Below are 237,663 nucleotides of genomic sequence, written 5' to 3'. Positions count from 1 at the left end.
TTATACTTCAACTATCAAGTTTTCACTGAGATCCAATTACCCTGGGGATTTAAAACACTGTGACAGAAGTTACGGTATCAAGCCGACTTTGGCAATTTCAACTGTGAATATCTTTAATTAATATAAAAGCATGTCTTTAAAGCTCCATCATCTCAAAAAATTCTCATAATTTTCCTGAGGTACACAGTCTTCCAGTTCTACTTCCAATAACTAATTTTCTAATTTTATTTTATTACTTTAACTCATTTTAATACTCGTTGTTTGGTTGTTTCCCCTTCCCCCAACCCCCCCACCATGGGCTTGACTGTAGGGTTCTTTTCTGTTACTTACTTCTCAACATTTTGGAACCTTGAAAGATCAACCAAAACCTCTCAGGGTAAAAGTGCTTCATATGGATCAAAAGCTACAAACTTCCAGTTATAAGATAAATAAGTTCAGGGATGTCATGTACAACATGATGACTATAGTTAATAAATACTTTATTGTATATTTGAAAGTTGCTAAGAGAATAGTTCTTGAAAGTTCTCATCTCATAAGAAAAAACATAGCTATGTGAGGTGACGGATGGTAACTAGACATTGTGGTAATCATTTCATAGTATGGACATTTATCAAATTATGTTATACACATTTAATACAAAGATATGAATGAAATATAGCTCAATAAAACTGGGGAAGACACCACACTGAGATACCCCTATGAGCTCACAAGAATTAAAGACTGACAATACCTAGTGTTGGTAAGGACGTACAGCAGTTGAAACTCTCATACGTTGCTGGGCGGATGCAAAATGGTACACCCACTTTGGGAAAGTTTGACAGCTTCTTCTAAAATTAAATATGCACTTAATTTGTGACTCAGCAGTCGTCTTCTTGGGTATCTACCTTCTGGATATGAAAATGTAAGGCCACACAAAGTCATGTACTATGCTCAAAGCTAGAAACAACCCAAATATCTATCTGCTGGTGAACAAATTTAAACAATTGTTGCATAGCTCTACAATAGAATTCTATTCAGCAACGAGAAGGAAGAGCGGATATATGCAAGAATATGGGTGGATCTCAAAAGCACAATGCTAAGTGAAAGAAGTCAGACACAAACAGAGTGCATTTACAGGAAATGCCACACAAAGCGAAACCATGACAAAAGGTTATCCAGGAGGTGCCAGGGAGCCAGGTGGTAGGAGGGGCCTGACCACAAAGAGCATCTGAGAACTTTGGCAATGATGGAGATGTTCTATCTACATCATGACAGTGGTGGTGGTTACACCTTGCGTGTCTTTGCCAATGCCCATCAAATTGTATCTTTAGATTGATAAACTCTATTGGACATAAATTATCTCAATAACTAACTTCTTAAGATCCTTTTTTTTTTTTCCTCTCCTAGAGCAAAGGATAGACCCATCAGGCCTCCAGAATAGAGGAGCTGCCTTTTTGCTAGCCATGTGAGAGAAGGAAGGAGAAAAATCTAACTTCTCCAGCAAATCAAGCAAAATAAATACACTCACTTATAAAATATCTCCCTTTACCTTAATACATTGATCCTGATTTCCCTCACAACCAAAAGAGCTCTAACTAACATATTTATTGATGGAAAGAAAACTAAATCTTTTAAGTAACTCAGAAATAATATAATATCATAAAACATAGTATCATAGAATCTTCTCATATTGTATTCAGATAGTTTTATCCCTTCTGTAATGCTCATTTTCGGCTTGCCATCTTCCTAACATCACTCCAGGCTTGTTCAGAGCAATTCAACACCCCACTTCCACAAAGTCTGTTCAAGGACTAAACTCGTCATACTGTAGTGATGCCAGAAAATAAGATATTCTTGGCAGAATTATTTAAATGTTCATTCTGGATGGAAAGAGGGAAGGAGGGAGGGAAATTAATGAAAACCTCTCCAAATAAAATTGTCTCATATGTTGGCCCAATCTGCTGATCTTCTACATTGACTCCAGGCTTCTTGGTATGTATCTCAGGATTAGAAGCATCAATGTTAAGTTAACTCAGAACAGAAAGTCCATAGAAGTCCTGTTATTTCTTTAATGTAGAGAATTTATAAATATTTTGGGGAATATTTGGGATACAGAAGAAGAAGAGAGAAAGATACTTCCCCTCCAAGTTCTTTGGTGGACTATCCTAGAAGCAAAGGACCAAACCATGAGGATAATATACAAAGTAAGTTGTTACAGGATAAGGCCAAAGACACAAGACTGTCAAAGACCAGGCCAATGATTTTCATCTATTGTAAGAATTCCATTAGGCGATAGTAAAGGAGACTCCAAATTTACACACGTCGGCTGAATGTAGGCTGGCTGTAAATTTCATGAGGGTGCAAATGTTATTCTCCCTCTGCAGTGAAGTATCTCCAGCCCCCACAGCATAACGGCATGAATCAACTACTAGTTGTCGAGTGTTGAATTGACCTGCCTTTTTAGAACATCAGTTAGGTCTGGAGAAATGGAGTAGAAACACCTGAAGTGGCCATTGCAGACACACAGTGGGACTGTAGGGGAGAGAAGTCTGACCAGGGGCTCCTCGCCCTGACTTCCTAACCATGCCACACAACAGCTCCCCTCTTTTAAAGATGGGAATGAAGAAATTTAGTGCTTGACTTCCGAACATACAGTTGAAGAAAATCGTGGGTGAACAACTGGTAGTACTTTGCTGTTTGTAAGGGTTATATGGTCTTACTGGGCAGAAAGGGTATGAAAAGAGGGCAGGATTTTTATCAAGTTCCTACTTCTTTGAAACTCCTTGGAAAATTCATTGAAATTAAGTAACTGCTCAATCCAACCATGTTGTGTGGCAATATGGGTAGAGGTTGCAGACTTCCAGTAGATGAAAAAGTGAACTCATGATATGACTCAAACCCACAGATGTGAGCTATGTGACCACTGCCTTCCTAGGCTCAGTCCTGTTATAAAGCATAATATGGTTCAACACTATGATGAGTTATCACCTCACATCTGTCAGAAAGACTTACTAAAAAGACAAAACAAAACAAAACAAAAAAACAAATGTTGACAAGAATGTGGAGAAAGGGGAACCTTCATGTATTGTCAGCGGGACTGTAAGTGGGTGCAGCCACTGTGGAAAACAGTATGGAGCTTCCTCAAAAAAACTAAAAATAGAAATACCATATGATCCAGCAATTCTATTACTGGGTATCTGCCCAAAGAAAATGAAAACATTATTTCAAAAAAATATGTGCACCCTGACGTTCATTTCATTGCAGTATCATTTACAATAGCCAAGACTTGGACACAGTCTAAATGTCCATCAATGGGTGAATAAGTAAAGAAGATGTGGCATATGTGTGTATAATGACATACTCCTCAGCCATAAAAAAGAACGAAATCTTGCTATTTGTGACAACATGGATGGACCTTCAGGATATTATGCTAGGTACAATAAGTCAGACGGAGAAAGACAAATACTGCATGATTTCACTTATATGTGGAATCCAAAAAGAAAAAAAAAAATCCAGACTCAGATATAGAGAACAGATTGGTGGTTGCCAGAGGAGAGGGAGGACTGGAGGCAGGGTTGAAATGGATTAAGAAATACAAACTTTCAGCTATAAAATAGGTAAGCCATGAGGATGTAAAGATACAGAATGGGGATTATAGTCAACGATACTTTATTAACTTTGTAAGGTGACTTTCCATGGTAACTAGACTTACTGTGTGACCATTTTGCAATGGATCCGAGTGTGGAATTGCTGTGTTGTGTACCTGAGACTAATATCGTGTTGGATGTCCATTACACCTCAGTAAAAAATAAAATGTATACTTCATTTATACTTGTGATTTTTAAGTTGAAATTTTTGTTTGTAGAAACGCGGATTGATCACTTGTTATATATGGAAACATTTAAGAAAGATTGAAAGTTCGCCATAAGGGTATTAGTTATGTAAGAGTTCTTGAAGAACTCAGGGAAGTTTCGTTAAGTCAACAGAGACATTTAAAGAGGAGATGAAATATATTACATTTATGAATCTATCTTGAGCTATTCTATTTATTTATTTTGATTAGCTTGAACTATTTTAGAGATTAGCTATGTTTGTAAATAGGACAAACATAAGCCAAAGTCTCTTTTAAAGTGATATATAGGGACGCCTGGGTGGCTCAGCGGTTGAGCATCTGCTTTGGGCTCAGGTCCTGATCCCCGGATCCTGGGATAGAGTCCCGCATCGGGCTCCCTGCAGGGAGCCTGCTTCTCCCTCTGCCTCTCTCTGTGTGTCTCTCATGAATTAAAAAAAAAAAAAAAAAAAAAGTCTAAATAAATAAATAAATAAAGTGATATATAGGGGCTCCTAGGTGGCTCAGTCAGTTAAGCATCTGCCTTCAGCTCAGGTCGTGATCCCAGGTCCTGGGATTGAGCCTCGTGTTTGGCTCCCTGCTCAGCAGAGTCGGCCTCTCCCTCTCCCTCTGCCCCTCCCTCTGGCTTGTGCTCTCTCTGTCTCTCTGTCTCTCTTTCTCTCAAATAAATAAAATCTTTTTTTTTAAAGTGATACATAAATGTTGGTAGATTTATAAATAGCTGGTCAAACCTAAAACCTTAAAGAAAGACAAGGTTTTTCACGTTGTAAATTTAGTAATCTAGGTATTAACCACAAAGCCAAAGCAAATTTCTGAATTCTCTCCACAGACAAAAATTCTCAAGGACATTTTAAAAAGCCAACGTTAATAAAATTAAAGTCATTAAAAAAAAAAGAAAGAAAAAGAAAAGAAAAAGAAAGGAAGAAAAGAAAGAAAAGGAAAGGAAAGAAAAGAAAAGAAAAAAGAGAAAAGAAAAAAACAAAACCCAAACCCACCCCCAAGTCCTTCGTTCCTGCCCAGGCTCACTGCGCTCCTCCCCTCCTGTCTCCCGAGTCAGTGCCCTGTTGGACACTCAGCGGCTCAGGGGTGTCCTGCCGGTGTCACAGGGACAGAGCCAAGCGGGTGTGCACATGTGTGCACGTGTGTGCATTATCTGCCACGCTATGGTTCTAGCCCCCCCAGATCGCTGAAAAGATCTGTGCTGAACCCGGTTCAGATGATGAGACTAGTCTGTCGTTTCGTGGGCCTGTTCCCCGGCCACGTCTGGGAATCGCGGTCTGTTCCCTCCCCAGTCCTCTGTAAGAAAACCAGTTTCTGGGGCTCTGAGCTCCTGTCACGCCATTTGACCTCTGGCCTCCTGCGTCTGTCACCATCTGCTGAGCGCCTGGTCCCTTCCTGTCACTTGTTGAAGACTTTGACACAGGCTCAACGACTTCTTCCCAAGATCTTCCAGCAGCCACCCAGCTGGCTTCATTGTTCCCAAAGCCTCTGGGTCCCTTTACTTCCTCCTCCCAGAAGCTTCCCCTCTGCGCTACCCCCGCCACTCCCTGACCTTGGCCATACAGTCGTCCAAGCTCTAACTGAGGCCTCCTGCATCTTGCTCAGAGTTCACTGATTTCCTTCCTCTTTCCCCAATCCATTTGTCATCTCCTTCCTCCTCTTCCTTGCTCATTTGGGGCAGATTGAGACACACATATGGTGCAAGCTGGCGTTCACAGATGGAAGGGTCAGCAGCCCCTGGGGTTCCCATTCTCTCAGTACCATATGGAGAATCATACTTGGCCCAGAAATTTCTGGATTCACCAGGAAAGAGCTCCTTCCTTCTTTTAATAGGGGGGAAAAAACCCACCTGGGTGTGGCCAACAGATAGTGGGAACGTTCATGCCAGCTGGGGTGGGGTGCCAGCAGGAGGCCTCGGGCACAGCCCCTCTTGTTCACAATCTTCGTAACACCTTCGTTTGGTGTTAACCAAACACGGGGTTGAAGACCAGGGCTTTACTTCCTCCCTAGTCTCCACAAGGCTTCCCTGTTCTTCGGTATGAGCAATTTGTGTTTTCTCACTATGATAGCCTGTAAAATACTACACAAAAAGCTTCCAGCCCTCCGTCCCCTGAGTCAGATTGCTCTGCCAGATAGAAATTCTAGAGCTACCACTGTGTCTTCTCATGTTTCTCCTATAGAACACAGTCCCAAACCTGAGTGTCCCCTCCTGCCTGCTTTCTTAGGGGATAGCAGGCATTCTTTCTCCATTTCTCTCCTGTGTCTCCTGAGTCACCTGCACCCTCCACCACATTAGACACTTTCAGCGCACGCCTCCCGTCACGGACCATCGTTGGCTCCTCATATCCTCTCAGGGATGACTTTACTTCTTCACAGAGCACGTTAAAGCCATCTGAAGAAATCCCCTCCACTTCCCCCTTCTGAACTTCCATCCACACCCATCCTGCTCCCTCCTACCCCAGCGAGATGGGTCGGCCCCCTCTGGTCCAGTCCAGTAGGGAACATTATCCCTCCCTGCGTCCTCAGGGGCCACGGCTGCTTATTATCCCTTCTGCCCCTCGGCCTCCCTGCCACTCCACCTCAACTAGACCATTCCTACCCAAATTTACACCTGCTCAAGTCTCTTCCAGTTATTTACAAAACAAACAACAAAAAGATCATCTCCCTCAAGCTTCTCTTTCTCTCTCCCCTCCTTCATAGTCCAAAATCTGAAAAGAACTCTATATTGTCTGGCCCTGTTTCCTCACCTCCCCCCAGTCTGCACTCTTCTCCAGCCCGGCTTCCACCCCCATCACCCCAAACAGCCCTCGCAAGTGTTACCAATGACCACCAGGTTGCTAACTCCCGGTATTTTTTACTTTTCGAGTTGCCTGACCTGTCCTGGCAGAGGCATTACTGACCGCTCTTGACTTATCAAAACATTCTCTCCCCCTTTGCTTCCATGACCACACACACTTAGTTTTCCTCTTCAACTCTCCTTTTCACACTTATCCTTCCCCAGCCCGTATCCCAAGTCTAGGTCCCAGGCCCCTCGTCACTGGCCAGGGCGCTCCTCCCTTCCTAAGGAACCTCATTCGTGCCCATCCACGTGCCAGTGCCCCTTTCAAAGGTAAGTCCCCTGCCCAGACATGTCATCCAAGCCTCATTGAGACATTTGTCTTACTTGGGTGTCCCAGAGTACAATCTCTCAACACAGCCACCGCGGAGCTTATGGTATTTCTCGCTGGGGCCAGTCCTCTTCTAGAGGTCTTAATGCCAACACGTGGCACCCACCACTCATCCAGATGCTTCTGCGACAGGACTTTGTTCTACTGATTTTACCGGGAACCCACCCAACTCCTGTTACGGCCACTCCCACGATCCGGGTTCCAGCTGCCTGCCTCTCGCCTGGACTACAGCAACAACCTCCAGATCCGCTCCACCTTCTCTGGACCCCCCTGCTCACACTGCATCTAGAGCAACTCCGTTTAATGAAAATAGAGTGGGAGCCACGGATGCAAGCTACAAGGGTCAATTTAAATTTTCTAGTAGCTGTGTTTTTAAAAGTTAGTAAGACACAGGTAAGATTGATTTTAATTACATTTTATTTCACCCAAAATATCATTTCATTATGGAATCAATAGTTTAAAATGAATGAGATATTGTACAGTCTTTTTTCATACTATGAAATCCAGTGCATGTCTTACATGGACATTAAATCTCAACTAAGACGAACATTTCAAGTGTTTAAGAGCTGTGTGTAGCTAGTAGCTACCATTATTGGATAGTACAGATCTAGAATGTTCTTTTTACAGTGCAAAATCCGATCATTTCACACTACTCTCCTATCAAAAATTCTTCTCTGACTTCTAAATTGTTCTTAGGATGAGGATCCTAATCCAGAGAGGCTGCATGGCCTTCCCTGCAGGGTCTGTGGTATGGCTTCTGCTGAAACTTCTGGTGTCTGTCCCTGCTTCCCCTTACCATCTATGTGCCAGCCACATTGGTCTTTCAGATTTCCAGACACACAGAGTTTCCACCCCCCACCCCCACAAATCCTTTGCATATTCCTTTTGTGAATGCTGTCCTTTACCACACACCCTTTACCATCACTACCAACTCCACCATTGATTGTCACCAACTCCGCTAGTACCATCACCACCTGCCACAGACACTCTCACTTCTCTTTCTGATCTCGACTCACCTTCACTTCCGTTACACCAAAGCCTAAGTGTGTGTTCCTTTCCTTCATAGCATTCATCTCACTTTGTAACTACCCACCCATTTGTGTGATTAACATCTGACTCTCTCACCAGGACGGGAAAAGGATTTTTTTTTTAATTTAGTTCATCATTGTATCCTCAAGGGCTACCCAGTAAAACCTGCACATGTTATGTATTTGATAAGAAAAACTTTTTTAAAAAATATTTTATTTATCAGGCAGCCCCAGTGGCTCAGTGGTTTAGCACCGCCTTCGGCCCAGGGCATGATCCTGGAGAACTGGGATCGAGTCCCACATCGGGCTCTCTGCATGGAGCCTGCTTCTCCCTCTGCCTGTGTCTCTGCCTCTCTCTCTCTCTCTGTGTCTCTCATGAATAAATAAATAAAATTAAAAAAAAATAAAATAAAACCCATTAAAAAAGATTTTATTTATCTACTCATGAAAGACACAGAGGGAGAGAGAGACAGGCAGAGGGAGAAGCAGGCTCCAGGCAGGAAGCTCGACATGGGACTCAATCCCGGGACTCCAGGATCACATCCTGGGCCAAAGGCAGGTGCCAAACCGCTGAGCCACCCAAGGATCCCGATAAAAAACTTTGAATAAGCAAATGAACAAATCAAGATAACCAGGAAATAAGGAACTATAAATCAGGGCACAGAACAGAGCTTGAAGAAAGGAGAAGTCAGGGAACACTGTCAAGTTTGGCAAGTAGAATCCACAGTGGGGGTGGAGGGGTGGGAGGTTTCAACTCCTGTTGAGACCCTGGCTTGTGCTAAGATCTCTGCTCCTTGCATTATGCGTGTTTGCTTACTCCTATAGCAAGTCAATGAGGCAGGTGCATTTTATGCAACTATCTGTATTTTAAATTCAAGGAGACTCAGAAGGGCTCAGGAACTTGCTAAGTAACATAACTGGGATTGGAGCCACAACGTGGCTGGTTTCAAAGCCCACGCACCGTGCATTTCACTAGTTCTCCGTAGACCACTCCCCGTGCTGCATGATCTTGCTACACATATTCAGTGGGACTGTGAAGTGAACACTCAAATCACAGAAAACTGAATTTTTTATGCACTGTGTGTCCGTGTGCCCATTTTGTTGTGAGATTTCTTTACCCAAATGTGGCCCAAATGCATTGCACAATTCAAGGATGATTGCCACATGTAAGCATCTTGAGCGGAACAAACATTGCCTAAAATGATGTCATTTGCTCTTGAAAGCCCAAGAAGAAAGTTCAATGATCATCGAATAAGGGCTTGAGAGAGGGACTCTCAAATCCCAGGTGATTTTCTGTCCTGTGCGAGGTCACAGATACTCACAGAAGGCTTGGCCTACGGAAGGAGGTCAGTAACTATTAGCCGTTATTGTCATCATTATCACTGCAGCCTTTCACTTTCTCTCCTACAAAAATAAACAAGTTCTTAAAAATATGCGACGCCGGCCCTCAGAGACCCACTCTGAGTCTCTGCCATAAATCAGCTTCTGCAGTGACTCGGGGCAGCCCCCAAACGTGGCCCACGCAGCAGAGATCCAAAGCCTGATTTCCAGGGCTCGGCACACCCGGTGGCGCCCCACTTCCACAGCATTAGGGGGACATGGCCTGTCGAGGGCCAGCGCTTTGTCTCTTCCACGAGTTAGCTTTATGCCCGAATGGATCACACGACCTAGTTTTCACGTGTGTTAAGTGGGGGTGACGGTTCTTACCCAGAAGACAGCACCCAGAATTTCAGGACAGGCCCTAGGACTTAAACTATGAGAACCTAGTCCTCTCTAGTTTGCTGTAGGTTCGGCCCATCGAAGCAAACTGCAAATAATGAGAACATCTGTCTGTCCTGGGGAAAAAGAATATCGCAGAGTCAAAAAAAAAAAAAGAATATTGCAGAGTCGCTTCCTCTGGTCCTGGTCCCCTTGATTTTCTGATTCCAGCGGCCCCTACCTCTCCACCCCCAGACCCTGTTGAGCTTCATGATGGCATTGCCAGGTAAGGAGGGAACAGCAGGAACACCTGCTTGCTATGGGTACAGTGGGGTCGAGTCCTACCTTAACTGTTCATTTGTCAAACGGTCCAGGCACTCTTCTAGAAGGTTCAGATGCTACAGCTCTTGCCCTTTGTGAGAAATATTATTTCAGAGTGATTTTAAAACATTTCTGACAACATGAAGCTAGAGCAGGAGGGCAGTGTAGTGTGGCAGCTGCCCACGGAGACGGTGGGCCCTCTTGCTGACTGTGCCGTCTTGACCAAGGCCTGGTCCCTGTGCAGTGAGCAAAGTTGTGGACACCAGGCAAGGTGCCCTGGGCAGGACGCGAGTGATGCCTGCGTCTGTATGTGCTAGATGTGGCTTGCCCTGTGGGGAGAGTCAAATGAATAAAGATCTTTGTTTCATGGAAAAGCAACTGGAGAAACACAGCTGTCTGTCAACATACGGGCAAAAACATTGGGCAAAAGTAGGTAAGGAGGGGAACGAGAAGAGGGGGGATTGCAGGTTGGTCGACCAAGGAACTTTTATTTTATTTATTTTTAATTTAATTTAATTGTTTTTATTGGAGTTCAGTTTGCCAACATATAGCATAACACCCAGTGCTCATCCTGCCAAGTGCCCCCCTCAGTGCCCGTCACCCAGTCACCCCAACCCCCCCCCCACGTCCCTTTCCACTACCCCAACCAAGGACCTTTTAGACATGAAATGACACAGCTTCAAAGCTGTGCTGGCAAAGAACAAAAATTTAAAGAGGAAATTAAACAACCTGAATAGGTGTGGACTTCTGGGTAGATTTTTTTTTCTCCACTGTTTTTCCTAAAAAGCATTTGTTTCTGATCTTAAGCGGATTGTTGGGGAAGTTTTCAGATAAACGAGTACTGTTCAAATAATCAGCTCCCAAACCTGTCTAGTCTCTGGCCCACTGAGGCATGATACCCAGAGGGCGGGGACAGACCTGATCCAGTGGAGACCACTGACGATCCCCATCATCTTCCTCTCCAAAGGGCTGACCGACAATTCTCTATGGAAACTGTGCTATAGACAGCGTTCACTTGGATTAATAAGCCTCTTTGATAAAAAGCACGTACACTGTGAAATGTAAATATTAGGGCACCTGGGTGGCTCAATGGTTGGGCATCTGCCTTTGGCTCAGGGTGTGATCCTGGGGTCCCGGGATCGAGTTCCGCATCGGGCTCCTTGCAGGGAGCCTGCCTCTCCCTCGGCCTGTGTCTCTGCCTCTCTCTGTGTGTCTCTCATGAATAAATAAACAAAATCCTTAAAAAAAAAAGAAAAGAAATGTTAATATTATTGGGCTTTCCATTTTGATGTGAATATTGTTTCCATAGTGCGAGGGGATGAGCTCAGTTTCCCTGAGGGCCAGAGTCTTGGTTGAACGAGCAGAGGCCCAGTTTGGAGGCAGAGAGCGTCAGCTCACGCCGGTTCAGCTGGGACAGGAAAGGGAAGGTATCTGGGAAGAAGGGGGAGCCCCCCCAGAAGTAGAGAATCGAGTCCAGGAAAACGGAGGCGACAGAGAAAGGAGGGAGGGAGGAACCCACTTAGTGGAAACTGCATTTGTGGAAGCATTTTGCCAATTTTGCCTCTGTGTCAGGGGAGGGCTACAGGCCTCGTCCTAGGTGACTGAGTCCCCTCTCTCACAGGAGAGGACGTGGGACTTGGCCGTGGGAAGGAAAGGGGCATTGTTCTCTCTCCCAAGAACGAGGGATGGCTCTGCCAGGAGGGTTTTCCCTGGTGCTCACAGAAACACAAGAAGAATCGCTCTGCTTCAAGCTTCAGAGGCTTGCACAACTGGGCCGGCGCCGGCTATGCCAGGAGCGGAGACGGGTGCCTGTTCTGCGCCAGGCTGTCCATGAACGACTGCATTATTTGCTCTTGCGTAATGAAATTTCAGTTCTAGGAGATGACAGTGACCGTGGAGAGCCCAGACTTCCTTTAGTGCTGAAACCGCCCCTTGCCTGGCACACAGCCCTCCGTCCGGGAAGCCGATCCAGAAGGCAGGGCTGGTGAAGGGAAGGTGGGAAGAGACAACAACCATCAAGCACCTACGAGGTGCCAGACTTTCTCTGTCAACAAATGTTTATTCAGCATGTCTTTTTGTCAGGCATGGTGCTAGTTGCTGGGGGGAGCAGCCCAGAAGCCGACGGCCCTGTGGGCTTCCTCAAGAAGCTCACAGTTGTGGGAAGCTCACTAGCCTGGGCAACTAGTTCCATGAGGGACAGCCTGAACGACATGACCCATGAGGCACAAGTCTCTTCGCATCCCTATGAAAGAATTATGACCCCATTTTGCAGATGGGTAGTCTGAGGCTCCTTAGGGACGCATAGTCAGGATTTGAACCACCCACATCTAATCCCACAGCCCATGTTCTTTCTATTGGCTGAATTTAGCATCTGCCGTTTGCAGATCACCAGGGGGAGAGCCTGAATAACAATCTACTCTTTTATAAGACTTTCATACCCTCAAAGGTGAGGAGCTGCTCAAATGGACCTATTGACCGATAGCATGAGAATGGGAAGCCACAGGAAACATGGGGGGGGGGGGGTGGCCCTTACTGGGTGGGTGGTCTGTGTCATTCAGGGTTTCAGGGCCTCAGGTTCTTGGGAATGTTACCTCTTTAAGGGGTTGTTAAAAGGTTAGACGAGGGGCGCCGGGGTGGCTCACTCAACCAAGAGTCTGCCTTTGGCTCAGGTCATGATCCCAGTCAGGCTCCCGGCTCAGCCAGGACTCTGCTTCTCCTTCTCCCTCTGCTGCTCCCCCTGCTTGTTCTCTCTCTCCCTCTCTCTCTCTCTCTCTCTCTCTCTCTCAAATTTAGTCAATAAAATCCTTAAAAAAAATAAATAAGAAAGGTTACAGTAGAGGGTAGAGGTAAAAAGTGGCCTGTACACTAGAGCCATTGCTCTCCTGCTATGACTCCGCTTCTCAGCTTGGGCGGATCAGGTGCCTCCCTCGGGAGCAGAGGGCAGGCCTGCTTGCAGCCCAGCTTGAGTGATTTGCGTTCCCTAGCGTCAGGGTTCGGCTCCCGTCACACGCGCTCCTGTGTGCAGGTGCCACCTGGCCCTCCTAACCTTGCCTTGTGGCAATCTGGGCTCAGGCCGTGAGAGGCTGCCCTTGCTCTCCGGGCCCGTGGCCGCCTGTGTTCTAGCAGCGTCCAGGGAAACAGGACGGGTCAGTTTTGCGCCTTCCTCCTCTGTCTTCAAAGCTGGCTGCGTTGCAGCTCCAGCTCTGTCTCGGACTCTAACTCCTGGGCCCCCTCTCTCACCCACAAGGGCACTTGTGGTGACATTGGGCCTACCCAGATAATCCAGAATAATCTCCCCATCTCAGAGCCAGCTGAAAGACACCCTTAATTCCATGGGCAACCTCAGTCCCTCTTTGCCCTCTACCGTGGCATGTTCACAGGTTGCAGGGATTAAGATGTAGATACCTTTGGGGGGCCATGATTCTACGCAAGTTGTACCCAAAAGAGTCCAGAAGCTTGAGAGTTGGCAGATGGAGGCCGCTTCACGATATAACATTTACCACAAACATCCACATATTTGATTTCTGGCTGACTCTTCATCTCTTCTATCGCTCAGGAGAATTTTAACTGTCATTACATAATAAATATTTAGAGTACATTTATGAAGTTGTCCATGTGAGAAATGGCTCTATGCCAAACTGAGGCTTGTCCTCATGCCTTGCATTTTGAGGTTCGTATTTAAACCACCGGATCCCACTAACTGACTTCTTGTACACTACATAGCCTATGTTGTAAGTCAGACTATTCCAGACGTGTTCTCCAAGTTTGGTGAAATACTGACAGCCAATTTCCCATAACCAGTGGAAATTTGGTCTTATTTATATGGATTAAGAAACAGTCATTTTATATGATCCTTATTTTGCTTTAGAATAAAGTTCATTCTACCACGGATCGAATCATATGAGCTTTGTGCATAATAAGACTTGGAATTCAACAATAATAATATAGTATATTATATATTTATATATTATATAATTATAATTATAATATACAATATATTATAATAATATATTATATTATTATATAATAATAATAATAATGGCAAAGTTTAACTGCTGCAGATCTTTCAATACATGTTATATGTATACATAATGCATTTAATATGTGTACAACTTAAATGTAATGAATTTATTATGGGCAACTATCTCTCTTTTAAGTTAAGCAAAACAAATTTCTTTCCCATTTATTCATTCATCCAGTAAATACTTATTGCATGCCCACTATGTGCTAAGCAACGCTGGAGAAATACAAGCGAACAAAACAAACTCTCTACCCTCGTGAAGTTTGTCAGGTAGAAAGGGAGGCCACCATGGCAGACGTGGCTTCGCTGGGTCGTCTGCTCAGGCTCTCATCCAGATGAAGTCCAGGTTTTGACTGGGGCTCTCATCACAGGCTAAACTGGGAAAAAATTCAATTCCAAGCACCCTCATGGTTTCGGCCAAATTCATTTCCTGATGTTTTAGGTTTAGGTTGAGGTTGACCAATTTCATTTCCTGCGTTTCAGTTTCTTACTTGGGGTCATTGTTGGCTCCTAGACTAGGCCACCTGCAGTTTGTTGCTACTTGGGCTTCTCCAACGTGGCTACTTACTTCATGAACAGCTTTCATCTTCAAAGACAGCAACAGGGAGAGAGAGGGAGGGAGAGAGAGAGAGAGAGAGAGAGAGAGAGAGAGAATTAATTTGCTAGCAAGATACAGTCTTATACAAGGTAACATAATTATGAGAGTGACATCCCATCACCTTCACTGTATTCTATGGGTTACAAGTAAGTCACAGGTCTCCTCACCCTGGACAGGAGGCTATTATACAAAGGCATAAACACCAGGTTTTAGAAATCACGGAGACCAGCTTAGGGTCTATTTGCCACATTCTAGGACCCAGAATAAGTTCAAGGGGCCAGTTGTTGTGCATAAGGAAAACTCTAGAACACGGCCTGACCCAACCACAATCTTACCACATATCCAGAGGCAGAGAGGTGAAAATATTTGATGAGTGGCACTGATGGCCTCTACAAACAAGTAAATAAATATACAATATGTCAAGTAATCTTAAATGCTTAAGTATATATATATGTATATATAAAGTAAATATATATGTATATGCATACATATATAATAGTGTAAATGGGAAAGGATTGATGGCATGTGGGAATGTGTATCAATCAGAACAGGTGATGCTGCTGTAACAAACATACAGAACCCACTGTGGATCCAGGCAAGTCTCCAGGGAAATTTGCTCCAGGTACTCAGTAATTCAGGCTGCATCATCCTGTGATCAAACATCTGGAACAGGGCAGCCCGGGTGGCTCAGCGGTTTAGTGCCGCCTTCGGCCCAGGGCGTGATCCTGGGGTCCCGGGATTGAGTCCCACGTCGGGCTCTCTGCATGGAGCCTGCTTCTCCCTCTGCCTGTGTCTCTGCCTCTCTCTCTCTCTCTCTCTCTCTGTCTTTCATGAATAAATAAAATCTTTAAAAATAAAACATCTGGAACATGTGGTCATCAGCACAGAGTGAAGACTACAGCTGAGTGTGGAGTTCTCTGAGGAGGGAGAGAAGGCGGCCTAGGGCCCAGTCGTACTGTCATTCACTCCCAGGGTATAGGGAGGCCAGGAGAGCAGTCAGGAAAGGAGAAGTAACTGGGAGCAGAGGACCACCTCAGGTGGGAGAATTTACAATAGGAGAGGTTAAAAAGGAGGGCGGGTGTGTAGGGTCAGATCTCACGGAGAAGTGGAGGGCCACTGCCTTGAGGAGAGATGCCAGTTCCCACTGGGGATATCTTAGAGACAAGGCTCTTTAATGTGGCACAAAACCCAGGTTGAGTCACTGGGTTTCGTCACACATAGAGTCACTGACTTCCTGGTTTATGTCATCTGGATATGGCAAAGCAAACAAAGCAAAGAAATGGCTACGACCCAGGGGCCCCTGAGGGGCTTAGTTGGTTGGGCATCCAACTCTTGATTTTGGCTCAGGTCGTGATCTCAGGGTCATGAGATCAAGCCCTGCATTGGGCTCCCTGCTCAGCAGGAAGTTTGCCTTTCTCTCTCTCTCTCTCTCTCTCTCTCTCCCTCCCTTTCTGCCCCTCCCTCAGCTCTTGTGCTCTCTAAAATAAATAAACAAAAATTAAAAAATTAAAAAAAATAAACACATCTTTTAAAAAATAATAAATTAAATAAATAAATGTTAAATAATAGCTGCAGCTCAGCTTCTGTCTTCCGCTGCTGTAGTGTTTTCACACACATCCCAGTCTGCTGTGTACAGGTAGGTGTCCTGTCATTCAGGTGTTGAACTTTCACGAAGTACCTTCTGCATGCCAGACACCGGACTGAGCATCTTGGTGGGGGGAGGGAGAGAGGTGTAATGCAGGAAGGGACACAAGTTATCAAGAGCTGTGCCCAAGCAGAAGGCCCAGTGGGAAAGATGTCTGAGGGAGCATGGAGCCCTGCCCCGGGCCCGAGGTCCTGCCTGGTGGCTGAGGACTGGTCCACCACCTCCACCTCTCCCAGCTTGAAGATGCCCGGATTGCACCTGCACGTTGGGCCAGCTCTCTCACAGGAATGACTGGAGAAAAACAGAAGGAAACAAAGCAACAGTATGTAAACATTGGATTTTAGCAACGAGGTGGGGTTATTTGCAAAACTCCGTTTATTCACTTAGCTACAAAAGACGCAGCAGCTGAGTCTCAGGTGACTCAGGGCTGCTGCTCAACCTGGGTTTCATGCCACATTAAAGAGCTTGCTGGCCAGGTTTTCCCTTTACCATGACCTACTACCCCAGCTTCCTCGGGACTATTTTGGTGTCCTGTCCGGGCCACTGGGGTGCTGATTACCCTCCCTCATCCTCTCTAGTGGATTCTGCAATGAACCACAAGGTACTGGTGTGGCAAAAACATGGATTTTAGCATCAGGTAGGCACAATCTCAAATCCATGGGTGTGCTATGTGACCTCCAAGCTGTGCGATCTTAGAGAAGTTATTCATTATCTTAAAATGCAGATTCTATTTACCTCATGGGTTTGTTATAAGGCTCTCACCTTACGTGGCTCCATGTCACTGGCCTCCCCTGACCCAGAGCCCATCCTTTCACTTTGCATTTTCTGTTCCCTCTATCTGGAAGGCATATTCTCAGATGGGCTCTTTCTTTTTTATTTTTTTTTTAAGATTTTATTTATTCACGAGAGACACAGAGAAAGAGAGGCAGAGACAGAGGCAGAGGGAGAAGCAGGCTCCATGCAGGGAGCCCAACGTGGGACTCGATCCCAGGTCTCCAGGATCACACCCTGGGCTGAAGGTGGCACTAAACTGCTGAGCCACCCGGGCTGCCCTCAGATGGGGTCTGGTCATTCGGTCTCTGCTTGCCTGGCGCCTCTTCCCGAGGTCTCCCTTGACCACTCACACAGGAGGACCTCCCCAGGGCTCCAGGGGCTCCAAGCCTCCTCCCTATTTGACTTCCTTCCCGGTCTGAACATGATCTGGAATTGCCTTATTTATTGACGACTATGGTTGGCGGCCTTCTAAAATGGCTTTCCCAAATCCCCGTTTGCTGATATTCGAGTCTGTGTGTCATCCGTCCCCCGCGTGTGAGCAGGACTTAGGGACCTGCTTCTAGCCAGTGGAATATGGCCAAACGATGGGCCACCACTTGTGAGCTAATGTTCTCAAAGACCGTAAGTTCTCCCTCTCTCTCTCCTTGCTCACGCCGATGAAGCTGCCCAAATGGAGAGGCGGATGCAGCCAAAAACTGAGGCAGCCTGTGGCCGACAACCAGTAAGAAGCCACACGCATGAGCTCGGAAGCACAGAGGCCCTCAGCGGAGCCTTAAGGCGGCTTCAGGCCCAGTCAACCCCCTCTTTGGGGCAGAAGCCCCAAGTAAGGCCTTCCTGGATTCCTGACCCACAGAAACTGGGAGGTAGTAAGTGTTGTCATTTTAAGTCACTAAATTCTGGGGTGATTTGCCAGGTGACATAAATAGCTAATGCATGGGTGTACTGTGGCCTCCTCTGGAGCGCTGGCCCCAAGGCCGAAGGGGTCACGCCTGTGTCCTTCACTCCCGTAGGCCCAGAGCAAAAACCCAAACCTGGCAGTGACAGGTGCTGCACTGCATTGAATGAGCCCGGGCCAGGTCACAGGCCACCTGCAGAGCCTGCGGGGACTCATGAAGTAAAAATCTGTGGGGGGTTTTATTGGCGTGGGGTTTTTTTTTTTTTTTTTTTTTTTTACATTTTTTAAAAATTTGAATTCGATTTGCCAACATAGAACAGCCAGTGCCCAGTGCTCCTCCCATCAAGTGCCCCCTCAGAAAAATGTGTCGAACAAATGAGTGATGTAGTGACCAAGTGGGAGGAGGGCGGCCTCCTGGCTGAGGCCTATCAAGCCGGCCCGACGGGCGGACAGAGCCCCGCGGGCGGGGCCCTCGGAAGGGGAAGGCCGGGCCCTGCCGCTCGATGCTCAGGACGCCAGGCCACACGGGACGACGCAGATCGGCCTTTTCCTAAACGCGCGCTCGCGGGACCAGCTCGGAGGAGCGCCCGGAACCGGTCAGCGCTTCTGGATCTGGATGGGTGGTCGGATTAGAATGATTGTCTTTTTCTTTTTTTTTTTTCCTGTCGGTTATCCATATTTTCTACAGAAAGGACAAACAATAAAGGTACTTCTGCCCGGACGCCTGGGGGGGCTCAGGGGAGAGCGTCTGCCTTGGGCCCAGGGCGTGACCTCGGGGACCCCGATCGAGTCCCGTGTGGGGCTCCCCGCGAGGAGCCTGCGTCTCCCTCTGCCTGTGCCTCTGCTGTCTCTGTGCGTCTCTCAGGAATAAATAAAATCTTAAAGAAAAAAAAAAAGCCAATTTCTGGCTGGGTAGAGTACGGCCTGCGGGTGCCACGGTGCAGCAGGTCCCCAGCGCCAAGCCCCGGCCTGCCCGGCAGCCGCCTCTGAGATGCCCCTGCCGTCCCTGCCACCTCCCAGATCCCTCTGCCCCGTCTCAGATCTCTTGCCGCCTCTCAGATCGCTGGACGCCTCTCAGATCCCCCATCGCCACTCACATCCCTCTGCAGCCGCTCAGATCCCCCTACGGCCTCTCGGAACCCCCAGCACCTCTCAGATCCCTCTGCCGCCTCTCAGATCCCCCTGCCCCTCTCAGATCCCCCCGCGGCCTCTCAGATCCCTCTGCCCCTCTCAGATCCCCCTGCGGCCTCTCAGATCCCTCTGCCGCCTCTCAGATCCCCCTGCCCCTCTCAGATCCCCCTGCGGCCTCTCAGATCCCCCCGCGGCCTCTCAGATCCCCCCACGGCCTCTCAGATCCCCCTGCCCCTCTCAGATCCCCCGCGGCCTCTCAGATCCCCCCCGCGGCCTCTCAGATCCCTCTGCCCCTCTCAGATCCCCCTGCGGCCTCTCAGATCCCTCTGCCGCCTCTCAGATCCCCCTGCCCCTCTCAGATCCCCCCGCGGCCTCTCAGATCCCCCTGCCCCTCTCAGATCCCCCCGCGGCCTCTCAGATCCCCCCCGCGGCCTCTCAGATCCCCCCACGGCCTCTCAGATCCCCCTGCCCCTCTCAGATCCCCCGCGGCCTCTCAGATCCCCCCACGGCCTCTCAGATCCCTCTGCCGCCTCTCAGATCCCCCTGCCCCTCTCAGATCCCCCGCGGCCTCTCAGATCCCCCTGCGGCCTCTCAGATCCCTCTGCCGCCTCTCAGATCCCCCTGCCCCTCTCAGATCCCCCTGCGGCCTCTCAGATCCCCCCGCGGCCTCTCAGATCCCCCCACGGCCTCTCAGATCCCCCTGCCCCTCTCAGATCCCCCCGCGGCCTCTCAGATCCCCCTGCCCCTCTCAGATCCCCCTGCGGCCTCTCAGATCCCCCCGCGGCCTCTCAGATCCCCCGCGGCCTCTCAGATCCCCGCTGACTGTCCCCGGCCTCGCCCTCCTCCTCAGGGGCGGCTTCCCGCCTCCGGCCCAGGCTGCCTCCCTGCCGCGGCTGGACGGTCGGCCCCCGGCGGTCCCCGCGCCCTGTCACCCCAGCGTCGAGGTCCCCCCGCGGCCCCTCAGGGCCCCGAGCGCCGGCCGGGCTCTGCCGCAGGGAACCGCGCACCCGCGCTCGCTGGGTGTGGAGCCGCGTCCGCCCCGGGGGGGGGGGGGGGGGGGGGGGGGTGCTGGCCACCACGGGGGCGGCACGGGTTTCCTTTTTTCTTTAAGATTTTATTCATTCATGAGAGAGAGAGACAGAGAGAGAAAGAGAGAGAGAGAGAAGCAGAGACACAGGCAGAGGGAGAAGCAGGCGCCACGCAGGGAGCCCAACGCGGGACTCGATCCCGGGACCCCAGGATCAGGCCCTGGGGCTGCAGGCGGCGCTAACCGCTGAGCCACCCGGGCCGCCCAGAAATTACTATTTTGAAATGTTGATTTGAGTTGGCATAAATGTTACCTGCATTTTAACAAAGTCGCATTTTTAAGGCGACTTTTATAATGCTTGTCTAGTATTTCGATTAACCATAATTAGATTGCCTTGCATTTTGCATGCTGGCTATACCAGTATTTAAAGACATCCTGATGCGCCTTTAATCCTAACCCACGTAATTACCACATACCTCATTTTATAGGATTTTTATTAGGGAATGCTTAGTGAAAGCTACACTTTGCCTTTGCCTTAAAACTACGTCCCTTTATAGCATATGATGTAACTTTTATTAGGACTTTAGTACTTGTTTTTTTAACATGCTTACTTTTCCCCATTGTTAAAAAAAATGTTTTCCCTTCAGATTTAATTAAAAATTTGGGAGGAGACAGAGTAATAGTGATACACACTTGTAATAGACCATAGGAAAAAAAAAAAGACACAAAAAAGAAAATAAAAATCACTTGCAACCCCACCCACCAGATGGCACATCACTCCCTCCAACACCATGATCTGCTATATACACCTATCAAATTCGTGCCATATAAAATATCCATATTTATATGTAAACAACTATCCATGTTCATGCTGTGTATAACCTTGTATCCTACTTCTTTCACTGCCTAGATCATTGTATTGCAATTTTTAGAGGCTTCCCAGAATTCGAACATCTGTATGTACTAGAACTTAAACATTCCTCTTATAGGACATTTGTTTTTAACTCATCACTGTTATTTTTTTTAAGATTTTATTTATTCATGAGACACACACACACACACACATACAGAGAGGCAGAGACACAGGCAGAGGGAGAAGCAGGCTCCATGCAGGGAGCCCGACGTGGGACTCGATCCTGGGACTCCAAGATCACACCCTGGGCCGAAGGCAGGCGCTAAACGGCTGAGCCACCCAGGGATCCCCTCATCACTGTTCTAAGCTCTGTAGTGAACATGCTCACACATCATCTGTGGTAGGCAGAAAAATGACTCTGCACCAAAGGAGTCCACACCCTAAACCCTGGAACCTGTACAAACGACAAAAAGGATTTTGAAGACGGGATAAAAGAAGGACCTTGAGATGGGAGATTCTCTGGGTGGCCCAATCTAGTCACATGGGTTCGCAGACTAGGAGAACCTTTCTCAGCTGAGATCATCTGAAAAGATGTGACAGTGGGAGCAGTTACCAGCCCAATGCTCCGCTGCTGGCTTTGAAGATGGAGAAAAGGGACCACGAGTGGAGGAACACGGTGGCCTCGAGAAGCTTCCTTGGGGGAAGCAAAGGTGAAGGCTGATCCCCCCCAGTGCTTCCTCACGGGAGTAAATACTGTGACATGATTTTAGCCCGGTGAGACTTGTGTTGGATTTCTGACCCACAAGCCTGTAAGATCATAAATTTGTGATGTTTTAAGCCACTAAGTTTGTGGGAATTTTCGATGGCAGCAAGAGAAAAGTAGTATCTGTTTTTTCTTTTTCTTACTATTTTTTAAACTTTTTAAAAAATTACTTTTTAAAATTTTTACTAAAGATCTTACTATTTTTTGTAGGACTCGATTCCTAGGAGTTAGACCCCAGGAAATCTGGTCCCAAAGAGCATGAATTCTCCATTCAACTCGAAGGTCCTGGAAGGCAGGATGAGTGTTCTCCTCTATCTCCTTTACTCCAGTGATTCTCAGATTTTCCCGTGTTACTGTAATCCATCGTGACAACAGTCCAACAGTGTCAATCCAACAGTGACAACAGTGGTCATGACGAGCTCCATGCACAGAGGCTGACGTCTCAAGTTACTCATATGTAAAGAATTGTGGTGACATTTTTCCCCTCCCTCTGCTGCCTTGCTGGTGGCCCTTTTCTTGTCTCCCAACCACAGAAGATCTGGAGTATTCTCTAATAATGAAGACTCCCGGGATCCCTGGGTGGCACAGGGGTTTAGCGCCTGCCTTTGGCCCAGGGTGTGATCCTGGAGACCCGGAATCGAATCCCACGTCGGGCTCCCGGTGCATGGAGCCTGCTTCTCCCTCTGCCTGTGTCTCTGCCTCTCTCTCTGTGTGTGTGACTATCATAAATAAATAAAAATTAAAAAAAAATTAATGAAGACTCCCTTCAACTGCCAGATAATTGTAGCCCCAGCGCCTCGCATCCTTACCCTCCCCACTATGTATCAGCTACCACGCTAGGCACTGGAGACGACAGCGAGCCGGGCAAGTGCGGAAGGCTGTATCAGGTCTGATGCCCTCACACGGACCCTTAGCGGAGTCAGGAGTCCAGGCCACAATGCCAGTGGGAGGAAAACGGAAGAGACAGCCACACTCCTTCCACTAGGAACACAACCCAAAGTTGGCATCTCACACATCTGCTCGCATACCACACAGCCATTGATTTTAGTCCTAGGGCTAAAGATCATCTTCTAGTCAAAGTGAAGAGTTTTACTTTCTTTTTTTTTTACACAGTGGAATAAAAACTTAACTTTGGCTTCTCATGTTTTCCTGATGGAAAATTGGGGGATCAATGAAAGTGGAAAAATCAACAATCCTACTCAACAGAATCTACATCTAGCACCTCACACTCTCTCCATTGCGAGTTTTAAATTTGATTCTGAACACTTTGGGGGCTTTTATGCTAACCTAAATAATTTTTGTGTGTGGTAAAAAATATACGTAATGCAAAACTTCCCATTTTCATCATTTTGAAGTGTGCAGGTCAGCGGCACGAAGTCCATTCACACTGCTGTGCAACCATCACCACCATCCATCCCAGAACGCTTTCATCCTCCCCAACGAAAACCGTACACGTTAGACACGCCCCACCTCCCTCCCGGGGACTCTTCGAGGTACCTCATACCTGTAGCATCATATGGTAACTGTCCTTTGACTGGCCTATTAGTTCACTTAGCATCAGGTTTTCATGGGCCCTCCGTGTTGTGGCATAGGTCAGAAATGTCTTCCTTTTTGAGGCTAAATATCCCATTCTATGTAGAACCACGTTTTGATTATCCATTCATCTGTCAGTGGGCAACTAGGTTGTTCTCACCTTTGAGCTATTCTGAATGATGATGCTATGAACATGGGTGTGCAAACATTGAAATCCCTGCTTTCAATTCTTCAGGGTATATACCTAGACCTAAACTATTTCAACATGACTCACAACACTGGGGGCGGGAGGTCTGCTTTACCCAAATCAGGATTTTTTTTTTTTTTAAGATTTTATTTACTTATTCATGAGAGAAAAACAGAGAGAGGCAGAGACACAAGCAGAGGGAGAAGCAGGCTCCATGCAGGGAGCCCGATGCAGAACTCGATCCCATTTTTTTTGTTTTGTTTTTTTTTTTTCGATGAGCAAACTGATCTTCAATGTGCTGACCTGGAAGGCTTGCTCTTCATCATGGGCATGGCCACAGCTATTTACACAGAATCACTGTTCAATGTTTACAGCAAGATGCTAGACACAGCATCCTTCTGGATAGGCAAGGAAAGGGTGAGAACAGGCTAGGGAATAAAGCCCTGAAATAAAAGTGTAAGTAGAAATCTGCAGATGTGAGTAGAGGGAAAAGGGCCAAGTCAGGAGGGAGGCTGGCGAGGTAGACATAAAGGAGGAAGTACCAAACCTTCTCTGGTGCATGAGGGGGAGAGTCCACTGGGACATAGAGTCTCTAAAATTATGATTTGGTGGCATCGGAAGGGGGATCATGCCCTGGGCCGAGGCAGATGCTCAACCACTGAGCCACCCAGGTTTCTAACATGGTGAAGGAGCCTAACTGGGGCAACCTGAGCAGTTTCTAGCAACTGTGCATGCTTGGAGGCACTCCTTACAGAAAGGCGGTCCCAGGATTACGGTACACCTGCCCTCCTCGTCCCAGGCCCCCCGACAGCCATGGCAAAGGGAAATTCGCAGCAGGCATACCCAGCACTCCACTCAAACCTCTCTCCTACTGAATTTCCAATAAAGACAAGACAAAATGTAAAACTATGACACTTTTATTAAAAGTTAAAAATGTTCCCAAGTTTACACATGCACACAGATAATTCCACCATCAGGGATCTCTAAAACCACTGACAAGCAGATACAGACCGGTCTGGCAAACATGCTTCGGCTACCAAACTCCCCTGAGTTTTTATACTTGGAGTAAGCCTGCCCGCTCAGGGGGAGACCAACACTTACCAGAACGTCCCCGCTGCCCTTGTTGCCCTCACACTGGCACAATGGGGGCAGGAACACTCCGGCTCTCCCGAACCAGCAGAAGAGCTCTAGGCTCTCTGCTTCACCCAACAGCTGTGGCCACCAGGACGGGAAAGAGCCACCCTCCACCCTGAGCAGGCTCTATCCAGGCAAGTGGGCAAGCTGCTCAGCAGGGTTCCCAGCCAGCAGCTCTCAACACTGGCTGCACCGCACCATCAACACAGAGCTTGAAGCAAAACCCTGCCTGCCTGAGCCAAGGGGCAGTTCAATCAGAATTTCTGGCAATGTCGCCAGAAAAAGGTCATTTCCAAAGTTCCTGGGGGATGTGGGGAGGAAGGGAGTCTGATGCCCAAGGAGGAGAACCAGAGCAGCCACTTCCTTCTCAACTCTTACCTTCTTAGAAATTCCCCTTGTTCCAATTTAAAGCATTTAGTGAGGCTGATACACAAGTTATGAAGTTATGACATAGGGATGCTTAAGCTTCTACCAATGATTTATAGTGGGTTAAAAAAAATAGAGCACCCAGATTTCATTAAAAAAATTTATTTTCATATAAAAGTGCCAAAATATCCACCAATGTCATACTCTATCTCAACAACCAGTATGCTAGTAATGAAAACACAAACCTCTTTATTCACATTATTTAAAAATCAAATTCCTTTTCACACATTCCCACAGTAGCTCGAGTCTCTGGATAGTGGGAAGCTTGCATTCCTATTTGCCGTGGTAGTCCATATGTCCAGGTTCATATAGGCACGAAACGGGTTAAACCCTGGGTAGTATTCCTTGCACATGACAGCCTGGTTTTCCATGTGAGTTGAATGTTCCGTGGCGGGATTAATGGGGCAGCAATTTTCATATACATCACTTTGCGGGGCCCAGATGGAACCAAAAAGTCCAGACATTGGAGACAAGCTTCGGGTGCTTGTGAGGTAGGGCTGAAGTGTACATGAGGAAGGGGAAAAAAAAGAAAATTTTTTAAAAAACAGAAGCCTTCAAAAACAAAAACAAAAACAAACCAAACCAGAAACCTTCTTGGAAAGGCAACATCAAGGTTGAATGCATACCAGTGGACACCACAGTGATGCCAATTCAAGTCACCTGGAAGTCAGTAAACTATTCTCAACCCTCTGGGATGCCTCAATGCCACTTTTCTCAAACAGAGGGTTGTGAAATCCTCACCTAGCTGGATAAACTCATTTTCAACCCAAGGAAGGACCCCTAGGCCAAACGTCCTCGATCTGTAAGAAGTGTCTTGAGTGGATGTAAGAGGGAGAAGGCGCGGGGCTTTCAGGCTCAGAAGGGTGCTGACAGGCAGGAAGCCCTGGGGACCCAGTCACTGACCACTGACCGACCTTCCTGGGACTCATGTTCATCTCTGAGCACAGATGAAAAGATCAGCAGGGCCACATAAACACGGAAGGTTTCCTGGTCCAGATTTGATCTTATCTACACACCATCGCTCCTCAGTGTCATCTGGGGCGTCTCTCATTCAGGGTGACTAGCCTGCCAATGTCTGCAAGCCCCCATCTGTCTGACCATGGGTTAGGTTCCCCCAGAGGCTGGTTAGCCTGGCTTCTGAGACCTCAAGGAAACAGGCCTTGGCTGATCTGAACCCAACGCTCAAGTTAAGTGAGACCAGGAAACAAGCACCAGAAAGAACTCAGAGCTGCCCGAGGTCACTGACCGGAGAATTGAGGAGACCGGCATGTCCCCAGGCAGTAGGCATGTTGGGCGGGGGGCTCCAGGTAGATGGAGAGGTGTGATCCAAAAAGTCTGTCTGAATTTCGGCAGGACAAGGGAAGCCATTGGGGTAATTCATGTTTTCTACAAAGAAGGGAAAACAACAACATAGGTAAACATTTTTATGGCGGGCCAGACCTGAATTCTCACTCACAGGCCCAAAGCTTTCAAGGCTTAAACTATACCGACGAGTTAAAGACAGGTGTACACGCTCACCCCGTGGGGACCAGGCGGGCCGTTACGCTGTTGTTCTCAAGGTTAAAACTATTTATCAGGCACACTATCTGGGAAGCCCTCAGTGACGAAGGTCTTCCTCTGGCCTTGACTTTTCTGTATTTGACAATTTGATGGGAAGCTTTCCAATAAGCACTACTATAGATTCCAATTGTGTCCAGATTCTTAGCAGTCCTCAACGTTTGCCTTTATTACCCGTCACGCCCACCTCAGCTTCCTGCACACATTCCACGTGGACTGACAAAAGCAATAGGAAACCAGCACTTCTTAGCTAAGTAGGAAGGTACAGCTGTCCCCTGCCTTGTCCACGGGAGATATGTCCCAAGACCCCCAGTGGATGCCTGAAGCCGCGGCTACTAGTGAACCCTACGTACGTTAGGTTTCCTTCCTATGTGTAAACACCTGTGCTCAAGTTTCACGTATAAATCAAGCTGAAGTTTAATTTGTAAGTTAGAAATGAAGTTTAATTTATAAATTTATGATTAATTATAAAGGACTCATAAAATGGAGAAATCATAACATACTATAATAGAAGTTATGCGAACCCGCCCTCTTTTTATTTCTCTCTCAAAATATCTTGTGATCCTGGGAGGTAATAAACGGCCTCAGTGAGGAGATGAGCGGAGATGAGCTGAGGTGAAGGAGTGACACTGTGACATAGTGAGAGGCTACTATCTGACAATAGTTGGGGGGGTGTCATCCGCGGGACATCGGGGTGCCCTGTAATAGACACAGCCTCGCAAGGCCAGGAGAAAGTCACCACAGCACCCCCCTGTGGCTGGCGCGGAGCAAGGCGTGGCCCAAGTCCCTTTAAGTACATCTGCTTAGACCCCTGGCATCTGCCCCCGGAAGGGAGCCCAGTGCGAAAAATCAGGATCAGGGTCAGGATCAGACTGGAATGGGTAAGAACACTCTGCGGCCTGTCAGACACCTCGCAGCTCCTACCGCCGTCCTTAACCACTGCCTGCGCCCAAGCGTCCGCTATTTCCCCTCCCAGCTCTGCTGCGACTGTCCTTCCGTGACACGGCCCCAGGCAGCAGTCAGGTCCCGGTAGGGGCAAGCTTCACAGGGACTTGGCTGCCCTAACAAACACAGCAAACACCTAACGCCTCGGCCTCCCAGGATAATCTAGGATCTTAGGGCCACAGACATCCAAGTGACCCGGGTCTACCACGTGTGAAGGACTACGTAGGCGAGCGTTATGTGCAGAAGGCCCCCGTCAGCCAGGTGGAGAGGGCTTTTTGAGGCCACGAACGATTATCCGCGGCGGGCACGCACAACGGGAACCACTCTCACAGGATCTCGTTAAAGGTGCAATCTTTTTTTAAAAAAGATTTCAATTTAATTAACATTTATTATTAGCTTCAGAGGTGGAATTTAGTGATTCATCAGTTGCTCATTCCATCACCTGCCCTCCTTCATGCCCATCACTCAGTCATCCCACACCCACCTCCCCTCCAGCAACCCTCAGTCTATGGTTAGGAGTCTCTTATAGTTTGTCTCCCTGATTTTTGTCTTATTTTTCCTTCCCTTCCTCTGTGTTCATCTGTTTTGTTTTTAAAGGCACATCCTTAACAAACAAACAAAGGACAACAAAAAACCAAGCCCATGTATACAGAGAACAGACAGGTGGTCGTCAGAGGCAGGGGTCGGGTGGAGGGGAATGGGGTGTATGCAAATTGGGTGAAGCTGCTCGAGAGCTATAAGCTCCCTGTGGTAAGACGAATCAAGCCTGGAGACAGCATGTGCAGTCCTGGGGGGCAGAGTTAACAGCATCATCATCATCAAGAACAGTTGTGTTCTTGTTTTGTACCTTGCTAAGAGATGTTAAAAGGTTCCCTCAAAAGAGAGAACACCCGTAACAATGTACGGGGATGGCTGGTAACTAGACTTACTGGAGCCATCACGTCCCGTCCCGTGTTATGCCCTGCACCTGAAACTAATGTTCTGTGTCAATTATATCCAAGTTGTCTTTTACAAGGTACGTTCTTCTGCAGTTCATGCCTCAGATCCACAGACTTCCTGCTTTGACTTTCATGAGAGTAAAAGAATGGCACTGGGATTGCTCGAATAGCTTTTACCTTCCGGAAAGGCATTATAATCGTTCAGTTCCAATGGACAGTACACACTGGGGAACGGGCCTTCACAGGTCGCACTCCAATCAATGAAACTGCTACAAAAAAACAAGAGGTCTGGTTTCAGAAACAGGAGGTCAAAAGATCAAGTACAGAAAGAGGAAAACGATGTTATTGCCCAGCATCCTAATCACTGTGAATCCCCCCCCAACTCCACCCCCGTTTTGGAAAAGAAAAGATGTACTTTCTCAAGTCTCGGGATCAAAGACCTCCAAGGGAATGCTCTCCACCAATGACACGGCCTTGTCCTGCAAGGCCGACCTTCACAACCTGGCCAGCGAGAGTCTAATCCGATACAGAGTCCAGGGCGGGGGTTAGGAGCACTCCGGAAGAGTCTGGGGGTCTGAGCCAACCCCCGGAGGCAGAGGCGCTGCTCTGACACCTGCCCCCTCAGCTGGAACCATTCATCTCAGGGGAACCACAAGTGCTGAGACTGATTTGCAACAGATACATTGATCACAATTATAAACTTAATTCTTCGTTATACAGGGAAGAAAGTAAACAGCACCGTAATACACTGAACCAAACTAGAAAACTTCAAATGGATTCTGTGATTAAAAGGAGATGCCGGGATCCCTGGGTGGCGCAGTGGTTTAGCGCCTGCCTTTGGCCCAGGGCGGGATCCTGGAGACCCGGGATCGAATCCCACGTCGGGCTCCCGGTGCATGGAGCCTGCTTCTCCCTCTGCCTGTGTCTCTGCCTCTCTCTCTCTCTCTCACTGTGTGCCTATCATAAATAAAAAATAAAAAAAAAAAAAAAAAAAAAAAAAGGAGATGCCAACATCTCATGTTTCCATTCCTGAATGACAGTAACATCCAGGAGCAAATTCAAGAAACTGCTATAGTGTAACTGTTTTTTTAATACTCAAACTATCTGATCTTTCTTAACATTGTATTTTTTTTAACATTGTATTTTTTTAAAGATTTTATTTATTTATTCATGAGAGACACACTGAGGCAGAGACACAGGCAGAGGGAGAAGCAGGCTCCCTGAGGGGAGCGTGATCCAAGACTGGATCCCAGAACCTCGGGATCATGACCTGAGCAAAAGGCAGATGCTCCACCACCACCCAGGAGTCACCCAGGTGCCCCCTTTCTTAATATTTTAAATGTGTTCGTGATGACTGCCACAGGAAAATGGAAATCTCTGCTCTGGTAGGTGGTGGGAACTATGAGTGACTGTCTTTCCAAACAGGCCTCTATTAACAGATCATCTTTTCAACTTAAGAAGGAAAATAATGCTGGGGTCCCAGCTATGTTACTCTTATTTCCTTTCATGTTTCTCCTACCCATGCTTTGTTGGTTTCTAAGACCTCACAATGCAACTCCAAAAGGCAACTGGAAACATCCAGCTAAGGTGCACTGGGGAAGGTAGGCTGGCCCCCAGTTTTGGAAGGCCTGCCTCACAGACTGAACTCAAATTCCCCACTGCAAGCTCTTAGGCTGAACAAGGCAGTGATCAGAGAAGAGACTCCATACCTATTATGCACGGGGGCCGGGCCCTGCATCACGCCAGGCATGCTGTTCTCCACGGCGCAGTTGAAGTTGCTCGTCACACACACGGGCTGCGTGGGCCAGAGGTCTCCAGGTGGGTAAAGACCTAAGGACAAGAACAAGGCTTTTCAGTCTACCCTTTGCCCCCCTCAGCCCTCCCTTCCTGCCGGACCAGCTCAACTTCCCTTGTCTCTTTCTAGAAAACACTCCTGGAAAGTCACCCACACATGCTGACTGCTTCTGCCTTCCGCAACTCCTTTTGGGATATACTTTCAGGATATAAAGCAGAAAGGCGGGTCTAAGGAGAATGCCATTGTTCCACTGACAGCTCAACAAGAGCAAATCCAAAACATATCCAAAGAACAGCACAGAAGTCTGTGCTTTCAAAGTTGGCCCCCAAGTACAGAGCAGTTTTCTTTTTTTTTTTTTTTTTTTTTTTTACAGAGCAGTTTTCAAATCTAGCACAATTCATATAAGCAAAAGCAGTACTCCTATTGGAGCTCAGTGATGCCATGCGGAGTGAACATCAGGCTTATCTTGCCACAATCCCTGACCCTTGCTAGCCATGTGGGGAGCAAACACTAGAAGAAAACAGGACAAGAACACAAGACAAGGACAATAAGGGGTAACAAAGAGAACTGGAGAAGAAATATGAGGGAGACTGGAATTAACCTCCTACAGGGAGACACTGGGTGGCAGCGGGGTTTGGGTTTCCTTCCCACCCACCCCATTTCCATGCCCTTGGGCCGCCATCCTCCCCACCTGGTCTCAGGCCTGGTCCGGGAGCCAGGCTGGTCACCGAGGCTGCCAGGCCAGGTTAAGGGGCTTCTAAGACGTGGGAGGTACGAAGGATGGGGAGAGGGCAGGGAAAGTGGGCTAAGGCCTTGGAACCTCACCCATGGCAAGCTCTCCAACCAGGGCTCACTACTGCCTCCTCTACTTTTCTGTCACCGCAGGAGGAAAAGGTGGACTAAACACAGCAGCAGCCCCCTGCACACCTGTGCCTTGGCTACGAGGAGGGGGTAGCCTGAGTCAGAGGCCCCTGATGACGCTGGTGCAGAGGGCAGGTGCCTTCTGAATACACGGAAGCCCAGTGACGTGGCTCGGACAAGAGGGCCCTGGCCCAGGACCCAGCCCCACCCAACCTGCTCATCTTCGTAAGCTCCCTGGCCTGTGATGTGTAGGAACCCCTGCCTGGACCAAGAGTCTGCACCTCACCTTTATCTTCCTCAACACCGGCAGGCCCGGCAGGAAGGCTGGGACAGGGAGGTTCTGCATATTGTGGGAGATTATTCATGTTCCTGTGGAGAAAGGGAGAAAATGAAGATCTGCTGACACCTTCTGTACAAGGACACACCATGTTTGTTCAATCATGTCTGAGTTTTACACGAGTCCTCCCCCCAAGACACATAAATGCTAGAGACACAAAGGCACACAGCCAGAAAGGGGTTGGTTGAGGCATATCAAATTACCAAGACCCAGCAAAGCCTTTTTTCTTTCTTTCTTTTTCTTTTCTTTTTTTTTTTTAGTAAACAACAAAATAAAATAAGTTTAACTGAGGCAAACTGCAGGCTCCTACTGCATGGAGCCCAATGGAGCTGGATGCAGGGCTCAATCCCAGGACCCCAAGATCATGACCTGAGTTGAAGGCAGATAGACGCTTACTGAGCCCCCCCAGCTGCCCCAGAAATGGGGTGTGTTCTAATGTGGCTATGCCACAGGCACCGATGGGGACCCCAGAGACGTGCCCACCTGAAACATGTTTACTGGGAAGGATCCTACTTTCTAAATTATTAGCAAAATTGGATTTTCTTTTCTCTCATCCTTAAAAAGTCTTCCTACTTCCACCTGCAGAATCAAGTGCAAAGTGCAAATCACCTGCAGCACAGCGACAGAAAAAGCAGTACTTTAAACACCGCCAAAGTTAGGAAGTTAAACTTACGTGGGATTGCAGATGTTATGAGAAAGATTCAAGGAGATGGGAGCTTCTGAAGGAAAGTCATTTTGTGAAACACTGTCTCCTACATAAAAGCAAAAAAAGTATCACAAGGTTTTAGAGTGTAATTCAACTGTACCGTGTATTAAAGTACAGATTGCTAATACCACTAAGGCCCAATTAGCAATTCAGTTCTCACTTGTAACTGATTTTCACATTAATTTTATTCTTTAAAAAATCTCTATTATATTTATCTTTTCATCAAAAACTTACTAAAACCCAACATTTAAATTTATGAATTTTGGATTAACGTGTTTTAATTACAGGGGGAAAAAAGCTGAAACCATTAATATTATGTAACTTTCTCACAGGGATTTTTCTGATAAAAGAAATCTTGCTAAATAGACCCCCGCAGTTTATAAAAGTAACATTGTAGGAAATCTGTGAATATAAACATTAGAGAAGAAAAACAGGAGGTACCTACAATTACACTGCCATTCAACATTAGATATGTTTCCTTATAATCTCTTTTATGTGTACGCATATGTGTAAAATTCATATGTACTTTGCCTTTATGGTCTTTTACATCATTAATTATACTGGGGACTTTTTCCTGGAAGTCCATAACCCTCCAACAACTTATAAACTACATACACGCCACTGTCTAGCAGCACCATCAACCATTTTTATCATCTTGCTCCTGTCCGCAAAAGCTGCACTTCTTTTTTTTTGTTGTTACAAAGTACTGATTTTTCAAAATCTTGAATTAACATTGTCAAGCAAACTTTGTCTTCAGCGGTGGATGGAGGCTGCGAAAACCAAGCCTCCTCGGGCCAAATGCATCCCCGCTGTCAAAGCACAGGGGCCTGCCTGCCTTCATGTGCGCTTGTGTGTGTCTCTATGCAGGCGACAGTGTCCCCCAGAGGGAGCAGGACGGCTGTGTTTGTCGGGACTTGAGAAGATCTTATCTTCTTAGGCCCGAAGCTCAGTACACAGTAGTAAACAGTGCATATCAGTGATATTAAAATTTTATAGCGGTCATTAAGAAAACAGTGTCTCAAAGGCTCCTTGGCAGGCAGCTGATAATGAAACAGTCTGAAGACACAGGGTGCTTTGTGTAGGTTTTTATGGCTACTAGTGCTCTGGTCTCTCAGAAAGGGCCTTTTTTTATAGGTCTCACGGCTGAGAGGAGACAGAGAAGAGGACAGCCTAGAGGCCGCTGAAGGGGTCTGCCTGAAGCAGCCTGTCTCAGGGAGGAGACGGGGTTCAAGCCCGAGCCCCTGGTGAGCAAACTGGGGTGTGGAACAAGCTGCCAACCTCTCTGAGCCCGGGGCCTCACCCCTCAGATGGGCCCAGGGACACTGGCCCTTTCTCTCAAGGCTGTGTGGGAGTGGATGGAGTGTGACCGGTGAACAAAGGCCTCACATGTGTGAGCACCTCAATCTCACCACAGTTTCCTTACATGAAGACTGAGTTTACTACATTAACAATAACAGTGAGAAGGAATGAACTCCATCTTTACATAGGCATGGAGCTTAAAAAACCACCTAGTGAAAGCAGCAGGATGCAGAATGATATACTGAAGTATGATTTCCTTTACGTAAGTTAGAAACAAACATTCTACACTTTGTTGATGGACATATGAATGTAAAATAAAACACGGACTAAAAGAATGCACGCCAAGTTCACAAGAGTGGACGGTGATTCTCTTTAGGTGGCAAAAGTAGGACGGACTCTAAGGCATTATTAAAAAAACAACAACAACAACAAAAAAAACGAGAGTAAATATAACAAAAGTAAGTTAATTCTTCGACCTTTCCCAAATCTTCAAATTTCTCAAAAACAAGAGAGGGCCACAGTGTTCATTAGTAGTATTATTCACAAGAGCCAGAAGGTGGAAACAACCCAAGTGGTCACCAACAGATGAATGGATAATCAAAATGCGGTGTGTGTGTGTGCAATGGAATATTATTTGGCCTTAAAAAGGTGAAAAAGGTGAACCTTGAAGAAGTTACGCTAAGCAAAATAAGCCAGACACAAAATGACAGTTCACGTGACTCCACTTGGACGCTAGTGTAGTAAAATTGATCAAGATGGGAAGTAGAGGAGAGGCTTCCAGGGGCTGGGGGAGTGGAGAATGGACAGCTGTTGTTTAAAGGTATGGAGCCTGTTTGGGCTGATGAGAAGATTTGGGGAATGGGTGATGGTGATGGTTACACAAGAGTAGTGTTCTTAAGGCCACTGAACGGTACACACTTAAAAATGGTAAATCCAAAAAAAAAAAAAAAAAGGTAAATCCTGTTATATATATTTTACCATAATAAAAATGTGCAAGTAATAAAATAAATGTGGAAGTCTTTAAACTGCTTCAAAGACAGACATTACAATGATGATGATGATGGTGATGATGATGACGACGACGACGACAGGGTAGAGTGGGGAGGGAAGAAAAAGGAAGGGAAAAAAAATCAAGAGAGTGAATGAAACCCAAAGCTAAGTAAACACTCCCGTCGGCAGTCCCGCGTGTGCTCCAGGCGCTGGACGGCACATCCAGGCCTTGTACTGGGCACAATGGTGGTGGTGGCAGTGGTGGTGGTGGCCACGGTGGGGCAGGAGGCAGGCTGGGAGGGAGGGTCACTCTCCAGGGCCGGGGTGTCCCCCCAGGACTCACCGGCTGGCAGGAAGTGCTGAGGGCCCACCACAGGCTTCTTGTCCCCGTCGGAGCTGCTGCTGCTGCTGCTCCAGCTGCCCCAGCTGCCCCGGCTGGCCCGCACGCTGCCCGACGAGCTGCCGCAGTCTGAGCTGGAATCGGAGCAAGACTTCTCCACGCACTTCTTCCCAGGCTTCTGGCAGTAACCCTCTGCAGGGACAGAGAGACAAGTCGCATTTCATCTGAACGATTTTCAACCTGATGCTATGTCTCATCAAAGGGGAGAGGTGAAATTATGAAGAAGGCCGGGTTCACCTCCAGGGTCGGCTACCTCTGCTCATCCAGGGAGAAGAAAGAAGTGAACTGAAACCAACGATGGGACTTGAAGAAACAGGAGATGAGCTACGTCTACTCTGCCTACGGGATGGACGCTGACACTCGTCCGGGGCTCAGTCTGTCAAGACCACTGATTACCGTGATCTGCCAATGGTTCTGGAAATAAACACTCCTGGGAAGAAAACAGGCTACTCCAACAGCTGGAAATTTATAGGTAATGTCCTCCCCTCTTTTATTAAGATATCCTCTAGGAGCTTCAAAGTATTATTTATGTGTGAATGGAAAAAATCTCCAATATGACCAAAAAGCAACATGTGCATTAAGGGGACGCATGAGAGGGTGGAGAGAGAAGCTCATTAACTCTGCTAGTTTGTGCACATGGATGCTGACGAGTGTCTGCAAACACGGGTGTTGGCCGGTGGGAGGATTACAACTCCCACACCCCATCCCCCTCATGTACAGCCAACTTCAATGGCCCATGAGCCTCCCGCTATCCTCTGCCCCACCTGGACCTAGCTTTGGGTGCCCTCCACCCTCCATTCCCTGAGACTCTACCCAGCAGCTGGGACAACCGCCTGGCTCTGCAGGAACTCCCTGGCTCAGGTGTGGGAGGAGAACACTTTTCTCACCTGGCTATCCCCCAGAGTAAGCAACCCCTGTTCCTTCAGCACTCCACATGGGGAGAGCTGAGAATGGCCAGGTTCTAAGGGGAGGGATGAGCGAGCAACACCAGAAGCCTGCCCAGGTTCAAAAGAATCTCAGGTTTCCAGTCTCATCCTGATAGCTTTCCACTCGGACTTTAGGAAGTGAAGTTGCCTGTCAAGTGATAATCTCATTACGACCCCATTTCTTTACCCTGGATACTTCCTGGAGGAACCAAAGATACCAAGAGAAGCACGAGTCATAGCCCAATGTGGTTACTTACATACCTGCCTCTCCCTGTGCAGCAGGTAAGCTGCCTCCCATGCCGCCATCTGTTTTACAAATTTCTCCAGGACTTTCTTGTACACACCAGTTTCTTACATCGATGCCACTGTTCAACTCAGACCTTTCAAATTCATTGCACACAAGTTTTAATTCACTCTGTTCAGAAGGCCTAGAAGAACCAAACACACACACACAAAATCACATCCGGACGTTATCATCCATCCATCCATTCTTGCTTTCCATGAGACTTATTAAAGGTGAAAACATGAACCTGAGACAACTTGAGACCTCTGTTCTCGGGGTTTTGGGGGAGAAGACACCAAGAGAGGGATGTCAAAAAGACAAAGATTTTGCTGTTTTAGAACTACAGTCAATTTGGAGCTCATTTAACCTACTTCCTAGTTCACAGTGATAGGAATAAAACTCCACAAGGTTAAATGAGTCCCTCCATCATCTCCTAAGTGGCAAATTCAGAACCAGAAGCCAAGATTCTTGGCTCATCTTCCTTGGATTTAGCATGATATAGGATTCTCAATAGATGAACCTACTCCTTGGTGTCTGGGGGAAGGTACTGAACGTTACTTTACATCTTCTCTCATCCATTCATTCAGCAAACATTTGCTGAGTGACCACAATGTGCCATGTATTTAAAGTTCTTTTCCCAAGGAGTTCACAGCCCAATGATAACATCTACTAGACTCCTTGGGGAAAGAATGGTAATGGTTTTGTAAGTGGCGAAACAGAAATGGCGAAACAGAACGCCACAGGAGTCCGCAGATGGCTAGTCACATGGTCCAGTTTCAGTACTTCATGCAGGTTTGTAGGATGCCCATTAAGACGACAAAATATGTGGCCTGTAGCACATGATTCCACTGGTTTCTGACTACTCAAGGTAAAGAGTACAACAGAAGAAGAGCCAAGGAAACAATCTGACAACCACCTACTTCTTAAGCATCATGTGATCAAAACATTCTGAATAGCTACAAGCTAAAGTTCTATTTTAACAACTTGTTTCTTTAGCATGTCAGAAATCTGCTTGTAGAAATATACCATGACACTTTTAATTGGTGAAATTCTACTCAAATTTTCTATCTTCCTGTATGTTCATATTAGGAAAATACAATACTTTAGAGTAACCTAAGTCAATTTTTTTTTAAAATACATGTAAAAGGAATATGAGGTGTAACTTTCCTTTCTACAAGATGCCACAATGCAGTTTTTAAATAATTTAGCCTAATAAAAAGAATTACCAACAATTAGTGTTTGGTATTAGCAAACAAACCACAAGTCTGTTCTTTTTTCATGTTTGTATTTTGCGGTTTGCTCAGTGTGAGAACTAGGGACCTTGGAACTGCCTGAGCCTTCTCCAGCGGAGTACATGTGACAATGCCGGGGAGCTGCTATGACGACGCTGAATCACCGGCTCTGAGCTCCAGATTGCAAGCCCTCAGGGACCTAGGGACACACACCGTAAATTGCACCGTAAGTTGCACCGTGTGTGCTTCCCGTCCCGAGGCCGTGGCCTCAATGTAGGCCGAGCCCCCTTCCAACAACAAGCAGATCCGCAGCAAGGTGGAGCCCCTTCCACACGAAGATTTGGAGCCACTAGAGAACAATCTGGCAGAAACACATATAAATACCTAGCTGAGCTCATAAGAAAGAAATCCCCAGATGCCAGGACTCAAAAGAAGGAAAAGCCAGAGTGGGTGAAGATGCAGGGATTACTCAGGAGGAAACAGGCTTTAAAGCCCAGGGGGTAGGGTTTAATTATACCCCACCCTCTCCCACTCCAAGACAGTCACAAACAGGAATCAGGGAGCCGGAACTGGTTCCTAAGTACAACTGGGGTCCTTGACGGAGGCACTGTTAGTGCGAGGGACACCTGAAAAGCTCCATCCATGGATTTAGGGAGGAAAAGGCAGGAGAAAGCATCTCTACTGGAGGCTCTCAGCTTGGGCACATGTTGGGTGTTTAGAAGTCTAACCCAAGCAATCAAAATTCAGAGACTAGTGCTTGCTCGGCAGCACATATACATAATTCGGAGACTAGGTCACCGTGTGGATCTGGAGTCAGAATGCATGCACTACTGGGGCACCGGGGTAGCTCAGTCCAGCAAGAGGCTGCCTTCATGACCTCAGGGTCCTGGGATTGAGACTGCTGGGGGCGGGGGCGGGGGGGGGGGGGTTGTTTCTCCCTCTCCCGCTGCCCCTCCCCTCTCTCATGCCCTCTCTCTCTCAAATAAATAAAATCTTAAAAAAAAAAAAAGTACACACTACTGACCTGTTGAAAAAACATGGGATTTCCACAAAAACACTATCCAGTGCCTTCATTTTACTGATAACAAAATGAAAGCTCAGAGAGATTAAAGTGACCTCAGGAAGCAAGGTTTCCAAAGGAGAATACCAGTTCTGGGCCTGCCACTTAAATTCTGGGGCTTTCAGCAAGACACACAGTGTCTAGACACCTCACTTTCCAGACACATAAGAACCTAGCTTCTGCAGGACTGAACCTCGGTTCCGTGAATGATGACTATTCTCTTTCACCATAGGACCCCACGTGGGGGAGGGGAAAGCTGGGGGGCCTGCCAGCACCCAGCTGTTCTGTCACCTGCCCACAAATGCTTCTGCACTTCACAGAAAAGAAGGGCCTGGCACAGGGGATGTTTTACGCTTTTTCTTTAAAACTTGCCATAGCTTTGAGCACCTTTTAAAGTAAGAACACACACAGAAAATCTATTCACTTTAAGGTATTTTAACAAAATAAATGAAAACATAACCAGAATATATATCAATTTTAATAACATGCTTTTATGTCAATATTCTATTCTTGGTATCCAACATAACAAAAATAAGATTTAAAGATAATAGCTAAGTATAAAATTAGAGGGTAAAAACAGATGAACATTTTAAAGGGGTTGTAAAAATTACACACCTCAAGACCTGAGCAGCACCCCGTTTCTTGTTTTTTCTACATGTTCGATTTTTATTCCAACTTAAATTTTGTAAATTTCCTTCCTTTTTCTCCTGAAGCTTCTTCTTCTTATAAGGATCTTCTTGCTAAAGAGAAAAGAGAAATCTGAAATGAGGCTTTAAAGTGACTAAATATACATTTAAAAGACTTTTTTTCCCCCAGCTTTTGAAGATCAACTCCATATGAATTTAGAATGCTCCAACACTGGTGAAAATGGAGACATGCATTTCTCAATCTCCTGTTTTCATTTCCCTTTTGCTCTACCTCCCTCAATCTCTGCAAAAAGAAGAAACAATTGTTGCCTATAAAATTCCAAAGGGGCTAAAAAGGAAAAACATCTGTTAGCAATTTAGGGTCAGCTTGCTGTTAACTTCAGCAGCAATAAATTCTCCAACGTTCACCTGTTAATTTGGTATGTGCAATTCACATGAATTACTACTGAAGAAAAATCATGTAAAAACTCAATGTAGGAATAATTTGTGTATTTACGTTTTTATTTGTTTACAGAAAACCTTTAGGAGGATAGCCAGTCTCCACTGAGTGTGCCACGTAATTTAAGCTTTTGTAAATAAGAATATGCTTGATGTTTTAAATGTGGTTTCGAAAAACTTAATTTAGCATGAAATACATATCTATAAATTATATATATGTATGTGTATAAATACACACATATATAAATATATATACATACATATGTAATCATTTTTTAATTTGGGTCTTTTCCTTTTGTACATTAGGCTAAATCTGTTAATCTGCCCAAGGGGAGGGGATTCCCCTGCCTGTTAACATTCTGCAGTAGCTCCTGCCTTCAAAGTCCCTTACACTCTTTCTCTTCCTTCTAACACTCTGCCTCTTTAAAGCAGAGGCACTATCTGCATGCATGTGGGAGGTGGTATAGAGCTCACAAATGGAGACCCTAGGGCTTGAAAAATGCATCCTTCAGAGACTTCACAGAGGCAAATCCCCTAGCTCAGAGTCCTCTTCCTGTTGACCTTTAGGATTCACAATTCATAAAGAATGAAGACTGGCTCATTTTACCTTCTTTTTTTGAGAAGGCTGGTCCAGAAATCAGAGAAGGAAATCATGAGTTTCTAACATACACTTGACTGACACACAGGACTTGGAAGAAGAAAGATAAAAGGTTTTAAATGCCTACATGTTACACATCTGGGGTACTGAAAGCCTCATGTATCTATTAAAGCCGCAGGCTTACTATAATAAACTAATATTAGAAATGAAATGAAATCATAACTATATATGTGGTGGGATAATGGGATTTTTGTGTTTTTTTCTTGATAACCTTTAGTTTCTCCCCCAATAAATATGTATTAACTTTTTTTCTGATTCTGAGGGCATTTTAAAAACACAAGTTAAACACACAAAGCCCTACCTCACAGGGTCTTAATGCTAACTGCTTATGTTTGATGCTAAACAAACACATTAACAACATAAGATCAGATATTATCCAAAGTTAAACATTAGCTATATACCGTATTCATTCATGTACTGTTCCCTCTTATTTCTAGCTTCGGATGAGAAAAGAATTCCCCTCTCCTTGGGCCAAGAAAGGTTTCTCAACACAGCTAGTCTTTCTGCCCCTCCAGAGTCACAAACAAAGAAGGGATCTGTCTCTAAGTTGGGTCAGAGACAGAGTGAACTGGTCAGTAGTCACACTGACACTTGGCTGTCTCCCTCCATTCAATCTGGTCAGAGCTTCATCCTGTGCAAACAAGAGGGACTATAGAGACAGAGACGTGGGAGTGGGTGGTCGGAGGCACAGTCACTATCTCTGAGTACTGGCTAGTGATGACCAGGAGAGTGCTTTGCACGCGGGACTCAGGTGAGTGAAATGAGCAAGAAGCAGCATCCATGAGCAAACAAAGTGGGGTGGGGGGTCAGGGACTGAAAGAGGGTGTAGACAAAAGAGGGAAGAGATAGAGGACATATTGAGGAATGAAAAACCAATGAATGGCCTGCCTGTGTGTGTGTGTGTGTGTGTGTTTGTGTGTGTGTGAGAAGGGGGAGGGAGGAAAGAACAGCCGTGAAGAGGAAGGGCCCCAGTCCAGCTTGGGGAGAACAGGCCAGCACAGGACGCAGCAGATGGTGGGGGGCAGGGGAGGAAACCAGACACTCAAAGCAACAGACTTGTCAAGAAGTGAGAGGGGGAATAAAAGGACAATCTGGCTCTTGGCTTTCTGGCGGAGAGGGTGTCACACACAGAGGGAGGCAGTGCCAACCAGGGCAAGAGTCCATGTAGAGTTGCAAGTGAGATCACAGCTCTTGAGGCCAAATGGCCTGATTTGAATCTCACTCCACGCTTTTTACTGGCTGTGTGATCCTCAGCAAGTTACTTAGCTTCTCTCTGCCTCAATTTCCTGCGTCATCCTCAACAGGCTGTTGTGAAGAGGTCATCTGTCAGTGACCCGACACAGAGCAAGCACTTTATAGAAGACATGCCTATTATCACATTATTGAATTACTTGAACTAGAGAAGTTCTCTGACATTCCTGACAGAAGGGAAAATTTCACTGATTACAGGGTAGGCAAATAAAAAGATTTCTAAACTTTTATAAAAGCAAAGAAATCAAAGAGAAATCACAGACTGACTCCACAAAACGTTCTTTAAGCTGCTGTACAAAAGTAACAGCAAATAAAAAATAAGGGCAGACTAAGAAAAAAAAACCAAACACGTTGTTTGATAGGTAGAGTCAATACCGTGCCATATGTTCTCAAGGAAAATAAGAACACGTGCAACAGAAAAGTGGGCAAAGCATGTGAAATGCAAATTCACAGAAGAAATATAAGAGGCTAAAAACCATGAAGACTCCATCCAAAATATTTAATAAAGTATGTTTTCAGGAAAGGCAAATTACAGACCAGTCTGTACCTCATCTTTCGTTGCTGGTTTTAAAAAACACGAGTGTGTTTACATTGCCTGTTTCTGCCTGTAGACACCAGGAGAGAGCTGGGGGGAGAGCACGGGGAGGCAGAGTGCCATTAACAGCGTCTGTCTCCGAGCACGAGTGGTGCTGGGGGAGTCATTCACTTCCAAATTTACTTAAAAAAAAAAAAAAAAGAAGGAAGGAAGGAAGGATGGATGGATGGATTTCGGGGGTAGGATTTTGGATAGATGATTTATTTACTTTTAAAGATTTTATTTACACATTCGTGAGAAACACAAAGAGAGGCAGAGACATAGGCAGAGGGAGAAGCAGGCTCCCTGCTAGGAGCCCAATGGGGTGGGGGGGAGGACGGACACCACACGGGACTCATCCCAATTCCAATCCCGGAACTCCAGGATCACACCCTGAGCGGAACTCCAGGATCATGCCCTGAGCGGAAGGCAGCCCCTCAACCACTGAGCCACCCAAGCGTCCCGGATGGATGATTTTTTTTTTTTACCTGTTTTTCAGAATTTTACCCAAAAAGGAAATGAAGGGAAGTGCTCACTTTTCCCTAGGAAAAAACACAAATTGAAATGAAAAACAAAACAGTTCCCTATCATGCTAAGACTTTGCAAGAAACATGGTGCTGGCAGGAGCTGCGGAAGCCAGTGTTGTCCTATAGCATCCATGTCAATGTGAATCAGGACCACTTTTCTGGAAAGCAATCTGGGGCACACATAACGATACTCTATAATTCTACTTCCAGAAATCTCTAACAAAGATATACCAGGTATACAAGGAAGACTTGAGAACAATGTAGTTCATCATAGTCCTATTTATGAAACCAAAAGGCTGTAAATAACTTTAATGGCCAACCGCAAGGGAACGGTTTAGGATTAGGGCATAGCTAAATGATGGAATGTTATATAACCACTGAAAACAAAGTTCTCCTTGTTCTGAACATGAGAAAATTTGGAATTACGACATTATTAACAATGCTACATATACATAATGATGGTCCTGAGTTTTTTTTTTAAAGTTGCATAAAAAAGAAATAGAATACAGAAATATGTACAAAGTAGTTCATTTTGTATAGACTTTTCTCTCCCTTTTTATAATAATCATGAATTCCTTTTCTAAGGGGAAAAAAGTCTGCTAAAAAAACACAGCAGGGCTAGGGTTAAAATTTAGTTTGCAGCTCTCAAATCTGGGCTTCAACCTTCTTTGCCAATAAATCGAGAGGAATGTTCCCCATGTACTATAGACAGATTTATACAATTTTCTAAGCTGCAAAGTTAGGCCCTAAGAATGTACAAGAAAAACAAACACTGAGTACTGCCCTTGGGGATGTGTTTATTGAGAACGATTTCTCCAAACGAACAATGAAACGGAAAGTACACTCGCAGGGTTTTAAAGAAGAGCTTTGCAAATCTGGGAGTGAGTCACGGAGACAGCAAAAAAAAAAAAAAAAAAAAAAACGTTAATAGACCATGGTCCTCCCCCAGATTCTCCAGCTCCCTGTGGCCTTCCTGTGGAGCTGGCCGCCATCCTCAGATGCACATGTCTCTCTTACACAGGCTCCCAGACCAGAAGAGGAAGGAGCAGCTTACATGACCCCTGGCACTGTTGCACAAGCGACATCTGAGCTCCAGGGACGGAGAGAAAAAAAGGCAAGGCCCGTGCCCTCCAAGATGGAATAGTGAAGATACGCAGAGTAAACAACAGGAATAAATTACGAAAACTGCCATAAAATAAGCAAGGGGTCGAGCGTAGAGGACTGGGGCTGGCACGGGGGCTGGCACGGGGGCTGGCACGCAGTCTGCAATCCAGAAATGGCACCTATACGTAGCAGATGGGTGCCAGCAGCAGCAGCCCCACGCAGCACAGCTCCCGGGAGCCACCTCCTCCTGTGGCCCTCAGACGGCGGGACTTGGCAGCAGTTCCAGCTGCCCCGCCCGCATGCCGGCTGCGCAGCCACTGAGTCATCCCATCTCAGTGTTGGTTTCGGTCTCGCTGCAGGGCAACATGAAGTCCCGAAGCCCTTGGCAAGAGGCTGCCAGGGCTCAATTTTTCATTTCACCCATTCCCTCCTGCCTCAAATCCAATGACTTCATCTCTGCTCCTGAAAGCACAGCCCGTGGCCCAGCTTAGTGTTCTGGCCTCGAGTTCTGTGCGTCTGCTATACCGCACGCTCGGGCCACCTGCAGCTGCACGGCCACCGCAGGCTCGCCCGCAGGCCCGGCTCTTCTGGGTGCACACACACCTCCGAGAATTCAGCGTCGCCCTCCAGCTCCAACAGGTACAGCTCCCAAATCTCGAGCTCCAGGCCCGAGTCGCCACATGAGCCCCAGTTCGGCCCTTCCCACTGCCAGATGTGGTCACACGCCGTCCTGTCCTTTGTACCAAGCACTCATCGGCACTTGGTGAGCGCGCTCCCCTAAGCCCTTCCCGTGCTGGCTCAGCCAGCCTCAGCCCCAGCGCGGAGGCCCACTGTTACTACCCTCATTTGTCACATGAGGAAACTGCCATTTAACTAACTTGCCTGATGCTATAGAGCAAATAAATGACGACTGGGATTCAAACCCAAGAAGTCTGGCTGCACACTCCATGCTCTTAATATGCAACACTGCAGGGGCACCTAGGTGGCTCGGTGGTGGAGCATCTGCCTATGATCCCGGGGTCCTGGGATTGAGTCCCGCATGGGGCTCCCCACAGGGAGCCTGCTTCTCCCTCTGCCTATGGCTCTGCCTCTGTCATGAAAAAATAAAATCTTAAAAAAAAAAACATGCAACACTGCTTTGATAAACATAAAAATGAACTCACTGTGTACATCAGAATTCCCCATCTTCTCATTGCGACCTTGGAGCTATTTTTTTTTTTTTTTTTTTTACAAATAGTTATATAAGAAAAGATAGCTCCTCTCCTTTATGCAATTAGGTACAGGGAAATTCTGGTAGTTTTTCTTCTAATCTCTTACCTCCTCACCTTGTCCTTCCCCCTTGCTCCTGCCCAAATGTAGCCTCGTGTCACACCTCCCAGGAGAGTGAGAGCCTCCTTGTTACAAGAGAGCTGGTGTCCATTTGTGCCCTCTCCAGCCCAGCCTTCAAAACATTCACACTGACCCTCCAAAAATGCATTATTCACATCTTCATTCAAGCATTTACTAACCTACACTTTATAATCTCTGTAATAGACCTTCTGCCCATCTTTGTCAACCTGAACTGAAAAATATTCAATAATGACCTCCAAGAAAATCACAGTCTACAGGCTGTTTCCCACTTGTGATTTACGCTCTGCTCACCCCCCAGCTCAGAAACCTTCCCTAGCTCCCCATCATTTGCAGCAGAGTCCCCTCAAACTGGCCATCCTCAAGCCAAATCCTCCAAAAAGACCTTCTGTTTGGACAGATATGCTTTTGAAAACCTGACTGTGAAGTTCCTTAGTGGGCAACCAACCACACTCTACGGGCATCATCACTTCTCACTGCTGTGCTCACCTCGTTCCTGTTTGTGCTTCTAGCTGAGATCTAGGGGAGAAAGTCTAAACTTTGAATTGGTGTGCCATACCTTCACCACCTTGAGGGACTCTCGCTCCTCCCTCCCATTACTTCCCATTCCTGAGTGGGCCTCTTCCCAGAGATGATTTCTTCCGGCTCCCCATTATGCTGTGGGACTCAGTGGTTCCTATGCCTGCTGCAGGCTACACTGACTTCTCACTCTCTGAAATCCCTTCCACTGTATACTGATTAGGGCACTTGGCTACTTAAAAATATCCTGTCCTTTTAAAAGACTGCAAATTCCCGGTTTGGGATATCTAGTATATATATATTTTGCATCATTTTCACGTTATTTAAAGGAAAAATTCCTGTTTGTTATAAAGTTTAAGCAAAAATACAGAAATATAAAGAAGAAAAAACCACCCCAAATTCAACCATGCAGGAAAACCACGGCCTGCCATGGATTATTTGGAAAAGCTTGTTTTTACCATCTATGAACCTACAGACACATCAGGATGGCAAGAGAGATGATGGGAATAATGTATAACATTGGGACGATGTAATATTTTTTTTTTAGTATATGTGCTGCCAAAGCGAGCACAATGAAGATGTATTTTTTTATATAAAAATTAAAGGTTTGGTTTTATTTGAATTTGACATAAAAAACTGAAGTATAACCCAGGGAACTGCCAATTTTCAAATCATTGTTTAGCCTCCACATGATGTATTAATTCCTTAAGGATCTCTCTAAGGTTAAGAAAAAGACTGTGAAAGATATTTTCCTAAGTTGTCACCCTATTAAATGACACGTTGTTTTACATAGTGTTGACTCTCTACCAAGAAAAATAAAATTAAAACTGGTTGTCACCTACCATTCAATACTTCTCCCGTTTTTTGCAGATTATGTTACCTTTTTGCTTTATTAGAATTTTAATAGATGCAATCTGTACTGCAATTATGATTGCCAACTGTTCAGTCTTAATCCTAGATACAAAATGGATAGAAATCTCAACAGACTGTTGACACAGCTTCTGTACTCCTGGGTCTTTGTTTTTATTTGTATCTTGGTTGGCTACATTTCATTAACTTCATTTTTTCAGAAAGATTCATGATGAGTTCACTGTCTTTAAGGATGTCTGTCCACTGCCTTTGTACTTGAGTGTCAGCTTGGCTTGAATGTTCTTGTTCATATGTTTATTCTCTTAATGATATGACTGTTCCCTGGCATTCGATGTTTCTATAAAGTCTGAGGCAAGCCTGAGTTGGTGTTTCTCCATTCTTTATGCTTTAAGATCATAGGCTGTGCCTATGTCCATTATTATGTGTCAGTTTTTCCTGGTGTACAGTGTGCCCTTTCATTCTATAAATTTAATTCTTCCCTCATATCAGGAAAATTTTCTTCTATTACATCTCTGAGTACCTTTCAGATCCATTTGCTGGGCCATTTACTTCAACACTCATTATTCTTACATTGGGCTGCTTTGTCTTCCTTTGTCCCGTATCTAAATGCTTCCAGCTCTTCAGTTTTTTCCTTCATACTCATTTGGATTATCTCAAAGTCTTTCTCAGCATCAGTAATTCTATTTTTGGCAGAATGCGTAATGTCATTTGGGTCTTCATTCATTGACTTACCTTTATAAATATATTAATTTCCCTTTATTTACTTACATATTTTTATTTTAAAAGATTTTTATTTATTCATAAGACACACAGAGAGAGAGAGAGGGAGAGAGGCAGGCAGAGACACAGGCAGAGGGAGAAGCAGGCTCTGATGCAAGGAAGATGCAAGGAGCCCGATGCAGGACTCGATCCCGGATCCTGGGATCACGCCCTGAGCCAAAGGCAGACGCTCAACCACTGCACCACCCAGGCGTCCCATTAATTTTCTTTTTTAAAAAAGCTCTTATTTTGGGGTCCCTGTGTGGCTCAGTCAGTTAAACATCTGCCTTCAGCTCAAGTCATGATCCTGGGGTCCTGGGACCGAGCCTTGCATCGGGTTCCCTCCTCAGTGGGGAGTCTGCTTCTCTCTCTCTCTCTCTCTCTCTCTCTCTCTCTCTCCCTCTGCGAGCTCACTTGCTCTCTCTCAAATATATAAAATATTTTTTTTAAAAAAAAGCTCTTATTTTATTGAGTTCATTATCTATAGTGTAAAGAGTTTCCTTCTGGTCTCCAGATATATTTTCTTCTAGATTAGGATCTTTACCTGTCTTCCATGTTCTATTCCTTTCATTCACTTTTAGTGTGTGTGTGTGTGTGTGTGTGTGTATGTGTGTGTGTACCTGCGCATAGTACATGGTATGTATCTGCATAGTCAGAATGCTGTTTTCCCTGGGCTTATATTGACACATGAATACTTCTGTTCTGATGTAAAGTAGGTAAATTCTCCTAAATACCTTTCCTGCCTTTATCGTGGACCTATCTGCTTTCACCTATGAGTTACAGGTTCAGTTGTGCTCAGATGATTTTCATTAGCCTACACTGATAGGAAGAGAGCAAGCTCGCCAGGACAGCATGCAACTACGTGTTCTCTTCTGGGTTCTGTTGTATGAGGGCCCACTCAAGCAAGCTAGATACGCATCCCTCTCCTGTGGATTTTGGCTTATGGTTCCAACTCAGCAAGAGTAGACCCTAAAATGGATGTTGGACAATTGGAGAGAAGAGACAGGTGATCTGCTTCTATTCTACCATCTTTACCTTAATCCATTTGCTTAAGGACTGCTTCCCTTGAGAACAAGAGCTATCTGATGTTACTATAAATTATTTTAATATCTTGTATATAATTAGAAGATAAACAAAACTTTTCAAACATCTCAACTTACAATTTATAAATGCAGATTCAAATGCATGATAACTAGCCCCCTTTGAAAGGTATGAAATACACATGACACAACTTTGCCATCTAAGCCCTAAAAATGGGTTTTGTACTGATAGGCAAGAGAAAATGGAATACAGACCTCGACTGGAGGAACATCCTGTTTCTCAAAACATATGTCTTCTTTAGATGCTTTGTGAATCTTCTTTTCTGAGGAAGACTTTGTGTCAACCTTCTTCAAAGTTTCACAGTTATCTACTTCATTCTTGACAGGCACTTGCTGGTTATTCCCTTGAATAAATAAAAATGATTGAATCTCTAGCTAATTATTTCCATTCATGTTCCCATAGTTAAATCTCTTTCCTACACCAAACAATCTAATTTAGTGAGATCTAGACTTGATTGTTTCTGACATTCACGATACTCTAGAAATGCATTTACCGGTTTACCAGTGTTTACATTAAGAGTTCTACAAGCAGTCTTTAAAAGAGCTCAAGGAAAAAAGGTGAGGAGGTACCCCATTATTCATAGCAGCATCATTCATAACAGCCAAAAGGTAGAACCAACCCCAGTGTCCGCGGGTGGATGGAGAGAAAAACAAGGAAAACGTGGTATACATATACTGGAATACCACTCAGCCTCAAAGAGGAATGAATCAGTGCACAACACTGTGAATATACTTACTACTACTGAATTGTACACTCAAAAATGACTAAGATGGGCAATGAAGGTGATTCTGATACACGTAACAACATGGATGATCTCAGAAGACATTATGCTGAATGAAATAAACCAGTCCCCAAAAGATAAACATTGCATGATTCTACTTGTTTGAGGGAGCTAGAGTCCTCAAATTCATAGAGATGAAGAGTAGAATGGTGATCACCAGAGGCTAGGGGAGGGAATATAGATACTTACTGTTCAATGGGTACAGAGTTTCTTTTTGGGATGATGAAAAGGTTCTGAAAATGGATGATGGTGATGGCTGTACAACAGTGTGAATGTACTTAATGACGCTGAGCTTTTATAATGAAAACAGTAAACTTTATGTTCTATTTTACCATAATTTTTTTAAAAGTTGGGGAAGGGAGAGAGAGGGGTTAAGGACTTGCCTTCTAGTCATGACTCAGCTACTAATTAGCTTTCAAAGTCAATCTCAAACTGCCTAAGCTTCTTCAGTTTCTTTATAAAATGCAAACACCACCTTCTCTGCCTACCCTGACCGTTAAAAGATGAAAATGGAAGACCTATAAATGGAAAAGTTCACCCCAAAAACACATGACCTGTTTCAGGGCAGGTCCTCCTCCCATAGTTGGTGTCCACCTGCCCCCAGTACCCAGCACCTCCATGCTGAAAATGAGCAACAGGTGAATCGTGTGGCAACAGCTGGTGCTGGTAGAAACCTCACCTGAAAACACAACTCTTCCACTTTTCTTTCAAGTGATTTCATTCCTAAGTGTATTTCTTCTTCTATCCTTTATGTCAAAATAAAATCAAATCAACTTCAACCCCACAATAACTGGCCTGTGTCCTAATATGAAACCAATTATTTCAACACTTTCTCCTTTTTTCTTTAACGGAGAATCCCTTACCATATCTTTGCAATCTGGGAAAGTTTAGATGACCACAGTGCAAAGATTTCACAGCAAAGCAGGCTGCAGGCTCCGGGGAGATGCACGCCTGACCAGCCTTCAGCAGAGGCTCCAATCTGGCCCTGCTTGGGGACCTGGGGCAGAGAAGGTCTCTGCCCACAAAATGAAAGAAGCAGTCAAATCCTCTCTGATTCTGAAACTCTGAAGCTGACCTCACTCAAAGCAGGATACATTTTACAATTTTACATTTTACATTTTACAAATAACACTGACAAGCAAGCATACTTTTATTCTGTTAACGGAATATTGTGTAAATAATATTACATAACTATAAAAACACCAAGGAGCATTAATTCCTCTATGACACAGATTGGGTGTTAAGACATGTACAGAGGAAAATATCCACCATGATGAAGTGGTAAAGGAAAGAGCTGAGAGCAAAAGAGGCAGGGTCCAAAACAGAAAAAGAAATACATAAGGACATCATTTTGGATTCTGGAAACCATATGTATGAAACAGAACGCATACATTCTCCCCCCAAAACGTGCCACTAACTTTCCTAGAGTCTTGATTCACGAGAAAATGGATTCCCTTAAGTTTTTTTCAGGTAAGAACAGCACTAAAAGTATCCGTCATCAGACTTTCTCAGGAAGGATCCAAACTTAATATCCACCACTGAACTACCCCCAAAAAGTGGTAAAGCACAGACTCTCAGTAACGCCTTCTGTGGGGCTGGCAATCAGGACAAATAGTAAAAGGAATTCTAATAACAAGTTCTTCATTAAGTCTTTGACAAATTCTAGCATGACAATATCTAAGAATTTAGAAATTTCTTAAGTACATTCTTCATTTAATACATGGAGCCAATCCATGTCATCTTATTAAGCATGATGACTTACAGTGTTACACAACTTCCTTACACCCATCTCACAGAGTCAGTGTTTGAGCCACAAAGATAAAAAGCAAGTAAAACAAGGAACACATGAATTCACCAGAATCCTGCTTATTAAACTTTTATGGTATCAAATCCAGTCACAGTATATTCTGAGTAAACTGCTAATCTTCAAGTTATTAGTATCTATAAGTAAATGAGACTATTTTTTTGAATTTCTCAAATACTGGTATTTCAGAAATTTGGACATATCTATTGAATTCAGTGAAATCTTTCATGTATTGTTAATTCCAAGGTTTGGGTATTATTAAATTTAAAAATGTATTCTCCTTTACATTATTATAAACAGAAAGCAATAAAATAATTTGGTCACTATTCCTCTTCTGTAGTGCCGAGGCCAGCTGCTTATCTTTAGCCTTAATTCCAGAGTCCGTTACTCTTTAACTCTATGATGAAAATAATTCAGATCTAGAATTTTGATCATACAAATAAAAAATTAAATAAACATTTGAAAAGAGGCATATTTAAAAGATCATTTATGTGACACATAAGGCTCAACTCTTGTCAGATGCTTAAGAGATTCTGGAACACGTAACAAACATCTGAAAAACTGAGCTGTTGTTTGACAGGTGGATGCCAAAAAGCAAGTGTGTGGAAACAGAGCTCTGAAGCATCTGTCAGCAGACTTCATTTCTACGGGGAATTTTAATTTATGATTTACTACAGGCCTCTCGGAAGAAGGCCAGAGAAAGAACAGGAAAGGGATGAGACACATTTCTGTTATTCAGAAAATATTGTTTCTCAATGACAAAAATGAGCATGTAGTGCCAGAGCCATTAATATACACCTTGGAATATTTTTTTTCCTCACACAATATGTTACCCTCGGGAAAAATAAAAAAGCCTCTGAACAGGAGAAGGCTCAATTCCTCAGGTGCCTCAAGGACACCTGTCAGGTTAATAAAACCACTTCAAGCACTCTTAGGAGACAGACCGCCTGCCCCCTTCCCCTTTTTCCAAAGGAGATCTTATCCCTACACTGGTTTCTAAGGAACATGTGTGTAGTAGTTGAGGAGAAACAGCCAGGATGTGGCAAACACGCTGGCTGGCTTCCCCTGAGCACAGGGAAGCTCCCCACTCTGGTGGGCGACACGAGGAACGAGGCCGAGGAACTTGGGATTTCCCGCCATTGAGTGGGCTGAGTTCAGCAGTTAAGACTGAAGCTGTTTTCCTCAGATTCTAGAATGATTTTAAGATGGAAACATGTTTCTCACAAAGTAAAACACTTCTCAAAATAAAAAAAAAAAAGAACTAAAACTCAAAGTTGGAAGCGGAAACTGGGAAAATTCTCATGTATAAATGGTTTTCTCATCCTTGAGCATTCTTCACACGTTATGGATTCCCTGCCGATTATATATGCCTGTTCACCATCTGCCAGTTTATTACAATGCTTTCCTTTAAAATCTGAAAAAAAAAAGAACTCCAGATCCTTGATATTACTAAATAAAACCTCCACATCCTACCTTCAAACTACAATTCTCTTCCTCTAGATTTCTCCATCCTTTTTTAACACTGTTAATTCTTTAAAATGTTTACATTGTAAATGGATGGCAGGCAGTATGTTTGGTTTTTTTAACCTCTTTGATATTTTCCTAGAATAGTGCCATGAACAGAGAACAGTCAGGACAAAATACATGTCAGTGCATGGCTTTCCCCGCTGACCTATTCATTCTGGACAGAAATATAGCTGTGAATTAGCTATAGCTGGTGAATTAGCACCTTTGAATATGTTGGTCTGAATACGGTAGGAAGACAAAGTTCTTCCATCAATTCTTATTTGATCTGATTAACAAGCATTCTGATATCACCTCACATGCTACTGATCCCACCATAGAGCAGTTTTTAAAAACTTCCTATAGCAAGATACCCATTTCCCTTTAAAACGCAAATTAGGCTAATGATCTGCACAGGAGGGAAAGATTCTGGGTGGAATTGCCATCTACGATGGTACAGGCAAATCCTGTGTTTCTGGACTCCCATATTAAGTATACTCACACTTGTGGAAGTGTTATTACATGGTCATCCAGGCTCAACAATGGGCATTAAATATCAAGTGTTGGACAGGGAGATCCTGAAGCACAGATTCAAATCCTCTGACCCACTCTGGCACTGCTGCCTTGTGGGTCCACGCCTCTACATTTCAACCACTTCAATGTACTACAATGCAGCAGAAGGTCCTTCCCATCTACCTATTCATAATGCCACAGTTGCTGCGTTCGGAGGCACATTTATGCAGACATCTGATGGACGCAATGGACCACAGAAGCACTTCAAACAGCTATGATTCTAAGGCTGTCAACACAGCACTCGGGCTTAAACGACACAAAACAAGGAAAAGCCCGGTAGGGCTCACCCCTAATTACACCCTTTCACAAAGGTTTTGTTGTAGGGGCCCTACAAAAATAGAACAAGAGGCAGCCCACCCACCCCAACATGAAACATCCTCAGACAACATATGCTAGGATTTCATTTAAAGATCTGCTTGAATGCATCATCCAGAGTGAGAATCACACATCAGATGGGAGAACACAGGGGACGGCGCTGACTTGCAGATAGGAGTCACCTGACGCCCGGGAATCGGTGCAAACTGGTTGGAATAAGATGGACCTAAGGAGTACATGTGCAATTGCCTAAACCATGTTCCATGCAGGGGACTCCGGCTTTCTTTTAAATTGGAGATGTCCTCTTTTTTTTTTTTTTTTTTTAGATGTCCTCTTTTGGAACACTTAAAATGCAGTTTGGGTTTTTAACTAAATGCATAAAGCTCATCAGAACTGGCCAATTCATAACACTTCTTTCCTTTTCTATGGTAACGGGGAGTAAAAAATATGAAGTTATTTATATTTAGATGTTTTAAATAAGATCAAAGGTAACTGATTTTTCCAGATTAAAAAGTATTAAAAATCTGACTTTAAAAAAAAAAAAAAAAGACAGCCTGATGGATTGATGGATGATTCGAGGGGGGAAGGGCAGAGGGAGATGGAGAGAATCTCAAGCAGGCTCTCCACTGAGCACAGAACCAGTCATGGGGCTCGATCCCACGACCCTGAGATCATGACTTGAGCCGAAATCGAGTCAGATGCTTAACTGACTGAGCCACCCAGGTGCCCCCCAAATCTGACTTTCAGTAGGTACAGAAATGTGCAATTTAAAATGGTCAGAATGGCCAAAAAAATGAGCACAGGCTCTTATTACCAAAGGCCAAAGGGGTCAATTAAAGCTTAATGACAACTTTACACGTAGGTGGTTTTCTGAGTCTCATCCTGTATTTGCTGTGAGAGAACATCTATCTTCTTTTAACCAAGGGACACACTTAGAAAAGAATGAGGGCCAGGAAACGTGAGATGGTAGCAGCTGTTACGTATACAAAGCTGGTAAGTTCTGTTCGGTCAGAAACATTTTATGCACTGATTAATTTTCACAGAGTCTGAACATCCAGTATAGAAAATAATTTTAAACGGTGTCCATATCCTCCCAACAACAAAATATGGCATTAACATCCCTCTAAACGTAGGTTACTAAAACATAAATGTCTTAGCCACGACATTCTAAAAATGTGGTGCCTCATTCTAAACTTCTCATTTTACAAACTGTATTTCAACATTTACATCTTGCTAAACTTTGTGCATGAACTAAAAATTCAGCATCCAGGATTAAAACTAAAGTCACAGGCGAGAACAAATTCTGTTAAAAAAAAAAAGACTGAAGATAAACTGGAGAAAAGAATCATCCAGGAGGATGAAAAGATTACCATTATTTTTCCTGGAAATCTCTGGCAAGTCTGACTGGTACTGAGGTGAGTTTCTTGGCAAGTGATTTTCAGGTAGTTTCTTAGAAGTCTTCAGAGGACAGAGCTCTCGATCCTTGAGCTCAGCTATGTTTTCTGAAATTTTAATGTCCGTTTCCTTAGGAAACATACAGGTCTGTATTGCCTCCTTCATATGACATTCTGAAGAAGTATTATTGACAATTGTGTTTTTCAGTGTGTTTTCTTCTTTATTCAGTAAGTTTTTGGGAAGGGTTAAATTCTTTTGCAAGTTGACATTTATGCCACTTGCATATTTGATCCAGTTCTCACCCATAACATCAGTGCACACGTCCTCTTTAGGAGCAGACAGGGAGCTGCCCACAGCCGGAGTCTGTTTCTCCTCAGTAGTAGTGTTGGCACTGCTGGTGACAGATGGGCTGGTTTTGTGTTTGCTGTAATAGACTGAGCACTTATGCTTCTTCTGAGAATGACCGTAGGTAGCTGGGCTCCTCTTTGGCGCGCTCTGGATCCTGCTTTGTGGAGTGTTTACTGGAAGACAGCTTTTCCCTCTGCCTTTATCGGAAGGGCTGTAGGTATCAAGAAAGTTCTTGCAATTGCTTCTGAATTGAAGAAGAAAAACATTTAACACAAAGCCAAATGGATTCAAACCCTACCCCTCTGTTTCTAAACCCATGAGAAAGAAGTAGCAATCGATACTGTGTATTAAGAAGTATTATCTTTACTTCTTCCAAAGGCCCATGAGTTTAACAAACCAAGTCCTTAAATATGAAGTCTATCTTATTGCAACAGAACTCTTACAGCTGTCACACAACAACTTCAAGAAAATTTTATGAAGACAAATCTGGAATCAGAGTAATATTTATATTACCTTAAAATAAAATCAGAACTGAGTAGTATCAAAGGTGAGAGCTCCTCCCTCACACACACACACACACACACACACACACACACACAAATTCTTACTTGTGAGAATGGGAGCTAATTACATCCATCGGACTACTGTTTTGCTGTGAAGATGAGCTAGCATTTTGCCTCTGTCTTGTTTTCATGAATTCCATAAGAATGTACTGTGCTTGTTGGAAGGCTATTAAAATCACACCCAACAGGGACAAACTGAAGAAGAAAGCAATGAGGTTCATTACTGCATGGTTCTGGTGGGCATTAAAAAGACTAGCTCTCTTATGGAAGAACAGTAGATGACTGATGCACAATGTCTACTAAAGATATGATACAGAAATTCCATAAAACGGAATAATAATTTCTGACGTTAAAGATTTTTTAAAAATCCACATTTCTAAAAACATGCACATTTGTAAGTTTGACATTCCAATTCCATTTTTAAAGGCAGTTTCATGATAAAATCACTCTAAAAGAGTCATTTCAGTCTTCCAATCCCAAATTGTCACCACACTGAGCCAATAGGATTAACCTCCGTATTTTCCACTGTGACTGCCCAAGAAAGAATTGGGAGCACAGTGATCTCTTATACTTCTAGGTCTCATCAATCTCCCTACAATTAGTTTACTATGATCTGAAAGCTTATCGGTTAACTGCTTTGTCTACTTTATGTAGACATCGAATGGCACTCAATTCAGATGGTTTGAATATGTTTTTTGATTATTCATACATTTTTACGCCCCAGCAAAATACATTTTCATGCAAGTCTCCTGAAGGCAGTAGCACACCTGACAAAGAAGACAGTAAGCCTCCAAAACGACTCCTCCCAGCTGGGTCCTGGAACCACATCAGCACATAAAGGCAACAGGTGATGAGGGAGGGTCACATTGAGAGTGAAGCGAAACTCAAGGTCTGCTGCAGTTACCAGAGTCAGCTCACGAATGACCCAGGAAGAGGTGAAGTCTGGAGTAAACCTGATAGCAAAAGAGTCAACTTTATGGACTTTAGTTGTTTTAATTTTAGGCACAAAACAAAATAATCCCAATAGCAGCCGTATTTCTTACTTAAAATAGTTACATGAAAACAACATGTCTTACTAATGCAAAATAGGTTTTCTTCCCACACCCCCCATTACTGAATGCACCACAAAACCTCAGTGGGGTTAAAACTCAATGCTTACACGATGCTGATATCTCGGGATGTATTTGGGGCCAGGGAAAACTGATGACAATCTAGCACTTCGAATCCATAACCTTGGCAATTATACCCATTAATTTTCAGAGATGTCACAGTTATAGGAAGTGGTCCGATATTCTCAACTTTAAAGTTCTTTGTAATCGATAAAATTTGCTTGCTGTCTTTCAGCTCTAGTAAGGATAAAAAGTGATATTTAGTATGTGTGAACTGTAAAACTTATTCAGAATAATTTACTGAGTCAATAAACCATGACCTGTATTAAAATGTGAAAGAATTCAAATATAAGCTCTAATTTCTAGAACAGTCACAGATTCTCTTCTACAACGAGAATACAATAAAAACATTTAACTAGTCAAGATTTTTCTTAAGTTCTATGACCTTCCGAGGTACCAAAAGTAATCAAAATCTCTCCTTTGTTCTTTTACTTATTAAAGGTTAAGGTTAGAAGTTTCTTCTTCTCAGAAGCTAAGTAGTTTAGAATACTCCTAGCCACCATGCATACTTTGCTCCTGGGATCTTCACACTGAACAGGGAGGGACCAGATAAAATCAAGTTTGTGTGGGCGCCTGGGTGCCTCAGTTGGTTAAGTGGATAACTCTGGATTTTAGCTCAGGTCATGATCTCAGGGTGGTGAGACTGAGCGCCACTTCTGGCTCTGTGCACTTAGGGGGTAGTCAGAGCCTGCTTGAGGTTCTCTCCTTGTGCCCTCCCCCTGTTTGTGTGTTCTCTCTCTACAATCAATAAATGAATCCTTAAAAAAAAAGAGCAAGGGTGTATGCCTCTAGAAACACAGTTCAAACACCCACTACATTCAGAGGAAGTAAGTGGCTAAGTCCCTGCAAAAAAATGAGAGCACATTTTATATGGGGAGTTTAAAAAAGAAAGAATTACCACAATTTTAAATTATTCCTATAAATTTATAACCCACAATCTTTTCTACATAAGGACTAAAATTTTATCTAGTTCTGTAGTTTTTAGAATTTTCCTTAATTCCATCTTTCAAGGTCAATTCTGAATGAATGGAAAAGTGAATACTCTGATGAATTTGGAATGCAAATGGTCAGTAAATCTTCTCAACCTCAATTAGCTTAGTTTTCTTAAAAGAAAAAAAATCCCAGTCAGGCATTAGATAGTGCCTCAAATCATCCAATATTTTCGCCAATCAGCTTTCTTCATAGGAAGCACAGTATTAACACTAAAACACTTTCAGTGTGTTCCAGAAATTCAATAATAGGAAATAATAATAAGAAAACAAGACAGAATTTTACATCTATTGTTTGATTTTTGTCTTAGTTCCTGAGGAAGTTCTTGAAACGAACATAAATAATTTTGAAGCATGTAATTTAAATACATGCATGGTTTGAAAATTTCTAATGCAACATTTTGGTAAATTTCTAAATCTGTGATGTCTATCTAATACAGTGGCCACTAGATGTACTACTTTAAATTAAATTAAATTAAAATTAAGTAAATTTAAAAACTCACACCAGCTATATTAAGTGCTCACTAATCACATGTGCTTAGTGTTTGCTACACTGGGTGACACAGAGAATATTTCCATTACTGCATAAAGTTCTACTTGTTAGTAGACCTTTAGTCTCTGCATTCATCATTTTGGTGTGATCTTTTTTATGAAAATGTAGTTGACAACTAAATTGACAGCTTCATACTATTTATCTTAAATATCTGTCACTATACTGATAATTTAGCACAATTACGCTGTTTATATATGTATCATGTAAGTTGGGTTAAATATCTCAGGCTATTGTCCTAAGCAGCCTCTTAAATATGCTCAAATGTTTGCCTGATTTAATTATTTGCATCAATGCCATGAATTTACTGTAAATTTTAAAAAGAATCTTATGGAATTCTTTTGCCCTTGGCTTGAGCACCAAGCCTTCCCTGTCTGAGTGCCACATGGATGAACTCACGTCGCCGGCAGTCCATCAGCGTGGACTCAGGCACTTTGAATCGGAGTGAACCTCCTGCACCAGGAAGCCTTCCGCCCACTTTCAGTAACTCTCTGGCTCCAAACCCTTCCACGCCAACCATGTCAATAACAGTCAGGTTGTTCCTATTGGGACAACACAAATACAAAGGTATTACAACAGAGTCACAAGATACCGTGCACTTGGATTTAAACACTCCTACTTAGCAAGGACATCTGAAAAGTTGTGAAAGCGAAAACTCAATTTAAATAGTGTAGCATCTCCTGCCATCTCATGGAATGAGAGGGTGTCCCAGGGAATGGAGGCTGCCAATGGGCTCAGAAGAGCCCAGACAAGCTGACAACCGCAAGAACAAGTGAATGCTCACAATCACTCTCCCACCTTGGCCCAAGAATGCAAAAGCCGTGTTTTTCTAATTACCAGCCACCAGAGTGGTGATCAGACCTCCAAGTGAAAAATAAATAAATAGAAAATAAAAAAACCGGAGGAGATAAATTGGGGGCCTCAGACAAATATTAATAAATTTAGACTAATTGACAAAAATCATTTGCAGGGTGAGTTAAGGAGTTTTCATAGTAATTGTGACCATAAGAAATTCTGCCTTAGGGATAATTCTAGAAACAAAATCCCACTGTTTCTTTTGAATCAAAGATTTATGTCATCCCACCAACAACATATATCTACTCAAGTTCTTAGCCGTCAAATAGAAATTCAGACTAGCTTTCTACCTTTTCAGTAACTGAAATCATGATTCCTAGGACAAAAAAGGTTAAATGGAATAGATGTTTAAATGATGCAGACTAGAGTAAAAACCAGTCTTCATTAATGTAAATACCATAAAAGCAGAGAAAGAATTCATTCCTTATTATGCAACATATACCAATATCTTTACATCTTTTCCTAAAGGATTAAGAATCCTTAACCATTTAAAAGCCTTTAAAGTTACGTCAGATGACTGATACTGTCTATAGAAAAATGCTATCTATACAGAAACATCAAAAATAAATTAACTACTAGAAATAATTTAGACTTTTCAAGGTCAGTTTAACCTGGGATGAGGTAAAGTTTATCTCTGCACTTCCCAGGACCTTAGTTCCTCAGTGGAGAATAGGTTTAAAATGAAAGACATTGTCAACAAGGCATTAGAAGTCTTGGTTAAAATGCTCAGTAGAACATATTCTTTCAAAAACTTTTAATACCTTTCCCTTTTTCAGAGCATTCACTTGCAGAAGAACAAATTCATGTGATATGTTAAAGGAAGTCCAGAATAAGAAAGTCTTTACCAGCTGGTCTGATATTAGAAGAGCTTTAAAAAGTAACTAAAATGTCATGTATTAAAAATTAGACTTCTCACCAATGCAGAGAGCTTCCACATAGATCTGTATCTACTGTACATTTTTGAAAGAAGACTTTAAATAAAAACTACCTAAAGATGAAAAAGATTTAATAATGAAAAACATTTAGCTGCTTAAAATGAGCAGCCACTGTCATTTAAAAGAAAAAAAGAGAGTCCTTAGTCCACTGTCCTTTGGGGCTACAGAGAATTCCAGAAGCAAGGCAGCTATGAGAGTGGAGTAAATCCAAACACTGCGGAATGAAAACGAACATAGCAGTTTCAATTACTTTTCAGAGCTAAGGTCAGAGAAGTGTGTGTGTGTGTGTGTGTGTGTGTGTGTGTGTGTGTGCAGCAGAGGGGGGTGAGGGTGGGGAACAGCAGCAGATGCAGCTTTTGGAGGGAAGGGCACACGGCCCCTACCTTGCAAGGTCAGAAGCCCAGGGGACTTAAGTGTGGAGCCTCAGGTAAGCCTTTCCTCTATCTGCCAGGCAACACAGCCTCATCCCTACCTGCCTGACGAAGAGGTGAATATCAGCTCTTAGTAAAGAGATTACGTATTCTTCAGAGACAGAGACTTGGACGCATCAGAGGGAAAGAAACGGGCTCCGTGACGGGACACACCTACCGGATTAGTATGAGTGATGTAACTTTCCCGTAGTCGGCTGGCGTGAAAACTACACCGACCCTTTTCATCTCCAGAGGCTGCAAATGCAAGTGGAGGATGCCAAACTTGGATTCCTCAGACTGCATGCCCTGCAAATTTAATAAATGCAATTAAATGAGTCCTGTCGAGCAAAGCTTTCGTCTTCATTATGTGCATGACAGTGTATAACCATGATTGCTCTTCTTTTAAGGTCCAGATGTGACTACCCGAATCGACCTGCTGAACTTGTTTACCCTGAGAGCTCACACCAATAAACAGTTCCCAAACCACAGCTGAGAAAGTGCAGGCAGAGGCTGCAGGACTACCTGCCACGGATGCTGGAAAGGGGATTTGCTTCCTGGCTTGGATGGGAGTTGCAGCCAGAAGCAGCCTTCTCTGCCAAGATGCTCCGACTGTAAAACATCACTCAGAAAACAGACCAAATAGCCTCTGATGAATGCTATAGGGACCTGACCCAACACTCATCCACTGCTGGACAACCCTAAATTTCTCTTTAATATTGAGCTATGGTTTATACAGAAACCATCGTTATTACATTTGGTCTCTGCATTCAGGAGAAAGATCTCTATTCACATCCTCCTTTACCTTCCCCCAGATTTCTAACTCTCTCTGACTAAACCTTGTGTTCTAAATTTAGTATTCAAAATTGCGCTCTTCATTATTTTTCCTCTTTCCACTGCTTTTTCCAGCTCCTTCTCACTAAAAACAACTTATTAATTTTTTAGCACTATGATCATACAATCTACATGGTAATAATTCTCTTTTCTGAGCCCTTCATTTTTAAATTTGTTTTATCATCCAACTGTGGCTGGCATGTCCCCATGCTATCTGAAAGAAAAAATAGTGATGATATTTGATTCATTTTCATTAGAATTCTAAACTTCTTGAGGGGAGAACCTGGCTTTACATATATCTAATATAAATATTGAATAAAAAGCTGATTTTTAGTATTAAAACTCTTAGTAATAAAAACACCCTTTATTAAATAGTTCTTATATACTAGCACTAGAATATAGTAAGGTCCATAAGATGCTAAGCATTCCATAAACCTTACTGAATCTTCTCACATTATTGTAAGTGGGAGAGAGGAGGCTAGCTATAGAGAGATTAAGTAAGCTGTCCAGGGTCACACAGCACACATGTGAAGAGCCTGGATTCAGAACCCTGACTGTCCAATTTTCCCTGCTCTTAACTAAAGGAATTCTGTTTCTTTTTTTTTTTTAATATTTATTTATTTATGATAGACAGAGAGAGAGAGAGAGGCAGAGACACAGGTGGAGGGAGAAGCAGACTCCATGCCAGGAGCCTGACGTGGGACTCGATCCCGGGACTCCGGGATCGTGCCCTGGGCCAAAGGCAGGCGCTAAACCGCTGAGCCACCCAGGGATCCCCAGGAATTATGTTTCTAAAAGCAAATCAGTATCATAAAAATGCATGCCATTCTTTACATGACACAGTTTTAGTAAGAATTTCGAATTAAACTTTTAAGTATCTCAAAGGCACTGATACTATTTTTGTCAGTGTAACAACTTCTTGAAGGTAACAGTGTCCTTTATGGCAAAAGGTGTAATATCCTTGGGGAAAACCTTCCATCACAGAGCAAAGTCTTTTCCCAAATGAGTCACATCATTTGCTCAAATTTGAACAGAACACTTATTATGTAAAAGGAATTTGGCATTATTTTTGGAATTTTAAATTATATATGATTCAATACCATTGGGGCAAAAGATCTCTTAGTATTCTGGACTCATTTACCCCCCAACAGCCCTGGGAGCCTGCTCAGTGGAAAGGGGAATGAGAGGGAATGAGGACAGGCTCACTAACAAAAACAAGACCATGCTGCCGCTTAGACCACTTACAGAGAGCAAGGAATGTTTGCTGTAATGTGTTTCCTATTTTAAATCTCTAACTTGCTTTGATGAGTTTTAACTCTTAGTTGGAGGTTACCTGGTTTCTCTCTTTATGCTAGTCAAGTTAATCTAGAGCCAACAGGGTATCTTTGGAGAGATAAATGTGGAGAAAGAAGAAAATACCCAAGGCACTTAAATATGTGTGTGTGAGAAATATAGTTGTATGCCTATGAGTCTTACGTGTGTGCTTTTACATTTGTAACAGATGCTTCAAGTCTACTTGATCTCACACATAGGATACTTGAGAGGAAAACACTCAGCTCAGTACAAAGAGCCACAGAACTACTGAGTGGAAACTAAGAAACAAGGCTGCCAAGTCCCCAGACAACATCCTCACCACATGACATGTTTACTCCTCCTCCTAAGTATTTGTGCAAGACCTCATGAGTGCCCAGAGGCTTAAGAATTTCAGAGAAATCCTTTTTTACAGATGAGGCGACCATCAAAGAAACTGGGTGACTTGCTTAAAACATGAAGCCAGTTTGGTAGGAGAAGATTCTTTTTTTAAGTGCATTTTTACCTTATGTTGCCCTAAAAAAAACTCGATAGGGAATCTAAAAGAGAATTATAAATTCTGGGGTCTCAAGTTTTATGGTTTTCTACACAGCCCTGATTTAGTTGTTATTTCTTCACTCACATGAATCTAAACTATCAAATTAAAATGATTTACAGGCTAACATGAACCATGCAGCTCCTGCTGTATTCGTTAATTGGAAAAATCTGCTATGTATACTTAATGCCTAGAATATAAAAATAAGAAAGCTGCATATATTATGTAAAGAAACTTGAAACATAAATCAGCAAAGCCCATATGCTATGTGTATAGTTTGTTAGCATTCTTTTTCTATTTAAAGATGACATCCTACCCGGTAAGGGCAAGCTTTGGTGAGCTGGAATTCACCAGTTGTGAAATTAATCATCTGCATATCGGTGCCAAACCTATAAAGAGAAAAAAAATGTTTGAACTAACATTCAGATTGCCAATAAAGAAAGACTAATACGTGTGTGCACATATACCTATTATGTGAGCACATATTTTTGCATACACAATTCATGTCACATCCTGTCACTACTGTGTCCCAGCCCCTTGCACTGTACCTGGCATATTGTCAGTGCTCAATACTGTTGAATGAATGACTTTGGCAGCCCAGCACTTTACCATATGTAAAGAAGCATATGGTAACAAAAGTTCTAAATAGGAAGCATTTTCCCCCCAAAATGGTCCATATGGAACCTGACAGGAAGTGACTCTCAACCAAGGACAATTTTATCTTCCAGTGGATATCTGATAGTATCTGGAGACATTTCTGGTTACCACAGCTGGGGAGGATCTACTGGCATCTATTGGGTAGAAGCCAGGGATACTGCTATAAACATCCTCCGAAACACAGAACAGCTCCTCCTCCCCCAAAGAGAAAATCATCTTGTCCAAAATGTCAATAATGCCGAAGCTGAGACACCCTGGAATCAGGGTAGATTCTACTAAGCCAAAGAAGGAAACATTCTAAGAGAATCGGTGATTGCTCTGTAAAAATAAGATAAAACGTGAATGTCTAACATCTTTTAGACATGAACTAAGAGAATTATCATCCTTTTTAATACTTGACTGAAATGTACTAAAACACTAAACTCATTTTCTTGTGCTGCCCAGAGATCATTGCAATTTAGATTCTAACCTTTAGGAGTACATGTGGGAAAATCACAATTGTACAGATTTCCTGGCCAAAAAAAACAATATTCTGCTGGGAACTAGACTAGACACAGTAACACTCAAGAGGCCACCTAACAAAGGGAAGTGGCAATTTCCATCAAGGTATATGTATATGCCCCAAGGAGCTGGGTGTCCAGGTACTGGGGTTAATACTGCATACACCTACGTACAGGCCAGGTGAAAAATGTGAAGGACTCTGAATAATTCTGAGTCATAAGAGTATTTCCCAAACCCCATCAGAAAGTCCTCAACTGGGCGCTTTACCATTTGTGGAGCAGGCGCACTGCCGCTTCTGGTTTAGGATACAAGGAGAGAGGCAAGAGCTGCAAGGAGACTGGCCAAGAGGAAGGGTTCTTCACCACAAAGTACTTCACCTAGATACAGGGAAAGGAAAATCAAAACCCCAAGGAAGGCACAGGTCACCCCTGAAATAATCCTGCAAAAGATTCATAACCTGAGTCTAATCACGAGGAACCATAATGCACATCAAATCGAGGAACATTCTAGAGAATAAATAGCCTGCCTGCTTCAACACTGTCTCCGCTATGAAGGCCAGGAAAGGTTCAGGAAGACTAGAGGTGACAAAAAAGACTTGATCTTGCAATTCAAGCTCCTGAACTGGATCCTGAACTGGGGAGGAAAAAAACTATCATAAGATATGTGCGTGGGAGAACTGGAAAAATTTGAATATGGACTGCAGACTAGATAACATTATTATGATTAATGTCACATGTTCTGATTTTGAGGATTAATTACATCCTTGTACGGGAGAAAATGCTCCTGTTCTTAGGAAATTCACACTGAAGTAGAGGTAGAAGGGGCATGGCACCTGACACTCTCAAATGGCTCATAAACATGCGTGTGGTGGGGGTGTGCAAAGAGAGAGAGAAGAAATGATAAAGCATATGTGGCCAACATGGAAAACTGGGAATCTCTGTGAAGGGTGATTGGGAGTTCTCGGTACAACTCTTGAAACTTTTAAGATGGTATCATTTCAAAATGAAAATTTTTTGGAAAGTCTTCAGATGCCACCCCGAAGAAATCCAGTGAGTGCCTCATGAAGTGTAAATTATCCCCCAGACCACATGTGATGCAGCTCTTTGGCAGTGAGACTTGAGACACACATGGAAGCCTGCTGGTATCACTTCTGTGCCTTTCTCTGGGCCTCCCTAGCTCATCGAAGGAAGCACACACAGGGAGGGAGTCAGCACACCAAGGACAGAGGGTAACAGGCAGACAGAGCCTAGGCTCTCAATGGCATCACACTGCTGCTGCATCAGCTTTGGACTCCTCTGCTTTGACCTTCTCATTCTGCAACAAGCTAATTCCTATGTGAGCCTGTGCTAGTCAAGGTTTTCTCTGTTGTGGGACGTCCCGCTGGCCCAGCTGGAAGAGCATGTGACTCTCAATCTCAGGATTATAAATTCAAGGCCCACATTGGGTGTAGACTACTTTAACAAATTAAAAAAATAATAATGAAATCCTACAAAAAAAAAAAAACTTTCTCTGTTGTTCATAGTTGAACACTTTCTTGGCACATAGATTTTTAATTGGAAAAAAACTTCAGAAAATATATTTGTTTCATGCATTTTATCTGGTTGAAGTTTTAATCATTTTGTTCTTCTGACACCTCCCTACTAAGTGCACCTAACGGCATATGTGTATCACTTAAAACGAATTTAAATTCTCTTTGGTTCTGAAACAGTATTCTCAAGGTGGGAAGACATTGGTAACTCAAAAACCCTAGAGCTGGGATGTCACTGACAAGGAGACACACAATCCTCACCACACTGTTCCTTAGGGCAGTTGCGCTGAAGTTTAACACAAGGCCAGGTTCTGCAATCAAACGAGGCAGAAAGAAAACAAAGGATTCTGACTCCTTGGATTTCTTCAAGCGACCAAACCGAGTCATTCCTAAAACAGTCCTCCTGTGTAATTCATAAAGAAAGAAATTACTTGGAAAAATAATTTTGACATTAAAAAAAAAAAGGAAATCATTAAATATCACTCCCACTAAAAGGAACAAGGACCCTTGGGGGGAAAATATGGCTTATTCTGGGTTTGGGGAAGAGAAAGTACAAGATGATCCTAAAACATTCTGTTTTACTAGAAAGCAAGAAGTGCTCAAAGAATGAATGATAAGAATCACAAACCACAAACCCCCTTGTGGGTTTAAGGGACCCACAAGCTAGCTGGAAGAGGCTCTCAATAGCCAAATCTGGGACAATTTAGCATCAAAAATAATAATGACAGTAAATGGTAATGAACAAAGAATCTGCAGGGATGCTCAAAAAGGATGTAGAATGAACAAAATAATTAGAAACATCACCATTTTGCAACCATCAATTTAACAACTAACTGATTCAGGCAAGAATTATGGGGGTGACATGCTCTTAGAGAACAGGAAATTTATATGATCTCAAATTATTGTAGCACATATTACTTAATTTTTAATTACTTATTAAAGGAAAAATTTATCTATAATGGAGATCTGTCACACATACAATGGGGTGAGTCAAATGATTCAACTTCACAATACCAACAATGGGACACATTGATATATAAGTCCCTTCCCAGGTAATGCAATGGTAAGGACCCAAGATCAACCAAGTAGTCAGCACTCTTCCCAAAAATGTTTAATGTGAATGTAAACTTGAAGAAACAATTCAAAAAACTCACAGTGCTAAAGGTTCTTTTTTTTTTTTTTTTTTTTTTTTTTTTTTTTTTTTATTATAGTCACACAGAGAGAGAGAGAAAGAGAGAGAGGCAGAGACATAGGCAGAGGGAGAAGCAGGCTCCATGCACCGGGAGCCCGACGTGGGATTCGATCCCGGGTCTCCAGGATCGCACCCTGGGCCAAAGGCAGGCGCCAAACCGCTGCGCCACCCAGGGATCCCCAAAGGTTCTATAAGATAACTGGCTAAGACTCTCTGAAGTATCAACATGATGAAGGATGAAGGAAGGGGGGTGGAGCACGGAGATAAACAGTCTACAGAAAACTAAGAAAACATGACAAGCAATGCAATGCATGATCCTTGAATGGATCCTGGATTTTAAAAAAGGAAAAATAAAAAGACAGCCATAATGGATATTCGTGGATCAAAGAGAGAAATCTGAAAACAGATAGTATCCTAGATAATATAACTGTACCAATGTTAAATTTGTTGGGTAGGTAATGGTATTATAGTTCTATGTAGGAGGATATTCTCCTGAGGAAATAAACTATCTTCTAATAAAGTATTGAGGGTTGAAGTACGATATCTACAGCTTACTTTCAAATGACTCAGCAAAAACAAAATGTGTGTGTCTACAAAGATAGAGAGGTCGAGAGAGAAAGAAAGCAGGAGTGGTAAAATGTGAACAATTACTGAATCCAGTATGAGGAATATTTGGGTATTCACTGCACTACACTTTCAACTTTTCTGAGGTTGGAAATTTGTCAAAATAAAAGGCTGAAAAGAAATACCAGTTATTAAAAATTCAGTCCTGCAATTTCAGTGAAGTACTATGTAAGTGATCCCTCCCCCTCAACCAGTGCTGAAGAAAAGAAACAAGGGAAGGTGAACACAGAAGACATACTTGCAGCCGTCACCAGTTTTAAATTTCTTCCATCTTTCATACAATTTATTGGCAAGTTCTGAATCCACGTCCCAGGTTGACCGATCCAGAGAAAGACTCCCTTCCCAATTAGGATTTTCTAAAAGTTAGATCATATTTAATATTTAAGTGTACAGAAAACGCAATTCAGTTAGGAAAGAATGCCACAGACTGTCAAACTTCTCAAACTGAGAGGACCACCGAGTGAATAAACACCCCCCACTTTCCTCTGACTGCTTTACTAAGAGTCCCTCTAACCCAATGGCAAATGATATATTAAATCAAACAAACATGTATAAAACAAAACTAAATCGAATTATGTAAAGGTAATAACATAAAAGACACATGGCTCATGAATATAGCTTGAAACAAGTTAAGATTATTCCTGAAACATTTTTAACAGCTTTCAACCTAACAGACTAAACTGCTTCCCTGTAAACAGAACTGGTCATTAACTAAGTCTTTCAGTTACTATGATCAGTGCTGATGGACAAAACAGCGGTCCTTCCAAAGAAGAGCACAGACCTGGGGCTGGGCCTGGAGAAGGTGCCTGTTTATATTTACAAACTGGCCTCCTGTTCACCTTGGCCTCTCCACTTATCCATTCTGTCTTATCTGTGCTAAAGAGTGTGCCGGGATGAAAAAAATGGCAATCTCCCCCAGAGAAATCTCTGTAGTGTTAACAGTATCCTTATTATTTTCATAAATCAAAAGGCAGGAAAGGGACCAGAAAGAGCTTCTGTATGAAAACCATGGCATTCATTCACACTCAACAACTAGCGCCCCCTGTAAGATGTTTATGCTCCTATAACTAAGGTCTTCAAATGCAAGTCTAGGTTATTTTTACTAACTTGTAGTCAGCCCTTTTATAAAAGAACCACAGTTTTCCAATTTTTCCTGGACATGAGGTTGCTGTGACCATCAAATAAAGTGTTTGAAAAATAATCCCTTACGAAAAGTGCCAGCTACTTAAGGGCCATTACACAAGCACGTTGGGTGTTTTCGGGGGGATTCTTAACAATTTCAAGTCATTCTGTGAATGATCATGCTCTTTTAGAATGAAATATGACAAAGCTGTGTTTACAGTATTAATTATTCCACCTGTAAATGCTATTTTTCCTCACTACTTCCCACCCAATCCCAAACTAGAGTTCTACAGAAAATCTAAGGGCAAAATACTTACCTGTTTTTGATTTTCCCATGAAATAATGCATGCCACAATGTGCTATCACTTCAAAACCCAGACTCCCTTCCTAGATTGAAAAGTAATATATGAATAACTTAAAACACAACACTAAACATAAAAATCCTAATGCACTCAAATGTGAAGGAGACAATGGCCTCCACCTGGGTGAATTTCTCTTTAACCAGAAGCCAAACAACAAGCACGTGAATTCTTGGCTTCCCTTCTTGAATGAGAGCTCAGAACTGTCTCTCACAGAAGGACCAGGCCGGTGGATCCTGCACAATCATCAATGCCCATAGTGATGATCCTTGGGCCCCAAAGACACAGAGCTGCCTTCTGAATTAGAAGTTAATCTCAGGACATTCCTGATAGGTTTTTTTTTTTTTTTTTTTACTGTACTCTAATCCTCTGAAAAACAGTACACTGATCTATAGTAACTCCTAAGCCGCCTGGGACACTTAAATTGAGGTTCCACTTCCTACAGGTTGGGGAAGCACAGACCTGCTACTTCCATATATATGTGAAACCTGCCTACTCCCTCCCACAAGTAGCTCTTCTTAATATGCATCTCTTGATCGGAAAAAGGAAATTTCTAAGAAATCTCCCCTGCTTGAAATACAGATGAATGGAATTAACCTTACATCTTGTGCAGTTTAATTTTAGAGGTCCTACCTTTAAGCTTATAGCTAGGCATGAGGCATTTCTATCTATGAAACACCAATGCTAATAAGTGAGAAAAATCATAAAGATGGTTGCATGAACGTCTCATAGTGAAAAATTAGAACCCAGCGTTATACAGAATAGCTTGGATCAAAAAAGAAGCAATAACAGTAACCAAACAAAAATAAATAAACATTAAGAAAAAAATGAGGCATGTTTAATAAGACCTAAATTAAATGCGGCTAACCCAGATGTTAGAAAGCATTTTAACTGAGAACCCGTTAAGGCTTTTGATTTGGCCCACTAAAGAAATGCAAGGATTACAAGCAACCAAGAGTCACTTACCAGAGGCCTAACTAAAGCATTTAATCATCTCATTTATTTGAATTCATTGCTAGTATGCACTAGAAGCCCAACTGTGTTTTCTATTACAAGCATATATTCCTCGCTCTTCAAATTTTGGAAATAAATGAAAATGAAATTAATCTATTTGTAATATTTTATTTACTAACCTCAAATTACTTTATGAAAAATAGAAACTCTTTCCAAATCAAGAGTTCTATATCTAAACAACCAATCATCTACAATTAGCCTGGCAATATCCTGCAAATTTCTCAGATAGTCTTAAAGAACAGGGCCTTTAAACTCTGTCAATAAAACCCAAGCACCAGAAGTGAATTAAAATAAACAGTAATTATATGAAAATTATAACACATAGTGCTGTAAACAATACCTTGGTTGGGGCCGAGTAAATCTGTAGAGGTATTGCAAAAATGGCACCTATGTTTGTAGTCAAAAATACATTGGTGAATAGATTTATGGCAATGTCTTTAACAGCAAGTTTCAAAGAAAATATATTCCAACAGCCTGGAGGTAGAAATAAAGGGCCAGTGAAATTCAGAATCTAAAAAGAAAAAAAAGCAAGAGAAATTACTTTTTCTAACACTAATTATGATTAAAACTATTATAAAGTATGATACTAAGGTTCTTCTGTACTTTTAAAAACATAATTTTACTCAATTATTTCCAGGTCAAAGATTGAATTTTTTTAATATAAATGACAGTTTTTAAATGTTTCATATGCTACTCTTTTTAAATTTCACAAAAATAATCTCAAAATTTTCATGGGTGGTATTTTGAAAAAGTCTATGTGTCATTATTCAGGCTTACTTTTAATAAATACAATCTTTTTAGTATAAATTATACATTGTAATCTCTTTGAATAATGTTAAGAGCAAATATCATTTAAGAATTTATCTTGGTCCCTTTGAGGTCCCTAAACAATAGTTTAAAAAACAAAGAGATCCTAGAAACTGAAAATATTCAAAGAAAAACACTTGCTTTAAAAAATCAGAAATAAAAATTAAATAATATAAATATTGATTTCATAGCATCCGACCTTAAACAAATCGTAAAATAGGCTAAAACTTGGATAAAAATACTATAGATACCTTTAAAATGTGCTTGGTCTCCTTGGAAACAAACACATCATTTAGTACAACACTACGGTCAAAATGGTTGAGGTACCACATTGACCAAACTCCTGAAGTGTTCTCGTTAGTCTCTATGTGAAACTGGGTTGCAGAGGAGTCCATTCTAAAATACCTGTGAACACAGGACGTGCATGCTATCAGGCCTGAGTGTGAGACAACGTTCAGCACTCAAGGTGCCTCTGAATGCAAAAAGAGGAGCATCAGAAAACGTTAGAGAATGAATGTTAGTGTTAGGAACGAGCTTCAGACTGCCTTCCTCAACCTCCACGCCCACAAGTGGAGCATCGGAAAGGCCAGAGGATGAGTGACCAGGCCAAGACCAGGATGCTCAAAGAGGCCACCAGGGCCAAGTCAGGATCCACACCTGGCTCCCAGGCCCGGAAGCTGTTCCACAAACTGAATCATTGTTTCCCTGCTCCCATTCTGCACTCAGCCCTCCCACTGCTTGGTAAGCAGTGTTAAGTGTGGAAGGCAAGCCCAGAGAGGGAGAGTCATACACATCTTCTCAGCTATATTTTTAAGTTATTGCTAGATGAAAACAAACAAACAAACATGATTAAAGGGAAAGTGGAATCATCCTACCCTTGAACCACAGGAGAGGAGAGACATGCTTTTAGTGTTGAAGTGCTTTTTATCTTCCTCATGTCCTCTTTAATTCCACTGTCACATGATGTAGCTGTTTTGAGATACAAAGAAATAAATGTGAAGCATAAGTATCTTTTCTTTCATTACCCTGAACAAAAACAAGATATATATTTTATTTCTGTCTTATTACTTTGCTTTTCAGTCTCCGTTAAAACAGTGCATCAGATATCAATGGTAAAATCCTTTCTCAAACACTCCCATCTTTTTCTCTGCTGCCTTGTTGCTAATCACCCAGAACACCATGTCTACCAGCCCCCAACCACCCCTCTTTTAAATTTTTTTATTTAAATTCAATGTGCCAACATATAGTATAACACCCAGCGCTCATCCCATCATGTGCCCTCCTTAGTTCCTGTCACCCAGTTACCCCATTCCCCCACTCACCTCCCCTTCTGCAGCCCTTTGTTTCCCAGAGTCAGGAGTCTCTCATCCCCATCTACCCCTTTTTAAAACCACCCTCTCATTTCTTCTTTTGGGGGGGGGGGGGAGAGAATGAACATTTTATGGCTTCTCTTTACAAAGATCTGCATTCACCATATATAAGAGGAAAGTCTTTAGTACTGCCAGGAATGACAAAAGTGAAAAATGACGCTCAACTGGGTGGGGTGAAGAGGAGCATGTGGAGGCATGAACAAGAAAGGAAGACATCCAAAATAGCAAGAAGGAGCTTCACAGTGAAAGCACAATGTATTCCAAAACACTGTGAATTATCAAAACAACACTTTTAAGCTTTCCTTGAGCTTGGTCGTAACATTAAGGCACTGGTATTAAATTCCTAACTCTGATACTAACACTCAAGCCTTTTTTTAATTTTTAGATTTTATTTATTTACTTGAGAGAGAGAGAGATGGCAAGAGAGAGCAGGCGGGGAGGGGGGGGCTGGAGGGGGAAGTGGTACAAGCAGACTCCCCACTGAGCAGGGACCCTCCCCCTACCCCCTACTCCAGTTCAGTCCCAGGACCTGAGGATCATGACCTGAGCCTAAAGCAGATGGTTACCTGACTAAGCTACCCAGAGTCTTCTAGTCTTTTTTTTCCCCTTAAGCTACATATATGGCTCCAAAAAATATTCAAATGCTATCAAAAATGTGAAAATAGAGTCTACTGTTCACCCAAATTCCCAATTATCTTAAACAACTGCTAGTAGATTCTTAAACATCTATCCAGTGCTCTATACATACACAAGCATATAAATACGCTTTAAAAAATACCAAGTGGGGATGCCTGGGTGGCTCAGCGTCTGCCTTTCAGCTTAGGACATGATCCTAGAGTCCTGGGATCAAGTTCCACATCAGGCTCCCTGAGTAGAGCCTGCTTCTCCCTCTGCCTGTGTGTCTGCCTCTCTCTCTGTGTCTCTCATGAATAATAAAAATAAAATAAAATAAAAATACCAAAAAAATAAAAAATAAAAAAAAATAAAATAAAAATACCAAGTATACACACACGCACTGCTGTACATATGCCTCCAAAAAGCTGCAGGGAACACCCACCTGTAAATGCGCTACAATTTAACCAGGCTCCTCCTATCAATGGAGGTTTACATTGTTCTGTTATCACCAACAGTGCACATTTCTTTTTTGCATGCATATATGAGTATATCCATAGATAGTCCTTGACATAGAATTAAGGATCAAAGAGCATATATGTGCATTTTAAATTTTCAGCGATTGTCAATTTTCCCTCCAAAAAAAGCCTGCATTGGTTTATACTCTTGTCAAAAATATCTGGGTTTTTTCCCTAATCATTACCAACACAGAATACTAACAATGTTTTTATCCTTATTGATCTAAGTAAAAAATTATATCTCACTTGTTGCTTTAACATTTCTTGAAATACAAGTAAGGCAGGTCATGTGTTCATATGTTTAGAATCATTTGCATTTCTTTACAGAACTCTACCGTAAATAAGAACCTAAAATGAGGACTGGGTTTATACTCACTAGATCTGCATAGCATTGTGCACCAAGAAACACCACCTGGGCAGCAGAGCTCTCTACAGGTGAAAGCAGCACCTCCACCAAATACATTTGCATCTTGCTCCTTCAAATCACCAACTCAGTTAAGCTTTAAATGCAAAATCCTATGTGTGGTAGAAGTGGCATCAACAATCTCTTTTTTTGTCATTCTGTCTCTTAGTAGTTAACTACTAAGGCTGCAGTACTACAATCAAACCCATTCACTTTCTGAAAACTTTGCTGACTCTGCAGTTCTAAGGCATTTCACAGAAGGAATTGCTATCATAACTAGATAACGAAAATAGACAGTCTCCAATATTTTTAAAATCTGTACCTTTGCAAGTGAAAGAGGCGATTTTTGTAAAGTTTGTTGTAGAAGTAGGAAGGAGTACTGGTTCAAACTGCAGAGACAGAGCATCTTTCTGTGAGAAATGATGTACGTCCTACCAAAAAAAAAAAAAATCCACATTAGTATTTTCAGAGGGGTATTTATCCAATTTGACTCTGTTAAAAGAACTAAATAGCTCAGACTGGCATACAAGCAACTGCCCAGCATATGTGTCTGTAACAGTATGAAGGGGGTGCTGGCAACCTTCATCCTAATATGGGTTCAAGCAAGGGAAAAGGAGTGTAAATTAAAGCAAAAGAGAATTGAGACAGTGGTTTTGTATCTGTTCCTGAAAAATCCTCATGTTCTGTAATTAAACACATACTTGTCAGTTTAAAATTTAATGTAAGCATTTACAATTACCTGTATCCAAATAAGGCTGTTTCCTGAATGTAATATATACATATTTACTGCCGAATCATCTGTCCAAAAGAATCAGAGCAATGAGATTAAAAACAAAGAACCATCTCATTCTCACACCTTAATATAGTAGTTAAAATACCACATCACATATTTCTATACAAAATGTGACTTGATTTTCAACACTACAATTGAAGCTGGGAGCTATTTTCTGTTGGATATTCTTATAAGACACAAGAAAAAAGATCCATACAAAAAGATTGACCTTCCAATATAGGATCCCTCAAGGATGATGAACCACCAGTGGAGAAATTCTGAGTCTAGGGTCATACTATGAACTCTTCTGGATGAAACTAACTAATTGGACAGCTTTAAATAAAGCTGTGTCCTCCTGTTGATTAGACAACCCCTCATTTCCTTATTTAGATTATATTTGTGGAAAAACAAAACCCTGGGATCTTAAAACATAGCCTTCCTTTTAACCTTCACCAAAAGAGCTCCCTGTGGGACAGAGGTCTTCTCTACATTGTTGTCTACCTGGCCATTCTGTGAATCACCAAAACTATGAACCCAAGGACAGGACAGCTCTCCTGCTGAACCATTACTACTACAATCAATTCTAAGGAATGGAAAGTAAATGATGTCTGACCAAAAGTTAAGACTGCCAAATGAAATTATGTTTTGCTACCAAATCTTTCTCCAAATATGTACAGGATGTGTGTGTGTGTATATGTATATGTATATACATGAGTGTGTATATGTGCATTCGCATGTACATATGTGTACATATATACGCATACATATAAATATACATATATACCAGAACAGTCTTGCTAACCAATGGATAATAGCAAACCCCACGTTATAAGTGTCATGGACCATATAATACGTGTTGCCTACAAAAGTTCTTAGAAACTTAAATTGATGAACTAGGTAATTTCTGGTACATAGGACACACATTTTCAAAGACAAAATTCATAGAAATGGACATTAGAGTTCACACTATCCTAACTTGTCAGGCATCCAGGAACAACCGGCACCCAATCAACTATTAAAAACACAAAGCAGCATGATTTAACTGAGCTTCTGCAAACCAGTAACAATAGAACAAGAGATATGAGACTTAAAATACTTTGTGAATATTTATATTAGATTGTTGTGCCCATTTAACTTGTTTCTCTCCAGGATCCCAAGAAAAATTAATCCTAAGGGAACTCAGAATGGTTTGCAGTCACTCTTAATTTACTCCAAAATAATACAGCCTTACTAGCAGTTGCAAATTGAGAACTAGTTACTGTTTCAATCTCTTAATGATGAAATCAAAGGCTCTTTGTCTTACATTGCAATGATACAATCAATATGTAAATGCCACGAGAATGATGATGTATGTTAATCAAAACATATTTTAATAAAAATTTTAAAAGATTACACTTTACCTGAGGTCTCAGATTTATCTGTAGCTACATAAATAATAGAAAGATGATCTAACAAATCTTGTGTGTTTTCTTCAAATTCTTTTGAGGAGTTTTCCATGGTTACAATTATGCTCATTTGTAGCCGTAAAACATCATCAGATTCCATATAGCAACTCTGAGATTAGACGGATGGAAAAACAGGAAAAACAACAACAAAAAAATCATCCAAACTTTGTGACTTCAAAATTTAAAAAAAGAAAAGCACTTATGGTAAGGGCATGTATATTTCTGAAAACAGAATGTGTCATCTTATTCTTTATTTCCAAGCCAAGAGGTAGGAAAGGAAAGATAAAAACAATGAATTTTTTATTTTACCTTTAACTGCTGACACACTTTATTACGTAAACTGCATTCCAGTTGTACTTGCAAGAGGCTAGTATTAGTGGTTTCTGCCTAAAAGAAGGAAAAAAAGGGGAAAAAAAACCTTACAAGAGGCAAAAAGTTCAATCTCATATTCATAGTGAACAATCTATCATTTATTCAGGACATTCATTTATTCATTTAATAAATATTGAACTATCTGCTAAATGCATATTATTCTAGCAGCTGGAAATAAACATGAATAAGACAAAAAATGTGTCACTGAGCTTACATTCTAATGGAAATCATAAACTCTCCCTTGGGCAACATGAAAATTCCTATTATGGCAATAAGGAGATAAATATGTTCTAAATATACACAGGATACTGTAGTTTGGCGTTTCTTATACTTTTTGAACTTTGTTTCAACATAGGAGTCTTCATTTCAAAGTAGCTTTACCCAGTAATAGCCAATTAACTTGTTTTTATGTCTGCCTTCCATTAGTAGAATGACATTAGAAGCTGTGACAAAACAGTAAGACAGTCTAAAATGCCACTGGTTGTCATAATCATTTTTAATATGTGAAAGAGCTACAGATGGAAGAGACCAAAATAAATGAAAAGAATGCAGAATTTTGTCAAGTTCAAAGATCCTAACAGCCACATGAGATGAGAACCGACATAGCTTTAAGAGGAGGAAATGAAAATTCTAATCCAGGAATACAGCCATTTGGACAGGAGGGTGGGGGGCTTGTGTGTGTGTGGGGGGGCAGCGCATAGATAGTGAAGGTACAGGGAAGTCAGGAAGTGAGGCATGTAAATTCAAACAACCAAAGCTGGGAGAGTTCCTTTTTCGTTCAGTTTGATGTGTCTGGCATAGTGATTATAAAATAAAAAGGCACTTGGCTTGGCAGCCATAGTCAGGACTCCAAGAAATCTCAGTAAGGTAAGAAGGCATTCCCCAAATCCTTGGCTGACTTAATTGTTGGTAAGCATTTATTCACTCCAGGAAGATTTAGTATTAAGTAGAACCAACATGATGGTATTTAATTTGTTAGATTTATTAAGAATTACCTAAGTACATTATGTTTAAAAAAAAAAAAAAAACATTTTTAACCACTGCATTCAACAACTAAAGTACCAAAACTACAATGTAATATAAAGCATTTTAAAATTCAGTAAAGATAGTTAAGCTTAACGAAGCTTGTAAATGGGACCAAATATTAACCAAAGGCTCTCTTAAAAAGTTATTGCTACTATCTGCTAGACTTAATACCATTTGTAAACTGAATGTAAAATATATTTTTTAAATATTTTATTTATTTATTCATGAGAGACACACAGAGAGAGGCAGAGACATAAGCAGAGGCAGAAGCAGGCTCCGTGCAGGGAGCTCAATGTGGGACTCGATCCCAGGATCTTGGGATCATGACCTGAGTCAAAGGCAGATGCTCAACCACTAGGCCACCCAGGCAACCCTAAAGGTAAAATCTTAAGGAAGAACTAGATTTCTGAATTTGTCTTTCTGTAAACAAGTTCCACCATCAAAGTCGTAACAAGAAAAAGCCTACTACTCTCTGAAATTGCTTTAACCCAAGTTATAAATGACCTCCTCATATCCAAGTCCAATAGACACTTTTCATTTTGCCCAACTCTTCTGCCAATTTAACGCTGCCACTATCCACATATGCTTCTCTTGGTTCTTTCTCCTTCCTCGTTGGTTCCTCCTTTGTGGCTCTCCCCACTGTCCTCTCAAGATGTTAGTTACTCTGGATTCTGTCTTTTGCCCTCTTCACTCTCTCTCTACGGAAGCTCTGTGACACACTGACACTGCCTGCACTACTTTCTCCAGCTCAGACCTCTACACCCACCCATGTCCAGCCGATGGCCAGGCATCCTCTTGAATGCTCACACTTGTCAAGATAGCTACCTTTGCTGTGCATGTTGCCCTGGCACCATCACTGATATAGTTATTTATGGCTGAGGCCTGCATACCAACTTCACTCCACCTCCTCACCCTTCTCAAACAAACCCATAACCAAATTATACTAATCCCACCTTAGTGGCCCTTAAATCCATGCACTTCTCTTCATTCCTAATACCCTGGAGATCAGGAGTCAGCAAACTATGCCCAAGGGCAAATCTAGCTAACTGCTTGTGTTTGTAAATAAAGTTTTATTGGGACCCTGCCATGTTCATTCCTTTGTGTACTGTCTATGACTGCTTTCATGCTCTAACTGCCGGGATGAGTACTTGCAGCAGAGAGTGCATGGCCTGCAAAGCCAAAATTTACTCTCAAGGCCTTTACAGAAAAAGTTTAGGGATGCTTGCCCTTGTTGAAGGTAGGAGACGGAGGAAGGGGACAGGTAGGCTAGTCTCCCTGTGTCTACCTATGCCCTCTCCATTCCAGTCTCCACACTGCAACAAGAGTGAGTTTACAAATACGCAAATCAGGCAATGCCACTAGTTGCTTAGAAACTCTTCAAAAACCAACTCCTTTACTGTAGCTTCAAAACTCAGGCACCTGCCTAGTCTCCACCTCCTTATTTATCCTCCAGCCTCACTGGCCTACTTTCTGCTCTGTTTTGCCTTCAACCTCCGAACTTACTCTTTTGCTGTGAACTCACAACCCGAAATCCATCCTTCCTCTACCTAGCTAAACCTTCACATCCAGATTAAACATCCCCTTCACCAAGGCTTTCCCTGACACCACAGCTAGGGTAACTGTCCACTACTTACACCCACAGCACCTTTTCCCTGACCTTCCTTAACACTCCTCGGTATAATAACACTCCTGGCTCAAGGTCTGTCTTCGCCAGAAGATTGTAACCACCTTGTTTGATGCTTTTATCACAATGCCTACCACCTAATTCAATATGCAATTAGTGAATGACAAGAAGTGGGCACACAGCAATAGACAGCTTGCTTGAAAAAAGCAAGCTTGAGGGATGCCTGGGTGGCTCAGCAGTTGAGCATCTGCCTTCGGCTCAGGGCATGATCCCAGGATCCAGGATCAAGCCCCACATCGGGTTCCTTGTGGGGAGCCTGCTTCTCCCTCGGCCTATGTCTCTGCCTCTCTCTCTGTGTCTCTCATAAATAAATAAATAAAATCTTAAAAATAAATAAAAAGGCAAGCTTGAAATGGACAAGAAACTAAAAATAATAAACAATGGCTATAAAGTAAAAGAATATACCAAAATCTTGTACTTGACATGTACTTCTGACCTAAACTTAAAAAAAAAAAGTTTAAAGAAAACCACCTATCAACACGTTTTCAACATATGTATTTATATTTTTTGAAAAATTATAGCAATTTAACTGTAGGCCTTAACCACACAAGGTAATTCTCTTACCTAAAATATTTCTTCAAATGTTGAAATGTTATAACTTCAAAACTATAATTTTTGAAAACAATTAAACAATCCAATTTGCACAGTCACCTGATGTACTATAAAGCCCAGTAGGTTGTCATTCTTGGTAAGTTTCTGGATCGATGACTCTATAATTTACCATTTTAAGTAAGATTCCTCTCTTAGCTGGAAGTGTAACAAAAATAAATTATATTGTTTCATTTGTTGTAGAACACTTCAGAGTCCCACAAGGGGGAGTTCCAGCACCTCCAAAGTGTCCCTGAAGCGGGCCAATTTTTCTCAAAGAGCAATTTAAACGTTCATGTCTTTATCAAAAAAAAACAAAACTACTGTAATCTTGACTTAGGAAAGTAAACCATAACCAAAACATGAGCTCTCTGGGGCAACTGCACACATACTGGGATTAAATTCTCTCTGAAAGGGCCCCAGCTGAGCACATTTGTTGTGACCGTGGGACATCCCCTTATCCAGGAGTGTGCCTGGGCAGATTATAAAAGGAAAATAGAAACCAACTTCTCTACTTTTCAAATCCCCCAAATCACTTTAACAAATTAGTTCATAAATTTTACAGGTAAAAAATCAAATAATTTCTTGGTAGTTTCCACATAAAGTATATGGTATTATTCCCTTGTAGAAGATGGGGAGAAATGTGGTTTGGAGGGGTTAAATGACTTATCAAAGATCCTAAATTTAGCTAGTGGAGAAATAAGGAAAAAAAAAAAAAAAGCAGATCTTTTAACACAAGTCAGTACTTTTTTTCTAAGTAAATCAGAACAGACCAAGTCTACTTCTCCTGAATTTAAAAGCTGGGAAGTTCTTCACCATGGGGAACATGCATTAGAAAACCATACCAAGAGATAATGCCATAGTCAAGGAAATGGAAGTGTTTAAAAAACAAACAAACCTTTTGTAACGGCTTATATTCCCTTGGTTTTATGCTATATGTCTAGTTAACTGGAGCTAAAAGAGAAGAAATCACCTAGTTCTGTACCTGCTAAGAAGCTGGTCTTTGCACACCAAGCCAGGGCAGAGTGTTATTTGAGGTGATGATGTACAAGTAAAGAGGAAACAAAATGAAAGACTTTCAAGTCCTGTCACTTTAGATGACTTTTACTAACAAGAATAAACCAATCTCCTAACAAAAGTATATAAGAATCTATAATATATTAATCCAGAGAGAATGATCAAGAGCCTTGAAATTATGATGTTCACAGTAATGACCACACACAGAAACCTTGTATTTAAGGAACATAGCTTGTGAAATATGAAAGAATTATAGATAAATCTCAATATTAGGTCCTATTTTTCTCCTCCTCCACAATTTTGAATGCTAAGTTTTAAAAGGTTCTTACACAGGTCAATTTTCTTATGCCAGCACGTATATCAGTAGGAACCCAGATTCTGTATAAGCCGTGGGACTATTCCAGTCAGTAGCCCACATATACAGTGCTACGTACAACAGAATCTACACAGCAAGTGATTTTGCATAACACAGACACTTTCTTGGGTCCCTTCCACACAATGGCCATGCTCTATAACCAAACTCCTAATTTAGTGTTTCCTGCACAACAGAGGGACTCAGCTGAGTTATTAGTCAGCACTGTAGGGTTGCTTTCACCCTTAAACAGCGGCTGTGCTTCAGCCCTCCCCACTGCTGTGCTAATCCTCAGATATTTAGCCACGGAAACAAAATTCACCTACATTGCCAGGCCCCCCTCACTAAAATATTTGTAAAATCCTAGGAAGTGGCTGAAATTAGTTTTTCTGTTTTAAGGGAAGAGGGATTAAAAAACACACATTTTTGCATTTTCTCTTATGCACATCTTTTTTAGAAAAAGCTTTGCCATAAACTAAATTCAAGATGAAACTCCAGCCACAAAAGCTTAGGGACATCTCACACCCTGCCTAAGACTCAGTTTCCTCTTCAATAAGACAGTGAGTGAGTTCACAGCCAGTTACGAGCCCTAAATGAGATACAGACGACAAGCACAAGGCAGAGTAGACCTTCAAAAGGGAGCGTTATTGTTTTTACTTATTCATTCACAATTAATGCATTAAATTAATAAAATTCCACAAGAAATAACTTAAATGCTTCTGGGAAAACCCACATCAAAAGTTTTAAGAGGGGAAACTCCTCTTCCATGCCCCTTTGGTTTCTAAGAGAAGAGGGCTGTTTTCTTTTGTTTTTTTCTTAAACACTTCAAATTCTTTTCGTCTTATTTCACTTTGGGTTCAGAACCCAAAAGAGGAGAGAAGAGCCATTTATTGCCCACAACCTTCCACCCTCCTGAAATGTGCCAAAAACCCTGAAAGACAGACAAAAAGCAATGTGGAGAACAAGTTAACACTTAGATACTGAGACTTTTCGTTGAACCCAGTGACAGTGGCCTGTATTGTGCAACACTCTGGCTTTTGCACTTGGGGAGCTAGCTTTTAACTGTTACAAACTGGGCTGGCAGTTTCAGGAGAGCCTTGTGGGATTTTCACCTTAGTAAATCATGCAGCATATGGTGGCTTGATCCAAAGGCAAAGCAGCTATTTTTATACAATTGGATGCTGCTGGCCTTAAGCAAATGACAAGTGGGTCCTGAAGGCCTAGCTCCGGCCTTGACCCTGGGTCCAGGCTCAACAAAAGTTCAGCCTTTGTGATGCAGGCCTTTGTAGCTTGACCTTGAGCAATGTGGGCATAGCTTTTACCTAAACAGGTGTAGCCATGGCAAAGATCAGCTATGGCTATAGAAGAAAGGATGATGTGGTGGAAACAGTATGGTGGTTCCTCAAAAAAATCAAACATGGAATTACTGTATGATCTACCAACTCTACTTCAAAGTGACAGGAGGGGGGATCCCTGGGTGGCTCAGCGGTTTGGAGCCTGCCTTTGTTTGGCCCAGGGCGTGATCCTGGAGTCCCGGGATCGAGTCCCACATCAGGCTTCCTGCATGGAGCCTGCTTCTTCTCTGTCTCTTTCTCTGTCTCTCATGAATAAATAAATAAAATCTTAAAAGAAAAAGTGACAGGAGGGATTCGAACAGATATTTGTACACCCAAATTTATAGCAGCATTATGTACAGCAGTCAAAAGCAGAAACCAAAAGCCAAAATTCATCCAAGGACGAATGAATAAACAAAACATGGTGTATCCATGCAATGAAGTGTTATTTGGTCTTAAAGGAGAAGGAAGTTCTGACACATATACGACAACACAGAGAAGCCCCGAAAAGCTGTATCAGAGTGGAATAAGCCAGACACAAAAGGGCAAACATTCTGTGATTCCAATTATGTGAGGGTGCCTAAAATAGTCAAATTCATAGAGCCAGAAAGCAGAGTAATGGTCATGGGGGACTGAGAGGAGAGATTAATGGGGAGCTGCTATATAGTGTGTATAAGAGTTTCAGTTAGGGAAGATGAAAAAGTTCTGGAATGGACGGTGGTGACAGTTCCACAACAGGATGAATGTACTTCATGCCACTCAACTCACACTTAAAATGGGAGTTTATGATATACTTTACCACTAGGAAAAGAAAGGAAAGGAGAGAAGGAAAAAGAAAGAGCAGAAGATGTCACAGTCAGAGCTCCCCCCACAATAGAGAGAACTTCCAGTGCACCAATTGCTTTTATAGTCAGATTGTGAACAGACTGTTGGGTCCACCTCCAGGCAGACAGTACAGACAAGTTGCTCCGAATTCTGTTCCTTTTTCATACATTATCTTCATGGCTAAGAGTTGGAACTATGAAAGGGTCTAGCTTCACTTCACGTGGGCTGGCCCATAGACTCAAAAGTTCCTCCCCAACTCACTGGCTCTAGATTTATTAATCCCTTAAGTGCCAACTGCTGCTTTAGATGCTCAAGATCCAAAAAGACAGATTCACAGATGGATGGCAGATTTTATAAATAAAGAAGCAATAAGGGTAGAAGACAGAGATATGCTCTCATCTTGGGTGGAGTCCGAGAAGCAATGTGACACAATTATTGCATGCACAAAGAAGGCAACCATGAAGGTCTGTCCTTGGAACAATCCAGTCCACTCTGGACATCAAAGGGGTGCTAAAAGGTTAGAGAAACATGGTTTAGTTTTCCTATCAGAGCAAGATGAAGAGAAAACAAAACAAAAAAAGGCAGATTGATGAAGCAGGAGGAAGACAGGGTTCCCCTTAAGAGAAAGACTTAAAAATTTTTTTTTAAATTAAAAAGAAAAGAGAGAGAAAGACTAACTGGGGGCACCTGGGTAGCTCAGTGTTTGAGCATCTGCCTTTGGCTCAGGTCATGATCCCAGGATCCTGAGATCAAGTTCCTTAGCGGGCTCCCTGCAGAGAGCCTGCTTCTCCCTCTGCCTATGTCTCCCTGTCTCTCATGAATAAATAAAATCTTTTAAAAAAGAGAGAAAGACTAATCTCTTAGAGAACAACTAGACAAAATTCGAATGAGAAAACAAGACCTCAAAGGTCCAACAGACACAGAGATGGAGAAAGCCTGGTAGCAAACTGAAATGAAGGAGACAGATCTTTGTGCTCACTGGAGCTTTAAAAAATGGAAGAAAAGCAAGACCACAGCAGATGGGAACTGTTCCCCAGGAAGGAACCAGGATTCGGTAATAGGAGTTACGAAGGCAAACACTTCTAAAGCCAGGTGCAGAACCCCTAGTAAGAGCCAACTGAGGACTGAGACAGCTATACCCAGTTATGAGAGAAGACCTGGACAGGTTCACAGGGGCAGGGGACAGGAAAGTCAGAGCAGAATGCTCTGAAAGTATTAGGTAGAAACACAGTTAATGCCCATGCCCTGGGAGAACATGTCTGAGAAGTTTACAGAAGTAGGACTCAGTCTAAGAGAAGGCACAGTAAAAAGAGGAAACCCATTAAAGGGGAACCAGGCAAGAAAATCAAGAAAGACTGACCCCAGGCCTGATTTAGATGTTGGCATGATAGGAGAGCATCTCCTGTGGAAGACTCTCCAACCCAGGGAAGAGAAGATTTGTTTGAACAACAGATGCTGTCAGCAGACCCATAACTGATTGATTTTATCTCTCTCCCTTTAGGAGAACTCACCAGAAAATATCTAGAGGAACATCTAGAGAGAGAGAGAGAGAGAGAGAGAGAGAGAGAGAGAGAAAAAAAAAAAAAAATATATATATATATATATATATATATATATATATATATAATCTAGATCAAAAAGAAAAAGGAACGACTTGATTCCAAAAAAAAGTAGCAGCTTTACAGATGTTAGAGAAATAAAAAGACCGAAAAAAAAAAAAAAAAAGCTGGTTAAATAGCTAAAAACTCAACTGAGCCTTCCCAAGAGGAAGAGGGGACAGGAAAAGACAAGCACATCCTGGAGGCATAGCCCTTGACTGCAGAGAAAGGGGGGCACACTCACAACCCGGAGGAGACCGTGAGCGGCTCACGGCCAAGGTGCTCTCCCCACCAGGCCATAAGCTCCTGAAAGGTCAATAGCAGCTCCCCTCCAAGAATCTGCTAAGAACAATCCTCCACTTGAAGGGGGGGGGGGGGGGGAATCCCTGGGTGGCTCATCGTTTTAGTGCCTGCCTTTGGCCCGGGCAGCCGATCCAGGAGTCCCACGTTGGGCTCCCAGCATGGAGCCTGCTTCTTTCCCTTCTCCTGTGTCTCTGCCTCTCTCTCTCTCTCTAGGTCTATCATGAATAAATAAATAAAATCTTTAAAAAAAAAGGGGGGGGGCACACTAAAAGGGAAAAGCCTTCTCTCAGAAGCAGGTTCTAGAAGCCTCAGTGAGTCTACTGTAAGAGGCCATGGAAACCAGTGTGTGCACAGATCCCCATATGCCCCTGCCCAGGCACTGCAGCCGCTCCATCTCCAACAGGATGTCCACATCATTCAGCACAGGAATGCCAGAAACAAAGGCTCCGTGAAGGAAAGGAGAACAAAGACATATCTGTGCCTGGGCTGCCACCACCACGAAGTACTAACTCTGCTAACTCAGAGGGAAGACTACAGGGCCTCACGGGCTACTTCCTGAGAGGAGCCGGTAAGTGCAGGTGGTGCTTCACCAAGTCACTGAGGTCTCAAGTCAGCCTCCGGACAGGCGATCTCTTCCCATTGATTTTAAATGCAAAGGTCTTGGAATCAAAACAACTGGCATAAACTAAAGCCAAAACCAAGGTGATACTCTGCATCCTCCATCCCTCTTTTTGGCAAAAATGAAGTATGGAAACAATTCTGCTTAGAATTAGTCCCTTGAGGGCTGAGATGGGAGGCATATTTTCCAAATCCAGTAGATGTAAGGTTGATTATCAGATATTCTTGTATGTCTTAAGATTCTAGACTCAAGCAAAGCTCAAGAAAGACTTGATACTTTTTTAAATATTTTTTTTCATTTTTAAGTAATCTCTATATCCAACATGGGCCTCGAACTCACAATCCCAAGATCAAAAGTCTCATGCTCGACCAACTGAGCCGGTCAGGTGCCCCAAGTTACTTAATATTAAGCCAATGTAATTTGGGGAAGCCACACACACTCTAGTGAGAGCCAGCCTCTTAGCTCCCCAGCTCACTCAGGCATGGACAACTTCTCGGGCTAAGACCAAAAAAATAAGAAATTGGGGAGGGCTTCAAATTGTTTTAATGTTAACTCACAAGCCAAGATAATTTGATATGGGACTATGGCCTTGAACTTTCACATCTTGCCAGAGGACTGAATCCCTAAATTTAAAAATTCTCCAAGAATTTCACACAGAAGGTTTATGTTCAAAACTTTTTTTTTTAAGTGATGAATGCATTTTAATTAGGTGCCAGGTACTAGTTCTAAGCACTTTAGTTGTACACAAGCATGAACTTAGTCAACAGCTACAGCAATCTTACAAAGTAGTGTTATTTTATTTTATGGGTAAACAGACATGAAGAGGTTAGGTAATCTGGCCAAGGTCACTCAGAGGTGACTGAGATTTTTACCCAGGTGGTCTGGTTTTAGAAGTCACCTTCTTATTCACTATACTATGCATCTCTATGATGGGGCACACTTAACATGGCTGGTATTTTTTTTTTTTTTTATTGGAGTATCTTAACTCTGTTATTTGATCCCACTGCAAAAACTGATAAGCTGTATTGGATAGCATACTTGAAAAGAATTCAGAATAGGAAACAGATGATGACATGAACTTTCAACCTTGACTGCAATGTGGCTTTGGAACAGACTATTAATGAATTATTCTAATCTATCTCAGAGCTTTCTAGGGACAAATTCAACAATGCTCCCCAACAGTGTGAGGAGGATCAAAAAAATGGGAGTTTGGTTCCAGTGGGAGGAGGAACAGAGGAAGAAACTAAGGAAAGTGGGGGCACAGTTGCCAGAAGTCGGCTGATCTCCTTGTCAGAGGAAGGGTGATCCCATTCTTTTTTTTTTTTTTTTTTTAAGATTTTATTTATTTATTCATGAGAATACACAGAGAGGAGAGAGAGAGAGGCAGGGACACAGGCAGAGGGAGAAGCAGGCTCCATTCTGAAAGTCCGACGTAGAACTCGATCCCGGGTCTCCAGGATCACACCCTGGGCTGCAGGCGGCACTAAACCGCTGAGCCACCGGGGCTGCCCGGGTGATCCCATTCTTGATCACAGGCAAGCCCAATGAGTCACAGGTACAAAAAATGAGGAATGCTATTAGGAAAGGATTCTCTTTCCCTAAATTCACCTGTCCTTTTGCCCCCAGTCTTCTTCTCCACTTGGAGGTAGATGGGACTGCCTGTCAGTGGGCAACAGACCATGATGATGTGTGGTAGACAGCACCAAGAAGGGTAGGGGGCTCACGGAGGAACTGGTTTCTTTTCTCTCTACTCTAGAGAAGGGTATCTCTGTCCTTCAGACTCAAACCTCCTTCTGATGGGCCACCTCATGATCTACCCAAGGGGACAGGGAGTTAGTAACTGGTTCTCTGACCTCAACTGATATGTGAGCATGTGGCTTATCAGCAATATGACAGTGGCATTTTGGTTTCCGGACTCCTGATTCTTCCTTTTCCTTTTCCTTTTCCCTTTCCCTTTCCCTTTCCCTTCCTTTCCTTTCCTTTCCTTTCCTTTCCAACTAGGCTCCACGCCCAGCATGGAGCCCAAACTGAGGCTTGAACTCACAACCCTGAGATTAAGCCTTGAGCTGATATCAAAAGTCAGACATTTAACTGACTGAACCACCCAGGCGCACCCCCTGACTCCTGATTCTTATATGTCCACTAGTTCAGAACTTGGCCAGGAATACAGGTGTCATTTATTGGGCATCTTCAAATACCCCAATAAAAGTTTCTATAATATTCTAATATAATAAATGTTTGAAAGAGGCCAAAAACGATTCATAACTCATAAGTTCATAAATGTTAAAATTATAGTTTCTTCCTTTTTAAGATCATTTATTCAATTTTCAAGCATTTATTTACCACATGTTATATGGCCAAACCGTGCTGGATAAGAAAACAAACACTGGCTAAAACAGGATTCCTGCCCTTAAAGAGTTTATAATCTTGGCAAAGGAAAAGACACTCTTAAAAACAAAAGCTTTTAAGTACTGTACTTGCTACACTAGGGGTCTCTCAGGGTTTTCCCTAAGGAGCTAGTCAATTCTCCCTGGAGGCAGAAGAGAAACAGGAAGCACTGAGTCAAAGGATAGACCAGGAAACAGCTCTCCAAGAACTGTTCTCTCTTGCCAAGAGAGCAGAGAATTTCGATGATAAGCAACAAGGGTAAGACAGAGGGGAGGGGACTCCCTGCCCTATAGAACAGAAGGAAGAGAGACAGCCACCCCCACACATCTAGGCATTTCTCTCTAGTCTTTCCCATGCTTTCTTCCTTCCACTTTCCACTTCCCACGTTCCCATCCCCTTGAATCATCTTCATTGGAATGAGATGAAAAAGAGAAAAATGTACAAATTAAGCAATTTCCTTGTTTTCCAATTTCCCTATTTTTAAAAGCCATATCCACTCATACAAATGTTCCACACTCTCCTTCTTATATATACTACTTTCCATACCACTGTATTCATTATTGATATATTAGTAGTCTCTTTTCCTTCTTAATGTCCACTATTAATTTAAAGAATGCACACAGCACTTACAAAGATTTTATTTCAAAAAATAAAATCCATATTCAGGTAGGTAGACAAAAATTAAGTATTGGCATATACTCACCTAACATATAGTAGTACTTTCCAGACTCTGATACTCTATCATTTTTATGTTAAAGGAAAATCAAACAGCTTTCATCATGCAAAGAAATAATATTAAATACATTACTGATTACACATATATTTGTAGGAATTCTCAGCTATCACATTCAGAAAGTGTTTCTTTCATTTAACTAATTATGGAAGCCCATCCAGAAAATAGGACAGCCTCAGAGGTTTAAGAACCTTTTCCTGTTCTCTATGTTTCATCTCCAAATCCTAGACCAGACTCTTACAATTTATTAGTGAGAAATGTGCCCCTTTCTCTTCCGTTGAACTGTGATTGAAAAAACTTTCCGAGGTCCCCTCCCTATACTGATTTTACAGCTTCCCTTGCAGATCACCACACTTAATTGACAAGGATCAGCACCTCAGGAGACAAAAAGCAAGAAAGCAACTTGGGACACCTTCCCCCCAGCCTGGCAGGCATTGGACTCCATGCAGCCCCTGCCCAACACCTGTCCTGGACAGGCAGGCACAAGGGCCCGATATCGCCACTCCAAAAGCAAAGGCTGTGCCAATCTGAAAAGGTTAGGAACTCCTGGTCTGAAATGCATTAGATACCACACAGCACACCCAGAAAGAATCTCTCCTTTCCACAAGCCAGCAACACTATACTGTGGTGGGGAAGGGAAACCCCTCATCACATACATGCATACTCAGGAAATACACTGAAAGCAGATGATAAAACATTAATCCCAGTTATCTTTGCCAAGTGTGACCAGGGTCTTGGGGCTTACTACTAATCTTTTACTTCTCTGGTTACCCATGCTAGCTTATGATTACATTATAATTGTTTATAACCACAATCTCACTTTTAGATAATTTGATAATATGATCCTATGTTAGAACACACACACACACAAACACACACCCCTTTACTTGGTGAGGCTGTGTGTCATGGGCTTTCCTCACATTTTAAAACTTCTCTGGGTTTTCCATATTGCCTTATCATTTTATTTTTAACAGTAAACATTATTTTATAGGGGTGCCTGCATGGTTCAGTCAGCTAAGCATCTGTCTTCACCTCAGGTCATGATCTCAGGGTCCCATGATGGAGCTCTGCATCAGGCTCCCCGCTCAGCGAGGAGTGTGTTTCTCCCTCCCTCTCTCTGCTCCCCCTGCTTGTGCTTTCTCTCTCTCAAATAAAACAAGTCTTTTTAAAAAAATAAACATTATTTTACAATGATTCTAATGACAGTAACTTAAGTTCTTGTAAATCTCCAAGAGCTTATTGCGACAGTGAGCCTATATATATGCCAGATTCTGAGACAATGCCAATTTCAAATATTGTTTGAATTATGCCAAAATAAACCACTAAAACACTCCTCAAATCTCAATGGTTTGGAATCAAAACAGTGCTGTAAAAAACATTAAAAAATAAAAACTCTCACTTTTTCATAAACCTAACACAGCTATATTTATGTATTCTATCCCACCATATATTGGCAGTTACAATTACCAAATATAGTCTAGCTTCTATTCTACTATTCACTTGTCAGATTAAGGATCATAATCATAACTTGGAAGACCTACTTAATAGTCTGACCTATTGATGTAATCAAATTTATCAAATCCTTTTTCTACTGTTGAGCCTTTATTTTTTTTAAAACAGATTTTATTTATTTATTCATGAGACAGAGAGAGAGAGACAAAGACAGAGACACAGGCAGAGGGAGAAGCAGGCTCCATGCAGAGAGCCCGATGTGGGACTCGATCCCAGGACTCCAGGATCATGCCCTGGGCCAAAGGCACGCACTAAACCACTGAGCCACCCAGGGATCCTCTATACTGCTGAGCCTTTAAAAGCTGTTCCTATTTTACTGCCATTATAAAAATGCGGCAAAAAAATCCCATTTTATTTGCGATTTGTCTTTTGTGGACAATGAATTGCTAAGTCAACAGATATGAAAGTCATCACAACACTTACTAGATATGGGGAAAATCCGGCAGCAGATTAAGCTGGCACTACCAATTCCAGCTCTGCTCTCAGCTACCACCAAGTCACTTAAACTCTGAGTCTACTCCACAGTTTCTAAAATAAGAATATTACCACCTGCCCTGGTAGTAAATCTGGTGAAGGTCAAAGTGGCTGATGCGGTGAAAAGGTGAAGTCATACAAATCTTACATGGAAAGACAGGTAGATATGCTATTTGGGGACCTCAGCTCAGATGCCCACTGACTCACGTAGCTATTAAAAACTCTGGAGGCCCTCAGTGTACTATACACTAAACTGATGTTGAGATTATAAAAATGAAAAGGAAACAGGTCCTATCCTAGATGGCCTTGTGGAAGAACAAGAGAGGGAGATGACACAGGACCCCAAATGTTCAAGCAGGGGCCTGAACCAAGTGCCAGGGGACCTGGAACACAGTCTTGCCTAGGACCCTGGGGAGGCTGCGAGGAGGTGATACCCCAACCAGATCTCCAAGGATGGAATGAGAAGAATCATTCAAGTTAGAATGGGGTGAAAGTTTATGAAGGTAAGGCATGTAAAAAGAGATATGCGGCATGTTCTGACAGTGAGTAACCAGAGCAGAGAAGAGAAGGGTGGGACATCGGAGCCTGGAGAGGAAGCTGCAGCAGGTGCCGAGGGCCTCACACACCACGCTACAGGACCCCATGAGGACAGACACCAGGGAAGCAGTGAATGGCACTGTTTTGGAGGACATCAGAGCAGCAGTGTAATGCATGGACTGGAGCAGAGAATGACTAGGATAAGACAAGGGACAAATAATGACAAGAGCACAGCAAAAGCAGACTAACCTAAAACTCTCACTTGGACCCACTGTAACAGTGACTTCTCATCTGCTAGGAACCCTCACTTCATTTCCATCAAATGAAAAAGAAGGGCCAAATGAAAAGGTTTAAAAAGTAAAAAGCAATCTTAAGTTCTCTTGCTCCCCTACTTTCTTCCTAAGAGCAGACCCACATGTCAAGTGTATATCCTCCTCCCCACCAAACTCAGCGGCCACTACAACACACTGGGCCAGCAAGAATCTAGAGAGAAGACGAACCACACACATACACTTCTGTTTCCAGCAAAAGAGACTGAACCACTTTTTTTTTTTTTTTTTTTTTAAATTTATGATAGTCACACAGAGAGAGAGAGAGAGAGAGGCAGAGACATAGGCAGAGGGAGAAGCAGGCTCCATGCCGGGAGCCTGACGTGGGATTCGATCCTGGGTCTCCAGGATCGCGCCCTGGTCCAAAGGCAGGCGCTAAACCGCTGCGCCACCCAGGGATCCCGAGACTGAACCACTTTATCTGATTCAACTGAGCAGGAAAGAAGCAAACGTCAGACACCAATGGGTAAAAGACCAAATAAAAAGGATCAAAATGAGCTCATGCTGCAAAAAAAAATGTGATAACAATTGTTCACTGGCACCCTAGTTTATGTCATGAGATAGACACGTTGTTTTTGTTATTCTAAGAAACAAACTGGTATCTTAAACTTAGGATATTCATATTAAAAGGGCACAAGCAGAGGCGCCTGGGTGGTATAGTCAGTTAAGTGATCAACTCTCCGTTTTTGGCTCAGGTCAAAATCCCAGGGCCATAAGATGGAGCGCCACACTGCGCTCCATGCACAGCGTGGAGTCTGCTTGTGCTTCTCTCTCCCTCTCCCTCTCCCTATTGCACTCTCTCACTGTCTCTAAAATAAATAAATCTGGGGATCCTTGGGTGGCTCAGCGGTGTAGTGCCTGCCTTTGGCCCAGGGCGCGATCCTGGACACCCGGGATCAAGTCCCACGTCAGGCTCCCGGCATGGAGCCTGTTTTTCCCTCTGCCTGTGTCTCTGCCTCTCTATGTCTATCATAAATAAATAAATATATCTTTAAAAAATAAAAATAAAATAAAAATAAAATAAATCTTTAAAAAGGGGGGGGGAGCAGCAATCATGATCTATGTGACATTACAAACACTTTTTTCCCCTACTAGTAAAGAAAATATCAAATAAAATAAATACATGCTCTTATATAATACATGCTCTTCTAGAAAAGGAGGATAAAATATCAAATAATGCCCTTTTTGGAGTACTTTAATAAAGTTATACTCTGATTAGGGATTAAGCTCTGTACTAGGTGCTTTACAGATGCTCATTTAATGCTTCCAACAAGCAGTGTGGCTCAGCGGAAAGATTCCTAGGCTTGGAAACATATAGTAATTAATTTTTCCTCCAGTTTGTATCCATAAAATAAATCCATAATTTTTAAGCATTGCTTAAACTTGACTTTTGTCATAGCTATCTGAATATGTATGTATGTATGTATGTATGTATATATGTATGTATGTATGCATGCTCCATGCTGGGCATGGAGAGTAACACCAACTGCTATCACAGTATATTCACATGAGGTAATCTGTATTAAGTAGCAAGGATACATGAGCTAAGGTGTTCTGATTCCAAAAAATTTCCAGTTGCTACCTCAGGAAGCAATTTTAAGAAAGTGTGAGGGAAGAGCAGTGACAATCCCCTCTATCTGAAAAACTCAGTATAGCTAGCTGATCCCCAGTGGAAAGAGCTCCCTGGTCTTCCATCAACATTCACTTTTTCATATATATACATATAACAAGTCTATAAGAATGTGAAGGAAAGGGAATTCTAGTGCACTGTTGGTGGGAATGTAAATTGGTGCAGCCACAATGGAAACAATACAACCATTCCTCAAAGTATTAAAAATAGAACTACCATATGATCCAGCAATTCCACTTCTGAGTATTTATCCAAAGGAAATGAAAACACTAACTTGGAAAAATATCTGCACTTTCATGTTCACTGTAGCATTTTCATTTTAAGTAGGCTCCACACCAAGCATGGGGCCCAACACAGGGCTTGGACTCACGACCCTGAGATCATGACCTGAGCTGAAATCAAGAGTTTGAAGATTAACCGACTGAGCCATCCAGGCACTTCTAGCATCTTTTTACAATAGCCAAGACAGGGAAATAACCTAAGTGTCCATCAAGGGATGAATGGATAAGAAAATGTGGTATGTACATACAACAGAATATTATTCACTCCTAAAAAAGAAGGAAATCCTGCCATTTGTGTCACATGGATGGACTTGAAGGGCGTTCGTTATACTAAGTGAAATGAGACAGAGAAAACCAAATGCAATATGATCTCACTTAAATGTGGATTCTAGGGAAAAAAACACATACACATATACACACACAACTGAACTCAGAACAGATTCATGACTGCCAGAGGTGGGTGGTGTAGGGGGAGGAGAATGGGTGAAAGTGGTCAAAAGGTACAAACTTCCAGTTATAAAAGAAATAATTCCTGGAGATGTAATGTACAGCATGGAGGGAGAAACCATTTATACTCATGCAACTTAACCTGAAGGTGTGGGAAATGCTCCCTGTGTCACCCTAGCTCTCCCTTAATGACCTACTTATATTTTTCTAACAATCTCTCTAAAGCCTCCTTGAAACTATGTATATTTTTGCTCTGTATAATCTTATGTGCTAAGAATTTTCCTGTTTATCCCTGGATGCTTAAGCATAACTTTCATGCCTTCATGCCTGCATGTGCCCTACACCTACAATGTGTCCATCAGTGAACAAAATAAAGATCCCTGACCTGCAGAGCTGATGTTCTAAGTGAGGGGCAGGCATAAACAGCTTTCGCTATTCGTATTTAGCTTCTCAAGCTCTCTAGCATCCTGGTACATGACCAAAACCTAATTTTGTTTCTTTACAAATTTGAGTTACAGTGCAGGCAACTGCATCAAGTGTTTCAGGTCATATATGTCACAACACTGTACAAAGATACACATCTGTCTCTTGTTTCTGATTTAATTTCTCATGATGGAATTTTGTTGGGTTTACAGCAGCAAAATATCTGATATCCTCCACGATCATTCCAACAACTCAAATTTCTTTCAAGTTTTGAAATGGTAGCTTATGGCCAAGTTAAAAATCCCATTTGATTAACGTCTCCTCAATGCAGCACCTGAAGCACATTTGCTGATCCACCCTCATGGCTTTACAAAATACTCCTGCTGTTTTTCTTTCTCTGGTCAACATTTCTAGCTTGGAAGAATCAAGCAGCATCTACACCTTTTAGACACTTTATATTCAGGAATCCTTGGGTGCATGTCCTTTTCTCCTGTTGCCTATGTTTAAGCCAGGTAGTTTTTCTTAATACTCAGTTAAATATACTAAAATACAACTCTATTTAGGCCCATATGTAACATAAACCCAAACGTAAAAGCAGGCTATCTATTTTACTCACACAAAAAAATCTAAAAAGTATTTGGCCCTATTATTGTTTGAGTGAAAATGTTTTTAAATGGTTATTATCACCTTAGTCTCCGTTTTCTTATGACTCCATGGACTCACATAAAGCAACTGTATTTCTTCTCTCAACTTCAAACTTTAGTCCTAAACACAACAAATTTATTTTTCTTCATGTGGAGCTAAGGAGGTAAGTGAAAGCAAAGTTGAGGACATCTTAATTTCCACCCACACCTTCTTACTCTTTTGTGTTTTAAGAGATCTACCTTCCAGCTCTAAACTGAGCTAGAGGTGATACTTCCAAATCCTCTTAAACAAAAATCAGAAAGAAGAAAACTTAAGACAGAATATCAAAATGAAGATAGTTCTGAGGAAGGAGAGCTGACAATTTTATCGTCACTAAAAACACAACACAAACACATATATATGTATGTGGTTTCAATGCAGAAATATTATAGTCAGAATTTTTTCTGAGGAATACCATAATGATTTCTTTAGTCTAATGTTGCAGGTTTTTAGGTATAGTAAGCCTTGAAAAATACTTTAAAATGTCCTTTTTTCTGAATCACAGTACAAAATGGAAGACTAAAATAACTGCCTTTTGAGAGATATTCTTTGATTGTGAGATCTTCAAAATACTGTTGTTTTTTTAAAGATTTATTTATTTATTCATGGGAGACACACACACAGAGAGAGAGAGAGGCAGAGACACAGGCAGAGGGAGAAGCAGGTTCCATGTAGGGAGCCCAGTGTGGGACTCAAAACTAGATCCTGGGACATATCCTGAGCCGAAGGCAGACGCTCAACCACTGAGCCACCTAGGCGTCCCAAAATACTGGTTTCTAACAAAAGATCAGCACCCAAATTTGAATTTTAGCTACAAATTCTGAAATGTATTCCATTTATCTGAAATGTATTTCAAATGTATTTCATTTCATATTACCACCAAGTGTGGTCCAACTTGCATTTGGGGGACAGAGACTTCTGAAAGAGCCAGAGTAGATGCTGGCCGGTCTGTTCGGGGCTACTTGAGTGGCCTGGAAGAGATGATGACAGCCTCGCTGCAGGAAAGGGTAGCGGGTGTCGTCAAGGACAGCAGACAAGAGCTGCAGGTACAGCCTGTTACATGCAAGTTCTCTTCATAGCAAGATCCCCTGCAGGCCTCATAGGGAGGACAGCATGGTCATTGCCCCTCTCTCTTAATTCCCTGTATCCTTAAATTAACCTCTCTTAACTAGGATATCTGAACACCTGTCTCTGTTTCAATACTTTTATCACCACGAATATGGCATCTGGCATTCAAAGCTTCCAGTCTCAGTAACCAGCGAAACCTGGCCATTCTCAGCCACCCCCTTTGCTGAAGGACAGCCCCGAGATAAGACTAAAAATGTGCAGCAGAAAAAACCCATGCTATCAGCATATGTAAGTTATACTGACTCCAGTCCTTTTCACCCCTTACAAAAATGCAATCAGATCACGTCATTCTTATGCTTAAAGCCTTTCAATACATCCCCGCTGGTCTTAGGATTTAAACCAAATCCAAATTCACAAACCTTAAGAAATCGTCCTTAAAATCCTGGGAGGAGGGGTTATTCAATTTTATAAAAATAAAAGTAATACCAAAAACTCCCAAGAATTATCTAAATGATGACAAATCTCTCAGACATTACATTACAGGTAAATTAGTTTTGCTTGTCTTGTCTTCCCACTGGGATGTAAGCTCCAGGAACATGGAAACTGTGTGCCCATAGCACTGGTTCAATAAGACTGTTGAATGAGGGAGAGCCTCAGGTACTGCTGCGACCCACACAAAGATCTAAGCAATGTTCTTTATTCACTAATCAGAAAGTAAAGGGTAGGTAGGTAAGGTGGCAAAGTTCATCATACATTGGTTCAAGAGTTTTCTCAATTTCAAACATTATCCATAGTCACCAGGAAATAAGTCAAAAGGGAAAAATGATCAAACCTATATGCTATTAATGAAATGCATATTGAAAGAACATTAAGATATTACACTTGACCCTGGAACAACACAGGCTGAACTACAGAGGTCCACTTACAGGCCATTTTTTTTTCGATAAATAGAGTACAGTACTGTAAACAGACTTTCTCTTCTTTATGATTTTCTTAATAACCTTTTCTCTAGCTTACTTTATTGTAAGAATACAGTATGTAATACCTACAACACAAAATACATGTTAATCAACTTTTTACATTATCTGTAGGCCTTCTGGTTAAGTTTCCGGGGAGTCAAAAGTTACACACAGATTTTGAACTGCGGAGGGGGTGGGCACCCACAATCCCTGCACTGTTCACGGGCTGACTGGATACACATTCTAAAATATCAAAAACATTTCTTTCCACTAAGCCACACTCAGGAAAGATTGGAAGCTGAGAGAGGAGAAGATAGTAAGGCATTTCTGAGAAAATATCATTACTGGTGACCACAGAGGTTCTGTCTTCCCGAGAAGCAACCTAGTAAGATTTAACAAGCTCTATAAAATGGTTCATACTCTTTAACTACAGAATCTCCCTTTACAAAATATACCCCAAGGAAATAGGTAATCCAAAAAGGAAATAAAGAAACTTATAAAACATGTACATGGCCTAATGGTAATAATAATGAAAAACTGGAAAGTTTTCAAATGATCAAATATGAGATTAAGCTAAATATGAGAAAGCAACACCATAGACTATACAGCCTTTCAGAAGAAGTACATGGATTCCACTGACACTTTACATATATATTTTTAATTTCTCTATATATCAGGATTTTTTTCTAAAGGCAGAAAGCTAATGAGCTTAACATCTCTAATAATCCTATATAAAAAAGGCTGCAAAAGATAAATTTAGAGGACTACAAAGTTTGGTGTTTATCAGAATTCAAAATAAATCTATTAAAATTACCTGCGTTTGTGAAAGCTGAATGCTCTGGACCTGTGGAAGCAGAAAATAAGCATTTGGTAACTGCTTTGCAGACCCTTCGGTAGAGATTCTTCGAGTGCCAATTCCAGATACCTTCAGGAAAAAGAAAAAAAAGTTAATCATTCCCCGATTCATTTTGAAACATATTTCTCATAATGTTAAAACACCTTTCCAAAGGAATCTGTATTCACCACCTTGGCCTTTAAGATTCTATTAATCCAATTATTATATATCTTTGTCTACAAAAGAAAGCAACAAAAGCTGCTATATTTAAGTTGAATATTCCTCACTATTGCTAATCTTTTCAGATATAAACAACTTTCCCCCATAAGGGACCAAGTGGTTAATGGAAACCAGTAAGAAATAACCACAGAAATGATAGATCTTGGCTTGATGCCACATCCTATTTAAGATGTCACAGATACCACTTAAGAATTCCTAACTACTTTTTGTGAACAACAAAAAGATTCTTCACACTCCATCCCTGGTGCCTTGATATGAATAGTGAGCTCCTTGAGAACTGGCTGCCAAGCATGCAATCCATGTCCCCTGATCAAAAATATTCCCAAGCCCAGGAGGGAAGGGGGCAAAAATCACTAGGAACTGCTTTTATACCTCCTCCCCCTGGCCTGTTCATGAGGTCAGGGCAGAGAGTTCTGAAAGCCCGTTCTCTTTTATAATAGAAACATAATATGGTAGGCTTCTTTGTTTTGTTCTAATGCCCTTCAAAGATCCATAGTGAGAGTCACAGTTCTGTGCTCTGAGCAGAAGACAGCCAACTGTGTATGGCATGGGAGGCAGAAGAAGGGGGGAAAGCTGGCGAGTTTATCACTAACAAACACTATCACTAACAATCTTATATTCTAATGACATAAACCAGGGGGCAGCATTTCCAAAAGTCTTTTATAAAATATCCAAACCCCTCTATTAAATCGACAAATCAAGGGACCAGAGGGAAAAGTTACTTACATGATAGTGAAGGATTCCATATGAGGAGGTATTAATAAATAAAGAACTTTCAATGCTTCCTTCTTCAGTAGGTAAGAAAATAATTCTGAAGGATGTTTTCCCCATTGCTGGAATCACCTGAAAGGAAGAACCAAAATGGTCATTTGGAATGGACCTCTTAAAAAAAAAAAAAAAAAAGTCAGAGACTTTCTTTTTGACTATTTCCACTGATAGATGTCTGTATATCCTGTATCCTTGATTCAGAAGTATCACAAATCCCTGAGAATCATCAAGTGGATCAAAATCCAACAATCTAAGAGGATGTACCAAAGAATATGCCACAGACTTATGGCAGGATAGCTGACAAGTCTTTTCACTTCGGATTGAGAATCCTACGCCCTCGTGTTCTTCCTTTTCCCTCCTCCTCCACACCCACATGGTCAATGGCCTTTACCAAACACACAGTTCTAACCATACTTAAGTAAAAGGAGCCTCCAATGTACAAACCTGTCAATACCTAATGGAAGTCAGGAGCTGTGTTAATCTGGACAGACTACCATAAAATACTGGGCTCCCTCTTGCACCAACTCCTTGGTCCTGTATTTAAAAGGGAAAAAGTCGGGCAGCCCCGGTGGCGCAGCAGTTTAGCGCCGCCTGCAGCCCGGGGTGTGATCCTGGAGACCTGGGATCGAGTCCCACATCGGGCTCCCTGCATGGAGCCTGCTTCTCCCTCTGCCTGTGTCTCTGCCTCTCTCTCGCTCTCTCTGAATGAATAAATAAGTAAATCCCTGGGTGGCTCAGCGGTTTAGCGTCTGCCTTTGGCCAGGGTGTGATGCTGGAGTCCTGGGATCGAGTCCCACGTCGGGCTCCCTGCACAGGGCCTGCTTCTCCCTCTGCCTGTGTCTCTGCCTCTCTCTCTGTCTCTCATGAATAAATGGATAAAATCTTAAAAAAAAAAAAAAAAGCTGTTGTCCTTTAAAATGCTAATAAATAAATAAATAAGGGAAAGTGCATCAGGTAGATATAAGTAAGCTAAATAAACAAGAAAAACCCACTACTAACTGGGATCTTCATTAAAAGTTAAAGACCACTGAAATCTAAACTACCAGAAGACCAGGGTTTGGAGCTCTCTGCTATGGTGCAAATTAGCTTTATAAGGAGCCATTCACTACCTCCCATTCCTACATTTAGAAAGGATTCCTATTCTAGTAGGTTTGCCCGGCAAAGAGATCATGACTATAAACCTTGTACTAATTACTAAATGGTTCTGCATTTGTAGTCATTTCAAGACACATAATACTAAGTTTCTTTAACCATGAAAAAGTCCCATTAGATATACAAGATTATACCTTGTTTAGATTCTAAACTTTTTTTTCCATGTAGATAGCAAGACCCACCAAAATTATGGACAACTGAAAAAATAAATGCTTAAGCAAACACACAGAAGGAAAGAGTTTGGGTAGCAGAAAAAGGGGAGACAGGGAGCAGAGGGTAAAAACTTCAGGCCAAAGAAAGCAAGAAAACCTGGCAGCCTGCCACAGCATAGTTTCCAAGAGTACATCAACACTTACCCTGCAATGAACAGGAGGCACATGAAAATGTCTAGCAGCTGTAAACACTGAATTCACCACGACCTCACTATCCCTACTAGGGTTGTAAGCATAGAGAATCTTTGCTGCAGGGTGACCCAGGAACCTAGAAGGGAAACAAGGAGAAAAAAAAATCCAATGTATTATGTGGTCATAAATATAGCTATCCGTTCACTCATCCCTCCACCCATCCCCATATATATATACTTTAAACCTAGAAAGTGGGCAGACCAGGTGGCTCAGCGGTTTAGCCACCAGCTTCAGCCCAGGGCGTGATCCTGGAGGCCCAGGATCCAGTCCCATGTCGGGCTCCCTAAATGGAGTCTGCTTCTCCCTCTGCCTCTCTCTCTTTCTGGGTCTCTCATGATTAAATAAATAAAAATCTTTTTAAAAAAAATAAATAAAAAATAAAATAAAATAAACCCAAAAAGCTGTTGATGTTCATTAAAGTTAAAAGCAACAATGATTAAATCCTGCTATTAATAAAGCATTTAATTCACACGTCAAAAACTGTTAAAAGAATTCTTTCTTTTATGAGGCACTTAAGCCAACGAATGGTAACACCTCACTGACTTTTGCGTTAGAAGAATTCAACCTGCATAGGCCATTAAATGCTTGCAAATATACAGAGTAGGAACTAGGAGCTCGCCTGACGGGGCTCTAATTCAAATGAAAATATGTTTAGATAAAGAAACTGCACTTAGAAAAACCCAGTTTTTTAAAAGTTTCTTCTCTAAGTAGTAAGTTTAAGATTGGGGGAATGGATTTCAACTCACAGAGAGACTATTAAATCTAAGGAAAGGAAAACTTAATTGGTGCTAAAGACCATTCTTCTGAGAAGAAGGTCAGCAGCACTTTCTAGCGCTTGCTCTTATCCATTTAAATCATGAGTCCTTTAGAAAATTCTGATGAAATCTTTGGATCTTCCCTCCACAAAGAGACACATACACACAAGCTTTAGACATAATCAAAATATTCGTGCACTAAGGTAAGAATGTCTGCTTTCCAGCAAACACCCTAACTGATGAGGACATTCATGTTGACTCTTCCCTTCCTCCTCTTTCCACCTGCAAGGCTAGCAAAGGAATGTAGCTAACTTCTGACCCACCTACCTGCCAAGTTCTCTAGAATCATTTCCCTCTGATTCCTACCACCTGATACCAAATTCACTCTCACGTCATAAACAGAGTCACAAAAATTCCACTGAAGCTGTTTCTCCAGTTTTAAAGCCCTCAGTGGCAGGGACCCAAATATACAGCTCTCCTTAATATGGCCTAGAAGTAAAACTGTATCTAAATTCAGCAAAAATTCATCTCAATTATACTTGTATTTCTCTGATTTTATTCTGAGTTCTCTAATACTAAGAGATGTGTGTTTTAGGGAAAATGAAGTACATACTGTCCTGTGTACAATGGGATTTCCAAACTACTGTATCATTGCCATCAAATCCCTCACATTCCTCTTCCAGCTTTTCTTTTCCCTTTTTTTTTTTAAAGTAGGTTCCATGCCCAGCATGGAGTCCAATGTGGAGCTTGAACTCATGACCCTCTAATCAAGACCTAAGCTAATATCAAGAGTCTGATGCTTAGCCAACCGAGCCACCCAGGCACCCTACCTCCTCCTACTTTCAATCACAAGTATTAACTGAAGGTTTAATACAGCCAATGTGTATTTTTATTTTTTTTTTAATTTTTTTTTTTTTATTTATTTATGATAGTCACAGAGAGAGAGAGAGAGAGGCAGAGACACAGGCAGAGGGAGAAGCAGGCTCCATGCACCAGGAGCCTGATGTGGGATTCGATCCCGGGTCTCCAGGATCGCGCCATGGGCCAAAGGCAGGCGCCAAACCGCTACGCCACCCAGGGATCCCGCCAATGTGTATTTTTAAAAATAAGCACTAATGTGATCAAAACCTTGGTTTTTTTTTTTTTTTTTTTTTTTTTTTTTAGCGTTATCTAATATGACTAAAATTTTTTTATACTACCATAAGCATAAAGGGTCACCTCAGAGAGCCCTGTCTTGGGAGTACCAGGCTCACATTTCCCTTTTCCCTCCATTAAGTTAAATAAATAAAGACCTCATACTTTTAGGTTTTAGGTAAATAATACAACTCAATATGCAAAGTTACTACTACTTATCCTCAAAGCTTTATATCCCACTCATATCATCAGAATATAAGATTTTTAGTTTAAAAAAATACGTATGTTTCCCAAACAAAAACACATTAGAAAATCAGACTTCAAACTGCAATTCTACAAGGTCCAGTGACTGCATCCACCAGAAACCTCACCAGACCTAACACAGACCTAGTTACCACTGTGCTATTTTTATTCTATTTTTTTAATTCTATTTTTAAAAGTGTTATGAGGATAAGAATTTCCTTCACTAGTGACAACTGGAAGATACTCTATTAATTTAATACTACAAAAGAATGATTAAAATCTCTTATGAATGATTAGCACTTTTTAATCTCAGGACCAGTGGAATATTAACCCTTACAATAAACCCTGAGACGTGGGCAGAAGGCAGGTGAATAACATGATCCTGATTCTGGATCCCAGAAGAAACCAAAGCTATGAAAAAGGGTGGGGTTTGCCCAAGGTCAACTTTGAAATAAACAATAGCAAAAGCTGTACAAGGGCAGTGAAGAAATGAGAGCTCTGCCTGAAGTTTGAATATACTGCCTATAAATTAGACCATTTATTAAAAGTAAGGAAAAATTTGACTGATTTTAGAAGTGTTCTAATTTAGACTACAGTTATCGAGATTTTTAAAAAACTTTAGCAAAAATAATTTATTCCCATAATTATATCCCAGAGCTCACTTATAAAAAAAAAATAGCATGGTATGTGCTGGCTTAGAAATCAGACTTATTTAAAAAAAAAAAAAATCGGACTTATTCTATTGCTTTTAGTGAAATGCCCTTGGGCAAAATACATTACTGCTCAGCAACAAATTCATGAGCATCTGTAGTCCATGCTCAAGTAGAGAGAGATTTGAAAATGACACACATGAGACTGTCTCTCTCTCTCTCTTAGATAATACCGCCCACCCATTATTCCACTATCCTTCCAGGATTGACAGGAGACACAACTGACAAGAGACACGATTGTACTTTGAGAAGTATAAAATACTAGATAAACAAAAATGAATCATCTAAAGGTGATTCAAGTCTAAAATGTAGCAACCTTTTCAAATAAAAGATTTTAAACATTTGCTTTTCAACCTGCTTCCAGTTATCAGGACCAGAATCTGATACATATAGCTAATTAATTTTTTTAGCCAATGTACCCACCCATCCATGTGCCCTGATTGCAGGATTTTTATCTTACTGAATTGTAAATATATCATAGACAGTCAGTGTCCTATGAACTGGAGTTATCCTGATCTAACTGTACTTACTATTATCCATCTTATTATATTTAGCAATCTGTGACATATATTTTTTCTTTTCCATATTTTTATTTCGTTAACATACAGTACAATCTCATGCAATATGTATTTTTAAAAGTAGGTCCTGCATTAAAATTCTTTAGAATAAACACTCTTCACCAAAGTGATCTCTCAGAATCTCAAACCAGTGAGGTTTGATCATAAATGCAGCTTCGAATGTTTCTTTACCTAAGAATAAAAATGTACAAATTCAAACACAAAAAAGCAGACACCTAGAATCTTGTAAAGTCAGCAAGAGCCCTTCCCACTTTTCTCTCTTCTTCCTTTTACAAGAATCTCCTTTAAAAGCTCAACAAGGTACTTTAAATTTAAAATTCCTTCTCCTTCCCTGCAGCTCTAATCTTTTGCTGATCAGAAGGAGAGGGAAAGAAGGAAATCCAGATGAATAAAGGAGAGCACACCAGGAGCCCACCACTAACTCACCCCAGATGCTCTCCTAGCACCATGCCTACTTCATTCACCTAACTTTTCCTGTAACTCAAAAAAGTTCTTTGTAACACTGCAGTGATGTTCCAGGCTGCTGAAATAAGCAGAGCTTTGACATCTGAAATACTTTTACTTCCATACTCAAATCTCTACAAATGTGAAACTGTATCTCTTCAGTGCTGATATATTCTGCATCCAGGGAGTTTAATACCTGAAGTTTCAAACTTCAACCACTTTAAGTGTCACAGCCAAAAAGAGTCTTTAAATTCTCCCCTTCTGCACAGCATCACTCTTCTCTTAACTTCTCCCAGTTCCCAGATTCGTCCCTCAACCAACACTCAGATCACATCCCCTTCATCCTAACAGTTCTGAACACGATGTAAGTAATTACAGCTTCTATGCTGTTTTCCCCACTTAACTCATTTCCAAAGTCTTAATTGTAGCAACTAACAGTTGTACAGTGCAATTCTGAATCTCAAAGCATAGCAAGCAGTAAAAACAAGCCAATGAATCTAATGAAAAGAATTCAGAAACCATAAATATTTAGTGTTTTTCATTATAAAATAACCTGATTTGTTATAGAAAAACAGGGACTTAATACTGACTTCTTATTAAATTCCAATCACTATAAAATATTATAAAGTGTATTTATTAAATATTGGTGAAATGGCTAACACAACCTTACACTCTCCTTTTCACAAAAATATTCCTTTTAACAAGTCCTAGGATCAATATACCTCATATTACTAATATACCTAAAAAGTATTTAACATTTTATATATAGATATGTGTTATATAAAAATATATTTATATACATTAATATATTTTAAATATATATGATATCTTGAAAGCAAAAAATGCAAATAAAGTTACTAAAAATTATAAAGAAAAGATACTTACTGAATCCCGAAATCCAGAACTGATGGCTGAAAATGTAAGCCCTTTCCACTAAATAGTTTGTCTGAGAAGCTAAAAAAGAAAAGAAAAGACATTATTTTTTGTTTTGTTTTGAAATTTGAATGCTGAGTTAAAGTATATTCTTAGGCCAATGGCTCTTACAAGCTATCATTTTACCCCCTCATAGATGAGTCTGAACTAGATTTTAAATTTAAAAAATTGAATTACTGGAAGTCTAATATAATTCTACAGCTGCAAAAATTCAAGATACTTTTAGATTATGGTTAGTATAATTCATATCAAATGTACAGATTCTGTAAGCATTCAACAAATATGTGCTTGCTTCGGCAGCACATATACTAAAAAAACAAATATGGGGATGCATTTAAGTTTTAATAGGCTTCATTTCTAGATGCATTCAAATAACATGACTATTTTCATAAACTTCAAATAAAGACATACATGTAAGGTGAGTGGAGTGAGGGGTTGGGAGGGAAGGAGATTTGGCCTCTAAATTAGCTAGACTATTTATGATGGGGAGGGGAACACAGCCAGGGTTGCCCCTAAAGGCTGAACCCATCATCAAATCTGTATTTTTAAGAATAACTATCACATAAAAACCCACATGGCAGGTCATACTTTCCACAAATGTTAATCATTACAATGATTTTTCTTCAGAGTCAAGACAAATTAACATACCAAAAAACATATTTAAAAAATAGAAGAAAAAATGTACAGGTATAACATACATAAACATACTTAAAGACATAAAATACAGAATGTGTGTATGTATATATATGTGTGGTATATTATGTACACCAAGAAACTATCAATGATCATATGACATTTTTTTTTAATATTTATTTATTTGAGACAGAGCTCTTGTATCTTGGGGGCAGGGCTTGTGGGGGAGGGATAGAGAGAAAGAATCTCAAGCAGACTCCCCACTGAGCACAGAGTCCAACTCAGGACGTGATCTCACAACCCTGAGATCATGACCTGGGTCAAAAACAAGAGTCAAACGCTAAACCAACTTAACCACCCAGGGGCCCCCGGTCATGTGACATTTTAAAAGCCATGTAATCCAAAATATTTAACTGAAAAAGCCCCTAAATGTAACATGTGTAGCTGCTTTCAAGGACTCCAGCAAGCTTTCCAAAATACAATCATTCCATTGTCTCCTCCCACCACCTAGCACTCCACCAAACACGGTCCCCAGACTGGTTCAGGAGTAGACGTCGGAGTTTCTGAGCTGCTGGCCAATAGAAGCTTTGTGACCTTCAGCAAGCCCACCTCCCATTTTTCTTGAAGTCACAAACAATACACAGACCAGAGAACCCCTTCTAAAATCCTCATCTGATAGGAAGAATCCTGGCTGCAATCTTTCCTTCCACCCTCCACTTCTCTGCCTCTAACTAAATCAAGGTGACAGCTCAGTCTCCATCTGCCCAGCCTCTGCCACTTCTCCACTTGCATTGAACTTGAGCAGAGAAGAGGTATGCTGTTTACTGGTCTCCCTCCAACCTCAAAAGGCCAGGACTAACTCCAAGACTTGTGTACAAAAAGGTCACCAACACACCTAGTTGCCTCCAGAAATGTTCTGAAGAACCCCCAGAGGTGATGGATGTCATGCACCACAGCCACTCACTCCAGATCGAGCTGGCCAGGGCTCAGCATTCCAGAAGAAAAAGAAAACAGGCAATTTCACATGCCAAAAATTATGTTAGAAAAGTCAGGCTACTATATAAGTAATAAGTAAAATAATTAAAGATAGTCTCTTCCTGTCTTGTACACCCAAAAGTGGATTTATCATTAGATTTCACACCTAATTTCTGAATGAAGGCAAGGTTTTAAGTATTTAAGTAATTCACTCAAGATCACAGAGCTACTAAGAGTCAGAGCCAGAATTCCAATGCAGATCTGCTGAGGTCAGAAACATGAAGCTGGTATGGAGTTCAGGCCTACCCAAGTTCACAGGAACCTACCCAAGGAACCCAGGCAGTCTAGCGGCTGGGTGAGAGTTTGGGCTTCAGAGCTCAACAAACTCGGATTCCAGGCCCAAGGCCACCACTCTGTAGTCCCGAGTGGGTCAATCACTTAACTTCTCAAAAGTCTCAGCCTTACTATCTTAAAATGAAGATGACAACAGATATCTACCACATAGTTATCCTGAGGTTAAAATGAGATAATAATGCCTTTGCTTCGTGCCTGGCACAGAGTTAAGTGCAATAAATATTAGATCATGTTACTAAGAGGAAGACTGTCATCTAACAAGAAAAGTAATGAGAACAGATGGAGAAGCCAATTGAGTTTGAGTCAGAGCTGACTTGGGGATTTAAAAGTCCCAAACGGGCAGCAGTACTTATCTCTGAATAGAACAAATGAAATCTAAACCAGGGCCATCTCATATCATAACAGAGATTTCTAAATCCCACAATCAGGAAGTTTTACACACCTAACAAAAATCAGATATGTAAGGTCCAACCTAAAGTAATAAACTAGACATAACCAGAGTTTCTTTAACTTCAAAGAAAACTCTATTTCAATCTCATTATGGAGAAGTAAAACCATGTCAATATTTCTGCCTAAAAGTCATAGAACAGATTCATTTTTCTCTTTGGTCAGTTTCGGCTCACTTGACTTTACAATTTTGAAAAGGAGACCAAGTTACACGGAGATTTAACATCACTAAGTTAAAAAGTTGGTTCCCAAAGAACCCCATCCAAGCAAGGAGAACACTTCAGAAAGTTGGGCTGGGCTGGCGGCACTGAGCAGGGGAGTGCGGAGCATACAGCAAGGGAGGTGGGCATGAACAGTGAGGACAGGAGGGTAGCCGACAACGAGGCCTTACTGGAGGATGAGAACACTGGGACGGTCCATGAGCCAGACACCCACCACAACACACCGTGACACGAGTCTCACGTGCCATGGGTCTGTGCTGGGCCTTCCCCCTAAAGGAACCTAAAGGTTGAACCAGTTTGTGCAATTTGTTTTTTATTTTATTTTTTTTAAAGATTTTTTTATTTATTCATGATAGAGAGAGAGAGAGAGGCAGAGACACAGGGAGAGGTAGAAGCAGGCTCCATGCAGAGAGCCCGATGTGGGACTCGATCCTGGGACTCCAGGATCATGCCTTGGGCTGAAGGCAGGCACTAAACCATTGAGCCACCCAGGGATCCCCAACAAAACCATTTAGATGTAGGTACGGTCTTGGACAGTACTCACACACATGCACATGCCCTCAAATATTTGTTAAAGACTGAAGGGGGGAAAAAGGCAGCAAACTGCCAAAATTTAGCCAACCATGGACATCAACAACCATCCTCAAATGTCAGTGGTAGCTAAGAAATTATACTGTGTTTAAAGACGCCAAAGTTTTCATTTCCAAATCGATGACATCAAAGTAACTTAAGCTTTACGAGCTACAGCAATAAAAGACAAAGTTCCTTCCCTTTTCTCCTTTACTCAAAAGTCAGCATTAACCTTTTTGCATGTGTGCTCTTAATAATGCGGATGTTTCTTTTATGTCCCAGTTCACCTGCCTCCTTCCCTCTAAAGAGTCCCCTCATCTGGCATAAAATAAACTCAGGCATCTTGTAAACACAAATGCTAAATTCATGCCACATCTCTCCAGTGTTCACTCCTCCCTCACCAGTTAAGATAATTCTAAGGAAAAGCCCTATATGAGAAGATAAAAATAAAAAAGGAGCACAGGGAGAAGAAATAGAGGTGACAGTAATCTGAGGTGAAGGGGCTCTTTATATGGACCTGTCCCACACTCTCTCGTAGCCCTTCTGAAGACACCGGCCTTCCACAAAGAGCTGACTCTTCCCTCAGCGTTGGGACATGTGGACGAGGCATTCTACACACGCTATTTGGTAAGAGTATCACTGCCTGAGATTATCTGACTTCTCCTCTTTTGTCTTCTTCTCTTTTTTCAGAAACTTCAGGTAACTTTTTTTTTTCTCTATATGTAAGACAAAGAAACAGTTCCAAAAAGAGTGGGTAGTACAAGAGAAAAGAAATTTCTCTGGAAATGAGAAGAGCTTGGTCCAGGTCCCAGGTATGATATGCGTGCCCATGTGACACCAGGCTTCAGTTTCCTCCTTGGCAAACTGAAGGGGCTGGACTGGACTGCGTGGCCCCGAGATCCCAAGAGGAGCGTTCAGATGCCCAGACTCTGTGTTCCTAGGAAAAGGAAATCTATCTGCCAATATCAGACACACCCATTAAAAAATTTCAGTCCGGTGACTTCGATATGGAAATGAATTAACTGTAACAAACTGTTCTGGCCATTCAGAAATGTTATCTGACCAAATCATCCCAAGCACAGTGCTCCACCTCTCTGGAAAGGAGCAATGGGGTCTAGGAACTGCAGACCCAGGCTCAACAGCTCTTGACAATTCAGGAAGAAGCTGCTACACCAGGGCAGGTGGCTAGCTCTAGGAAGAGTCTCCCCATCAAGGTTACAATCCAGGAAGCATCCCAACTCACAAAACTCAAAGATCGAGAAAGTTCAAAGAAAGGAACAGAAATGTCTGGAAGACTCAGGAAAGGCTTGGGGCCGGGGGTGGGAGGAGACAGGGGCCTCAAAGAACAGTTAACTCAAATGGAAACTGAGCTAAGGGCAAGAGGGAAGACACAAAGGCTAAGGAAAGGCTAAGACACACAGGCCACGTCTAGAGAACCCCATCCAAGCAAGGAGAACACTTCAGAAAGTTGGGCTGGGCTGGCGGCACTGAGCAGGGGAGTGCGGAGCATACAGCAAGGGAGGTGGGCATGAACAGTGAGGACAGGAGGGTAGCCGACAACGAGGCCTTACTGGAGGATGAGAACACTGGGACGGTCCATGAGCCAGACACCCACCACAACACACCGTGACATGAGTCTCACGTGCCATGGGTCTGTGCTGGGCCTTCCCCCTAAAGGAACCTAAAGGTTGAACCAGTTTGTGCAGAAGATGGCCTGCAGAGGCTATTTGTAGTCCCTTCTGAACAGGTAACCCTCCACCCTCCCTTCACCCTCTGACAGTCATTTGACAGTGACTCCTATAGGGAGGATGGAACTGCCCGGTTGGTTTCCCATATTCCTCAATGGACTGGTTTCCATCCGCCTCAGAGCCCCAGCATCTATGGTTCGCCGCCTTTTACATGCAGACTCTTCTAATACCTCGAGAGAGCAGCCATGGCCAGGCTTCCACCACCCGATGAGGACAAGGACAAGAGGACCGGCTTCCCACACATTTCACGAACCCTCTCTGCCTCAGAAAGGTAACAAGAGACTGGAGCAAAACAACACTATTGTCTAGACTCTGAAGTCTTCACGGAAAGACATGCTGTGCTACTGAGCTACTTACTGGGCCTGCCTTATGACAGTCGACATCATCATCTGAGCACTACAAGGTGCTTTTGTTCGGCTCTTACTTCTAACTTAAAAAATACTTCACCCAGAAGTTAATGGCGGGAAGATAGGATAGACACAAGCAAGGCTACTCAAGTTAGAGCTGCCAATCTTCCTGGCATAGTACTACTGGCAAAGAACCACTTAACAATGAAAGCAGGAGGGCAGCCCGGGTGGCTCAGCAGTTTAGCGCCGCCTTCAGCCCAGGGCCTGATCCTGGAGACCTGGGATCGAGTCCCGCGTCGGGCTCCCTGTTTGGAGCCTTCTTCTCCCTCTGCCTGTGTCTCTGCCTCTGTGTGTGTGTGTGTCTCTCATGAATAAATAAATAAAATCTTTAAAAAAAAATAATTAAAAAAAAAACAATGAAAGCAGGAACCAGTATTTTTCTCCCATTGAATCCCCAAGGGGGGTAGGGGGAATCATTTGGTTGGACATGATTTTTCTAGCTTCTTCTAGTACAGGAGCCTCAGACTTCAAGGTCAAAGTGAAAAGGAAAATCCTGGGAGCAGTACTACCAGTCTGTCAGAGGTGCTCTCACTGATAATGAGATATGCAGCGTTTTAAACCAGCCCTGCACACTGCTGGCCAGGCCTGCCCAAGGCCAGAGCGGATGTCCGACATGCCGATCTGTCCCACGAGTTGTGAAGGGACAGATCTGTCCCCATTCATAGCTCCCGCGGATGAGGTGTTCCTTCTCTCAAAGACTAATGCCCAAGAGCCCCTTTCTGGATAGAACCTGGGCTGATTCTAGGCTCTTACCCATCCTACCCTCTCCAGGATTCTCAGCATCCCCTCCTGTGCTTTCTCCTCCACTTATACACATGAGAGACTCAAGCTCCTGTCACTTGAGAACACTCTTTGACCTTCATCCTTCCAACTGTGAGTGAAAGTGACAATGACAGGAACTACACTTATTGAGCACTGACAGTGTACTAGATGTTGTGTGCAGCACTATCCCATATAATCCTAAGAACCTTGTGTGGATACCATTGTTATCCCATTTCCACACCCAAAGAAACCGATGTTTTGAGGGTTTAACGGGAACAAGCCCCTATGCTACACTGCCTCCCATCCGTGCCTCTGATGTCCTGCCCCCTCACTCTACCAAAAATGCTTTTCTGAGGTCACTGGTGAGGACAAGCTGGGAAGGCAAGTGCTGAGGTTACTCAATCTCCCCACTGGCTCCTCTCCTGAAGTGCCCCTCCTTGGTTTCTAGGAAATCTTGCCCAGTCTCCCTCCTCCCTCTGTGCTGTTCCTTCTCATCTCCGTGCCAAGCTCCTCTCTCCCACTCTACTGACCCCTCAGCTCTCCCTAAAGTCTCACTATGGCCAGTCACACTTACTCCCTAGTTTCAACTGTCACCTACTGGGGGATGCTTCCTCTTTGGACATCTGTTATTTCTTTGCCCAGCATGCAAATTTCCTTACTTCAACCACAGACTTCCCACTACTACCCTTCCTGGATTCTGGAAGGGCCAGTTACTAATTTTTCTAAGCCCTGCTTATAGCCAGGATGCTGGCATGTGACCCAGACTTGGCCAGATTCACCTGCCTGAAGCAGAGCATCAAGAGCTGGTGCCATGAGGAAGGAAAGAAAGTGAGAATGGTTCTGGTCACAACCACGGCAGTCAGGCAGTGGGGTACATGTCAAGGACAGAAGTGTTCTGGGCATCTGCTTCCACTGCACAATTCTAGCTGTGGTTCTATCCTGCTAAGTCCCCTCTTCTTTCTTTGTTTTCTGAGCCTGGTTCTTCAGTCTTCCTAGAGATTCTGAGAGCTGCCCAACATCTTTTCAATACATTTCTTTTCTGCTTAAATCAGCCAGAGCTGGCTTCTGTGGTTTGACTGATTCATTTCCCAAGACTGTGTCTCTGTGGCCTGGACCACTCTGCTGGGCTCCTGACTCGGGTTTCCAAATGTACCAGACACCATCCCGCAGATGGCCTACAGGCACATCCAAATGGAATCCATGGTGGAATTCAACATCTCTCTCAGACTCCCCATTGGATCACCAGCACTGGACACTAGGCCCCCTCATGCATGGTTTTGCTTGCTGTGGTTTCAGTTACCTGCCATCAACCACGGTCCAGAAGCAGGTAATTATTCTTCTGATATACGCTTAGAAGGTCAATACTAGCCATTATAATGCTAGGTCAAAAAGCCTATGCCATTTACCTCATTAGGTAGACATTTCACATCTCTCATCATCACAAGAAGGGTGAATGCAGTACAATAAGTATTTTGAAAGAGATCACATTCTTATAAATTTTATTACAGTACATTGTCATAATTGTTCTATTTTATTATTGTTATTAACCTGCTACTGTGCCTAATTCATAAATTCAACTTTTTCATAGGTATGCACGATTACAGAAAAAAAAACACAGCTGATCCTTGAACAACACAGGTTTGAACTGCATGGGTCCACTTATACATGGATTTTTTTCAATAAACACAGTACTGTAAGTGAATTTTCTTGCTTATGGCTTTCTTAACATTTTTTCCCTCTATCTTACTTCAAGGTAAGAATACAGTATAGAATACATACAACATACAGAATGTATTAACTGTTTATGTCATTAGTAGGGCTTCCAGTCAATAGTAGGCTATTTGTAGTTAAGTCTTGGGGGAGCCAAAGATATATGTGGACTTTCAACTGCATAAGGAATGAGTGCCCCAGCCCCATGCTGTTCAAGGGTCAACTGTATAGACAGGGCCCAATACTATCTACAGTTTTCAGGCATTCACTGGGGTTCTTGGAATTTATCCTCAGAGGAGACGGACTACCGTATGCCTATCTTGGTGAATTATGGCCTCCTACCCCGCCCAACCTGGAGACTTGTAGAGCTTCTGACTCCTGTACTTAATTCCCCTTGCAATGGATGCTGAAATGACACATTCACACCATTCAAATCTGTCCCCTCCTTCTAGTGGCACTAACAGGACTTTATCTTCAAAAGGCATTTGCAATACTGTGATTTGTCAGTATTTATTTCTCATATATATTTGGTCTTTATCCACAATTCATGGCTCACAGCTCCCAGAACTCTTAGAATTTCCTGCGTTAAGGGTGATAAAGGAGTCTTTTGTTATGTTAATGAATGGTGGACCTCAATCAAGGTGAGCGGCTGTTGCCATGGGAACCAACCTTGTGATTAGAGACTTAGAATTTTCAGTCACCACCACCCACCCCCCAAACTCCTCTGGGCAGGGAGAGGGGTGGGGCTGTAGGTTGATTCAGCCAATGGCCAGTGACTTAGTCTATCCTTACTATGTACGAAAGCCTCCACAAAAACCCAAAGAGATTGGTTCCTAGGGCTTCCGGGTTGCTAAACAGGTATAGGTGGTGGAGGGGCAGAAAGAGTGGTAGTCTGGAGAGAGCATGGAAGCTCAGAACCCTTTACCCGGACCTCACCCAATGTATCTCTTCATTTGGCTGTTGATTCATACACATCTTTTAACATATCCTTCAATAAACTGGTGAACCTAAGTGTTTCCCTGATTTCTGACAGCTGCTCTAGCAAATTAGTTGAACCTAAGGAGAAGGTCAATAGAATGGCCAATCTGCACCTGTCAGTCAGAAGCACAGGTTAACAGTCTGGAACTGGTGACTGGCATCTGAAGTGGAGGGCCAAGTGGAGAGGGCAGTCTTGTAGACCTGACCCCTTAACCTGTGCAATCTCTGAGTATGCAGTGTCAGAACTGAGTTGAATTCTTGGACATCCTGCTGGTGTCCTAGAATTGTTTGGTGTTTTATGTAGAGGAGCCCCCACACACACTGAAATTGGGTCTGGGAACCCAAAAAGAACATGACATTTGCATTCCAAAGAATTTTAAAAATATATTATTACATTTATTCATACCACAGTCCACATGCCATAAAGAATTCCTTTAGTTAAGTCATTAAATTTGCAAAAACTTCTAAAAGAAAAGGCAGAATAAATAAATAAGTGAAAGAAAAGAAAAGGCCAGTAATTAAGCCCATGTTTCTTAACTCCTGTTCCAACTTATGCCTTAGCGCAATGTTTAGCTTTTCATCTATGGTTTAAAGATTTAACATCTTTTTTCTAGATTCTACGATAAGTTGAAATAATTAAATGTGATTTTTAAATCAGAATATAAAATGCATTGTGCTCAACCTTTCAGCTCTAGGACAACAAGTTAGGATGAAAAAGGAAGTCTCGAAACAGCAATGGAGTTGGCCAGATGCTACATATCAGAAGCAGAAGCTGAGGCAAATTCACATGAACACTAAGCGAATGTGGAGATTAGGGATGAAGGACTTGCCCTTCTCAATCACAGGTAGATAGTGCAAGTTCCTGCAATATACCGTGGCTATTTCTAGAAAACCAACTTTGAGCTCCCAGAAGTGTCCATGTAACTTTAGATACTGATACTAAAGTATACTAGTATACTTTAGATACTAGTTCTCTGAACGTGAACCAGCTATTTTTTTAAAGCTCATCTATAACCCTCTAAGCAACTGGGTAGGTATACTTATTCACATTATAAAAGCAGCAATGCCAAATCACACTGCCATGAATTTCTTCAGCTGTCCTGCATTAAGATATTACAACAGTCAAGGCTGTTGGACCCAAGCCTCCAGAGATGAATAAAGGGCTTACAATCTTGTATATAATACAAAGAGGAGCATAGTCCATAGGAGGAGGAAAATGATGTAGAGCAGGTTAGGAAAAGTGTTCTGGAAGAGGTGGCATGGGGTGGGGCTTGGAAGGCTGGATGTGCTGTCTCCCGGTGAAAATGGAAGAGGCATTCCAGACAAGGGGAGAAACAAATGGAGGACACAGACTATAGAAAAGCAAATAAGGTAAAAACTGACATACATAAGGTAATTTCTTAGAGTTTCTTGGTAGGATGAAAGAATAATCCTGTATCACTTCACATCCCAGAACAACATTTAATTCAAACATGATGAACTGATCTTTTTAATTTTTTAAATTAAAAAAACAAGTTTTTATTTATTTCAGGGATCTCTACATGCAACATGGGGCTCGAACTTATGACCCAAAGATCAAGAATTGGATGCTCTACCGACTGAGCCAGCCAGGTGTCCCAATTTTTTAAAAACCCAATGTGAGTGATATATCAAAATGATCTTCAGCCAATTACAAAGATTATTAGCAATACTGTCAGAAAACTCTCAAGAAAAATTTCTATACTTAAAAACTGTTCCTTGAACAGCCAGCCTTGTGGCCTTCTTGGCCAGAGCAAGTGAAGAACCTCCAGTGTTAGCTTCCTGGGAAGAGTACGGTGATTGTTAGTCCTGTACAATACTAACTCGTGTGTCCTGGCATTCCTGTTTCTTACAATACCTGGACGACATGTCATTATGCAACAAGATCAAGTCTTCTTTAAAAACAAAACAAAAAACTACCCTCTGAATATTAAAAAAAAAAAATTTAGAGGATTTTTTGGACTGTCAAGCTGTCCACTAAGCACACTGGGCATACACCACACACTTGCCTACAGAGCATAACTTACTACTGCCAAGCTCACTTCTTGTATGATATAATCCCACTGTCAGAATAGCTTAAAAGCTGATTTTTCTCATGTGAAATCCAAATAATACTGACACTGGAGAAACTAGACTAGAATGTTCCCAGAAAGACAAGTACTCCTTAATACAAATCAGAGGGGCTGAGTTATTTTTTTCCCTAGGGATTGGGGTGGGGAGTGGGGGTAGCTTAAAAATGTGTTATGTCAAAAACAATCTTCCCTTGAGAAATAATGGTAAAGTTTTCATGGTTTCTTTCCCAGGGTTCTGTGTGACAGGGATTGTTCTACATCCCTTAATATGCCCCCTCTCCCTCTTTCATATATTTTTTTGCCGGGCACCATTCCCAGGCTCCCTTGCAGCTGGGTACAGCTATAGGACCAAGTTCCAACAAATGGACGCTCAGCTCAAGTATTGTGCAGCAGCTTCCAGGAGCCCTCTGGCTCTCTCCTTCATCCCTTCCTCTCACCTGCTGCCATGAACACAAATGTCTCCACTTGCATCCTGAGTACCAGGCCCAGTACCCTAGGGAAGAAAATGTGGTGATATGGAGGGAGCACAGGTCCTTAAGACTTCCTGGAGCCTGAGGATGCAAAAGGTCATACTTGCACAGAAGGAAGAAAATTTTATCTTTCATTTTTATTTTTTTGCTGTATTTTTACTTTATTTACTTAAAATCAATTAATTAACATAGAGTATATTATTAGTTTCAGAGGTAGAGTTTGTGATTCATCAGTTGTATACAACACCCAGTGTTCATTATATCAAGTGCCTCCTTAATGCCCATCATCCAGTTACTCCACCCCCCAGCAGCCCTCAGTTTGTTCCCTACAGTTAAGAATCTCTTACCGTTTGTCTCCCTCTCTGTTCTCATCTTGTTTTATTTTTCTTTCCCTTCTCCATGTTCATCTGTTTTGCTTCTTAAATTCCACATGAGTGAAATCATGTGGTATTTGTCTTTTTCTGACTGACTTATTTTGCTTAGCATAAAACCCTCTAGGTTCCATCCATATCATTGCAAATGGCAAGATTTCATTCTTTTTGATGCCTGAGTAATAGTCCTATGTGTGTGTACGTGTGTGTGTGTGTGTGTGTGTGTGTACCACCATCTTCTCTACCATTAATCTATTGATGGACATCTGGGCTCTTTCCATAGTTTGGCTATTGTGGGTGTTGCTGCTATAAACAATGGGATGCACATGCCCCTTTAAATCAGTGCTTGTATCCTCTGGATAAATATCCAGTTGTGCAATTGCTGGGTTGTAGGGTGGCTCTATTTTTAACTTTTTGAGGAATCTCCACATTGTTTTCCAGAGTAACTATATCAGTTTGCATTCCCACCAACAGTGTAAGGGGGTTCCCCTTTCTCCACATCCTTCTCAACATCTGCCATTTCCTGGCTTGTTAATTTTAGTCATTCTGACTGGTGTGAAGTGGTATCTCATTGTGGTCTTGATCTCTAGTTTCCCTGATGCCGAGTGATATTGAACATTTTTTTGGGTGTCTGTTTTCCATTTGCATGTTTTCTTTGAAGAAATGTCTATTCATGTTTTCTGCCCATTTTTTGAGTGGATTACTTGGTTTTTTGGGTGTTGAGTTTGATAAGTTCTTCATAGATTTTGGATATATCTTGTTTTAAACCACTAATATCTTGTAACTCTGTTATCTAAAAACCTAATTCTAACTGAAACAGCTTCTCACCCTTTTTCTTTAAAACATTTCTCTCTCTCTCTTTTTTTTTTTTTTTTTAGATTTATTTATTTAGTTGAGAGTGAGAGAGAGCATGAATGGGGGAGAGGGGCAGAGGAAGAAGACGTGCTCCTGAGCAGAAAGCCTGATGCAGGGCTCAATCCCAGGACCCTGGAATCATGACCAAAGGCAGACATTTACCCACCTGAACCACCCAGGCACCCCTCACCCTTCTCAAACACTGGAAAGGGGCCACTGCCAAACAGAACTAATACTATGTAATTTCCCATCCTTCTAACCTCTGCTGACCCTCAGAGATGAGCTCCCAGTGGCATCCCCTTCCATGTGGCCCAGAACCATAGCTTCCCAACGAATCAGAAGGCTACATGGTTAAGCAATACAAGTAACCCAAACCTGATGACAAAACAAAGAAAATTTTAAGTAAAGAAAGGATAGCTCCTGGCTGCCTTTCACTGGGAAAAGTCACTGGTTGTGGTAGTAAGCTCCTGGTGGCTTTGTTCACAAGCTGTTGTAAACTGAGAAATGCTTGTGTATGAACTGCATTTAGGACTGGGCACACAGGAGCTACCTTCGAGTTTAGAACCTATGGTTCTGCTCCTGACCACACAATGAAGGAACAATTTCATGCAGGGACCTGAGAGATCTCTGTGAGACACTTCAGGAAACCCAAGGTAGGAAGGTGTTCCACACTTTTATGACCACAGCAGAAACATAAGAAGTGCTAGAAGGGACACACAGGTGATGTCCCCACCTGGCCTTGTAGGAATAAGTCCTCAAAGGGGCCTTGCCCATAATAAGAACCCATTTACACTTCAGTGAAGGTAAGGAATAAAAATTATTCTACTTTTCAAAGGCACTTGAAACACACTCAATTATTGATATGCACTGCCTCCCTCCCCAGGGGATGGATGACAGGAAACCTAGAATGGAAAGCAACTACCTTCCTGCTCCACTCAATGTCCTTCAACACTATGACAAACTACACAGCTCTTGCAAAACAAGAAGAGGAAGAACGGGTGAAATGGTATCCGATTTCCTACTCCATCTTGGGAGGAAGGAATCCAAGGGACAAAAAGGTTTTACCAATGAAATAAGTTTACAGCATTCCCAGGGCCTACAGATGACTGGATCCCAATCAGAAACCAACCCACAAGAGGAGAATTAACTAGAAAGAGAAGTGTAAGAGATCGTCTACTGTTCTTGTAACCAGAATTTCAGTTTCTACTACTGTAAAATTAAGGCAGGTAGGTCCACTGTGAGGATTAAATGAAATTTGTATGGAAAGAGCTTGCAAAGCACCCAGCAGAGTGTTTGCCCAGGTTGTAGAGAGAGGAGTGTCAGTTCTAAGATCAGCAGAAAAGCAAAATAAGGAAGACTGATATTCTGATTTCCACTGACTCCACAGAAATAAATCAGGACAAGGCTAGAAAGTGTCTGTTTTCGAATTTAATTTATTGGGAGGGAGACAGGGAGGAGATGGTGGGGGGGGGCGGTTCAGGCAGGCAGAAGGCCTCCAACTTAATTCAAGGGAGCTGACAGCTCCAGGCTGCACTCCCCTGGAACAGCAGCACAAGTAGCTGGAGCCTCCCTTTCAATCCAGCCCAGGGAATTTAATTGTTCTTAATTATACAGGCGCCACTCATATGCAAATAGTGCATGAAGAGTTTTCCTTTTAAATTGTAATTTTTCTTTCAAACCCCTGAGGCACTGAAGTGTTATTGCTGAAGATGTCACAAGAAAGAGTGGCCCCGTGGTCCCTCAAGCCCAGGGGAGAGGCCCCTCTTCACAGGCCCTCCTCCCTCCCTTTGTCTGGCCCTGCAAGCTTGCTACCCTCCCACTGGTCAGAACTGACCCAGCCTTGCAGCCCCAGCTCCGTCTCTAACATCTCCCCCTCTCCTTCCAGCATTCTCCATCCCCAGACAAAGCACAGGAGATGAACCCAGCGCAGACTCCAGGGCCCAGCAGACAAGGGAGGGGAAAGCAAAGATCTGCTGGTGGCAAAGCTGTCTTACCCACTCAATCCTTTTGTCAAGGCACACCAATTGCAAAATAAGCGGAGCTCCCTAACAAAAATTTTGTGGGTTTTTTTTTTTAAGATTTTATTTATTTATTCATGAGAGAGACAGAGAGACAGAGAGAAAGAGAGAGGCAGAGACATAGGCAGAGGGAGAAGCAGGCTCCATGCAGGAACTCAGGGATGTGTGACTCGATTCCAGGACTCCAGGATCACGCCCTGGGCCGAAGGCCGACGCTCAACTGCTGAGCCACCCAGGCGTCCCAAAATTTTGTTTTGAAAATAATAATAGCACCGTGAAAAAAAAAAAAAAGCTGCTAACAAGTAAATAAAAGGAAACAAAACTGTCATGTGCACAATGACTACAACTACAGAATACACAGAGGAACAGGAGAAGACAGTTACCAAATATTAACGTTAGGACGGGTGGGAAGTCGGTAACATCTCCCTCTCCCCGGATTATCCAAAACCGCTAAGCGGTTCTGTGTCTCTGAGAATATTAAAATTTTTCAGTTATGGGCAGCCTGGGTGGCTCAGCGGTTGAGCGTCTGCCTTTGGCTCAGGTCATGATCCCGGGGTCCTGGGATGGAGTCCCACATCGGGCTCCTTACGGGAAAGTCTGCTTCTCCCTCTGCCTATGTCTCCGCCTCTCTGTGTCTCTCATGAATAAATAAATAAAATCTTTAAAAAAAATTTTTTTTCAGGCAGCCCGGGTGGCTCAGCAGTTTAGCGCCCCCTTCAGCCCAGGGCCTGATCCTGGAGACCTGGGATGGAGTCCCACGTCGGGCTCCCTGCATGGAGCCTCCTTCTCCCCCTGCCTGTGTCTCTGCCATTCTCTTTCTGTGTCTCTCATGAAAAAATAAATAAAAATATTTTTAAAAAATTTTTTTCAGTTACATGCTTTTAGAAAACTCAAGAGCAATAAGAAGGCACATTCTTCTTAAATATAATGTCATCATTTTTAAAATCAATTCAAATTTCCACTTTTAGAAGTTATTTAAAAGCTAACATTTCAATTCCAGAAGACTTGGTTGGTACTTTGCTCTATTTCCCTAACTCACCCATTATACTTTCCAGCCCCCCAGAGGCTCCTCTTCCTCCACCACATCTTCAAGACTGAGACCCCTAAGCTGCCAGCCTTCTCTCTCCCTCCTGCAGGCCCTCACCGGCTGATGTATAATCTCAGAGTCCCAACATCACCCCAAACTTACACCTCTGGCCCAGCCCTCTCCTGGATTGCAGCCCTCTGGCTGCCCACCCACAGGTCAACTGGAGGTCTGTAAGACATTAAAAAAAAAAAAAGTCAAAAAAAAAAAAAAAAAAAAAAAAAAAGTCTAAAACAAAACTCCTTACCCCAATTTACTCCATCGATAGCCATCTCAGAGCCCAGTTGTTGAAGCCAATAATCTTGGAATCACCTCGGACGGTTCTCTACCTTATACCCCACATCTTGTGAGCTCTGCTTTCAAAGCATATCCAGAACCTCAGACCCTTACCACCCTCGTCACCACGTTCTGGATGGTCAGAGGACCCTCGTCTCCCCGATGTCTTGGTGACCAGGTGCACGGCCTCAACTGCCCTCCCTCCAGTCTAGGCTCCAAATCAACCTTTATAAATCTAACTCTGATCCTGTCCTGTGCTCGGCTCAGAACCCCCCCAAGCACTGCCTACTTCAAAGTTCTCAGGCGAACCTGCTGGGCCCTCCCAGTGACCTCACTGCCTTAGACTCCCGCCCCTCCTATGCACAGGGTCAGCTCTGTGATCATTCCAGGCCTAAGTTCCCACCTTAAAGTACCTTGGTACTAGCTGCTATCAGAACATTCTCCTCTCACACAGCTTCATGGCAAATACCCTTACCTCCTCCAAATCTGTACAAAATTCCTTCCTTTGAATAAGCCTCCACACCCTAAAGACAGCCCCCAACCTACCCCCAACCCTCATCTCTTCCCTTGACCTAGTTTGCAACTTCCTCCATACCACATACTGTCTTCAAACATCCATGAGTTTCAGTTGTTTATTGTATTTAGGTTTGCTGTCTCATTCCCGTAACCAATTTGATGGCAAGTTCCACCAGGACAGGGATTTTGGTCTGTCTTGTGTGCCAACGTGTCCCAAGTATTTAGAGAACGGCTGCTGAATAGGACTTGTTAAGTAAAAGAAAACCTTTTCAGCTGATGCCATGGATTTAGAAAATCACAATTCAGGCCTCAGAATATCTTTTTAATTATCCAGCATAAAGTCAGCCTCACCATAACACAGCAGTACCACAGGATTATTTTTTTTTAAGTTTTCTAAATTTTGATTTAAAGCTTTACTGAATCTAATTTTAAGAGAAGAAAGAAGAAAGAAAGGAAGAAAGAAAACAAAAGAAAAGAAAGAAAAAAGAAAAGAAAAAAGAAAAAAGAAAAGAAGAAAAGAAAAGAAAGAAAAGAAAAGAAAAGAAAAAAGAAAAGAAAAGAAAAGAAAAGAAAAGAAAAGAAAAGAAAAGAAAAGAAAAGAAAAGAAAAGAAAAGAAAAGAAAAGAAAAGAAAAGAAAGGTAGGGAGCAAACTATGTATAGAACATACATGTCAGGTAAAAACCCATGTCAGGTAAGTTATATTTTTTATTCATCTTAGAAAAAAAAAAAGTCAGGCCTAGTCACATCAAGAGAATACAAATTAGAGTGACTTACAAAATCACAGATGCTATAATTGTTAAGAAAATGTCAACACAACAAAGAAATTTTAAAGAACCGAACCTACTAAGGAAAATACGGCAGTGGTTCAGGCACTGAACGTCACAGAGAGGTAAAAGCCAGCACCCCAGGAGACCCGCTTTGTTAACCCCTGGCTGTGAAGAATCTTTCAGAAGCAGCATCCGGGGCCTGGGCCTGGTTCAAATCTCAGATGAACCATCTGAATCAGCATCACTAGTTACTACAATATGCCTGAGATGGTTGCTTTGGTCTCACTGCTTAAATGAGTAGATTCATAATCCCAGAATGAAGAAATAAAAACCTACAGTATTTATAAAAAAACAGTTACACAAAAACCAAGGCAAGCTGAGGTGAGCCCTGGCACCTGACCCTCAGCCTCACTTCCAACAGCTCAGCAGCAGCCCCGGACCAGCACCAGTGGGGAGCCGATGCATACCCCAGCCCCACACCAGCCCCACACCAGCCCCACACGAGTCCTCTGGCTACCAGGGGGGCAAATGTGGTCAACATGGAGATCAACATCGGCGAGATGGAGGGAGAATCCTTAAATCCACTCACTCCTTGAACCCAACAACCCTCCTTCCAGGTTTTAAGAGCTAACAAATGTCTTTTAATGCTTAACCAAATGATTAGAGTCTATCACTTGAAGCTGAAAAGGTCCCAGCTAGTAGTTAGATAAACCCAGTTACTAACATATAATTCATGAGGTTAAGTCCAAAAGTCAGAAAAGCAAGTAACCTTTGAAACATTAAATATATTTTATAACTGTTTATAAAAGCACATGCTTTCTGAGAAATAGGATGATTCTGCAGAGGGCCTAAGAAAATCTGCATTCCCACCAAAAAAACAAAAGCAAAAAAAAAAAAAAAAAAGCAGAAACAATATCTCTTAAAAAGTGCAAACTATGTTTTCTTTATAAAAGAACCAATAGCTTCTTTTAAGAGGGACAGAAATGTTCTAAAATTAGATTGTGGTGATGGCTGCACAGCCCCAGAGATAAATCAAAAAACAGTGAACTGTGTACTTTAAATGGGCGAACTGTACGATATATGAATTATGTCTCAATAAAGCTGTTATTTTTTTTTTTAAGAACCTATAGCAACCACACGGTGCCAGCCTCCTAATTCAATACTTCTGTCAGGATTCAATGCAGCAAAGGAAAGAGGAGGCCACTTCTGCAGATGCATCTTCTCAAACATGCACCCATACAAGCCCTACAAGCTCATTTCCTTTCTGCACGCAGATGCCTCTTATACATAATGAAAATGCCATATGCAGATGCATTTGATTAGCGCCATCCACATTTCCCATCATTATGCAGCACTTGGTGAGCTGCAGTTAATTCCTGCCTATTATCCAAGTGCAAAATTATTCTGCCTAATTTCAAGCAGTCTGGCAGCTGCAGAGGAAAAGGAGTCTTGCCCGTCAGTGGAGGCCCGTTTGACATATAACCCCCGCTGTTACAAGGCCTCCAATCATCTAGGGCTAATCAATTTCAATCAAGTAGGCACCATCCGACCACAGAACAATGGTGACTTCCTTCATCTGTTAGCATGGACCTTCAAAAAGCCAGCATGAGAGGATGAACGAGAAGGGCAGAAATCAGGACTGGTGTTTCTCTTTTCTTTGGGGGGAGGAAGGCACAATGCGGGGGTGAAGAAATCAAAAGCAGAACGAGTGTTTACACCAAGACATGTTCTCTCCCCTGCCATCTCCCCAACCCCGTATTCATCTATATGGACATGTGAGCCCTGATCCTTAAACCACCTGGCCTCCAGAGCTCAATGAACTCTAAAAACTACTAAATTATTCTGAATTTGCCAGTTCTCCAAATAATCCTTTGACCTCTCTTCTGAGGAGGCATTTCCGTATTTTAAATAGCTTCCATTGTGATCTTCCTTTAACTATAAACAGAGGTAAGAAAATACACTAACAACATTTTATACAATGAAATGGAAGTATTATACTGTAAAATACCATATTGATAACAAGAAAATACTATACTCAGTTGTTAACTTTCATTAGAAACAACTCAATTTTTATCCTATATTCAGTAACACTTCAGAAATATATTTCTTTCCTCTAGTTATAACAAAAGAAGGAAATCCTGTACACTCCACTCGAGAAATACTAGCACATTCTGGCAGTAGTCACAGAGCTAATCCCATTAAATTCAAGAAAAGGTTAATCCTCAGCAGTGGAATCTTTCAAAATGTGTAACTCCTAAACATTTCCTCCCTTTAAAAAAAAAAAAGGATCATCATGAGGCACCCTGGTGGCTCAGTCAGTTGAACCCCTGACTCTTGGTTTTAGCTCAGGTCATGATCTCAGGGTGGTGAGACCAGCCCTGACATCTCTGCACTCAGCCGGAATTGGCCTGAAGATTCTCTCTTCCTCTGCCCCTCCCCTGCTAGCATGGTGGGCATGCAAGCACACTGTCTCTCAAATAAACAAATCTTTAAAAAAAAAAAAAAAAAAAAGGATTATCATAAGCATAGCTCATAGAGTCAAGAAATGAGTCCACTGGTATTCAATTTACCCATGTCTCAGAGATAACCAGGAACAGCTTTTTAAAAATATAGACTTTAGGACTCCATCACTTCTTCCTGAATCAAAATCTCTGGGGACAGAGCCTGGAAACCTGCACTGTGAGAACAGCTCCCTTAGGCAATCCCACAGTCCTTGCACCCATTAGGAAAGCGGTAGCACATGCATTTCAGAACTACAGATCCACCTATCTATCCCTCTGCTGCTCATTCTGGGATCCTTCCAGGGATACTTCTGTTTCCAATCAGCTCATTCATTCTCACCATAAAATTCTTCAATCTCAGAATCAGGTTGCAGGAAACAAGCTAGCTATTTTAAAGCAGAGAGAGATTTTAATATAGGGAATTAGATGCTTATGAGATTGCTGAAAGGTTCAAGGGAGCAGCCTCTCTGCTGGGCCCTCCAGAAAGGACTCCCAGAAAAACAGGAACGCGACCCAACCAAGGATACCGGCACCTCTGCCACACTGGGAAGCTGTACCACTTCAGGAAGCAGTCCTGGAGCTGAGTCAGGAACATCCTGTCAGCTGTGATCGCAGGACCTGAGAGTTGCCCCTGCCACCACTGCTGGTCCTATGCCACATATCCACTAAGTCAAATCAAGGGAAGAATCATTCACTTTTTGCTACATTCCAGAGGTTGAACTTCCATAAGCTGAATGTGCTTCTGATGCTACTGCCCTGAACAATGGTCACAAGAGGGCAGCCTGGGTGGCTCAGCGGTTTAGTGCTGCCTTCAGCCCAGGGCATGATCCTGGAGACCTGAAATCGAGTCCCACATCGGGTTCCTGCATGGAGCATGCTTCTCCCTCTACCTGTATCTCTACCTCTCTCTGTGTGTGTCTCGCATGGATAAATAAATAAAATAAAATAAAATAAAATAAAAAAAACAAAAAAAAACACAATGGTCACAAGAGCCAAGCCCAGCATGCCAGCCTCCCCTGAACAAAGGACCTCAACTCTGCAACAGACTGATGCAGCACTCACCTATTCCACAGTCCTTAACACTCTCACATCTCCCTCACCAACAGTACTTCCTCTGGCCTTTCTTCTATTTCCCCTTCCTGGGGGGACAACTGCTCATTCAGATCCCAGTACTGTACCTAGTATCTTCTGAGCTTCTTTTTTGATTCCACTCATAATACAGCCCCAGCCCATCTAGGTCTTCTATAAGGTCCTTAGTTTTATCATCCAATAAACTGGATCTTTGCCCCCAAGTCCCATCATTCACCAAATTAATGCCACTTGAACTAAACAAGACAGGATGAATAAAAAACATACTCACACCACCTCTACAGGACAACTCCAATAATCACATTATCAAGATCTGCCCAAATGCAACCAGTATTTTTTACACAGTATTTTCTAAACCATATGTCCAACACAGCATAAGTGCTATGAATGCATAAAAGTCCCTGACCACAAGGAGTTGGTATTCTCAGAAGAGCAGCAGAGACCTAAGAAAAAAGAACAGTAGAGACAGCAAGAATTTTAGGTGCTTACTAGAATATTTGACACCAGTATTAACTATAAACTACTCAGATTTGAAAGAATAATGTTTGTTCCTTCCTTAAAGCATGCATGAGGTCTCGTGAAATGAACATATGGTACCATCTTGTGTAACAGCCCACAGTGTCCATTTCTGCAATCAGATCTTACTTAATACAATACCACTGTGTGACTTCAAAACACGAGCATATGTGAATAACAGAAAACCTCCCAGAGTTACCTGGCCAGGGTGAGGAGTGAAGGGAGATCTTTAAAGCAAAGAAAATCATTCCTAACACCAAGGAGCCAGGCCAGAGAGCATATTACAGTATGTCAGATATACACGCAGCCTTAATTTCTTAATTTATTTTCTCCTGTGACTAAACTACTTTTACTCCTAGATTTAACATATTTGGTAACATATTTGTGCTTGCATTAAGATGCACACCCCCACCCCTACCCCCCACCGAGGGATTCAGTTTTCTCTTCTCACTGGCTTTTCATATCTTTTGGCCTACTGCCTTCCAAAGCAGCAGCATCGGTTTCTAAATAAGAAGTCCACATAAGTTCCTCACTGTCCATATTCACTCTCAGTAAGTGGACACATATACACAGAGTAAGTTTCTCTTCAAGTTATGCTGAAGGCAGAAGAGGCACATCCACAAAAACCTGCTAATTTCTTTTTAAACCTGCTAATTTAAGTGAAAACTTTACTTCCATTTCTTTTGTAAAAGGATTCCATCTCATCCTCCACGTTTTAGAAGCATGCTGTATGCAATTTCCTTAAATAGAAAATTCAAAATAATCACTTCTTTTACTACTGCAAATACAACCAACTCTATATGGAACAGAACATTTCCACGTCCTATAAAGTCAAAGTTCACAGGCACTAGGTTAAGTGCCATTTCTCACAAGCACTGAGATAAAATTAATTATGAACCATCCTGCAAATCACCAAAGATTAAGGACTGATGAATGGTCTCTGAAGTCCTCTGGACTGTGGGGTAAAAGCAATGGAAAGCTCTTCCTCACTTCACAGAACCCTATTTCAAGAGGACATGATCCTCCCAGACCAGACAAAATGCAAAGCTGCCCTACAGAAAGAGAGCACAAATCCAAAGCCTGGTGTGATCTCTAACACGTATCATCAGATAAGAAACTATAGCTAACATTTCTCGAGTTTCTACCCTATCTCAAGGCCATAGTCTGACGGAGGGGCCAGCTCCTCCAATCCCAACCAAATCGCTCTGCTATTTCTCTTAGTCTTGGAAACTCTGCTTTGCTTGATATATAGCAACTTTAATACAAACATTTTATGAAACAGGTCCAGGAAGGGAACCTACAAGAGACAAGACCAGTATTCTAAAGAAAGTAAGAAGAACATAAGAGAAAACGGAAGTGACAGTTACTTCCTCCTTAAGTTCCAAAATAAGTCTTTTCCTCCTCTACCTGCTTTTAAGCTGACACTTGTTCTCACCTTGTTTTTAACTGTCTTGTTGTTTTTAAACTTAGAGGTTTCCCCCTAAATTTCCAAGGTGAATGGGTTTATCTGCAATACTGCAATGAGACTGGACACTCTTATTTTAAAACTGGTCCTCTTTTTTTCAGTATTTTAAAACATGCCACATAGTTTTCTCCAGTCACTGGAAAAGGATACACTAAATTTAAAACTTATGTTTTCAACCCACACAAATCTACCAATGCCAATTGCTAGGAGCTCAAATACAGCCTTACTCTCGGTTCTGTTTTCATATACTAGATTCTCCCTATCAATAAATTTCCATTTTTAAGACTAAATAATACAGTCTTTGAAGAGGAAGCTGGAAGTAAGCTGAGGCTACAATATTTTACTCTCAGTTCTAGAACTCCATACATATCCACACTGCTCTCCATTTCAGAGACATGATAAACTCGGAGTGAATGTATGTCACAGCCACAGTAGGCAATGTCTTTCAGCATGCCAAGAAAATTCAGAACAGACCATGAGAAATAGCAGCTGCTCACACTAATGATATGGCTAACACTCTAAAATACACAAGACCAAAAACCAAAGCCTCTCAAATTACAAAAATTTGATACCAAAAAGATGAAACTAGAGAGAAATAAACACAAGGTAGTCCACTAAGGCAGGAAAAACTAACACATGGACAGTAAAAAGACACCTGTCACACTTGAACAGCGTGCTGTCCTAGTACACTTAGCATCACTGCGTGTCACTAGCCATTGTGTGTCACTACCCAAAAAGATGAGCCACCCAATGAAGTTTCCTACACAGAGACAATCCCTGCTTTATTTTCACAGCACATTCCTAGAAACCATAACATAAAGACAATCATATCTTCCCATGGGAACTACATTAAAATCAAAGGGTCACATCCTGGCCAAAGACACCAAATAAATCATAGTAATGACAATGGTGCACAAAATCTATGAGACAACTCCAAACCCTCTAAACAATATAAAGTAATAAAATCAAGCCATAGCATTGGAATTTTATGTAAAATGTGACCTTACAGGCCACAGGGTCTAAATTTCTTCTTCTCTAGGCCAGTAAATGAAAACCCAAATGACCACTTGCCCGAGGTCAGAAATGCAGTTCAAAGCCAACTGAGAAACAAACCCAGGCCTCCTACTAACCAATCCATACACTACTACACAAGCTTACTTTCTTAAAGTCCCTTAAAGCAGACAGAAAGTATACACTGTTATTATATAAACTATTTCTTTAAAAAGACATACATAAAGCAAATAAAAATATAACTCCCATATAACACATTTTACCTGCAAACAATGCCTGCCATTAAAGATTACTGTATCTGTGCACTTGTTATTAACAACTTTTTTTTTTTTTTTGGTCTTTTAAAAATTTACAAAGTATTGTGGGAGAATACTTGGACTGCTAATCCAGAGGAGCCATGGCTTTCGGCCACGCCCTCCTTCCAGTTAGAGACCCAGCCTCCCTGGCCACAGGGGCTTGCATGTGACCCCACCAGATCCATCAGGGCCCTTCCCCAGACTACATGAACTGTAAGGGAGTTCTTGGGGAGCAAAGCTTTGAGAAGGGCACTGGCACAGCCAGTGATCAAATTCTCCATCAGACTTTCCACCGGAGAGATAGAAAAAGTCAAACAAGTGAAATCTGGGAAAAATAAAGGGCAGCCCCGCATACATAAAGTGAGAGGTGCTGGCAAATAGTCTTAGTGAGCAGAGTGGGAAAATGATTCTTACCCTTTTTGTTCTTTTCTGAATTACCTAAGCTTGTGACCACAAACGCGAATTTTGTAATGAGAAATATAAGGGTTTTGAAAACTCTGTCATGAAGGAAGGGCAGGGTTGATATTCAACTAGAATGGATTCCCTTTACTGAATGTCTACGACTTCTTCTGATTGGAACCTTGGGGATCAGTCTGAGCATGGGGTCAAGAACAAAACGTTCCCTGTCATCTCTGGGGGTGACAGCTTCATTTCTGGTTGTGGCCCTGATTTCGACCTAAGTTTTAATTTTCTTTTAAGGCCAGCTAACTGTAGACATTTCCCACAGTCTTAGCAATAATACTGTGTTAAACAATGATCACACAAGAACTCCTTACAGAGCCTGAGGTGAGTTAGAAGCATACAGCCAACCTCCTTTTGACTGCTCTCCTCAACATACCCTGCAAAACAGCCAACCAATTCTGCAAATGTCTGCCTCTGCATTTCTAAAGCCTCAGTTCCTCTTCCTCAAACACTTCCCTTTCTCTTCATCACAAGTGTTACCTGCAAACATGCATCAGATTTGGTTTCCTCCTACACAGTGCAGTGCTGTTTTCCTCTGAATTTTTAATTTTTTGGCTTATTATGCTTCTCTACGCTCTTCATTTCATTCCTGAGACAACTGCCCTCCCTTCCCTAACTTAAGGCAAACCTCCTAACCTCAGGTCTTACAGAATGAATTTCATTCAACAGACAGGAACAGAGAGACCTAGAACATATACCTAAGGTTCATAAATACTTCTCTACTTAAAAAGCAACAGAATTCAGGTAGTTTTAATTGCCAATGCCTAACATAACATCTGGGAATTACATTCACAGGAAACTGTAGTTCAGGTCTTATTTTGACAGAAAATGCTAATAAAGACACAACAAAAGCTAAAGGGGAAAAAAAAAAAAAAACAGGTAATCCTACAGTCACATGGTCTTTAAGCACTTTTTCAGACCAAAGAAAACACAGTACCATGGAAATACGACACGATGGTTAAGTTAATTAGATGGAGCCACAAAAACCTACTCAATCCTTAAGTCCCGCAAAGTCTAACCACCAAGTATCACTGTGGGCTACGGGGAAACCCAGGAGCTCTGCAGCCCGGAGGCAGAGGCAACGGGGATTTCCTCTGCCTTGTTTCAATCATCTAAATCACCAAAGGCAGGGCTGGTGCTGAAGGGGGGGCTGTGGGAGGGACAGGGGGTCCTGGGGAGCACTGCAGTGAGAATCAAGACAACACAGCACAGCAGGAGACTACCTTCTGGGCAGGCTCTCCATTCGAGGGAACATTTATTAAAGGCCATAGAAGTCCAGGGCTAGGGCACCCAGCTAAGCATGTTAGGTACTCAAAAATAAGAAAGTAACAGAAGACTGTGCTCTTAAGAATTCCATCTCACCAGGTGGAGACAAACAAAAGACTAGAGAATGAGGCAGGCCGAGCACCGGATGTTCTGGCAGAAGGAGCAGGGCGCTGGGGCTTCCTGGAAGCTCCCCGGGGCTGATCTCAGGGGACCCGGAGAGCACAGCGTCCCAGCACCGCCCTGAGCCTTCCTTCTGTGCTGGGTCTCCTCCTTCCCCAGTGCTTCAGCACAGCAGCTCTCCTCCCAACCCGCCCAACCCGCCCACCCACCCACCTGGCGGGAAGAGACTGCTCTTCCGACGTCTCCTTAATATCTGCACATAATGAAAGCCAGGACACCTATTTACTACTAACTTATGAACTTAGAAAGTTGAAATTAAAGGGCACAAACAGGAACTCAAAACCCACAAGCTCAAGCTTCAAAGATGAGAATGTCCCATTTCATAAAAGGTGGTTGCGGGTTCCCACTTCACGGCCCCACATTCTCCCCGGGCTCTGTCACCACAGCTGACAGATGCTCCTGCTTGATTTCTCACTGTCTTCCAAATTTCCATGCAACAGCCCCCCTTACATCCAGGGAGGCCAGAGGCCCCAGTACATGTGGGATTTACTCCAGACCATTCTGCTTGCAGAGGCAGCCTTAGCAGAAGCACATACCGAAATATAGCAAAAGCTGTGTCAGGTAGGAGAAATACAGGATGTTTTTCTTCCCTATACTGTTGAAAGACTAAAATAAACGTGTATTTCCTTTCGTAATAAGAGAAATAAATAAATAAATAAATAAATAAATAATAAGAGTACGAAATAAAAGAAAAGGAACAGTAAAAACAACAACAAGGAACGCATGCTGCAACATGGATGAACCCTGAGGACATTACGCTAAGTGAAATAAGTCAGTCCCCAAAGGACAAATAACTGCATGACTCCACTTACATGAGGTGCTTAGAGGAGTATGTATAATGGCAGAAAGTGGCTGTCAGGGGCTGGGGAGGGGGAATGATGAAGAGTCCTGTGGACTGATGCTGGTGACGGTAGCCCGGTGATGTGACCGGCTAATGGCGATTTTTATATTACATATATTTTATCACAAATAATTTTTTTAAAAGAACAGTCTTGAGAAATTTATTGTATCTAAACTATGGTCTACCTGTATTTTAATACCACACATCCCCTTTTTTGAAGGATACGCAGTGGATCTAGCAATTGTAACAGAGCCTATCTAATTCCTAACTAGAACATCAAGAGTGGATATGTATATTGAGAGAGTCCTGCCTAGACAAAGGCCCAGAATTTTCCCTGGAGAAACAGCCACCCTCTACCCTCCCAATGATATGAGCACTGTTATCCTCAACACAGACACCACCACCATTAGCTGAGTCCCTAATATATATTTACCTGACACACGCTACACCTCCAGCCTTGCAACTACCCTAGAAAAGGAGGCATTGTCCCCTTTCAGTATCTGAAGGAAAAAAGGCCCAAGGTTACATGGTTCAAGGTGGCTGAAGTCTGTGCATCTCCAACCTGTGGGCAATGCAGCTCCCCCATGTGGGCTCTCCATTACTGCCTTCTCCCTCTAAAGTCCTACGCACAAAGCCAAGTCACCTCACCCTTCCTGCGCCACCCCTCAGTATATATACCCTGAACACCTGCTCTAGACCTGTGGGGCTCTATTTTCAACGCCAGACCCAAACTCCTGAAAAAGCAGAAGGTATGGAGACTGCTTTTGGGCAACAGACTTGAACAGCAGAAAGCTGAGTGAGGTAAGAGGGCTCACAGTGACCAATGCAAGCAGGCCCATCAGGCGACCCACCTCAAAATAGCCATAGGCCCTACTGACCAATGGGTGATTTACAACCAGGCACAGGTACCCAAAAAGTAAAATTCCATATGTTCCCATAGCTCCTCGCTCCCCTGCCTGAACTACAGCAATACCCCCAACCTCACCGCATACAGTTTCTCATCTGCTGTCCTCCTTGCTGCTCCCCTGCAGTGTATTCCATGCATTTCTATCTCCTTTGTTCTGTCTTGGGTGAATCCTTTCACTCCCCACCCCCACCCCCAGCCTCCCCTCTGATCAGGTCACATAGCAGAAGGTTCCACAATGCTGATCGCTAACTCACCCTGAAGACAAAATACTTCAAGCAGCGCCAAATTCTTTGCATTTAATTTTGAATCTATCCCACTCAAGAACCCTAGCCCACCGGAGGCCTCTATCACCCAACTGAGTCACTGGGGAAAGGAGACGAGGCTGCAGGAGCAGGTCCTTCCTATTCTCTCAGCACTGCTTCTCAAACTCTCCCCCACCAAACGCCCCTGGCAGAGGGGGGTGAACGGCACCATGGATCTAGGGCCTTCTTGGTTTCCCAACTGAAGTGTGACAAATATTTAAAGGCTAGTTGTCTATTTTTAAGATGGATGCAAACTGAACATCCACTCTTCACTGTTGGGTTTATTTTAATATCTGAATCATCCCTCCAAGCCTTAAGCAAATGTGGCAACCAAGGCAGATGGGACTGTGCATGTTCAAGGCCTCCAGGGACCCCGTAGCCCCCAAAGTTAGCCCAGATGAGGAAACAGGCCCTGGCTGTCCTCCCACGAGTTCACATCAAAGGCCCCCATGTGGTGAATTCCTGACCAGACCTTCCCCTGAGCGAATGACGTCTGTGTGCATCGTTCGCTTGGCATTGACGGACTGGGCTTTGCCCTGGTGGTTTTGTTTTCACATGCAGAAATGTGTAAACTCCCTGTGATCGAGGAAGGCCAAACTTCCCTATTTGTCCACCACACTGAGTCCTATTTCTCACACATAACAGATTCTCAGTACAGCAGGTTCTTCAGAAAAAGTGCTTAAGGAGCCAACAGGCCATCTTCCTACAGACTCACAGTGAACTTGCGTCTTAAAGCCTGATAAGCCCCTTACTTCTGACACAAGAACAGCGATTTACCCTACTGACTAATGGAGCCTCTTTCCCTCTGTCCCTGCCAAAGGAAACTGGCCAAATTATACGTGTACTAAATTCATGTACCTGCTTTAAAATTATACTTGCCTGTTGTTCCCCTCCTATGCAAGCCAAGCATTAAAGTTTAAAATTACTCATTTCCATATTCTAAATGTGTTGGCCAATAGAGCTGGACAGGTACCAATAGTCAAACTTCTTCCATAGCAATTTAAAGCATCTGCATACTTTTATCTCAGCTCTTCTCCTTCTATGGCATTCATGTCACCTGAAGTTTGAGTAAAACTTCACAATCTCTGTGGCAAGAGCAAAAAGTGAGAGACCTAAGTATGCAAATCGAGTACAAAGTCTTTAACCTCATAAACAAGTATGCCATGCCACTAAAAAATTTTCTATCAGCTTCTATCACTTCAGCAACTTTCACTGAAAGCTCCGCCCCAAGTAAGCAACTCAAAGAGACAATATTTACATAAGATTTCAGAACAACTGCTGTCGAAATCCCAGAGAACTTTCCCTACCAAATCTTTCAGCAAAGGACAAAAAGTATCCCACACAGCCACCACTCACCTCTCTGGCTTACCAGCACACATTTCACCTTTTCCTAAGGCTGCCTGACCATATCACCAATTTAACAGGTCCCTTACATATAGAATCCCCCCCCGCCCCCAGGAAAGCAGGGGAAAGAGTATTACACATAGAAACTAAAGACCAATCAGAGGAAATAATAAGAAAGGTGTTCAAAAGTTTAAACTACAACACACAAACCACAGGTTAAAGTCTCTTGAGATCTGTACCAGCCTCAACACTAGGATTTCCAGGTGCCTGCCTCGGAATGGAGCAAACAAGAGTAAGGAGGCCTGATCAGCAAGTAGCTAATTAATGTTCCTGGAGTCACAGCTTCCATCTGAAAGCTGAAAGCTGGCTCTGATATATCTATCCTAGGAACACTGAAAATAGAGTCTGAGCACCAAGAGAGGCTATTGATTTTTGCAAGTAAACATATGCTAACATACACCAAAGCCTATTATAATTTTTTGAAACTGCCAGATATGACTTTAATCATTAGGAAATTTCTTAATAATTTACCTGATTTTCCCTTTCCACGTGTCATGCTAAAGTCTCGTCAGTCTACACCCTGACCCTGCAACACTGCACTTGTTACATACATTTTTCTCTCCAGAATGATCTAATGTTGAAACAAAAATGGATTTCTTCACTATGTTTTCAAACCTTTCTATTCCATTAACAGTTTCTCAGCTAATTGTATCTGCTTCCTATTTTCACAGACTTCCACATGGGCTCAGCTTCTTCCGATTCTATTTTCTCTTTGGCTCAGCTCCTGAACATCCCCCCTTACCCCTGGCTGCTGTAGTTCTCTGTCATCCTCCAAACACTGTCTTCTAATACTCAGCAGGATCCAACACAGGTATCTAACCAAAAGAGAGATTCTAATGTTTAAGGGCTCAATCCTCCACTCACAGTGCACAGCATGTTCTAGAGAACCTGTGAGAGCTGAAACACCTGCTGACCAACCTCACTTCTAAACACAAACCAGACTAGAGTCAAGTGAAAGCCATGCTCCAGGTCTCAGGTCTCACTGGGAGCAAGTCAGAAATTTTCCATTTAACAGTTTATTGGTTTTTTTTCACCCTATTATTAAATACACATGCAGAGTAAGATTAGGAAATGTGGAAAACTAGTAAAGTTAATCACACTGAAGCCCCATCACTCAAACCAGGCAAATTTTCAAGACATTAAAAAAAATAGAGTTCTAAAAGACTCCTCCTCAGTGTAAAGGCTTTAAAAGAGGTGAATCAGAGTGATTTAAGAAAGAGGCTATACGGACAATGAGTAATTTGACTGGGTTATCACAGGAAATCAGTAATGTACCAAAATAGATTTCTGACTTCTGGTTAAAAAGGTTTGGGAACACATGATTGCATAAACACACATACCACCCACAAAATTAATCTTAACTGTTAAAAACCTTCAAAGTGTATTTCTTTGGCTGCTACCATATTTTTCATGAGCCTACGAGGAACCAAACCACAGATGAACAAAAGTTCCTTTGCAAATGCTAAAAAAAACTAATGAAGCACTAAACTTCATGGGTGCCATTCAGCTTAACTTTGTAATGAACATGTAACCTGTCCCAGGCAGGGATATCCAGCATTTATGGGGTTTTGAAAGTTATTGGGAGAGCAGGGAATGTTCCAGGAAGAAAAAAATTCACAATATATCTTACTTTTGAAAATGTATTAAAAAATGTCACGAGGTCAACACATTCCTCGGATCCCTCCCAGGGCCTTGGGAAGGAACCGTGCAAATGAGAATAAGAAAATATGTTTGGGTCTGTGTGGGCAGGGGAAGGGGTTGGGAAAGCTTCTTATATCAGGGGTGCCCAGGCAAAGAGCTATCTGGAAGAGGCACAGGAGGAAATCTCCAGGCTCAGGGAACAATGGCAGGAAACAAAGACTTCAACCAACTTCATTAATAAATGAATGCCAATTTAAAGAAGTACAGAATATCAATTGGGGCCCTCAGATTAAAAATCAACAAAAATGCTGATACTTAGTGTTGGGAAGGTTGTGGGGAAACCGGCAGTCCTAAGTCACTGGCAAGAGAGTATAAACTGGAACCATGTTTCTGGAGGGCAATTAGGGAATATTTTTCAAAGTCTTTAAAACCTGCCCATCTCTTGACCCAGGAATTCCTGTTCTAGTGAGGAAAGTATCCTCAAGAAATGACCACACAAGTGTTCAAAGATGCAGATGCAATGTCAGTTTTTTTTTCTTTCCTTTCAAATAAAACCCATATATAAAATATGAGACATTATGGAACATTCATATAACGAACTACAAAACAGTCATTACAAGTGATGTAATTAGATACAGACATGAAAAGATGGCCACAATATATTAAAGTTAAAATCAAATTACACTAACTCAAAAAGATACCTGCACCCCCACGTTCATAGTAGCATTACTTACAATAGCCAAGACATGAAAACAACCTAAGTGTCCACTGATGGATAAATGAATAAAGAAGTGACACACACACACACACACACACACAAATGGAATATGAGTCAGCCTTAAAAAAAACAAAAGCCCAAGGAAATCTTGCCATTTGTGACAAAATGAATGGAGCTGGAGGGTACAATGTTAAGTGAAATAAGTCAGAGAGAGAAAGACCAGTACCGTATGATGTCACTTATATGTGGAATCTAAAACAAACAGAAAAATAAACCAAACTCCTAGAAAAAAAAGGGATCAGATTTGTGGTTACCAGAGGTGGAGAGGATTGGAGAAAGGTGTTTAGAAGATACAAACTTCCAGTTACCACTGGGCGTGTAACATACAGTAAATAACTAGAGCCAACACTGCTGTATAGATATAGGAAAGTTGTTAAGAGTATAAATCTTAAAAGTTATTCTCATCACAAGGGGGAAAAAAGTTCTTCTTTTTTTTGCTTTTTCTTTTTATTGTATGTATGAAACGACGGATGCTAACTAAACCTACTGCAGTAATCGCAACATAGGTAAGTCAAACCATCATGCTGTATACCTTAAACTTAAATATACAGTGGTATATGTCAGTTATTTCTCAGTAAGACTGGAAAAAGAAAGAAAAAATAAAATACAAAATTGTACATGTCAAATAATCCCATTCAAAAATATGCAGTAAAAAGAATATGCACTGTTAATGGAAAAAAAGTTCAAACTTTACAGTATATGGCTGACACTTGAAAACCTACATATAATTTTTGACTCCCCAAAAACTTAACTACTAAGAGCCTACTATTGACCTCGCCAATAACATAAACAGTTGATTAGCATATGTTTTATATGTTATATGTATTATACTATAGTCTCGCCAAAAAAAGTAAGCTAGGGAAAAGAAAATATCGCGAAGAAAATCATAAGGAAAACACATTTACAATACTGTACTGAGTTTACTGAAAAAAAATTCATGCGTGATTAGGCCTATGCAGTTCAAACCCAAGTTGTTCAAGGGTCAACTGCGCAACTAAACAATAAAGTTACAATTAATCCAATTAAAAATGGGCAAAGGGTTTGGGTATTTCTCCAAAGAAAATACACAAACAGCCCTTAAGCACATGAAAAGATGCTCAACATGACCTGTCATTAAAGAAATACAAATCCAAACCACAATGAGGTATCACTTCACATCACACCTAGCATGGCTAGAATCAAAATGTCTAGTAATTAAGTGCTGGTAAAGATGTAGAGACACTGGAACCTTCCCCTACTTTGCTGGTGGGAATGTAAAGTGGTGCAAACACTTTGGCAAACAGTTTAACAGGGCCTCAAAATGTTACACAGAGTACATATGAACCAGCAATGCTACTCTTAGATAAATAACCCAACAGAATTGAAAACATATGTCCACACCAATGTTCACAGCAGCATTACTCATAATAGCCAAAAAACTGGAACCACCCCAAATGTACAGAATCAGTATCCATACAAGGGCATATTAGTTGGTCATACAAAGTAACAAAGTGTTGATACATACTACAATGTGAGTGAACCTCAAAAACATTATGCTAAATGAAACAGGCCAGTCACAGAAGGCTGCGTGTTGTATGATCCCATTCTTATGAAATATTCAGAATGAGCAAATCCAAAGAAACAGAAAATAGGGTAGTGCTTGCTAAGGACTAGAGTGGAGGTAACAGGAAGTGGCTGGTAGTGGGAATGAGGTTTCTTTTTGGGGTGATGAAAATGGTCTAAAATTGGATTGTGGCAATGGTTGCACAACTACCAGTATACTAAAACCAGTGAACTATACACCTTAACAGGTACGTTTACATGGGACTGTGTGAACTGTGAATCATATCTAAATAAAGCTATTTTTTTAAATGGTGGCTTTAATTTTCTTCTTTATATAGTATTTCCTAAGGAAAAAAAAATTTTTTAAGATGTTATTTATTTATTCATGAGAGACACAGAGAGACAGGCAGAAACATAGGCAGAGGAAGAAGCAGGCTCCCTGCAGGGAGCCTGATGCAGACTCGATCCCAGGACCCGCAGGATCACACCCTGAGCCAAAGGCAGATGCTCAACCACTGAGCCACCCAGGTGCCTCAGAAAAATTTTTTAACAACAGGCATTACACTATTCAGTTGGGCCTAAGTAAATAGTCACTTTGATTTCCTACTACAAAATGGGCCTAGTGATGGGTACCCATCTTAATAGTATCTAGCTCACAGTTTTAGTCAAAGAATTAAATGAGCTTCCATTTGTAGAGGGCTTTAAAGAGTATCCAGCACAAAGAAAGCACTCAAAAATAAGCTATTATGATTATAACCTTTAAAATAAAAAACTACTGTATTTCCACTTTGAAAACAGAAACATGCCCTCCTACTTCCATCACTGCGCATTCTTGATTTGTTTCACATCATTAAGAAGCAATTCTCATCTCAGCTGAGACAAATGTCAAGTGCAAAGCAACTGAGATGCCAGAGTAACATGGCAAATAATTAATGACAGCCTCTGGTCCTATCACGGAGCATTGGCTATTGTGCAGGCCCCACACTAAGTGCTTTATGTGTATGCTGCCAGTAAACCTTCTCAATAATACTGAGAAAGGTACCATTAGTCTTGTTTTACAGAGGAGGAAATTAAAGCTTGCACAAATTTATTGGGCCAAGGCTGCCCCCAGCCAAAGGCTGAGCCAGAATTCAAACCCACAGTTATGCTTCCAAAGCCTGTGCTGTGCCGTATTTGAGGAAAAATTTGTACGGAACCAGGAGAGGAAGCTCCTCAAAGGAAATCCCTTAAAATCCACAACAGTAAGAGCAAGAGAAAAAAAGAGACTTATCTGGGACTTGACATCTTAAAAAACAAAACTCAGTTATGAAAATAAGCATTTTATATTTTAAAAATGTTCTTATAAATCCCAACCATACCCTAAGTCTCAGCAGCAACAAAGAATGAGTCAAGAGTTGAGAATTTTTAGCACAATTCTTTTTTTTTTAAGATTTATTTATTTATTCATTCAGAGAGAGCGAGAGAGAGGCAGAGACACAGGCAGAGAGAGAAGCAGGCTCCATGCAGGAAGCCTGATGTGGGACTCGATCCCGGGTCTCCAGGATCACACCCCAGGCTGCAGGCGGCGCTAAACCACTGCGCCACCAGGGCTGCCCTTTTTAGCACAATTCTTGACCAATACTAGCATAATAGGACATAGGAGTCACGTGCAGGTAATTTTTACTAGGACTATTTAACGGCCATAGTCATTTTTACAAGGGCATCTCTTAATATTTTGATATTTAAATCACCCTCTTTTGAAGCATCAATAATCACTCTTTGTCAATGTTCTAATCTTCAACAGCCAACACAAAGACCAGAGTTACCGACCAGTTGGGAAGTGGGTGAACAGAAGCCACCTCTAAGCAGGAAGACATGTTTGAAAGGAGACCAATTTTACAAGTGTTGTATTATTAAATAGCTTTATGACAGCTTCTGAAACATCAGTACAGGAATTGAGGATAAATATAAGAAAACAAGACTATCTATACTGTTTCCCCAATACATGATCTGCTCACAAAATATAAAAAAGCAAACCACATGCCTTCTGCCTATTTCAATCTTCAGCTTACTCATTTGGTATTTTCTGGTTATATCTTTTCAAAATTGTCAACCCAAAAATGATAGAATAGAACTCCTATTCTACTCAGCGTAGAGACCTAGAACCAAAAGAAATAAGCTTTTGTAGCTCATCCTACGATATTCTCTAGTAAGTACACAAATGTGCTCTGCCAAAGGCAACAAGAAAGGCAAATTCCACCACCACCACCCCTACCCCCCCCACCACCACCACCCCACCACCAGCACCCCTGCCTCGCCCTTAGGCTAACAGGACAGTCTGCAAAGTAACTAAATTCAAGCAGCTTGCTAGCAATAGAGCCAAAATTAGACCACAGTATATCCAGACTCTTTATCCAGGGCTCCAACTACTTCCTTATGCATTCCCAATCTCTCTAGACTCTTTGATAAACTAAAACCAGCAGATAAAAAATGAAAATTAGAACATGAAGCCATCTGTATGTGACAAACTGGTAAGTTAAAACCCCATTAACTGATGGTAGCTACACTTGTAGAATCACAATGTTGTAGGCCTGAAACTAATGTAATATTGTGTGTCAACTATGAAAAATGCAAAAAAAAAAAATAAATAAAGTTTTTCTTTAGAAAAACAAAACCCATTAACATCTCCTGATAACACAAACGGCCTGCATATCTAAATAACACCTCTAAAAGAGATTCTTCAAAAGCAAGAGGAAGGCAGAAGATGGACAGGTCACGAATGGCCTAAAGGCTCAGGGAAGAAGGAGTTAAGTGATCTCAGAAGAGTGCATTTTTGGACACCCTATTACAGTTTGGCAATTGTGTTTTTCTTGTTAAAATATTGCTGAGAGGCTTAAAAAAAATCCAGTCATATCATCTTTCCAGGTATTTTAACCAGGGAATAAAATAAATCAGCATGTCTTCCTCATCACCCCTCATCACGCACAACAGGCCTGGCCTACGGTTCTTCATGTTTGTGTTTGCAAAATCCCAAAAAGGATTCGGAAAAACTATGTACTCCACACCATTTTAGAGTCAACATTCAAAATTTCACACCGTAATTTGAAATGGTTGCAAAGAATGTAATTTCTTGTATATTGTAAATACAGAGTTTTAAATAAAACTATTACATCATTTTTTAAATATATCTATTCTAGTCTAAATTCCATCAGCAGTTTTTACATATCAACATCCATTTGAAAAATAAATGAATAAACTTTTCAAAAGTTGGAAATGGTGCATGATTTCCCTTTCTCTTTGATTTCATCTTTCCATTTTACTTTCCCTACAGTATTGTCTTAATATATACTTTTATGCCTAAGACCATCTTACCTCTCTGCAACAAAAATCTGTAAACAAATTGAGATTTAGGTATTTAACCATAAAATTCAGGGTTAAAGTTTCTTCTAAATTGAGTTCAATACAATTACTATTATGAGGACAAAAGTGACCCAAAAAAATAATACAATTATTCAATATAATTATTCAATTATTCATTATTCAATACAATTATTCAAAATTTTACTGGAAACGTGTATCTTAATGACATGGAGGGGACTTCCCCTCTCATTAGTTCATTCTTTGTAGATTATTACTTATTACTGGAACGAGACAAGAGTCCACATGAAATCTATTATATTTAGTTCTTTCAGATGTACACACTGAGAATATGGGTTCACATAAACAGGTAGACAGAAATAGAAGATTTTTCTAGCAGAGAGTAGTAATATGCATCCATGGGTGTGATATTTAATAACTTATCAACTGACCACTCCATAAGTCTTTTCTCAATTTTATGGACAGTAAAGAATAGGAAACTTATTTGCAAAAGGACCATTTTCCATTTTCCCTTTCTCAGCAGACACACCAATATTTTCATTATCCCTCTGCTTGGCACCTTGATGATTAGGGCAAGCGTGAGGTGTGCCTTTCCTTTAAAGACAGATATTCTGAAAGGGGAGGTAAGAAAGGAGAACCAGCGGACATCCTGGGCCACAAATATTTTCTGAGGCAGGTCAATTTCAGGACTGATTACTTTCAAGGTCTAAGAATCTGAAATTGATTCTCTTTAAATTATAGGTGCCTGCATATCCCTTGAACAGGCTTCATTCAAAGTATCCCTAGATGTGCATCCTCTTGGATTTAAAAGCCAGTGCTCTATGACTCCTATAGGAGTCTTGGATAGACCTCAAGATCAAAGGCAGATGGGAACGACAGAGAAGCACAGGATAAAGATTAAGAAAAAAATCACACAAAGTCTGATTCTAATTTGGGCTGTTTCACATATATTCTTTGACAACCGAGAGTCCGGTATCAAAATCTTAACTTCGAGATATGTTTTCATGCCCTTTCACATCATCAGATGTGCTTTCATTTTAAAATGAAAATTCAGCCTTCTTCAAAATGAACATTGTCATCTCCTTCCTGACAGATCATATTCCAGTTAAGCAAGAGCAAAACAAGGGCACCATAAAAGCAGCTGTTGATCTATTACAAAAGCAATCCGATGCAGCAGTTTCAACTCGGGTTGCCCATATTCTGATTTAATTAGTTCAAGGTGAGGCCAGTAACATCAGTGTTAAAAAACAAACACCCTAAAAAACTCCCCAGGTGATTCTGTAATATGACGAGAGTTGAGAACCACTGAATTAAAATCTAAATATTAAAATTAGTTTTTAATTGTGGAGTGATGTTTATTTCTGATCTGCAAATTCGCCCATAGTTAATCTATTTTAATTTTTAAGATATATTATTAATAGTTTAAAAAGCATTATAGGTGGCAGAGTTCTATGCAGATAAAATGCACCATCTTTTGGACTTATGAAAAGAGGCCTCTTTTTTTTAGTATACTTGATACACGATGTTACATTAGTTTCAGGTGTACAACATATAGTGATTTGACAAAATTTATACATTATGCTGTGTTTATTTCAAGTGTAGCTACCACCTGTCCCGTTACATCACTCGAATAACTGATTGTATTCCCTATGCTCTGACTTATTCATTCCATAACTGGAACCCTGTATCTCCCACTCCCCTTTAACCCATTTTCCTACCGCTTTGGCAAACATCAGTTTGTTCTCTGTATTTATAGATCTGATTCTACTAAAAGAGGTCATCTAAAGCAAACATTAAATAACATTTCCTCAATTCGAGGAAGCCAATGAGACATATCATCAATCAATCTCCACTGGGAATCTATTTAGTAGATGATATTATCTACAATACAGATGTGAGAAGGAAACATTTAAGGAACCTAGCACATTGCCTGGTACACAGCAGAAACTCAGTAATTGTGCTTTGTAAGTTCTGCACTGAGGATTCAGATAGAACATGTACCTAGTTTTCTAACTTTACATTGCCAGTCATCACAGCCTTCCTTCATTTGCCTTATTGTGACTTCTCGGATTAGAAAAAAAAATATGCTCAAACTCACGCACAATAAACAAAGCAAACTTTGATAACTGAACACTACAATGTTTCTAATCTTCCTGGCTCAAAGCTTAGAGCTTTTTAAATTTTTTTTATTTTTATTTTTTAGAGTTTTTAAACCATTAAAGTATTATTAGCATATAATAAGCATAACATACAGTAGGGTATAAATTGAAAAGCACATCTACCTATTACATACACCCAACCATCCCTATGTCACACCCAAATCCATTCCCCAGAGGTAAGGCTGAATGATATCTGATTTAACCAACCATTTCCTTCTTCTTCTTTTTTTTATTATTTAAGATTTTATCACAGAGAGAGAGAGCCAGAGACACAGGCAGAGGGAGAAGCAGGTTCCATGCAAAGAGCCCGATGAGTCCTGGGACTCGAGGATCACGCCCTGGGCTGAAGGCAGGCGCTAAACCAGTGAGCCACCCAGGGATCCCCCATTTCCTTATTCTAAAGACCTTAAGTGTGATGCATTCCCTCTTTCAGACTCTCCTTAACTCCATTCTTATGTTCAACTAAGTTTCTTGTAGTTTGGGCCTTCACTAGTTCCCACGTGGACTACACAGTGGTCTTTTAAGTGCTCCCCCAGACTCTGGGCTGTTTTCCCCACAATCCATTCTACTCATGTGTCAGGTTCTGAGTTGCCAATGACAGAATCCATTCTACATGTTTTAGGTTTTTTTAAAAGATTTTATGTATTTATTTATTTATTTATTTATTTATTTATTTATTTATTTGAGAGAGAGAGCATAAGCAGAGGGAGGGGGCAGAGGGAGAGGAAGAAGCAGACACCCAGCTGAGCAGGGAGCCCGATTCAGGACTCGATCCCAGGACCCTGAGATCATGACCTGAGCTGAAGTCAGGAGCCCAACTGACTGAGCCGCCAAGGCACCCCTCATTCTACAGGTTCTGAAGGCATTATTAACTGCAGCCAGATTCTATGTTACAGCCAGTCCTAGCATCTAGGCAGAAATCACTTTTAGAACTGGTCTGGTAAGGGAGTGGCTACCATCACCAATGAGAAGAAATTCATCTTCTAAATGATTACTTTGACCGTAATCCTCCTACTAAAGAAAAAGCAAACAAGGTGGACATGGACATGTGCTACCCACACGGCTGTGGGCAGACAGCCTTGGGCAGGGAGTTCCTTTAGGGCATGCCTCGGACATAGATAGCCACCCATCCAAAAACATGCCCTTCAAAGAGCAGTCCACATCCAATGACTGACAAAGACAAGGGTGTAACAGCCCAACCATTTGTGCCCACCACTCGACAGCCCTGATAGGCCATAAACACTCTAAAGTTCCCTGTGGGGCTGGCTCAGCGGTACAGACCTATACTGCAATTTGACCTCTTCCTCTGCCCGACTCTTCCACAGGTGTTAATCCTTCATAAATATCCTGTACACCAAACTCTGTCTCTACAACGACTTCTAAGAGACACCCTGAGACAGAAAACCACCTCCAAGAGCTCCCAATTACAATTATGGGGAGGGTTTTCATTCTCCCATCCCTGCCCCTTCCTAAGATCTGAGTCTTAGGTCTGCCAACAAAATATGAGGTGCTCAGGCTCAGTCACCTTGCTGCCATTTCTCTAGTCACACTTGCTGACATGAGGTTCAGCCTCTTAATAGGTTCCTCAACAACAGCTCAAAGATACATTTTTCCCTGAAGTTGTATATGCATAAAGCTGCTTGTCTACCTTCATACTTGAAGGACTGCCTGGCTGGACACAACTGCACAGTAATAGTTTCCATAAGACCTTCTGAAGATACAGCTCCACTGTGACCTGCTTTGGAAGTCACTGTGAGAAGTGTGATGATGGCCAAATTTGTTTTGCCCTTTTATACTATTTAATCTTTTTGCAAGCAGTCCTTGGGAATGTTGTTTCCTTTTCTCTGAAGTCTAAGACTTCACCTAGACTCTATCTCGGGGTTGATTATTTTGGGTTAATTTGTCTAGGTACTTGATGGGCTCTTTCAATTTATACATTCAGGTCTTCTTTTTCTGAAACTTCTTGGATTTTAAATATTAGTACCACTGGGGCACCTAGGTGGCACAGTCCATTAAAATGTGTGACTCTTGGTTTCAGCTCAGGTAGGTCATGATCTCAAGGTCACTGAGCCCCTTGTCATGTTCCGTGCTCAGGGAGAAGTCTGCTTGACATTCTCTCCCTCTCCCTGTGCCCTTCCCCCTGTGCTCTCTCTCTATATATAGTAAAATCTTTTTAAAAAATAAATAAATATGAGTACCATTGCACTATTCTGTTTTTCTTCTTCACATCCCAATTATACATAAGTTGTTATTTCTTTAGTACCATTTTCTATTTCTAACACTTTCCCTCTGCTTCATGAAATAGTTTAATTCCCAGGCAAGAATTCAAGCTATCAAAATCTGCTACAACTTATCTAGAAGACTTATGTCTAACACCACAAAACATGCCCCATGCTCTGGCCAGGCACTCCTCCTGACATCCCAAGCATGCCCTATTTGCTTCCAGGTTGTCTCTCCTTCCTCTTAAGTCCTTACCTGCTTATTTATGAGCCCCCTGCTTACCATTCTCATCTCAAATTGGCTCCCTTTTTCTGAATTCTTACAATTTTATCACTCAACTCATTTTAGGGGTATGACACATTTTAGCTGGGTGATAAAACTGCAGTACTATCTCGTACCATTACCAGGTCATGAGCTCAAGACTTATTCTCCAAACAGAACAAGAACTTGAGGGGCAGCCCCGGTGGCGCAGTGGTTTGGCACCACCTGCAGCCCAGGGTGTGATCCTGGAGACCCGGGATCGAGTCCCATGTTGGGCTCCCTGCATGGAGCCTGCTTCTCCCTCTGCCTGTGTCTCTGCCTCTCTCTCTCTCTGTGTCTCTCATGAATAAATAAAATCTTAAAAAAAAAAAAAGAACTTGAATACTGAGAAACAGAACATTATTCTTTTCCCCTTCAGTACATAATATGCTTTCAAATCCTAATTCAAATGATGCACCGTTTGTTTACTCACATTGTAGTTAAAGACTGAAATTACAGTTTTGGAGTTCATTACAGACTAGTATAGTTTATTTGTAAATATTTATGAACACAAAATATACCTAAGTTGTCTTTGTCCTCCCACCAGGGTCCCCTGGCACTGGCTCTACAGACCTACAGTTTGCACCTAGCCAACCCTGTCTTCTCCTCCCACATGGGCCCCTGAACCATAACCTCTGTTACTACCCAGCAAGTCTGGTCACTCTGGAAAAACAAGCTGAGATTTAAGTGAATGCATCCATCCTTGACAATGGCATGTGCCAGTGGCAAAAGGGATGAGGAGGCAAAAAGTCAAGGATTGTTTCTCATATATCCTAAATTTCATTTGTTTAAAAAAAAAAAAAAGCCTTTTTGTAGAAACAAATCTTATAATCTAGTTAAAAGAATCACATTTTGCTAGTTCTATGGAATAAAGGGAAAAATGATCATTTCTAAGAAAATTTATATTACACTAGCCAAGCAACAAAATAATCATCAATCTAATCAGCCAATTTTTCTCTTGGGTAAGGATAAAACACAGAAAGTCAAAACATTTAGTCTTCATTATACATTTAATAGCAAAGGCTTCAATATGTGTATTAAAAAACAATGTATTTTGAAAAGCAGTGTTTTCTGTTTCTTATTAAAGATTTGCTTCTAGTCTCAGCAATGACTCTTTCATAACATGATCTTACATTTCCTGACCCTTAATCATTTTCAAAACACTTTACAACCAGTGTTTTATTACATTCTTGCTATGAGGCTGGTAAGACAGACATTAGCCTTATTTTGCTTCTTGTAATGAAATGCTCAAAAGTCAAATGATTTGTCCCAAATCACATCACTAGTAAACTGCAGGACGCAGGTTCTCTGACTCCTGGTCCTGACTCTGGCCACAAAACCAAATTAAGGCATTAATTTAATATGTACCAAAAACTTTTTTCTTAACTATTACTATTTCAGTGTATGCAAAAGTACAAAGTACATCCTAACAGATTTTTCAAAGCTATACCCTGGCAGTTGTATAATGTCTGAATTTTAAAAATGATAGTAAAAAATAAATAAATAAAATAAAAAATGATAGTAACTCATAGAATTCACTCATTTTGTTATATTTCAAAGAGCCGCCCATTTGTGCCACTTAACTTTCTTTCCTATTTAATATGGCTAATTCTGTCCTAGTTTGTTTAAAAGCTATGTTATGCTCCAAGGACAAGAAGGAATAACAACCAGATCCTTGAAATGTGAAAATTCTCTTGCGTTTTAAAAATGATTAAGGGAAAAAGTGAATTAAACGAGAAAGTTATAGCAATGGAAAACATCACATGAACATTTGCTAAGTGTTAAGGTTCTTGAAAAGTTTCCTAAGTGAGAAAGCACTCTCCAAGTTAAGTGTGAGAAACTGAAATTATGTCTTTGTCTCAATGCATAGTTTATAGAATTTAAGATTAACCTTTAGGCATCTCTGAGTCGTTCCAACTAAAAATAAATCTCAAACATTTGGGTCAATAGAAATAAACATGGTCAGGAAGACCAGGGGGGAAAAAAATCATCCAGCAAGATGAGACTTCACAATAATTGGCTTTCTAGAAATTTCTTATCTAGAAATAAGGTCATGGATCCCCCTGCTATCCTCCAAACAGAAGAGAATAATGTGAAAAATCTCCAAACAGAAGAGAATAATGTGAAAAATCTAAGATGTAGATTTCCAAGGAATGACAGCAGAGTTAGCACTCCCAGTGCAGAGAGATCAAATAACAAGTTAAAAACACCAAATGCTGTAACTGCACCTAACAGTCAAAGCAATCTGCATGAATCGTCTCCATACCAGAAGCATAATGTCTATTACCAACCGCACATGACAGTCTTAGGAACTTCCAATTTTTCCCTTATCTGCAGATCTTTCCAAAAGTAATGTTAAGCTGAGTATTTTCAGCAGGGCATATTTCAATGTGCGTCAGCCATATGAAAAGCTTCTGTAGTTTAATGCCCAGTTTAACACGTAATAATTCACAGCTTGACCAAAATATAAGTTATGTTAATGGACCTTTGTGTTAAATTCCAAAGAGCTGGAGCAAATCTTATATTCCAGAAGTTGAGGACCTAATATATTGGTAAGTAAAGGTATACTGTGACAAAGGGAATGCTGGCTGCCAACATCAATAGCTGTTTTCCCTTCCTCCTTGGAAGTCATTCTTAACTAGGCATATGGCTGCAGAGTAGACTCCTTTTCCCAGCTGGCCTTGCAATGGAGATGCAATCATGTTGACTAAGTTCTGGAAATGAAATGTATATTAGAATCTGGAGGCTACTCCCAGGATATGACCTTAAAGGGTGATCAAAGGCCAAACGCCACTGCAGCTCGCTCCTCTTTGCTGGGAGCGAAGACACAATCTTGCAGGTTGAGTAGTCATGTTCAACTAGGAGACAGAAGGAGCCAAACCTGATGACCATGGAGCTATCACCTGGGCACTGGCTCGCCCCCTGCTTTCAGAGGAACAGCCTAGAAGCAAGCTTCTAGCTCATTCACTCCACTTTTATCTTGTTTATGCCACTGGGTTTCCTGTCTCATACAACTGAACCATTTTTTAATTGAAATTCAAGTAATTAACATATATTATTGGTTTCAGAGACAGAGGTTAGTGATTCAATAGTCTTACATGACATCCAGTGCTCATTATATCACATGCCATCCTTAATGCCCATCACCCACGTAACCCCACTCCCCTCCTCCCTCCCCTCCAGCAACCCTGTTTGTTTCCTATGATTTACAGTCTCTTATGGTTTGTCTTACTCTCTGATTTTGTCTTATTTTTTTCCTCTCTTCCCCTATGATCCTGTTTTGTTTCTTTAATTCCACATATGAGTGAGTTCATATAACTGTCTTTTTCTAATTTACTTATTTCCATCCATGTTGTTGTAAATGGCAAGATTTCATTTTTTTTGATGGCTGAGTATTCCATCATATATATATGTGTGTATATATATGATGTGTATATATATGATATATATATATATTCCATCACATATATATGTGTGTATGTATACACACACACACACACACACACACACACACATCTTCTTTATCCATTCATCTGTCGATGGACATCGGGGCTCCTTCCATAGTTTGACTATTGTGGATGCTGCTGGTATAAACATTAGGATGCAGGTGCCCCTTCAGATCGCTAAATTTGTATCTCTGGGGTAAATTCCTAGTAGTGCAATCCTGGATCATAGGTAGCTCTATTTTCAACTTTTTGAGGAACCTCCATACTGTTTCCCATAAGGTTGTACCAGTTTGCATTCCCACTGACAGTGTATGAGGATTCCCCTCTCTCTTCATCCACACAAACAAACATCTGTCATTTCCTGAGTCGTTAATTTTAGCCATTATGAAGCTGATCCTAATCCCAATACACTTTTTCACCATCACAGTAGTAGCAGGGATGGTCAGGATAGGAGCAACAACCGCACCCACATCCTAGAGCTCTTACCATGTGCCAGAAAATACCGTACATAGATTATTTACTTCAATACTTGCAACAACCTTGGGAGGTATGCGTACTACGCCCCATGTCCCCAGTCAAGCACCCAGTTCCCACTGTGGTGTCTTCATTAGTGAACTGTTCCCTGCCAAACCCCACCCATCCTCTCCCCAAAACCTTTGAGAATCTTCTCTTTATCCTGTCATGCTGACATTTCACAATATGTTTGGTAAGCCCCCTAATCTTTCATTTTGTAGTCTTTTCTCTGGCTCCTCCCTCAGTTACCATCTTCACCCATTTTTGACCTTCCAGATCTCTTTTTGACATTTCCTAACAACTGACAGCACTTCTCCCAAACATTTATTCATTATGGGCTTTCTCCATCTTTCAAATTTCTGTCTTGTCATATTAAATGAGGTCTTGGGGGATCCCTGGGTGGCGCAGCGGTTTAGCGCCTGCCTTTGGCCCAGGGCGCGATCCTGGAGACCCAGGATCGAATCCCACGTCGGGCTCCCGGTGCATGGAGCCTGCTTCTCCCTCTGCCTGTGTCTCTGCCTCTCTCTCTCTCTGTGACTATCATAAGTAAATAAATTTAAAAAAAAATTAAAAACAAAAATAAATAAATGAGGTCTTGGGGGAGAAAGAAGACTAAGTCATGTGATCACTCTGGAATCGATTTCACAATTAACAATAAAAGAGCATCCATGTGTGTGTCTGTTGTGTATATATTTTCCTTTGATCTCAAAAGGCTAAGGAAGGTCTGAATCAACAAAATGGAACCTTAATAAGACCAAATGTAAATATATAAAGGCTTTTTTTTTTTAGAAGGCAATTAGGGCCACCTGGGTGGCTCAGTCAGTCGAGTGTCTGCCTTCAGCTCAGGTTGTGATCCTGGGGTCCTGGATGGAGCTCCACATCCGGCTCCTTGCTTAGTGGAGAGTCTGCTTCTCCTCACTGTCTCTGCCTTTCTCTTCACTCGTGCTCTCTGTCAAATAAATAATTTTTTTTAAAAAAAAGAAGAAAACAATTAACTCAACATCCTTAACATAGATATGTTGAGAAAAAGAACTTAACAGTTCCTAGTAAAAAGAAGAAAAAGGAAAAGAGAAAAAGAAAGGCTTAAGGGTTGTTTTGTGGAGGCTTTCTCCTTGGTTTTGTCTGGCCATAAAATCGACATGGTCTAAATGGGAAGAGACTAATACAAGTACTAATGAAATCTCGTCTTCATTAAGATAAGCAGAGTCCAGACCGCCCCCCACCCCCCCAAAAAAAGAACTCACTGCATATGGCACCATTCTGATTCAACTAAATCACTTTATCCAGTATTGGCCAAACTTACAATAAAAAAAAAAAAGTTCAGATCAAATTAACATTAGAACTGAAAAAAAGAGAGGAATAATTTAACCTGAAGAAGCGACAAAAAATAATTAGGTATAATCAACCTAGAGATGAAATTTGATAATGGTCTCCAGATCTGCACAGAACTGCCATCTGTCTGATGGCAGAGAGCACGGACTTCTTCTGTGTTGCTCGAGAAGGCAGGCTCCATGGAATCAACTGGTGGAAGGCCTAAGCCAGCAAACATCATCTTAACAATGAGAGAGCCTCAAAAAACGGGAAGTCAGTTTCCGAGGTGGTGAACTCCCAATCACCTGAAGTATTCCCACTAAAGTTGAATAATCAATCAAGTGTGAAGGGTGTTATCAGAGGACTTATTTCTTCACTGGCAGAGCCAAATGATTCTTGTCCAGACTGATGCACCAGAGAAGGATGTACCACAGCCTTGCCTCGCCATGGTGCATGATGCTGTGGGTCAGCAGCCATGGGCAGAAGAGAGTTGGCCAACTTCCAGAGCTCCAAAGGGCATGCTGAGCTATAGCACCTAAGAGGAGTCCCTGTGGAAAAATGACTGCCCGGGACCAGTCAGTGCTCATAAAGTATAAGGTGCAGTGTTGGTACCACAAAACAATGAGTTCAGGCCCAACCCACCCCTAAACACTAAAGAAAAGGGAGGAAAAAAAAATGGGTTGTGTCTAGGATAAGCCAGATAAAGGTTTCAGAAAATGAGAGACAGCCCAAGTTCTCCACATCAGGCTGCAAAGAAAAAAACCACACAATCCAGGCGTACACACTACACAGATACTATAAATGCAGAATCAGCTATGCTGTGCAGTATTGTGAGCTCTCACCTAATTCTGGTGGGCTTTATTCCATGAAAGGTTGGGAAAAGCTCAAAGTGGATGTAACTGCAAAGTCTGGAACAGACTCTTTCTTGCATATGTTGTATAAACTTCTAAATGGCAACTTCTCAATTTCCAGCTTCTAACTAGTTTCCAAAGTGACTGAAACAGAAAAAAAGAGAGAGGCCCAGCCTTGCCCAGAAGGGCCGAGTGAGAAGACCCTGGGGACCCAGCAGGTCACAGAATCTCAACTCTTCATTGTGCATTCTCTGCATAAGTACTAAGGGAGAAAACATGAAGAGAGAGTTTAGAAGAACTACCTTCACCCTCTCCCTCCCTACTCAACCTCCAAAAACACAATCTACATAACACAGTCTCTCTTGCACATGTGCACGCACACTCAGAGTGCAATTATCCATGTATGCTGTACTAAAGAATGCACAGCCTCTATTCCAGAATCCTGAAGAAAACATTTTTATGAACCGATTCACTAAAACACATGTTCCAGGATTTCAAATTAAACAGCGAGCCGGAAATGAGTGGGAGAACAGGGAAGGCTGGCCTCGGCCCTTCTTGGCTCTGCGGCTGCAATCTGCTCCTCTACCCAAAGTGGACTTTTAGGAAAACTTCCCAGCAGGGGAGGGCCTCTCGCCGCCTCTTCATCCTCTTAGGGAGCAGTGGGAGCATATAATGGGCTGAAGAGCAAGAGCCTCCTGTGCAGGACTCCTCAAAACCCCTGCCTCCATCCAGGATCCACTGAGCAACATCAGTGAAAAAGCAAGATGCTCATTTTCCATCTTCCTACATCCTCTCCCACCCGCCTCCTCACGCTTCACAAAACCCCAGAGCAGCGGCAGGCAGGCTGAAAAGGAGCTGTGCCTTCAATCTGACAAAACAAAAAAAGAAGGCAACGTAACATTTTTCTTTATTTAGCCAAAAACTTCAAAATGCTTAAACACTGGCCCCTGCTATTGAAAGCTGTAAGGATGGCAGGAGAAGCTGAATCTAGGAGATGTGTATCTGGGTGTTCATTGCACAGTCTTTTCAAGTTCTCTTTATTTTTGAAATCTTTTATAAATTTTTTAAAGTATTTCTCTATGTGTGAAAATAGAGAAAATAGTGAAGAATAGAAAGAATATAGTCCATGACAAGAAGAACCAGTTTAGGGGCAGCCCGGGTGGCTCAGCGGTTTAGTGCCTCCTTCAGCCCGGGGCCTGATCCTGGAGTCCCGGAATCGGGTCCCGCGCCGGGCTCCCTGCATGGAGCCTGCTTCTCCCTCTGCCTGTGTCTCTGCCTCTCTCTCTCTCCGTCTCTCATGAATAAATAAATAAAAATCTAAAAAAAAAACCTGTTTGGGGCGTATGTTTATTGTCCGAGTGTGGGGAGCGTGTGCTCTGCTTGCTATGCATGTTGTGGGTGAGGTTTGTGTGGTTCGTTTGGTTGTTCGTATGTGTGTGGCATTTGTGTCACCATGTTCCGATTTCAAATCTGTGTGTTCGGCACACAAACAACTTTCTTTTCCAGAATAGGACAAAGCAGCTCCAACAGACAGGTAATTCAACTACAATGTGGAAAATGCTTTACCTGAAACGCAGACTTTAAAAACAAGTCTTTGAAAACACGAATAGCAAAATGGGAGACCTAATTTAGTGGAATTAACTCTCTGGGTAGATGATTCCGTGGAGCAAAAAGCTTTAAACTGGGTTAGAGTCACAGGTTTCTCTCAAGGGCCAGATGGGAAAACACAGGTGTAACAGGATGTTTTCAGCTTCAAGCAGCATGAGGCCTAACTCAGAACAAGGTAAATAAAGAGTATTTCTCTCCCATGACTCCCATGACCTGAAGTCCTAGACACTTCCAGGGCTGGGGGGTCCAGCTGTGGAACCTCCCCACCTTGCCATCCCCTGGGCATCACATCCTAACTGCTGTTGAGGTGAGGAAAACTTTCCCCAAAGTCCTCAAACAACTCTGCCTTCAAAACTGTCATTCATAAACATCCAACCCTAAATTTGTCGCTGGCAAAACTGAGGGAACTGCGAGATTGTCATGGTCACACCACACACACATCTAAGCAAAGGGGACTGTCTTAGAAACGTGGGCAGCCCCGGTGGCGCAACAGTTTAGCGCCGCCTGCAGCCCAGGGTGTGATCCTGGAGACCTGGGATCGAGTCCCGCGTCGGGCTCCCTGATTGGAGCCTGCTTCTCCCTCTGCCTGTGTCTCTGCTTCTCTGTCTGTGTCTCTATGAATGAATAAATAAAATCTTAAAAAAAAAAAAGAAAAGAAAAAAAGAAACGTCTCTGAGGTCAAGGTTAGTTTTCCCTGCCGCATTCTTGAAAGGTAACCATCCCTTGGGCTCAGTGGGTCTCCCCATCCCCACTGTCCATCCCTTGGGCTCAGTGGGTCTCCCCATCCCCATTGTAATGGAGCAGCCTGTATTTATCTCTCACACTAGGCTTCCACAGAAAATTCTGCCTAAATGAAGTGTTAAGTGACTTAAAATCTTGTGTTTCATTTTCTGAAACTGGTGGAGGCCAGTCGTCTGAAGTAACGCCTGGGCAAGTACTAGTTGATCCTTTTTAAAGAACTTCTATCCATTAAATCTATAGCCTAATCTAATTTGATACTCTGACTCTGAACAGGATTCTCTTTAACCAACCACCCTTCCGATCTTCAGTCACGCCCCGTGCAGCGAGGCCAGCTTGGCACTCTAGGAATTCATCCCCAGGCTTCCTTCTGCGCCGAGGAAGACACGCATCCCCTGAGCTCAAGTACAGCCACCCCTGCTAACACGCTCAGACGCTTTCATACTTGTTTGCTAAGTAGCTACTTCTCTCCTGGGACCCCTCACCCCTCCCCGGGACCCGAGCAACTAAGGGTGACCGCCTGGCCCAGCATCCCCCCCACCACTGCCTCCAGCACCCCTGTGTCAGAGCTGGGTCTCCACTGCCTCCCGATCAGCCCCTGCTGTTGGCTCTGGCCGGCTCTGCCTCCACAATCCCAAACTCCTTTTTTTTTTTTTAAGTTTTATTTATTTATTCATGAGACACACACACACACAGAGAGAGAGAAAGAGAGAGAGAGGCAGAGGGAGAAGCAGGCTCCATGCAGGAGCCCGACGTGGGACTCAATCCCGGGACCCCAGGATCACGCCTCAGGCCGAAGGCAGGCGCTAAACCGCTGAGCCACCCAGGGATCCCCCCAAACTCCTGTTAACTAAATAGCCATTCCCACCTTTCCCCTCCCAGCCCCACAATCACTCCTCATTCACAAGAAGACAACTCCTGGGACGCCTGGGTGGCTGGCTCAGTGTTGGGCATCTGCCTTCAGCTCAGGGTGTGATCCCGAGGTCCTGGGATCGAGTCCCGCGGTGGGCTCCCTGCAGGGAGCCTGCTTCTCCCTCTGCCTGTGTCTCTGCCTCTCTCTGTGTCTCTCATGAATACATAAATAAAATCTAAAAAAAAAAAAAAAAAGACAACTCCCCACTGTTCAGGTGAGAGACTACCTGAAGCAAGGTCCTCATGTAGATTAAAAACCATGTTGGCCGAAGGAAGGGGCTTCCTTGGCTCCCAGCACTCAGAGTGTACGGAGGATTATAATCCGCCCTTTACCTGTTTCCTCTCCTTATTGTGAATTTCCCTAGTTCCACACATCTTAGTTTCTAATGAACCTTATGGCATAATAAGCAGAAATAAAGTAACATTTCACTACCAAATGAAAACACTGGATGCTGTCAAGGGCACTGGCTGCTTGTCTACCCAGGGTCACACAGGGAGTTCTAGGTTCTGAATGGCACCCCTGGGAGCCGTTAGAAGGACAAAGCAAAGCAATATTTGAGGAACTCTATCACAAAACCTGGCACAGACTCAGTCAACATTACTACCTTTCATTATACGATTTTTTTATTGAGGTAAAATTGACATACAACATTCTATTACGTTCACGTACACGTACAATGTAATGATTCGATATCTGTACACACTGCAAAATGATCGCATTGGATCTAGTTATCATCTGTCCATTTTTTTCTATCAAAAATTCAATATCGTGAACGTCTTTCCCTTTTAAATAATATGAGGTGATCTACGTGGATGTACTGTCGGACATACAAGTTGCTTCTACCTCTTTCCCAATGTAAATTAGGTCAGTTACAATTTTTTTCCAATATAAATCAATGGACATCGTTTTAAGTACGTCTTTGTAAACTTTTCCCACTGCTTCCTTAAACTCTTAAGAGTGCAGTATCTTTAAAGCATACGTGTTTTGATACGTGCTGCCAACCGCATATTCCATCTTACGAGTATCTTTTACATGTAACCCTTTTAACTGATCCTCACACAATCTTGTGAATTGTCCCAATTTTACAGATGAGGAAACAGAGGTCACGCACCTGGTAAGCTACAGAGACAGGATTCACATCCTGTGCACATCAGCTCCAGCTTCTCAGATGCAATAATGCCTAAAAAGAGTGTCCTCCCCTGGAAGCCAGGGAAGGGTGTGGGCCAGCATACCACCGTGACAGGGCAGCTAAACTGAGGGGGACCTTCTCAATCCCGGCAGGCCATACATGGGGGCAGCGACATGGACAGTGCTGTCCTGAATGCCTTACCTGTATTTATTTCTTAAAGCAAACTCCGCAGTAGGTACTGTTAGTAACACTCATATTTTTAAAGAAGGGAAACTAAGGCACAAAACATTCTGGCAACTTGTCAAAAGTGGCCAGCTAATAAGTAGGAAGTCAGATTCAAACCAAGGTGGTCTGGCTCCAAGCACATCATTTAGCCCCTGAGTGACTCCCCAACCCTGAGGTTGGAAAATACACCCTACACCTCAGATAAACAGTACCATATCCGCCTGTGTCTCACCTACCTTATTTCACAGCCCAACCCATGTGAACCACCTCAGGTTCCTGACCTTGGCTCATTTATTTCGCTTCCTGTCCCTACTTCTCCTGTCCAGCTGTATCCTCCTCACCTCTGCCTGTTGCTCTTCCTCCTACACACTACACTTCCACTTACCCATCCTTGTCCCACTTTCTCTTCTGTTCTTTTTTCCACCCTACCCACAGCCCTAACCCAACATTATATGAAGCCAGAAAAGATGCAAGTAGAAAGAACTCAAAACTCAGCTCACAGGCACACATTACTTCTTCACGTGTTGCCAAAGTCATGTGTTCTTTCTCTTAAAACTATACATTCCTTGAGAGTAGAGTCTGTGTTTATAAGCTACTAGTTAACCAATAAGCTTGGTGGGGGGTGGTTACAGTAACTCTGCAATGCCCATTTCCTATTAGGAGCATCCTGCCTTTTAATCAGTCATTACAGTCAGAATATTCGTTTTCCCTACATCCAATTTGGCAAGTTTGAGATATTTTATGCATTATGCATAACCTTGAAACTCGATGATTTATGCAAAGTTTTGTACACATTATGTAATAGATTCAAAATACTCATTGAAAAATCTAATTGAAGCATTATTAATTTGGAAAATGTAATGATTTGGACAAGAGTGAGTGAAAATTCAAATTTTCAACAAGCTCCCTCTATTTTTAATCCAGAGTGAACTCAAAAGAAAAACATGTTAGTACTAGACATTTAACTATTAGGAATATCTACAATCAAACCAGCATGTTAATTATAAGTTACCATCATCATGGAAGTTTTGATCAGCCTCCTTGAGCTAACTTATGTTTGTTGTTTTTAATGTTCTTTTTAGGGGCACCTGGGTGGCTCAGTAGGTTAAGTGTCCAACTTGATTTCAGCTCAGATTGTGATCTCAGGGTTGTAGGATCCAGCCCTGAGGTTGGGCTCCGTGCTCAGCTGGGAGTCGGCTTAGGGATTCCCTCTCTCTCCTCCCCTCCCCCCACTACTCACGCACTCTAATAAAAAAATATTCTTATTGTTTTTTTTTTTAAAGACTTTATTTATTTATTCATGAGACACACACAGAGAAAGGCAGAGACACAGGCAGAGGGAGAAGCAGGCTCCCTGATGCGGGACTCTGTTCCAGGACCCCAGGGGATCGTGACCTGAGCCAAAGGCAGACACTCAACCATTGAGCCACCCAGGTGCCCCTAAAAAAATATTTTTAAAAAATTTCTTTTTAATATCTTCAGGTCAAAGTTTCTATAACTCTGTACTGCCTCTTCCCCAGCTTACACACATTAACATTTCAATATTTATAACTACATGATACTATTCTATCTGGTTTTTCTTTCTTCTCAGAATAGAAGGAAACTAAAGGAAGAAATGAGAGCAAGTGAGAATTTTCTAATCATTTCAACTGACATCACACCCGTGAATGTGCGAAATTCAAAGTCTGGTGGCTTGATCCCTGGACTCTGGTCTTACCCCCAACACCTCTCAGTTGTGGTGAGAACTGAAACCTTGAGAGGCAGGAGTCTCAACAGATACAGTAAAATTGAAATAAGGCTATTTTCTCTTGGGAGGTTCCTATGAATTAAATAAGCTAGTATATATAAAGACTTCAGAAATGTGAAATGTTAATAAATGTTTCTACACCCAGAATCCTGGTTTCATTATCCCCATTTTCCATATGAGATCTGTTCTACAAGCTTATTCAGACCAAATGAGAACAAACAGCCATGTGATTTAAACCGAAAAGTGTGGTATGTTAGTAACTGCATTGAAAACCCAGCATGTGAAAGTATACTTAGTTTTAATAATTAACATTTAGACTTAATTTCTAATTTAATTAATGAATTAATTTATTAAATAACTTTCTGATTTAATTAATTAATTAACTGAATTTTTTAAGGCTACGAAAGGACTACATGCTTAGGATAATAAAAGTAAGCAGAGCTAAACAGAGTTAAGTTCAGGACTTGCCCATATGGTGCTTTTGCACAAATGTGAGTAAGATGCCTCCTCTGAGAGGATGTGGCTCCAAGAGCAGCAGTCCAGCCTGGCAACCCTGTGTACAGTGCCATAAAGTACAATGCACAAGTCAACCTGTCCCTCTCCCTGAGGCCAGAACAGACTTAACTTTTCAAGGCTTCAATTTCTATGAAAATTTTAGAGTTTTTGATTTCCATAAAAATTAAAAGCTAAATATTTAATTTATTTGCTATAATAAGTATGCTAACGTCTCTTAATCAGGTTTCTACTTTATGGTGGAAACAACATGCACTGAGTGTTGCCAAATATGTCCAAAACTAGACATGACAAGAAAAATACTCTAAAAGCTGTATTGGTGTAGAAAATTAATATTGTAATAGCTTGAATAACCTTTGGGTACTAAAAGTCTTTATTCAGAAAACCAAAAAAAGTCTTTATTCAGAAAACCTAGGGACGTCTGGGTAGCTCAGTGGTTGAGCATCTGCCTTTGGCTGGGGGCATGATCCTGGAGTCCTAGGATAGAGTCCCCCATGGGGCTCCCTGCTTCTCCCTCCCCATGTCTCTGCCTCTCTCTCATGAATAAATTAATAAAATCTTAAAAAAAAAAAAGAAACCTCAAAAAAAACACTACTATGTTGCGGTGCCTGGCTGGCCCAGCTGGCAGAGGACTTCAGGATTGTAAATCTCCTACTGGGTGTAGAAATTACTTAAATAAACAGACTTTTTAAAAAATAGAGTACTATCTTAAAAAATAAATGCACAAATTGTAATAAAATGACTAATAGGGAAAAATACTTAAAAGTTGTTCCTCAATAGACTTACAGGAGTAAAATGATTTTTACTAACCACCTGAATGATTACAGAGGAACAGAAGACTGACATGGACCACTGAGAAAATTCTACAAAACCCTGGTGACTTCATTTCATAGGATTAACACTATAATCCCCATCTACCAGATCAAAACCCCTAACAGGGGTGTAAAACAAAAACTGCCCTCCATCTGCCATCTAGATTCTCCCTTTCTTGAGCCAGTTTCCTGCCCCACTTACTTCACACCTACTCTCCCTTCTATTTTATTAGCCAATATTACAGGTGTGCAGGTGTCCAGGAGCATCTCCTTCTCCATTTTTCCCTTTAATCCCCAATCCAAAAGCAAAAATAAAAAGAAAATGTAAATAATGAGCATTCGAGTGACAGACCCTGAATTCAGCAAGAAACAGGTAACTTGCTGTGTGTCCATAAACCCTATTCCATATTCCACAAATACATTTCTGAATCCATGAGGACCATGCTCACAAAACATCTCTGAACTGGAGTTTGGTTTTGTGATTGTTTTGTTTGGTTTTAGCCTCGTTTTTTTGTTTTGTTTTGTTTTTGTTTTTTTTTAACTAGAATTTTGGTTTCCAACAAGGAGAAGCATAACTTTAATGGACCCTTACAGTGCCCATGATAACTTTAAGAAATTTAGGCAATTAGGGATATCCTTCCTCCCTTAATTATGGTCTAAATGTGGTGAATTAATGAAACCCCTTCCCAACTACCTAAGCATACTTTCAAATTAAAACGAGGCCCAAACTGACAACCCAGGTTAAATGGATTAAAAGATTAAGGCATGGGGAGCCATTGCTTTCTCCCCCTCTCCCATTTCAACCGCAAACCACCCCAGCCCTCTAATGACTGGAGGAGTCACTCTGAAGGTACCCAATTACCCATGAATTACACCAACCGTAACCAATTTCAAGATCACAGATCAGACTTTCCCAAAACATAAATCTGCTAATTAAGTTACATGAAAGTCAAACTAACAGGCAATTTGGATGTGACATTCATCCACCTGAAAGTGGACTGATGGGCAAAGTATTAAAGTTCACAATAAGAGTTACTCCTATGGTTAGCACTAGGATACATCTGGCTAACTGCAGTTAAAATAATGTATTTTATTATTTTAAAATAAGCAGAAAGGGACTAATGTGGATGCAAGCATCTCCAAGAAACAGCAAAAGGATTCCCCTACCAAATCAATGAATGAGATTTGAGTCAATGAGTCAAATTGACTCAAATCTCACAGGCATCTGCTTTGGTTTGTGAGGCGACCCAAAGGTGCTTGTCTGTGCTACGTTTAAGCCAGTAAGGAAACAGGTTGAAGGCACTTACACAGACGCCACACAGCCAGCCAACAGTCTCAGGAACTGCATTTTTCTGCATTCTCGTCAAAGGAGTATGGCTCGATTTCAAGGCTTTGCCTGTTAAGCTTCAGTATATACTAAAATACTCGTCAATCTTCCCACTTATTTCCCACAAGTAAAAAAAATAAAAACAGAAGAGAAGACACTTGTTTCCAACGCTCATGCCTATGTGTAAATAGCATAAAGAATTCCCTGAGATAGGCTCTTATGGATGTGCAAAAAAAATGTTTAGAAATATAAAGTCCATTCAATCAAAAGGCCATTCAACCAAAGGGTCAGTGAGTTGGTCAAAAAAATCTATAGGGCTTGCAGCTGCCTCTGGAGCTCCGGCCCTCCAACAGTGCAGTGGGCCTGGAGTGCAGCTCTAAGAAACAAAAAATCACGGCTGCTTAAGGCAACAGCTCAACACCAAAGTTACCTCCTAGGAGCCCCAAACTTGGGGGAGAGCAGGAAAAGGAGATGAGGAGAATCTCTGGGTGTTCCAGGCGGAAAATGATGTACTGAAGTCCTAACCCCCTGTATCTCAGAAAGAGACCTCATTTGGAAATAGGGCCTTGCAGACAGAATTTGTTAAGATCAGGCCATCACGGAGTAGGGTGGGCCCCTCAAAGAATACAGCTGGTGTCCCTCCAAGAAGACGGCCACGAGAGGACATGGAGAGACACAGGGAGAATGTCGTGTGATGACAGAGGCAGAGACCAGAATGACGAATGTAGCTGCAAGTCAAGAAACAACAAAGGTTACCAGCAAACCAGAAGCAAGGAAAAATCCCCTCTAGGTTTCAAAGGCAACGTGGGGGGATCCCTGGGTGGCGCAGCGGTTTGGCGCCTGCCTTTGGCCCAGGGCGCGATCCTGGAGACCCGGGATCGAATCCCACGTCGGGCTTCCGGTGCATGGAGCCTGCTTCTCCCTCTGCCTGTGTCTCTGCCTCTCTCTCTCTCTCTCTCTCACTGTGTGCCTATCATAAATAAATAAAAAATTAAAAAAAAAAATTTAAATTCAAAGGCAACGTGGCCCTGCCGACACCTTGCTTTCAGACTTCTAGCCTCCAGAGCTGAGAGAGAATAAATTTCAGTTGTTTTAAGACACCCAGTTTGTGGCACTTTGTTACGCAGCCCTAGGAAAAGGGAATGCACCGCCCTTGAACTTGGGCTTCTTCCTCCTCCTGCCCCCTCAGCGCAAATACTCCCAGGGCACCATGAAAGAGCTGCAGGGAATCCCCAGGCTGTGGTTTGGTTGGGGAAACTCAAGTGTCAAACAGACAGGCGAAGCAAGCTAGGATAGGCGCTCATCTGGGCTTTATTCCTTCTCTCCAGCGGCCACCCTGCCCCTGAGCACCATCCTGCTCCTGACCAAGGGTCCAGGACTGTGGGGGTGGCCGTGGGGGGCTTCGGGCAGGATGGGGAACTTCCCTTCCCTGTGGGCGGCGCCTCTTCTGGCATCCACCCACCCCAGTTTCTCACAGAATTTTTAGAACGCTTCTTTCAGTTTTTAGTTCAGTAATATCCTTCCTCATGCCCCAACACCACCACCCCCCACACCCTACAGACTCACACACTCTCACTCTCACACACACAGCCACGTGCCCAGAGGGAGCAGGGCCAAGAGGCAGATCTGAGTACACACACCACCCTGTCCTGGGAGTGGCCACTCCCATCCAACAACTGAGACTTTTTGTTACTGGGCCAAGGTTTCCTGCCAGACTCACTTCCCTTATAATGAATGAATTATCCCTGAGAAAGTTCCTCAGTTCTCCTGGAAGCTGACCTGCAATGGCCCAACCCACCTGTTTACCAGGCATGCCAGAGCATGGTGGCCCCAATGGGTGGGCACTAAAGTTCAACCGGGAACCCCACCTCCAAGCCCCATAATCAGGACAGAACCCTTTTAGAAAAACTGAAGTCAACTGGCTGCAACTTGATACCATCTGCAAAGAATATGTAAGTATTCTAGGTTTGCTAAAACCTGGGCCAGTGATAGTGGGTGGAGCTGCGGGGGGGAGGGGGAAGCAACCTTTGTCTCCCAACTTCCACTCCACTGTTTTACCAACAAGACCATTTCTGCTGCCCATTATTTAATCTTCAACCAAAGCAAATTTTGAAATGTGCTTCCTTAGATGCCTCACCCCAGACCAATGATTCTCAAACTTGAACATGCATCATAATCACCTGGAGGGCTTGTTAAAACAGATCACAGGCCCCTCCCCTGGAGCTTCTGATTCAGTAGGCCTGTGGTGGGCTCTGGGAACTGGTCTAGCAGGTTCCCAGGAGGTGCTGATTCTGCTGGTCCCAGGACTGCTCTTTGAGAAACCCTGCCCTAGACCTGTCATTCCTCACTCAGAACAAGCCCCGAGCTGGACACAGCAGGCCCTGCTGCTGGCCTTCCCGAGTCCATCACCTTCTCCCACACGGTACAGCCTCAGTGAGGTCAGTAAGCGCCACTCCCTGGTGGCTGTGTAAATCCTGCTGCAAAGCAAACTGGGTAGTCCTACCACTCCCTCGGCCAAGGTGAGCATGGACCATGTTTTGCCTGTGAGATATAAGGGGGGGGGGTCCCGCTGAGGGGTGCCCCTGAGAAAGAGGCACAGGAGGAGGGTTCTTTTAACCTGCCATTGGATGTTCCACTGGGAGGACAGGAGGCTGTGAGGCCTCAGCCTCCTGAGACCTTGAAGAGAGCCATGCGGCACACTGAGCCAGCAGAACTAAGAGTTGGAAAAACCTGGCTGCCTGGTGCTGACACTCACCTGCTGAGTAAACCAGACTAGAACCACCCAGCCTCCGGGCTTCTTGTTAGGTGACATAATACATTTTTCATTGTCTGAGCTGGTTGAGTCAGGGTTTTGTTACTTGAAGCTGAAAATATCTAATCGCAAAGCAAACAGGATAACATATCCATCCGAGGACTAAAGACAACCTCTCAGAGCACACATGACAGTGGTATGTGTTCCACAAAGTAATCCTAAAATTCCAGATTTATATTTCCCAATTTTTTCAAAAGCTATGCAATTGAATGTCACGGATAAGCAGCACTTAGAGAACAGAATAGAAAATGATGGGGTGCCTGGATGGCGCAGTCAGTTAAGCATCTGACTCTTGATTTGGGCTCAGGTCATGATCTCAGGGTCGTGGGACCAAGCCCTGCATAGGGCTGCAAGCTTGACAGGAGTCTGCTTGAGATTCTCCCTCTCTCATCTCCCTGCTTGTGTGTGTTCCCCCCCCGCCTCAAATAGTTCTTTTAAAAAAACAGAAAATGAAAGAAGCTCTCTAGTACACAGTAAAGTGTCATTGTACCCAAGTCCCAACTCTGTATCTCTCTTACAAGAGGCATGCTCATTTTTTTCAGGGGTTTTCTATGAACCATATAATACCAGGTTGTTTTTTTTAAAAAACTTTTTATTTATTTATTCATGACAGAGAGAGGGAGAGAGAAAGAGAGGCAGAGACACAGGCAGAGGGAGAAGCAGGCTCCATGCAGGGAGCCCGACGTGGGACTCGATCCTGGGTCTCCAGGATCACACCCCAGGCTGAAGGTGGCGCTAAACCGCTGGGCCACCGGGGCTGCCCAATACCAGGGTTTACTAAAGAATTCAGTTGCTTTCACGTATCATTCTTAGATTTGGTCTCCTTCTATAGAGGGCAGACTAATTGGGAAAATTGTGTCCCAACCTATACCACTTTATTTTTTAAAAGATTTTATTGGGATCCCTGGGTGGCGCAGCGGTTTGGCGCCTGCCTTTGGCCCAGGGCGCGATCCTGGAGACCCAGGATCGAATCCCACATCGGGCTCCCGGTGCATGGGGCCTGCTTCTCCCTCTGCCTGTGTCTCTGCCTCTCTCTCTCTCTCTCTCTGTGTGACTATCATAAATAAATAAAAATTTAAAAAAAGAAAAAAAAAAGATTTTATTATTTATTTGAGAGAGATAGAGCACAGAAGCTGGGGGGGGGGGGGGGGGAATGGCACCGGAGGAACAAAGGGAGAGGGAGAAACAGGCTCTCCGCCGAGCAGGGGCCCTAAGTGTAGCTCGATTCCAGAACCCTGAGATCGTGATCTGAGCCAAAGGCAGATGCTTAACCGACTGAGCCACCAGGTGCCCGTGTTTTAGATGCAAGATAAACAAGTGTATCTAGAAAGAGGACACTTCAGATTATGTGCCTGTACAGCCACCTCATACTCTGTAATCTTAAACTGTTTTACTTTTTAAAACCTGTCTCCTCATCTATTAAATGGGCATCCCTGGTTACCTAAGGGACAATGCATGTAAAAGTACTTTGTAAACTATAAAGTATAATACAGGGGATCCCTGGGTGGCTCAGCGGTTTGGCGCCTGCCTTTGGCCCAGGGCGCGATCCTGGAGTCCCGAGATCGAGTCCCACATCGGGCTCCCAGCATGGAGCCTGCTTCTCCCTCTGCCTGTGTATCTGCCTCTCTCTGTGTGTCTATCATAAATAAATAAATAAATCTTTAAAAAAAAAAGTATAATACAAGGGCAATTACTTAAATCCAATTTTTAATGGATTAACTGGATTAGCAAGGCCTGATTTTAAGAGGTAGATCAATCATAATCCCAGAGGAATTACTTCACCAAAGCTTCATATTACATACATCTGCTATAACTATTAACTGGGCCACTGGATTGTGATTCAAACTGGACTTTATTATCAATAATTTAGTGGCAGTGAAAGGAGCCGACATCCATAAGGTAGGACAACCCTGAAAGTCAATGATGTACAAGGCATAACATCAACATGAATTATTTACTATGTACATTTGCACAATGGTCATTGTGAGAGGCACAATGTCTTTGCTTTTACTGAAGCTATTCTCGGGGAACTACCTTCAGTTGTGGGTTTCTTTGGACATTTCACAGGTGGAAAATCATCTTTCCCATAGAAGAAGTTTAGTTTTTGGAGGGTGAAGTTTTTTTTGAAGTTAAAAGAATTACAGAAGTACAGTTGATAGATGCTATATTAGTTTCAGGTGTACAACAGTGATTCCACGATTCTGTATGTTACTCAGTGCTCACCACAATAAGTACAGTCCCATCTGTCAACATACAAAATATTATTACAATATTATTGACTATATTCCCTGTGCTATACTTTTCATCTGCATGACTTATTTATTTTATAACTGGAAGTTTGTACCTCTTAAATCCCCTTCATCTATTTCACTCATCCCCCCCCCCCCCCACCTTCCCTCTGGCAACCACCAGTTCTCTGTAATTAAGAGTCTGGTTTTCTCATTTGTTCATTTGTTTTGTGTTTTAGATTCCACATATAAGAGAAATCATATGGTATTCATCTTTCTCTGTTTGAATTATTTCACTTAGCATAATACTTTCTAAGTCCTTCCATGTTGTCACATATGGGAAAATTTCATTCCTTTCTATGGCTGGCTGAATAATATTCCTGTGTGTGTGTGCACACGCACATGCGCACATATTATCTCTTCTTTATTCATTCATCTATCAATGGAACATTTGGGTTGCTTCCATATTCTGGCTATTGTAAATAACACTGCAACAAACATAGGGGTGCATGTATCTTTTCAAGTTAGTGTTTTCATTTTCTTGGGTAAATATCCAGCATTGGAATTACTGGATCATATGGTATTTCTAATTTTAATTTTTTGAGGAACCTTCATAGTCTTCTCCACAGTAACTGCGCCAGTTTGCATTCCATCAACAGTGCACAAGGGTTCCGTTTTCTCCATATCCTCACCAACACTTGTTGTTTCTTGTGGGTTTGATTTTAGCCATTCTGAAAAGTGTGAGGTGGAATCTTACTGTGGTTTTGATTTGCATTTCCCTGACGATAAGTGATATAGAGCATTTTTCAAGTGCCTTGTTGGCCATCTGTATATCTTCTTTGGAGAAATGTCTATTCATGATGTCTGCTGCCCATTTTTTGATTGGATTATTCATTTCTGGGGTGATGAGTTGTAGAAGTTCTTTATATATTTTAGATACTAACACTTTATCAGATAGGTCATTTGCAAATACCTCCTCCCATTCCATAGGTTGCTTTTTTTTTTTTTTTTAAGATTTTATTTAGTTATTCACGAGAGAGACAGAGACAGAGACACAGGCAGAGGGAGAAGCAGGCTTCTCACAAAGGAGCCTGATGGGGACTCGATCCCAGGAACCCAGGATCATGACCTGAACCAAAGGCAGACGCTCAACCACTGAGCCACCCAGGCGTCCCCATAGGTTGCCTTTTTATTTTGGTCACAGTTTCCTTTACTGTGCAGACGCTTTTTAGTCTGGTATAGTCTCAATAGTTTATTAATAGATAATGTTTAGTTTTAGCCCAAGAGTCACATGCCATCCAGAGCCATGTCTTCTGATTGAAATATCTGAAAAAACTGGTAAAAACAACAGGAATTAGCCATCAGGGAAAAAGCATATACGGCAGTACAACCATGTTCCTCAAACTGGGACACGTATTTTTGTAGTAGAGAAAATAATGCCATGAGGTAAATATGGTAATCTTCCCAAAATTTACATTTTACTAAAAGATTTTTGGACGAAGAAAAAAGGAACTATCAATGAGTAATTTTAAAATGATTTAAAATTCTCAATAAATTTAAAAAATTTAATCTCAAAGAATTTTCATGTTCATAGCAGACGTTTTATTTTTTTTTAAGATTTTATTTATTTATTCATGAGAGACAGAGACAGACACACAGAGAGAGAGAGAGAGAGAGAGGCAGAGACACAGGCAGAGGGAGAAGCAGGCTCCATTCAGGGAACCCGATGCAGGACTCAATCCCAGGACTCCAGGATCACGCCCTGGGCCAAAAGCAGGAGCTAAACCACTGAGCCACCCGGGCGTCCCTATAGCAAACTTTTTAAAACTACATCCCCACTACTTGGGGGAAAACACTGAGAAAGGCCACAATAAACAAACAAGACTTTCCCTGTATCATTCATAAATGAGTTTGCAAAGGCAATGCAAAAACATCTTTACTGAGCACAACATCTGTGAAGTACTGTCTAGACTACCTTAGTTAATTATTCGTGAAGTGGCAACATTCTTTTGTCACATTAACTGGAGCGGGGGTGGGAATCATTATTACTCTAGAGTCGTATGTCACATGTGGAAGACTGCAACAACAATCAAATAATTTGATGTCAATTCATTTAAAACTAGAGTAACAAGCTCCCAGGAGACCCTATTATTTTAATACTTGTGTTCCTAGACAGAGAATACTGCCTTGGGAAATTATATTTCTCCTCTGAACCTTGAAATCCCAAGCTCTGTCACCCTCCTAGGCAATAAGAAGTTTGGTGTCACATCATATCCAGAATGCCTTCACAGAATTGACCGATACTGCTGCCAACATATTGGGATCCATCTAAAAAGTACTTTTATTTCTCATCAACCCACCATGACGAGTAAAGGGCAACCCAAAGCACAATTCTCACTGTATAAAAGACGCCTAAGACAACCATAGTGTCCACTCACCTCTAACTATATAGCTATAAGCTTCTTGAAGATAGAAGTTAGGTTCCCAATGGCAAAACACCCAAGTCCCTCTTTCTTGCTCACAGTGGTACCTTCACTCTGGTCTGATACAAGCTCCTTACGAATCTTTTATGTACTTTTTAATAGCCATGTTGTCATTTCCATAGGCAAGTCTTCCTGGGCTGTTGAACCTGCCTAGCTCTTACTTTAGGATGCACACCTGACTGAACAGACTCCACAGAGATACTTGGCTGTTAAATATTTGTGACCAGTAGCAATAATCAGACAAGCCACCCGGTAGCATGTGGAATGAAGCCAGCTGAGAGTCCCACTTCAAATGCTGAATGAAGACACTTCTCCTAAAGGCAATCTCTAGTCTAAGGTAATGAACACCAAGTTTTCCAAACCTGGATATGCCATGTTTACGGGCCATACCCACATCCACAATCCCCAGACTTCAATTCTACTTTATTGTTTCGGGAATGTGAATAGTAATGAAATGTTTTGCTTATTTTTATTCCAGATTAACCCTTCAAAATACAGTTGGAAATACAATTATTTGTATACACTTGGAAATACAAAATACAATTATTAAAATTGGTTCAAATGCCTTTTTCAATAAAAAGATATAAATAAGCATAAGCCTAATCACTCCAGAGTCTATAAAAGATAAATCTAGGGGAAGTAATAATTTCAATGAAAATCAGAATTAGGATACTGATCCTATTACACTATTTTTCTAATTAATTCCAATTGAGGACTAAATAATTATATGAATAAGCCTCAAAAGCTCTGCTAAAAATTTCACAACCTAAAAAAAAAAAAAAACCAAAAAGGTTTTTGTGACTTGAAGACAATTTTTATACCAAGAACACTTGAAAAAAAGCTTGTATTCTAACAATCTAAATTATGAAATCCATTACAATCAAAGAAAATTTACACTGTTACGGCCATGAAGACCATGACTTTAATGCATTCATTCTGCAACCCTCCCGGGGCCCACATGACTCTCTAGAAGGTACCATGAGGCACACACTGATAGAGCTAATAACCCATTCTCTTTAAAAACACACCAACTGCAATGACCTAATTTAAAAACCACACCTCTAATACTAATACCAGTGCTTTAATTTCAGGGGCAAATAGGGCCTCATGGGCTTGGATATGAAGAACATGCGAATCATTACAAGTAATCAACTTAAAAGACTTAAATTTGTATCAGGAGCTTGCATCCCTTCATCTAGCAGTTCTTCACCTAGGTGTTAGGTACTAGATTAGGCACTAAGGAATTAGTCAAATGAGACTCAGGACAGTGAATTTTAAAACGGAGATGCCCTGTATTAGAAATGCCATGATGCCATATGGAGTTGGTTGGGTGAGGGGCTCAGCCAGAGAAAAGAGAGAGCATGAGCCCGTGTGAAAGGGAACGGAAGGGAGAAGCAGGGGCAGGAAGGCTGAGCAGGGCCTAGATCACAAAAGGCCTCTATGCCACACTCAGGTGTCTGCACTTGATCATGAAGGCAGGGTTGTGTGTAGGAGGAATGACGGGGAAGGAGGTATAACTGAGATACATTCCTCAGGGAGGAAGGTGCCTAACAGGCTGGAGTAGCTGTAAAATGGAGGCAGCTGACCATCTGAAGAAGATCCAGCCACACTTGGACACCTACTAGGGTGGGAGTACAAAGGAATCAAGGTTGGGGAGGGGGGGATCCTGGTTTCTGGTTTATACAAATGAATGCATGGTGTGGCAGCTGGGTGCAGGCTGAGAGGGAACAGAGCCGAAGAGCTCAATGAGCTAATAGCATCTGAAAGCTAAAAGGAACTCTCTGTGGGCAACTGCACAGGTGAGACCCCCAGCTAAGAGGTACAATCTAAGGTCAAGTTCCTTCTATATAGCGAAAGACACAGGAGAACAGGTGAGATCACCTGGGGAAATGGCAGATAGGGAGAGAACACCCACAATGGAACCCTACTAGAGTGGCACGCTCAGGTTAGAAAGCTAAAACCCTGTCAACCGATGATGAACTTCAGGGTTGTACTGAAAACACAGCTTTCAACTTCTAAAGGAGAACAAAGAAAAGTGAAAAGCACTTCCATTCCCTGTGGGGGCTCTGAAACCCCCTTCACTGCCAAAAGGAAGTTTCCCTAGCGATTAGGTCATTTTTGCCCTGCAATTCTATCTTTCAGTATGTTGCTGAAAGGTTAACAAGACTTTCTTCGTGTTCTGACTCTTAGGATCTGCCTTTAACTGATGTAAATTGCTTCAGGAGAACACAGCTTGCTGCGGTTACTGATCATATAAAAAAGCACATTAAAAAAAAAGACAACACAATGACAACTCCCATAGACACTGTACCTGACCAGTCGGTATTTATAATTTTTATGTAACTATTTTTAAAAGCTGATATGCTGTACTATTCACTTTGCCAATGCTCACACTTTTCACATTCTAACAAATGTATGCCAACAAGGCTTATGGGAGCTATGTACAGAGAGCCAGACCAGCTTCCCTGAGAGTATTCAATTCCAGCAAGAGCTGAAGTCCGCTCTCACTTGCTCTCATCGCTGAGTCCCAAATGCAATCTCTCACTCTCAGCAAAGGAAAAGATTACTGCTGATATTTGAGAACACCCGAGAGAAAAATGGGGACGCAGAGGCAAGAGAGGAGAAAGTCTTTCAAATATTGCTTTCCTGGCTTTCAACCAAATACAATTACATAGCATTCATAGAAGATTAAGTCAAGTTAATACAAACAAAATCTTCAGTGAGGCCAATTTCCCTGAAAGCTTTCCCAAACTGTTTGAGATCATAGGCTGGCGACTCCAGAACCCTCCACCCCAGGATTAATGGTGGTCTGCTTTGGGCCCCACCCTGGGCAGTCGGGAGAGAGAGACACAGAGCGTCTTCAGATCTAGATTCTTACCAGGGTTAGAGGTCAGTGCCACCCACACTCCTGAAACTCTGTTTTATGGTCAAATCTATCTTGAGGCCCAAGATGTTCCTCTATATGGGTGCTCTGAGATGAGACATTCATGTTGTAGAATTCCTGAGCACTGGGTCAACCGACCTCAAGTCCTATTTATCATTGAGAGTTGGCGTTGTGCAGTAGTGATCAAAATGAAAACCACTAAAATGTTTTTAAAATGTGTAAAGAGGGCAGCCCAGGTGGCTCAGTGGTTTTGTGCTGCCTTCAGCCCAGGGTGTGATCCTGGAGACCTGGGATTGAGTCCCGTGTCTGGCTCCCTGCATGGAGCCTGCTTCTCCCTCTGCCTGTGTCTCTGCCTCTCTCTCTGTGTCTCTCATGCATAAATAAATAAAATCTTATAAAATGTGTAAAGAGGTAGTAATAACTTCAAAAATAAGATTTAGGATAATGGACATAAAACTAGCAGGGCAAATCTAATATCAGATTATAATCCAAAATATAAAGTAAAATACCCATATGACTGAACTGATATAAGTAAATGAATTAATAAATAATGAGGGAAGATAAACAAAATCTCCCATACAGAAGAATGCCAAATAATCTGTGTAGGTGGAGCTTAATTCCATTTAATGACTTGCCGCCAGAGAGTGTTGCACGGAAAGAGGTGAAGAAAGAGAGCCAAGTGATCAAGGTCAATATCAAAGTGATAAGCCATGTTGATAGCAGATATCCTTGATATGTCATGAGAATACCAATTTATAGCTGCGGTCTTCCTCCACAAATCCCGTAACATCCCAGTCTAACCAGAAGGAAAAATATCAGGCAACCCCAAACAGAGAGACATTTTACAAAATACCGGAGCAGTACTCCTCAAAACTGTCAAGATCTCAAAAACAAGGAAAGTCTGACAAACTGTCACAACCAAGAGGTCCTAAGGAGACATGACAACTACAAGTAATGTAGCATCCTGGATGGGATCCTGGACAGAAAAATGACATCAGAGAAAAACAAATGAAGTTCAAATAGCAGGGAGTTTAGTTCATGGTAACATACCAATAATGTTGGGTTTCCTAGTTATAACCAATGTGCCACCTTAATGGAAGATGTTAACGGTTGGGTAAACTGCACGAGGGGTATAGGAGAACTCTTTGTACCGTCTTCACAGTTTTTCTGTAAACCCAAATATATTCTGAAACAAAAGATCTATTTTAACTGTAGCAACATTGTATGAGCTTTGGAGGTGCTAAAATTTTCATTTTAAGAAAATTCCCAACTGTACAGTAAAGGTAAATGAATACTAAGTACCTAGGATATTCATTTAGCTATCACAGGACATTACACTTACAGAGAGACTTCTTAAAAGAGCTCCAGAACCTACACTTTCAAAAAATGAACACAAGGAAAATTCTCTAATAGTGCCATCCAAGCCATGTCATCATCTAGTCTTTACACATAAGGAACAAATCCCAAGGGGGGAAAAAAAAGGCCAGAAAAAACAAAGAGGAGGAGGCTTGGAAGTCAAGTTAAAAGGAAAGCAACTAGGGATAATATAACACAAAACACTGGAATATCTGATATTGAGAAGATTAAAATATATAAATCAGGGCCAATCAAAATGTGAATCATGATTAAGAAATTTTAAAATCTAGTAGTGGCAACCAAGTTTTTTGTTTTTTTTTTAATGAAATAAGATGAACTAGAAAACCTCTGTGGATGGACGGCAGTGACTGGATGCACAGCAACGGGGATGTACTCAATCCCACAGAACTGTACATTTAAATATGGTTTAAATGGTAAATGTTATGTACATTTAACCATGACAAAAAAAAATGAAATAGAAAAGAGTATGTCACAGGTAGTAAAGGGACACGCTATTTTATCAATAAAGCACGCACACACACATTCATACGGCCATACGCATGTGCCTATGAGCAGGTAGGTAAGCATGACGTGAAACGCATCCCTTACTGTGAGTCACTGGCAACAAGTTTGAAAGCCACTGTTCTAATCATTCTCCTACCCCCCACCACCTTCACCAACAATCGAACACTAGGTCAAAAGACCAGTAGGGATAAAACCTACTAATACCTTAGAGTCTGACACAAAAATGAGGTAAAGAAACTAGTTCTGACTGACGAGAAAGGAAAGAACAAAGGCTAAGGCGAGCAACAAGGCTGTCTACAGGCTGGACACACCCACGCCTGGAGGCCGCCCAGGGCTTCCAAGCTCAGGGCTCACGGAGCCAAGGCCACAGGGACGTGTCATATCAAGTCTGACATTCCTATGAGACAACCAACCAGAATTCCTGATTTCCCTCCCCTAATTCCTTTCCCATCTCAGCTGTCCTCCCTCCAGATGCTCAAGCCAAATTCTAGTCAGTCAGTCAGTCTAGTCCCTCTTGCTCTACTACTGATTCAACAAGTAATGAATCTGTTCCACCCCCAAAATTCACCTCAGAACTTCCCATGTCCCTTCATCCCCACTCCCACCAGCCTCGCCTGAACCACTACCGGCAATCCTTGCCTCTTCTTGCTCCCATACACTCAAACAGAGGACTGCAACCAACTCTGAACTCTGCCTCATACATTCAGCCCACATGTAAAATTTTGTACTATAAATTCAAAAGGCTTCAAAGAATGTAATCTCTGGCATATTATAAATGAGGGCATTTTTAATAAAACTCAATCATTTATTCATGATTTTATTTATTTATTCATTTATTCAGGGAGCCCAATGTGGGACTCGATCCCAGATCCTGGGATCATGCACTAAGCCAAAGGCAGACGCTCAACCACTGAGCCACCCAGGCATCTCAACTCATAATCATTTTTTAAAATACATTCAATGGAACTCAAATACTACTGCAATGAAATCCACCATTATTTTTTTTTATAATCTCTATACCCAACATGGGGCTCAAACCCATGACCCCAAGATCTAGAGTCACATGCTGTACCAACTGAGCCATCCAAGCGCCCTATCATCATCCTTTTTTAAAAAAAGATTTTATTTATTTGACAGCACAAGCAAGGGGAGCAGCAGAGGGAGGGGGAGAAGCAGACTCCCCATTGAGCAGGGAGGCCTGATGCAGGGCATGATCCCAGGACCCCCAGGATCATAACCAACACGGAAGGCAGACGCTTCACCAACAGAGCCACCCGGGTGCCCCCATCATCCATTTCTTTAAACACACCAATAGGCATTCTTGTATTACTGGATATTCCCTCCAAGTATTTAAATCTAATACATACATCACAATGTTCAAAGTCTTTTGCAACAAAACTATGAGTTTCAACTGAAACATTAGATTTTTTTTTTAAATTTCCTATGACCACAGTGTTTAAGTGTTAAGTATTTTTTTCTTCTGAACTGAGCTGTCATTATAATTTTCTTTAGTATACAACTGATCAAGAAATTTCATAAATTTTGATAGGCGATTAAACATAAAGAGACAAATTTACTGAAAATGCATTCTTTAGTGAAATGGATGAAAAGTGTCTTACCCCCTCGTCATTGATTCATGTGACTATTATTTTTCTTGTCCACTTTTTTAAAAAGTGTAAGCACTGAAAAAGCTTGTTCACATAAACTAAAACGTGAATAGAAAGAGCACTGTTACAATACTGTCCCTATATTCTCTAAACTCCTTCACTGTTTATCCAAAAAGCAATGATCATTAAAAGTAACGTTTTTTTTAAAGATTTTATTTATTTACTCATGAGAGACAGAGAGAGAGACAGACACAGGCAGAGGGAGAAGCAGGCTCAATGCAGGGAACTTGACGTGGGACTCGATCCCGGAACTCCAGGATCATGCCCTGGCCTGAAGGCAGGCGCTAAACTGCTGAGCCACCCAGAGATCCCCTAAAAATAACTTTCAATGACCAAATGCCAATTTGATTGTGCCCTTCAATTTTGTCAATAGATTCAGAAACCTCCAGAGTTACAAAAGAATTTGTTACCCAATCAGAGTTTATCACTTCTCCTGACCAATGCCGGTATTTTAAATCACACCTCTGTTTGCCCAACATTGAGCACATAGTAAGATGTGGACGAGGTAAGAAGTATGCCTTTCTTTTATAAAGTGGGGAAGAGAGATTACAAAAAGAAGAGGTGGAAAAGGGTAACTTGCAACCTCAGCTCAATTTCAGAAGACTTTCTGGATGGCGGGATCTAAAAGCTGATTCCCTGAAAGTTTCGTATGTCCAGGTACCATTTAGAGTCTCCATGTACCTTCAAGGGACCAGACATCCCAGTCTGAAAAGTGACCATGAGACTGCTCCGCGACCATTCTCTTAAAAATGTAGTTGACACCTTTCGATTTCCTAGCCCCTGCTTTAGATCCTCTAACAAATCTTACACCGTTAAAAATATAAAATCCAACCTCCTTACTGTGTTTTCTAAGGTCCTATCTTACCTCACTATCCCACAAACCACACGAGCCTTCTCCAAGTTCTTGGAATACTGTTAGTGCTTCCTAACTCTGCGCCTTTGCATCTGCCACCACTCCCACTGCCCAGAGCACTCTCCCTGTTTGCTACCTGGCTATTCCTTTGCATCCTCCAGACTTCAGCTCAAATGTCACCTCCTAAGAGGGGCCTCACCTGACCACCCTATCTTCCTCGTTATTCTGTACCACAGCAATCCAACTGTTGACAGTTACTACAATCACAACCATTTTGTTTTGTTTACAGTAAGGTCTGGCTCCACTACTACGTGCAGCACAGGGTTTATTCAATATTTCATGCCCAGCACCCAGCACTGTGCCTCATGTTCAACAGGCATTTCTGAACAAGCAGGATAGCACAGGTGTGCTATGGAAAATGCAAAGTTGAAAATGGGTGGCAAGGGCAACCCGGGTGGCTCAGTGGTTTAGCGCCGTCCTCGGTCCAGGGCGTGACTCTGGAGACCCAGGATCGAGTCCCACATCAGGCTCCCTGCACGGAGCCTGCTTCTCCCTCTGCCTGTGTCTCTGCCTCTCTCTCTCTCTCTCTGTCTCTCATGAATAAATAAATAAAATAAAATAAAAATTTTAAAAAAGAAAAAGAAAATGGGTGGCAGGAGGTATTTCTAACAGCTTTCTGCACAACTTTATTTTAAAACAAAGACATATTAATTATTAGAGTTCAGATATCCCAAGCGCCAAAGATCAAGGTATATCACAGATATATTAAACACATAAACATAAACGTACATATACCAAGACTTCAGATAGCATCCAAAGTGGGCAGCAATGTTCAGCATGCAGGTATTTGCTCCTGTGGTTTTTCTTACCTCTGTTCTTGAGAATGCTCCTCCATATTCTCTTCAGAATCACCCTATTGATTAAAAACCAAAACAAAACACATGGTTTAACAGTTGTTTAAGAAGAACACAGAAATCTGAAAAGAAGCAATTCTTAAATTTCACATGGATGATGAACTTGTAAAGAACGTCTAGAAATACTGCCTGGGGGCACCTGGCAGCTCAGTCAGTTAAGTATCTGGCTCTTCAGCTCAGGTCATGATCTCCTGAGACAGAGGAGGTCCTGAGATAGAGCCCCACGTTGGGCTCCACCCTCAGCCTGGAGTTGGCTTGGGATTCCCTCTTTCCCTGTGCTCCACTCCCACTTTTGTGCTCGCTCTCGCACGCGCTCTCTCTCAATAAATAAGTAAAATCTTTAAAATAAAAATAGCGCCTGATACACAGCAGGCATTCAATGAATTTATTGAAAGAATGACACTCCTAGGGATTCCTGGGTGGCTCAGCGGTTTGGTGCCTGCCTTCGGCCCAGGGCTTGATCCTGAAGTTCCAGGATCGAGTCCCACGTCAGGCTCCCTGCATGGAGCCTGCCTCCCCCTCTGCCGGTGTCTCTGCCTCTCTCTCTCTCTTTCTCTCTGTGTCTCTCATGAATAAATAAATAAAATATTAAAAAAAAAAAAAAGAATGACACTCCTAAAAGCCGTAAGTTGCCAAGTGATCCCTTAGATAGTGTCAGATTCTCCCTGCTTAAAATTTTGACCTAAACATAATTTCCAAATTAGGATGACATCTTGTCTCTCCAAGAGCCTTTGGTTAGCTCAGAATCCCCTACATGGATACCTGATACATTTTGACATCAACATAGAAAGGCTGATCGATTGTATAAATGGCATAAACATCACCGTCAAAAGCACTTCCAAAATCCTCTCCCAGATAACCAGACCAAAATCTGACCACATGTCATGTACCAGGAAGGTAAAAAGAAAAGGAGCTTGAAATAGAAACAAAAGGCCAGATCCAAATAAATCCTACATGTAAACTGACGGACACAATCTTGACCATTCTTCCCCAAAGTTCTCCACTGTTGGGGGGTCAGGAATACCGAGCCTTCCTGGTCCTCCAGCTTCTCCCTAACCTTTGGCTGTTGGCACTTAATGCCTCTCTGCCCCCTCTTCCTCCTCGTCACTGCCAGTCCTGGGCCCTGACTCCCTACACCAATTCCCCCAGAATGCTGACCCACGCTCATCACCGTGAGGCCCAAATCCCTACTGCCAACCCCAACTCCTCACTCGATCACACGGGTAGATACTCAGGGAATGCCTATCTTTCCTGAGAGCAAGACTCCTGCCGCTTTGGTATGTGGCCAGCATGTGGCAGGTACTCCACAATACCTGTAGGATGAATTCATCTGCAACTCCAAACCTACTGGCAAATGCCTCCAGCACATATGCACTTTTTCTCTCCCAAAATAGTTATGACCAACACTGACTTATCAACACATGGGGCCCCTGCCAAGTGGTTTCTGTTCTTTTTTTTTTTTTTTTAAGATTTGTATTTATTACCAAAAAAAAAAAAAAGATTTTTATTTATTTATTCATGAGAGACAGAGAGAGAAAGAGAGACACAGGCAGAGGGGAAAAGTAGGCTCCCTGTTGGAAGCCCAACGCGGGACTCGATCCTCGGACCGCAGGATCATGACCTAAGCCAAAGGCAGATGCTCAACCTCTGAGCCACCAGGCGTCCCAAGTGGTTTCTGTTCTAACCAGCCTCCTTCTGTCAAGGATACCATCATCCTCCTTGACCCTTGGGCAAACCTTAGGGTCATCTTATACTGCTCTTTCTTCACCTCTAGTCATAAAGACTTACTCACTTGTCTGAACCACGGTACAGACCTGTCCTTTCTTCTCCACCCCGTCCACCAGCAAAGCAGCCCATGCCCATACCATCAGTATGCCATCAGTATACCATACTCCAGGCTTCCATTACCATCACAGACAGGGCTTTTCACTTTGCTGAAGACCACTGCCTCCAATCCATCCCTTGTGTCACTGCAAGACCAATTTTCTTCAACATCAGCCACGACTTAACGACCCACTTGGTATGGACCGAGCATCCAATGTCACCATGTTAATCTCTACTCAAGAGCCTACTACCACTCACTAACTGCTAGTCAGATGTACTCTAAGCTCCTTAACCTGGAACCGGGCAACTGTCAACTGACCTTGACATACACATCCCTATCTCTACAGCCACACTTCATCAGGAGCTCTGGGCTCCGGTTCAAAGCATCAACTTAAAAACACTGTCACTCATGTAAGGATCTAGAGGAGGCCCCATTCACACTTTTGCTAATGCAGGTCTCTAAGCAGCCCTCCTACTCCTAAGCCTTAACAGACCCCTCCAATATACACGGTTCCTCCTCTCTCCTCTCAGTTGCTACATTTCAGCACTTGAGTGTTATCTCAGGGTATTACCAGCCTTATCTCCCCAACACCACCAGGCTCTCAAAAGGAGGGAACCAAATCCTGTAATCTCCCTACCCCACTCGCCCTTGGCAGTGCCTCAGGGCCCTTGCACTAGCTATTCTAAATCTCTCACTGCTTTCGAGGGTTGGCTCAAATGTCAAATACAGGCCTTCTCAAAGGAACCAATTTTGCCTTGTTAAATTAAAACTCCAGCTCCCATCACCTTAATCTTCCCCCGGTTTGTCACCCTACAGCATGGATGCCTTTCTAACAACAGATTAAAGAATTTACCATTTATTCTACTTCTTTTTACCATCTATATGCCACTATTAGACTGCAAGCTCCACTAGGGCAGTGTTTTTTTGTTCAACATCCAAAGCACCTAGACCAGTGCTGGGCCACAGTACATACTCAATAAGTATCCATAGAGCTAAGTGCAGTCTCGCTGTTTCTTAAATACTCGTGGATATATACCTCACACCTGTTAGAATGGCTAGTATCAAAAAGATAAGAGATAAGTGTTGGCAAGGATGTAGAGAAAAGGGAACCCTTGTGCACTGTTGATGGGAAAGCAAACTAGTGTGGCCACTGTGGAGAACAGTATGGAGGTTCCTCAAAACATTATAAACCGATCTAACAAGTCCACTTCTGGGTATTTATCTGAAGGAAACAAAAACACTAATTCAAAAAAAAATCTACACCCTCACGTTCATAGTAACATTATTTACAATAGGCAGGATATGTTAACAACCTAAATTAATGACATAAATGGATAACGATGTGATGTGTATGTATGTGCATATACATGGGTACCTGTATATATACATATGTGTGCATATATATAATGAAATACTGTTCAGCCATAAAAAAATGAAATCTCATTTCAACAACAATATGGGTAGACCCTTAGGGCACTGTGCTAAGTGAAATAAGTCAAACAGAGAAAGACAAATACCTATGATAGATGATAGCTCTCAAATACAGAATTTAAAAAACAAAAACAGGGGCACCTGGGTGGCTCAGTCAGTTGAGCTTCCAACTCTTGGTTTCAGCTCAGGTCATGATCTCAGGGTCATGGGATCAAGCTAACACCACAGAGTCTGCTTGAGATGCTCTCTCTCTCTCCCTCTGCCCCTCCCCCTGCTCACGCTTCCTCTCAATAAATAAATAAAACCTTTAAAAAACAAAACAAGAAAAAACAAAACAAAACAAGAACAAAAAACAAATACCAAGTTCACAGATACAGCGAACAGACTGGTGATTGCTGGGGAACCAGGGGTGGCAGGCGGTGGAGAAGCACAACGGGTAAAGTTGGTCAAAAGGTACAAATTCCAGTTAAAATATTATATCCTGGGGATGTAATATTTAGCATGATGACCAGCGAATAACACTGTATTGCAAATTTGAAAGTTACTGAGAGTAAATCTTAAAAGTTCTTATCGCAAGACAAAAAAAAAAAAAGTTATGCAATATGTATGGTGACAGATGGTAACTAGACTTACTGTTATGTGGTGCACCTGAAAGGAATGTAATGTTCTATGTCAATTATACCTCAATAAAAAAAATTAAGCAAAAATTTCAGAAATACTAGTGGATCTGACCATTTGTTAAAACTTCATTAAGCTAATTTTTCTAACTCAAAACAGAATATGAAGGGATCTCCCTGAAACACAGGAAATCCACCACCACAATACTTTCCCAGTCAGACTGCTAAAACTCATACAGTGCCATAGTGGCCAGGAGCAGAAGCTTTGAAGCTCAACACCTCCCAGGTACAAATCACACCACTGCCACTTTCCTTCAGCCTTGGGCAAATTATTTAATGACTCTGTGACTCCATTTCCTCATCCGTAATGTCAGGTCAGAACACTTCATGGTTTTTAGTGTATTAATATGAGTATTAAAAACTCATAAAGTACTTAAACAATGCCAGTAATATTCAATTCATGTTAGGTATTATTTTTTTATGTTGATAGTGGAAGTAGATTAAACCCAAAATAAATCTCTATAACAAAAAGATTTCCAAATACCAGTCAATGATTCACTGACTAGAGCAAGATGCTATTACATAACACAGTACCTGAGATAATAAAGAATTTAGATATTCAGCGTACTATTTCCTGTTTCACTTTCCACCAGTTTCCGTTACCTATAACAGACTTAAGGGGGTAAGACATGAGATTTTTAAAGGCAGAGACGTCCTTCTTTATCGCTGTATCCCGGGGCTTTGCTGGGCGTGGGGGATGAACAGACAAGGCCAGAAAAGCACTAAGCCCAGCCACCCCAAACCAGACCAACATGATTCTGTATCAGGTAACTCCTGCTCCTACTCAGCACCAATGTCAGTGTCCCAAATCTAACCAGGGCTGTTAGGAGTGAGGCTTCTATCTCTGCAGAGTCTGAATGGATTAGAAGAACAATTCTAGATTGCCCTTCCTGCTGCCAGAAGGGATACCAAAAAAACAAACAACCACCACCAAAATCAACACTTAAGGCATTTAGCCTACCATCTTTGAAACTAACCTCAGAAACAGGACAAGACACTGATAACTGCCTCTCCTCCCCCCAGGAAGAGCTCTGGGCTAACTACTCAATGCCTACTGTATGCAGAACAGTGTGGCTGCAATAAGACCACCAAGCTTAGAAAAGCCCAAACTCTTACAGGGAATCCAGTTAGGGCAAGGAGGAACATCAAGGCCAAGAAAAAAAAAAAATCCAGACGCTCAAGAACCTCAGAAAGCGAGAAATGACAATAGTGCCACTACGGAGTTAGAAGTCTGGGAGGATGGCTCTATGGGAACAGCAGGACAATCACATTTGTTCTTTCATTCAACAGATACACAGGGGAGCTGCTCTGCCAAGGGTCATGCTGGGGCCTGCGTCCCAGAGGAATGCCTAGAGCAATACACAGGGTCAGACTGCGGGAGGCCCTGAGAGCTAGGGCAGGTCAAGGGCATCACAGGCCAGCACAGAAGGGTTATTTGAAGGCCAAGTAAGAAGGTATGCAATGCAGTATCTTGCACACATGGGATTACTTCCTGATAATAAGCTAATGAAAACGTGTGTTTGGTTCCTGACCATCACCACTTTGGATTCAATGTGTTGAAGTATAGGTGAAGTAAGGCCAGAAGAGAGGAAACGTTCTGTAAATCTAAGAATAGAATCATGTTTTTTTTCCCTTCCTTCTCATTATCACCATAGTTTATGTTCGAACACCAAAAATCTTACCATGTAAAAACAGCACATAACAAAAAGATGTGAATAATATAACCTATCTACACAACTGTAGAGCAAGTAATAGTACTGAGTTCTCTGCACTGGTTCAACCTCTTCAACGCAGGAAAACTCCCATGACCTCCAGTGACCAAATCTAGGAATCAGCTGAGAAGTATACCAAAATAATAGGTAACAGACATGAAGTGCTCACTGAGTTCAAGACAGTTTTAATCCTCACAAAATCCTCTGAGATCAGGGCCATTCTCACCCCCATCGTGCAGATGAAGAAACTGAGAAAAGGGACGGAACCGGGAGTCAAATCCTGGAAACCTATCCAGCAGGTCTGGAAGATTATAACAATTCAATTATTTGGTTTTGCACCAAAAATGCACCAAAGATGCATTTTTCTAGTCCTTGCTCACTTAAAAAGAAAAAAAAAGACCCAATCACCAGAAAACATTTCCAAAAATATCAACTGTATAAATAATGAGTGGTGACAAATGTTAATATTCAATTTGGGGGGGCATCTGGGTGGCTAAGTGGTTAAGCGTCTGCCTTTGACTTAGGGTGTGATCCTGGAGTCCCTGATGAAGTCCTCACATCGGGCTCCCCTCAGGGACCCTGATTGTCCCTCTGCCTGTGTCTCCTCCCCTTTCTCTGTGTCTCTCATGAATGAATGAATGAATGAATGAATGAATGAAAAATAAATAAATAAATAAACCTTTTTTAAAAATTCAATTTTTTGATGCCACACCTTCTGGTACTCCCATTTCTCCCATCACTAACAAATCTTAGCTTCTGCAGCTGCCTTGGGATCTTTCTGAGTGAAAGGAACCCAACCTACAAATTAATTAAGCAGAAACCCTCAAATTTAAAAAACACCTATAAATACTCTCTTTTTCAGCTGACTCCATGACACACAAGGGAGCTTTTTGTGGGAAAAAAAAGTCCAAATACTTTGAAGAGAATTCTCTAAAAATAACTTTCTTCAGAACTTTCTGCAGTTTATATACATATGTGAGTGTATAGGCAGTTTAGATAAATACATATGCATATATATCTGCAGTTTACACTGACAGATACAGATAGATCCACATATATCCCCACCCCCACCCCAGTACAAGCAGGGTAAATAGTCTCTAAAAGATGTGTCTATAGATAGAGATGAAGTATTTAGAAAATTATTTTGAATATCAGTTTCACTTTCATTATAGCTTTCATTAAAATAGCTTAGTTACAAAGGCTTCTCTAGTGAGTACTCCAGAAAGACAGCTTCTAAATTGTGTGCATTTTTTTTCACCAAAACAAACTATATTACACATATAAACAAAACAAAGCCACAGATTAAGAATTTTATAAAATAAATTTTAAGGCTATAAACATAATCATTGATCATATCACAGGCCTTGACGTTTCCATCTCTGAGCACAGTGACTAAATCTTCAACTAATGCTGCAACAAATGAGAGTCTACAATTTACTTTCCTTTCTGTCTGGGTTGACTTTCAACACTAGCCAGTAAGGAGTACAGGCTACAAATGAGTAAAAATGCAAATACGTATAGATATACACCAGTGCTTTTCAACCCGGGCACTTTTGCTCCCCAGGGACATTTGGCAACGTCTGGGGACATTTTTAGCTGTCAGACCTGGGGGCAAGAGGGAGGAGAAAGTGCCACCAGCAACTACTGAGTAGGGACAGCGAGGCTGTAACTGCTGGGCATCTTGTAGCCCACAGGACACAGAATTCCACCCAGGACAGGCCCCCGCAACACAGAAGTCTCCAGCCCAGAACCTCACGAATGCTGCTTTTGAACAATCATGATTAAGACACAAATATAACTGTATTTTAAAAAAGGAAAAACGTCAAATTTTAAATGTGGGTCTCCCGGTAGAATCATGAATGATTTCTATTTGGTTCTTTTTATCTTTCCGTATTTTCCAAATCTTCAACAATACGCATCTGTTATTTATGATCAGAGGAGGGGAAAGAAACCCATTTGGGAATAAACTTTTAAGAGAAGGGCAGACTATTTGCTCTCCATCCCAATGAGGCTTTTTCTCAAAGGACCGGTCTCTTTCAGCTCGCTGGCCTTCAGGAAAGGTCCACAAAAAATTTTCCTCTAGAAGTCACCTCTCTGCCTTGAAGCTGTTATTCATTAGTCCTGGTTAAAGTGAATATTCTGAATGTCTCAAAACCAGCACTCTAATGCTTCACACAGATTGGAGAAACTCAACTGTAAAACTGCAGAGCCGTGAACTTATAGCTAGACATCCTGTTTTTCCAAACAGCCACAAGAGACAACATAGAATTAAGTGCTGCCACCAATGTGGGAAGTAATGAACATCTTAAAAATTACCACACACAAGCTAACTATTCCCTTATAATTCAACTCCTCCCTCCCCCCGCCAAAAAAAAAAGTATTTGGGGTCACTACTGTTGCTGCTGAAAAGCAGTCAACCGTATCATGCTTAAATGCATACATCTGCAGACAAACGTTAGAAGTTAAACCCTAACACGACGCTTTGCGGGGCTGTATCTACTTGCAGCCCTGAACCCGGTAGGATGCCACAGATTCTCAATGAAATGCTAGTAATTATTTTTCCACATGCAGTCACTGTATCATAGGGGGGAGAGCCCCCGAAACCTGAAATTCAAGTTGCTAAAGAGGGTGTATCCTACACGAATTAAAGGCACTTGGAAAAGAGCCAAGACGACAATCTTTTTAAAGTCACATCTTCCCTGCAGAAGCTGCTTAAGGCTAGTGGCAAGTGCCAGTCGCTAACACGTCTGAGAGCAGCATTCCTGTTGTCCTGGGGCTCGCGGCGCGGCTCCGGGCTCCCGGGGCTCCCGGGGCTCCTGGGGCTCGCGGCGCTCCGGGGACCGCGGCCGCCCAGGGGCCCGCCCTTCCCCTCCTCCAGGCGGCCGCGGGCCGCGGCCCTGCTGAGGTGGCCTCGGCTCCCAGCTCCTGAACTTGGGGCGGGCGTGACTCACGCCCTGTCACATGGCGCGGGAGGAGGCTGGGCAGGCCACCGTTGCCAGGTGTTCAGGCTCGGCCCGACCGTTTATTTGCCTTGCAAAGTGGCCCGAGCGCCGGGGCCGCCGGGGGGCCGCGGCCTCCCGGCCCCTCCGCCCTCGCGCACCCGCAGCCGCCCTGTCACCTGGTCGTCCTCACCTGAGTGGGCAGCAGCAGTTCCCCCTCCTCCGCCTGCCACAGCTCCACCACGTTGGGCAGGGGCTCAATCGCTGCACGGACACCAAAAAAAACACACCGCGTTTTAATGCACGGAAAAGAGACGCTTCCTGTTTCCCTCCCGTGCCCCGAGCACCCGCCTCCCCCAGACAAGTCACCCCTTCCTTCTCAAAGCCGCGGCCACCCGACCAGCCGCCCGGGGCCGCGCGCACAAGGGGCGGGGAGCGAGTCGGGCCCCTCCGGCGGAGGGCAGGGGGCGCGGGCCCGGGGGTGCCGGGGCAGCCACCCGGCGCGCCGCATCCCGAGCATCTGGCGCGGGCGGCCGCGGGAAGGGTCCCGGCGGCGGGGCTGGGGAACAAAGCTGCAGCAAGCCGGGCCGCGGCGGGGCCCCCGCGCGCGCCACACAAAGCGGGGGCTGCGCCCGGGGCGCCCGGGGCCCGCGCACAAAGGCTCCGGGGCGCGTGCGGCTAGCGGTCCGCGCCGGTGCCCGAGTCCGCCACTGCCCGGCTCCGGCCGCCGGGGGCGGGGGGCGCGGGAGGGGACGCGGCGGCCGGCAGAGGTTATCGGCCGAGAATTGCAACCGCCTTCCTTCCTCCCCCTGCCCTTTCCCCTTCCTCCCCTCGCCCTCTCATAGATTTCAGCAGTTCCCTAAAAGAAAGAGAAGGGGGGGCGGGGTGGGGAGCGAGCGCGAGCACAGCGGCGCACGGCTGACCTTGTCCCTGAGCCCCTCCCGGGCGACAGCAGGGCAGGAGGACCTGGAAGACGCCCAGCAGGAGGTTCACCGCCGCGGCGGTGCGGCAGTAGCAGCCCGGCTGCGGGCGTCGGAGCCCCGCCATGCTGGTGCTCGCGCTCCTCTCGGGTGCTCGCCGCGCTCGCCGCTGGCTGGCTCGCTCGCTCGCTCGCTGGCGCCGGGGCCGCCTCGCCCCGGGCCCGCCCCCGCGCCGCCCCGCCCCGCCCCGGCCCCGCCCCCGCCTCCGCCCCGCCCCGGCCCCGCCCCCGCCTCGCCACGCCCCGGCCCCGCCCCCGCCCCCGCCGCCGCAGCTGCTGCGCCTCCAGCCCGGGGCGCGCCGCCGGCTGTGCGCGCGTGTGCGCCGCCGATAGGGAGGGACGGGGCGCGGGGGGCGCGGGGGGCGCGGACCGTGCGAACGCGGCGGCCCGGGGCGCCCCTCCCGCGCGCGGACCCCGCGGCCGCCGCCCGCCCCCAGCGCCCCGCGGCGCCCTCCCCGAGTCGCCGGCCCCCGGCACGGCCCGCGGCGGTCGGGAGGGGCCCCCGGGCCGCCGTCGCCAGGCGCGATTGGAGGGACTTTGGGGTGCCCCCCTCTCTGTTGGGGCAGCGCGGGCGCAGTCGGGTTATTACCCACGAGCGAGGGCGGCGGCGCCCGGCCGGAGGCCTCAGGCAGGATATTAGTGGAAATAACGCCGTGGTTGTCAGGAAACGCCGGCGCAGCCACATGGCTCCTGCCAGTTAGGCAGCGAGGATATCCGGTGGCTGCAAAGTCTGTAATTTAGAATAAAAAGAGCTGTCCCCGGGCCCGAGAGGCTGACCTCAGCGAGGCGCGGCCGTGGTGCGCCCGGCAGCCTCGGTGGCCGCGGTCCAGGCCGCGACAGGTGGGGAAGCCTCTTCCTGGGGCACGGAGGGCTTCAGAGGCCCCGGGGCAGAAGCTCCCCCCCCGCAGGATGCGTGCTGCAGACTTCAGCCTGCCTCTTCTGAAACGTGGTGGAGGTGGAGGACGCGGTCAGCTGCCTGTGCCTGACTTCAGCTGGTTAAAACAATAACGTGATACTTGCAAATAGATTTTTCTAGCCCCATCATTTGAGGCCTGTAACCAAAAAAGTGCGTCTGATACCTGAGATCTCTTTTAGGATTAATACCGTGCCTTTGCCAACCGTATCACAAAGGTTCATTCAGGAATCGCTTTGCGTAACCTGGAAGTGCTGGCAGTCTTACGATTTTTTTTTAACTAGTTTGCTGCTAGAATATGAGCAGCGCAGAAGAAAGAGGGGAAGGGACTGGGGCACACCTGTCTGCTTACATTGATCCTCTATTTAATGGTTTCTGGTGCCTTACAGTCTAGACAATGGAAAAGCAGTGGTCAAATAGCAGGACAGATGCCAAGGAAGGACTAAGTCAATCATGCGTCCTCCTTCTCCAAGGGAAGAAGTCCCTTTGCATCCTCCAACTTCAACACCTCCAGCATCCTCTCTGTTCCTGCTCTTTTTCCTGTGTTCCCTGCCAGCATCTTCGTTTCGGTGGCAAGGATCTCCAGTCCCATTCTAGTGTGTCCCCCCCCCCCCCGCCCTTTCTTTTTTCTTCGTTTTACTTCTCTGGGTTTGTATTTGCCCCTGGAGGTCTGAAGGTCCTCCCAGTGTGTTAAGGGGTCCTCTACGGACAAAAAATATTCACAGAGCCCAAGTAACAGTGACTGCACCTTTAAAGATTGTTTCTAAGTGAGAGTTCTTTCATTGACCCATTTGTTTACAATATGTGTTTTTAAGTCCTCTTAGGATTTAGAAAGGAAAACAAGCAAGCACTGGTGACCTAACACGTTTTATGAAACAGGTGTAATAAAAAGTCATGGTATAAAACTTTTTTACTAATTTTTAAAATATTTTACTTTTTCACTAAAAGTCTTGCCCACACTAATTGGTATCACAGAATCAATGAAAATGCCTTAAAAGGGATCCCTGGGTGGCTCAGTGGTTTAGCGCCTGTCTTTGGCCCGGGGCGTAATCCTGGAGACTTGGTATCAAGTCCCATGTCGAGCTCCCTGCATGGAGCCTGCTTCTCCCTCTGCCTGTGTCTCGGCCTCTCTCTCTCTCTCTCTCTTTCCCTCGAATAAATAAATAAAATCTTTTTAAAAATGCCTTAAAGAAAAATAAATAAATAAATAAAAAATAAAAAAATAAAAAAATAAAAATGCCTTAAAGATAGAGGAAAATTGCTGTGGACCATATATAAAAAGAGCTCTATTTTGTTCCCCTCCTGAAATTTTTTAAAGGCCAGCTTGATTTTCAGGTTGTGGTCTGGTGGACTTTACAAAGTGGGTAATGCTATTTGTTGTTCAAAAAGCCAGAAGCATGTATCTGCAGTGCCATGGGGTTGGAGAGGGATACGGGATTACACAGCTGTCTTCTTAGATAAATCTGACCTACTTAGCCTTCTCTGGAGGTAGTTTTCATGCTGACTCATGAACAACAGGAAAGTTATGGCCCATTAAGTAGCATCCATGTTTTGAAGTAAACTTGTTCCCCAAAGAAGACTCCTTGTTCATTTATGCCATTATTTGACTGTAGGTAATAAATATTCTATTGTCACAGAATTTCAGAGTTGAAAACATTTTAGCTGTTAAATAATAGCCCAACAGCCTAATTTTATGAAGGAGAAACTGAAGCCCAGACAGGATGAGAAACATCCAAGTTGTAGTGGCAAAATTGTGGGGAAGTATGTCTAAATAATGTGAATCAGAAAAAAAAAATATTGTAAACATGGATTAAAAATATGCTAATTATATACACAAAACTAATGCATGGAAGAGGCACTAAGGAGATACCAGAGTTAATCAATTTTGTATTAGATCCACATAAATTGAATGCTTTTATTTTTTTTTAAGATTTTATTTATTTATTCATGAGAGACATAGAGACAGAGACACAGGCAGAGGGAGAAGCAGGCTCCATGCAGGGAGCCCAATGCGGGACTCGATCCGGGGTCTCCAGGACCACGCCCTGGGCAGAAGGCTGCACCAAACCACTGAGCCACCTGGCCTGCCCAGTTGAATGCTTTTGAAACACACACACCAAGGGGCATCTGGCTGGTTCAGTTGAAAGAACATGTGACTCTTGATATTGGGGTTGTGAATTGGAGCCCCACACTGGGTGCAGCAATTACAATAAAATTAAATAAACTTCTCTCTCTCTCTCTCTCTCTCTCTCTGTCTCTTTCTCTCTCCCTCAAAATAAATACAAATCTTTAAAAGCAGAAAAAAGAGGCACCTGAATGGCTCAATTGGTCAAGTGTCTGATTCTTGGTTTTGGCTCAGGTGGTGATCTCAGGATCATGAGATCAAGCCCCACATCGGACTCAGCACTCAGTGTGGAGTGCTGAAGGATTGAAGGTTCTCTTCCTCTGCCCCTCCCTTTGCACACTCTCTCTCAAAATAAATAAAAATATTTTTAAAAATTAAACCGAAAACACACACTAAATCTACATTTATTTTAAAATATACAAGACGTTGACCATGCTTTTGACTTACTTCACCCTTGTTTTTTTTTGAGTATAGAAAACCAAGCCACGTCTATAAATGTGAGTTACATCTCAACACATTCTATATAAAATTGACAGTGAAGTGTCAAGTCCAGATCATCTGTCTCTAGTTCAGAGAAGATTCAACACACCAGGTCACATGGTGGTTGTGAAGACTAAATGAGATACTATATGGTAAGCATCTAGTATAGGTGCTCAATAAATGCTAGTAATGATATTATCATGTATTCATATTGTGGGGAAATGCCAGACCTTTCTGTAATATGGTAAATTTGATACTGATATTCAATTATTTGAATTACCTATTCATTATCCCTGATCATTTATCACTCAGACATGCTGGAAATGGGAATACTTAATGAAACTGTACATGTAACAGCTAAATTTGCTATCAGTTTTGGGTTTCACCCCAATCATGACAAGTGTTTTGTGAAATAACCACCACCACCTTTGCTGGAATCCTAGCTTCATCTTCCCTGGGAGGAAATGCCCAGAAGGGGTGGCTTTTGAGGAACGCAGAAACCTAGTGGTTATGGTCAGGTACTCTTAAGAGGTAAATTGTCCCCTTGACCTAAGGGGACCCATCATTCACTAACTGTATTCTATTTCATCTCAAGAAGCCATGATTAGGTGCATTGGATAAGGGACCCTGCCTTTCTCAAATGACTCTTTTGTGTTAAACAATGATCCTTTTCCATTATGAAAACTCCAAGCATCAATATTCACAGTTAAAAATAGTCATCTTTCCTTTTTTCCCCCAGACTTATAAGGCTATGTACAATGAAAAGGATACATTTTATTGTGTGTAAAATTAAAGTAAAAATTATAAAGTTTTTAATTAAAACATAAATTTGGGAGGGGTACCTGGGTGGCTCAGTCAGTTAAGCATATGCCTTTGGCTCAGGTCAAGATCCCAGGGTCCCAGAGATCTAGCCCCACATCAGGTTCCTACTCAGCAGGGAGTCTGCTTGTTCCTCTGCCCCTCCCCTTGCTTGTGTGCTCGCTCTCTCTGTCTCTCTCGCGCACTCTCTCCCTCTCTTTCTCTCTCTCCCTCCCTCTTTCTCTCTCTCTCTTTCTCAGATAGATAGATAGAGGGCAGCCCAGGTGGCACAACGATTTAGCGCCGCCTGCAGCCCGGGGTGTGATCCTGGAGACCCAGGATGGAGTCTCACGTCAGGCTCCCTGCATGCAGCCTGCTTCTCCCTCTGCCTGTGTCTCTGCCTCTCTCTCTAAATAAATAAAAATATATTTTTTAAAAAAGATAGGTAGATAGATAAATAAAACAACTTTAAGATATTAAAGAAAAAAATTTTAAGTAGGTTAAAATGTGATTTATACAGGATGCCTTGAATGTGGTCATGCTAAAAATTTAAATATAATTAAATGAATGTTACATGAGTGAAAAACAAAAAAACTAAACAAAACAAAACAACAAAAAACAAAAAATCAGTCACCTTCCTTGTCTCCTTTGTAATCTGGCATGGCTGTTTGGCTTAGTTCTGGTCAATGAGATATAAGCAGACCTCCACTGGCATGGCTTCAAAGAAAGCTACTGTTTTCATGATGAAAAGGAATAGACTCAGCTAGGACAGGTCTTTTACTTTGTGTCCTCCTTCCTGTTGGAGTATAGATGTGATGCCCAGAGGTTTGCAGCCATCAGGCAGGCCTGAGGAAGACAGCTACACATTGAGGACAATGGCCTGGAAAGCCAGAAGTCTGGAGCCTTGTTGGAATTATGGAATTGCTAGTTATCTGCTTTTAGATAACTTGTTTTTTTTTTTTTTGATAACTCATTTAAGTAAGTAAAAATAGCCCTTCTTACTGTAGTCGAATTTTCTGTCACTTATAGCTAAAAACAGTCCCAAGTGAAAAAAAAGTCAACCAAAACCAAAATGAAAGTAAACAATCATCACTAACAATAACCAGTTGCAAAGATATTAACAGAATGTTCATATGACAAGGGAAAAATAGCAAACTAGCAGGTGGTTTATTTTACAAGTGCATTAAAATACTATGCTTAATTTTATATCAATTAAATTAGCAAAATAAATAAAAGCAACAAAAGTAAAAAAAAAAAAGATTTGATGGCTTCAGAGAAATGATGCTTATCAAACTAGTTTATTCTCTAAAGGACAGTGCCATCACTAGGTACATTATGTTAGGTCTGTACGAATGGCACTTGTGACATGTGCGACATGGCCAAGTGCTGTCTGTCAGTCTACATCGCAGCCTCTTCCTTCTATGCTCAACCTCTAAAAGTAAGAGTACTCTAGGACTTGGTCCTGGATGCTCTTTATATTTTCTCTTTCTGGATAAACTCATCCAGCTCCAAGTCTTTAAATAATATCTATCAACTAATGAGTCCCAAGTTATAATTTTAGCCTTAACCCAAAGTCCACATTCATATTCCCAACTGCCTACTTTCCATCTCCACCTGAGTGTCTGATAAGCATCTCAAACCTAACATGTCCCAAACTCCTGCTTCTACCTATCCTGCAGATCCTCAGTCTTCCTTTTTTTTTTTTTTTTAGATTTTATTTATTTATTCATGAGAGACACACACAGAGAGAGAGAGAGAGAGAGGCTGAGACACAAGCAGAGGGAGAAGCAGGCCCCATGCAGGGAGCCCGACGTGGGACTTGATCCTGGGATCCCAGGATCACACCCTAGGTTGAAGGCAGCGCTAAACCGCTGAGCCACCCAAGCTGCCCGATCCCCAGTCTTCCTGACTTCTGTCCAGCACAGTACCATCTACCCAGTTGCTCAAGCCCAAAGCCAAGGAGTCATCCTTAATTCCTCTTTCCTGATGCTCTTTAAATCTATCAACAAATTTTGTGGTATTCACCTCCAGAAAATTCCCCATACTTAGCCTTTCTCAACCACTACCCTGATGTAAGCATGCCTCATCCCTCATATACACTCCTACAGTTGCCTTCCACTGGTCTTTCTGCTTTCACTCTTGCCTCTTCCATCTGGTTGCACAACAGCCAAAATGATCTGTTTAAAGCAGCATTCATAGGCAGCATTCCCTTTAGCAAACAGAGGGACGCTCTGAGGGGTTATAAATATGTACACACACACACACCCCAGAATTCAGATTATGTACAAAACCCTCCAGTGGTTTCCTATAAAATTAGAATAAAATCCAAACTCCTATCCTTGTTCCACGGGGACGTGAGATCTGATGCCTCCTCACCTTTCTGACCTCATCTTCTATCAGCCTTCCCCTTGGCAACTGTTCTTCAGCCCAGGGGCCTTTGTGTTCCCTAAGCCCACCGGCTTGGCCCCCTTCTCAGGCCTTCACACTTGCTGTTGCCTTCACGTGGAAAGCTCTTTGTCTGACGGTCACATTGGCTCCTTCTCATCATTGACATAGGGCTGCCAAGCATGGTTGGGTATGAAGAGCCTAAGGAAGAGGGCCTGACACAGCTCTCTGATTGACCAAGATGCCTGGAGTAAGAAGAGCCACCTTCCGATTCCACAAAGGCACTGACCAATAGCCAAACCTCATGCCTGTGCTGTGTCCTCCCAGAGGGACCTCTCTCTAATCAAAATATTATTGATTTTGTCTAAGAAGAAGGGAGAACTAACAATCACTGGACACTGGTTTTACACGCATGTCTTAAAACACATTAATCTTATTGTCACCATTTTACATGTTAGACACTGAAATTGAGAGGAATAAATTGCAAACGCAGACTTAAAATTGGACTCTAATTCCATTGTACCACACTGTCTCCAAAGATGAAAAAGCAAGAACTCACATGGAAATTTCCATTTGTTTTTCATGTTTTAATCCTACTTCTTATTTTAGGATGCTTGTAGGAAGGTTAGAACAATCTACAAAGGCCTAACTATAGTCATTAAGAATAAATTACTATTGCTACATATAGCTACAAAACTAACCCCACCTATACACCCTCCAGGTGATAAATTAAGACCAATATGAAATCCAGTAAAACCTGTCATTTTCCTTTTGAGTCTCCATGCTTTTGGAGATACAGTTCTTATCCTTCTGATTTTTGTACATACTTGCTTATACTCTATTTGGGAAGGTTATGTGTATAAACTTCTAAAACAGTGGCTGCATTAACTTGTTTACACTTATAATTAAGATCTTCTACTTGACAGTCAAAAATACAGACCAGTGAGTAGGATTTATTTTTCTCTTCTTTGCTGACTTTTTTCCTCTCTTGTTTTTGAAAAGATATAGAAGTAGATTTCAGAAGGTTGGCAGGAACCACAATTTTGTAAATTGAGTCAATTTCTTGATGATCTTGAAAAAATATTTTTAAAAGTCCCACTTAAGCTATAAAACCAGGCCTAGACTTAGTCTGGAAAGCAGAAATAGTAAGTACTTTTTCAGCTCCATTTCACAGTCCAAAATGATTCCTTGTAACTCAACTTCCTTTTCTAGAAGTAATAATAGATAGCCCTCATGTAGTGCTTATGATGTACCAACCCCTTTCCTAAGTGCTTTGTATATATTGTTATTTAATCCCTCCAACAACCCTAGAAAGTATGTATTATTATTATCCCTATATTATAGATGGAGAAATTGAGGCACAGATAGGTCCAGTATAACTGCAAGAGGTCACAAACTAGTAAGGTGTAGAGCTAACATTTAAGCCCAAGCAGTCTCCCTAGATTCCATGCTCTTGACCATTAGAGCAATACCACATTTATACCTTCAAGTGATTGGGAGTTTGTTTGTTTGTTTGTTTTAAGATTTTTAGGGGACGCCTGGGTGGCTCAGCGGTTGAGCATCTGCCTTCGGCCCAGGGCATGATCCTGGAGTCCCAGGATTGAGTCCCACATTGGGCTCCCTACAGGGAGCCTACTTCTGCCTCTGCCTGTGTCTCTGTCTCTTTCTATGTCTCTCATGAATAAATAAATGAAATCTTTAAAAACAAATAAATATTTTTATGTTTATTTATTCATGAGAGACAGGGAGAGAAAGAGAGGCAGAGACACAGGCAGAGGGAGAAGCAGGCTCCAATGCAAGGAGCCCAACACGGGACTCGATCCCAGGTCTCCAGGGTCAGGCCCTTGGCTGAAGGTGGCACTAAACCACTGAGCCACCCGGGCTGCCCCATGATTGGGAGTTATAACTACTTTTGTACTATTGGTGATCATTAGAAATGTATGTAGAAATACACTGAAATTGGAAACACTGAAATAAAGGCCATCATGGCACCAAAAATCTAACAAATTGTTAAGAGGATATCAATGCCAAATAACCAATTTCCTGTCCTTGAATGTGTCATAGTTCCAGAAACAAAAGCATTCCAAGTAGTGGAAATGGGTCTACCTAGGTGAGATAACCTTAATATATAAATTAAGTTATATGAACCCATGTTGGCTGTAGACGCTCCCAAACTAATGCCATCTACCAATTTCCATAACCAGATAGGATCTTTTTTTTTTTTAAGATTTTATTTATTTGTTCATGAGAGAGACAGTGAGACAGAGAGAGAGAGGGGCAGAGACACAGGCAGAGGGAGAAGCAGGCTCCATGCAGGGAGCCCGACGTGGGACTCGATCCCGGGTCTCCAAGATCACGCCCTGGGTTGAAGGCGGCGCTAAACCGCTGAGCCACCTGGGCTGCCCCCGTAACCAGATAGGATCTTAATGCCAGTATTTCAACAATACTTATCTGACTCACCCACCTAAACAATCTAACTGCAATTTTAGAAAATATGCTTCATGACTTTGAACAAAGCACTTCCCCTCCCTTCACCTGTTTTCTTACCTGTAAAATGAAGCCATAAAACAATATGGTCTTTAAGGGCCTTTCCATGTTTAACATTATATGATTTTTTGTCCAGACCTGATAGCTTGGGAGCAAGAAGCCTGAACGCTTTTTGTCATCGTTTCTTTCTACTTCGAAACCCACTGAGGAAGCAACTTCACAGCTTCCCGAACCTGTGTGCTTTCAGATCACAATCATGTTAAGTTTGGCACTTAAAGTTCAAATAAAAAGCTGCCAGGTCAGCAGCAGGGAGCCAGATGTTTGGGAGAAGAAGTACTAAAGGGGAACCCACTCTTTCCTTAGGTGCACACCTGGATTACCGGTCTAGGACCACACAGCAAAGTGTCTGGTTGGTAAAACCTAGTGTCCTATCTATGGGGTCTCAGGCAAGTTGCTTAACCTCTCTGTGCCTTAGTTTCTCATTTGTAAACTGGGGATGATAATCATCTACCTCACAAGCTGTGGCAGAGAAAGGAGTCTATGTAGAAGAGTGCCTGGCACCTAGAAAATGCTACATAATGCTATTTTATTCTTGTTCCTGTCCTGTATTTTTTTTTATTTTATTTATTCATGAGAGACACAGAGAGAGAGAGAGACAGAGACACAGGCAGAGGGAGAAGCAGGCTCCGTGCAGGGAGCCCGACACAGGACTTGATCCCAGGTCTCCAGGATCATGTCCTGGGCTGAAGGCGGTGCTAAACTGCTGAGCCACCAGGGCTGCCCTCCTCTCCTGTATTGAGACAACCAAAATGTGGGGGAGGCACCTGAGTGGCTCAGTAGGTTAAGCATCTGCCTTCAGCCCAGGTCATAATCCCAGGGTTTAGCACTTGGTGGGGAGTCTTCTCCTTCTGCCCCTATCCCTGTTCATGCTCTCTCTCCTTCCCTCTCTCTCTCTCAAACAAACAAACAAATAAAATCTTTTGAAAAAGAAGAGAGAGAGCCAAAATGAGAACCTGAAGAAGGTAAAGCCCAGGAGTGTGTATGGACACTCAAGAGAGAGGCTCCCGGATGGCCCCTCGAAGGCTTCTACCGAGTTGCCTTGAATGCCAGGCCAGTGTAGAACTCAAGCCCTTGTATTGTGAAAATGCCCCCTTTTCAGTTCTTCCCTTGAGACACAGGGTTAAATTCCAGGCTCCTGAGCCCCTATAGAGCTTCCTTACTTTCCCTCCAGCTGCAAAGTAAAGCTGACCACTCACTGAAAAAGGCACATCTTGGGTAAGTTCTGGTCTACTCTTCCATGAGCTCCCTCCCTTTTCAAGAAATAATAATAATAGGTGCAAACACGGACAGAGGCAGGGGTGAGTAACTTCCCAAGGCCGCAGAGCTGGGTGGTGGAGCCAGAATTCAAACCCGGGTTGTCTGGTTTCCCAGTGGGCACCTGTGGGCTGCTAACCACAATGTTTTGCTGCATCACAGACTACATGGTGTGTGTGTGTGTGTGTGTGTGCAAGTGGTGTGTGTGGAAAAGAGAATAAAGGATACCTAAGGGACTTAGGAGGAACACCTGCTGGGTCATTGAAAAATAGACTGGCACAGAGCACCTGACACGACCCGGGATGCGTCTGCTGAAGGCGGCCCCTCTGCTCGGCCCTCAGGCAAGGAGCTGCGGCCTCCAGGCCAGGGAGGGCCTCTGCCTGCCAAGGGAATTAGTGCCACGGGCCTCCCCCGCCTCCTGGGCCTCCCGGGCCTCCCAGGCCTCCCGGGCCTTCCCGGCCCCCTGGGCCTCCTGGGCCTCCCGGGCCTTCCCGGCCCCCTGGGCCTCCCGGGCCTCCCCAGCCTCCCGGGCCTCCCCGGCCTCCCCGGCCTCCCCGGCCTCCCCGGCCCACAGGGCAGCCGGGCCCAGGCTCCGGGAGAGAAACCGGGCAGGAGCCCAACAGCAGGCATGGAGCACAACCGAGGCAGTCAGCTGCCCACAATAGCTGGGGGGCCGGAGGGGCTTCCCCAACCCGAGGAGGCGGCCCAGGGCCTCGGGCCAGCAGGAGGCAAGGGCCAGAATCACAGACCCTGGGCCTGCGAACCTGAACCTGCTGCCGGGAGCACAGCCAGGAAGCCAGAGAGCCTCGGACAGCAGCCAGCCGCAATTCGAGATCTCTGAATCCCCAGAAAGTAGAGCGGGGTGCAAGATGTAGGAAAAAGAGCAGTGCCCAGGACCCTGGACCCTGAAGTTCCAGTCCTAGCTGGCTATGTGTCCTTATCCCACCCCACCCCCCATTTCCTCTGCAGGCAGCACATTAATCTGGAAATTGTGGGTAAAATAACTTGGAGAGTTGGAGGTTACTAAATTGGTGAAGAGACTTTGGCAATCATCTGTGTGTGAGGAAAGAAGTATCTAGACGACAGCTATTTCGCTAAATAGCAATCAAGAGTTTCCCCCCCCACCAACACGCAGGCAAATTCTTCTGTGTCAGCCCAATGGATTTGAAGGAATGACCAATCCCGCTTCCCTTGGAAATTGTTTTTGCTGTATAACAAAAGTTATCTCAGTCCTGAAATTTTATATTGAGAGATGAGCCCCACTTAGAAGTGCAAATTAAGATGACACCGTGGTATCATTTTATACTGATTAAATTAACAATAATAACAACAACAAAACCAAATCATTGCAAAACCCAGTTTGGGGAAGAGTCAAAGAAGCCAACCATTATAATGCCAGGGATGGGATGAGTTGGTACTTCTTCTTAAAAGCAAGCGAAATACAGACCATGAGCCATACCAATGACCATAGCCTCTGACACATTAATATTCTTGAAATTTATCTTGAGGAAATAATTTTAAATAAAAGATATCTTGCAAGATATTTACAGCAATGTTATTTAGCAGCTCGAAACTGGAAATAGTTCAAAGAAATCCACGAACATGAAAGTGGCAAAGATAACTACGATAGTTATATATATAATTTTCTTTTTAAATACTGCAAAGAGCAAAAAAGCACACACACACATAAGGTTGGAAAGAAAGGGATTTCTAGGCAATGGGATCGGGATAGGGTAGAAGACAGTGTTTCGCCTGAGCAGAATATGGGGCTCGTAAAAGCATAAGGTAGACCCAGCTCCCCTTGGCCGGGGTATAAGTGCCAGGATCAAGGATGAGCTGTGTCAGTTCAAACACAAGCCAAAAAGCCCATGGGAAGCCATGGTCATACACAGTTTATGCATCTTTCTATCGAATGATTTTAATATATTCAATTGCAAAGGGAAAACTTGTACATGGATCATTGGATTAGTGGGTGTTGGTTACCTAAGTGGGAAAGGGGATCGATGACTGGATTTTCCACTGCTCTTTGAGTGAGCAGATAACTAAAGACATCCCTGAAACAGGAAGCTGGTACACAGGCCAGCGGCTCAAAAGGAATAGAGTTCTAGGCAGGAAATGGCTAAGACAGTCTTTCAGGTTGTCAGAGGAAGTTGATATAATGAAGACAAGACTCCGGGAAAATGTTGCTCAAGTATTAAGACCAAATACTTCAGATCACCTCTGAAGAAGCCCAGATGTTATCTTAGAACAAAAAGGTAAGAGGTCACAAGGATTAGATGAAATAATGTGTGTAGAAGTACTTTGCCAACTGAGAAATGCTTTATAAATACTATAAAGCCCTGGAGACCCTAGGGCTTCTCTCTAAAAAACAAACAAAGCAACACAAAAACAAAAAGAAGATTGCAGGGATGCCTGGGTGGCTCAGTGGTTGAGCGTCTGCTCAGGGCGTGATCCTGTGGTCCGGGGAAGTCCCACGTCGGGCTCCCTGCATGGAGCCTGCTTCTCCTTCTGCCTGTGTCTCTGCCTCTCTCTGTGTGTGTCTCATGAATAAATAAATAAAATCTTTAAAAAATATATTGCAAAATTAGCTAGTGTGTTAATTCTAAATCAATAGATGATTTTATAAACTCTTATAGTTCTAATTTTGAAGACGGGTTGGTAAAATCATAATCTTCTTTCTATTTGAAGCTATGGCTTTATCTTGACCATTTAGCCATGTTGGCTCTTTTCAGATTTTTGGTAATCTATAAGCCAGCCCTAATTAGATCAATCTTGTAAATTAGTGAAATAGTTTAAAAACACCAAATCAGCTACGATTGGCTCAATGATTTTTTTTTTTTTAAGATTTTACTTATTTAGTCATGAGAGACACACAGAGAGAAGCAGAGACACAGGCAGAAGGAGAAGCAGGCTCCCTGCGGGGAGCCTGATGTTGGACTTGATCTCAAGACCCCAGGATCACAACTTGAGCTGAAGGCAGATGCTCAACCACTGTGCCACCCAGGCATCCCAGGCTCAATGATTTTTGTAGTCTTAATATTTTAAATCAAATGACCACTCATTCATTCATTCAGGATAATTCCAAGAGAACTGATGTGTCTATGTAAGTAGAGTCAAAGTAGTAAGTCAATAAAAAGGTACAGAACACTATAGACTTCGAGAAAATAAGAATATTAAAAAAAAAAGAAGAATATGAAAGTAGGGTTACATTATATAAACTGTTCTTTCTGCTGATCTCTATGAGCATTTAACTTACATCTTTTCAAAGAACACCATTTGATCTTTCTTGCCTAATCTTAGCAGTTGGCTTCATGAAGCCTGCTGAATTGTGCTAGCTAAATGCTTGCACTTACACGCACTTACATGTTTCCATAATGTTTGGTTCACCAGAGCCAAGAGTCAGCTTCTACCTCAAGCCTCAGGGATATCAGGTTTCAACTCCTGTTGTTTGAATATTGTATATCTCCCTTCATGCCTTATTAAAATACACACTTTCCATTTGATTTTCTTCTTGTGACTGCTGGATCCAGGGTTGTTTTCCTGTTGTTAAACATCACCTGTATCGTTAAGCCCAGATGTATAAAGGTATATGGCAGCACTTCTAGCTGAGAAAAGTAGTCATCTCAACTGGATACCAGTTGATCCGTGTGATGAAAGTGCTGTTTCATTTTTGATGGCCTTAATTTAGCATTTATCCCTGGGGCTGGGTTTTGTGTTGCCTTTATAAATATATACACACACACACACATACACACAGAGCGAGTTCTTTTTAGGCATTTCTCCAGCTGTGAGTTTAGCAAGGCTTCCTGCTAATGGGGAGACAGAATTACAGCTCCAAACATTCCCCTGCCACTGATCCAGAACATGTGTTATCATCTCACACACTGTAAATTGATTCCAAATCCCTGCCAACAGGGCACAGTCTGCATTCCAAATATCTAAACCCCTGGGACAGTGAATCGTGAAATAGGAATATGGCATGCTCTCTCCTTTAATTCGGTGTAAACATGACTAAGTTTGCTAAACATTTTTGATTCTTAGAATATATGTCTGGGTTTTTTTTGTTTTTTTTTGTTTGTTTGTTTGTTTGTTTCTGAAAACAGCCTACAAAATCTTTGTACCATAGTGACCAAAGACTTTATCTTGAAGATCCCCAGTCTCCTCAATGTCACTTCCAATCTCTTGGTAAAGGGTGGTTAACGGGAAATAGGGTAAGATGGAGGGGAGCTCACATTTAAGATAATAAAGTGGCTCTCATTCAACTGATGAGAGACATAAACAGTCTGACTATGATGGTCTCAAGGGAGTAGAAGGCTAGGATTTCAAATGCTATATAAACAGTTGCAAATCTCTGCAATTACTCCAGAAATGGACTCCAAGCACACATGACCATGTCAGGAATAAACATACTTTCAGTTCTGTGCTATCCCGTATTGACGACCTGAGTTACTATTGATTTATTCCTTATTCGATGTAAGTGTAGAGAACGATTTAAAATGAGTGCTGTGAACAAACATGACTAAACTTTGTCTTTATTTTTGTGATTGTTGAGGACAGGAGAGAGGCAGCAGAGACAAGAGAAAGTGTCACTAGCAACCTGGAGCTGGGAACCATCTTAGGGAGAAGCAGAAAAGTTGGTTAATCTCCTCAGAAGTCCCCCGCCCCAAAGTGCCTGGAGAGCCCCGACTTGTTTACCATGGTGATGCCACACCATTCCAATCATTTCACCTGCCAAGGTCTCTGTTGTCTCTTCGCTCTTGAACATCAGCCCATTCCACTTTCTTTGACCCAGATCTTCCTCATCAGGTCCTAAGAAATAACCACATATGCGCACATTAGGAAAGGGCAATTAATACTTTGTGACAAGTGGGTTAATGCCAGAGTGGGAATTGCCAGAGCAAATGCTCAAACTTTATAGAAGAGGAATCTGCATATATTCAAATAAGATCTCATCATATACGGAAGGATACTGGTGTGCTGGTGGGCTGGCCTGGTGTGCCCTACATGGATGGGCTAATGCTAACCAAAACCAAAAACAAAACAAAAGCAAACAAACAAAAAATCACATATATATATTCGCAGCTAGCCATATACATACATATATATATATATATATATATAATTGCCCCAAATTATTTTCGAGTTGGTATGGGATAATGAAGACATAACTCCACTAGCCTTTAAGAGGCCTGGCCTCCAGGATCAGCTTATGGCCAACCTGCTGAGCGAGCTCAGGCAAGCTAACTACCTTCCCCAGGTCTGTGGTTCAGCAACGCAGCGGAGGAGTGAGGCTGGAGGGTGTCTGCTGAAGATCACTCCTACGTCTCAAATCCAGTGATTCTTTTTCTTATTGGCCCTTTCTTCTCTGAGATAAAAGATTTTACCACACATTTCCAAGTTTGTTTGATCTTGCCACTTTAAAACCTTTCGGGAATGAAAACAATCATGTTTGAAGTAGGAGTGTACATTATCAAAATAGAGGAAATTTAACCTTTTATAAATTTTAAAAGATGAAATTATGTCTACTTGGGAGAGACAATACATAAGATTATAATGAGAAAGAATGATTCAAGTCTATTTAAATATAATAGGTGTTTTCATTTCCTGAAAAGCCAAATTATGAACAATGGGAATAAAACTAGATTTGAATTCTATAAATATAAAAGTGGATTCTTCTCAAATATCAAGATGGAAGTCTACATAGTAAAAGTCCCTCTTGAGAAATGTTTTCCTGTTTATTTCTACTTATTGTAATACAACAGAGATCCTGGTCAGCATTTTTCTGTAAAAGCTACTGACGATAAGCACTTGGATTCATTGACCCGAGTCCAAGCCAGAATGTTGGAACTCTCTGGAAGGAAGGAGGTCTGCTATAAATGGCAGTAAGATGAGAGTAGTTAAGAATCATTGGTAGGAGAGCTGGAGAAATTTCTCCTATAACTTGAGGAGGGGATGGATGGTGGTAGTGCAAGACATGATTTTAGGAAGGGAGCTCAAGGTGGGGCTCATTAAAAAGACAACAATTTGAGCCGGAGGCAAGCTAGTAGATATCCAGGGGCAGGGAATTTCAGGAAGAATATGGACAAGATCCTGTGGTAGAAGGATGCCTGCAAAAAGCCAGTGTGGCTGGAGAGGGAGAGTGGGCAAGAAGAGATCAGAGAGCAAAGAGCAGAGTGGGTGTCAAGCAGATTACCCAGGGCCTCAGGGGCCACCATCAATGCTGTGAAGTATATTTTGACTTCATAGAAAGATGGGGAGTGAGTCATGAAGGGTTTTAAACATAATGACCTAATCTGACATACATTTCATGGGGGATTCCTTTGCTGCAGTGTTGAGAATAGACTGTCTGAGGGTAAGGATGAAACAAGCCAGTTTGGAGGCTAATGTGGTAATCTAGTCTAAAAATTACAGTGACTTGGAGCAGCCATTGGCAAGTGGGGCGGGGGGCTGTTGAGAAGTCATTAGATTCCAGATATGTTTTAAAAGTAGAGTTAATGAGATTTCCCAACATAGATTGGATGTGGGATGTGAAGGGGAAAAAGGAGCCAACTATGACTCCAAACTTTTTGGCCTAAGCAATCAGAAAAGTAGACTTGTCATCAACTGAGATGGCAATAAAATGAAATATCCAGCTTACCCACAAATCTGTATTTTTCCTCTTTCAAAAAAATATCTACTGAGCTCTTATTATTTTCCAGGCACTGTGCTAAGGATTTTATTTTATTTAAACATAACAATGGTGCTACAAGGCATGTACTACTGGTACTAACTATCATTTGCAGATAGAGAAACTGAGGTGTAGAAAGATTAAGTTAGTTGCCCACAGTCAGACAGTTAGTGGGTGGAGGGCTGAAATTTGAACCCAGAAAGAGCCCCCACTCTTACTGGTATCCAATACTACCACTCAGCTGGGCAGGAAATAGTCTGCTTACCTTCCACTGCTAACTGTATCCTCTTCTAAAGTGCAGGAACACACCACAGTTATCTGGGAATGACACTGTGAGAACAAGTCCTCACTTTGTGGAAAATCAGACCCAGGACCTATTATCTCAGCTAGTACCAAGAGTACTCACATCAGGGAAAGGCAAATCAAAAACCATGCTGAGATACCACCTCACACCTGCCAGCATGGCGATCATAAAGAAAACAAAAAACAAAACAAAAAAAACAAGAAATAACAAGTGTTGGCGAGGATGGGGAAAGAAGAACCCTCGTGCACTGTTGACGGGAAGTGTAACGTGGTACAGCCACTGTGAAAAACAGTATGGAGCTTCCTCAAAAAAATTAAAAATAAAAAAAATTAAAAATTAAAAATAGAACTACCAATTGATCTAGTAATTCCATTTCTGGGTATTTATCTCAAGAAAATGAAAACACTAATTTGAAAAGATATCTGCTCCCTCATGTTCATAGCAACATTATTTACAATAGCAAGATACAGAATGAACTTAAGTGTCCTTTTTAAAAAAAAGATTTTAGGGCAGCCCGCTGGCTCAACGGTTTAGCGCCACCTTCCACCCAGGGTATGATCCTGGAATCCTGGGATCGAGTCCCACATTGGGCTCCCTGCATGGAGCCTGTGTCTCTGACTCTCTCTCTCTCTGTCTCTCATGAATAAATAAATAAAGTCTTTAAAAAATAAAATAATAAAAAATATTTTATTTTCATAAAAATATTTTATTTTCATTTTACTTTTTAAAAGATTTTATTTATTTATTTTTGAGAGAGGGAGAGGGAGAAGCTGACTCCCAGCTGAGCAGGGAACCAGACATGGGGCTTGACCTCAGGACACTGAGATCATGACCTGAGCTGAAGGTAGATGCTTAACTGACTGAGCCACCCAGGTGCCCCAAGATTTTATTTTTTTAACTAATTTCTACATTCAACTTTGGGCTTGAACTCAGAACCCCGAGATCAAGAATCATAAACTCCATTGACTGAGTCAGTTAGGCACCCCCTAAGCATTCATTGATGGATGAATGGATAAAGAAGATGTGATACACACATACACACACACGCAGAGGAATAATATTCAACCATAAAAAAGAATGAAATCTCGCCATTTGTGACAACATGGTTGAAGCTCGAGGGCATTATGCTAAGTGAAATAAGTCAGACAGAGAAAGATAAACGTTGTATGATCTCCCTTATATGCGGATTCTAAAAAACAAAACAAAACCACACTCATAGATAGAATAGATTTTTGGGTGCCAGGGGCTGCAGGAGAGCACAAAATGGGTGAAGGAGGTCAAGAGGGACCAACTTCCAGTTATAAAATAAGCCCTGGGGATGTGTGTAGAGCAAGGAGACTATAGTTAATAATACTGTATTGCATGTATGAAAGTTACTGAGAGAATAATTCTTAAAATCTTAGAATTTTTCACGAAAAAATTTTTTGTCACTGTGTATGGTAATGGATGGTAATACACTTACATGGTGATCATTTCACAATGTATGAAAATATCAAATCAGGGAAGGCTGCGTGGCTCAGCGGTTGAGCATGCCTTCAGCCCAGGGCGTGATCCTGGAGACCCCGGGGTCGAGTCCCACGTCGGGCTCCCTGCAAGGAGCCTGCTTCTCCCTCTGCCTGTGTCTCTGCCCCTCTCTGTGTGTCTCTCATGAATAAGACTCCCTTGGGGTAAGAAGACAGTAAGCAGGATAGAGCTCATCATATATCATGTGGTACGTTTGTAGACACTCAGTAATTATGAAGTGAAGTGAAAAACAGGTCATCTGATAACTTTTCCCCAGAGGTACCTCCCCCCAAATAGGAAAAACTGAATAAACAAAGATGCAGGGCAAACCAGTCATCAGGAAGGGTGCCCTGGACTTACCAGGGAAACAGGTATGGGGAAAAAAAGGAACGACTCAATCACCACCTGCAGTGTGTGCCCCCAGTGAAAGGTGGTGAGAAAGACCCAATGAGCAGAATTGCTTGGGATTCAAGGGAAAGCCACGAAGGCTTCAGTGAATTCTGAGATTCATATCTCCGAGCTGTGAGAACTATATTATAATAATGTTGGGAGAGGCAAGGGCAATAAAAGGAGGAGAGTCTTTTTCTCTCGCTCGCTTAATTCCAATGGAGGAAATGTTAGTCCTACTGCCAGAGGCTACACTTCTCAGAAAACGCTGATTCAGAGAAGGGGAAGGGGATACAGTCATAAATGTCATGTTGACCTTTTCACAGCGGCCATACCAGCCTCTCACTAAAGGGATTTATTCAGAGTATAAAGACATTATGGGGCACCCCTCATGTACTCTCGGGGCAGTAGGCCTCAGGCTCTGAAGCCCATCTGGGTTCCATTCTGGGTCTCCCACTCTGCATGACTTTGGCTACCTTTTAAACCTCTTTGCGCCTCAGTATCTTCATTTGTAAAATGAGGATAATAGCACCTATTATCATTGTGTTGTAGGGAGGGCTAAATGAGAGAATTCATTTATTCACTGTCTAGAACGGTGACAGGCATATCAGAGGCACTGAAATATCAACAAATAGTGTTCATATTATTGCTTAGTAGTGTAACACCATCATGGCAGTGAGTAAAACGTTTTAGGTAACTACTAGGAAAAACCTGGAAGGCCCTTGCTAGGATAATGTCCTGAAAACTTATTATTTATCCCCCATAGAGAAGCAGACCACCCTGCTGGGTGTCCTCTTGCAGTATATATATATATATATATATATATATATATATATATATATCCATTCCAGTTCACTTGAAATCACTGAAAATCTACATCCTTTGCTCTCCTCGCTCCCTGCTACCGCTTACTATACACATAGCAAAAAAAGAAAAGCTATAAAGCCACCGTGTCTCCCAATTGCCATTCCAGTCTACACACAAGCTTGTTCCTTTGTGTTCCCACCATTTTGCCTGCCTGTAATGACTCACCCCCCTGCCCTTTTTGCCCATTTGAATCTTGCCTGTCACTAAAGGGCAAGTTCCAGTTCTACATTCTCCAGAAAACCTAACCTGACCATATTCCCAGCCAACTACTTCTGCTATATTGTCTTTTTTTTTTTTTTTTTTTAAGATTTTATTTGCTTGACAGAGAGAGAGCGCGCGCACAAGCAGGGGAAGTAGCAGGGAAAGAGAGAAGCAGGCTCCCCAAGGAGCAGGGAGCCTGATGTGGGGCTCAATCCCAGGACCCTGAGATCATGACCTGAGCCGGAGGCAGATGCTCCACCACTGCGGCCCCCAGGTGCTCCTGCTATATTGTCTGTCCTTCATGTGCTACCTCTAATGACTTATTTTACTCAAATGATATTGTTCATTGGATCACTGTTGAGTTTAATTCCCCAGTAACTATTTTTCCTTAAGTTCTTCCATTCTTCAGCTTCTCTTTTTCCAGTTTTTAAAAAAATTATTTCCTTAAGTGATCGCTACACCCAATGTGGGGCTCAAACCCATGACCCTGAGATCAAGAGCCGTGTGCTCTACCCACTGTGCCACCAGGCATCCCCTCTTGTCCTTTGTATTGAGGTATAACTGACACACCACATCTTAGCTTCAGCTGGACAACATAATGACTTATGCAGCTACTGTGAAATGATCACAGTGAGTGTAGTTAACAACCATCATCACACTTAGTCATTGATTTTTTTTTCTTGTGATGAGAACTCTTAAGATCTGCTTTCTTACAACTTTCAAATATATACTGCGGTATATTAACAATACCCACCATGCTGTGTGATCTCTCCACAGCCTCTTCCTCTTGTATCTGGAAGTTTGCCCCTTGTGACCCCGTTCCCCCATTTCACCGACTCCCCACCCCCTGACTTTGATGCCCATCCATCTGCTCTTCAACTTCTAATTCTTTGACTCATCTCCTTCACTGAGAACTCACGCAAAAATAGCTCGCTGGCCTGATTTACCACAGATGTTATCACCGTCATGTTCCCAGCCTGAGTTCTGCCTGTGGTTCCCCTCCTTTGGTCACTAGAAGAAGTTGCTCCATCACAGAACCTGCAGACACCTCAAGACAGTTACCAATAAAAGGCATTTTGAAAGCTCCATTGTTCTGCTGCTCTGACTCAAGCTTTCCCTTCCGTGCCTGGCTGGCTCCTCCACCGGGTTTCATGTACAGACATCTCGGAGGGCTGTGGGTAAGGCCCTGAAAAAAGTGCATTACCTAAACCTACACAGCAGTCAAGTCCCAGAGAAGGACTCCCCCGCTGACAGCGCCAGCTCACCTCCCATGGTGCCAGAAGTTAGAGGATTTCTAAAAAAAAAAAAAAAAAAAATTAGTGTCATTTCCATTTTCTTGGGCCTGTTGTTGGTTTTCACATATTTTTATAACAGGGAGAAAGGCACTGCACTTTTAAAAGGGGGGGAAGAGGGCAGCCCGGGTGGCTCAGCAGTTTAGCGCTGCCTTTGGCCCAGGGTGTGATCCTGGAGACCTGGGATCGAGTCCCACGTCGGGCTCCCTGCATGGAGCCTGCTTCTCCCTCTGTCTCCCTCTGCCTGTCTCTCTCTCTCTCTCTCTCTCTCCTCTCTGTGTATTCTCATGAATAAATAAATAAAATCTTAAATAAAAATAAAAGGGGGGAAGAAATCTGGGCCTCGATGCTGTTTCTCTTCTCTGTGTGTGTGATCTCTCTGGGTTTCTCGTCCAATCAAATGGCCCCAGTTGCCGCACCCCAGACTCCATGTCTGGCCCCAGCTTGGCTGCTTGGCTTCCTATTAGTGACTGCACGCACAGTGAGTCTCCCTGGAAATGCGATGGCCACTCGGACTCCAAATACTCCAAGTGCAGTTAGTAATCTCTCCTTCCCCTACCTGCTTCTCGTCTTCGGTTACCTATTTTGGTGTCTTGCCCAATGCTCAGACCAAACTAGAAATCTGATGTGGGCTTCAACTCTCTCTACTCTCTCCACAGTAATAGGGCTGCTCTGAAGTTCTCTTCAACACTCGGCGGGCGCCGTGGCCCTCCACTCCCGGGGATGGAGGGACTAGTGGTTGTTACATCTACCCTCCCTTTACCCCAGCTCATCTTGTCCTGGCAGGAGGCCTCTGAAATGCAGACTTGATCTGATTATTTCCCTGCTGGAAAATGTTGAATGGGTTCCTGCTGCCAACAGAATGAAGTCCAATTTCTTAGCAGGGCCTACAGCACCCTCCACACTCTGATTCTTGGCCCCACGGCTGGCATTCCTTCTCCAGTTCCTCTCCCCAAGTCACCCCAAGCTCCAGGAAGGAGTGAACTGTGTTTCCTGAAAATCCGACTGAATTTCCCAATCCCACCTTTTCTTCTCTTCTGTTCTCTCTCCACGTGTAATACTAACCCCTTTCTTTTGCATTTCTACATTTCTTCTACATTTATCAACTTATTCTTTGAAAAGTAATTATAGCAATGATCATTGTATGCCAAGGAGTGCACTCAACTACCCTTAAATCTTTAATAGGCAAGCCTTGCCCTCAATAAGTAGCAGAATGGGGGGATCCCTGGGTGGCTCAGCGGTTTAGCGCCTGCCTTTGGCCCAGGGTGCGATCCTGGAGTCCCGGGATCGAGTCCCGCGTCGGGCTCCCTGCATGGAGCCTGCTTCACCTTCTGCCTCTCTCTCTCTCTCTGTCTATCATAAATTTTTTAAAAATCTTAAAAAAAAGAAGTAGGAGAATGGTAAAGCCAGATGGATAAACAGTAGATTTTATACTCACACAGGATGATAAATGCGAGGAGGCCCTCTTTCCAGCTTCCTCAGGTAGAGTTGCTGATATTCTTGTCTATACTCACCCCCTGGTCAGTGTTTCCCTCAAGTAGACTTGATTGCTCTTTTTTTTTTTTTTTTTTTTTTTTTATCTTACTGGTCTTTATGTCCCTGGCCCCAGAGGCCTCGTATGTACTTGGCGCATGTTTCAGAACCAAGTGGCATGCCTCAGGAATGCTGAGCTCAGAGCCTACCTGTGTTTCTCCACTAAACTCAGTGTAAATGGCTATGAGCAACGGGATGAGCAGCAATAGAAATCACCACCTGGAGCCCTCATATAAATCTTTTTTTTTTTTTTTAAGATTTTATTTATTCATGAGAGACACACAGAAAGAGGCAGAGACAGAGGCAGAGGGAGAGGCAGGCTCCCTGCAGGGAGCCCGATGCGGGACTCAATCCTGCCATAAAAATCTAAAATAAACATGAGTTCTCTAGTAAACTTTCTAAAAATGGTTTCATTATGACTTTTCCCCCTACGGAAGCTGTCTCAGCTTCGCATGGATGACAAGAGGAACATATCTAGGATGTCAAGTTGCTGATTCTTCTCTTTGCAGCCTGATGGTGGAGACAGAAGAAGGTTGCCCGGAATTGACATAGAAAAGTCCAAAATCATGCCATCTATTTGATTCACTTAATAAGACCCTCTTTTGAAACACAAAAGTTTCCTTGGGGGATGAAACCTATCCGCCACCTAGACTTGGAGTGCAGTTTGTTAACCAAGTGATTTGAAGTACGTATTGACTACTAAGTACTTGGTGTCTATGGCTTAACTATGCATATGACAAGGTAATCTGAAGGTTTTCCAACTCTAAGAAATTAGAAACTTTACGTGAGATGCATTTTTAAGAGGAATAATTTTAGGACAAAGTATAGTTTTAAGGAAACAGTCTTGTTCTGAGTATGGCTAATCCCACGTAAAGTGTATTTATTAGGAAGACACTGAACAATTAGGATCGTGCCCATGAGGGGTGTCAAACTTGCAAAAATGCAGGTGGGAGCAGACAAAAGAGCTTGCTTGCTTGCTCTCACTTTCCTTTTAATTAATTAATTACCTCACTGATTTATGTCTAGGATTATGGTGATGTACCTTCATTCTGAGCCATTTGTAAACCGCTAGGGGTTGTCACAGCCTGGATGATATGGTCAAATTCAAACCCACTCAGCCTTTCATCTTCTTCACTTGGCCCACATCCTCACTTTAGATCAAGCGTTACTCTCCCTCTGACTTACCATACCTTCCCCTGCCTCCACTGCTGGGTTACTTGGCTTACCAGAGGCTAGAACGTCACCTTTTCTCAAACCTACTTACCCTTCATTCATTTATTCAGCAACAAATATCCCCTGAGGACCCACATTCATGGGACCATGCTGGGAGGGGGCACGAGCGCCAGTAAACGCCAAGATGGTCTTAACACCAAACTTGCTCTTGTTTGGATGCATTTTCCTCCATTAAGATGTCATTTGTAGTCTAGCCAACACTTACTGAATAAAAAAGCAAATGACTACCTGACATGAGATATGACAACAGCTCAGGATAGTTTAGATCCAGTCATTCTGGAAAATGGAGTTTAACATTTCCATTTTGGGTACCCTACTGCCATACTGTTTCAACCTTAAGGAACTAAGGGGAAAAAGGTGTTTTTCTTCATCGGGATGGAGTTTTAAGATAAGACTGGATCTGAAGTGGCAGACGGATGGAGGAGCTGAGAATGAGCAATCAGAGGAAGAGAAAGGGTGAAACTCAACAGCCCCATTGGAACAGTAATCCTTCTCACCCCAGTGACCTCAATCCAGAAACCTATTCTGGTAAACCCTCAGTGGGTTTTGTTTGGTTTTATTTTAAGTTGGGTTTATAGATATTACTACTAGATTTCAAAACTTAAATGATATAAATAACCTTGGATAGGGTTCAGAGAAGAACTACTGTGAGAACCACCACAACTAAAGTGCGGGCAATGATACCTATTAATAGACAAAGAAATTGAAATCTCTTAGCTTGAGGGAGAGCAAGTTTGAGATCAGCCTCAGTTCTATCTTTAGTGGATTAAAGGTCAAAAGAGCAATTGAGCAGTAAGAAAAAGAACCATTTTAGAATCTCTATTTTTAAAAGGTATGATAGACTACTCATAATTTTGTTAAAGTGAAGTTGAGAAATGAAGGGTTTCTAAACACTATCTGTTAAGATGCAGCTTATTCAAGCTGCATCAAGCATCTATTAAGATGCTTTTTTATTCAAAAAGCAGGTAAGAGTTTCTGCATGGAGAGTCATGGAAGACTTCTTAAAATAACCATAAAGTGTCCTTAATGCTACTGAATTGTACATCTAAAAATGGCCAAAATGGTAATATATTTATATTACTATATTTTAACCACACACACAAAATCCGCAGAAGAAAGCTGGAGGTGACACATTTCCAATTGCTAAATAATGTCAGTTTAGGAAGATTCATATATCATCGTCCCCAAACACACTCACTTGTCAGCTTTTCTAAGACTCAAGTAATATCCTTAGTTTTCCTGCAAAAGCAAAGAATTCTTAAAAAGGAGAAATGGACACTGTAAGACTCTTGAATTGGATTCGAATCCAGATGCAGAGTGATAGGATGTAATGCCGTCTTGGCTGCTTCTACATGGAATTCCAGGTAAGGCTGGGGACTGGATGGATGGGACAATGTTTCTTTACACTTGGCAAAAATGTCCCAAAGAACTGAGTCCAAAAAAAAAAAAAAGAACTGAGTCCAGACATAGGAATTCTTGGGGATTCTTCAATCCCGATTTTATCTTCCGGGTCCCCTTTGCTCTACTCCCAAAGGTAGACCTTCCTTACAGCTTTATTCATGAAAGCATCAGTGGGCAACTAACTTGTGAAGTGAAACTGTGGGGAGCCATACAATTCCTTTCCTTGACTATCCTAAGGAGGTAGAAGAAATGCTGACTTGATTGCCCTGCCTGAAAATAGATGTCTTGACTAGTTTCAATCTTTTAGAAAATAAATTTAAATTAGAGCAACTCATGACTTCCAAGAAACATGAAAGGGTTCTCTCAAAAGAAAATATATCTAAAATATATATATATATATTCCAAGCCCAGCACAGAGCCCAGTGTGGGGCTTGAACTCATGACACTGAGATCAAGACCTGAGCTGAGGTCAAAAGTCAGCCACTTAACCAACTGAGCCACCCAGGCACCCCTACATCTAAAAATCTTTAAAGATTTTTAAAGGCCTGAAACCTGTAGTATCTACTATTTCCTTCTGTGGTCCTGTTGCATTATTTTCATGGGAGTCATATCTGTGAGTTGGCTGTAGGTAAAGGTTCCTAGTTTCTTAGGCTCCCATTCTGGGCATGGCTAGATGGGCCAATGAGTTGTTGATCATCCCTGGTGCTGCCTATGTACCGAGTTTCACAACAGAAATTTCAGAGCCTGATCTGTTTTGGAGATTATTTTCAGGGCCAGCCAGTTACTTGAAAATGCAAGCTGAGGCTGAGCCTGCCCTCCCATCTGCCATTATGCAGTCACCGTGCAGTGAATTAAAGAAGAAAGACTTTTTGCTTTGGGGGAATAAAGTCAAAAGTCACCCCTAGGACAGTTTTAGGGCTGATAAGGAGAATCTGATTTCAGTAAAAGGCATAGACTTTTGAAATTAAGGTTAGAGCCAAAAGGGGAAAGATATTAATTTCTTTAATCCTCTTTCTAAAGTCAAGAACCCAGCTCAACACTTAAAATAAGTGTCTACAATTTGGATCCAGGTATGGTATTCCTGTATAGGGCATTCTACTTGAAAGAGGGGAAGCGTGCCTCATCCTGTCTCTGCCCCCAGAAAAACCACATGGGGATGGAAGCCCAAGGAGAGGTGGAGGGGAAGCTAAGCTCAAAGGGACTGAGGACTAGCTGAGCGCTCAGTTTCATTCACTAATGGGGAAAAAAAAAAAATGTCTGGATTTGGCCTCTTGTCTGTAAAATTATAAAGAACCCATCCCAGAAACTAAGAGGACCTTAATCCATGCTACCTTGAAATCCAGCTCCGGCCTCCTTTTGCAAACCAGTAAACACTCTAAAAAAAAAAAAAAAAAAAAGTGTTAGTCACAGCTGTGGCAGGTTTTAAAAACTCATATGGGGCAGCCCGGGTGGCTCAGTGGTTTAGCGCCTCCTGCGGCCCAGGGCGCCATCCTGGCGACCCAGGATCGAGTCCCATGTCGGGCTTCCTGCGTGGAGCCTGCTTCTCCCTCTGCCCGTGTCTCTGCCTCTCTCTCTGTGTCTCTCATGAATAAATAAATAAGATCTTTTAAAAAATAAAAAAAAAAACTCATATGAATATGAATTTTTTTTTCTTTTAGGAGAAGGAGATGCTTTGTATCGTGCCTCTCCCTTAAAAAGCGTAGGTCCGTTCAGGTTATAAGGGACACATGCTGGGAGCACGGATGACTACCCCACTGTATTGAAGAAACTTCTCCCCAGAGGTCACGGATGACTCCCCTCCACGGGGCACCTGGCACAGCCACGTCCCAGACGCAGCGTGTGGAGGGGCCTGGGGCTGCTGCTTAACGCCTCGAGCGAAGCCTCAGGTTGGGAAGATGGAATCAAAGTCCTGGAGATGGGTGCTGGGGGCCCCACAACACTGTGAGTTTACTTCATGCCGCAGGCCGGGCACTTAAAAACGGTTCACGTGATAAATTTGATGTTAGGTATATTTCACCACAGTGAAAAGCATTAAACGGTTTTTATTTTTTTTATTTATTTTTTAAGATTTTATTTATTTATTCATGGGAGACACACAGAGAGAGGCAGAGACCCAGGCAGAGGGAGAAGCAGGCTCCACGCAGGGAGCCCGACGCGGGGCTCGATCCCGGGTCCCCAGGAGCAGGCCCTGGCTGCCAGGTGGAAACACACTATGTTGCCATTAGCCTTGAGCAAGAGTGGATGAAACGCTGGATAGAATAACTTCTGGGGAGACGTCCCTTTCCTCCTCACTCTCCTACCCTCTTCCCTCCCTCATGAACACCACAGAAAAAGGGACAGTCTGTAATCTGTTTTTTGTTTTGTTTTGTTTTTAAGTGTCAGCATCAGAGCGGGATGGGACCCTCATCCTTCTCCGACTACAGGCCGCACGTCCCATTGGGGGACACCCCTCCCTCCAGCCCAGGAGGGCCTGGGCCCAGGCCCAGGGCCTAAGGGGCAGAGGGCCATTTCCCCTATATCTTTCCCCTAATATGGTCACTTTTGTGAGGGGAGAGGAGTTGGGGAGCACGCGGAGAATACAGCTCTCTGGTCCCCAAGTTCCTCTTTCTATTTCTATAGTTTTCACTTCCCACCCACCAGAAATCCCCACTTGGTGGTGCTTTCTCCTCTCCCTCTCTCCCGCTCTGTCATTTCCCTGACAACTCTTCTGGGCTTGTCCCCACCCCCTGCTACTGCCACCTAGTCCACCTTCACAGCTCGGCTTCCTTTGCCAGGGGCCCGGCAGCCCTCGTCCCTACCAAACACTCTGCTTTCAGTCACACGCTTCATACTTGCAAAAGCCCGGCTGGCTCTTCCCGGTGGGAGTCAGGTCTGCCTTCTGGATGCTTCCATTTGCTGGCTCCTGCCAGCCGTCTGGGCCGGAAGGGAAGATGACCGCCCTGTGCACACGCAGGTGCTGCTCCCTGCTCAAAGAGGAATGTCATAGGGAAGGCCGACCCCCCGCCGTTCCTCAGAGCCCTGAGTCCCCACTTCACCTCAACCGTGTCTTCTGGAAAAATAGAAATCCAGGAGTTTGTACTGGGCAAGCCGCCTCTGAAACCTCAAGTGTCATCAGGCCCTTTGCTCCCTGTCACAAACTCTAAGCCTAAACGAACGGCCAAGTCCTGGGTCAGCTGACCTGGTTTAGAGGACTCTGACTTGGCACTGAGAATCCTTTCCATCTCGTTCCATTTTAGAATGCTGCATGGAGCACCCTCCTTCATTCATACCCTGCTGTTCTGGAATGAGTACAATTGCCTGCACATGCTAAACTGAAGTGTATTTCTGCACTTTACACAAAAGAGAAGGGGCGCCCGGGGGGCCCAGAGGGTTGGGCGTCTGCCTTCGGCTCAGGTCATGATCTCCAGGTCTTGGGATCGAGCCCCACACCGGGCTCCCGGCTCGGTGGGAAGTCGCCTCTCCCTCTGCCTCTCCTCCTGCTCATGTTCTCTCTCTCTCTCTCTGTCCCAAATGAATAAAGAAATCATTTTAAAAATTTAAAAAAAAAAAAGAAGTTTGCCCTTTGTGACAGTCCTAAATCTCAGTCCATAAAAATGTCTTTTTATAAGACATACACTTCAGTATGCTTTCTTTTCTATATCCATCTGTTTCCCACGTTAAGGCCCCATCCTGCAGGATGAAAGATTTACCCTCAGTCCCTTTTGAGGGTCTCTCCCTGTTTCCCAAGATTATGCCACAGCCCTGGGGTCTCTCATAGTATCAGGGGCTCGTGCGTCTGGTCTTCTGTTCATAGATGTCACCTGATGCAAAGATGTCCACTCAGGTCCAAGCGCTCCTGGCAGCTTCAGGGCCATATCTGGGACACGGGAATCCTTGCCCACCACATCCTTCAGGGCCACCCGTATCATCCCTCTGGGGGCTTGCCTTCTCCTTAGCGGTGCAGCTAAGAAGCAGTGCATGGGTCTCTACCATTCTTAGGACCCTCCAACTTTCCCTTTCTTTCTTCTTCCACCCAGCCTGGAGGAATTTCTTTCTAATAGCAGGGAAATCTTCTCTTTGCATTTCTGGATGAAACATTTTGACTCTGCCCGCTGGTCCCCACTCCCTCTTGCCTTTAGACCAACACTCTACCTACAAGCAGGAATCCACAACCCTCTCTGGGGCTCAGGCCTTTGAGCAAAAGCCAGGGTTTCTGCTTTCCAGGGCTGCCACTGAAACAGCGAGCACCAGTCGCACCTGCAAAGTAAGATAAAGAGGACCCCAACCATGATTCCAGGTCCCATTTTCAGTGGCAGTTTTTGAACACGAACAATGAATGTGCTACTTACAAATGACCTGTAGGTACCTGACTGATTAAAGACAACCCTTGTCTCGTCTCCCCAAAGTAATTGGCAGGTCTTTATATAAACTTGTGTCTGTAGAGTAAAAAGCTGCATGTCTCTAAAATTAGTTCAAGAGTTATGCAAATTCTCTCTTCTGGAGAAAATTAGCAAGACATTTCTAAGTTTAGAGATAATATTTCCCCCTAGACTTTAGGGTCACTGAAGAGGCTCAAATCTGTGTCTTGCTTACTAATTTTTCTAACTAAGAAAGTGAAGCAAAAGTAATTACAAACATCTAACAGGATACTTAAAAAAAACTATTTTTGCTCAGTATGCACCTAGGAGAAACATCCTGCATCTCTCCTATGTTCCAAACTCCAAATCACTCAATGTCATTCCAAACTCAAAATCATTCAAGCTGACTTTCGATTATGGAACAGGGCTGTAGGTCTGACAGCTTCTCACATTTCATTGATTGATTCAATTTTTATATAAGTTGCTATTCAGGAGCATTTTTTATTTTTTAAAGATTTTATTTATTTATTCATGAGAGGCACACACACAGGGAGAGAGAGAGAGAGAGAGAGAGGCAGAGACACACACAGAGGGAGAAGCAGGCTCCCCTCAAGGAGCCCAATGTGGGACTCGATACCAGACCCCAGGATCATGCTCTGAGCCAAAGACAGACGCTCAAGCGCTGAGCCACCCAGGAGCATTTAAAAATGATTCAACTTTGGCCATCTGAGTGGCTCAGTGGTTGAACATCTACCTTTGGCTCAGGTCGTGATCCCAAGGTCCTGGGATCAAGTCCCGTGTCGGGCTCCCTGTGTCGAGCCTGCTTCTCCCTCTGCCTGTGTCTCTGCCTCTCTCTCTGTGTCTCTCATGGATAAATAAAGAAAATCTTTTAAAAATTGATTTTACTTTGGAGATAGTATTGTACATTCATATATGAACTTAGAGTCTATGTAACATTCTATGTCCGTTATCTTTTTGGATCCCCGGAATCACTGTAAGTGGCTGTGCCATTGAAAGGATTTTTTAACAGGAGCTGTAGCTGACATTTGCCTATAGATAAGTACTGAGGCCTTGGGCTCACTTAATGAGGGGATTCCCAGCCAGTGCTCTGGAGATATGCAAAAGATGCCTGCCACCCACGTCCTGGCATAACCTTAACTCCTTCAACTTTTTAATTTTTGTAGAAACCTACGAAAAGCAGTACTTTCAGCATCCTATATGCTAAGAGAAAGCTCAAGTGGTTCTGAAAGTGCACTAAAAACAGGGTCATAAAGTGGATCAGTTGGAAAAAGTTATAATTTATATGTAACATATATAATTTTAATGTATATCTCAAGCAAAATTGCAAATAATAAAGGTATTCCTGTAGCTCTTATAACCTGGAAGGTATTTAGTATCTGAGGGGAAGCAACAGGAATGTGGGGCCTTAGAAGCCTTGGCTTTTCTATGGGCATTTCCTACCCTCAGAGAAAGAGAAGATGAGAACAGAAACTGTGAGGGCTAGACGTAATCCTTGTCACAAAAATAAACAGCACGCATATACACACACAGCTAAGATGACCGCAAGAATTCCTCCTGTCTTTTTTCCCCTCCAAAATTCAAATGACAAGAGTTTTTCATTAGGTTGAGTTTAAAGGGTATATTGACACTATCATTTGGGAAAAACCAGAAACTGGGAGGTGCCTTTAACACTGTCTTTTTCCTCACCCCACCCCTCCTCTGTGCATCCAAGCAAGCATGGTCTTCTCTTTTCAAGCTGCAGAATATGTTTGAAATCTGTCCACGTCTTGCCTTCCTCGCCCTCACCCAAGCCCACACCATTGCTTGCCTGGATCATCCCGGTAAACATACCTGTCTCCCCCCTCAGTCTCTCCACGCTGATGGGCTGGGGAAGAAAATCTGAGGACATCCATTTATCTCATCCTTTAAAATGGCTGTTTTTCTGTATTATATAATAATAAACATCACCTCCCAGACTCTCTGGCCTTTCATGTGTTCATCTGCCCTGTTCCAGAATACCTTAAGACTAAGCCCTGATTAACCATCTGTTTTTCCCTGAGGACTTTTGAGATGCCCCTGGACTATTCTTCTTTCACCCGGACTCCCCAGCATCCTCTGAAAAGCTGTATTAAAGCACTCGGTGTGTACCTATTTCCACCTATTTCCATTTCTGTACCAAGATCACCTTCAGGACTTGGACTTTGTCATTCGTCTCGGTGAATGGTGTAAAGGAGGCATTTCATAAGTGACTGGAGCTCACTCATGTTCCAAGACTTTATTTCGATGAAAAAAAAAGTTTCAGCTTGCTTAATTTCGTAATTCTCAAAAAGTTACAACTATCCCTTAGAACACGGCAAATGCTCTGGGTATCTTCACAACTTTTATCAAGATACATTAGGTGCTTGGGATCCCTGGGTGGCTCAGCGGTTTAGCGCCTGCCTTCAGTCCAGGGCGTGATCCTGGGGTCCTGGGATCGAGTCCCGCGTTGGGCTCCCTGCATGGAGCCTGCTTCTCCCTCTGCCTGTGTCTCTGCCTCTCTCTCTCCTCTGTGTCTTTCATGAATTAATAAATAAAATATTTTTTAAAAAGATACATTAAGTGCTTGTATCTTACCCGTCTTGGGAAGAACCCATCTGGGCTAAAGGGGGTGGAAAGAGAGTTAACATTTTGCCTAGTTCTGATTTTTTTCTTCTCCCTCTTAGAGAAATGAAATTCAAAGACAGGGTGACTCAGAGACTGAGTGTAAACCTGGGATCATAGCAAAGAGTACATGAAAGTTGCTTCTGTACATATACACGAAGATATAAGAAGGAAGAAAAAAAGGCAAGAAAAGACACACCTGATGCTCTTTGTGGTAATCAGACAAAATAGAAATGTCAGAGTTAGAAAAGCGCTTCCCTGGGATTTAGGACAGGATGAATTTAAAACAGGGCAAGTAATTGTTTTTTTGTTAGAATAGTAACTTCATAGAGATCACTTATATCCATACCTCTTCCTCCCTGAACAACCTTATCCCAAAGTCACTTCAGATGATCCATACAGTAGCTACCAGATTCTACACACAGGCGATTCTTAATCTCAGTCCCTGGGCTGTTGAACTTTTAAGCCTGGATCCTAATAAGGGTTCGACTGACTCCCTTGAGTACCAAGAACTGCTGTGGAACAGTTACCATACAAGGGCAGAGAAGCCTCCCAGGAGGGAAAGGGGGAGGGAGCCCTCGCTTCAGCACAGTGGTTACATAACCACAAGGGGAGCGCTGCAAAAGGAAAGACTCTTTCTGCCTTCCTTAAAAATATTAAATTCTAAAAATGTCTGAAAGATACCTAACAAGCACATATGAGTTGCCAGAGTTAGTAACTTAAATATAATTAAGACCCAGAATATCAATTCAGTCTGATGGGCTTATGTGGCTATTTTAAATAACTTTAGATACTTAGTGTCCTCAAGAAACAGCCATAGAAACATACGTGTGCAGTATGTTTCAGTAAGAGCAGAATAAATGTCATTTCCTTTTTCATTGACAATGAGTTATGAATGTTGACCTAAAGACAGTCCCCAAACAAGCTGCATTCCAATAGTTCATTTCTAAGTCAGTTGTTAGGCACTTGGAACATAGTTTCCCATAGAAACAATTTTAGATGTGGCGGTTCAGATTTCCAGATATGGCCAAAGAAGCCCATTTGCCTATAAGTAATTTTACTAAAGACCTTAACCACCATGCATAGCAATGCTTGCTTTTTTTTTTTTTTTTTTTTTTTTTTTTAATAAGAAAATGTTTCCTGATTTCCTGCTTGGGATTTCCTGTAACTCATCTTCCCTTCCTATTCTTCAGGGTGGAGGATGCCCTAATTGTAGAGGCTGCTTGAGAGTTCGTGGTGGCGTGAAGCGGGGGAGGAGGAATGCAGGGAGAAGGAGGCTTCTCCAGCAGCAACAGCAAGGACTCCAGGGATAGAGCGAGGTCGGTGGAGTCCAGGCCCTGAAAGGTGGTACACCTGTGACAGTGACGTGTCATTATATTTGCATTGAGGGGTATTTTGTTTTGTCTTAGCAAGAACTTCCCAAATGTTCAGAATGATATAACTACCTCTTATTGAGCCCAGCATTAATTTCCGTGTCTATATTACTCCACATGATTCTCCAAACTCAACATCTGTGAGGCCAGTTGTTTTAACTGTGTATAAGAATGGGGGCACAAAGCTTAGGAATATTAAATGACTTCCTAAATTCATCCAGTTAGAGCCAGCACTTGAACTCAAACTTAGGTCTGACTCCAAATCCAGTATTTTGTTTCCCAAGGACTTAGGGAACACTTCGGACAACTTATTGTTTAGTTTTCCATTTAACAGCTGAATTAAGGCAGGAACTATCCCCCTCAATGAATAGAATGAATTACTGGATTCAAAAACTATGAAATGCTTTTTATGTGGATGATGTAAGGAAGTGTGTGCTGCAGATCTAGTGGAGACAGCTAGACATCCAAACATGAACATTTTGGCAACTTTACAGAGCAACAGAAGACCAGTGCTGCAGGGCACCTCGGTGGCTCAGTGGTTGAGGGTCTGCCTTTGGCTCAGGGCATGATCCTGGGGTCTTGGGATTGAGTTCCCCATCCAGCTTCCTGCAGGGAGCCTGCATCTCCCTCTGCCTGTGTCTCTGCCTCTCTGTGTCTCTCATGAATGAATAAATAAAATCTTAAAAAAAACAAACAGTGGGATCCCTGGGTGGTGCAGCGGTTTAGCCCCTGCCTTTGGCCCAGGGCGCAATCCTGGAGACCAGGGATCGAATCCCATGTCGGGCTCCCAGTGCATGGAGCCTGCTTCTCTCTCTGCCTGTGTCTCCACCTCTCTCTCTCTCTCTCTGTGTGACTATCATAAATAAATAAAAAAAATTAAAAAAACAAAAAACAAAAACAAACAGTGCCACAAGAAGTGATGTAACTTAACTCGTTATATGGAGCCTTAGGAGAGGTCACTGGGTGGCGCAGCAGTTTAGCGCCTGCCTTTGGCCCAGGGCGCGATCCTGGAGACCCGGGATCGAATCCCACGTCGGGCTCCCGGTGCATGGAGACTGCTTCTCCCTCTACCGGTGCATGGAGCCTGCTTCTCCCTCTGCCTGTTTCTGCCTCTCTCTCTCTCTCTCTCTGTGTGTGACTATAATAAAAAAAAAAAAAAAAAAAAGGAGAGGTCACTAAGCTCTCAGTCTCGAAAAGCTCATGAAGGATGCTGGACTTGGGCTGCACCTTGAAGAAATGGGTTTAGATAGAGGGCATGCCTGATGAGGGGCTCAGCTGAGCAAAGTTTACATATTAATAATTGAGACAAAACTAGCTAGATTTGCTTCCTGTTACTAAGTGGAAAATAAGATTGGAAAAGTTGGGGCCAGACAGTGTGGAGACTTCTAGGATTTCTCTGTTATACCTTAACCTTTTGAACATGTATAGTTCAAAAGTAAAATTTATTAAAAAAAAAACAGAGGAAAAAATCCCCTCTCACAGAATTAACCACAAGTTTCCTGCGAATTCTTTCAGATATTTTTGTGCATATACAAGGAATTATAAATATATATATATTATTTCCCTTATGTTCAAAGGTAGCATATGGCCTATAAATTTTTGGTAGCAATTACATATATTTACATTATTTAAATGATTATTATTTATTTTTATTTTTTAAAAAGATTTTATTTATTTATTTATTCATGAGAGACACACAGAGAGAGAGGCAGAGACACAGGCAGAGGGAGAAGCAGGGAGCCCGATGTGGGACTCAATCCCAGGCCTCCGGGATCAAGCCCTGGGCCGAAGGCAGGCGCTAAACCACTGAGCCACCCAAGGATCCCCTAAATGATTATTATTTAAAATGATATGTTTACTTCTTAAAATATAATGGTATTTCCTAGTGTGGATTTATCAGACAAATACCAAGAATTGGGATCCAGAATAGAGACAGTGATATCCAGAGGTGGCCTCAGTCAACTTTGTATCTGTGGATCTAAACCCACAAGCTGTGGGTTTAGTTTGGTGAGGTGGATGGTCCTCTTTAGTGTTACTATAACACCATGTACACTCCTCTCCTTGGCTTTCTTCATGGCTTTCAATTACCTATTTATGTGTTTTACCTCACTCGATTAGAATTCTTTGAGGCAAATAGACTCTAGGACTCACTTATCTTTATATCATCAACATCTATAATAATGTCTGGCAAATAACAGTTCTTAAAAATAAATGCTCAAATGATTTAATGAGCAGATAAAAGGTTTGTTGAATGAATGTGAACAGTATGTTCAAGAAATGCCTTGAATAACTTAGCTAAGTCCTAGGGTATCAGAATATAAGGAGAAGGAATGGTATTTGATCTCTCTGATAATACAGTTTGATGAAACCCTGGAGAGATGTGTTAGGAAAGATCAAGCAGGAGAGAAAAAGAGGAAGATTAGGAGGGAGGAGAGAAGGAAAAATGAAGCAAGGTCTTTGAACCACCAAGAAGGACCTGGATCATGGGCAACAGCAGAGAGGGTGGCCTAAACAGGAAGCACCGGTGTAAAAAATAAATAAGCTACAGGAGGTAGCATGGTCAGAGTTGAAATAATGAAGGGCTCAAATTTAAGTTTTTTGTTTTTTAAATAGAGGAAACTGAGGAAAGTGAGGTTGAGCAGAGAGGCCTGGGTGGCAAATGTCTGACATAATTGTAGGGACTGAGGAAAAGCTGACCGAAAGTAACAGCTGCCTTCTGGAATAGGGCCAATTATAACTTCAAGAAAAGCATTGATAAGCAATGCTCAGCGTCTGTTTGGGGCAGGAGATTATGAAGTTGCAAGTCTTTTGTGTCAAATTCTGTGTGCGGTGCTCTGGGCCTATAGAAATGAAAAATGAACATGTTCTCAAGCAGCTTATGTCTGGTACAGAGAAGGTCAACCCTTCAAAATATATTTGGTTCCAACATTAATCATCTTACTTTTAAATGATTTTATTTTTTTAAAAATATTTTATTTATTTATTCATGAGACACACACACACACACACACACACACAGACGCAGGCAGAGGGAGAAGCAGGCTCCACGCCGGGAGCCCGATGCGGGACTCGATCCCAGGTCTCCAGGATCACGCCCTGGGCTGAAGGCGGCGCTAAACCACTGAGCCACCAGGGCTGCCCTTAAATGATTTTTTTTTTTTGAAGATTTTATTTATTTGTTCATGAGAGACACAGAGAGAGAGGCAGAGACACAGAGGGAGAAGCAGGCTCCCCACAGGGAGCCGGATGCGGGACTCGATCTTGGGAATCTGGGATCACGCCCTGAGCCAAAGGCAGATGCTCAACCACTGAGCCACCCAGGTGCCCCTAAAATGATATTATAGCATTGCAACATAACGTGGCTGTCACGGCTTCTATTCTGTTCACATGTGAGAAAAGTTAAGCAACCTCTTAGATACTTTCCGTTATAGTTATGCAAAATAATTTTGATATCCTGGTACTTTATTCCCTGAAGCTGTGCTATGCCAAATGCTGACACTGTTCCAAAAAAGAAGTAATCTTTTTGGATCCCTAAGGGAATTGTTATAAAGTACATTTTTGTCCATTAAAAACAAACAAGCAAAAAAACCCAAACAAACAGGCCATTTCAATCCCATAACAAACTGATTTTATTAGGGTAGTTAAAGGCAAAATATTTGTTCCAGTTGACCTAAGAATCAAACCAAATCTGGTTGGATGGAAATTGTTAAGCAAGTTAAACTCAGTCAGGTGTGGGTCCCCAGAGCTCACATAACACAGGAAACACATGTAAGCAAGAAGTACATTTATTTAAACATGGTAACAACCACAACTAGACAGAAAAAAATTACACATCTGTTCAATTTAAATGTGTAAAAAGTTCCCATAGTGACTTTTCAAAATGTTATGAGAAACACGATGCCTTCCAAGTTCAGGCTTGCAAAATAACTCACCCTTTCTGCAACTCCGGTCTCCTAATTGGTAAGTTTTATTTTAGAGATGTCGTTTAGAAAGCACTTAGGCTTTATCTTTTGAAAGTAATCTTTAAACTAAAGATGTGTGAATAGTAATTACAAATTTTCTTTTTATTAATAGGTTCCAGCTAAAAGGCAGTACTTTTTTTTTTTACAAATCTGTTTTTGATAATAGATTTCTAGCTCATTTTATACAGATCTGTTTAATAAAAAATTACGTAGAGTTCATTTCTAAAAACCCATGGCAAGAGCAGTTTAAAAAGTCTTCAAAGCCATTACCCTTCCTCTTCTATAAAATTCAGCTCTGCCTTATACTTCTCATTCTTTTTGGACGATCTGCTCCTCATGAATAGGGACATCTTTTTCTTTTCTTTTCCTTTTCCTTTTCCTTTTCCTTTTCCTTTCCTTTTCCTTTCCTTTTCCTTTCCTTTTCCTTTCCTTTTCCTTTCCTTTTCCTTTTCCTTTTCCTTTTCCTTTTCCTTTTCCTTTTCCTTTTCCTTTTCCTTTCCTTTTCCTTTCCTTTCCTTTCCTTTCCTTTCCTTTCCTTTCCTTTCCTTTCCTTTCCTTTCCTTCTTTCCTTTCCTTTCCTTTTCTTTTCTTCCTTTCCTTTTCTTTCTTTCTTTCTTTCTTTCTTTCTTTCTTTCTTTCTTTCTTTCTTTGTTAAGGAATTCATCGTCAAAACTCCCACAAATGTGCAAATAGATATGTTTGGAAATTTTTTGAAAATATTGTTGGAAATAGCATGAACCTGAAAATAGACCAAATGTCTGTCAATTTCAGTATATCTTAATAAAGAATTGAAGGAGAGATAGTTTTACAAGCAAAAGTTCAGGAGCTCATTGCCACTAAACCAGCTGTAGAAGAAAGTTAAAGTGTGTGTGGAGGGGTCCTGGTTGGCTCAGTTGGTTAAGCATCCAACTCAGGATTTCAGCTCAGGACACCTGCACCCCGATGTTTATAGCAGCAATGGCCACGATAGCCAAACTGTGGAAGGAGCCTCGGTGTCCAACGAAAGATGAATGGATAAAGAAGATGTGGTTTATGTATACAATGGAATATTACTCAGCTATTAGAAATGACAAATACCCACCATTTGCTTCAACGTGGATGGAACTGGAGGGTATTATGCTGAGTGAAGTAAGTCAGTCGGAGAAGGACAAACATTATATGTTCTCATTCATTTGGGGAATATAAATAATAGTGAAAGGGAAAATAAGGGAAGGGAGAAGAAATATGTGGGAAATATCAGAAAGGGAGACAGAACATAAAGACTGCTAACTCTGGGAAACGAACTAGGGGTGGTAGAAGGGGAGGAGGGCGGGGGGTGGGAGTGAATGGGTGACGGGCACTGGGTGTTATTCTGTATGTTAGTAAATTGAACACCAATAAAAAATAAATAAATAAATAAATAAATAAATAAATAAATAAATAAATAAATAAAAATTAAAAAAAAAAAAAAAAAGGATTTCAGCTCAGCTCATATGCTCAGGGTTGTGGGGTCAAGCTCCAAGTCGAGCTCTGTGCTCAGCAGGGAATCTGTTTGAGATCCTTTCCCTCTGCCCCTCTTCCCGCTTGCATGTATACTCTTGCTCTCAAAATAAACAAATCTTAAAAAAGAAAGATATATTAAAAAGAATTCTTTAAGTGAAAAGCCATAACTAGAAAAAAATTATGAAAAGAAAAAGTTTTATAGTTAAAAGCAAACATATAGTAAAGGTAGTAGATTAATTACCTATAAAGCCAGTATGGAGGTTAAAATACAAAAGTAGAAAAATAAATAAAATCTACAAAAATTAGTCAAGGGATACACAAAATAAAAATATGTGAACTATGACATCATATACATAAAACATATAGGAGAGAGTAAAAATTTAGTGCTTTCAGAATGTATTTGAACTTAAGTGACCATCAACTTAATATAGACTGCTATATGTATAGGATGTTATCTATAAACCTAATGGTAATTATAAATCAAAACCTATAATACGTACACACAAAATAAAGAGAAAAGAAATTAAACATTACACTGAAGAAAGCCATCACACCACAAGGGAAAGAGCAAGAGAAGAAAGGAATAGAGAAAAACTACAAAGGGAGGAGGGGTGGGGGTGACTGGGTGACGGGCACTGAGGTGGGCACTTGACGGGATGAGCACTGGGTGTTATTCTGTATGTTGGTAAATTGAACACCAATAAAAAATAAATTTATTATTAAAAAAAGAAAAACTATAACAGAAAACAATGAACAAAATGGCAGAGTACACAGCTATCATTTAAATATAAATGGAGTAAATATTTCAATCAAAAGATAGGGTGCCTGAATGGATTAAAAAAAAATATCCAGGACCTTTGTATATGCTGCCTACAAGAGACTCATTTCATATCTGAAGATACATACCAACTGGAAGTGAAAGGATGGAAAAAGATATTCCTGTAAATGAAAGCAAAAAAAACTCCCCAAAACAAAGAGCAAGGGTAGAAGTACTTTTGTCAGACAAAATAGACTAAAAAAAAAAGACTGTAGAAAGAGACAAAGAAGGATATTACATAATGCCATAATGATAATGGGATCAATCCAACAAGAGGATGTAACAATTATAAATAACTATGCACCACCCAACATAGGGGCACCTAAACACATAAAGTAAATATGAACAGACATAAAGGGAGAAATGAACAATATTACAATAATAGTAGGTCACTTTAACAGTCAATTTACATCAATGGATAGATTATCCAGATAGAAAATCAACAAGGAAACAATGGCTTTGAATGATACATTAGACTACATGAATTTCAGAGGACTAAAATTATATCAAGCATCTTTTCTGACCACAACTGTATGAAACTAGAAATCAGTTATAAGAAAAAAACCTAGAAAAACCCCACAAATACTTGGAGGCTAAATAATATGCTACAGATAAGATAACCAATTGGTCAACAAAGAAATCAGAGACAATAAAAAATACATGGAGAAAAATAAAAACATAATAGTACAAAATCTTTGAGACACAACTAAGGCACAACTTTAGTGCTAAAAGGGAAGTTTATAGTGATACAGGCCTACCTCAAGAAACAAGAACTATCTCGAGAAACCTAACTTTACGTCTAAAGGAATTAGAAAAAGAACAAAGGGGTAGCCCGGGTGGCTCACCGCCTTCAGCCCAGGGCGTGATCCTGGAGACCTGGGATGGAGTCCCACGTTGGGCTTCCTGCATGGAGCTTGCTTCTCCCTCTGCCTGTGTCTCTGCCTCTCTCTCTCTCTCTTTCTCTCTGTGTCTCTCATGAATAAATAAAATCTTAAAAAAAAAAAAAAAAGAAAGAAAAAGAACAAAGTCCAAAATTAGATGAATAAAGGAAATAATAAAGTTTGGAACAGAAATACACAAAACTTAAAACTAAAAAATAGAAAAGAATCAATGAAACTAAGAGCTGGTTCTTTGAAAACATAAAGGAAATGGATAAGCCTTTAGTGAGACTCATCAAGAAAAAAAGAGACGGGACTCAAACATAATCAGAAATGAAGGAGGAAAAAAAAAAAAAAAGAAATGAAGGAGGAAAAATTGCAATTGATACCAAGAATTTTAAGAGAATACTACAAAAAATTATATGCCAACAAATTGGAGAATCTAGAAGAAATGGATAAATTCCTAGAAACAGATCATCTTCTAGAAATGAATCAAGAAGAAATAGAAAGTCTCAACAGACCAGTTACTGGTAATGAAAATGAACTTGTAATCAAAAACTCCCAACAAACAAAGGTGCTGGACCCAGATGGCTTCACCGGTGAATTCTACCAAACATTTAAAGGAGAATTAATACCTACTCTTCTCAAACTGTTCCAAAAAAAAAAAATAGAAGGGACAAAATACTTCCAAATTCATTCTACAAGTCCAGAATTACCTTGATACCAAAACCAAACAAAGCAATATAAAACCAAAACCAATCCAAACCCAATCAAACCAAAACTGTAGGCCAATATCCCTGATGAGCACAGATGCAAAAATCTTCAACCAAATATTAGCAATTAGCTAATTAGCAAACTGAATTCAATAATACATTTAAACCAGCAATCACCAAGATCAGGTGAGATTTACTCCAGGGATGCAACTGTTGTTCAACATTCGCAATTCAATCAATGTGATACGTCACATTAACAAAACAAAAGATAAAAACCATTATGACCACCTCAATAGATGCAGAAAAAGCATTTGACAAAATAAAATATCCATTCATGGTAAAAACTCTCCACAAAGTGGTGGAGAAAAGAACAGAATAAAAGCCACATAGGAAAAATCCACAGCTAACATATTCAACAGTGAAAACAGGAAAGTTTTTCCTCTAAAATGAGGAACAAGACAAGGATGTCTGCTGTCACCAATTTGGTTCAACACAGTTCTGGAAGTCCTAGCTGTAGCAATCAGACAAGAGAAAGAAATAAAAGGCATCCAAATTGGTAAAGATGAAGTTAAACTATTACTATTTCCAGATGACATGATACCACATATAAAACACACTAAAGATTACACCAAAAAATTATTAGAATAAATAAATTCAGTAAAATAGCAAGATACAAAATTAATACACGGAATCTGTTGCATTTCTATAAACTAATAATGTAGCAGAAAAAGAAATTAAGAAAACAATCCCACTTACAATTGTGTATAAAAAAAATAGAATACCTAGGAATAAGTTTAATCAAGGAGGTGGATGGAAGACGTATATTCTGAAAACTATAAAAATACTGATGAAAGAAATTGAAGGCGAAACAAGCAAATGGAAAGATACACCAGGCTCACAGAGTGGGAGAACTAGTATTGTTAAAATGTCTACACTACCCAAAGCAATTTGCAGATGCAATGCAACCCCTATCAAAATACCAGCAGCACTGTCTATGGTCGGGCCGGAGCGTCCAGCCGCCCCGGACAGAGCTCCTGTAACGGGCCGCCCCTGCAGCACCCGGCGCCGGGTGAGGGTCTTCTCTGATCCGAGAATGGCTACTCCTCGGTACGAGCCAGTGGCTGAGATTGGGGTTGGTGCCTATGGAACGGTATACAAGGCCCGTGATCCGCACAGCGGCCACTTCGTGGCCCTCAAGAGCGTTAGAGTCCCTAAAGGAGGAGGTGCCGGAGGGGGCCTTCCCATCAGCACAGTTCCTGAAGTGGCATTGCTGAGGCGGCTGGAGGCTTTTGAGCATCCCAACGTTGTCCGGCTGATGGACGTCTGCGCCACTGCCCGAACCAACTGGGAGACCAAAGTGACCCTGGTGTTTGAGCACGTGGACCAAGACCTGAGAACGTACCTGGACAAGGCACCCCCACCGGGCTTGCCAGTGGAGACCATCAAGGATCTGATGTGCCAGTTTCTAAGAGGCCTAGATTTCCTTCATGCCAACTGCATCCTTCACCGAGACCTGAAGCCCGAGAACATTCTGGTGACCAGTGGTGGGACAGTCAAGCTGGCTGACTTTGGCCTGGCCAGAATCTACAGCTACCAGATGGCACTTACGCCTGTGGTTGTTACACTCTGGTATCCTGCTCCAGAAGTTCTTCTGCAGTCTACGTATGCAACACTATGCAACACCCGTGGACATGTGGAGAGTGGCTGTATCTTCGCAGAGATGTTTCGTCGCAAGCCTCTCTTCTGTGGAAACTCTGAAGCTGACCAGTTAGGCAAAATCTTGGACCTGATCGGGCTGCCCCCAGAGGATGACTGGCCCCGAGATGTGTCTCTGCCCCGAGGAGCCTTTTCCCCCGAGAGGGCCCCCGTCCAGTACACACAGTGGTACCTGAGATGGAGGAGTCTGGAGCACAGCTGCTGCTGGAGATGCTGACTTTTAACCCACACAAGCGAATCTCTGCCTTCCGAGCCCTGCAGCACTCTTATCTACAAAAGGCAGAAGGTAACCCAGAGTGAGCAGTGGAACGGCTGCCACAGTAGCAAGAGGAGAGAAGCTGTCTTTTCTCTTCCTTGGAACACTTGAGTGGAGAGCTCCCCAAACTAAGAAGGCAGTCTTGGCCTTCATCTCTGAGGCTGTGGAAACAACTCCCACTTTTTACAGAGAATATTTGGCTGCCTTAATGACATTCCCTTTCCACCTCTCCTTTTGAGGCTTATCCTTCTCCTGCCCCCTCCTCCCCATTTTCATACACCAAGGGGTATGTCCCTTGTTCTCCCCTTTCTATCTTGATATTGGGATCTTTTTTATACAGGAAAAACAAAACAAAACAAAGAAAAAAAAATACCAACAGCATTGTATCAAACTACAAGAGACCTTAACTAGCCAAAGCAATCTTGAGAAGGTATCTTCGTAATCTCAGATTTCAAGATACACCACAAAGTTATGGTAATCAAAACAGTATGGTACTGGCACCAAAACATGAACACATAGATAAATGGAACAAGACACTGAACTTAGAAATAAACCCACACTTATATAGTCCATTAATCTATGACAAAGGAGACAAGACTGTACAATAGGGAAAAGACAGTCTCCTTAATAAGTGGTATAGGGAAAAACAGACAGCTACAAAGGAATGAAACTGAACCACTTTCTTATAGCACACACAAAAATAAACCAAAAAGGATTAAAGGTCTAAATGTGAGAGCTGAAACCATCAAACTCCTAAAAGAAAACATAGGCAGGCACCGGGATGGCTCAGTTGTTGAGTGTCTGGTTTTGACTTGGGTCATGATCCTGGGGTCCTGGGATCAGTCCCACATTGTGCTCCCCACAGAGAGCCTGCTTCTCCCTCTGCCTATGTCTCTGCCTCCTTCTGTCTCTCATGAATGAATAAAATCTTAAAAAAAAACCCATAGGCAGTAATCTCTTAACATTAGCCTTAGCATCATGTTATAGATATGTATTCTCAAGCAAGAGAAATAAAAGCAAAAATAAACTATTGGGAATACACCAAAAACAAACCTTTAGCATAGAAAAGGAAACCATCAACGAAACAAAAAAGCAAGCTGCTGAATGGGAGAAGATATTTGTAAATGAGAGATCTGATAAAGGATTAATATCCAAAATGTGTAAAAAATTTATGACTCAACACCAAAAGAACCAAACACTCCAATTAAAAAATGGGCAGAGAGGGCAGCCCGGGTGGCTCAGTGGTTTAGCGCCACCTTCAGCCCAGGGTGTGATCCTGGAGACCTGGGATCGAGATCCACGTCGGGCTCCTTGCATGGAGCCTGCTTCTCCCTCTGCCTGTGTCTCTGCCTATCTCTCTCTCTCTCTCTGTGTTTCTCATGAATAAATAAATAAATAAATCTTTTAAAAAAATGGGCAGAGGACCTGAACATTTTTCTAAAAAGGATATACAGATGGCCAGCAGACACATGAAAAGGTGCTCTACATCACTAATCGTTAGGAGTAACGCAAACCAAAACCACAATTATCTGGAGGGTATTATGCTGAGTGAAGTAAGTCAGTCGGAGAAGGACAAACATTATATGTTCTCATTCATTTGGGGAATATAAATAATAGTGAAAGGGAATATAAGGGAAGGGAGAAGAAATGTGTGGGAAATATCAGAAAGGGAGACAGAACGTAAAGACTGCTAACTCTGGGAAACGAACTAGGGGTGGTAGAAGGGGAGGAGGGCGAGGGGTGGGAGTGAATGGGTGACGGGCACTGGGTGTTATTCTGTATGTTAGTAAATTGAACACCAATAAAAAATAAATTAAAAAAAAAAAAAAACCACAATTATTTATCACCTCACACCAATCAAAATGGCTAGTTTTAAAAAGACAAGAAATAACAAGTGTTGGCAAGGATGTGGAGAAAAGGGACCCCTTGTACACTGTTTATGGGAATGTAGATTGGTGCAGCCATGTGGAAAACAGTATGGAGCTTCCTCAAAAAATTAAAAATAGAAATATCAGGGGCACATGGCTGGCTCAGTCAGAAAAGCATGAGATTTTTTTTTTTTTTAAGAGCATGCAACTCTTAATCTCAGAGTTGTGAGTTCAAGCCCCACGCTGGGTGTAGAGATTATTTAAGTAAAACTCTAAAAAACCCAGAAATATATCATCTAGGAATTCCATTACTATTTACCCAGAAAGAATGAAACTAATTTGAAAAGTTACATGCAATCTTATGTTTATTGAAGCATTATTTACAATAGTCAAAAAATGGAAGCAACTCAAATGTCCACTGATGGCTGAATGGCTAAAGATGTATATGTATACAATGAAATATTACTCAGCCATAAAAAAGAATGAAATCTTGCCATTTGCAATAACATGAATAGACCTAGAGGGTATTATTCTAAGCGAAATAAGTTAGACAAAAAAGGCAAATACCATGCGATTTCACTTGTGGAATTTAAAAAACAAAACAAATGAACAAATGAAAAAATAGACTCCTAAATACAGATAATAAACTGGTAGTTACTAGAGGGGAGGTAACAGAGTTGTGTGTGTGTGGGGGGGGGTTTGGACAAAGTCAGTGAAAGGGATTAAGAGGCACAAACTTCCAGTTATAAAATAAATAAGTCATGGAGATGAAAAGTACAGTATATTTACAGTATAGTACAGTAAATGTACAGCATACATTAACTTACAGTTAATATAATGTTACATGGTGACAGGTGATGTCTATGTTTCTCACAGTGAGCACCAATGTATAGCATTGTTGAATCACTATGTTGTACACCTGAAACTAATATAACATTGTATGCCAATACTCCAATTAAAAAAAAGCCCTGGGACGCCTGGGTGGCTCAGCGGTTCAGCGTCTGCCTTCAGCCCAGGGCGTGATCCCGGAATCCTGGGATCGAGTCCCACGTCGGGCTCCCGGTGCATGGAGCCTGCTTCTCCCTCTGCCTATGTCTCTGCCTCTCTCTCTCTCTCTGTGTGACTATCATAAATAAATAAAAATTAAAAAAAAGAAAGAAATGTGAAAAATCTATGTAAAGAAAACTATGCAATCACTGGAAAAACACAAAGATATGCTTGAGCAAGTGGAAAGATGTCAGTTGTTCTTGGTTCTTGAATAGGATGCTTCATCATCATGAAGATATCAAATATCCCTGTTAATTTATAAATTTAATACAATGAAATTTAAAAAATAGTACCAGGATTTTTTGTTCTGCAATTTTAAAGTTGAAACTAAAGTGTGATCTCAGGTCAGTTTGTCAACTTGAAATAAAACTGTGACTTAAAGAAGAAAGCTGTGGAGTGCCTGGGTGACTTAGTCAATTAAGTGTCTGACTCTTGATTTCGGCTCAGGTCATGATCCCAGAGTCCTGGGATCTAGCCCCACATGGGGTTCCTTGCTCAACAAAGAGTCTGCTTAAGATTCTCTCTCTCTTAAAAAAAAAAAATCTCTCCCTCTGCCCCTTCCCTGCTCCAGTGTGTGGGCACACACTCTAACAAATAAATACATCTTTAAAAAAATACAGAAGAAAGCTATTATATGCTGGCATTCTTCCAAGAAAAGAACTCATTACCATTGAGCCAGTCCTACTTCCTCTAGCTGATTTGCTGTCATGTGCAATGAGGATTGAGAATTACTAAATCATCCAGTTTCCAAAAGAAGCTGAAAAGTTTCAATTTGCATGTGACATTTTGCATGTGAATATGTTGGCAAGTAATTTAAATTAAAAAATAAAATATATTTTAGGCAAAATACACCTTGTAGGTCATATCTAGCCCACAGGCTGTCACAGTTTTTGACCTTTTGGATCAAATTTTTCTGTAAAGGGTCAGATAGTAAATAATGTTAGGATTTGCAGACCATAAATACTGTCTGTTGCATATTCCTGTCCATTTTTACATCATTAAAAAATGTAAAAGGACATCCTTAGCTTCAGGGGCTATAAAAACCAGGCCTTGGATCTGGCTCTAGGGATCGTAGTTATCCTGGTTAACAGAAATTATTAGCTCTGAGATTCAATAACTACTTCTAAAGACAGCCATATTATCTGACTTCTCTCACAAATATATATTTTTAAAAATAAGCTGGGATAAGCATATTTAAATTCACTGCTATAGGACATTTCATAATGCAGTACATTTTTCTCCTGGTATATGGAAAATATTCAGGAAGCATATCCTGAAAAGGAGTTTATGCATGATTTTAAGATACATTCCTACCATCTGTCACATTTTAACTGCTCTTACAAATGATGCCATTTGGCTGAAAAATGTTTCCTATTTTATTCCAATCATATTCTCAAAAACAGTTTTATCAGGTTTACAACTTAGACTTTTGTGTTCAAGAATTAAAAGGGTGGTTTCTTGTTTCTTGGCTGGCAGCTCTACTCATTTCCTTTTTTAATCCCTTAAAGAGAAGCATGTTTAATAAAGTTGGATAATAGCATCTATTTCTGAGATAGGTCAAGACCTTTATAATCCTGTTAGACTAATGATGTGGCAAACATTAGAGGAAAAGTCGCATCCAATTCATTCTTACAGATCGTTTTGGTCCTGGACCAACCTCAGAAGGGACATCAGTGATATGAACTGGCCCTGAACAATTGTGCAACTTATTAGAAGACTATAAAATTTATTTCCTAGAATTCTTTAAAAATAGGATAGTGAGATTTTATTTATTTTTTTTAATTTATTTATTTATGATAGTCACAGAGAGAGAGAGAGAGAGGCAGAGAGACACAGGCAGAGGGAGAAGCAGGCTCCATGCACCGGGAGCCCGATGTGGGATTCGATCCTGGGTCTCCAGGATCGCGCCCTGGGCCAAAGGCAGGCGCCAAACCGCTGCGCTACCCAGGGATCCCGGATAGTGAGATTTTAAAAAAATAACTACATGTGAAGAAGATTGATAAAATGGGTATCACCTCTCAAATATCTTTTAGACTTCACAATTCACTAGAAAGCTATAGGGAGTATCAATCATAACATTATTCACCAAATCAAATCAGATCATGGATCACTAGTAATTTGACTGGTTCTACCCCAGTTATACTCACTCTTCACATCAATAACAAAACTAATCTGGGACTAAAGATTTCCTAGAACTTGGCTAGACCAATGCTCCTATGCTTCTTTATCAGTATCTCTAATATCAGGGAAGAGCAAACTTAAAAGCAGCTCTTAAAGTTAAGAACAATGATGTGCTAGCATAGGCAAGCCAAGTGTTAAATTGTTAAGTAACAGTGAGCCACCTGTTAAACACAGCCATCACTACAGATTAAATTACATAAACTATGACGAACCATTATATATTAAAAGCAATGATATTGAAGTTAAAAACTCACCACTCCCTAATTATGTTACATTTTATCCTTCTTGGTGTTCTTTACATTATTTACATCTATTACATGTGTATGGTAGAAATACTATATACTGATGTGCTATTGAGCATCTTTTCCTAACTCTCTGAGTTGAGCATCACAAGGTGATGCATTGTCATCATACTGGAAATCTGAAATTGACTATACTGACAGTATTTACACCACACAAATAGGCAAATAATAGAAATCAGGTCCCATCCTACTTCCCAAAGAGTCCGTTTAATTAAACATTTAAAAGTGCATTACTTGTGGGTGCCTGGGTGGTGCAGTTGGTTAAGTATCCAGTTTTGGCTTCTGTTGTGATCTCATGGTCCTGAGATCGAGCCCTGCGTTGGGCTCCATATTGAACATGGTCTGCTTGAGACTTTCCTTCCCTCTCCCTCTGCCCCCACCCTTCCCTGTTCATGCTCTCCCTCTCTCACAAATAAAATGTTAAAAAAAAAAAAAAGCAGCATATTACTGGCTTGGGAGGGTAGCATAGCTTCTGGCTGGCTCGTGTACAGACCCCACGTCAATTATTCTTGTGCTAGGCCCATAAAATAGACGTAAAAAAGAAGCTGCCAAACAGTTGAATACACAATTTTCACAAATGCCATGGAGCATTCTCCAGGACAGATGATATGCAAGGCCACAAAACAAGTCTCAATAATGAACAAGACTGAAATCATATCAAGCATCTTTTCTGACCATAATGGTTTGTTTGTTTGTTTGTTTATTTATTTATTTATTCATGAGAGACAGAGAGAGAGAGAGAGAGAGGCAGAGACACAGGCAGAGGGAGAAGCAGGCTCCATGCAGGGAACTCGACATAGGACTCTATCCCGGGACTCCAGGACCATGCCCTAGGCCGAAAGCAGGCACCAAACTGCTGAGCCACCCAGGGATCCCGACCATAATGGTTTAAATCTAGAAATCGATTATAAGCAGAAAACTGGAAAAATCGCAAATATATGGAGATTAAACATGCTACTTAACAACCAA

At 42.4% G+C, this 237,663-nt stretch overlaps 2 protein-coding genes, 1 long non-coding RNA gene and 1 pseudogene across 13 annotated transcripts; 2 read left to right on the top strand and 2 right to left on the bottom strand.

Annotated features, from left to right (window-relative positions):
- Window positions 1-7,427: 7,427 nt before the first annotated feature.
- LOC144282575 (uncharacterized) lies at window positions 7,428-16,068 on the bottom strand. Of its 3 annotated transcripts, none has more exons than XR_013351074.1 (5): window positions 13,449-16,068; window positions 11,764-12,024; window positions 11,095-11,281; window positions 10,068-10,372; window positions 7,428-9,428 (listed from the first exon to the last, which is right to left on the bottom strand). It is a non-coding gene; the product is annotated as an uncharacterized LOC144282575 (long non-coding RNA). The 3 variants fall into 3 exon arrangements; XR_013351076.1 differs by having other exon boundaries at window positions 7,428-9,358; XR_013351075.1 differs by having other exon boundaries at window positions 11,121-11,281.
- Window positions 16,069-25,116: 9,048 nt separating this feature from the next.
- Window positions 25,117-187,368, bottom strand: TMEM131L (transmembrane 131 like). 4 transcript variants are annotated; one of them, XM_077846435.1, is made up of 35 exons: window positions 187,177-187,368; window positions 186,447-186,517; window positions 177,625-177,668; window positions 105,277-105,345; window positions 100,480-100,603; window positions 98,930-99,046; window positions 97,943-98,053; window positions 76,255-76,332; window positions 75,901-76,054; window positions 74,468-74,526; window positions 74,051-74,159; window positions 71,701-71,794; window positions 71,077-71,230; window positions 70,359-70,529; window positions 68,963-69,032; window positions 67,762-67,879; window positions 65,969-66,110; window positions 64,447-64,556; window positions 63,338-63,410; window positions 60,523-60,650; window positions 58,544-58,686; window positions 56,596-56,782; window positions 56,204-56,389; window positions 55,482-55,631; window positions 54,501-55,117; window positions 48,349-48,497; window positions 38,975-39,099; window positions 36,046-36,212; window positions 34,802-34,990; window positions 32,137-32,215; window positions 31,413-31,495; window positions 30,180-30,300; window positions 28,648-28,739; window positions 26,277-26,416; window positions 25,117-25,527 (listed from the first exon to the last, which is right to left on the bottom strand). In XM_077846435.1, exons 1-35 carry the CDS (start codon window positions 187,298-187,300, stop codon window positions 25,252-25,254), a joined length of 4,824 nt encoding a protein of 1,607 aa, XP_077702561.1. In that variant the 5' UTR covers window positions 187,301-187,368; the 3' UTR covers window positions 25,117-25,251. The 4 variants fall into 4 exon arrangements, with proteins under 4 accessions (XP_077702561.1, XP_077702562.1, XP_077702563.1 ...); XM_077846436.1 differs by having other exon boundaries at window positions 54,501-55,114; XM_077846437.1 differs by lacking the exons at window positions 177,625-177,668; window positions 186,447-186,517; window positions 187,177-187,368 and adding an exon at window positions 177,545-177,609.
- On the top strand, window positions 85,384-119,313 carry LOC144282574 (uncharacterized). Of its 6 annotated transcripts, none has more exons than XM_077846440.1 (8): window positions 85,384-85,612; window positions 89,129-89,319; window positions 109,063-109,151; window positions 112,494-112,768; window positions 113,030-113,134; window positions 114,819-114,974; window positions 115,661-115,766; window positions 118,799-119,313. In XM_077846440.1, the coding sequence occupies exons 2-6, from the start codon at window positions 89,228-89,230 to the stop codon at window positions 114,822-114,824; spliced, it is 567 nt and encodes a 188-aa protein (XP_077702566.1). In that variant the 5' UTR covers window positions 85,384-85,612; window positions 89,129-89,227; the 3' UTR covers window positions 114,825-114,974; window positions 115,661-115,766; window positions 118,799-119,313. The 6 variants fall into 6 exon arrangements, 2 of the variants coding, with proteins under 2 accessions (XP_077702566.1, XP_077702567.1); XM_077846441.1 differs by having other exon boundaries at window positions 89,117-89,319; XR_013351070.1 differs by lacking the exon at window positions 112,494-112,768.
- Window positions 187,369-230,360: 42,992 nt separating the features above from the next.
- Window positions 230,361-231,632, top strand: LOC144281672 (cyclin-dependent kinase 4 pseudogene; annotated as a pseudogene).
- Window positions 231,633-237,663: the final 6,031 nt, after the last annotated feature.

This window comes from Canis aureus, chromosome 13 (assembly GCF_053574225.1).
Source record: "Canis aureus isolate CA01 chromosome 13, VMU_Caureus_v.1.0, whole genome shotgun sequence".
In the NCBI taxonomy this organism is placed as follows: domain Eukaryota; kingdom Metazoa; phylum Chordata; class Mammalia; order Carnivora; family Canidae; genus Canis; species Canis aureus.
This window is presented reverse-complemented; position numbering and strand designations above follow the sequence as displayed.

What these genes read in the sequence shown, in the direction of transcription:
- LOC144282574 (XM_077846440.1), top strand. Translation starts at nt 89,228, where the DNA reads ATGCAGCCCCTGCCCAACACCTGTCCTGGACAGGCAGGCACAAGGGCC. An exon ending in GGCTGTGCCAATCTGAAAAG is followed by an intron (nt 89,320 to 109,062) that starts GTTAGGAACTCC and finishes ACTCTCTCGTAG; the next exon opens with CCCTTCTGAAGACACCGGCC. An exon ending in CAACCACGGTCCAGAAGCAG is followed by an intron (nt 112,769 to 113,029) that starts GTAATTATTCTT and finishes ACTTTTTCATAG; the next exon opens with GTATGCACGATTACAGAAAA.
- TMEM131L (XM_077846435.1), bottom strand. Translation starts at nt 187,300, where the DNA reads ATGGCGGGGCTCCGACGCCCGCAGCCGGGCTGCTACTGCCGCACCGCC. An exon ending in CTGCCCTAAGGAACAGTGTG is followed by an intron (nt 64,557 to 65,968) that starts GTGAGGATTGTG and finishes CCCTGTATCTAG; the next exon opens with GTGAAGTACTTTGTGGTGAA. An exon ending in TCCCGAGATATCAGCATCGT is followed by an intron (nt 56,390 to 56,595) that starts GTAAGCATTGAG and finishes TTTTGCTATCAG; the next exon opens with GTTTACTCCAGACTTCACCT.